This window comes from Zootoca vivipara, chromosome 1 (assembly GCF_963506605.1).
Source record: "Zootoca vivipara chromosome 1, rZooViv1.1, whole genome shotgun sequence".
Taxonomy (NCBI): Eukaryota; Metazoa; Chordata; class Lepidosauria; order Squamata; family Lacertidae; genus Zootoca; species Zootoca vivipara.
The window spans coordinates 49,382,460-49,624,660 of record NC_083276.1 but is presented as its reverse complement, the minus strand read 5'-3'; the positions used below and the strand labels follow the sequence as shown (position 1 = coordinate 49,624,660).

The 242,201-nt window shown below is 43.6% G+C and overlaps 5 protein-coding genes and 1 non-coding gene across 15 annotated transcripts; 2 read left to right on the top strand and 4 right to left on the bottom strand.

The window, feature by feature from the left end:
• Positions 1 to 209: 209 nt before the first annotated feature.
• Positions 210 to 28,360, bottom strand: ARHGAP1 (Rho GTPase activating protein 1). Of its 3 annotated transcripts, none has more exons than XM_035115193.2 (13): positions 28,197 to 28,360; positions 20,441 to 20,597; positions 19,629 to 19,721; positions 9,708 to 9,795; positions 9,254 to 9,385; positions 9,017 to 9,103; positions 7,684 to 7,782; positions 6,980 to 7,087; positions 6,665 to 6,741; positions 6,211 to 6,288; positions 5,523 to 5,651; positions 4,978 to 5,081; positions 210 to 4,128 (listed from the first exon to the last, which is right to left on the bottom strand). In XM_035115193.2, exons 2-13 carry the CDS (start codon positions 20,571 to 20,573, stop codon positions 3,949 to 3,951), a joined length of 1,308 nt encoding a protein of 435 aa, XP_034971084.1. In that variant the 5' UTR covers positions 20,574 to 20,597; positions 28,197 to 28,360; the 3' UTR covers positions 210 to 3,948. The 3 variants fall into 3 exon arrangements, with proteins under 3 accessions (XP_034971084.1, XP_034971092.1, XP_060130475.1); XM_035115201.2 differs by lacking the exon at positions 28,197 to 28,360 and adding an exon at positions 27,951 to 28,083; XM_060274492.1 differs by lacking the exon at positions 28,197 to 28,360 and adding an exon at positions 21,601 to 27,863.
• ZNF408 (zinc finger protein 408) lies at positions 28,354 to 42,871 on the top strand. Of its 3 annotated transcripts, XM_035115180.2 has the most exons (6): positions 28,354 to 28,516; positions 28,622 to 28,821; positions 31,822 to 31,883; positions 34,136 to 34,437; positions 35,069 to 35,155; positions 35,991 to 42,871. In XM_035115180.2, exons 1-6 carry the CDS (start codon positions 28,495 to 28,497, stop codon positions 37,685 to 37,687), a joined length of 2,370 nt encoding a protein of 789 aa, XP_034971071.1. In that variant the 5' UTR covers positions 28,354 to 28,494; the 3' UTR covers positions 37,688 to 42,871. The 3 variants fall into 3 exon arrangements, with proteins under 3 accessions (XP_034971071.1, XP_034971053.1, XP_034971062.1); XM_035115162.2 differs by having other exon boundaries at positions 28,354 to 28,821; XM_035115171.2 differs by lacking the exon at positions 35,069 to 35,155 and having other exon boundaries at positions 28,354 to 28,821.
• A 130-nt stretch (positions 42,872 to 43,001) lies between these two features.
• On the top strand, positions 43,002 to 62,486 carry F2 (coagulation factor II, thrombin). The gene is made up of 14 exons (XM_035115147.2): positions 43,002 to 43,160; positions 46,594 to 46,757; positions 48,433 to 48,457; positions 49,906 to 49,956; positions 51,451 to 51,556; positions 52,571 to 52,707; positions 53,647 to 53,952; positions 54,731 to 54,844; positions 56,709 to 56,835; positions 57,117 to 57,284; positions 58,343 to 58,516; positions 60,229 to 60,407; positions 61,487 to 61,557; positions 62,202 to 62,486. Exons 1-14 carry the CDS (start codon positions 43,082 to 43,084, stop codon positions 62,343 to 62,345), a joined length of 1,845 nt encoding a protein of 614 aa, XP_034971038.2. The 5' UTR covers positions 43,002 to 43,081; the 3' UTR covers positions 62,346 to 62,486.
• A 2,653-nt stretch (positions 62,487 to 65,139) lies between these two features.
• On the bottom strand, positions 65,140 to 126,932 carry CKAP5 (cytoskeleton associated protein 5). Of its 4 annotated transcripts, none has more exons than XM_060274418.1 (45): positions 126,860 to 126,932; positions 114,741 to 114,832; positions 113,737 to 113,930; positions 112,486 to 112,692; positions 108,845 to 109,016; positions 107,323 to 107,455; positions 106,803 to 106,906; positions 106,078 to 106,191; positions 105,603 to 105,707; positions 105,103 to 105,192; positions 104,853 to 105,017; positions 103,779 to 103,907; positions 102,772 to 102,951; positions 102,161 to 102,274; positions 100,844 to 100,954; positions 99,699 to 99,791; positions 99,258 to 99,443; positions 98,143 to 98,237; positions 96,507 to 96,564; positions 96,300 to 96,425; positions 95,973 to 96,112; positions 95,605 to 95,779; positions 94,619 to 94,732; positions 93,593 to 93,721; positions 92,543 to 92,737; positions 91,916 to 92,048; positions 84,396 to 84,484; positions 83,349 to 83,417; positions 82,874 to 82,999; positions 81,813 to 81,962; positions 81,221 to 81,424; positions 80,625 to 80,760; positions 79,109 to 79,302; positions 77,698 to 77,870; positions 75,961 to 76,134; positions 74,786 to 74,906; positions 73,612 to 73,791; positions 72,846 to 73,033; positions 72,073 to 72,148; positions 71,002 to 71,190; positions 70,775 to 70,912; positions 69,564 to 69,647; positions 68,227 to 68,383; positions 67,141 to 67,295; positions 65,140 to 65,843 (listed from the first exon to the last, which is right to left on the bottom strand). In XM_060274418.1, the coding sequence occupies exons 2-45, from the start codon at positions 114,795 to 114,797 to the stop codon at positions 65,595 to 65,597; spliced, it is 6,171 nt and encodes a 2,056-aa protein (XP_060130401.1). In that variant the 5' UTR covers positions 114,798 to 114,832; positions 126,860 to 126,932; the 3' UTR covers positions 65,140 to 65,594. The 4 variants fall into 4 exon arrangements, with proteins under 4 accessions (XP_060130401.1, XP_034970990.1, XP_060130408.1 ...); XM_035115099.2 differs by lacking the exon at positions 126,860 to 126,932 and adding an exon at positions 121,268 to 121,507 and having other exon boundaries at positions 114,741 to 114,828; XM_060274425.1 differs by lacking the exon at positions 126,860 to 126,932 and adding an exon at positions 121,268 to 121,507 and having other exon boundaries at positions 65,140 to 65,840; positions 114,741 to 114,828.
• LOC118075716 (small nucleolar RNA SNORD67) lies at positions 74,617 to 74,726 on the bottom strand. Its single transcript, XR_004691440.1, has one exon. It is a non-coding gene; the product is annotated as a small nucleolar RNA SNORD67 (small nucleolar RNA).
• An 8,959-nt stretch (positions 126,933 to 135,891) lies between the features above and the next one.
• LRP4 (LDL receptor related protein 4) lies at positions 135,892 to 237,738 on the bottom strand. 3 transcript variants are annotated; one of them, XM_035115085.2, is made up of 39 exons: positions 237,324 to 237,738; positions 188,411 to 188,569; positions 177,100 to 177,216; positions 176,466 to 176,579; positions 175,066 to 175,182; positions 170,101 to 170,229; positions 169,675 to 169,794; positions 169,154 to 169,279; positions 168,310 to 168,435; positions 167,662 to 167,796; positions 167,205 to 167,330; positions 165,812 to 166,042; positions 165,254 to 165,410; positions 164,407 to 164,624; positions 163,539 to 163,715; positions 162,698 to 162,823; positions 160,800 to 161,008; positions 160,159 to 160,240; positions 158,852 to 158,957; positions 157,346 to 157,547; positions 156,461 to 156,650; positions 155,780 to 155,911; positions 154,213 to 154,353; positions 153,353 to 153,439; positions 152,929 to 153,100; positions 152,646 to 152,808; positions 151,432 to 151,657; positions 150,216 to 150,519; positions 149,846 to 150,064; positions 149,132 to 149,266; positions 148,845 to 148,953; positions 148,482 to 148,626; positions 146,660 to 146,773; positions 145,884 to 146,007; positions 145,393 to 145,460; positions 144,501 to 144,585; positions 143,530 to 143,668; positions 142,695 to 142,761; positions 141,012 to 141,149 (listed from the first exon to the last, which is right to left on the bottom strand). In XM_035115085.2, exons 1-38 carry the CDS (start codon positions 237,406 to 237,408, stop codon positions 142,717 to 142,719), a joined length of 5,460 nt encoding a protein of 1,819 aa, XP_034970976.2. In that variant the 5' UTR covers positions 237,409 to 237,738; the 3' UTR covers positions 141,012 to 141,149; positions 142,695 to 142,716. The 3 variants fall into 3 exon arrangements, with proteins under 3 accessions (XP_034970960.2, XP_034970969.2, XP_034970976.2); XM_035115069.2 differs by lacking the exon at positions 142,695 to 142,761 and having other exon boundaries at positions 135,892 to 141,149; XM_035115078.2 differs by lacking the exon at positions 142,695 to 142,761 and having other exon boundaries at positions 135,892 to 141,149; positions 162,698 to 162,820.
• Between the last annotated feature and the right edge of the window lie 4,463 nt (positions 237,739 to 242,201).

The window sequence follows — 242,201 nt, the reverse complement described above, 5'->3', positions numbered from 1 at the left end:
TACAGCCTGAATAAAAGGTGGGGAAGTCCCATGATTGATTTACACCTACCAGACAATGCTACACTGGGCAAAGGATGAGCTCAAGGGTGAGCAAATAACGTTTTCCCTGAAGGGGATTAGATTTGCCTTTCACCACATACTGTATTGTATAGGCACCAGGTGGATGATACTAATCATTCTCTCTTGTTGACCGATTCCAGAACAACACATTGAAGAAAAACACCAAAACTGGTATTGGCTTTGGGTTTTTATTGAAGTACAAAAAGTGCAAACTGTGAAATACAAGATTGGTACCATTAGAAGGAAATAAACATGGGTGTGAAAATTAATGTCACAGTAAAAATAAAAATAAACCCAGCCCTGCTCCCAATAAACATCAATGAGAACAAAAATGCAAGATAACAGCAACAAAAAGCAAAGCTGTAAACTGCATACAGACCCCAGTGGAGAACACGCAACTAGGGGTCACTTGGCCATCAAAGACCTCTTCTGAGTCAGCAAAGAGACTTGCCATAAGGCAAAGGTGGAAAACCATTGGCCTTCCAGATGTTGCTGGATCACAATTCCCATCATCCCTGGAAACTGGCCAGGCTGGCTATGGCTAATGGGCACTGGAGTCCAACATCTGGAAGACCACAGGTTCCCCACTCCTACCATAAGGCATCCAATTAGCTTCAGCATAAGCAGCACCACCCATAAGCTGTTCTCAGTACAGATATATGACTGACTGCTAGAGGTGAGAGCACAGAGTGTATTCAGGGGGTACCAAGACACTGATGGGCTTTATTAGGCAAGCAAAGGATACAATAGAGATGGAGCGCTCCACCCACAGAAGCATTGTGGCCAATATCTAACATGGAAGCTACATGACAAGGGGGCAGCCAAGCAGGTGTAGCACTGGAAGTTTGCAGAAGGACAGAAAATGCAATATGCAGCCATGGCCATCTAACCAGCTCTTGGCCTCTATTACAAGAGGAGCATGGAATGACATAATTGGCCCCTTGAGATGCTGGTCTTCTAGTAATTCCAACCACTTGCTTGGATGCCTACCATCCTAATTCAGACAGCACACATGGCAGCAATCAACAAAAGGGAAGGGGAAGGAAGTTCAGAGTTAACTGGCCAAAGATGCAAACTTAATTCGTAGGGTGCAGTCAGGCCTAGCATGCAGCTCCACCAATCACCTACAATGGTAAGAGATTTGAAAATGGGGAAAAAATGGTGAGGGGCGAGGGCAATGAGGCAAAGCAGACATTGCTGCCATGTATGTACTCCAGGTGTCCTGGAAGCTCCCGCAAAGTAGGGAAAGCAACAGAGCTATTTTACACTGGCTTACTTGCAGGACTTTGGGAGTGCACTTTTAACTCTGTGCAGTAGCTAGTAATACAAAGATTTGCAATGTGTTTGGGGGGTGGGGGAAATCACACACGCACATAAGTTGGGAATCTGTGGACTTCATAAAAGTGTCACTGGGCAGCTATGACAGCACTTTCTTCCTCCGGCCTGATCTTGCTCCTAATCCTAAAAGAAGATGAGGAATTAATGTTACAGTGCAGTGGCTGAACCTGCAGCCTTGTGTCCTAAAGTGCCTGGGCCTTCCATTTCCGAGGCAATGATTTCCATGGAAACCAGCTGCTTCTCCTTCCAACCTGGGAACTTTGAACAGGAGCGAGCAAGTTAACCATGCTAAACTATTCTATACAAGAGACACTAGAAGGCAAGAGGATCTTGCTCCTCCCATAGCCGTTCACTTGTTAGTGTTCTTGGTGAAAGCCTCTCATGCCTCAGCTATACATAAAAATCAACGTTCCCAACTGCTGTGTTGTTCCAAAATTCTAACTAAGTTATCAGACTGAACACTTCCTATATGCTGACTGATACGATACCTTACACAGGATGATGAACTCTTACCAACACATTCATCAGCCCCTCATAATATAGTGTCAAGCACTTCGGTTCACCATTTCCAGCCATCTGTGACAGATGTGGAATCCAATTCACTCAATCTGCCTGGGCTACAGGCACTGATAATTCACATGCAGAGTTTAGTACTCACTGATCATTTGTCACTTTAAAACCATAGCACAGGCCTCCTTTTATTCAGTTTTAAATAGTAGCCTATTGTGCATTTACAAAACACACCTTGCCAGCTTCCCTCTAACTGTCTTGTGACAGGAAGCCACCAGATTCTGGGAAGGTGGAGAAAAGCACCTCCAACTTCTCTGTAATCCTGTGAACTCCAAGCTTGCTATTTTATAGGGCCAACTAATGGGTTGGGTGTGGACAAAATAGCCTTACGACAGTTGGCAGTAAGACATTGTGAAAATGCACTTTTACAATAGTATTAAAAAGCAAAAGCTTCTACAGGCCCAGCAGAAAACTGCTATTTTTGAGAGAACACATTTGGCTTAAAACTTATGTGCTTTGGCCAATAGCTGAGCCTAGTTTAGAGTTCAGAATAACTCAGCTTTCTGATCTGAAAGGGGGAACAACTCACATAGGCAAGAATCTATGGAATATCCATACTGCACGGCTGCATAACCTTTCTCAGGTCAGAGAAAAGAGCAGCAATGCTTCCTATCTCCATGTGCCTAGGAAACAAAGGGTCCATCAGAGCCATTCTGGCATTCTTAAAACAACTATATTTCAGCTCAACAAGGACACAAAGGCCTTCAATGAGAAAACTCACCTTCCCCTAATTTTGGCACAAGATTGCCCAGTAGATTGGGGCAAGGAGGTTTCTGCATAAGGTTCTTGAGTTTGGCCCCAGTGATCCGTCTTTTGCTTGAGTATGCTCTCATCACAATGGTAAGGCAGCAGCAACCAGAGGCACAGATGTCTGTGCTTCAGTTACAGGAATGGGCAGTGTTTTAATCTGGCCTTTGGCATTTTGGAGAGCTAATACCACCACAGCAGACACCCCCTGCAAGACTCCTACTGTCTGGCAGGGGGGAGAGCAAAACACACACAAAATCACTATCCCCGTCCCCGTCCCCCCAAAATGGAAAAGCTTAATGGCAAGGCCAGTTTCGCAGAGACACTCTTCAGAAGGGCATTACAAAAAGATAGAGTAGGCTCCACAATATCTGAGGGCACTAAACTTTAAATCATGGCAGGGAAATTGTAACAGCACCTACTGCAAGCGCTAAAGTTCCTTGAAATGTACAAATGAATAAATATCATTTGAAAAAAAGAAAGAAATGTACAAATAGCTCTCTATTCAGAAACATGGGCACTTCCAGGACAGAGCAATCTTCTTTTATACCCCATGTTTTCCATAGGGCTAAGGGTCAGCTTCTCCATCAAGGGTAGCAAGCTGGTTGTGCTCAGTAGTGGCCGCAGCCTTCCAAAATGGGAATGCTCAGAACTGACTTGGGTGCATGTGGAGAACCAATGTGAGCCAAAGAAGAGAAGTAGAAAGAGATTCCTCTCAGCCAAAGGGCCACTGCAGCAACACGTATTAGTCCAAATCACACAGGCACCAAGAGGTAGGGATTCTGCTGGGGTACAAGAAGAGCTACTTGATGGGAGCAATTTGGGAAAGGAAAGGAACTGAAGGAATTAAGAGGAATCTGGACACTCCACTTCTAGAGATGGGGAGGCCAGCTTCCCAGCTCACTTGAGCACCCCTTCTCTCTCTCTCTCTCTCTCTCTCTCTCTCTCTCTCTCTCTCCCTCTCCCTCTCCCTCTCCCTCTCTTTCACGCGCACGTGCACACACACACACTCAATACCATCTTCTCTTTCACTCCACTCATCACCTTAAGCTTTTCTAAGCTTGGCCACAGTTCCAAGATGAAGTAGAAAAGGAAGGAAGGAAGGAAGGAAGGAAGGAAGGAAGGAAGGAAGGAAGGAAGGAAGGAAGGAAGGAAGGAAGGAAGGAAGGAAGGAAGGAAGGAAGGAAGTGGTCACAGTGGACACATGGTGTGTCAGCACAAACAGGCTCTCAATCAAGCCTCCAGGCTCTGGAAAAGCTCCCTCTGGTTGTCCAGTAGGAATTTGCTGAACATATTGATAGGATTAATGGCTTTGAGGGTAATGGCTGCATCTTTGGCCCACAGCAGGTTTGGGCCAAAAACAACGGCCAGGTTAGTGTTGGTCATCTTGTTGATGTCGCTGTTAGCAGAGACCTACATAGGAGGGAGGAAGAAAATACTTCAATTTAGAGACAAATACATTTTGATTCTGTCTTCCCTAGTTCCTCACTATCTGCCTCTAGAGAACTCTAGGCTTATATCACAAAGGAACATCCCAAGGAAAGCATGCATGAAGAGATAACTTGCAGACAAGACACTAAAATGTGGCAGCAATAATTCTTGCTCCTTCACAGGCTGGAAATTTTAGCCTGAAACTCTTTTTCTTTTATTGCTTAATGGAAATAAAACCTACTTTTGCACCAACTACTTCTTTAATCATTTAGGCTTCAAGCTTTCAAAGAGAAGCATTAACAGATTACTTAAATGGCAAAACAGATGTTGTAAATCATAGCCTTTTGCGGGGCATAACAGCAACAACCCCACCCCATTGGCTGTCCCCAGCATCAAGTATCCAGATGTACTCTGCTTCTGAACACACAGGGGCCATTTAGTTACTATAGTTCGCAAATTCACAAGAGAGAAAAGCCTAATTGACCCTGAAAGCCATTTAAGCCCGTTCCTATCACCGTATAGTCATACCTCGGGTTACAGACGCTTCAGGTTGCGTCTTTTTGGGTTGCACACCACGCGAACCCGGAAGTACCCGAACGGGTTACTTCCAGGTTTCGGCACTCGCGCATGCGCAGAAGCACTAAATCGTGCTTTGCGCATGCACATAAGTGCCAAATTGTGGCCGCCGTGTGCGCAGACGTGGCGCTGTGGGTTGCGAACGTGCTTCCCACATGGATCACGTTCGCAACCCGAGTGTCCACTGTATCTTGTGGCAGCAAATTTCAGAAGTTGCATACATGCTGTGCAAAGAAATGCTTTGGGACAGCCCACCTGCACAAGGAAGGACATCAGTGAACACAGCACTTGGTAATTTTCTTCTGGGAGACTCTGGAGGGTTTTGCGAACAATATCCACACGCTTTTCTTCCTCTACACCTGGAAAGGAAAACAAGTGGGGCACTTATACCACCAAGCAAAGTCCTAGCTTGCATGTGAGGAGATGGATTGCAGAGAAAAAGCTCTCAAAAAGTTGTACCATGGATCCCAAATGTCTTGCAAGTCAAACGTTTTGGCTCCCGAATGCCGCAAACCTGGAAGTGAGTATTCCAGTTTGTGAACGTTCTTTGGAACCCGAATGTCCAGTGGGGCTTCTGGGGCTTCCAATTGGCTGCAGGAGCTTGGAAGTCAAACAGACTTTCGGAACAGATTCTGCTCAACTTCCAAGGTACGACTGTACTAGAATTAGGACTTCCACTATACTGCCGTGGGAAAGAGTAATGCAGCCAATCTACTGTGAGAGTACAGCACAACTCTGGGTAGAGCATATTTAGAGGAGCTTTCTGCTTTGGGATCAGGACACTCTTGGTAGCCACTCACTGTAGAAACTGACGACATCATTGTAGAGACCATAGGTGAGGAGAGGCTCCGGCAGCTCCCGTAAGAAGGTCTTGAGAATCACAGCTGGCAGGTGCACGTCCTCATATTGCACAAAGTCCACAGGGAACCCTGGTAAGAGAGTGGATAGGTTCAAAGTCACAACTACAACACCAGGGCTGAATCCCCTCCACCTGGCAGAATAAGGAATTTATCAAAAGACCAGGAACCGGAGGCAGAAGCATAGCAGGGGCAGGTAACACGCTGTCAGAAAAAAAAAGGATCAGTGGTACTCAATCCTCCTCCAAAGCAGCAATCATTAGGAGCATTGGAATAATTGCTCCAAAAATACCAGCAACAGGATTCCAGCAAATGTTAGGGAAATGGAGAGACACACACCCCAGAGGATGAAACAGAGGAAACACATTATACATAATTGCTGTGGAAGGTTAAGCACCTACTTTATCCAGGGGGTGGAGATTTAGACTGGAGTAGGTTTATGTCAAAAGGAATAAACTCCTTGGATTCCAGCCAAGTTTCAAACAGAGATCTATCCAGAAGATAAAGCACGTTGTAGAAGGGCACAAGTCCAAAGTGCTAAGGGCAGATTTGGGGCCTAGACAAAAAGAATGGTAGAAAGGGGCAGTGGAGTAGCTTAAGCAGACTTCTGGAACCTAATGCAGGCTCTTACCCATATTATATTTCTGCTGAACTTCTCTCACCGTGTGGGTGTTTGCTGATCGTCGGAAAATCCCCTCTGTGTTAAGAGCTGGGGACAAAGAGAAACAGAAGAGCCCAGTCTCAGAAAAAAACCTACCACACATAACAGCAAGTCTTTCCAATAGCACAGGACAAGGACATCCTGAAAGCCACATGCACAGGGACACTTGCATGGGAACAGCTATGCAGAAGGCACTTTGGGAATTAGGTTAGTAGAATCCCTCATCTCCCTAGTGTTCAATTTTGCTGTGTCTTTCTGAAGACCAGAATCAAATGCCAAGAAAAATAATAAGATGGACAGTGGAAAAAGAATGAGTCTGTGCTAAGGCATCTTAAAAAGGCTAAGCTGATGCAACAGAGGGGTGCTGTTGGGAGACAAAGGACAGTGGATGTAGCAACAAGAGGGTTCTTCCCAGCTCACTCACCATGCTGCTGCAGATAAGCAATGGTCTCCCTTACGACAAGTGGAATGGGATTCTGATCCAAGCTCTTCTCCCGTAAGCTGTTGAGAAAGGAGAAGCTTAGACTCTTTCTGTGACTTCCCCCAAAGAAACATCTTTGAATCAGACATAATATCCAGTGTATCACTGGCCCTGATCTGGAAAGCTCAAAGCTGGCAACAGTCAAGCTAACCACAGGTGCAGATTCAAGATGATTGGAAAGCATTTCCAGAACTACCCACAGATAGACTATAGGTACCACGGGTCCACCAACTAAAGAAAAAAGATGGAGATACTCACTGCTGGAGAGAAACTCCAAACTGTTGGTTTGGCAGAGGTGGGCGTGGTGGGGTTACTTTCTGAGGCACTTGGGAGGGCTTCTGCAGGGATCTCAGATATTCATCATACCTACAGTGGGAGACAGACACAAACATGTATGTATGGAATCATTCTAACCTACACTGAAAAGTGCTAAGCTGGTGTCCAGTGTCCCATTATCCTGTAAACACAAGCCCAGAGGCCCTGGCAGGTCACTACGCTAGTTACAAGCTACTTCTGCTACATCAGTAGCGAGGATCCTTTTTCAGCCCGAGGCCACATTCCCTTTGGGGAAACTTTCAGAGGGTCACATGACAAGAAAGAGCAAACCAGGCAGAGAGAGTCATCTCAGCAGCTCACAACATTATACTGTATATGCCGACAAGTCAGGCTCCCAGTGTCCCTTCGCCACCCCACTCCCTCTCTGCTCACCCTGTTCCCCTCCCTGTTACAGCCTCCTCCACAGAAACAAAATGTAAACTAGTAGGCAAAGTGTATGCTAACAACAACAACACATATAAAAACATAATGAAACATCAAACAATAACAATCTAATCCAATATAAAAAGTCACAATAACTTTAAAACAAATTGCTTATATCAAACAAAGCAACATTCAACAATCCATCAGAATCTAACAGTAAACAGTAAAATTAAACACCAGCAAATAATTAAACATGCTCTCACTTTAGCACCTGGCTTGGGATCCCCAGCTGCTCCAGTTTCACATGCTCCTCCAGGTCACTCAGGTAGTTTGCATAGAAAATCTTCCGTCCAAACTTAAAGCTGCAAGACAGGTGACAAACCAGTAAGAAAGAAATTAGGGTACAGAGTAGCAGCACTAGTACATCTATGGATGGCTTGTAGAGATGAGATGAAGAAGTAAAAATGGTACCAAGAACTGTAAGGCAATGCTTGTGTACCAGTTGCACCACTCTGCAGTTCTCCCTGCACATAGGCAGGGATTTGTCCATTACTGGACTACCCCAACAAGGCTTGACATTGTGCTAAAAGGTACTTCTCTGGTGCCTCAACCTGGGGATTTTGCTGACAATACAAGTTATGTCCTTTGTTATTTCCTCCTCATTCTCTGGCAGAGGCCAGGAAATATCTGAAGCAAGTCTGGGCTATTAGCCAACTAAGGGACAACACTGCAAGCAGGGGCCTGCATGTCAGGGCCTGCATGTCAGGGGCAGTCATTCAGCATAAGTCAAAGACAACACAAAACCAACCTAATTCTTCAGTTAGACAGAATAGAGGAAGCAACAAGCTATGACTTTTATTCTTATAATCAGTGAAGTACTAATCAGTGAAGTATGCCCCACGGAGGACCTTAAGGTCCACAAATAACAACATTCTGGAGATTCCGAGCCATAAGGTGGTTAGATTGGTCTCGACTAGGGCCAGGGCCTTTTCAGTACTAGCCCCGACTTGGTGGAATGCTCTTTCACAGGAGACCAGGGCCCTGCGGGGTTTCTTTTTTCTTTTCTTTTATGTCTTACTGTAATTTTATTGGTGTTAGCCGCCCTGAGCCCGGTTTTGACTGGGGAGGGCGGGGTATAAATAAAAATTTATTATCATTATTATTTGCAATGAACAAACCCTCTAGAAGCCCACATTATAGAAAGTATAGCTTATAGAAATTAGAGCCAATAGTGTGTAGTGACAAGCCACAGAGATGCAAAGTGGGGATCTGAACCTGCAACTGTGGGTCACTTTCTCTATCCAATCTATCTCATGGAGTTGTTATGAGGATAAAACTGTGGGTAACAATGCATGCTGCCCTCAAGCTTCATGGAGGAAGGACATGGATAAAAATGTAAAATTAAATGAAAGGTGCCATCAGATGCTGTCATCACATTAAGTGTTTACAAATAAATACACAAATTACCAGCAACCTACTTAACACAAAAGTCTCAGGATTCTGATGATAAAGCCCCACTTGGCTCCTGAGGAAGCCACTGCTCCTCACACCAAAGTGAGTTCCACCACAGAGCAAAGTACTTTTGCATTTTCCTACCTGATCAAGGGCTTGAAGAGAATCAGCAGTGTCTTGATGAACATCGTTGGGTGCACAATGTACAATGCTTTGATGTTCTTCTTGTATCTAATAATGAGAGAAAGATGAGAAGCCAAGCCAACCCTTTCACCCAAAAAAGTTCCCATGCTATGTTGCCCTTTGCACATCCTATGCTATATCTCTAGTTACCCACACAGCAATTTGACCCTTGCAAAATCCACAGCCACACACACTTACTTGCGGTCAAATTCCCGGTAGGCATCCCGCAGCCAGCTCAGGGATGGTTTGTTCTCACTGGTCAGGCCATGGTGCAGATAGACTAAGGTGTAATCACTCTCAACATACTGGTCCAATGTATACTTCAAATAGCTGAGGAGAGATGGACATACCTAAGCTCCAAAGTTGTTGTTTTTTTAGATATTTGCTTCTTTGCCTCCTGCAGTCACAGCATAAGGAAAGTAATATAGGTAATACAGAGGTAGTGAATATACAGCCAGAGGGTGGGGTCAGATTGATGAAGGGCACTCCTAACCAAGTGCTTAAGGAATTTTGACTTATATCTTAGTTGGGGGTTAATTGGTACTCAAATTCATGTAGTCAAAATCATTACCATCAGTATATTTGAATGCTCAGGGGAAAGTCTCAGGTCTAATCTTCACCAAAGCTGGTAGTTCTATCCAGCAGCACTCACCTCAGCAGTTTCACATGATCAAGCTGATAGCTGGGAGGCATCCGGCAGGCACTGAACAGAATTACTTTCCGCCCATACTTGTCGTCACCTGAGGACAAAAAAATGCCACACATCACAGCAGGTTGAAAGACAAAGCATGAAGACACCACAATAGGCAAATAATGGAGCACTGTTTGTGGAGTAATCAACTATTCCAAGGTCATACTAGTGGAAAGTTCAAAGGCTCTGCTTTGTCATAAAAGTTAACAATGCAACATGTTCACCAGCCTTCACCAGTATGGGGAGAAGGCTGCATTTTGAGAGGACCCAAGGGTGAGAAGTGGAACAGAGCAAGGCATGATGAAAAGGAATTATGAGGGGCACGTACTCTTGGATCATGAGCAGACAATTTGAAATGGTTCTCAAGCAGGAAACAGCCTAAAATACCCACAGAGGAGCAGAGTATCCACAGGGTTATTCTAGTAAGCATTGCTGAGGTTTGTGGTTCCAAGGTGAAGAGGGAGGGAAAGGCAACACTTCCCCCACAAACATTCAGAGAAAAGGTCACTGATCCTTTACAAAGTATTGGCCTTGCCCATCATTTCCCCCCCAGTGTATCCACAGTTCCATACCACCTGCTGTCCCAGGAAAGAACTAGAGGAAAGAACTAGAACACAAACAAAATCAAGAACTGCACAATGATGCAGTGGCCTGAAACACTATGGATCAGAAAGCAAATCAGCTGTGAGAAGAAGCCACCAGCAAATTGCAGAAGCACAAGATTTTGTGCTATCAGCCGGGAACAAATACTCTGTAAAATAATCTTTAACTTCTTCCCCAGTCCAAAATGAGGCAGATGACCTAGTAAGTCTGCTTCAGCAGTGTTACAAACTAGGCCTGGGGGTGGTATAGAGTTCTTGTCACATGAAAGACCAATAAATGCCTTACCATGGTTTTTTTCTGGTTATTTCATGACAGTGAAATTACCACTAATGTGAAATTTATGGCATCAGTAAAAGTCTTTGCAATAATCTATGGCTAAGAGCAGTAATAATGACTTATCAGTAGAACAGCACATAATAAACACAGGTCTTGCCTCTCTGTCTACTTACAATGAGCTGAGCTAAAAGCATTTGAGAAGTAAAACAAAATTGTAGAAGGAAGTGGGTCATATTAATGAATGATCTCTGGTTGATCATGGACTTCTCATTAGAAGTTACTTCATCAGCAGCTGGTTGCATTTGACAATGTTAGCTCTATTCTATGAACATTCATGCCACAATAAATTTTGGTCTGAATCACCCTCTCTCAGGATCATTCTCTTCACGCACACAAACCTGTACCCATGAGGAAGAAATTGTGTACCAATGACCATCTCCTACATGTGCAAAGGTACACATTTCTGCATATGAGGAGAGATTAGATTGTGCCACAAAGCTCTTTGGGGCTTTCACTATCATAACAGTGAAGATGGTAAAAATATAAACCTTCCATGCTGCAAAGTTAGCCACCATCATTTATTACCTTTACCTCACATTTATTATTACCCACTTTACACTTAATCCAGGCTCAGAAGGGAATAGAGTTTTGTTTTTTAAAAAACTAAAATAAAATATGGAAGATTGCCTCAGGATTCTGTGAGTTCTACATACTCAAAAGAACAAAAAGCATGAAGTTTGTTCAGTACACATACTGGATGGCAAATGAAACTCATTCATGGGTGATCAAGATTTATCTAATTTAGAAGGCAACCCTTTGGGTCTTCCCACTACCCGCAACTGTCACTTAGCAGCAACCATTCCATTAAGTTACAAATGAGGGAGATGGAAAGCAGGACCATTCCGTAAACTCTAAGGAACTACCGTAGCTCCTTTTGACTCTTCTTCTCCCTGGACCCTTGCTATCCCAGTTAGTCTTCATAATAGCTTTGTAACTTTACAAACTGGTGCCAGACTTTACATGTTTTCCTCTTCCTTCCATATCCCTTTCTTTCTCTCTCTTTCTCTGTGTTTCTAAGATAGTAAGCAGGGACAGACTTGTTTTTATTGATCTCTAGGGTAAGCTGCTCTAGAAGCTTTTTTTGACTAAAAAGCAAGGTAGAAAAGCTTTAAATATACCAACTACAACCCAGCATCCTAACAACTCAAATGCCTTCATGAGAGGGAAGTAACTAAAAGTCATGGATACATCTTTCAGTGTTTTGCTTCACAGAGCAGAGAAAGTAGGAGTGGCCGTCTCTAGTATGTTGTATATACACAAAAAGAATGACAACCTGCACATCACAGGAACAGAAAGAGTCAATTAAGCTATGTATCTAGTATGCTACTCTACCCACCTAAAACCCTGACCGTAATAAGAGATTTCCCTTCATCCTGCCTATTTTCCTCTTCTCATTTGACTTCCTTCTACACATAAACAGAGATTATGTAGCTATAAAACTTACTCCACACCCCCCCCAAAAAAATATGCAAACAGCTGCAGCACGGGAAGTCAAGGACATGCTTCAGGTAGAGGGGGAGCACCAGGTAAATGCCATGGGGATGCAAGGATGATATACCATCACATGAACACATGTGAAGCATGCGAAGGTAGAAGACATTGCAGGACAGCATGGCACCCACCAGAGACAGAAAAAAAGAAGAGCAATGCAGAGGTCATCTGGAACAACCATACAAAAATGTCCAACAGCTTATCCCACGGTTGCCCAAAAATAGAGTATGTACCTAACCAAGGGACTTCCAAACAGCTTCCCATATATTCAATGGCCACAAACTGTGTGTACGCACATCCAGTGTATGCACTGGAGTAGATTGCAGATGCTCCTAGCAGTACATTGAATGGTGTCACAATCTTGTGACCAAAATGGTGCTCCTGTGAGATATTTTGCAGCCTTGCACCCCTTTTTGAGGAGAACAAAAATAATTCCTGGTACGCATGATACAGTATCGTGAAAAGAAACCCTATGGGGTTGGAAGAGGAAATGCTCCTGCCCAAAGAAGTCTGAGTGGCAAGACCTGAATGGTAGTATCTATCGACTCTGCAAAGCACGGGTGTTCTATTAAGAAATGGAGAATCTTCCTTGGGCAAAGAAAATTTCTGTGATGGAAAACGGGAACAGAACCTGAATTAATAGATTAATAACTCAGGTGTGGAATTATAGTAGTCACTCTCACCAATGCAACATTTTATGATAATTAGTCCTGTGCAGATGTTTTTGAGAAACTGATTTTCAAAACTTAGCAGTGTATAAATAGAACACAATGCAGGATCAAACTATACTGACATCTACTGCTTTAGAGCAGCATTTTCCAACTGGTGGGTCAGAAAACAACATCAGGCAGCTGTGGTATTTAGGATGGGTCTTCAAATTGCCAGCTGTAAGTGTCAAGAGAAAAGAACACATAACTATGGTTCCACTTCAAGGTCTTAAGTTGGAAAAGACTACAACTTCAGGTCAAACCTAGCTCCCCACGACCTGGACAATTAAAAGCCAGATTATGGTTACACTTGCCCCACAATCTCAAATCAAGTGATGAAGCCTCTTAATAGTCACTGATTCTTTCTAGCTCATCTCCTGATTGTTCTATTTTTCCCCCATAGACTAAGCAAGACTTATTTCTTCTACTTCTAGACTAAGCTCTAGTCAAGGTAGCATAACATTCCATTAAATGCAAATATAAGCCCTAACACTATTCTTGTATGGCACAACTAGATAGAGTCCCATCAGTCCATGCAGGGAGCATTCAGCATGCACCCAACAGTAAGCAATTATTCAACTGCCTTTGTCACAAACGGGTTTGCTGTAATTATCATAAAAGCTCCTGCTTAAATCTGAAATAAAGCCACTGCTGGGGTTGAACCGTAAAAATATGTATGCATTAGAGATTCCACTGCACAGTTGTGGTGTGTGGCCCTGTTGTTACCAGGGACAGCTGCAAAGCTAACAATGACAACAACTTCTACAAGACTATCTTCAAATAAACTAAAACCCTTCCATGTTGTGCATTATCTAGAAAAATGTCCAGGCCATTTGAAATTTGAGCAACAAGTCCAAAGTGAAGTGTGATAAACCTCAGGCACACTATGAAACAATAACCCATGTGTCAAGTTTCTATGCAAATCAAATGAGAAAAGGTATTTTTTATGGTTCGATTAATGTCTCAGGTGTGGAATTACAGTACCCATCTGCACAAGGCAGCCCATTTAATTAGAAATGTTCTGCTATTGCAGTAAAAAGTGTAAAATACCCTAGGTTATAACAAGCACCATTTTATAATTCACACAGACACACACATACACACTGACATTCCCCCGATCTAGGAAAACATGTCCACGTCACATTGACGTGCAGCAGTCCTTTTATTCCTCTGAGAATACTCTGGTTAACAACCACACTTCCCATAGCAGGGATTCTTTCCATGTAGGGGGAAAAATACATCTAAATTAACCTAAGTGAGTAAGGAAACAACAGATTGTTTAAAAAGCCTCAGAGAAGTTCTGAGAATGCAGAATGTGGAGAACTGCAGGTTGCAAATAACACAGTGAGTTGTCACATCTCTTGATTAAACAGGAAGTCTACGGCTGCTCCTTTTCCTGCACTATCAAGTTGATGACACGGCCCTTAAAGTGATCGGAAAAATGGCCTGAGACAAACACGGGCAAAGAAATGAAAGCAATGGTGGTATAGTTAAGAGCCAGCACCTCCTTGTCTAGGGTATTTATATTTCTGAAGGTACAAAAGCATTATAAAAAGTACAAAAGCAGAAACAGTCTTGTCATCATAAACAAGGCTGAAATAATTGAGGGTTTGTGGCAGTTCAAGGTGCTTCCCCTACACCACTTATGTGATCAAAGTGACCTTCATGGAGCTTCTAGATATATGCAGAGATGCCTGAGGAAGCCAAAAGTCAATAGCTACATTTAGAAATGGAGAACCGGGGCATTTTTCAGCCACAACTCATTAGAACTCAGTTCTAGCACCTCTCAAGTGGGCACCATTGCCATTATAAGAGAATGAGGGAGGTGTTCATGATGAGTTCTGGCACCTCTTTTTCTAGAAAAATAGCACAGTGGAGAACTAACACTAGCCAGTGTTTCAAAGTAACCATCTACTTGCATCTAAATTGGTGGGGAAATGATTAGCATAGAATCAGAGACATGATCTGCAGATACAGCAGGCCAGTGACCACTTGCAAGAAGAGAAGATGAAGAATGGAAGACCTACTACGGAATAAACAGAATGGCAGGCAAATGTACTTACATAGGCTGTTCCACAAACAACGGGTTCAGCCTACTGCTGGGTCACAGGGGATAAAGAAGGCCAAGTTCTGCCAAAGATTTGTGTCTGAATGATGCCATAGTGGGAATAAAGCAACAACAGCTCCATCCTGCATAGCTTCCAAATAAGATAAATCACACATCACTGCCATGCAATATCCTGCAAACTCTTGGCCGCAGAAGAAATCACCCGCAAAAGATTTCCGATTAGGAAAGTTAGCAGTAATGACTGCCTGGGAGACATGTCCTGATGGATAGTACACCCATCACCATTCAAGAAAAAAAAGAAGGCAGGCTGAAGCATCAAATGAGAACTGCGGCACCCAAAGTGAAGACCGCAAGCTGAAGTCCACACAGAGCTCTGCCAGGGAATTTCCAAGCCACATATCCAGTTTGGAAAGCTACCAAGATGGCTATACCAGCAGCTTAGAGAAGCATGACTGCAATCTACTTGACATAATGCACATCAAGTGCAACTTTGAGATTCTGGGATACAACCCTCAGATTTGCAGAATTTGGGCTCCCCTGAGATAACCCAGCCACAGGCCACAGTCATGCTAAAGAATGCCACATTCTTTAAATGCCAATGACACCAGGTATTCCACCTACCTGGCTGGACCCCATGAAGTGCACCCTGCCCTGGAGGAACAGAAACAAAGTTACATTATACCATAATAACCGAAGTCCTTTAACCAGAATAATCTTAAGGACTGAACGGGACAGGGCTGGACAGAAAAGTTCCAACACACACACACAGAGAGAGTTGCATACACTCACAACTACAACGAGCTCAAAAACATGATTACCTAGCTGTTAACTAGATAAATCTAGACGTTGATTTTTTTTTTTCTCCTCCTTTTCTAGACTCTGCTACAATCTGGATGAAGTATTGCTTTTTTATATGTCAGGTTTCCCATACAAGGTATGCATGAAAAGGTAGCTTTTTCATACTACCAGACATTTAAACAACAGGATATTGCTAATACTGAAAAGTCAGTGAACCCATTTTCAGTTACAAAACTGAATGTTCCCATGTCCATTTCAAGGTCCTTAATATTGGTCCTGATATATAGAAAATAGAACGCTTTAGGATTTAAGAACTCAGATCCACAACCTGTTCCACTCCTCTTTCACACAAATTTTGAGACCCAAGAGTAGCCAGTCACAGGGTTAAGAAGTAACTTCAGTTCCTTACACTTCTGGGAGCAAGGACTGCTTCTTGCTTGGCAGAACTAAAAAAACAATAATTCAGGAAATCAAATCCCTTGTTACTTGGTAAATACCTCTGAAAAGGCAGCAAACAAAGGCAGAAGCAGGAAGTGAAGTTCCTGTAGATTACAGAAAAGAAAGCATGCTCCATTTGAGGCAAAAGGATGTACATCGCCAAAGGACAGCCCCAGGTCAGGTCCTAGAGCAACGATGCTGAACCTGGGTCCTTCAGATGTTGTTGGGACTACAACTCCAACCATCCCTGACCATTGGCCATGCTGGTCAGGACTGATGGGTGATGTAGACCAACAACATTTAGAGGGCCACAGGCTCCCTATCGCTGTCAACCTGGTCCCTACTGCCCACTAGTGGGTGTTTCAGGATTCTAGGTGGGCGGTAGGGGGTTCTACAGTACAAGCTGAATCCTCCTTCCAGAAAGCACTGGGGGGCGGTAAGGAAATTTTACCATCAAGAAAGATGCATTAGTGGGCGGTAGGTATAAAAAGGTTGATTACCCCTGACCTAGAGTGTCCCAAAGTCCCACTACAACACACAAACGCATGCAAAATGGCAGTATCCCAGTTTTAAAAATGCTGCTGCAAGAACACAGAAAGATGGGCTTAAGAGGTTTTTCCCAAATCAATCACTGGAGTACAGCATGATAATTTCTCATCAGCCACTGAAATAACTGAATTCAAAAGTATTAACAATCATTTCCAATAATTCAGCCAAAAGCAGAATCAAACAAAGAAAGGAAACCAAAAGATTTACTAATCAACGCTCCCCACCACAAGCTATTCCAGCAACTTTAGTATTTCTAGAATCTAGAGAACCCCAGAATTGTCAAGGCATATCAAGGGACCCAAGCCCACAGTAATAAAAGATAGGCGCCCCAAAGGTTAAATTCAAAATGCCTATGGCATGTAATCTGAATGATCATTTGGGATAAGCACATGGCATTTCCATTGTCTTTGAAACCAAAGTTACAACACTGCCTAGTATCAGAAATGACCACATTTCCCCAAAGCTCAGGTTGCTTCTCTGCCTCAGACAACCATCCCTAGTTCAACAAGGAAGTTGCATATCTACCTAGACTAGCCTAATATTTAGCTACAACTACAACCCCCATAATTTGTGACCACAGGCATTGTTGGCTGGGGTGGGAGTCCAACAACATCTGAAAAGTCATAGGTTAGAGCAGGCACCCCAAACTGCGGCCCTCCAGATGTTTTGGCCTACAACTCCCATGATCCCTAGCTAAGAGGACCAGTGGTCAGGGATGGTGGGAATTGTAGTCCAAAACATCTGGAGGGCCGAAGTCTTATGAAGTGTTCATAAACTGAAGTGAACTTTCCCATTGAAAGTAATGGAAAGTGGATTAATATGTTCCAGACAGTCCGCGGAGTACTTAAACTGAAGCGTTCATAAACTGAAGCGAACTTTCCCATTGAAAGTAATGGAAGTGGATTAATCCGTTCCAGACGGGTCCGCGGAGTACTCAACCTGAAGCGTACTTAACCCGAAGCATGGGTGTAATTGGTTCCAGAATTCTGTTCATAAACTGAAGCGAACTTTCCCATTGAAAGTAATGGAAAGTGAATGAATCTGTTCCAGGATGGGTCCGTGGCGTTCGTAAACCGAAAATTCGTAAACCGAGGTGTTCATAAACCGAGGTTCCACTGTATAGCCAAGAGATGTACTGTTGCAATACCTGGCATAATGGCAAAAGCTGGTGATAAATAAACTCCCAGCATTTATTCCTGCCTCCAGTTTCTGAACAGCACTGCCAGCAATCATTTACACAGCAAATTTCCCCTTTGCAGGAAACCAAGTTTGCTAAAATCAATAACTGAACTGCAGACAATGTAAGTGAAGCAGCCATATGGGACAACCCAGGAATGTCAGTGTAACATAAGATTTAACTCTTTCCTTGCAGCTGTGGCACAATTCCACACTCCAGGATGCTCCACAGGAGAAGTGGGGAACCTGTGGCATTCCAGGTGATACCGGACTACATTTCTCATATTCCATTACCATTGGCAATTCTGGTTGGGGCTGGAGTCCAGCAACATAGGGAAGTTCACAGGTTGCCCACTGATGCTCTGGACTCAAGTGTGAATTGGCAGTCACCTAAAGTGAACTAATTTGTTCAAAGAGTTGAGGGATTTGCCATGGCTCAGGAAAATTAGAGGCACACATGGAGAGTCTCTTCTAGCCTGCAAACAAGTTTTTCTTCGGGAGAATGAGTTTTCAGGTTTGCACATACTATTTTTGCCCCACCTTCTTCTCTCCAAAGAACTCAAGGTGAGGTACAGTACATGTTCATGGTCCTCCCTCCCTGCTATTTATTCTCATAACAACTCTATGTGGAAGGCCAGGCTGAGGGATAATGGGTTCTATCTGATTATGTCATACTGACAGTGGACACACTGCAATCAATGGAATTAAATTATTCTGAGTATGACTCAGTCGGATACAAGCCAATGAATGACCCACGGTCATCTAGTAGACTTCATGGCAGAGCATGGATTTGAACTCCTCTAAGTCCAGTATGCTATAGTCACTACTGGTATTTATCAGAATGTATTCTCAAAGCTTATGTGATACTTTTCATTAGCAAAAATATTGATGCAGTTCACAATACACAAAATCCATTAAAATCAAGTAAAACAAACAATTAAAATCAAGTAAAAACATTATTGCAATAACCACAGTAACTGGAACAACAGAAAGTGGTGACATTGTCAGGAAATGCCAGGGGAAAGAGACAGGTCTTCAACAGTTGGTGGAAGCATCCCACTTTTGGAACCCATCCACCCTGGAATGCATCCCATTGAGCAGATGCTACAATAGAAAAGGCCCTTCTCCAGACCCCAGCCAACCAAACCTCAGTAACTCGTGGTACTATCAGCCAATGAAACATCTGACTCAGGAGTTCAAAAAGTAGTTTGTAAGTTTGGGGTCAGATTGCTGCTTCAAGTGACTATCAAATAACTCTAATGGGCCCCTGGTTCTCAAAGTTCTCTTCCTCTGTACAATTGCTATTTTCAATATGCCGATGACCGCTATGTGAATCAAGCTATTTGGCTGGATCCAGACTACCCATGGGTAGAACGGCACCTACGGGTCAAAGAATCCTCCAGCACAGCATGGACAGTTGTGCTTTGACCTGCAAGGCAAACAGGCAAAAACAGCTTCCTCCCTGCTTCCTTCCTCCACTGCTGGGCCACTGCTGGTTTATTTTATTTATTTTATTTTATTTTATTTATTTTATTTATATACCGCCCGTCATCATAAGATCTCAGGGCAGTTCACAGAATAAAATGCAGGATAAAAACATGAACATAAACAAAACAAAACAGCAAAACAATAAAATAGACCCTATATCCCAAGTCATTAAGCCGTATCAAAATGCTTTCTGAAGTAGAAGACAAAGAAATGAAAAGAACCCATTACCTGCCACTTCCACAATCTGGTGTCTAGCGATGTCATAGTATGGGTCATCCCATCGTAAGTGAGTGACAGGGTCAGGGGAGCCCTTGAAGTCATCTACATTTTAAAATAAAGGGGATGGGGTGAGAGGAAAATGCAGAGAACATAAAAACCAGCACAGCTATACGAAGATATAAAAACACAAAGAAGGGGTCAGGTATATCATGGAACCAGAAGGAAAACTGATGCATAGCATTAGTTTTGTGCAATTGTTCATTTTATGATCAATACAAAACATTGCATACATTCAGAGCAATTGTGCTAGCTTATTTGCCTCAAATGTATAAACACACTATTAGTGGAAAGTAATCAATTATCTAAAATTCTCCACTACAGAATTCCACATCCATCCACTAGAATAAACTATTTACACTGCAGAGACAGATACTTCTCTAGCATATAAGGTCTGCAGCATTCCATGCTCTCACCAGCCCATTTAGATAAGATCTACATCACAGTTTAGATACAGAGGCTAACTAGTACTTCTGCAGCATCTTAAAGAGGAAAAAGAGTCAGACGCCGCTAAGAACATAACAGAAAAAGAACCTGCTGAATCCTGAATCTTGTTGTTTTTCCACTTATTTATTATGTTATTAATTATTTTGATATCATTTGGTTGCTGCCTATCCTGAAAGTCTGGATATAAATAAATCTAATAAATAAAAAGCTGTTAAAGGTATATTTTAAGATTAGTGCTGCAGGATATAGATTCCTTTAAGGAGAGGGTAGGGGTCCATTTCTTCACTCATCACTTCATTGCTAGTAAAAGTACTCACCTGTCTTAGGAAAAACAGGCACTTCATCTGGTGGCCAGTTCTTATCATCTAGAGAGGCCAATTTGAGCTGATTTAGGGATTCATTGGTATCTTCCAAACTCAGGTCTTCCTGTAGATCTGGGTATTGCTCCATGTTTTCCAAGCTTTAACTGCTCTCCTAAAAACCCCAGAAGGAAGAGCACAGAGATTCACAGATCAAGCAAGCAAATACATAGCAATCTTCAATATAATCTTCCAAAGCTGCTCCTTTATATATTGCCACAGATGTCTTGGCCAGAAGAACCTTTCCTCATATCAAAGGCGAGAGGGGGCTGACTGGGGGAACATCACTGGCTGTACTCCATCCATTCTCCCCTCCTGTGCAAATACGGCCTGGTTGCTTTCTGTTTGTAGCATGCAAACCAAAACGGCAGGCAAAGGCAACAGATTACACCAACCCCCTGCCTGACACATTGATTCTAAAGGCTCCCATTTCCTGTGCTCCATTGGAAGAGTTGGCAAATAGCCAAACAGCTTGCACAGCGAGATGTTACACTGGAAGGGTGCCCAAATACTCCTTCCCCCACCAGCCTATCAAACCAACAACAGAGACACATGAGGATTCTTCACAGTGCTACAAGCAGAACTGTGAGGGCGCAGATTCAACAATATACAGGTAGTCCTTGAGTGGTGCATGCTGAAACAGCCGCCAATGAGTTCTGGAGTTTGAGAAGAATTCAGTTCCTAGTACTTTTGGACCTTCTCCATGAAGGAATGTCATTATTAGCTTGAGAAAGACGACAGTTTGGGAATTCTGGATGTTCACTAAACATCAATGCACTCCTGATTAGAGTCACCACCAAAGGAGGCACACCACTGGTCAATAAATAACCACGTATATGAGATCACTAGAAAGGTTAATCATTGTTCTCAAGAGGTAGGACATGAACACAATTCTACCATGAAACAAGAAAAGACAGAAAGTGCCTCCGAAAACAACCAGTCTAAAACATCAGCCCTCAAACAGCAGTTAAGATACTGTGACCAAAGCTAATGCTACAGCTAATACGGTATCAGAGATCAATATTAGCATTTCAATCAATATATGGTCAGAGAAGGTGCAAATGAATGTCACTCATGCTTTGTTAAGGGTCTCTCTGGACATTTCCCAAAAAATTCACCAGTGTTTGTCCAAATTCTGAGTGTTGAAGGGAGCTCTGATTTCCACAAGACCTCTTCACTTCTCCATCAATGCTTACACAATTATTTCATTGTCCTTATTTTCCAGATGGCTGTAAGCTTATTGCGCAGCAAGTCAAATTGCATTCCTGTAACCAGCCAAAACACGACATATATGGGCAGATGATCTTCAAGGCAGATCAGGAAGTATTCAGGGCACAGCAGATCAGCAAAGTCAGCCTCAGCTATTATTTGCTCGTCTCTCGAGGCTGGAGGAGATGCCTGACCTCAGTGGGGGTAAAGAGCAAGACACTTTGCTCCTCTGAGCTATTAGCTAATGCTGTAACCATGCTTAAGTTGCAGTCAACCATCTGCCCTTAGCAATATACCCAGTTTCTATGGAAACGCTAACCAGCATTTGTCGTGACTCATTCGTTTTGAAGCAACTCTAGTTCCAGCAACTTACTCTCACAATTATCTAAAATTGTCCCCAAAAACCCACCCTGGCAGCAGGATGCAGACAGCCCCAAGCTTTCTTATACCAAGGGATTCTGAATATTCTCAACTCGTGGTGTGCAACTGGATTATTACAGTGTTGGGGGACTACAATTTTGCCAGATCTGCACTAGCAAAGCACTTAAGAAAAAGTTATGAGCTCTATGAGGCAGATATGCTACTGATATTCTTTTTAGCAGGATAATTTATTATTTTTACAGCCCATGTACAGAAAGAAGAATCTTGCTGAACATGGATCTAGGATCACCAATGTGGTTCCTGGGTGTGCACATACACCTACAGAAGCCTTCCCTGGAGCACCTTACCCTGCTAAAGTTAACCTTGAAAAAAAGGACTCTGATCGTAGTTAACAGAACATGTGATGTGTATTTGAATGAGGTGTGTGGCACTCTCAACACTTTATCCAATTTATGTGTACCCACAGGTCCAAAAAAAAAAAGGTTGGTATTACTCGACTGAGAAGCTTGCTGAAATGACCACCACATAACAAACACTATAGACAAATTCATACCACCTCAAAAACTTGAGTGTTAAGTGGAAACTGATCCCACTTCTAGCAGAGAGTTAACCATATCTTAATTCTTCCTATCATATTATGAAATAACTCCTCTTAACCTGGATCTTTCAGCTAAGTCTGTTCTCCATTTGGAGGCAAACACAGCAAAAATATTTTTTGAAATCTCATTTTCCCTAGTGTCAGGTAGTGTGGTAGCTAACACTGGTCTAAATCTAAACACTTTTATACAAAAGTCAGCAAAATAAAAGAGAGTTGTGCAAGACTCCACCAACTCACAATATTCAGCATTCAGACTCAACCATAATCTAAAGTCCTTCAACATTCCATGCTCTAGGAATGGTGAACCTGTGACCCTTTGGCTGTAGGATTACAGTTCCTATCATCCCTGATCATAGGCAATGCTAGCTGGATAAGATGAAGGTTAGACTCTGTTATGCACTGAGCTGAATCCTACCGGTAGAACAATAGGATCCAAAATGCAGCAGTCTGATTGGTTCGCAGGAGCCACCCAATCCAGCTCCAGTTAGAAGTGAATCAGCAACCTGATTGGCCTGCAGGAGCAGCCAATCAGGCTGCTGGCAGAAGTGAATCCACAACCTGATTCGCCTGCAGGAGCAGCCAATCAGGCTGCTGGCAGAAGTGAATCTGCAACCTGATTGGCCTACAGGTGCAGCCCTGAAGTAGCCAATCTCGCAAGGCCCATTGTGTAAATAATGTATATAAGCAGACGTTTTGGGAAAAGAGCCATTCTTCTCTTCTCCTCCTTTGCTACTACAAGCTGAATAAAGAGCATGAAATTCACTCTCGACTCAGAGTATATTTCAGAGTCCAACAACTTCTGAAAGGTCACAGGCTCACCATTCCTGAGGCATGAAATGTTAAAGGACTGTAGATTATGGTTGAATCTGACTGCTGAATATTGTGTTGAAAATTTCACAGCCTTGCCATATAGACTTTGTGTTTCTACTTCATTTTTGCCCCATGTGACAAACATCACTGAGATCTGAACAACTTTAATGGGTTATTCAACCATGGGTTTACATTCAGGAATGTAAGAATGCCTGAGGAGTCTTTGACTTGCACATTCTCCTCCCCTTGTACATTACTGATTCCTGAAAATCAGGACTGAAACTTAGCTGGCTTGCTATTTCATCCAAACTGGAAAACCATTATTTCCATTTGCCTGAAAATGATACCACGTTCTCATAACACCAAATTATGGTTGGTGGAGCGAGATAAGCACCGCAATCCCAGAGTCGTCCGCGACTGGACCTAATGGTCAGGGGTACCTTTACCTTTAAGTTTCATAAACCATGGCCATTCATTTGTTGTATTCTTTAGCAGTAGATCTAATCTATGCTTCGCTGAAATAGTAATCAAGAGTGGATACCAGGGGGTGGGGGGAGAGAATTTGGTATTTCTAATTAGCTGAAAGTCTTTTCTGGATTCTATCCAGCAGAGTCAATCCCTTAGTTGACACTTATTCAAGGTCTAAAACATCTTGACAAGCTGTACAGGAAAACTCTCAATAGGCATAGTAGTATTTTTAAATATATACTTTAACTATCCACTCTTGCCTTAATTGGTTCTTTATGAGGATGAGCTGCTGATATTCCTGTTGGTAGAGAGTATAGCTTTTGGGGGGGGGGAAGCATTCTGCACAATTTCCAAAACTTTAATGGAGTTTGAACCAGAGCCACATATTTCAATGCTACAAAGAGGATTTGAATAAGTGGTTTGTTACCAAATATTTTTATGGCAGGTTCAATCAGTTTCTCTCCCTTATTATAACAGGACTTCATCAATGCTGCTATGGTTTTTTGTGCTTTGGCTTTCACTGCCTCCATATGGCACTTCCAAAAGATGGTTTCACTAAAGAGTAGACCCAGGTATGGTATCTAAATGAGCAAGTTTGTTCTATAGCTTTCTGATCTAAGCACAATTTATACCTAGGACCAGGGCTTTTTTGTCAGTCAGACCTCACCAGAACTTAGTCCCACACCTCTCAGGTGGGCATCAATGTCATTATAAGAACAAGGGAGGTGTTCATAGTGAGTTCCTGCACCTCTTTCTCTAAATAGCACTGCCTAGGACTGTGTTTGCCAAAAAGCATAATCTTGGTCTTAAGAGTAATTTATGGGTAGGTTTCCCAATTTATTGTATGCTGAACTCAGGAGTTTTTTGAGACCCAATCGGGAATGAGAGAGGAGCACTAAATCATCTGCATACATCAAGATTGAGATTGTTCCTAATTACTGGAGAGGGGCGTTTGCATTGGCTCAATATAGCACCAAATCATTCATATAAACGCTAAAAGGAGTGGGAGCCATAATGCAACCTTGTTTCATTCCTCACAACATTTTAAAAACATTAGTCACAATACCATTTAAACCTACTCTGACCCTGATTAATGTGTTGCTGTACAGCAAATCTCCACAGGGAGACTATTCCATAGATGCAGTGTTACAACAACTTGTTCCACACTTCCATAAACCAAATTTCCTTAAATGATAACTGGAAAAGGAATCTCTCTGAAGACATTAACTGCAAAAGAGGTTTTCAACTAGTTATAGTTTTAACAGCTGGTGAGTTAAGATTCCTCCTTATAGCTCATAGGAACAGCACACCCTATTTCTTTCATATTGTCAACAACCCTGCTGACTCAATATAGAACTGTCTACTACAGCTGTTTGGGCCTCCAGTGTTGCATTGATTGTGAAATCTACTTAATTTTATCCATATTTCAGTACGGTAAAGAAAGGCAGCCATTATGTTTACCAGTCCTAGCCAACACTGTTGTCAACCTCAAGGGGAGGGAGCAGAAGAGTTAAGCCAAGGTAGTCCCTTCCTCTGATCCCCCCTTCCCTCAAGCTGCCAGCTTACCGGTAAATCAAACAGGATACACTTACTGAACAACGCAATCTGCTGAATGCCCAGAACCAAGTCAGGTGACAGAACTAAAAAGACACCACACCTTTCCTGCCAGATCATAAACCTGACTACTTAGACCCTGCCTCAGCCAACCTTTTCCAGTTGCTGAGCTCACACTGAGACTCTGGAAATGTTACACAAATTCAATCACAGGGTGGGGGGAAATTGTGCCACATTTTTAACGCACATGCCTACCCTACTTCCAGGGTAATTCTGTCTATTTGCATTAGGGTTTTTACTGCAAGCTCAAAGGACATGAAAACAGATCCATAGAATAATCTCAAACATTTCATTTAAACCAAAGAACTTTAAATTTGTCTGCTTTTGTTCAGCAGGAACAGCTGAACATCAAAGACTTCCAAGCAAGCTATATAATCCCTCTAATTTCTTTCACTCATTATCTCAAAGCAGAAATTGTCATGAAAGTGGGCATTCCTGTCATATTTCCTTCTCCAGATTGCTCTTCACAAGTCAGACATAATAATCCTATAAGAGTCTCCATCCTAGTTCAATGCTCTGTTTATGGACATGCATGAACCAAAACACAATAAGTAATGATTTCTCCTTAAACAAGTGCTATCACACCCCTCTGGTTTTACTGAGCCCCTACCACACCCCATACTTCCTACTCTTTCTCCTTTACAGAACTATATAACTCCCCCTTTTTTCCAGCTCAAATACGTAAACCACAAAGCCCTAGTGACAATCTTGTGATGGGCCACAAAGCCTTATGCAGTAGCCTCAAGTATTTGTGGGATTACATTTACCACAGAAGCATGGTGTAAGAATCCTGATAAAAGCAGGATAAAGCAGTTTCTGTGAGATGATTTATGCAAACTAGCAAAGCATACATTTAGAATTACCAGACTCAAACTCCCCAAGGGCTCCAGAAACTTTGAAAGTTTAAATTAAAATAGTTACGTACATACCACCTCTTTAAAATATCAAGATGGAGTGCAACAAAATAATTCAATGTAACAAAGCAATTCTATATACAGTACAATAGTCCGCTAAAAGCAGCATAACACAAACACAGGAACCAGGAACCATTCAAATCATGGTATCAGAGGCCAGGGAAGCCTCAAATAAGGTAGCTGTGTTTTTAACAGCAGATGAACGCTCACCACAGCAGGTGCATCTCACAGGCTGGAGGCCAAAAAGGAGAAGGCCCTCTTCCAGCTTAGCATGAGATAAGTCTCTGTGGGCCACAGCATAAGTGATAGGGCCTTCTCTGAAGATCTTAGTGAACAGACACATCTATATGGGAGAAGGCATTCTCTCAAATAACCTTTTCTTAAGTTTAGGAATATGTAGGTATAATGAAACCTTCAACTTTGCTCAGCAGCACAATTCCCTCAACACGGATGTTACCATACATGCTGCAGCTTCCAAACCAGCCTTAAGGCCCAGTCCCACATGGACCAAACTACCCTAATGCAGTCTTGAGCTTACCAATGCATGGATCACTGTAGCTTGGCTGCACTGGTCCAAGAATAGTCACAGCTAGTGCAAGAGTACAAGGTGGCAGAAGTAACCCTTAGCCACTGAGGTCACTTGTACCCCCAGAAACAAAGAATGATCAAGGAGCACCCCCATATGACATTCCAGTTCCAGCAAAGGGAGTAGAACCCTGGTCCAGAAAAAGCAAACTCCCAAAATCCACACACAGAGCTAGTTGCTTACAGGGCCTTGGTCTTAACAGGATTCACCCCCACTTCTTGTGCATACCAAATACTCACCCAGGGCTTGCACAGTCACACTTGATTCTGGTGTAACAGAGAAAAGGAGTACCATCAGCTTAACGCCATGGTACAAATGGGGTCCCTACTGGAACCCAACAGCTTCATACAGATGGCAGTGGAGACATCACAATTCACTAGAGCACCCTTCTGCATAACGGACAGGGGGCCAATGCGCAGTCACCCGACACTACTCTGTGACAAGCCCCATTCAATAGAAATGGGGAGTTCTGGCACCAATTTTTGCTGCGTGAAAGTCTTTATATGTTCGCTTTTAAGCAACCCACACACCTTGACCTTACTACCCCTGCTTAACTCAGTTGCAAGTATTTCCCAAACTGCAAATACTGTATTCCCCCCCCCAAAAAGTGTGCACAGGTGGCAAGGGTTTGGGTTCTAAAATCAGTTCATTTTATGTAACCGAACGTTTCTCATCTCGCCGCCGCCGCCGCCTTTAAGCACCTGCACGCACGCGCACACTCCAAAAAGCCTCCCCTGCGTAGGCGCCTCCACCTCCCCAGCACCAAAAAAGATCTCCAGGAAAGGACCAAGGGAAGGGGGGGGGTCCTTAACAACAAAGGCACGGGGGCCCCTTGGGGTTGCTGAGGGAGCGGGGGGGCGTCTTCCAAAATCTGACATAGATCTGAACCTGGCAACTCTGAGAACGACGACACCAACGGAGATGGTGGGAGGGTGGAGACAGAAGTCCAGCCCTGAGCCTGGCAGCGGCCCCTGCTTGACAAGAGACCTCCCTCCTTCCCTCCGAAAGTCACGCTGAGGCTGGAGTCGACGCATGCGCCCTCCCTCTACTTCGCCCCCAGCCCCCCGCTCCCCCCCCAATAAACAAGAGAATAAACCCAGAAGGAACCCCCGCCCCGCTTGGGCCTCCACTCACTATTTATCTCATGAAGGTGTGTGCGTTGGGGGGAAGGGAAGAGATGCAGCCCCGACGACGCGGACAACGCGCACCCAGCACGGAGTTCCTGCACTTAGCGCTCCTCCGCTCGCCAGCAGCCGCCACTCCCGCCTGTCAAACCCCCCTTTCACAAACATCCGCCTCCGAACCGGAAAAAGGACGAGTCTCCGTGGCAACACGCTCCCTCCTCCTCTGGGAAAGGCCGGCGAGAGAAAGGGAAAAGCCGTCCGGGCACAAACACAGCTCGTTGCGCGGAACGTTCCGCCCAGGAGCCGTTATGGAGCAGAGCCCCGGCCAGAGTGAGGGGGAGCAGGTGTCTTTCGTGGTCCGGGAGACGGGAGGGAGCGGAGTTCGTTTGCCGCCCCGCGTCCTTGACTGCTTTCCTGTTTCTGCTTCCCTTTCAGGTCGGCCCCCGGACGCGCGCGGCGGCGGCTGGTCCTGCTGCCCAGTGTGGAGCCTTCCGCGGGGCTTAGCCCTGGGCCCTTCCCTCTCCGCCGAGAGGGGCCTTGGGGTGTGGTGTGTGGGGAGCCCCTTGCAGCCGGGGGCGCTGCTGCTCCTGCTTGGGCCGGAGGAAGAGGAGCAGGAGGCGGGCGCCTTCCCGGCGGTGAGCGATGGGCAGGCGGCGGACAAGTTTGGGCCTCCAGTCAGAGCCCTCAGGCCAGTGGGGGGCGCCCTCTCGCGACCCCCTGCCCGGCCGACCAAATCTAGACGCCCGACCCTTCTCGGTTGCCGGGAGAAGGGACTCTGGCAGGTGCAGCTTGTTATATCCACCAGTTAAGAAAGCAGTTTGCTTGCCCAATTTCTCTCTTCAAAGTGCAGCTGTCCTGGTCACTTCTGGGTGGCCAAAAAATAGTTTTGATTGGTTTCTGGTATCATTTACACACCTGCACATGGGTGGGAGAAAGGGGATAGAAGGCATTTCCCCTCCTCTCATAATGGTTATTAGCCACAGTGTTTCGGCAGCTGAATGCCACTGAATGCCATGACAGAGTGGGCTATTGCCCCCATATCAGACTTGTTAGAATACTGAGTTAGATGGACCTTTTGTCCAAACTGGGACCCAGGTGGCGTTGTGGTTAAACCACTGAGCCTAGGGCTTGCTGATCAGAAGGTCGGCGGTTCGAATCCCTGTGATGGGGTGAGCTCCCGTTGCTTGGTCCCAGCTCCTGCCAACCTAGCAGTTCGAAAGCACGTCAAAATGCAAGTAGATAAATAGGAACCGCTACAGCGGGAAGGTAAACGGCGTTTCCATGTGCTGCTCTGGTTTGCCAGAAGCGGCTTTGTCATGCTGGCCACATGACCTGGAAGCTATACGCTGGCTCCCTCGGCCAATAATGCGAGATGAGCGCGCAACCCCAGAGTCGGTCACGACTGGACCTAATGGTCAGGGGTCCCTTTACCTTTTGTCCAAACTAGCAAGGTTTTTCATGTAAGAAGGTAATTGCACACACACCTAGCTCTGGTGCCGCACTTTCCTCTTTCTGTTTATAGAAGTCTGAACTGTAGTCACTTCATGTTACCTAGTTGTCCCATTGAGAATGTGCTTCAAAGGTGAAGTTTGTTTCTCATGAAGCAGTCATGTATCTGCTCGATCATGCACACAACTCAGCCCTCACTTGGCATACCCCTGCTCATTGCATGGGTTGAAACTGACTGAATGTGGCATGATGTCTGCTTAGTTTATATTCCACTTTACTAGTACTCAAGACAACTTACAGTCAGGCACATTTTTATCCACTCAACAATTCTGTGAAGGAGCACTGAAAGTTATTGTTGCTCAAGGCCACTTACTCCTCTATTATTATCTGAGCAGTTTTAACATTTGGTCTCCTACATAGTCTAGCCACTACTGTGCACTACTCCCAGCTGCTTTAAAAGGTCATTGCAAAGTGACCGCAACAGTGTAGGGAGAGTTGGTCATCTGTAGTATCAGGCCATCTAGTGAGGCAAGTATTTACTACAACTGAATGAAAGTGGGTGGATAGTTTGTAGCTGCTGAAGCTCTATAGGCAAACAGTTCACCACATGGCTGTATTTTCCCAAAGTGACTTTACAAGTAGTAGTAGTATTACAAATAATAATCTAAGCTCCTCCTATTTCTGACAACTCAGTTGAACATGTGTTGAATTACAGTAAGTACCAATAATTGTTACTGTGGATCTGAGGGCTGAACTATATGTGATATAGTAGCAATCACTGTATCTTGGGATTATTTTTTAATAGCTTAAAAACATACTGCAGAGGGAGGATAATGGGTTGGTGAAGCAGTGCTTAGGGAAGATGATTAACTATCCTTATTTCCATGATTGAAATCACACAGTACTTACTTCAGAGTAAGGAAGCGATCTTTACTCAGGCTAGCAGCAAGCACAGGTTCAGTCGTAAAGAGTTCAAGTTACAAGAGCAAGACAAGTGATTCAGAACTGAATAACTGAGTTGGTAGAGCATGAGACTCTTAATCTCAGGGTTGTGGGTTCAAGCCCCACACTGGGCAAAAGATTCCTGCATTGCAGAGAGGTGGACCAGATAGCCCTCAAGTTCCCTTCCAGCTCTACAATTCTTGATTCTATGAATGGAAGCTAGAAGATGTCCCAATGGTTGTCACACCCCTCCCACCAAGTTTTTAAAAGACTAAATGGAGTATGCTCACTCATGAGACTCTCTTGCCTCACTAGCCTGCTGTGCACACAAATGTATGCAAATGTATGCAAATGCAGCTACAAAAGTGGTGCCAGGTTTGTGGCCACAATACTGTCCTGCCCCTCTACCTCGAGCTCCTCTTGTTCAGCTCCTCCCACTGGCTAGTCAGAGTCCTCCCCCCTCCCCAATGATTCTCTGCTCTTCTTAAGAGGAGCAGTGACAAGAGCTAAGATGATGTAGCTTTGTTTCCCCTGTTCTGACATCTAATGTTGCATGGAGAAGAGAAGACCCACACCATTCACCATTACAGGTGCCCAATCCTGATAGGACCGAGGGGCCGATGACATTACCTAACTTCCTCCCCACCTCCTGTAGGGCAAACAACAGCTCATTCATTTATTTTTCTTTTGACAATTTATATATTGCTTAATTATGGCAGTCTCTTAAATGATGTACAATAGTGCAATGCAATGAAAATAAAAATAAGTTGAAACCATAAATCAGTCGATTTCATTAAAATGTCTGCCAGAATGAAAAGTCGTCAGTAGGCACCCAGTGTTCAACAGGAAGGGGGATTGTCTGATCTCAAATAGAAGGGAGTTCCATAAAATTGGGCCCACAGTACTGAATGCACAGCTGCTAGAGGATGTGAGCTGTGCATTTAAACTTAGGATGGTAATTTCAACAGAGGAAACAGTGTGAAGGCTGTGATCCAGGCAAGGGTGCATAGCTGCTCTCAAGTAAATAAAAAGACATTGGAAGACCTAACGGCATATTGCCTACATTATATGTATGTTGGCCCTGAGAGCATAGGCCACCACACTCATTCATAATATGCCAACTTGATTGTTGAATTGACCCTCAGGTGAAAAGGACAGCTAGCCCATTAGTTCTGGGCTTAAGATCTGCCCATGGGAATTAAAATACCTCTCTAACTGGGACTCCCCTTACTCTTGTGTTTCAGGAACTTCCACCAGCTTGCTGGAAAGAGGCTTCTGCTTGCAACAGGATAGCAAGCTGGAAAAGGTGAGAACAGCAAAACTATGTGGGTAACTTGCGTTCTGCTTTACAACTTTCTCAGCAAACTTCATACATCTAATGAAGTGGTTTGTTGGCTACGATCATTCAAACCATAATGAACAAGTTACAGGTAAGTAGCCGTGTTGGTCTGAGTCGAAGCAAAATAAAAAAATTCCTTCAGTAGCACCTTAAAGACCAACTAAGTTTTTATTTTGTTATGAGCTTTCGTGTGCATGCACACTTCTTCAGATATCTGAAGAAGTGTGCATGCACACGAAAGCTCATACCAAAATAAAAACTTAGTTGGTCTTTAAGGTGCTACTGAAGGAATTTTTTTATCATAATGAACAAGTTAGGGTCAATTCACGCAAACTGTTTTTTAACTTGTTTGTAAACCACATAGATGTTTTACCGTCAATCCTGAAAATTATGTAAGTTGTGAGAATCAGACTTTAGTATTTATCTCACCAACAGCACTTAACATTTTTCCGGCAACCAGTATGGGGCCATTTCTGTTGAAAAGCAGATATGGCTGCACCACAAACTCAGTGTTTGTTATCACAAATTGTAGTGCAGCAATCACTTGATGGTTTCTTCAAGCAGCCAGATGAACTTTCAGCATATGATGATGTGAAGGACTTTATTCTCACACATCTCAAAAATCAATCCAGATATATAACAAATATATAACAGAGCAATGAGATGATAAATTTTGCTGATAAATCATTTTGCTGATAAATTTTGCTGATAAATCAGATGTGATCCTGGAATTTATTTCTGATGACTCTGTTTGCCTCTGTAAATCCAAAAAGTAACTGTTAGAGGATATATAGGTTTTGGTATGTTAGCCACTGAAGAATGAGTGATACATGTGTGATCAATAAATGTTTTTGCTGCAGATTTTGAAACTGGCCTGTTTAATAGCAACTAGCTCTCTGCTCTTTTCCTTTGTCACCCCTAGGAGCTGAGTAGCTCCTCTGCTGTCTGTCTTCTCATCTTGCAACTTTTTCCTAATGCTGAAGGAAATCAGCTACAGGGTATGGCAGCACATAAATTTGTCTCCCAATGCATTCTGGAGCGAGCTAAAATGTCAGGCTTATTGGTTTCTTAGGTTATATTGTCAAAACAGCTCTGTGTTAATCCATCTAAGTTGCCTCTCATCAATAATTATAATACATGCCTTCCATGGTTTCCCCTGGAAAGAAAACTAAGTGGATTATAGCTTTTTAAAAAATTAACTCCATTTACATAGAAAAAAACCTAAAGTCATAAAAATCAAGAAGAAAAATTGGGACATATTCGACTAAGCAGGTGTTCTAATAAGAACCAGTGCACTGGAACTTCCTCCCTTCTCTTATGCCAAATTCTCTCTGAGGGGGTCAGGAGAATCCCCAGAAGAGTGTTCAGGGGAAGGAGAGGGGAGATGGTTCTGTCCAGCAAGCTGAAATGCCTGTGTTGATAGGATTGTAATATCACTATGATGAATTCCACCCTTAAAAACATAAATAAAATCAGTAAGTGATATTCGGTGCTAGTCTTATTTTGAGTAGACATGTTTACATTAATGGACTTGACTCACTTGGGCTCATTAATTTCATTGGCTCTATTCTGCCTGGATTTAATTGAATACAACTCAATATTTTACAGCTAGCAATAAATTTCTATTTAGTCTAACAAAGATCTCTTAAATAATTATTCATCTTCCTAAAAAATAGGATGGTAAATCTAAATATATTCATTTAGCCTTTGGAGAGGGCAATTTGACCAATCAGTCATGAGCCAGCAATTTTGTGCAGATTAAACGTCCTATATGTGACTTTAAATATAACAAACGAAGCAGCTGCAAGTCTTTTGCACCCTTAATCAGTACTCTTGTGTGGCCACTCTCAGAATCCATTTTATATGAACTAGGTGTTTTGTTACCTATATGGTTTTATAAACAGCTTTCCATCACTGTACCTCCAAGGAGGACCCCTGCCTAAAACTCTGGAGAACTACTACCAGTCAGTGTGAACAATGCTGAGTTAGATCGACTCATAAATCTGTCTCAACAAAAGTATTCTGAATTGACTTTTCCTAGGAGGCTACTCAAAAAAACCGTCAGGATCTATAGACATATTAGTTGATAGACCTGACTGAGGCCCCCTTCCGTCTCACATAACACCCACCTGCACTGCCTCTCTAGAGCCTTGTCATGCCCCTATACTTCAGACAAAGCCCATATTGGATACTGATGCTTGGCATAACGTGTCTTACAGCTTGGTGAAGCAAAGCCGGGATAAAGATGAGGCAAATGTGGCATTAGTATGGATCAATGGGGAGCTCCACATCCGAGTATGCTGTCCCGTTGCAGCTGGCACTGAACTGCTGTACTGGTTCACAGAGGCCAGTCCTGCTTGCCTGGAAAAGAATGCACCAGCAAATATATCAGATGGGGTATTTGTCGCACAGAGGAAAATGGTAGAGGAGCAGCTAGCTAAGACCACCACTGTGGAAGCAAAGACTTTGACACAGAAAGGAGATGCTTCCCTAGATGGCGATGCAATAGATTCTTTTGCAGGTACTGTACATGAATTCCTAGAGTCTTAGTTAGAAGGGGGTAGGGGGTATCACAGGTGATTTAAGCAGCATCAGAAACAGGAAGGGTTTTTATTCTTTAAAAAATTGACTTAACATACTTGGTAATAGAAACATGCATGTTCCTTAAGCAAAGAACTCCACTGCCAAACTCTGCACACCCAGGCAACTGTAGTTGAAGCACCTTGTGTTTTGTCCTTCCTTTCACAAAAAGAGTTTATGGTGCATGATTTGATTTTCACAGACCTAAATTGCCATCTGTTTGTGAAGAAACTCAGACTGATAGTAATATTTTAACTTGAAAGTTAGGGGCTCCTTTTTTTCCTTCAAATGATACTGTGGGAGGCAACTTGTTCAGAATGTATACACTCGCTTGCTGTGAATAAGGAATATTTCAGCAGTGCTTTCAAGGCACAATCCCCTGAGAGGCTGCCTTTCAACATCCCAAGTACAGAGATTGGGAATCAAGTGTGGAAGCATATTCTTGCCCAGGACAATTCAATCAGCCCACAGCCAGGCAGAAGTGTCCACTCCTCTAGCCAGTGACCTTTATTTTGCTCAACAGCACTGGCCAGTCCCATCCTTCCAAACAGTGCTTTGCTATCTTATTGCAGTGCTGGAAGAGGTGATTTCTTTGAGAAGTGCACATGGTGAATCAGAATGTTTATCATGCCAGAGTACATTTGATCAAATATCTGAAGGTATGTCTGCACTAGAAGCTTACATTATTTTTATACCATTTTAACAAATCATGGGCACCCACAAATAATGTGGGCAACTCCTGTCCATAATGCTGGAATCAGTCAGGCGCCTTACTCTCTTGGTTTTCTCACGCACACAACTTCATTTCCCTGTGACATTCTATCATAGCTGCCAAGTTATCCCTTTTTAAAGGGATTTTCCCTTATGCTGAATAGGCTTCCTCGCGAGAAAAGGGAAAACTTGGCAGCTATGCATTCTATATCCATGTCTGTTTCCTTAATTTTCTTAGGTGAATTTAACTGCTCAAGGTAACTCTGCTTGTTATGAATAAGGGAGAAACACAGGTCCCTGATATTGTGACTGTATGGATAAGCTGTTGTAGTTTGCAATTCTTGCTTTCTAAAGAAAACAGCAAAGATTACACATGATAAGAGTGTTGAAATTTGCTGTTTCTACACATTTCTGTAACCTCATTCTAAGTTATATGGTAAAGCACTTCAGAGAAATCCAAATTGCGTCAAAAAGATTAAGGAAGCTGTGCTTACAGAAGTTACTGAAATATTTCTCCCCAAATTCTAAACTTTTTGGATATTTAAATTCAAGCAGAGTTACCTAGCTAAAACCCAGCTATGTTTCAATTCTCAGAAGCACTGCTTTGATAACTAGTAGAACTTCTCGAGCCTCTGTGCTCAGCAAAATATCTCTGTTCAGCATGATTGAGGCAGTAGGTGGGGAGTAGAGCAGTGCATAGAAACACAAGTCTCACCTTGAAGTGTCAATAATTACTTTGTTTTCTTTGTTAAGGGAGCTAATGGTTACTGGTTCAAATTGCAGGTGCTCTTGATATCCCCAAGGTTGTGGAGCAGAAAGCCAGAGCCCATTGTCTTCCTTTGCTGGATAAGAAGCTGCCAGTCAAGCAGCCTCCTGGCCTGGAAAGTGATCACAAGAAAAGGACTGGAAATGGGTCCCTGCAACGTGAGGTCAGGGACTCCAAGGAGCAGCATGGAGAGAAGCAGCCCATTGTGAGCTGCTCTGTGGCTGAGGAGGGTGGAAGTAAAGAGGATGATGTGCTGCATCCTCAAACAGAGCAAGTGAATGAGACACTATCCAAGGTAAAACCAACTGACATTTGTTCACATCCACCCCCATCCAGTGCAATTCAACCCAGTGCTCACTTGGCTGAGAAGGTGGAGGTGTTGAGGGGCCAATCTTGTGCTGAAGGAGCCCCCAGTGGATGTGCCATGTCTACACCCAGGGACAGAGTGGAGGAGCAGAGTGAAAGTCCTAAGCAGGAGGAAGTGTCTCCAAGCAACATTGGTAGTGCTCCACAGATCAAGGAGGCAGACCACGAGCGACGATACCGGTGCAAAGAGTGTGGCAAAGCCTTCCTGCAGCTTTGCCACCTGAAGAAGCACCACTTTGTGCATACTGATCACAAACCGTTCCTGTGCACAGAGTGTGGCAAGAGCTATAGCTCAGAAGAAAGCTTTAAAGCGCACACACTGGGCCACCGAGGGGTGCGGCCATTCCCCTGCCCACAGTGCCACAAGAGTTATGGCACCAAACGGGACCTTCAAGAACACCAGGTGCTGCACACAGGCCAGCGCCCTTTTGTATGCCCTGACTGTGGGAAATCCTTTGCCCGTCGGCCCTCTCTCCGGATCCATCGCAAAACTCACCAGGCTAAGGAGCCAAGGCCATCTGCTGCCGCCGCCTGCCAGTGTGTGATATGCGAGCGGCAGCTGGCCAACCCTGGGTCATTGCGCAACCATATGCGGCTGCACACAGGGGAACGCCCATATACCTGTCCCTACTGCCCCAAGTCTTTCCGACAGCAGGGCAATCTCCGTGGGCACCTTCGCTTGCATACAGGGGAGCGCCCTTACTGCTGCCACTTCTGTGGAGATGCCTTCCCGCAGCGCCCTGAGCTGCGCCGTCACCTGATCTCCCACACAGGTGAGGCTCACCTGTGCACAGTGTGTGGGAAAGCACTGCGTGATCCCCACACGTTACGGGCTCACGAACGTTTGCATACAGGCGAGCGCCCTTTCCGCTGCCATCTGTGCCCCAAATCCTATCCTCTGGCCACAAAATTGCGACGCCACCAGAAAGCCCACCACGCTGACAAACCACACCAGTGCCAAATTTGTGGCATGGGCTACACCCTCCCCCAGAGCCTGCGACGTCACCAGCTTGAGCACAAAGGAAACCTAGACGGAGATCCATCCAAAAGGGGCACGAAAGCCCCCCAGGAGCTGCTAGCTTCAGAGCAGCCAGCTGTGCTGGTAGTGCGCTCTGTGGACACGGCAGTGCCTGGAAACCACACAGAGCTCCTTATCACCAATGATGGGCACTATGTTACTGCACAGCAGAGCTCTGCCGAGCACAAGAATGTCATTGAGATTGCTGTCTCGGACACGGAGAAAGAATGCATCATTGTGCAGGAGCAGGGCTCCGCCAGTGACATGTTCATTATTCAAGAGGGTGTCAGTTTTAGCACAGTGGCGGAGGTGGTGGAGGTGGGGACATGACCGTCAATCTTTTTGCAGATGTCATTAAAACATCTTTGGAAATCTAAATGTGCTTTTTCTATGTGCTTACAAGAAAACAGCATGTGGGTTATTATTATTTTTATTTTGCAGTATTCTATTTTTATGGGAATAACTTCTTGAGGCAAATCTGATACATCTATCCAAGTTTAGTGGCCAGTTCTTTAGCCTTGGTTTTTTCAAGCTTAGCAATGCAGGCCACTGACTTTGGCCCCAGAAGATTGCCACCCCAGTGACGACGAATCTCATCTTATCTCTCATTGTAGTTGGTCTTGACAGCTTCCACGAGTTTAGCTAGATGATTTCCACCATCATTTCCAAAGCCCATAAGCCTGGGCAAAAGGGTCTGCCTGGTAGATCAGGTTATGCCTGGAAGAAAGCCTTCACTAAGCATCTCTTATATACTATCAAAATTTGTTTCAAATTGATCCAGTGTCAGGAACTGCACCGGTTCTGCTTGTGTGTTACATATGTTTAGTGAACACTTGGCAAAACTGAGTGAGTGGTGAAGAATCTGCAGACTTCCACATGGTTATGCACATATGGTCCAAGAATTAATGCAATAGAAAGTATGGAAGTATATCTTTTTTTAAAGTAAAAGAGCAGTTTTCTGAGGTGTGCAAGGATTGTGTCAACACCAGTGAGGGTTCAAAGTTCTTTAGCTTCAAGGATATAAATAACAGGAAGCTACTGCTCCTGACTCATTTGCCCAAACTGTGCTTAGATGTGCTTTAACTTGATACTTGCTGCATCTGAGTAGGGGATGGAAGCCATCAGATGCCTGCTTTAATTACAGTTAATGACAGCATTGGCTAAGATCCAACTCCCACATTATCTTGGTGATGTAAGCAGCTCTCAAAAACATTGTGGTGGTAGCACATGCAGTCAATTGTGTGACTCAGACGGAACATATAGGTGCTTCTTTTGCCAGTTATACCTCTCCATGGGCTTGTGCTGGTGATGCTGTGATAGTCACCATGCAATCTAGCCAAATTGTGGTTGTTGGTTATGTATATTACCATGATGTGGAGTCCTGACTGCCCAGAGACATTTGTTTGATACCTACCAAGACAGTGTTTGGGTTTTGCCCAAGTCAACACATTGCAGTCTGAGTGAGAATTGTAGATCCCAGGGTGGATGCAACTATAGTCCAAAGGTTTGCTTTTAAAATCAAACCAATTCATTGGATCTGGTAAAATATCATCTCAGCAGTTGCATATGATACCTGTGTTGCTGGATTAGACCACTTCATACTGCAGGAGCAAGATTCAAATGGTAACAGTTTTCATTCACATGGAAGTAAATCAGTGAGGAAGAGCTTTGCTATGCTTGTAATGCATTTCATTATATAAAAACAATGACAAATGAAAATGGTGCTTAATTACATTGTCTTGTTTTAACATAGTACTTTGCCAAATTTTCTACTTTTCTTTTGTTTAGCTTTTCCCTGACAGTGAGTATCAGAGACTTCCCGTCAGGAGGTCATGTTGCACCATAGTGTTGCAATGTATAGTTAGTAGTTTTGGGCCAAGCTAATTTGAATTAATATTGGATGGGATTTTTTTTATTTTTCCATTTTTGTATCACTTTATTTAGTTGTATTCACTACTTGAGAGTAATTTTCTTCTTCCCAGCATCCTGCGGTGATAGGCCAGCCGGGTATTTTAACACATAAGAAACTGAGCCAAGAGAGTCTGAATTGCCCAAAGCCAAATCAAAACTTCACGGCTGGGTAGAAATTGGATTGCGAGTGTCTGTGGTCCAATATGAATTTTAAGAGAGTCCTTCCTTAGTGCTTTGCTATTTCCAGAAAATACATTGAGGTTTGCACTTGGGTTTATTCATTCGCTAGGTGGCTCCCATTGTCAACAACATAATTTATTATATACTGTAGTTACAGTCTCTGCAAAGTGGTGTTCATTTACCACATGCTTCCTTCTTGGATACTTAGGATGGGCCAGCTGTCATTTGGTGCTGGTAGCAATAGGTCACATAACTACACTTGTTGCTTTTCCTATGTGTCTGCTACCCCCACATGTTTTGATAAAGTAAGCAGATGCTTGAGATTACAGTACTGACTTCCTACTGTTGGGCTCACCCAGTGGTACATTTACAAGCAGTCACAAAGGGAGCAGCCTTTTGAGGCAGTAGGATTTTGAGCAGTGATCTAGAATGGCTGGCATGTATGTTTTTTGTCTTTTCCAAGAGAGTGGTGCAGCTTTTGCATGTATCAATATTGACACAGCTGCAAAGTGACTTGCTGATGCCAAAACCAAGGAAATCCGCGCATGAGTCAAAATATCAGTCTTCCGTCATTGCTGATGTGGTGTCAAGCACGTTTGTTGGTTGCACTGATCCCAACCAATCACGGATTAGAGGGAGGTGTCTTATGCCAGTCTTTTAAGCATATGCACTTGTTTGCATGGTGCACATGGTTTGATAACAAGGGGTTGGGAGTCCTGTGATAATGCCTCAGACAAAAAGACACTCTGAGCCACTCATGTAAGAGCATGAACGCACAAGATCGTTTACTATCTTTTGTGTCACATGTTTAGAAGGTGGCGAGAATTAAGCAGACTTGGGTACCAGTTTTTTAAGTTACGAAGTTATTGCAAAGACCAGCCTGAATGTAAACAAGTCAAGGAGAGGTAGAGCCAAACGGAGATAGCCTCTCAGCTGAGATATTTGAGTGGCACTGCTTCCCATCTTTCTCTCTGCTGCAACCTGATGGATTGGCAGTTATTAATATTTACTAGAACAGGGGTCCCCCAAACTAAGGCCCGGGGACCGGATGCGGCCCAATCACCTTCTCAATCCAGCCCGCGGACGGTCCGGGAATCAGCATGTTTTTCTACATGAGTAGAATGTGTGCTTTTATTTAAAATGCATCTCTGGGTTATTTGTGGGGCCTGCCTGGTGTTTTTACATGAGTAGAATGTGTTCTTTTATTTAAAATGCATCTCTGGGTTATTTGTGGGGCATAGGAATTCGTTCATATATTTTTTCAAAATATAGTCCGGCCCCCCACAAGGTCTGAGGGACAGTGGACCGGCCCCCCTGCTGAAAAAGTTTGCTGACCCCTGTACTAGAAAGAGATTGTAGCAGATGTTATAAGGTGGAAAGGGGACTTGTTCAGGAAGTTAGAAATGCTGAATTAAGGAGGGCTACCAGTCTGATCTCAGCCTTCACAAAGGTTCAGGTTTGAGAAGATATTACAGGAAGCAGTGCTGTAGTCTTGACAGCTTGTGAATGTTCTCCAAAAGTTTCCCTTCATACATGGGCCAGAACTCTTTGTCTGGATGTTCTCCTGAACTCAGGCTCTGCCTAAATATCCCAGTATGCTAGACCCAGAACTGGACATTTCTCAAATCTCTTTGCTTTATTGTGTGTTAGAAAGAGACTCTGTGTTCTTCAAACTCTGCAATCTGTTGGAGGCGGGGACTGTGCAATTGCTCTTTGTACAAGTGGCCAAAGAGTCACTTCCCAGCTACCCTAATGCTAATATTTACTTGCCTACGATGGAGATAACAAATACTGACTAGAAGACCATTACAGAAGAGAGACAGAGAAGAGCAAGAGAAAGGGGCCTGAGATTGATAGTTCTCTAAGCTCCTCCTACACTTACAGTTTGTCTCAGATGAGGATGGGGTAGGGACCTGTTTTACTAAACGGTGGACTAATTTGGAATCTCCAAAGACCTAAATTCCAAGTGATGAATTTGATGTTGCTGATTTCTTTTGATGAAGAGTATATGGCTCAGATTATGGCCTTAGGCTACTACTAAGAATTTCAAGATCTAACTGTACTGGCTCCTAATTTAATTATTTTATCAATGAGACTCATCTCAATAAATCTGAAGATAAGAATTGCTTTGCTGGATTTATCAAGTCCAGCATTCTGTTTCTAGTAGCCAGTCAGATGTCTCTAGAGCTCATAAGCAAGGTAATAGACACTCTGTGGTGTTTTGTTCATCTGATAGAGCTGTGCTGCCCCTTAAAATGGAGGTTCTATTTAGCCAGGGCTATTTTCAGGGGAAACTCACTCGAACTCAGTTCTGGCACCTGTCAGGCCTTTGCCATACTAAGAGAATGAGGGAGGCATTCATGGTGAGTTCCGGCATCTCTTTTTCAGAAGTGCCAAGCTGCTAGCTCCCCACACCTTATTGTCTTACATTATGTGTGAAGAAGTGCTTCCTTTTTAAGTCCTGGACCTAGTCCCAGTCAGCTGCACTGAGTGTACATAAGTGTTAATGAAAGCAGAATACATTTTGCTCTAGCTGCTCGCTCCAAGCTTTCATGAGTTTACAAACTTCTGTATTCCTTCTTAAAGTAAAACCCTATGTTCTCAAGCCTTTCTTCATTGAAGGGTGCTATGGGCCTTTGAGTTTAGCTGCTTTTCCATACTCATTTGAACCCAATGAAGTTTTTGTATTCAATTTTGTATATTGTATTCAATGAATATTGAATATCGTGTTCAGTGAATACAATAGTTATTCATCTGTATTCACCTTACAGGACTTGCACTACAAACTTGAAGAGTTTATGACATGCATCTGTTTGAAAATTACGTTTACTCATTAAAAGTGGCTGGTCAATATACCAAATATTTGTTTTAAGTTCATTTACCTGTATGTCCAAACCACAATTAAATGGGAAATTTTTTAAAAAAATACAAATGAACCGAAACAGGATGCAAATATTTAATGACTTGACTCCTTGGTGTCTTCCATCTGTTCTGACTTCTTGGACTCCTCTCCAGCACACACATAATCAAGCACCTCTCTTTGGGCATTCAGAAAGGAGTCATGGGGATCTCATTGGATATTTTGCTGAGAGACATCCAAGAATCAAAGAATTATAAATTGTGGAAGGGAGAAGAAACTCATTCAGTCACTCAATGTATTCTAGAACAGGATCACAGAAGTAAAGACAGGGAATAGACCTTTTGGCATCTGGATTAAATATCTAGAACAGGAGGATTTCCTAAACAAATGGCAGTTCCCTTATTTTAAGCCAGGATAGCCAAATGTCCTCTGCTTTATGAAATAATGACGTAATAATATGACATGCATATTGTTTCCTAATGTCAGTCCATGTTTATTTGGTGTTCTGAGACCACAAACAATCTAAACGTATGGATGGAATTGTTCTTGTTCCATTGGTTGCTTGTGCCACCAAGGCACCTGAAAGCAAAAATGCAAGGGAGGGAGAGAAAAACCAGGGTGGGTGAGATAGTGAGATCCTCAAACTTACTGTCCCTGACACACTGTGACCTGGTTCCTGTTTCTTCATCCTGGTTCAACATTAACCCAGGCTGGGCTGCAATCGTTCTTCATCCATTTCCTCTGCAATCTTCCTGCAGTCAGGCGCACACGCAATGGGACAGAGCAGAACCAGAATGCTGAGGACCCTTCTCCTTGCCTTTCTTCTGGACCTCTCACTGAGCTACAACCAAGGTAAGGCATTGGAAGGAAGGAAGGAAGGAAGGAAGGAAGGAAGGAAGGAAGGAAGGAAGGAAGGAAGGGGTGAGTTTGAAAAAATCCGCCTGCTCAGCAGTGAACAGGCAGCAATCCTAAGAACATGTGCTAAGGGGATGAATGTTGCAACTGGGGTTTCTGAGAAAACGTGTAGGCTTCTGCTGCAATTGACTAGTAGAGCAGATAGCAATACTCATTCTGTTGGCCTCCTACATTGGAAGTTCAGTGTGGCAGATCAAGCATCCAGGGAAAATAGGAAGCTTTTTTCTACTAAGACCGTTGTTCCATCTACAGTATCTCTTATTGTCTACATTCACTGGCAGTGGCTCTCCAGGGTCTCTCTCAGCCCTATCTGGAAATACCAGCAATTGAACCCAGGACCGCCTGCATGCTATGGGAGGCTCTACAACCGAGCTACAGCCCTGAATCCCAGCAGCAGCCCCATTGAAAGAGACTGTCATGGCATGGCTGAGATGGAGAGGATGTGGCAGCTATAGAGAGAGGCAGGCACGTCACTCCATGTTTCAGAGACTCCCAGATTTGGAGCAGGAAGGATCTTGGGTGATAACTGAGGAAAGATGATGGAGGCAGGGCAGCGCTGTGCCAGAACACTCTCTCTCCAGACCAGTTATCGTTTAGCTTTTGTATTTGAGTATGCACACCTGAATAACAGAACACACGGGAGTTACATCACATAATAGTGTTCTTTTTCCATGGTTCTTGCTGGAAGATTGATGGGACAGGGTGGGAGGAGAGGGGAGGTTCCCCAGTGGGCGCCTCTTTGTTGGAGTTCTTTATCTTAACAGGAAGGCTCTTCTTTACTCCTAATCGAGTTAGCAGAAACATGGCACTTACCAAAAGATTAAAATGTACTCCTCAAGTGCCTTTTTGAGGAGGGGCATGTGTATACGTTTTAACCACTTCAGAAGCAGGGTGTGCTCTCTGGGTAAGCATTACATTAAGTAATGCATTGAAAAGAATTGTCTTACATTGCTCACGTCCATCAGTTTCAGTGGTTTGCATTGAATACAGCCTTCTGCCTGCAATGGCAGCTTCCCGAGGAGCAGTTGTATTAGTCTATTGCAGCAGCCAAAGCAGCAGAGTCTTGTGGCATCTTAAATAATGACACAGTGGACTCTAGTCCATGAAAGCATCTGCTAAATTGTTGGCCTTCAAGCTGCCACAGGGCACCCTGTTGTTTCTCTCTTCAATAGAGGAGACAGAGATCCTGTCTCACCTTTTCCTAACCTGATACCCTTCGGATCTTGCTGGACTACAGTTCCCATCATCCCTGACCATTGGCTATACTTGCTGTTAGGCTGATGGGAGTAGGAGTCTGACAATATTGGAGGGCACCAGATTGGAGAAGCTAGGGTGGAGGGCACCCTAGCTTGACGCTCTCGGTTGTAGGGTAGCTCTTTGATTCCCCCCCCCCCTCATCTTGCAGAAATCATTGCTAGACCTTAAATCAGATGGAGGGGGGATTTATACCCCTACCTATCCCACAGACCAAATTTGATGGGTGGGTAGGGGACATACCTGTCAATCAGCTGAGGTTACAATTATGTCGGGTTACATGGTGCTTTGAACCACCTGTAATCAGCTTATTGTTGGGTGTTCAAAGCTTCACATAAGCCTCTGCAAGGAGCTGGCAAAGAGCCATCCACTGTGCTTTGAGGCCCCAGCAAACAGCTGTTTATTGGCGCTCCAGAAGACAAGTGTTCAGCTCTTCTGAAGCCCCACCAATCAGCTGGCTGGCAGGACTTCAGAAACATTGAACAATCATCTTAAGGAGCCCCTATTGTTCCAGCCTAGCTTCCCTTTTACCTGCTCAAACCTAGTATCACACATGGCATCAGATGACTGGCAGGTAGGCATGGCTTGAGCAACATAGCCTAATGATTAGGCTCATAGACCAGACATTTCCCACCCCTGACCGAGACTGAAAGTTCTAATGTGTGAATGTGAAAAAGGGAAATGAGGGGACTACAAAGGTTCAGATTCAGGGGTGGGCAAACAGAGACCGGCACACGTGCCAGCAAAGAGGCACACAGAACAAGGGCTGAGTAAATATGTTTTTCTGTGCAAACAGGAATAGGGTAAGTGTCCATAGAGCAGAAAGAGACCTGCCATTTGGAAGTGGTCAGTTCTGGGCACAACCCTGATACTAAACTGAACAAGAGTCTTGGTTCTACCACCATAAGGGCAGAATAGACTAGAAATATTATTTTCTGTTTGGTGCTTAGTGAATACTTTTTCTTCTTATTCCAGCAGTCTTTTTTATTGCATTCTGATTTTATAGTTTAAACGTATGTTTATTCTTATTGTATTGGGTCTCCTGCATGCTGCTTAGAAATGACTGCAGTCAAGAGGCATGCAAAGGGTTGAAAAAAATAAATGCCATATAGGTGAAGATTAGGTGAGGAATTCACACTGGGTTGAATCCAGCGCTGCACACATGGAGTTCCACTGACAGAGTAGTGTTGGATCAACCCATTGAGATCTAGAAGTGAAAACTGGGCATTTGACCCAATTTCCTGTTTTGTCTGTGGTAACACAAGACTGTCAATGGTTGGGCAATGCATTACATTGGGCAAACAGGCAGCTGGAGCCTACAAAGGGAAGAGCATTGTAGGAATGCAGAGCTAATATCCTGAAACATGCAACATTACGACAACCGCGGCTAGGACATTGTTAGCCCAAAAATGGAAACCTCAGGAATTACCAACAATCGAAGAGTGGCAGATGAAAATGATAGACTATGCAGACTTAGCTAGACTGACCTGCAAGATCCGAGACCAAGGAGAGACAAGGTTCCAAAAAGACTGGAGTAAATTTGTGGACTATATGGAGAAAAACTGTAGAAGTTTAAAAACACTCGCAGGATTGAAATAAATCCTACGAATTGACCGAAATAAAGATAATAAGGAACTGCAAAACAGGATTTAATAAGAAAACCGCATGAAGGGAGGGAGGAAAGTCTCAGCTCGGCAGAGCAAGGCGATGGGGGAATTTAAGAGGAATTGTATAAAAATTATTGGTTTGTTTTGTTAATTGGAAAAATGAATAAAAATTTTAAAAAAGAAGAAGAAAGAAACATGCAACATTATACTGAAAACATGGCAATGGCTTGCCCTTCTCCACCATGTATGGTGTAGCTCCATGGGCTGAATCATGTGGAAATTTTATTTGTAGCAGCTTTTTGCAGGTGCCCAGTTCTGCTTCTGGGCCACTGAGGTCCAGGCTGTGTTGTCTGATCTGTCTGTGTTTGTGTTGTGGTGGTTAGTCATGTCTTGGAGGAGAGGGCTGGCTGTAGGGTCCTTCCCGCTCAATGGTCCTTCAGAATGACAATTGCCCCAGTGAATGAGCCTCCACACTAAGGACTGACTGATGGGTGTTCTGCTCTTGATAGTCTTTCTTGATCAGAAGCAAGCACTCTCTTTGCTGACGCGCTCAAGGCGAGCCAACAAAGGATACCTAGAAGAGGTGCGCAAAGGCAATCTAGAACGGGAGTGCCTGGAGGAAATATGCAGCTATGAAGAAGCCCGTGAAGCCATTGAGTCTAATGCCCAAACAGTAGGTATCATTCTATTTTCCTTCCTGCATAACAAGGCCTGTTAGTCACATATGCAGGGGCCCAGCAACCAATGTGAGGTTTGTACCTGGTGTCCTAGGGGAACAGTGGGTTTCTTCTTTAATTCCCCAGTCTCCTTCCAGATGTTGTAATTTTATTTTATTTTATAGAAAATGTATTAATTTAATAACAACAAAAAGTGCAAGCGTAACGAAAAGAAAAGAAACAATAAGGGATTTAAACCACAATGCATCACAGCTTGGAAAGGACAAAGTACAAAGACTCAGTGCAGCTCTAATGGGATAATAAATGGTTCAAACAAAGATACTCTTTACAAATAATATTTATAAAAATAAATCTTGGAGGCTTAGTTTGGTCAGAATCGAGTGTACACTTCCAGAGTTAACACTAAATACGTTACTTCTGGTATATGAGCCACCATAGCTGCTAGAAGGCCGTGGAAAATTTGTGTCCTGGGTTTTTTAGACTCATCTACCCATGTACTAAGGGACACGGGTGGCGCTATGGTCTAAGGTTGGCTGTTCGAATCCCCGTGACTGGGTGAGCTCCCGTTGCTCTACCCCAGCTTCTGCCAACCAAGTAGTTTGAAAGCACACCGAAAAAAGTGCAAGTAGATAAATAGGTACCGCTCCGGCAGGAAGGTACACGGCCTTTCCATTGCTGCTCTGGTTTCAGTGTTCCATTGCGCCAGAAGCAGCTTAGTCATGCTGGCCACATGACCCAGAAAAACTGTCTGCACCGCAACCCCAGAGTCGTCTGCGACTGGACTTAACTGTCAGGGATCATTTACCTTTACCTTTTTACCCATGTGCTATCTGAAACTAAAGGGGTACAATGGTTGCCAGATGTGACATTTTTTTCCAGCTCTCCTACACCACCACATTTCTCATCATCTAACTGTATGTCCCAATTAAATTCCCATCATGATTTTTTACTTTGGGCCCCAAATGAGGCATTAATAAAGGAGTCTGGTATTATGTTGTCTGGTAGCATCTCTTCTCTTAGAGGAACAGATGAGAAATGACCTCCCTTGGCAGCCCAATAACCAGGGAAAGCGTTTATCCCCATGTTTTTATATATGCTATAAACAACAGGAACAGTTTTTTGTATAATAATCCATTAAGCAATATAGTTGACAGGCCTTCCAAGATGAATTATCATAAGACTTCCCCTTGTTCCTAAAGACTGTAGGATGATAAGTGGGGACAGGCCCGGTGCAGATGCCACCACCCTTGTTATATTAAAATATATTGGCTAGCCATGTCAAAGATCTAAATTTGTACTTCTAAAATGGGTGGATGTTGTTGGGACTACTACACCCATCACCCCTTGTCCACTGGCCACACTAGCTGAGGTTGATGGGAACTGGAGTCTAACAACATATGGAAGGCTGGTAGAGGGCTGGTTTAATTCATGCAGTAGTTTCCCTAGAGCTATATGCATCTCATAATTGCAATAGATTTAATTTGATGGCAGAAGCAAAATCAGATGTGTCCCCTCTCTTGTTGAGTCATGACAATCATATTTCACGCTGCCTCCAAAGAGTTCACAGTGGTGTCTCATCCTGACAGCTTTCTAGCATCAGCAGTAGAGCTGCATCAATTGACTTACTCGTTCATAGGTATTTCTTTCTAAGTGAGCACTTTTGTTTTGCAGGATATGTTCTGGACACAATACTCAGGTATGCATGTCTGAAGCTCCTGTCAAACACCCTTGCTATTTGTATATTATGGTATCTACCACTGAACCTTATTCCAAGATCTGGCTTTCACAGGCTCTGGAGAATTATGTCTCTACGTCAATGTCCAGTATTGCCTTGCGTATCCCAGAGCAGCGGTTTCTGCAAATACTTATTTGGAGTTAAATCTTTTGAAATCAACAGAACATCTCCAAGTAAACATGCATAGAATGATAAAGTTGCAAGCATAATACTAGCATATCTTAATTCTTCTGTTACCATATTTGATCTTGGAGCTCTTGCTATGGAAGTCCAATTGCACAAACTAATCCAGTCATACCATTTAAATTGACTCAACTATTAAGGGCTACTTTGCCCATAACACACACATACTTTTCCCACAGTTAAATTCTTTCAGTAGCACCTTAAAGACCAACTAAGTTTTTATTTTGGTATGAGCTTTCGTGTGCATGCACACTTCTTTAGTTGGTCTTTAAGGTGCTACTGAAAGAATTTTTTTATTTTGCTTCGATTCAGACCAACACGGTAACTACCTGTAACTTTTCCCACAGTTGTATCAACTAATTTCCTCCAGCCCTGTCCTCCAGTTTATCTCTCTTCCTGTCCCTATCACCATGACAAGCTTCAAAGTTTTTCATGTTGCTGCTCTTCATCCATTCATGTTTAGTTCTTGGTCAGCTGGACTTGGTCAACTTGCATCTCTTGCTGCTGCCAACGTCTTCCCACCCATTGGCTGATCCTTCTTTCTGTATAGGATCGATCCTTTCACTAGTGCTCTCTCCCTTGTTATTTGCCTATCCCTAAGCATCACATCATATTCATGAAGATGGCACTGACGGCAGCTGCCAAAGGTTTCTTACTGGCAAGGGTGGATCGTTCATCTGTTTTAAAAATGGAGAAACAGAAACTTCTCCCTAATTCATCCTTGCCCAAGGTTTGGGTGAAATCCAGTGTCATGTGACATCTGTGCAATGGGAATTTTTGCTTCTCTTTTTCCGAAGCCCCCATAAATCTGCTGTGGGTGGTCTCCTAATCCTCCACAGCAGATTTGTGGGACTGGGAGTGGAGAAGAGAGGAAGGAGATCTCCTGCTGCACAAACGGAAGTCAGTTACCCTGGCAGACAGGCAGAGTTGGATATCACCGCTTGGGGGCTTTTGAAGCCAGAAAATGAGAGTTGCTTTACTATCTCCCAATGGCTGTGTGCTGCTCTCAATATCAGAGAGGCAGCAGCATGCCTCTGAGTACCCGTTGCTGGAAATCACAAGTGCAGAGAGGGCTCTTGCATTCAGTCCCCCTTGCAAGCTTCCCATGGCCAATCCTCTTGAGGACCAAAAGCTGGACTAGGTGGGTCTTGGCGGGTCTGATGCAGCAGAGCTGTTCTTACGAGCTGAAGATCCCTTTAAGCTGAATTGTATTATTCTCTCCCCAGTATGTAAGTCTCAGACGCAGCCCAGAGCAGCTCTCGATGAGTGCCTGAAAGGTAAGCAGTTTAACAGTGAGTCTGTGGTGCCCTGGTGGTGGTGAGTACAAGGAATATGCTTTCTCTGAAGAGACTGGAGGCAAATTCTAAATAAGGCACAATCACTGAGAAGCATTACTTTCAGAAGAGTCGCTGTCTCTTTCCTAAACTCGCAGAGGGACACTGCTGCAAACAACATTTTAGCAGATGTGCGTGATTTATATACCATGTATTATATTCATTGCAGTTACTTGCACCCCCACCCCACCCCCCGCTTTCAGGATACAAATCCTTGCAAGGTGTCTTAAAGGAACATTGAACTGCACTCCTAATTTCACAATAAACAATATGACGATAGAACAAGTCGTCAGGAATCTTGCCCACAGGGCAGTTGGTGGCAGAGCGGGGCTGCCTAATGTAGACACTAACAATACTGTAACTTGTGAGAGAGACAGGATGGGTCTTGAAATTCACAAATGTAATATAAAAGATAGGGAGCCAGAGCCTGGTTCCTTGCTGCACATGTGTAATGCGTATCTCTAAAAACAAAAACATGTTTGTCTCCTGCAATGTGTGATGTGCCCAAATATCACTTTGGGTTATATGTTAAGAAAACCAATTAGCAAATATAATAAATGTGTAACATTATAATACTCTGTAACAAACCCATTGCAGGGATATCCAACTAATTCCACCAGTACAAGGATTCCTGTTTATTCAACGTATCTTCCCCTTCCTCTCCTCTGTCCACCCCACTCCTGAACCTGTTTTGGGGTTTCCCCCATCCTTCCAGAACAATTTGGGGAGGGAGGGGGATTTGAGGAGGGTGGGGAAAGGAGAAGAGGGGATGCTCCACTGTGCACATGGAAATCCTTGCACTGACCTAAGAAGTTACGGTAGTTGGGGTCCTTCTATGGGGCATTTTAGCTGTACCAGAGTATAGCATGGATCCAGCCCTCCTCCCCATATGAAATAGAGAAATGTAAACAAAATAAAAATTTCCCAGCACTTTCTTCATTTTATTTTCAGTACCAAGGGCAGCCTAGGAGCAAACATATATTGAACATAGTACAATGGTTTTCCATGTTGATATAATCTTCAGAAGGAGTTGCACCCTGAAAGGTGACCTAAAATATACAATCAGATATAAATACAATAATATAAAGGCCTGTGTTTGGCTTGGGTGCCAAATGTGTCTTGATCAATGAATGATTGCCTACGTGAATGGTCTATCCCAAACTCTCACCACTGATAGAACATGTATTTTCAAGCACAGTTTTTTCTCTCTGTGTTCTTTCTACTGACCCTTTAAACACGATGCTTTTCAATGGAGTCAATTCCCAGATTCAGCTGCCACTTCTGAAGTGTAGAGCAATGAAGGGGACATAGAAGCATCGCTGAACGAGCGCTTGTTATGTGTATCAGCCCACATCCAAGCCACTGAGATGTCTTGACTCTCTGAATATCCCGCTAGCTGTTCCATTTCACTGCATCCTGTATTTTTTATTCCAACAGGTGACTGTGTCAAAGATGTGGGGCAGAATTATAGGGGATCCATTTCGTTCACCAAGTCAGGAATTGAATGCCAGTACTGGTCGAGCAAATTTCCTCACAAGCCTGAGTAAGTTTGCTTGCTTGTTTGTTTGGGGAGGGGGGCATGTCTGTGCCACCCTTTGCTTGTAAGAACCTGGCAGGCAGGGCCACCGTCTGCACTGGAGGCAACTCAAGCCTGACTTCCACTTGCCTTCACACAACATTGGATGGAGAGACTGAGCAGAGAATAAGGATCCAGTGGATGCCCATTGCATCTTGTGCATCTTGGGTTTTAATTGGAAGCACAAAGTGCAAGGGAATATTGTACAGGGAAATATTGGTGTGCTCTAGAAAAAGGGGGATCTGCAGGCGTGAGTAGCATGACAATAAATATGAACCCTGAGACACCTGCCCCCCCCAAAAAAACCCCTCTTTGAAATATGTAAGATCTCTATGGCAGTTCCTGAGAAGAGAAATTGTTGAGGAAATGAGACGAAACCTTTGAGAATCACTGAGTTAACCACGTAAAGCAAACTTTCAAGGACTAGCATCCACGTCATCAAATGCATGGAATGTTAACCTCAGTTATCCTCAGCAGGGGGAATTGTCAGCAATGTGGTTTGAGGGAAATGAAAACAATACAGACGACAGGGACAATTGAGTTAGAGCTTGAATGTCTTCAGATAAGCACAGCGGCCAATAGCCGCGAGCTGCAAGATAGCTGATGGAGGACATGCCCAGTCAATCACATCAGGTGAGGGAGGGTGGAATCTGAAATCTGTGCACACGCATATGTGCGTTTTTGTGTACATGAACATGCGGTGTGCACATGCCGGGTGGGAAGCCATAGCCGGTCATAGCTGTTCTTGATGTACGTGCGCAGTGAAATACAGACACGTGATTGCTATACGTGACTATCTGTGTCTGGGCTTCACGTTTTTTTCTTCTTCCGAGGGATTGATTTTCTTGTAGAACAAGCCATAAAACTGCAGTGCAGTCCTTTTGGATGCAAGATCCAGAGTTCCCTTACTGCAAGCCCAACTATAAGAGGAGGGATTTTCTGTTTCCCTGTACCTATCTACTGTATTGTGCTTTCTTTTAGCTTCAACACGACAACCCATCCAGGTGCCAGCCTCACTGAAAACTACTGTAGGAATCCAAACAACGACACAAGGGGCCCCTGGTGCTACACCCGAAACCCAGTCGTGCGCGCAGAGGAATGTGCTGTACCTGTGTGTGGTGAGTCTCAGTGCTGATGCTTCAGGTATAATAATAATAATAATAATAATAATAATAATAATAATAATAATAATAAATTTATTATTTATACTCCGCCCATCTGGCTGGGTTTCCCCAGTGCCAGGCTTTAGGGACTCAACTTCCTTCCCCGCCCCCCTTGGCAGTAGATAAGCAGAACAAAGCAAAAGGAGTCTCTTACCAGTTATAATTTTTAATGATCACAGCGAGAGAACAAAGAATCCATTTCCAGGAATGAAGGTGCTCCCAACTGAGGGTTCCACCCACTTCCCACGTCACCCACGTCACTTCTGCATCTTGCAACCTGATCTCGCAACCACTGTGCTTTCTGAGCAGCCACCTTATCTGCTCTCCTTGACCTTGCGCTGAGCGGATGGGCGCTTTCCGGTGAAAGGGAGTCTGTTAAATCTCCCCCCCCCAGTGTTTCTTCTCCTAGCTGTTCTCCATCCAGTATTTCCCAGCTTCTGCCTTCTGAACTATGTCCCTCTGCAAACCACTGTTCCAAATCTATACTGCCCTCCTGCTCCTGGGATGATTCAGGATCCTGATCAGGAGCAGAGGGAAGGGGAGGCTCCCACCATTCCTCCTCAGTGCAGCCCTCCTCAGCACGGACCCGGACACCCAGCCACTCTGGGAGGCTCCCAACACAATAAAACATTATGTTTACATTAAAAACTTTGCTAAACAGGGCTGCCTAAAGATGTCTGAAGTAGAGTTTGATTATGTCCCTCCTTTCAATTCCAGGCATGTGTGCACAGCTTCCCTTCTAAAACCAATTTAGATATGGTGAAAGAGAACTTCCTGCTTGGCAGGGGGTTGGACTGGATGGCCCTTGTGGTCTCTTTCAACTCTATGATTCTACGATTCTATAACTTCTTAAACAAAATGATGGTCATGGTTCCCTTGCTCCTCCTTTTTCAGGTGAGAACCGGACCTCGGTTCCGATTTCCCCAAGGACCCCAGGGCAAGAGCAGAAGAAGCAAGGGCCTTGTGTGCCGAACAAGGGGCTGCAGTATACGGGGACCCTCTCCGTCACCATTTCCGGGGCCCAGTGCTTGCCATGGGCCTCAGAACAAGCGAGAGCAATGAGCCACGGGAAACCCTTCCAGGGCAATCCTAACCTGGTGCAGAATTATTGCCGCAACCCTGATGAGGACGATGAAGGCGTCTGGTGCTACATCAACCATCCTAACGTGACCTTTGACTATTGTGACTTGAACTACTGCGGTAAGGAGCCTGCAGTAGGCGAGCCTTTGCTTTTTGTGGCAAAGAGGAGTCTCTTAAGATGAGATGGTGGTTTATGTGGGAGAGCCAGATGCATGCTGGGAGTCGTGTATGCATGTTGGTGTTGCTGTGCACATGTTGAAAGCTTCACACGGATATGATGGGCTTCCACTAACTTAATTGCTTTCTCTGGTGGCCTGCAGCTAGGAAGTAGAAGAGCTGCAATGGGCAGATTGCAGGCTTGCAGGATCTACCAGTGCCATGTGTTTGATTGTTTGGACCCTGAGGTCCATGGTTGTTTGTTTGAACCCTGAGGTCTACCAGCCAGAGCCAACTGCAAAATAATGTCTCAGCCAGGCAGACATATGCTAAGAATGCATGCTGAGCCCAGGAAGTTGTGATCAGTAAACAGAATAAACCTGCTCTGGGTTTTCACCCAAGCACTCTTTTTCCTCCTTTTAGGACATGGCATGGGAAGCTTAAGTTATTGCTATTGTTAGACAACTGAGAGTGAGATTGTGAATCACCCCAAGATCCCAATCTTTCTTCTGCCTACCCCTGTTGCAGGAAATGAGATGGCCATACAGGCAACACCTGCTGAACACACCCCACCCCACCCCACCCCCGCCTACATCACTTTTAAAAGTGCAGGAATATCCTGAAGATTGCCACCACCACCCCCTGCTGGTATCTGGTCATTGTAGAAAGTAGATTTAGCAGGGATGAGGAGACTGACACTTCTGTGAATTAAGTTCTCCTCCACCCTGGTCTTCTCTTTCAGAAAGTTTTGTGGATGATTTCGAATATGAGGATGAAGAGCAAATTGCAGGCCGGACTACTCTCCAAGAACACAAAACCTTCTTTGATCCTAAGACGTTTGGTCAAGGCGAAGCAGGTGAGAGGGCCAAGATAAAGTCAAAAGAAAGAAAAAATAACAATTAATTAAGCCACAGCTTCTTCGTACAACACATTGCTGAATAATCAGACCTTTTTTTAATACAGTATTGGCACAGGGGCTGGAATGGTTTCTCTTCTTGCTGATTGTGGTTACTGGCTCCACCTTGTGGTCAAAGGCAGAAAAGCAAGCAGGCTCTTCTGGAATCCAGTTTGCTTTCCTGCCTTCATTGAAGCAGCCACTTAGACTGTTAGCTCTCCAAACTCTACTTAGGCTAATTTTTTTCCTAGCTGGTGTTAATGTTCTTGTTTATCTAATTTTTGGGAAATTGTGGCATCAGTTGGACCTGATGAAATCCCATTTCTCCTGTGGCCCTGATGTGCCTCAGTGAGGGAGATGCCATCTGATGAAAGAAACTGGTGTCAATTCAATGCCTGCTTCTTCTCAAGCACACACTGCCTGAGAATGGCTCAACCCAGTTTTGCTGAAGCAAGAAGCTTTTCAGATGGTGGCTGCTTACCACATTGTGTAGGAGGGGGCATTATTTTATTTATTTATTTATTTATTTATTTATTTATTTATTTATTTATTTCCACCCCGCCCATCTGGCTGGGTTTCCCCAGCCACTCTGGGCAGCTTCCAACAAAAGATTAAAAATACATTAAAACATCAGTCATTAAAAACTTCCCTAAACAGGGCTGCCTTCAGATGTCTTCTAAATGTCATATAGTTCTTTATTTCTTTGACATCTGATGGGAAGGCGCCACTACCGAGAAGGCCCTCTGCCTGGTTCCCTGTAGCTTGGCTTCTTGCAGTGAGGGAACCGCTAGAAGGCCCTCGGCACTGGACCTCAGCGTCCAAGCTGAAAGATGGGGGTGGAGACACTCCTTCAAGTATATCTCCCCCTCCCATAATCAGTGGCGCCTTTTTAGTTGATTAGAAACTTTCCAAGCACTCGCAGCCTTCCTTGTACACTTTTAGGCACCAGGCGAAAACATTCCTCTTCAACCAGGCCTATGGCTGATTAACATCTTCTATCCTTTTAAGTGTGTTTGTGGGAGTGGGCTTATTGGTTTGTGTTTGCTTTATTATGTATTTTGCGTTCTCATTTTGTATTTTTATGTTGTGAACCGCCCAATGATCTTCGGATGAAGAACGGTAAACAAAATTAATAAAAAAATTAATAATAGTAGCCAACATTCACTAGCTCAACAAACAAACAAACCCCTCTGCCAGACGGCTACCCAAGGACACAGTGGAATCACATGCTCTGACCTGTACTTGGTTGGCCTTGGTGAAAGACACCACTTGTACTGTTGCAGTCACATGACCTGTTTCTTTGTCCAAAGCTCACTGGAGAACCAAGTGTGTTTCAGGCTCCGCAGTGCCAGAGTGGGCACTTAGGAGTGATACTGTTGATGACCCTGTCCATTCCCCAGCGAGATCAGAGCTATAACAGAAAAATCTAACCAGAAGATCCCCCAGAACGTTCAGGAGGTGGGCTACAATGGGGTGCTCTCCCCATCCATTCAGACATGGTCCTATCCAGCCAGAGTTTCTCAGCATCCCTTAAGGGTGGAATAGCACCATAGCATAAGTCCGATAATCTAGCTGGCACTCATGTGCCATTACTTTTGAAACAAATAAAAACAGCATTTTATATAGACTGTCCAGGACCAAACCTATGCTCCAAATCAACTCCCATTATTCACCTTTCCAACAAAATGAGATAAAATTCCAGCTCCGGGTCAATGTCTTAGTCACCACCAATTATTCTTTTCTTGTAGCAGAAATGCTAGCTTATGAAAGATGTGTTCATATTTGAGAACTGGGTAGTTACAGAAGAATGGATCTGTATTTCCAGACTGTGGTTCCCGCCCTCTGTTTGAGAAGCAGCATGTATCTGATAAGACCGAGCAGGAGCTGCTGGACTCCTATCTGGCAGGCCGAATTGTGAAGGGATCCGATGCTGAAAAAGGCAGTTCCCCGTGGTAAGCATCATAACTGAGGCTTGCTTATGTTCCTTTCCCATGCCTGTTTTGCATGGACAGGTGACCTTTCGGGAACTCCGTAAATGGCACTAGCAACCCTAGGAAGAGACTTTTGCAATTTGTGTTTCTGCCTCGTTCTTCTTTTGAAGCACAAGAATGGCCTGTCAGTACAGTAGAAAGATGCTGGTCTGTTTTGTTCTCTGCAGCCTGTGCTCTGGTCATGTGCTATTTCGGCTAAGACACTGAGCCTTGCCTCTCTTCCCCTGCCTATTTTGTTCTAGGCAAGTGATGCTGTTCAGAAGGAGCCCCCAGGAGCTGCTATGTGGAGCCAGTCTCATCAGTGATCGCTGGATCCTAACTGCTGCCCATTGCATCTTCTACCCACCTTGGGATAAGAATTTCACTAAAGACGACATCATTGTACGGATTGGCAAGCACGACCGGAAGGTGTAAGAGATTGGAAAGGAAATTATGAATCTTTCGAATTTCATACTGACCATAGGCCATAAGAGCGCTATATAAATGCCTCTTGTCAATATGGGAAAAGGGAAACCATTTGGGGACACAGACAAAATCCTAGAATTGTAGTTGGAAGGGACCCTGAGGGTCATCTAGTTCAACCCCCTGCAATGCAGGAATCTCAGCATACGTGACAGATGGCCATCCAACCTCTGCTTAAGAACCTCCAGGGAAAGAGAGTCCACCACCTTTTGTGGGAGCCTGTTCCACTGTCAAACAGCTCTTGTCGTCAGTTCTTCCTGACGTTTAGTCAAAATTGATTCTGGGCATGCAGAACACTAACCATGCTTCTTGGTGCCAAGGATCAAAGGTGTCATGCAGCCACACTAAATTCGAAGTATGCACATTTTATATATCATTCTTAGGCTTGCCCCACTGTGCCAAATATTCAGAAGTCCCAGGGCTTAGCATTTACCCAGCTTTGGTTTCCTTTGTATGGAGGTCTCTGGAAGGTTATGTCGTTTTTAAAGTTTAGTGACAAATATACAGATTGAGCATAGATTTAGGGAAAACACACTAACAGAAAGCCAGTTTGATTGCCTGACCTCCAGAGAGAGGCAACTCTAATGAAGGGAATTTCTCTTAACTTGAATAGCCCATAAAGTCATCTCTTTTTGTCACACGAAAACTGCAGTCTCCTTCATTACCTTGCCCAGAAAAAAACACAGACCTAGATTACATCATTCTTACTTAGGGGAGGAGTTATGCTTATGACCCCACTTCTATGATCTTTCATTCCTATCCAGTACATCCCAGAGTGTTCCTGTAACAAAAAGTAATTCCCTAGCAATTAGTTCCCATGGAGACATATTACCTGAACATACAACTTGTATTTTTTTTCCTTGCCACAATTAAGGAGCCTCCAGAAGTCCTATTTCACCATCCACTTGGCTTGGGCTTATTGTAATCTGTAGTCAAGTTGAAGGCATCTTGATGACAGTATTTAAATATGTCAATTGCTTCTCTCTCTTTTTTGGAAATGTTGCAGCTATGAGAGGACTATGGAGAAAATTATGATGATAGAGAAAGTCATCATTCACCCCAAGTACAACTGGAAGGAGAATCTAGACCGGGACATTGCACTGTTACTACTGAAGAAGCCCGTTGAGTTCAGCAACTATATACATCCAGTCTGTTTACCCACTAAAGAGATTGTTCAAAGGTAAGGAGACAGAATGTTATGGTTGTAATGGGAGCAGCCCCATTCAAAATGATAGGGAACCTGTCAAGTTAAGTTACCGGTAGTGGTTTGTAAACCTTTGGTGAGGGGGACAGTTGGCCCATCCAGACATTGTCTCATCACCTAAGTAGGTTGTGAGTGTCCTCAAACATGCATCTTCCCAGTCTTACCACTGATAAAATCTGGAATGGGAGCGACATTGGGAAAAGGCAACCTTGGGATTGACTAATGAATCCCTTTCTGCCTTCCACTGAAGGTGGGTAGTTTTCACTAGCAGGATGCGAGTTGCCACCAGGCCTGGTTCTGCTATTAGGCAGATTGAGGCAGTGAGTGCTGGGTGGTAGGGAGCAGCAGCAAGATGTTTGTGTACCACGCAAGCTGCCCTGCATCTTCTGAGCTAGCCTCAAACATGGTAGAAGACCCTGTCCAGTTGCCATTGCTGAAGTAACATCCAAAGACTAGTCCAGTCGGGTCTTGTACTTGGGACACCATTTGGTTCTTTGCCTCAGGCAGCAAAATTTCTTGGACGGGCCCTGTTGCCATGAACTGAATAAGGTAGACAAATCAAGCTGGAGCTCTTATATATAGGACACAACTGTTCATATTTTCCCAGTAGTAGCAGTAGATTCAATAGGTTCTTTATTAGAAAACAGCATGCAATATAACAGAAAAGGTGCAGCTAACCTACATGATATTGAGAGCTTAAAAGTAACCTTAAACAAGTCCCACTCATCCCACTTTGGCTTACTTCCCATTTAAGTGTGCAGAAGGTGACAACTCAATCGCTTCATCTACTTTGGCCTCTGGTCCCACCAATCATTGGTATGTGGCCTCCAGAAGACGGTTTATGAGGGTATGTGGCCCTCAAGCTGAAAAGCTTTTTCCTCCCCTGCTTTAAGGGTTCTGTTTCCTGAAGTGAGTTGCCTGCAACAGAAGGTGGGTTGCCTAAAGAGAATGGGTGGAACACTTGATTTCCTAGTTGAAGGATTTTAGGAAGCTGGCTGGACACACACTTCCCAGCCATTTGTGCTGAATTAAAAAGTAGATGGGCAAAGAGTGGAAAATGAATAGGGAGCCTAAGTTTAGAGAGATCTTAACCATGAGTGCCTAGTCCAAAGTACTGATTGCAAAAGGAGCCCCGTATGCAGACCTGGGGTGGAAAATCTGAACCTTAAGACAAATGATGGATTTACTGGTAGGGATGGTGTTTGTTCTTCTTGCCTAATAGAATGCACATGTGGCAGCTGTGTGGAAAAGAGGCCAAGTGCAGAGTAAAGTACGCGTGGACTGTACACCCACAGCCATTGCACCTTGTAGGCCAGGGGTCATGCACACACACGAGAGACAGACTGTTTAAGGAGTGTTTCTATTCCCACGGTTGCAGAAAAACAATGAAAGCACAACCAGTCTGGAAAACTCGGGATTTTGCAAAGAGCAAAATGGAAACATGCTGTTTGATGTAACTTGCCATTGCATTGCTGGAGTCTAGCCTTCCTTCCTGTAGCTACCAGCACCCTGGTCTCTGCTGAAGAATTCAGCGCACACAGGAGACACCAGTTTTTTGTTTGGAGCAGTGTAATTAGGATCAAGACAAACCATTACATATGCATAACGAAAGGAAAGATGTTTTGCCTACAAATGTAGGCAAATGATTCCAAGCTACTGGGGTTTGTGTCGTTTTTTTTGTTCTGTAGCCTGATGCTAACAGGATACAAAGGGCGTGTGACTGGTTGGGGAAACCTACAAGAGACATGGACCACTGGCAGGGCACCTCTGCCTGGCATACTACAGCAGGTGAACCTCCCTATTGTGCCACGGGAAACTTGCAAGGCATCCACCAAGATTAGAGTCACAGACAACATGTTCTGTGCAGGTATGTTTTCCTTAGCATCTGGTACGTTCTTTCAACTGAGGGAGAAACTGGTGAGGTTATTTATCTGTGTGGTTGGGAATACTAAAGTAAAAGCTAACGATTTCAACTAGAAGTGAGCCCAAGCCAAAGTTTCAAGGGAATGAGAGTATGAGCCAATCTGAACTAGGATGAGAGACCACTGTAAGACAGCCGGAACTCTCCTTCGCCATATAAATACTCCTACCCCCAATCCCCTTGGCTGGTGACAATCTGGACTGGAGAATCTTGACAAGTGGCCTCCCATCACAAACTGGGTAATACCTCAGAAGCCTCCAGCTGTGTCTAAGGGAGGGATATTTCCCTTTGGTCTGGCTAGTACTGTTCCCCGAGTGAAGCTGCTGCACAACATAGGAAGACCCATAAGCCTACATGATGTCCTCTAATTTAATGCTAAGAAAGGCACCACCAGTCAGGTGAGAAACTTGGGCAAGCCAGCATCAGGCCCTGAGCAAAATTGCAACAGGCCAGGAACTCCCAGCCTGGAGTGGGGAGAGGAAATAATGTATTTGTGTGAGCAGTGTAATGAAAATCCAGGCTAGGCACCAGGCTGTGCCTTTGACAAAGCTCAGCTGAGAAGAAACACCAAGTAGGCTGAAACTCTAAAGGTGAGACAGGAGTGCTTCATACATTTAGCAGGTATTTGCTTGTATCCTGTACATGAGAGGCAGATACACACATGGTGAAGCAAATGCATGGAGTGATGAAAACAGGCCTCAGAGATCCATAATGGGGTCCCCCTAGCATTATCTGATCTACCTCACACTGCTGTACAGACGCACTCAGTCTGATCCCAATTCACACTGAAATGACAATAAATGGAAGACTAGTGAAAGCAACAGGGAAATTTATGGAGATAGGTCACAGTTTTAGTTAACTAAGAGCTGATCCCCACTTTCTGGAAAAATATTTCTGGTCGCTTGAGAAGGCAGTACACAGGCACTGATTTCTAAAAGATTAAGTATCAGATGGTGAAAAGCAGCAAAAGGAAAAGAGATTTTGAATTCACTATTGTCAACCTCAAATGCCTTTTTCTTGTTTAGGGTACAGTCCTGAAGATTCTCAAAGAGGAGACGCCTGTGAAGGCGACAGTGGAGGCCCTTTTGTCATGAAGGTATGTGTAATGCTCAAAGTGACGTAATACATCAATCTCAAGTGGCAACAAAAGGGTGACATATGTCATGACTTCTTAGGTAGGCCCCGAGCTTAAAATACTGGATCAATGAGAGAGGGACAGTGCTCATGTTTCAGCGAGGATGTATGTACACAGGGAGCCTAGTAAGCAAAGCGATCACTTCAGCCTCTGGCAAAAGAAACCTCTTTGTCATTTGGCAGTCTGCTGGTCAGGATGGAGACTGGTTGGCCCTACTCACTAGGGGCTTCTGTCCCTCCCACTGCTAGCAGGTCACTCATTACAGCCCTGAGTGAATGCTACCCTCCGTGGAGGGGCGGAAGCTTTCCACCTGGCATAGAAACAAGCTTGTGGAACCGATTTATATTGACAAGTCAATATTCACACACATTGTTGGGCAACAAGACCCCCATCCCACATCTTTGCTATTAAGGGTGAGATTTCCTTTTAGAAAAGATACTCATAAAGCTCCACTGTAATACCTGGATCTGGACCTTCTATGGGCTCTGAAAGTCTTGAAATACAGAGTCCTGCTGCTGCTGCTGCTTGCCCTCTTTATCTGACCTATATGCTCTTTCCCAGTATGCTGACTCTTCCTTGGTGCTCTTGCACTCTCCTCTCTCCAGAACCCAGCAGATAATCGGTGGTATCAGGCGGGTATCGTCTCATGGGGAGAAGGCTGTGACCGTGATGGCAAATATGGATTCTACACCCATGTGTTCCGCCTGAAGAAATGGTTGCAAAAGGTTACTGAGAAACACGGGCGTTAAAGAACTTAAGCTCAGCACCTGCACAATGATTTAGAGATGTATGTATACTGGTCAAACATGACAGGTAACTAGAAGCCTAAGGAAGGAAATATATCTTGGCACAAACCTCAATAAAGGTTCTGGACCAAGTACTCAATCTCCTTTGTTGTCAATTGCAAAAAAAAAAAATGGTGAACTTAGCAGTATAGGTACTACTTGACAAGTTAGCAAAGCAGAACTGTGACTAATGTGAATGTATCTGGTTGAATGAGCAAGTTAAATAGCTGTGCAGGATAAGCCAACGCAGGATCATTTAGAATCAAGCCTCACAATATACAATGGGAAATCCTCAAGTGTGGCTAGGGTTACAACCTTAGCATAAGAAGTTGCAAGTTATGTGGCCTTATTTATCTTAGAGCAACAAAGGTAGGATCACACTTAGCCCGCATTTTTGCCTTCAAAAAGGAGACAGTAAAAGAAGTTGCCTATAGTTCATCGGTTTCAGGGCTCTGGGGAGAAAGCAGATATATTTTGATTGAAGTATGTTTTCTTTCAGTAATTTCAATACAAAAAGTATAGTTCAAAGTTCAGAGTGAAACTACAAGCACCACTCAATGATATTCATGGGAGCAAACCAAAGGGCAGCTTGTGTGTTCTTTGGTGTGGTTGCTGTGGGATGTAGTTTTATTCAATCCCATTAAACAAAAAACAGTAGTATGTCCGCAAGCAAAGAAATGTACCCCACCATTGCCACAGCTGCTAAATTGAACCTTTTCTACAGCAGGAACCATTTCTAAGTGAGGCATCATAAAAAGATACAATGGAGAAAACCAGTCAAATTCCATGAATATTGACAAAGGTTGCATACATACCATATATTTAAAGCACAGTTCCCGCCTCAAAGAATTTTGGGCCCTATTTGTTATGAGTTGCTGAGAATTGTAAATCTGGAAGCGATAAACTACACTGCCCAGAATTATTTGAAGGAAAGAATGTGCTTTGGATGTGCTATAAGGGTATGGTGCATATGCCATTAAGGTAGTATATATTCATAAAAAACCCTGTTATTTATACTAATACTGATTAGATGTCCTTTAATACACAGGTAGGCAAAGGAGCTAGTTCTCTTTGAGTACTTATCATAGGTAGATCACCAAGACTGAGGAGTACAGAGAATTTTAGTAGTAAAATGTAACATTTATTCAAACATACTGTAGAAACATTTCCATTGGCTCTAGATTAAGCTAAACGTGGCTTAAATAGGGCATTTCTGAAACCAGCACTGAAAGGGGAGAATGTATCAAAACTAAAGCCACACCTAGTGGTGGGGAGAGCATCTTTTTAGAGAAAACAAAGTTTGCCAGAGACTTCATTGCATTTCCAAATCTCACTAATGACACACACACACACACACACCCCGCAAATTGTATTTCTAATGGCCATTACTTCACCGTTCCTTGCACTTACTATACCAGTGTGAGCTCCAACATAAGAGTAAGGAACAGGGCATAAGCTACAAGAGGAGGCTATCGCTAGATGTGCAGAAGCAGCAACTCAGAGCCCCACAAACTGTATGCATTTTGCACCACCGCAAGGCACACCAAAGTCCTATAGAATGATGTGGCTGACAGATGCTGATTCAATCTTTCATAGCCCTAGCTAAGGCAGCTGATTCAATATGAAGTGGCATCCACTGAAAAAACTGCAAGTTAAAAACAGGAAGTGTGCAGAGTCCTCCCAGAAGGCAGATAATGCACACACTGGGATGAGCCCTCTTACGGGCATCGCTTCCAAAGCAGCATACACATCATGTGTACACAATGACCAACGAAGTTTATAAAGAAAACCAATTTGATTTGATGCAACACTAAACTATGGTGTATAGTAAATGCTATTTAATCAACGTCTAACAAGCACGAAGAAATGCAAATGAAATTAAATCTCTGTCAGCCACAGGAAAGAGCTGGTATTTCTGGGAGCATGTTAAAGCAGGTGCAATGCCACTTTTGTCAAAATATCCAAGGCAGGGTCAGAGGAGGGAAGATTAACCTAGAAATTACTCCAACAACTGTGTGCTATAGCAGTTCTGAGTCTCAGATTTTAAGAGGCACACAAATGCATAACTCATACATAAAAGCAGCAAGTCCTCCAGAACAATTCCCCACAACCACATTGTGACCTTCAACTGCCACAGTATAATTTCACCTTCTGAGAAGACATGAATTTTGGAAACAGTGCCCCCAACACTATGTTCTCAACCATAGCAGCAATCACTGATCATACATTTACTACAAAACCTTCAGGCTAACAGCAGAGCTAAAAATATATCTACTGTAAGAGCAAATTAGCACATTGAAAAATATTCTGGGCTCCAGCATGTATAGCAACTGACATATGAGGAAAGGCCAACATGTATTCAGTGTAGAATATCGATCATCCACCATGTCAAAAAAATCAGTCCTCAAAAGGGATGAAACTAAATCCTTAAAAGGAACCTGAGCATTCTAGCACTTGTAGGCTGACTAGATTAAAATACAGAGAAGGGCTTGGAAAGTGGTTTTTTAGGGGGTGAAATGTTCTGCCTCTGCCCCACGCTATTCTGGAAGCCATGATAAGACTAACAGTGCTCTCAATAGAAATCCAAGATTTCTTCAACCTGAAGCATGCTTGCAATGTTAGCGTCTCAGCTTCTCCATGAATGTTAATCTGCTGTTAAGGTTTAGACAGCAGCTCACAGACAACTAGAAATGCCGAGTCACTTGTAACTAAGAACATGGATGGACATTTCTCACCAACAGCCACTGCTGCTCCCAGAAAGAGTTAATGCAAACTTTATTTACAAAAAGACACTTAGTTAATTCATGCCATGCGTCCGTACAGAAACTGTTCAAGGATTATATGGAGAAGAAGTTGTTAACAATAAAAGTAAAACCACTGAAGAGCTTCTAAGAGGTAAAAACTAAGAAAGAGAAGACAACTTTACAAATAAAATTATGAGAAACTGGATTGAAGAGAATGGTTGTTTACAGCTCTGTACACTAAAACTAATACAGACAGTCTCCTACGGTCAATAAATGCTCACAGAGAAGCAAAGTATGTACAAAGACTTGTGCCACAATGACTTGGATCTTCCTCCAAGATCTGCTGTATTATACACATAAACCAGTTTGTATACAGAAGGCCTACATGAGGCCACTTAACTATGAAGACTTCTAGTTTAGTAAACTAAAGATGGACAGCTCTTCAACAGCCACACTGTCTGATGCAATTTCACTTGCGGCTGCTTTTTATTCTCTCCAGTCTTTTTTTCAAATCATCAATATTGGATGCTGCAGAGGAGGAAGTGGTGGTTCCAATGCCAGAGGAGTAGGTCTGATTGGAGTCCAGATCAATGTGCTGGAATTGTTCCCGTGACTCACGGAGCTGTGAAAGCTTACTGTGGAGCATATCTGTGGAGGATGCAACTGTAGGGACTGATGGCTTGGACAGCTGGGAGGTCAGGGGTGCTCTGTCTTCCTGCTGTGGACAGAAACAATGCTCAAACACTTGTTCTAAAGCAAAAATTATCACTACCAGAACTTTTTCTGTTCTGCTTACTATTTGGAAACCCTTCAAAAAAAGGTGGTGTGCTGATCCTTTTACGAGTTTAGAATAATGAGTGGATTCATATTCCTGTGCTTATAGTGCAATCCTGATTATGGGATTGCTAAAGTGAACGATCCAGCATCTTGGCTTGCTCCTCCACCAATTGCGTTTTCACCACATACAGCACCTGTCAGCTGGAAAGGAATTTGCTCAAGCACGCTTGATGCATAATAAATTAACACATGACATTTGTTTGAGTCCACATCAGACACAAAGCTGAAACTTCGATGCTATTCCATTTTAGAGGGAGCCAGTCTTTGTAGAAACGATCATCTAACAATACCTTTGTGACTGAACCAAAAGCATCTTAACAATTCAAAGACAGTGTGAAAAATCAGGTCACAACTTGATAGCTTCCATTTTCCCCATACTCATTAGAAAGTGCTCAACTGGAGATGGTTCACACATCTAAGGAACCACTAAACACTGTTCCAAAGTTTATCTAGCTGTAGTCCTGGGTCAGTTTCTCCAGTGATTCATCAGGCATTAATGTTCTAGCATCTCTGCCCCTTATAAACAATATGTTTCTTTACAATTTTATTTGTTGTCACAGTTCAATATGCACTGATTAATTCTGTAACCTTTACACTTTTTTTTTGCAAATCAAATATTTTATTGCCACAAAACCATTCTTTTCAAGTGCAGTCTATACACAGGCTTGCCCATCTATGCTGATATGATAGTATGCCAAGCCTACACACACTCATAGAAAAATAAGCAGTAGTGCAAAAGCCTGACATTTAGAGCTTTGGAGGCAAAAATACATTAGGCCTTCCCCTATCAGACAGTTCATGCACTACATACAAAGAAAAACGTGTATCATTGGTTGAGAGATCAATGAATTTCAGAATCCATCACCCAAGAGGCTCAATGGTTTCATGACAGGCAAGATCAGCAAGCCCCTCCTATGTTACAGGGAAAACAGCAGCTCAAGTGATATCACTCGTGCTTTGTCTTTCCTCAGTTCTGTGCAGCTCCTGAAGTAGCTTTCCTGTCCCAACTGGCTGCCCCAAGGAGTCTAGCAAAAGCAAGTAGTCTGCAAGCAAAGACGTGTCAAGCCTTCTGCCCCAAGAGCAAACATGCCATGAGAGAAAAGGATTCACCAAGGACTAGAGAAAGAGAGAGGATGCTGAAACACAGACACTGCCGCATACGTAAATCGAGAGAATACCTTTGCATTGTCAAGACCACATCGTTGCCTGAGGATTTTTAGCCTTTCCAAGTAGACGGAAGGCCCCACCTCTTCCCCATTGGCATTTCCTATAGATGAAGGGACTGTATTGGTGGGAGTAGGGATACACGATACCTCCATCTGTGGAGAAACCCCTGGAATATGGGAAAAAACAAAAACAAAAAACAAACACAAACACAAAAAATGAGTCCAAGCAGACACCAACTGAGGATTGTGATGTTTCTCAGGGTCCATGTGGTGTAGGAGCTGCTGCACTTTATGCGCTCCTGGGATAACCTCAGAAGCCTTGGACCATGAGTCCACCGCATGGCTTCTCCTCCTGCCAGCACTGCCTTTCCCGAAACAGGAGCAACGCTGGCTATGGGAAAGAACCAAGATGTGGGTTCTTCCTATGTAGCAGTCTGAGGCTTCTGATGATTGTTAAGAGGTGAAGGAAAATGAGCCACGCTGCGGTGGCCCCAGTGCGGTTTGGATAATGCCAGGATGGGTCCTTATTGGTTCAGAGGTCTTTTACACATCTTTGCATTTAGTTAATATGCCTACTTCTGCAGTGGGAGTAACATTTATTGTTGATGATTCACAGCAGCTGTGACTTTGCAGACTACTTGCTTTTACTAATGTTTTCGTGGATAGGAAGGCTGAGAACAAGCCTTTACGTATGTTACAAACCAATTAGGAAAGGCAATGCGCAAGTGACCCATGACTCGTGCTGCTGCTTTCCCCTCTTGCATTGTAACATGGGATGGTGGGACTTGCTGATCTGAAGGAGATACAATTTTCTTTGCTTCTACGTAGCCCAGGAAACAGCTCTTAGGGGGGAAAGTCAAATGCAATTACCTCCTGAGGCCAACAGAAATATGGCTTGGTGAGAGACTATTGTGCAATTGCCCTATAATGTTTAAATTTCATGCCTATATTTCATACCACCAGTTACAAAAGAACAGGTGAATTACTTCTGAAGCCCCCTGGAGTCAATTACTAACTCGGAGAAAGCCTGACAGCTGCATTAGGATGGCAGCCATTGGCTCCCTCTAGTCCATGCTGTCACAGTGCTCTGGGAGTTACCTGTAGAAGGAATGCGCCCTTTGCCCTCCCTTTCCATTTCAATCAGTCGGAGACCTCGTTCCACATAGCTCTGGAAGAACTGTGAGGAGTTTTTTAGGAAGGGCTCAATGTCTGCATCAGAATACTTCTTTTTATATTCATAAAGCTCTGCCAGACCCTGCAGAAAGAAGAGCTTCAGTCATTCAAAAGTTACATGTTTACAAAATCATCACCAACTTTAGGGTTAAAGGTGAGTGTGCTGCAAAACTGGCAAACACAACTGAGTTTGAAGGTGTCCACTACAAAAGGCCCAGGGCCAAACTGCTTTGTAATTTGGCAGGATTTATTTGCTTTGGAGGGGCTTATATGCCAGCAAAATTTATCCATGTCTGTCAAACGGTGTGTGTGTGTGTTTTACTTCCCCAATAATTAACTGGGACGAGGAAATCTGAAATGGTTTTGGACTGACCCGGCACCTCAGACTGAGGCAGGCTGTTTTCCCAAGTGCCATATCAGGGTCTGAACCTAAACTTGTGGTTGGTATACACTCCTAACATCTACCACCATCCAGAGCACTGTCAACAATAATTAGAATTAGCCCACAGAATGACATTCACACAACGGATATTTGCTTTTCAACAACAGAGCATTTTGAATCCTTTAACCCATCCAGATGAGGAAACAATCATATCTATCTTTACCTTAGCCAGGTGAATCAGCCAGCATACATCAAACTGGCATGCAAGGCACAATGTAACCCTGGGGCACTATGCATCATAGCACTTTCCAACAAAGCAGCTGCCACCTTAGCATCCCTCTCATTAAGAAGTCCCAATCTCTGTGTACAGTAGCACTGGAGCGCTACAGAAAGTGCTCTGGCCATGAGAGAACAGTGATTTAGACCATCCAGGTGATACAAAGCACTTTTTAAAAAATATCCCAATCTGGAAAGACTCCCACTCTAACAGGCAAAGGAGGTCTGGTACTTACTGTGAAGATTACCTCCTGCTGGAGTGCAGAGTGCATCTAGGATCCACTCTTCTTTGCTAATCAACCAACAGCTGGTTTTCATTAAGACTCATGAATAAAATTCAAGCCGATTCACTATATTCTTTATTTCACGATGGACAACACTCCCAAATGAGCCCTTTGGGTCCCTCCTTCTCTAACTTCTAATCCATTTTGTTTAAGCCATCAGAGGTTTTTCTCCCTCCAGAAGGAACCACTTAACTTTTTCTTGCCTCTTGATCCAACAGAAGGAGTGAAGACCAATCTTGTTACAACACTCCACCAGGATTTCATGATAAGTACCAATGTTCCTAATTTCTCACCTCCCACCATGGTAATAAAGCCCTCACCTCTTTAGTGTTTTCTTTAGACCCAATTTTCTTAAATATCTCTGCTAAAATATCATTCACTTTGGCCTTTGGTGTCTTTTCATCCTATAAAAAGAAATTGAAACATATTACCAAAATAGAGGGGGTGACAGTTTTAGACAGTTGAAGCATTTCTATAAATATAATAAAGGGCAGATAAGTTGTCCTGATTGAACTAGAAGGTTGTTGGTTGCTATTGCTATTAGAGTAAGAGTGGTTTATTCACATACTGGAAGAGGTCAGCTGCATATTCCATAGATTTTGCACAATTAGGAATCTCCATCAACACCAACAAGTAGTAAGTCTATGCAATGACAGGGTGCTCAATAGTCAAGAACTGTACCAGGTCTTGCAGTACAAGTCAAGCCCTGGTCAACCATGAAGGGACTAGGTGACCTGGAGGCACAGGATTACTGGAATGGGAAGAACTTGCATCAACCACCATGCAATGATACATGTTTATGGTCAGTTGTAGGTTTGTGTGAGAATCCAACCCCAAGCAGGATTAAAGATGTACTGTGGCGAAGAAACAGATGTGTCCTCTTCCACCTCTTGGCTATCCTGCTCTGAAGCGCTACAATCTATGATACATACACACACACACACACACACCGGGTGGGGAGAATCACTTTTTCCACGTTCTGTTTCAGATGAACCTCTTGACAGAATATAGACATTTTTAACCTGGTGGTGGGGAGGGTCCTAGGAACCAGCTGAGATAATAGGAGGCCAATGGGCATTAGCATTAGCACACACCAGTAAGAATAAGACGTTAACCTTGTAATTAGAGGCACAAGAAGCAACAACGTTAAATTAAAAATGTACATTTTAACATTAGTACTTGCTAGCAGTTGTGCTGCACCAAGTTTGTATGGATTTGAATTTCAATGTTACTGTTCTAGAGGAGACAAAGTTTCTGCCAATAAGCAAGCCACTCCCTCTTCACACAGCTTTCTCTTCTGTTGGCTACACATGATCAAGGGGAAGAGGAAGGCAAGACAGGCAGATCATGCTGCATTCTCCTTCCTTTAAAAGTGAACACAGATACTTGAAGAGCTTAAACAGTCTTCTGAATGGTCCAAGGTAAAAGCACAACACCATTCAGAAAAGATTCCAGTTGTGTGCTCAGCAAACTGACCAGATTCACACCTGAGTGTCATGTTTAACAATTTTAAAAAATATGGAATACATACCGTGCGAGAAGCTCCTTTTTCTGTGCCTTTGTCAGACTTGCTTCCGGTTTGGTCCAATGAGTGTTTCATCATTTTGCACAGGTGGGCCTCTAACTCCGACTCATTCTTGTTATCTATCATTGTTAGATGATCCAAAAGCTAGGAAGAAGTGGGATACCTTTTAATTAAGAAACCTTTTGTTATTCCAGAGATCATAAGCACCTTGGGGTGAAGCAGTCTGCTCTCACCTTGGGTCCCTTCAGCTTGCACAACGTGTGAATCAAAGTCTTCAGCGTCCGTATTGGGAATTCACTCTTGCACTGCTTTAGTTTCTCTTTTGGAAAGACCTTCATAAAGATGTGGATGTCCAACATGATTCGGTCCAGATTGATAGTGTTGATAGTTTCAGGGAGAAGTCTTACCATTCTCCATAAACACTGTGGGGGAGGTGGGAAGGTAGATGGTTTCTTTGAGAAACATTAAGACAAAAGCAAATCCTCACAGTAATCTAAGAATGTCATCTCTGAACTTGGTTCTTTGACCTTAAAATGATTTTACATATGGATTATTCCTTCACAATGGGCTTGTTCAGGTGCCTGCCCAAACACAAGAATGCCAAGTCCTGCAATGTCTTTGTAAATGTTGCGACCTCCCACTCAGTTCCCAGCCTTCCCTGCATTGTGTGGGGAAGTTTGCAGGGGGCTTCTACTTGCATTTGCTTGAATAGGAGTAGACTCATTCATCCTGCAATTGTGAGCAGAGCCCCCCTGCAGACTTCCCACACAATGCAGGGAAGGTTGGGGAGTGGGGCACAATGGCTATGAAGATGTCCCCATTCATGCTTTTAAGCATTCACATGTCTAGGTAAATGCAGGAACCTAACATGTTGTGATGTCTGAGCCCGAGTTTGTTTTCTCCCAAACAAATCACAGGCATTAAGGAAAGAACAAACCTTGGTTAGTACTCATTTGGCTGGAGAGAGACAAGCCACAAGCCCAGGGGCCACAACAAGTCAGATTCTGGCTTGTTCCCCAGAAGCATGGCAAGAGCAGAAGCTGTGCAGAAAAGAAGCAAGAAGTTTTCAACAGCACAAACAAGCATGCTCTGCATTCACATCAAATTATAGTTTGTTTTAAACTGAGGTTTAATGTGATTTGCAAATCAGGCAATATTAAGTTGTACATTCATGCTAGAGTCATTTCCAGTACAGCCAATAACCACACTTTTTTGTAGATTAGGTGTAATGAGAGAGTCTGCTAATACACAATCAATATGCAATAGGAAACTGAAATAAAAAACAAAAGAAGAGCAATACACACCTTCATTACTAGTTCTGAGAATTTGGGAGAGCTTGCTGTTGTTAATAGACAGTCCTGGAGAAGAACAAGCAGGGCGCTAGGATGAAAAAATGCAGCAGCATTAACTATTCAAACTCCACAAGTATCTCCAGAAATACATGGGACAACACAAATTGATTGGCCAATTTAGCTCTTAACACAGTGCTACCGTATGCAATTTCTTGCACAATATCAACATTTTCATTATTATTATTTTATAATTTAATGTATTTTTTATTTTTATTTACATTTGCATGCTGTTCTAAAACATCAAGCTTTCTGGGTGGCTTACAATAAATAGGTAAAAAAATTATTGAAATACAAAGTACTGTAAAACATAAAACCAGGAAAGGGAGTGGGGAGAGAATCCAATATAAATACAACAAAACTTGCTGGAGCATCAAAATTAAAATAGACTTAAACAGAGGTCCAGGCTGCTCAAGTTATTCAAAATACTGATAAAGGGAATGAGATCATTCAGCATTTTTAGAGATAAGACTGGATCAGATCTCAGATTTGTACCCATAGAGCACAGAGATTTGAACAAACCTCAAGGTTAAATGACTCCTCGGGTTTAGTGTAACTTGATCAGCAACTGCAGAAAGATCTGACAATGCAGTAATAGACTATAACAAGGAAGACCAATAATATCTCATCAAGCAGGTGTTCAAATTGTAGCATATTAAGTCTTGTGGTAAAAGGCTGCAGTGATGAGGGATTTGTTAGATGTTTGCCCTTAGCAAAAATCTATTTACCTCAATATGTTTGTTTGATCAGATTTCTCCAGAACTTTTACCACCAAGAGGTTGACTGATTTGATAACCTGCTGGTCTTCCTCTAGATCGTCAACTCTCGAATCCAGCATTAAGGTAATGAGGCCATGCATCAAGTCCTTCAGCACTCCTGCAGAGGCCTCCCGGGCCAAACTTTCAATCTGGAACAACTGCCAATGGAATTCAAGTGTTAGATACCAGGATATATTCAGGATAAAACACTACAGTCTAGATTAGCACCCCAAAACTCCACTTCTTGCTGCTACCTAGAAATTACAAGAGAAAAACCTACATTTTTTACTGATTTGAGGGAAGCAAATAGCTATATTCATACATCTCACTGAAGCTTTTTATTGTCAAGAATGATAAAAAAATACTGATAAAAGTTAGGGATAAGCACCAGCATAGGATCTGCTTTTAATCTGTATCTATAAGAAACCATATATGCTTCAGAACTGCTCTTGTGTCTTTCCGGTTAAATCCAAAGAGGTCCCCAGCTCTATTGTTTATAATGGATTTTTTTTTAATGGCTGCAACTTTTTTTCTTTTTCACAAAGCAGGATGAAAAAGGCTGTAAACCACCTAGATACCAAGGCTGTAAACCACCTAGATACCAAAATAGTTTGTAGCACAGAAGTGTTACAGTACTTTAAGAGGCAATTGTATAGCGCAACAAAAACTAAAGACACTATTAACTGGTTCTACTGGCTGAAACTTTCTCCACGTTTTCCCGGATCAAAAGCCTTACCGAAATCATGTTTCCAATGATGCAACTGTACAACTTGACTATCTCATCCTTGTCTAGTTTCTCATCAGCCATGTGCGTATTGTAAATGAGTCGCAGTTGCATGAAGGTAGCTATTAGAAACTGGTCAATGTGGCCTGACATAGCTTCTGCTTTGTCCTCTTGTCGCAAAACCTCATCAATCTGCAGACAAACCCAACAGTTGGTTTTCCAAAAAAAACAACAGTACAGCAAGTTTTTAATAATGGTATCATTTCCATAAAGAGCATGAAAAATAAAGTGTCTTGTGGCCCCTTAAAGACTAACAATTTAGTATAGCAAATATATAAACTGCCATAAAACTCAGCTTTTGCTGCAATAAACTAACATGACCATCACTCTAGAAATTATTCCATAGTTTCCTGTTATCTACTGTACCAACAGACATACTGTTTACGTCCTAAGAAAACCCACTTTTACAACCCAAACAAAAAATTAAAAAAATCATTCCAGTAGCACCTTGGAGACCAACTAAGTTTGTCATAGGCATGAGCTTTTGTGTGGTTGCACACTTCTTCATGCACACGAAAGCTCATACCTATGACAAACTTAGTTGGACTCTAAGGTGCTACTGGAAGGAATTTATTTTTTTGTTTTGACTACGTCAGACCAACACGGCTACCTACCTGTAACTTTTACAACCCAAGTACGCCAGACCATAGTTTAATTACCCAAAGCTTAATTAAGAGCCTATCAATGATTCTATAATGTTTTCTGGTGTTCTGGTGTTTCATTTTCATGCATGAAATCTGCTCCATTACTGCAACACATAGCAAGGCAAGCAATGAGGCTGCCCAATCTTGCCTGTGTCTCATCAACAGGCAACAAGGCCCCATCAGCTTAAACCAGCCTATGTTATGGTAGTGAGATTTTTAGTATATGTGCTGCTGAAGCAAGCATCAGACATCCACCTGGGAGATGGAAAAGGACATTTTGCACTAACACCCTCTTTACTTTCTCATCGAGAACAGCGAGTCAGATGGCCCCTGTGCACTTGGTCTTGTCACCAGGGAGGTTCTGAGTGGCACTTGTGTCACCAACACTCAGCTCCACCAAATGTGCAACTCATCACTCTCGCATGTTACTTGCTGACCCCATCAGTGTTATGCAGCTGCCAACTAGAGGGACCTTCACTCACCTGTGCTAGAGCTTGGATACTAGTATTGATATCACCACTGGCTACCTGGGAGATGACAAAGTTGATGGTGGAAGCTGTGTTACTGTGCATATCATCAAAGTGTGGAGAGACGGCACGGATCCTGGGTGGAGAAAGAGTGTTATAGCTTAAAGGGCAGCAGATTCAGTAAGTCACTTAGGCCCCTGGGTTAAAAGATTAGAAGCAAATTGTCATCTCCAGGCAGTTCAGATTAAAAGCACCCCATTTTCTTTAAAGTGGATGGAGCAAGATGATTAATGTCTGAAGTATTACACAAAAGCCACTTTAATGGGGGCAAGCCTACCCAACTCAGTATGTTGTCCCCAAAGTTATGTTTGGATCTCTCTTATCTAGGGCTGTGTAGAGTGTGGGGTTAAGGAAAGGTGCCGGTACTCATATCTTGATAAAGACATGTGGGTGCCAGCAGAAAAATGATGCTGTAGGCAGCAAAAAGAGGGGTGATGGTACTCTGTACCAGAGAGTATTGTCACATAACAACAATGGCTGTGTATAACTGGAAAAGTAAAACACAAAACCTTTTATGCAGATAAAATGTTGATATATCTGACCCTTTCCATCATTATTCTGCTTCCAAGATCCAGGCTTTCAAAGAATTTGAACATTTTGGCAAAGGCTATGAACAGGAGATAGTACTGTCCACAATAAGCTTTAAGATTCCATACCCCAACCTCCAACCTTTGCCTTAGCCTGTAAGAAAAAATATGCCCTGTGACCTCAATGGGAACCATACCATTCTCAGGATGGTCAGTGTAGCAACATGCAAGTTCCATAGCTGCACAGATATACCATGTTTAATGCACACTATTCTGAACATACTTCTGATAAGAATTTAGTATGAAATGTGAATGAACATGTGGCTAATAAAAATATTTGGGGAAGGGAGATGCTATTTGAAAGAATAAGTAGCTATATAAAGTGCAGTTTGAAAGCCTTCCTGGTTTGACACACAGTTTCCACATTTTTAAGCTTCTCCCTGAAGCTTCCTTTATATAAGGGAACCTGGCTTCAATTAGGAGATCGATATACATAAACCACACACACACACACACACACACACACACACACACACAGAGAGAGAGAGAGAGAGAGAGAGAGTCCCAGAGTTGCCTCATTAGCAGCCCTTGATCTGCACTCACTTGGGTTCAGGGATCAAAACTGGTTCAAATATATCATCCAGTTTGTGCTGGACAAGTGCTGGCATTTCACATCGCACCGTGCCATTATCATTTTCTATCTCATCTAGATCCAGTTGAAACTCCCGTGGAACTGCATGTGTCGTCTCCGAGTGGCCACTCATGTTACGGGCTTGGCTACAGAAACCAAGAAAAGCATTTTTTATTATCAGCGTTCCACAAACCTACCCAACGTGTCACCCATGGTGACTGCCCCTCCATCCCACACCCCCAGAGCACACAAACATTTTCAAATTCTCCATGAGCAGTATCTAACTTGGAGAACGGTGCCTTTTCTCCCTTCCTGATAGGACTTTGCAAGAGGCACAGCCAAATCAATTACCCATCCTTTCTCCAAGTTTTTTTTTTTTTTTTTTTTGCAGTTCACAGAGAGAAATAGGTTTCTCTTTCTCTCTGGGCTTTTGCAGGATTCGGGGGAAAGTTCATAGTGATCACAAGTAATGGTTGGCTATTAAGTCAATCTAACATTTGTGGACCCAATTATTATGGCTGATGCAACAATCCATGCTAGCATCTATCACTAGTTCCTAAGCTATCATATCAACATAGATAAGGAAATCTATTCAGCCCCATCAGCAATTACTGTAGGTGCTGGGAACCCAGAACTTCTTGATAATGTGCTGCTGGCATCCCCTCGACACCTATAGGCCTTGCAGCAGGGGCAGCAGCAAAGACATGCACTACTGCACAATGCTAAACTGAATGTGACAGTAAAACAATCCTGGTAGATTAATTATTCAGCTCTCTTCCCATATAAGGGAAAGAAATTACAGTAAATGCAGCCCAGCAAGCACAAAATGCCCTAGAATGAGTTTTGCACTCTCCAAATTCAACTCCCCATTATGCCTATTTTGCTAGAGCGTGCCTACACAAAAGGGCATTTTTGGAAAGAAAAAAAGCACATGGCATTAGGAACAAGAAGTGTTACATTTCCAGAAGTGGTTTTAAGCTTTGATTTACTTCTTAATTTCCTTTTATGAGCTTCCCAAATAATAGTTGTTGCATTACATTTAATGCTGACCAGGCTCCAGGTATCTCAAATCTTCTACCAGTGACTCAAGACTGGAAGGGTTAAAGCAATCTGGTCTTACAATTTATCTAGCTGACACTAACACTAGTCAGATTCCTGAAAATTGCAAAGTTTAGCTCTTTTACAGCTGAGAGGTAAGCCACTATTATCAGTATTATTATAAAAACAAAAACATAGCCAAGAGACAGCAACCTGCCTAACACCACTCAATGATTTTCACAGCAAAGATGGAACTTGAAGCCAGGCTTCCCAAACAGCACACTTAATATGAATTGTTGCATTGAAATCAATAGGACTTATTCTCAAGTATATTTAGGATTAGGGCACAGGAAAGGTAAGACAAAGCTATAAGAGCCCTGCTACCAAGGATTTAGTGGTCAGTACTTACATCCTATAAGTGCGATACATAATTCTGTCCATGGAGAAGCAGTGAAAAAAGGCACAATACCATTTAGAAAGCATTCAAGACACGACAAAACAAATGAAGTAAGGTTCAAACATTTTGATTTGCAGCATTTTTTGAAGTTTGCGACACATGCAGACATTGATGATTAAAACAAAAGACAAAAACACAAGGCAACAGCAAGGTATGCTTTTTGCACAGACTGTGGAAATGTCAGGCAAACATTGCATTTCCCCACTTTACATACTTGAGTTTGGAAGACATGTCTTCAGCCGGTCCTTTCCTCAGCATGTTAGCATTGGCACTGGCACTCTGGGCCCTCTGTGGTTTCTCTTCCACCTGCTTTGCTGAAGTGGCATTTGGCCTCTTAGCAGACCGCTTTATTCGCTCCTCCAACATGCTCATGTCTTTCTCCGAAAGCTGTACAAGAGCAGCAACATTTCAGGGCCATGACAGGTATGCTTCTTAGTTCAGACTCCAATGCCATTAAGAGTGTTTCAAAACCTTTGCTATTCCTATGTACTACTAGACTTACAATACAGCTAACCCCACCCCTTAGCCTAGTTCCTGTACTCAGCAATTATGCCTACTGCTGTACTGCCTGTTTAGTTATAAAGTGTACCAAAATTCATTCTAGCATCAAGTAGGAACAGGCAAAACCTGGCATTTAATTAAATAAAATACCAACACAACACCACCCTCTACAACATTGTGAAGGATACATAGTCCAGTTTGGGAAACAGGCTAAAGGAATTTGGAGAAGCAGCAATTTTTGGGGGGGGGAATTGATTCCAATAATACTTGCTTAGTGAAGAATTATCTAGTTTGAACCACTGAAAAAGCAACATCTATTTATGAAGAATTTGATGGAATTGGAGAAATCAGGTATTCATGAAGGAAGGAAAAGCCAAAGCTTCATAGCCTCCCATATAATCCTGATTAGGAATCCGCCCCTCTGTCAAATGGCACCTCAGAGGACAACCATGTGAAGCTACTTTTCAATAAGATCTGAGACCAACTTTATCTTCTCCTATAAGCACAAGTATGTAAAAAAACGAAGGGGCTATTGCTCCCCCAAATTCCTTGTCAATTTTGGAAGCCATACCTATTCTCTTTTGCGTTGCAGTTACCTATGGTGCATTCCAGGTGCTCCTATTACTCCCAGTGCACCTCTCAATGCAGACAAGAATCATGGAATATATTATGTGCTTCTGCTTTGTGTCTCAAACTGTTTCACTATATAAGTATGCCACTGCCAGTTTGTGAGATGAGGATGAGTGGCTGGCATTTGCCTTCTCCTCTGACTGATGCAATTACCTTCAGCTCCTCCCTGCTCTAATAGTCCTAAAGTATTTTGAATTACAAGGCTCAAAGCAAACAGAGAAGCCAAACTGCTTTTGTATGTTGCTGTTTATAAATACACATTCCTTACAAGGAAGTCAGCACTTATTCTTGCTTCACAATTCATAACTGTTCTAGAGTGCAGAATTCATCATTTTTTAAAAAAGTATATTTGTTCTTGACACTCAAACAGAGCTTTGAACATTAATCGCAACTGACCTGAGGAACTTGACCTGAGGATTCATGACATTATCTGAGTGACACACTACTAAACATTCAATATTTTAAATATTGTCTGTCCATTTCTGTTTACTCACATTCCCAATCTGCTTGAACACTTGGTCTCCATGAACATTGTAAACTGTTACAATGGTGTTGAGTGCAGCATTTCTGACAGTGTTGTCCCTGTCACCAATATGAATGGCAATTTCCTTTAAGACTTTGCCTGCAGTTGGCTGGCACACATTCATGCCATATGATTCAACAAGACATCCCAGCTCTTCCAAGCATTCTACAGAGAAACCAAACAGAAATGGACATCTATGAAAACAAAAGGCTATACCCATTTGGTTTACAAAATACTTGTTGACGCTTCTGTATATTCTAAATCTGATTTATTATGAATAAAAATAGGATCTTTTATAGTAATTTTATGAACCCCATGTGTCTGCAAGGGAAAGGTAGAGTAGTATCCAACTAAGTTACAAAATCAATGAAATTAATAGACCTATGTTAGCTAGCAAATGTACATTACTTTCAATTGCTCTACTGTGTATATGACGAATAATGGATGCAATCATTTGTCTTCAAGAATGCTGAGTAACCCAGAATTAAGTATTTGCTAGTTCACATTTCTTCATTCATTTGCTTAGAAGTTTTCAAGAAAGCACTGCTTGAAAAATCTAAATCCAAAACTCCCAGCATAAAGCCTCTGAATCAAGAAATTCAGTTTCCTTTGGCTGAATAGAAATAATGATATTTTAAAAAAATTGTATAATGGGTGAAAATTAGCTTACGAATGCCAGCATATCCAGGCATCAGGATGCACCTTCCTGAAATCATGGAGAGCTGTTGCCAGTCAGTGTAGATCAGGGTAGCCAATGCGGTCCCTTTCAGATATTATTGGATTACAGTTCTCATCAGCTGCAGCCAGCATTGCCAATGGTCAGGTATGATGGGAGCTTTAGTACAGCAACATCTGGAGGGCAACGCATTAGCCATCCCTCAAAACAATAATGAGTTAGAACATATTTTTTTTAAAGATCCTTCCAGTAGCACCTTAGAGACCAACTAAGTTTGTCATTGGTATGAGCTTTCGTGTGCATGCTTTCGTGTGTATCTGAAGAAGTGTGCAGGCACACGAAAGCTCATACCAATGACAAACTTAGTTGGTCTCTAAGGTGCTACTGGAAGGATTTTGTTTTATTTTTTGTTTCGACTACATCAGCTACCTACCTGTAACTAATAATGAGTTAGGTGGGCCAATGGCATAAGGCAGCTTCCTATGTTGAAATGGATTCAAGTCCACAAAATCTTATGCTGTAATTATTGTAGTATAAGGAACCACAAGGCTTTGTTTCTGTAGTGCAGTGCAAAACAGCTTCTGCTAAAGCAGAGCTTTCCGAACTGTGTGTCACAACATGTTAAGTGCGTCGGCTGCAGTGTAGGTGTGTTGCATGAACGATCCTTGGACTCCTCCCAGGACTGGAAAGGGGTTAGTTTAGTCTCTGGTTTGATAGTAAAAGTGAATTACTGCATCGTTAAATGATGAATATCTAAAAAGTGTGTCACCAATATGAAAAGTTTGGAAACCTCTGTGCTAAAGCATCTCACCTGCCCGCTGTTTTGAGTTCTTTGACTTTGTTCCCTCCATGATAAAAGTGAACATCTTGCTGGCTGGGTAGACAAGGCACATCCTGTTTAGAATGGCACGCACATCTCTGCGGATAACATCTTTTGGTTCCCCAACCTGGAAGGCGAGGAGGAAATATTTGCAGATTTACAGAAGCTGGAAGAAGCCATTAGTATGCTTATTCTGGAGGGAGCCTGCTCCTAGTCCACCCCAGCCAAGTCTTTCTCTCAACCATTTTGCCTTCCAGTGACTGGAAAAAAAGAATACTGGGAAGTATGAGGATAAAGGATATATGATGGATATTCTATGATATATATACGAGCTGTAAAAATCCATAATAATAAAAAAATACCCTGGGTGTTTGGACCACTAGATACAGCAAGGAGAGAGAAAGGTTCATATTCCCCATTAGCGGGAAATGCCATGAAAGGCAGAACTGATGGAAACTGGAATACTCATTCCTATTGGCTAGAATGGTAACTATTTTCCAGTTCTGGTTCTGCAGGCTCCAGAGAAAGGTGGGCTTAGCGTATTTTGTGAGTGATGCGACTCAAAAACTTTTGCCAGATTTGAATACCTTCAAAACAAGGTAGGGGATGAAAGAGGTGGCCTCATTTTCAGTTAGATGGTACTCTTCTTGGTTCAGCATGGCAAAAAGCAGCTTGAGGTACTCCAGGACCTTCATCAGGACACTTGTGTTGGTGTCAAAGAATCGCAGTGTGAGCCACTTCAGGATTAGATCCAGACAGCTGATCACGCCATCCCTTTCACTATCCAAGTGCTAGAAGAGAAAGCAGACTGCAGTGTCAAGTTTGGACAAATAGGCAGCACTTAAAATAAAATTAAAGAGTCAACTGAAAAGCCAAACAATAACTAGGAAGCTTTCCTGGTATCAGACACTGAAAGATTGCTGGCCAGCACATGCATAATAGCTACTTGCATCAGCTCCTATAATTAGCTTCACTGCATACACCTGTTGCACAAGGCCTAGATGAGAAAACTGGGAGGCTGATACTAATTGCCCTATTCTTACGAGACTATAATGTAGGGCTCTGACTTGAACAGGGAGTTTCCAAAGCTTGCATGCTCTGGGAAACCTCCTTTATACTTTCACCACCAGTGTTGCTACTATAATTCTTCATCTACAACCACAAATACAGTCTTCTCACCTCAACCATAACAGCAATAGCTTTGTTGTGGTGCTGAAAATCTGCATGGAACATCTCATCTTGCAACCACCTGGCAACACAGCTGGACATCTGAGTCTTCAGTTGCTCAATATATTCATCACGAGGAGTAGTAAAGTTCCATTTCAAAACCTGCAAAGGGGGGGGGGACAATATCAGCACCCTGCTCAAGAGGTGTGAACAGCATTAACTTCAATCCCTGAGCCTAAAAAATTCACCTCAAGGTTAGGAAGGGGAGAGGGAGACTGCTTATTTTAAAGAAAATATACCTATAATGATTTATTTGGTTGGTAACACATCTGGTGTTAGATGGTTTAGGTTCAAAAAATATGTAAATAGTACCAGTCTTCTAATTACGGTATATAGATATAAAAAGAATTCATGTTTGTAAAGAGATGGAAAATATTTTCCTTCACAAATGTATCTGTTGACTTAAATATGGATACAATAAATTTTGTTTCAATTCCTAGTACAATATTATTTTAGCCTCACGATAACCTTTGAAGTGGATTAGACTGAACCTACGCCAATTGCATCGACCCGTTGCATACTTAATAAGCAGTGCTTTATTTGAAAAAAGGAGGTGCTGGTATGCACCCCCTCCCTTTTGCCTTTCTCCTCCTCCACCACTACTGCTTCCCACCACCAGAGGCATTTTGGCATGACCCACCAAAGTGGATCTGTCACAAAGTGGCGTGGCTAGAGTGGCCATTTACCTGACATGCAGACCACTCTTGTGGTACAGCTAGAGTGGCCCACGCAGCCAGAAAAGCGGAAAAAAGCAACATTGGCCACTCTAGCCGTAACACTTTGTGGTAGAGTAAAGCAGTCCTCTACCACAAAGTGCAGTGGAAAACACAGTTGTGTTTTTTTAATGAAAAAGCATTAAAATGTTACTCCTAAAATGAATAGCATTTAACTTACAGTAGTTTCTACATACAAATACTACTGTCTGCAAAAGCACTCTTATAACCCTTCCAGCATATGCTCGAATCAAAGTTCCAGCATAGCCCTAGAGATCAGAGGTTGTTAATTTCTCTCACCTTTAATCCTTTTTCATCTTTCATCCTTTGCTCTTTCCCATTTGGTACTAAGATAAAAACTGGACCAGATCTGTCATCATCTTCCTTCAAGTTGGATTTGCTTGGTACTTTCTTCCCCTGTATACCCTAAAAAAACCACATCACTGAGTACACTCTTTCAAAATCACAATCTCCTAGGTTGCAATTCTACACAATTACCTGGGAGTAAGCTACATTGAACTCAATAGCACTTACTTCTGAGCAGGTAGTGTAGCACTGCACTCCAAGTATGTTTTACTCGGAAGAAACACTATCCCGCTAGCATGCAGGAGAAAGAGATTGCCCACTCATAAGTTGTGTTAAAATGTGTGCTGAAGCCTTCAGGTGTATATTTTAGTACTATGAAGAAAAAGCCCACCACAGTGCGCAAGTTTTTAGTGTAGCAAGATTTCCTTCCTGGTCAGTGCACTAGTCACAGGTGATACCCACTTATTACCTGTTTGGTAGGCTTGTTCTTTGTCAGATTGCTATTGCCTTTGGTGAGGCTTGTATTAGCATCAGAATGCTGAAATAAGTCATAAAATGCTCAGTGGTTAATAGCAGGCTCCAAATCATACCATTATACCTATAGTGTATGCCACATCAGCAATATTTTTAATCTCTCTGAGTGCTGCATAAGGTAAATGTGGACCATTCTTCGTTATGTGCAAGCCTGCTGTACCTGCTTAAAAATTCTAAATAGGAACTACAATGCATCTAAAGGTAAGACTGGGGAACAGTCAGCCCACAGACTCCTCTCCTCAGCTCCACGTGGCAGTTAGGTTTAGAAAAAGGGACCCATTTGTGTAAATGGGATTTACAGGGAAGGGAGGATTAAACATTCCCTGTGCACCACATCCTTCTCCCCACTTCCAAATCACCCTCCCTGACATGGCAATTGTACTTGGAGATAAAATTCCCATTCTCTCACTCATTGTTTATTCTCATTACTACAGTGTGGGGTGAAGAGGGGAAGCACTAGGCTTAGGGGGGAAGGTTACTTGAGTGCTGCTGCAGGGTAGGAAGAGGAAGAGAGTGATGGTGGCAGCAGAGACAGAGCAAAAAAGTGCTCCACCATCAGCTCTGGCTCTGCCCATCAACTTGAGCTCCCATCACTCGCAATAAGCAGCTCCTAAAAGTAGCATGAACGTAAATGGACATACAAATATGACCTAACATGGAATCAGATGGGTCCTTTTCAGTCCAATAATATCTATTATTCCTAGTAGTGGCTCTTCAAAAACTCTGGCTATCCCAGCTACCCAGTCCTCCCCCCCCCTTTAAAACAAACCCCACCCTCAATATATTTTGAGATTTTGCTTCAGACAGACAGCACATTATACCACAAAACTGTTTACACTATTTTATAGAACAGGATTGCTAAACTTCTAAATTATCAAATCTCCATATCGTTTACACTAAATGTAAAATATACACAAACACAATGAAACTTCCTAGACTTCAAACTTGTAGACCACTTCCTTTGTGCTGAAGGAGAATTTACCTTGGATTTAGGGGCTGTTCCTCCTGCTTTGGCTTTTTTGGCATCAGCCTTGGACTCCATGGTGCTGGACGAATAATCTTCACCAGAACCTTCAGATCAACATAATTTTAACTACACAATAAGGCTGGAAACAGACCCAGCATGCAACAAGTCCCCCCCACATAAAGCAGATTTCAGCTTGCACCACATGTCATATTGCAAACTACTTTTAAAAGCAACTTTCACAAATGCTTTGCAATGTTCTGTTTATGTTAGAATTTTGACATCACCTTTCTTAGACATATGAAAAATATGTCTCCTGCTCAAAGAATTGTGGCATTCATAAAATTAATATGAACAATCATAACTGGACAGGACAGGTGCTGGTCAAACAACTGCATTCCTAGATCCGGAAAATGTGGTCTGGTTGAGTGAATGTGTTCCTAGCATACGGCAGTTTATTACTATGATTTTCATATATAATATTACAAGCTCTGCATCTAGCTGTTTTCATTTCTCCATATTTTAGAAGCGGAAAAGTCACGTCAGCATCTCAGGTCTGAGGTCTGTAAAGCCAGGGGCTGCCTGAGTTTCACAATTGGCTTTGATAATGGCTGTTAAGTACATTCCTTTGATATGGATGCTCTTTGAGGTCCTGGTTAACATCCTCTTGCCTACTACCTCTTTCATATGCATGACTTTGAAGATTAGGACCTGGGGAAGTTTGTTTATGTTTATTGCTTTCTTCAAAAGCTTCTTTGATACTTCACTCTGTCCACCTGGGAACTGTGTGGAACCTTCTGGGATGTGCTGGATGAATTTGAGGCAATTCTTTTGTGTAATAAAGGTAGCCTGGGGGAAGTGGGGGGGAAGCGCTCTTCTCTCCCTCTTCCACTTTTCCTCAGAGCTTCTGCTGGTCAAAGCTCGCCTGTCTCTTTCCCCTTTCCCCATTCTTCCCTGAACTGATGCACTCCTACAAAGAATCCACATTGTTAATCCACACTAGACATGCTCAAACCCTTGAGAAGTACCTTTGAATCCAGGCATTAATTTGGTTCTTTTTAGGAAGGAAACCATCACTAAGACACAATATAAACTTATTATATTTTTCTGGATCTTGCTAAAGCAGCAAATTGTACATCCAGAAGTATCTAAGATTGATTGAATGCTTAGAGCTGCTCTACCCTTAATGTTCCTTTTCCATAGCGGGGTGGGGGGGGGTGGGGCATTCCTTTAGTGTCGGTTTACTCAGCTAATATCCCAAGATAGGCAAAGAAATTGTTCTTGTCAGTTGACCCCAACAGACCTCCTGCAAAATACACATATTCTGATGGTAACATAGGATCAAGCCACTTGTAAGTCTCCCAAGTCTTTTGTTCGGATACTGTCACAGTGGCCGGAGCAGGCTACTTCAGAGTAACGACGCTACGCAGCTCTGCATTTTATTCTTTTATTGGTGCTGCGTATTTACAGTGCTGAAGTCATTGCTATTTACACGGAACGATGGGGTCATTGCGTTGCAGAACCTCCGAATGGCTTTTGGCGCGTCTTTCCCCAACACAAAAGCCTTGGCAGACCCATCCTCTTTCCCCTCCTCTTTCTCCGTAATTCCGGAGTTGGGGGGATGGGTCTCCCCCCCTTATTTGCCCCTTCCTGTCCCACCTGGGACCCTGGCTCCGCTACCTTGCCTGAGCCTCGGACACGACTTCCTGCTTCCTCACTGGAATCGGAGCTCCCTCTGCTTTCCCCTGTGCTCGGGGATGGGCTTGAACTCAGGAGGGGAGGGACTTCGCGATATCCCGTCCCTCACATCCACCCCCCTCCCAAGCTCTCCTTCTCCCCTCCCCAAGTCCCCCCCAGGTGTCGGGGACGACTCGAAGCCTAAGAACTCAGTACCTTCCGAGCCCGTTGGTGTGAACACCTCCCCCCAGTCCTGCGAGCCCCCCCCTTCCGCCTGGGAGGACTGGAATCCCAAAAAGTCCGTGGCGTCCGAGCTGGTGGGGGTAAAAATGTGCTGCCAATCTGCTTCTGCCTCTGACTGGGTGGATCTCGGTGACACCCATACCTCGTCTCCCGGTTCCTCAAACTCCGCTTCCCAGCGCCATGGTGAGCTGCTCTCCCGTGCCTCCTCCTCCTCCCCCTCCCTTTCCATGTGCCAGGGCTTGGGTCTGTGGGGATAGAGGGCGTGAAATTCTTCCACCAAGAATTCCTCCTGTATCTGAGTGGCCGGGACCCATTCATTCTGGGACTGCGGAGCATCCTCCCATGCCATGAGGTACTCCAGGCCCCCCACCCCTCTCCGTGAATCCAGGATGGCTGTGGCCTCATTGAGTTGCTCCCTGCCTTCCCTCTCCCCCCCTCCCTCGGGGGTTTGTTCGCTGTCTCGGAGCCTGCTGCTTTCCCTGTACGGCGACAGCAGTGATCTATGAAACACTGGGTGCACCCTCATGTCCTCTGGCAGTGCCAGTCTGAAGGCCACCGGGTTGACCTGTTGCGTGACCGTGAAGGGGCCCAACCTTCTGGGTGCCAGTTTCTTGCACCTCCCTCTGGTGGGAAGGCCCTCCGAGGACAGCCAAACCTTGTCCCCCACCCTGATGACCTCCCCCTGTCGCCTGTGGCGATCTGCCCCCTTCTTGTATGCTTCCTTGGCTCTCTCCAAGTGTTCTCTGAGCTGCTGGTGCACCGTCTCCAGTTCCTCTGCCCAATCCTCAGCTTGCGGGCCCTCCTCCTCCACCTCCTCCACCTCCCTCTCCGGGAAAGATCTGAGGTCGCGCCCGTAGTTGGCCTTAAAGGGCGACACCCCTGTGGAGACGTGCACTGCATTGTTGTAGGCAAATTCTGCCAGTGGCAGGCGATCCACCCAGTCCGTTTGCCTCTGGCTGACGTAGCATCTCAGGTACTGCTGCAGAATGGCGTTGACCCTCTCCGCCTGTCCATTGGTCTGCGGGTGTCTAGCCGTCGACAAGCTGACGTCCACCTGCAGGAGGTTCATGAGCCGCCGCCAGAACCTGGACACAAATTGGCGGCCTCTATCCGAAATAACTCTTAAAGGTAATCCATGCAGTCTGAATACGTGGTCAACAAACAGTTTGGCTGTCTCTTCTGCAGAGACCGCTCTGGCACACGGTATAAAGTGGCACATTTTGGACATGAGGTCCACCACCACCAACACTGCGGTCTTGCCCCTGGAAGAAGGCAGGTCTGTGATGAAGTCCATGGACACCACTTCCCATGGCCTGTGTGGTGTGGCTAAGGGCTCCAGCAATCCTGCTGGCGCTGCTCTGACCACCTTTGCCCGCTGGCAGGTGTCACAGCCCCTTACATAGTCTCTGACATCCTCCCGCACCCCTGGCCACCAGAAGTGTCTCATGACTAGGTGAGCGGTCTTGTCCCTTCCAAAATGCCCCGCAGTTGGGTTGTCGTGCATCTGCTTGAGGACCTTACGTCTAAGCTGAGTGGTGGGCAGGTACAGTGCACCCTTGTAGAAAAGCAGCCCCCTGCGTTCTGCAAAGTCTTTTGCCTGCTCCCTCCCCCCTCTCAGTTCTCTGAAGATGCGGTTGGCAAACTCATCCGCTGCCGTCAGTGCTGTGAGTTCTGCCTCGCTCACCACTGCTGCTCCGCAGGACCATGCTGACGGGGGAAAATGTGCCTGGGTGCTGGTGGCGCCTCCTCCTCCATGTACTCCGGTTTGCGGGAGAGGGCATCCGCCCTGACATTCTGCTCCCCCGGGATGTAGTGGATGGAGAAGTTGAAGTTCGAGAAGAACTCTGCCCACCGTATCTGCCGCTGGTTGAGCACCCTGGCATTTCTCCAGAACTCCAGGTTCTTGTGGTCTGTGCACACCTGGATGGGGTGCTTTGCACCCACCAGGAAGTGTCTCCAGTGCTGGAACGCAGCGTGGATCGCAAGAAGTTCCCTATCAAACACCGTGTAGTTTCGCTCTGGCTGGGTCAACTTCCTGGAGAAGAAGGCACAGGGTCTCCACTCTCTGTTGGCGTCCAGTTGCAACAAAATGGCGCCCACAGCTTTATCAGAAGCATCTCTCTCAACGCGTAGGGGCGCGTCCTGAACCACGTGGAACAGGTTCTGGTCCGAGGCGAACACCCTCTTGAGGCTTTCGAACGCTGCTTGCGCCTCTGGCGTCCACCTGAACTTCTGCTTGCCTCTCAGGCAGTCAGTGATGGGAGCCGTAACGCGAGAGAAGTTCTTGATGAACTTCCTGTAGAAGTTGGCGAAGCCTAGTAGGCGTTGGGCATCCTTGCGCGTCCTGGGGCTGTGCCAGTCCAGGATGGCCTGCACCTTGTCCTTGTCCATCGCTAACCCCTTGTCTGACAGCTTGTAGCCCAGGAAGTCCACCTCTTTGGTGTGAAACTTGCACTTCTCCAGCTTCACATACAGGTGGTTCTCCTTCAGGCGCTGCAGCACCTCCCTGACGTCTTTCACATGCTGCACTGGGTCAGCGGAATAGATAAGGATGTCATCTAGGAAGACCAAGCAGTTCTTGAAAAGGAGGGACCCCAGGACGTGGTGCATGAAGGCCTGGAAGCATGCTGATCCCCCTTGCAACCCGAAGGGCATCACCAGATATTCAAAAGAGCCCAGAGGCGTGAACATCGTGGTTTTCCATTCATCGCCTTCCCGGATCCTGATCAAGTTGTACGCCCCCCTCAGGTCTAGCTTGGTGAAAATCTTACCCCTGCGTGCCGCTGTCAGGAGATCATCCACTCTGGGCATGGGGAAAGCCACTGGCTCTGTCACTGAATTCAGCCGTCTAAAATCCACCACAAGACGGCGCTGTTGCGTGTCTTTCTTGTCCACCCAGAAGACCGGGCTGCCCCCTGCTGCCTTGCTTTCTCTGATGAACCCCCGCTTGAGGTTCTTGTCGATGAAAGCGCGCAGATCCTCCAGTTCCTGGTCTGACATGGCGTACAGCTTGGCTGGGGGTATAGTTGCCCCTGGCACCAGGTTGATCTGGCAGTCAAAAGGCCTGTGCGGGGGTAGGTGGTCGGACTCCGCTTCGCTGAAGACCTCCTGCAGGTCCCAGTACGGCTTGGGTATCGCCTCACCCCCTTTGACGTGCATGGTGGCCACCGTGGCTATCGGAGGGCCCTCCCCTGGTTGGTGCTGCATGCAATGTTCCAGGCAAAAGTCCGACCCAAAAGTGATGCATCTCTGGTGCCAACTGATGGAGGGGTCGTGGCGCGCCAGCCAGCTCATGCCCAAGACGATGGGGGGGTCTCAGATGGTGGTGACGTTGAATGCCAGTGTCTCTGAGTGCCTTCCCACCGTCATTCTCATGGGGGGGGGGTTTGATGAGTGATGGCCCCTCCCAGCAACTCTCTGCCGTCAATGGTTGCCACGTGCAGAGGAAAATCCAGCTGCAGAAGCTGGATCTGGTGCTGTTCTGCAAAGTTCCTCGAGAAGAAGTTCGCTGACGCCCCACTGTCAATTAGGGCGAGGACCGTCAGGGGATAGCCATTTGGGAGCGTTAGCGTCACTTCTAGAACCACTCCTGCTCTGGGAGGGGTGGGCTGGCTCTGCTCCTCTCTGTGCGGGTGGGCGGGCTGGGGCTGTTGTCTGCTGACTGCGCCTGGCTGCTGCCCCTTGTCTCCTGCAGCCAGGCTTTCCCGTTTCCCTGCTGTGGTGCTGCGTCAGTGGGGGAGGGCACAACCGTTCCCGCCTTTCCTTGCCACTCCCTGCGATGTGGGCAGTCTCTGACGAGATGCTGGGGGGAGTTGCAGAGAAAGCAATTCCCGCCCCTTCCCTCCTTGCGTCTTGGCGCCGCTGGGGTTTGAAAAGCCCGCGCGCGCGCGCGCTATCAATCTGCATGGGTTCCTGGTCCTGGCTGGCCCCAGGCGTGGCTTGAAAGGGTTGTTGGGGGAGTGGCTTCTCCTGCGACCGTGGGAACCAAGCCCGCTTTGCGCGCGTTGCTTGCTTGTCGCTCCATCGGGATTCCTGTCTCCCCCCCACCGCCAGAGCCGCTTTGCTCAGCTGATCCATACTACTGGGCTTTGGACCTCTCGAGAGCTCATCCTTCACCTCCTCATGCAAACCCAAGTAGAACGCCGCTTGCATTGGGGCTGACTCTAGTTCCCACCCCAGTCTGTGCACCAGCATGGTGAATTTCGCCCAATATGCGCGAACTGTCATATTTCCTTGGCGTAAATTATGAAGTTCCTCCTTAGTCTGGTCCATATGACTATCGGACGAATACATCGTTTTCAAACCTTCTAGAAATAGTTTGACATTCTTCATGCAAGGATTCTTTGTTGCTATTAACGGTCTTAGCCACTCCCTGGCTGCCCCGGTAAGGTGCTCCACAATAAACGCTACCCTGTGCTCATCATCAGGGAAGTCATCATGGTGCAGCTCAAGAGCATACACAATCTCAGTCTCAAAGCCATGATATTCCCTCTGGTCTCCATTGAACTTGCTTACTAGGGTCCCGGCTCTCCTTCCTGGCAGCACTTGGACTTGGGGTGCCCCTCCCGCCTTGTTTTTCTCTGCATCCAGCTTGTTTTGGAGGTCTACGGCCACCGCCCTTAATTGCTGCTCTCTTTCCTGGAGCGCTCTCACCTGTTCCGCAAGTTGTAGCCGGTCGTCCTGGACCTTCTTGGTTTCTTCTTTAGCTGCCTTTAATTCCCCCTGCGCCTGCTGCGCCAGCTGCTGCAGGTCTTGCTGGGCTTTCTCCGCGATCTGCCGCCATTTCTCCGCCTCTGACACACTCATCCCGGCAACTCCAAAGTAGCCCCAAAAAAAGATTCGGAGGTTGCTGTCACAGTGGCCGGAGCAGGCTACTTCAGAGTAACGACGCTACGCAGCTCTGCATTTTATTCTTTTATTGGTGCTGCGTATTTACAGTGCTGAAGTCATTGCTATTTACACGGAACGATGGGGTCATTGCGTTGCAGAACCTCCGAATGGCTTTTGGCGCGTCTTTCCCCAACACAAAAGCCTTGGCAGACCCATCCTCTTTCCCCTCCTCTTTCTCCGTAATTCCGGAGTTGGGGGGATGGGTCTCCCCCCCTTATTTGCCCCTTCCTGTCCCACCTGGGACCCTGGCTCCGCTACCTTGCCTGAGCCTCGGACACGACTTCCTGCTTCCTCACTGGAATCGGAGCTCCCTCTGCTTTCCCCTGTGCTCGGGGATGGGCTTGAACTCAGGAGGGGAGGGACTTCGCGATATCCCCTGTCCCTCACAGATACTATGGAAAGAAACATGCTAGGCGAAAAACTAAAGCCTTTTCCATTTTATTCAATGTGAAACCACTGTGGAAATAATTCAGATAGGTCTAAAATTACAAAAAATATGCTTAAAATGACTGCTCCTTGCCCAGAAAGCACATCATGACCCTAAGATTGTGATTACAGGCTTCTATTCCATAGACCCACGGAACTTCAGTAGGATCCTGTTTATAATCTCCTAAATTTTGTAGTGTCTAGCTATAACACACCTGGTTTATAGATATAATGGAACCTCTATTCCTCTTAAAATACAGGTTTGCTCAATGTGGGATGTCAATGGAATAAAGAAAGATTACCTGATGCAACTTGAGATTTGGCTGCAGCAGCTCCTACTGCTCTGGAAGATGCCTTGGAAAGTGGAGCAGGTTTGGCAGGCATATTAGCTTTGGCTTTTTCAAGCATGGCCAGTACTTGGTCTTTGGAAGTTGGCTAGAAAGCAAAAGAAAGAATTTAAAAGGCACCTAATGGCACATGCCTCCTATTTTGCAAGTCACTACAGTACATGGAAAATAGTTTTTTCTAAATAGTCATTTGGGGGTCAACATGGTTGAAAGAAGACAGCGATCACATTCCCAGTACCAACGATATTGTGAATATACTTCATCCAATGTACGTACAAAGTTGTTAATTTGCAGTTTTATAAGTTGCCTTATACAGAATCAGAAAATCTGTCCAGCTAGCTCAGTATTGGTTATATTGACCCCAGGTTTTCAGAGAGAATTCTTTCCCAGCTCTACCTGAAGAAACCAGGGATTGATCTCAAGACTCTGGCATGTAAAACAAATGCTCTACTACTGAACTACATTTTCACCATTGTTTAATTTCCCATAAAGCAAATCATGATGTTACACACAGAGAGACATGTGTGCATATGTACACACACACACCATTTGTACTCAGCTATTTTGTTTTGTTTGCTATACCTTCAGCTTGCCAGTGGCTTTGGCCATCTTCTCAAAGCCTAGATGCATCATAAAGGATGGCAGAGCATCTTGTGCCTTTTTACGGACATCTCCATTTCGATCTTCAAGGCAAGAGTATAGGTGAGGCACACATAAAACCAAGTCCGATGGAACAGAGCGGAGAGTGGGCAGCTTATCAGCCAGCCAACCTAAAAGCTGGGAGAAAAGAAAAACCCCTTAATTCTGCAGAAAGCAATACACCTTGGATATAAACAGGAATCCCTGTTTATAGACACAAGTACACTCATTTTCTGCAGATCCAATGTTTTCAGAAGGTTCCCAAAATCTTATTCCATGTCCTACAGAACATTTCTCAAACATAACAACCATATGATGACATGGTTTATTTAGTTGTGGTCATATGAATATCCTGCTCCCAGTTCAGAAGATATGAACATGCATGACTGAAACTGCAGTGAGGGGTAAAAATAACTGCTAAAGGGGAGAGGAAGGTGTTGCTGAGATATTCATCACTATTACTGTGTTGTGATCTTGCCTGGTGTAGTTGGCTTAGGGGATTAATCCACTCTTGCCTGGCTTACTCTTGCTCACTTGAGGGGAACAGACTTCCATTCCCACAGCAAACCCTCCACTTCTGCTCCCCCTCTTTCCAAATGAGCTGCAGAGAGTTTGAGTGTGCACAGGAAGTCCTGCTGTGCATTCAGGACTTCACTTGTGCAACATTTGGTACAAGTAACGCAATGTGGTTAAAATATACAAAAAATGAGAACAATAGTTATTGGTATAAGTTTACAGTTTGTTCAAGAACAAAATAATGAACCCTCAAACTGCTTCAGAAAATTCCTATTTGAAACTTTCCACTCTTGGGACATTAAAAGGAACTGGAGCATCCAAAACTACAATACAAAGAAAGGACTCATTTCACTACATTACATATATAAATAATTTACCTACCCAATTTGACATAATATAAAGTAGCTCTCCTCAGTTTCTCTTGACAAAGGATAAAAGGATAAATGCAAAGCTCATTTACATGGAACAATCTTTTACCTCTTGCCTTAGGAAAGGATTCTCCTTCTTGAGCTCTTCAGAAAGGTCCTCCCCTTCCAACCACTCTTTCATGCCTGTCTGCTCTACCCAGGCATTCACAGTTGTTAGAGAAGCTGCTCGGACATTACTCTGAAGCAAAAACAAGATTTACACATGCTTACCTTCAGCAGTGGTAAGAAAATCAACTGAACAAGGTTTGGGGGTCTTTTTGCAAAGATTCCTCCCCCCCCCCGGATGTTTCCCATTAAAGGTACTTTTATTACAGTATGCAGATCGCTTGAAAGACTGCAAGGGTCAGGGAACAATGGCTTATTATTATACAGGCCTAAGTGGAAAGCCATGAAAAGATTCCATGACTTTTATAAGGAGTTCCTACCTGTCTAACACATTTGTGTATGACACTTACAAAATAATTTTGGAGGGAGAAGAAAAGGAATTTAGTATTCCTTTTACTCTCCCCTCTTTCCTAACTGACCTCAGACCTTCTCACCCTGACTGAGCTTCCATGCACTAATCACTTGATGAACGAGGAACCATGGTGCATGTCAAACGAGGATTAGTGCTGATGTGACCTTTCTGTACTTAAAACTGCTTTCAATGGGGTGTGCACTCAGTGTTTTGTGGACAGACAGCACCTGAACTCAGCGAAATATTCAACTTATACCTCTTTCTTGATGTGGAAATTACAGCACATACAAAAAAGTGTACATTTCCTACAACAGAGATACAAAACTTTGAATCCTGAGTATACTAATGCTATCCAATATTAACAGCGCTGCATGCCAGTGGTGGGTGTGTCCACCCCGCACTCTTTATGCACAGCAGTGGCTAATAAGGCCACACTGCTTTCCCAGCTTCCCAACACCACACCACACTGGTGGTTACAGAAAGGAGGAGGAGGACAGTAACTTTAATAAGGGACAGTAGTATATGTCAGTGTTAAATGAGGTCATATTCAAACAAGGTGATTCTAGTCTCAAATAGCCTTCATTCCTACAGGCTGTGCTGAGAAATATGTGAGTCTACCTTACTGTCTCCAAGAATTGTGACGATGGGAATGCCCAGGTTTTTAACATGTTGCTTGATATTTGGGCCCATAGCAGTAGCAAGTTGTTGAAGGATGGTCAGGGTTTGCTGCACCTGGAAACAGAAGAAACACATGAACTTTTAACTCTGAAATTGTCTTAGTCTACCATTTTAATGATCCAGTGTGTCATATCTCTCTTTTTTAGAAGCTTGTGAAACAGTACTGTATGTTCTAGCTTGTAGGTAATAAAATATTCCAAGCAAGTACACAACCAAGCAGTCTAGGCAGTTTCTTGCATACGGAACTGGGTTGCAAACAGATGCCCCATTTAGACAGATTTATTATTGTTGTTTTTGATGGATAAGAAGCAGAAAAAGTAACAAAATAATTAAATTACTGTCCACACACTGGAAAACAGCTCTGTACACATGGAAAATGGCATGTGCAACTGTAGGGAAAACTACAAATGCACATATTTTATGGGCATTAATAATCAAAGTAGTGTTGTAATTTAAATTTGCATTCGTTTCAAATCACAGAACCATGATCATCTGAAGTGGACTTTCAGAACAAACAGAAGCACCATTAACAGGGAGTTATGAAATCTGCCCAGCTGTGCTTTGGAGCATGTGCAACAAAGGGATTAACAAAGCTCAATTGTACTAATGTTGTGCTTTCAGTAGTATAGTGCATTTCCTCTGCTTTGACAGGAACAGAACAAGTTCTCTGAGGTGCACAGAGTATATTTATAGCTGTACCATTTCCACTGTTTGTGCCAAAAGAACATCCACATCAATAGAAAAACTAGCAATTGTAGAACTCTAGATCTCCTTATTGTAGGAAAGGGATTAAATTGCATTAAAATGTCATCCTATTTAACGCTGTCATTTCAATCCTCCATGAAAGATTTAAATGAAACTGGTATTCATAACTGGAAGATGACAGACTACAACAAATTTATTTTCAATTCTATGACTTAACCTACCAGGATTTTATTGGAATCATTAAGACGACTCTTCAGTGCAGGTGCAAGTTCACCTATGTTTGGCTGTATGAATTTGGCTTCATTAATTATGCTTGTTACTTCATCCAGACCCTCCTTTCGGATTTTCCAGTTTTTATCACCAATCTTACACACTAATTCAGATGTGATCTTATCACTAAAAAGAAGAGAAAGAGTTAACACCTCAGATTATAGTTTCTGTTAAACAAGATGAAATACACTATAAGTATCTTAACAGTGCATACAGAGAATACAAATTTACAACATAGCTTACAGATGAGTAAGTATAAATTTGCATGTTGAAGTTGTAGCTATAAAAATTGCCCTCGGCATGCCGAAGCCATACAAACCTGATATCAGTTCTTGGCAAGAGATCCAAAACATCATTTCCTGCTTCCTCTTGTTCATCTCCTTCCTCCCCATCATCTCCACTGCCAACCACGTGTCTGGTATTGCCTCGAGTTGGAGCAGGTGGTGTTTGTCCTTGCACCTGAAATGTCAAATGAGCATGCATATTTGGGGGATGGGTGTCAGCAGTGGTTAGACAGTTACATCATCTTGGTTCACATGTTTGCACAACACTGTATCTTAACTGAAAGTCGCACAAACTAAGGCTCCTAAATTGGTGCAATAAGCTGCTGAATATGAACATTTGCAGCACTTTGGAAAAAGCTTACTTTTTCAAACTCAGCATCTATTTGGGAAAGAAGAGCAGGTTTCTCATCCTCGAAGAACATCCGCAAAGGGGGCCCCACGTACAGATTCATGACACCTAATAAGGTAATTGCAGATGTTCTCACCGCCTGTCAAACAGGAAAAAGAAAGGCTCAGTTTCAACCATTCAGACAGTATTTAGATCTTACTTTGAAGAGAAGTTTACTCACAGGATTTGTAGCAGCAAGAGCAGTCTTAACGTTGCTGATAAAAGCCTTTACATTCAATCTGGGGGAAAAGAAGCACAGATTAGCTGAAAGCAACACAACAATGCATATAAAGTAGCAAGATATGGGACAGCTACTTGTTTGCTTTGGAACAATTTGTAAGAAGCAACTGATATGGAGTTTAAATCTCTAGTTTTCTGTTCAGCTCTTATTTACACAATGTATTTTGTCTTGTTTTCACAATGAGATTGCAATTCAAATGGTACCTACAAGAAAATGCATTTGATAATCCTGAGAACTGAACTAGTTCCATTTTCCTGAGGCAGGTGGTTTGAAGCTTCCTTGCTGAGAATTTGCACATTTTATAGGAAACATGGGACAGGGGAAATAGTGGATAAACAGGTCCGATGTATTTAGTTTTTAGTGAAAGACTAGATGTCAGTCCAACTAAAGAATGGAAGGTAGGGCAAAATAAAATAACTCTTTCCTGTTCCAACTTTCTCTCACCTTCTGTCACTACTTGTCAAAAGCTAGATGTCAAAAGTCAGAAAGAGAAAGCTATCGGCCGTGTGTCTTTTCTGACCATCATTTGACTATTATTGCCCATCCTAAATCTCTCTAGATAAGCCTGTATTTAATTCTAGAGTAGTTTCCCTGACGCAGGTAAGTCTTTAACTGCAATACAGGAACCAACCAGAAATTATTTAGCTATAGACACTTAATAAGCCATGGGGTAATGATGGAGTCTTCACACATTAAAGGGAGTTTAAATCAGGGAAATCCCTCATGGTATGAATAGTTTCAAATAAAACCCTAAATGAATAAATTTCAGAATTCATTAGCAGTTAGAAGAACTAAAGGAATTTGACAGAATACTGATGAACAACTAAGACAATTTGTGGTTAAGGCTATGCAGTGGTGCCTCGCTTAACAAATGCCCTCCTTAACGAAATTTCCGCTTAACGAAAGGATTTTTCGAGCAGAGGTTACCTCGCTAGACGAATGCGTTTTACGAAAAATTCGTCTTGCGAATCACGGTTTCCCATAGGAATGCATTGAAATTCAATTAATGCGTTCCTATGGGCAAAAAAAAATTCAATGCATTCCTATGGGATTCGTTAGACGAATTTTTTGCTATAAGAAAAGGCCCGTGGAATGAATTAATTTCGTCTAGCGAGGCACCACTGTACATCCATGGTTGTATGGGAAAACCTGTTGGGGAGGGGAATCCCACAGGTTTTCCTTAAGCCTGAATTTAAGAAAATTGTTATAAAATAATATTATACCAGATTAATGGTGTATAACACCAACAAGAATAAATATCCTAGAGGCTGCTGGTAATGCCAGGAAAACAACAAAGAATTATCACATGGGGGATTGCAAAGACACATTTCAGCCAGACAAATATACTGAACACAAGTCTGGTGAAGGATGTGGTCTAGGGAGAGGGTGTGTGGCATGGGGAGAGTCCAGAGGGCCAGATGGAGAAACTGGGAGGGCCACATTCAGCTCCCAGGCCTGAAGTTCTCCACCATTTTAGGTGATGCCAAATGATACAATAACTGACAGTAGTGCTTGATCTACGAGTCAAATGGCTCCTCTATATTAAAGCTCTTTATTCTAGTATTTTGAAACTTACCCAGAAAACCCAAACTCTTTAATTGCATTTGAAAGCCAATTCAGGGTTTCCGATTGGTTCTTTGGATTCTTCTGAGAAAAGGCCATTGACATTACCTAGAATGAAAACATAACAACTTTACCATCTCCACAAATCAGGAACATGCAACCTTCTAAAATAGACATGATACCTATGGGTGCAGTGGCACTTACAGAGATTGCAAACAGCACCCAAGAGGCACTCCACCCCCTTCGACTGGATTTTTTAAAGCCTTAAAAAGAAAATTAGCCAAATGACAAGATCTCTACTTCCTGCACCTGCCATTGCTCAGCTGTGCAATGGGCTGGAAGAATCTGAAGCAGTGACCTCTTCTCAGAACTTTATCCTCTGGTGAAAACAACCCTGGCCCCCACCTCCGCACCACCCTGTCCCGCCAACCTGGTGATATGGCTTGTTGCTGCCCTCACCCATGGTTTGCAAAAAGGCAAAAAGGAAGCAGCATGGGGCAATTCCCTTGCTAACGAGATATCAGCTGCTGCACATGGCAAGCAGAAGCCTGTTATTTTGTGTACAGGGAGTGTGACGGTGGTGAATGAACAGAGCAGTCTAGGTCTACCCGTGAACCAGTCATTTTGAGGCTAGCCATACTCTTGCAGCAACCATTTTGTAATGATACCTTTGACCATTTCACCTAAGCTGCCCATGAGACAAAAAAGGTTGGAAGGCAGTTTATGGCACATGGCCACACAAACTTGTTGCAATTATCTTAAGAACATAGGAAGAGCCTGTTGGATCAGGCCAATGGCTCATCTAGGCCGGCATTCTTTTCCCACAGTGGCCGAACAGATGCCTGTGGGAAACCAGCAAGCAGGATTTTGAGCTCAAGAGCACTTTCCCCTCCTGTGGTATCAGCGACTTGCTCCCAATAATTCAGTCTCAAAAGGAGGAAAATGTAAAATTGAGGAGCAAAAAACTCCTATTAACATTGCATGAAGAAAGCTTTGATTAAATTACTGCTTTTGAAAATACAGCTAGAACTCATGCAGCCACAAGAATATGACAGTAAGACTAACTAAAATAAATGACCAATAAACATGTAAAAACTGGTTTCATATTATTGTTAGCCTTCCACATACCTGTTCAGCAGTCCAAGGCAGCTGACATGCTTCTGCTATTGCTGTTAGTGCTTCTTTTGCATTGTTCCCACATTTCACATCACCAATCTTATCCACAAGACCATCCAGCACAATTTGTGCAGACGTTTTGGAGAAGGTTCCCTTCTGAGCAATCAACGCGACTATGCGAAGTTTTATCTGCATCACCTGCATAGGAAAAGTAAAGTATGTGAATGTAGCCAACATTCCGCTTCAGCCCATGCCTTGTAGCTTTCTTTGGCTGTATGTTCCCAGGTCTGATTTGGTTCATTCAGCATACTATACTGAAGAGAATACTTCTCAATGTTTTCCTAAACACCAATGTAATTTTGCTGGACTTCAGTTGCTATAAAGATTACAGTAGTTAATGCTACAGCTTTTCCTAGCAGTTGCTCCATTAATAGCACAACAGTGTTGCTTTACCTGAAAGTTGGTCTCTTTCCATCCAGGTTTCTTGGCCAACATCCTTACCAGAGCCTGGCAAGGCATTTCAGTTCTATCCATCAGCTCAACAGCCTTAAAGAGTAAGAAAAGATGATAATTAATTCTAGAAAATGCAAAACATTATACAATCCAGCACTCATTTGGGAACTTTTTTTCCAAGTTATTGTCAGGCCTCCATTTAGCATCCACAGAATCTATTATCTTAACAAGAGATTTATCTATTATTCCCTTCATTTTAGGAAGAGGAGTTTTCAATTTTAAGTTTCACATGAAAATTATCAAAAGCTGCTTCTCTGTTTTGGAGGTTTTGAATTCTAAGCCAGGTTTTGGTAAATATTCTCCCCCATTCCCCTTATCTTAAGGAAAGGGAAAGTCAAAATAACTTTGAAACACACATAATGTATATGCTGACTGAGATGAAGACTGTATCAAATCTTCACCATAAAACCCCATCACTTTGGTTCCATCTTTGTAAAGCTAACAGTGTGGGCTGGTTTAAAGGTTTCATGAACAGGGTAGGTGTGTGTTCCACAGCTATCAAGGGGAGAACATAGGATACCAAGATATTACCAAGGGTGGGCAGGGGTGAGACGGAAGAAGATAATTATTGTTGGGACTCCCATCATCCTTAGCCAATGTGACCAATGGGCAGGGATGATGGGACCAACATCATATGGGGATTCAAAACTGGTTGCCCTAAACCCTTCATGAGCACTTGCTGGACTGCAGAAGCAAGGGATACACAAGCGGAAATAATACACCAAAACAGAACAATAATGTAACTGCTTTTGAAATAGCCTAAGTAAAGGTATGCGGGAAGAAGCAATTCACAGCACTCCATCAGTGAAGCTACAAGACTAGCTAATGAATTTGAAGAGGATGTTTGATAGAGGGGAAAATGCAATTTCCCAGAAATAGTGTTCTAGCTTCGAAAAAGATGTTTGCATGTCCCATAAGAACAAACTCTGCATTTAGTAAGAAAGGGATAGTCCAGAAGGTTATGAAGCATAGTATGATGCCCAAGGGTTTCTGTGGACTTCGAAAGCTATGAACAGGTGGTGTTTACAGCTCAAGAGGCCACTTTTCTGATTCAGGCTAACTTCCAAAAGACCACTCTTGATTACCTTTTGAAATTCTTCCATGCAAGCAAGCCTTTCTTTCCAGTTGCCACTGTCTAGCTGCTGTAGGCAAGCAGCTGGTAGGACAGCTGAAGCCTTCTCTTCACATGCCTCTATCTGCAAACAGAAAGAGAAAAGGAAAAAAATCTTATTTTGGTAGCTTATTCTTGTCCTGCAGCATATCTTACATAGCCAAGGGACCTAAATTAAAAAGAAAACCATACCCATGAGAGCATAATTAACACTACACTGAACTGTACTTGTGGTGCACTCCTTTAGTTAAGAAAAACTTTGTTTGTGCCTTGCTGGACTGCTATAAAACATCTGATGCTTTCCCTTTTATTTGGGCCAAGAATAGCCAAGCCATTTCACATCCATGGTAGGTAGATGCATAAACTACAAGACTGCTTTTAAAATGTCCTAAAACTGATGTCCACACAAATGGCTAGAACATTTCAACTGATCCTGAATACTTCTACTATGTAATTTAGCAAACAATTCCCATTCTGGCCTCTAATCCCTTTATGTTCTCTCCCCCTTTCTTCTTCAGCATGTTCATAAGCCCACTGATTTTTAGATGCTACACAAAAGTATTAAATCTGGCTTTAAAAAGAAAAAGAAGAAAGAGGGTGCCCTTGCTAATTTTGTGACTTACTCTAGGGAAATACCACTCTGTTTAGACCTAACAGTGACTCAAATAATGTGAACATTAAAAGGTAAAGGTAAAGGGACCCCTGACCATTAGGTCCAGTCGTGACCAACTCTGGGGTTGCGCGCTCATCTCGCATTATTGGCCGAGGGAGCCGGCGTATAGCTTCCAGGTCATGTGGCCAGCATGACAAAGCCGCTTCTGGCAAACCAGAGCAGCACATGGAAACGCCGTTTACCTTCCCGCTGTAGCGGTTCCTATTTATCTACTTGCATTTTGACGTGCTTTCGAACTGCTAGGTTGGCAGGAGCTGGGACCAAGCAACGGGAGCTCACCCTGTCACAGGGATTCGAACCGCCGACCTTCTGATCAGCAAGCCCTAGGCTCAGTGGTTTAACCACAGCGCCACCTGGGTCCCTAATATTATTTTGTACCAATTCAAACCTCTTTGTCTATCCAGCTCTGTGCTGTCTACACTGACTGACAACAGCTCTCCAGAGTTTGAGGCAGAAGCCTTTTCCCAGTCCTATCTGGGGAGATGCCATTAGGGACTGAACCTGGGACCCTCTGCATGCAAAGCAGATGCTCTATGACCCTTCACTGGGGGGGAAATGAACAGGTATTTTTTTAAAAAGGCATTTTACATTGAATTTTAACACAGATGAAGCACCCACCGAGAGTTCTGGCTCAAATATCTCCTTTACTTCAGATCCTTTCTTGCCTTTTGCTCCAGTACTTCCTGCCCCACCAGCTGCAGCTTGCTTGCCCTTCTTGGGTGGGCCACCAGACTACACAGGAAGAAAGCAGCAGGTTAAGTCAGTTAAAGTTCTGAATCAACTGGAAGCAAACCTTGAGTTGAAGCTTTAAAATTATGACCACACCAGCTATTGGGATGAGGGTAGGAAATTGAGTGAAATGTAAAAAAACAAAGGAATTCTCATTTTCAAGACTGCCTTTTGGTGCAAAATTCAATAGCACTGGTTTCCCTTTTTTGTATCAAAACAAATTCTATTTTGATGGCAATTCAAAGTGTCAGTTATTACCCTTAAATACCCTAAATAGTTTACAACAATATTTATTAAAGGGCAGTCAGTCTATGTCCATATATTCCAATATCTGTTGTAGCTCCCAAGATAGAGCACTCTCTTCTCCTGGGAAAAACATCTGGCTCCCTATTTGTTAATTTGCCAATGCAGCTTGTGTACTTTCTCATTGTGAACATGAAATTAGTTCTTTATATTAACATAGGTCTACTCAAAAATTAAACTGATTAAGTTTCCCTTACCTTAGCCGCAAGTGCCTTTTTCTGTGCACCAGATTTGGAATTATCTTTTGTATCTTTGTCCCCTGCAGCCCCTGAAAGAGCTGGAGCCTTCCCAGCAACAGGTTTGCTCTCTTTTCTATCGGCTCCTCCACTGGCTCTACTACCACCAGCCAGCTCCACTTTTTCAGCGGACTCTTTAATCTAGTGGACAGAATCAGAAGACCAAAGGAGTTACAATAAATCTTCAGTATGTAACCATTAAAAATGTAAAGTTACCCCTGACTGTTAGGTCCAGCCGCAGATGACTCTGGGGTTGTGGCGCTCATCTTGCTCTAAAGGCCAAAGGAGCCGATGTTTGTCTGCAGACAGCTTCCGGGTCATGTGGCCAGCATGAGCAGCGCGCCAGAGCAGCGCACAGAAACGCCGTTTACCTTCCCGCCGGAGCGGTCGTTCCCCCCCCCCAAATCACTTATAATGCTTCTTATGCTTGCTAACACATTTTGTTACTTTGAGGTGTTAGCTGCATAATTTTATAATTGAATAATAATAATAATAATAATAATAATAATTCTTATTTGAAACCCATCCATCTGACTGATTTGCCCCAGCCACTCTTAAAGCAAATAGAGGAATCAAGGAAGCTTAGTGAATAGTGGGAGTGTCAGAGGTAATGAACTTTTTTAAATGAAGGGCCACTTAGTAACAGGAAAATTCAACAGGATGGAATAGACTAGAATTACTTCGGCCCTCCAGATGTTTTGGACTACAATTCCCATCTTCCCCAACCACTGGTCGTTAGCTAGGGATCATGGGAGTTGTAGACCAAAACATCTGGAGGGTCACAGTTTGGGGATGCCTGCCCCACAGTCATGGGCCACATGAAAGTTGGTTACAAGCCGAAATGCAGCACACAGACTGTGGAGGTTCCCCACCAGTGGCCTAAAGCCCATGTACAGGCCTTCCCCAATGCTGTTGTCTTTAAAAACTGCAAAAGCCTGATGATTCAGGGTCAAAACAGTGAGACTTACCCGGTCAAGTTTTAGTTTGTCCACATCTGTTAGGAAAGGATTCACAGCTTTCTCACCTGCCACCTTCAGGGCAGTACCCAGGGCTTCAAATGCAGCATCTCTAACTTCTGGAGCCGAATCATTAATATGCTGTAGCAAAAACACAAGACCTGAAGAGTTTGCCAACTAGATTTCTCGTTCACATTATTTATTACATTTCATTTTTTTTATTTTGCCCAAGGTAACCCAAAACGACTTACAAACAAACAAAAAGAAAAGAAAAGAAAAACAAAACAATCCTACATCGATTAAAGCCAAGGGGGAAAAGATACATTAAAAAATCATACCCACTTCTAAAAGGTCACATGTAGTTAAAGGTCAAAAGTCTGGTTATAAAGAAAAGTTCTGCCTGGCACCAGTCAAACCTCCAGATCTCAAATTACAACTGCAGAGCTGGGTTGGTTCATATGGCAAGAGGTGGTCATTGGGGTCCTGAGCCACATACAGCTTTATAAGAGCAGCCCTTTGAATTAGGCCCCAAAACCAATTGATAATCAGTGCAGTCAGGCCAGGATTGGTGTTATATGCTCAAACTGTTTTGCTTTGGTGAGCACCCAGTTGCTAAATTCTACACCAGCTGAAGCTTCTGAACTATCTACATATAACATATTGCAGTAATCTAACAAACAAAAAAATGGATGATGCTGCACCACTGAGCATTGCAACAAAAGGACAGAAATTATTAACTTTCATTGTAAACCAAGCACAAAAAGGCAATTGTGTTAAGGGCTACAAAGCTTATTTGGCTTTCCTCCCTTTGGAGAGCTACTGCTCTCATACCGGTCTCATCTCTCCTCAGGGTCCCTTCCAATTCTACAACTCTATGATTCTATGATCTCCTTTCTTCTCCAGAGATCATGATTCTATGATCTCCTTTCTTCTCCAGAGTTAAGGCAAGCTGCCTGCTCTCCTACCTGGTTGAAATAAAATTCTTCTATGAAACAGTTTCACAAGAATCACTACAGAAACACTCCCCAGTTCCACATACTACTTTCAGCCGAACACAGACCTCTACAATGCTAAGAACTTTTTTACCTTGAGAAGAGCAGCACAGAAGGGTTTCAGCATGCTCTTAGAAAGGACAGTAGAATTGCAGTGACGAAAGCTTCTTGCAATGAAGAGGGATGTCTGTTGCTTGATGGTTGGGTTTTTGTTATCCATCACAGCCAATATATCCTCACTTAGATTTTGTAACGTGGTCTAGAATGGTTGGTTAAAGGATATTAGTTCTGGTGAAACCATGGTCTGCTAAACTTGTTTAAAATACTACTAGCCACACACTTACAGTCAGGAAGATTGCATCAATGGCTTCTTGCAATGCTTGTACGACCTGAGGCTTTTTCTCCTTGAACTTCTCTAAGATAGTTGGGACAACCTATAAAAATTGTTACCAAGGTATTAAGAAGTTGAAATTAATGTTTGATTTCCCACAGTGCTCTAGAAACGTGCACAATAAGGAAACTCCCCTGTTTGCCCCGTACACAGAAAAACAAACACACTGAACTTGTACTACTTCAAGGAACACTGTGTGAGTAGCCTATTTAAGATAGCCCTTTAAAATACGGTTCAATATTAAGAAGTGCTCTTTTCCTCCCTTTAAAATAGGAAGGGGAAAAAGCGAGGTGGGGAAGCCTTCCTGTAGATGCTCTTTTTCATCTCGCTTTGTTAGAAGTTTAACAGAAGTTGTTAGAAGTTTAACAGGAACCAGTAACAGCCCAGTGCTAACCTCAGATATTCTATTCTGCAGATAATAGTTGTATTCTGTGTAGTGACCTGCATACTTACATGACCTGCATACTGTCCAAATTTCTTCCTGAGACCAGTAGCCAGTCCAGCAAGGCATTTGGCAGCCAAAGCAACCAACATTACATTCGTATCCTTTCCAACAACCTGTGGGGGAAGAGGAACATTACAATCCAGGAGTCTAAGATATCAGATTATTTGGATGGGATGTCTAAACAAGCAGCAGCAGTGTACCTCTGCAAACTCAGGAGAACCATACTAGACATTGTGTTTCCCCATCCAACCCCTTCTTATTCGACCTATAGAAATTGCACTCCCATGTATCTGAATGTCAGCATTTCTATTCCCATTCCAGCAATTCAAACACTGTCACATGATCAACTCAATCCCATGAATGAACTTTATAATTACACTCTGTGTTAACCAATGAATTATCAAACCTCTTTTTAAATACAGTAATAGGGGTGCCACATATTTGGCTTGGAATGGACTATTTGGGTATTAGAGAAGTCCTTGCCTTTTTAAGAGCTTTCACCAAGTCTGCATAGTCTCCAGCTTCAAGTTTGGGATTTTTAACTAGCACTTCCACTGCTTCCAAAGCTTCTTTTCTCTCCTGCCATTTTTTGGCCTCCTGCAATGCAAAACATAAAAATTATATATACCTTGGTCTTCAGAAATTGTTGCAAATCCTGTAAGATTAGATCACTTGCAGACAGAGCCTTCTTCAGCCATTTGCTTATTACACTGACAGTATAGATTTTTCTATGTGTGTTGAGGGAAAACCTTTACCACCAGCAGACATAGAGGCAAATAGATGTGCACTGTTTATGGAAAAATATGTAGCCTTATATATACACAACATGATTTATGTCTATATATATGCATTATTGGACATGATGCGCTTTTGTGCTGTGGCAGCATCTGTGTGTACAGGAGAAGCACCTCCACACACTTGTAGAAACCCAAGATAAACTGCAGCACTTTTATTATTTTCATTCATACGTGCTTTCAATGACAGCTCAGGAGTTCCCATTAAATACTTTAATGTCCTTGGACATGAAGCCATTTTAATTAGACAGCTGAAAAATGAAACTGTTTTGTAGATACATAGAACGTGACAGTTAATTGTGCAAGAAAACGGGGAAGATAGTTTAGTGTCTATGGTTCAGAGAAAGATTATTCATTTGTGTATTTATTATTAAGGTTACAGAAGGAATAATGGTTAACTGAATCACCACTTACAATTTTGTCATAGAAATCTTTAGGAAGTTTGGAGAGAATTTCAACAGCTTCCAGAAGTTCATAGGCATCCACCTGTGGAACAGCCTCATCACCATCATCTCCTCCTATTGAAAGAATTGTTAGTATATATAGCCAGACATTGTTATTATATATATATTTTAACCTCCGCCCTCTTCTCTGACAAGATTCAATATAGCTTAAAGATGATTAAACATTAATAGAATTTTTAAAAATGTTTAAAACATACATTATAATATGTTTTAAATATGTTTAAAACATACAAATAATTTCAATAAAAACAGCATGGCACTAGTCCATGATGGGCTAATTATGTCACCATTTTTACTTTATTATATGTAAAATAATAAGCTGTGAAGCAGAGTATTAACTCTGCAATCAATGACATTTCCTAGAGATTGATGTGCAGCAACATTTTATGCCAGCTTATGTTTTTTGACCACCTTCATCTGACTCTTGGTCAGCAAAGTTATCTACTGTGAAGTCCCAAGTCAACAGTTACCTCCATCTGCATCTCCACCAGCTGCCTGTTGCTGCTCAAACTTTGCTTTCATTTCTTGCTGGGAGCGAAGGAACCTCGACTGCTTGGGAGCTGATAATGGTAGTTTGACCCATTCTTCTTCCAGTTCTTTTAACTGCAAGAATCAAAACACGAAATGATGTCCTACTGATATGGGCGCATTGCTATTCTCCCTTGTCACAAGTAAAACTATTCCTTAAGCTTGCCATAATCCTGAGCTACTGTAGGAGAGCTAGAGCAGAAGATCATTAACACTTCTTCATTACCTAGGTTCAATTTAACGGCTTTTTCACCAAATTAAATTCAGGGAAATTAATTAGTGTGCAGTGGACTCTAAAAACTCTGTCTTAAGGGGGGTGGGGGGATTCACAGCAGTATACTTTCACTTAAGACAAGAAAATGACATCCATTATTTGAGAGCTGACAAATTTTGGACCATGTCAAACACAATTCACAACTCGTTATTACTTGATAACTTGAACATATGAATTTCTATCACATCAGTTATGCAACATTTTATCAAGTCTGGCATAAGCTAAAAGTGATAAATCTATTATACAATGCTATGACTTCACTTGAATGTGTGAATTTATCTGCCAGTTTAAAAATAGATAAAATGTTGAGACAGATCTAAAAACACATGCAGCAAAATATTACATTTGACATTTCTCATGGAAAATATTAGTTCAAGCTAGGGTCTGGTGGGCATTTCTTAGTATATAATAAATTTGTAAGCCTGTTGTGCTGCAGTTTGTGTAGCTGCCTAAGGCCAATGTAATGACAGAGCAGAAAGCAGGCAGGTTTAAGCAAGAGCTGTTTAAAGAAGGGTAGGAGGAGTTTCAGAGAGTGGTTTGCCAAACCACTCTATGAGACACCTTCCACCCTCCTTTAAAAGGGAGTGAGAGTTGGGGAAAGCTGTGAGGTGAAGAGAGATTGGGTGTCCTGTGTGGGGCTTGGCAAAGAGATGGGCAAGATGTAAAGAGGAGAGGAGGTGGCCAAGTGTGGGGGTATGGGGTTGGCAGCCCCTAGTATGACAATATTTACAGTTTTAATTTCCCTAAAACCGAGACCCTACTTCCAAGTATCTCCTTTGCTTACTGGATAACAGTGCTCTTATTTATGAATTTCTCCTCTACTTAAAGGGGGGAAAGCCCAATGAAAACACAAATACACCACTGGGTTCAAATATGCCTGCTCTCCTGCTTTTACTTAGCCACTTTATACTTAGAACATGGTTTGGGAGATACTCCACCTTTTGAAGCTTAAAGCTAGAGAAAATGACATGTTACCTGGTTACATTAAACCTCTATGCGAAGTAGCATCTTGTTTGGGAAGACTCCGCATGAGTTCTGGGTAAACCCCAGCCCTCCCTCATGCTTAGGTTAAAGATTTATTCATTTTCTCCCTTTTGCTCGTCTAAAGATGTAACAAAAATATACCCGGCTCTACTGGTGGGCAGCTTCTTACACTAAGAATGATAGAACACAGTATTTGCCAAGCTTACCTGAACAGAGTTTATATTCTGTAATGGAGGCCTGAGAGCATCCCTTATCCATCGATAGATCTCAACAGCAAAAAGTTTGGCTTCATCTCGAACAGCCTTCTCTCGAGACTCAAAGAGTTTTGGCAACACTTTGATTATTGGCTTCAGTGAGATTATTTTTGAACCAAATTCACTGAAATGTAAGACAAATAAATAAATAAATAAATAAATAATGCACATTGACTCTGTTATTCTTAGGTCCTGCTTGCAAGTCATGGTAAGCCACAGTCTTGGTTTCCTGTGAATGAGCTGTGCACATGGCTGAATCTCTTCATTGAGCCAGGAGCAACAAACCACAACCACTGGCTTAATGTAATGTGTGAAACAGCACTCATTGTTCCTTCCAAACAAACTGTGTTTGGTAAGCCAAGAATAAGTACTGTATTGGTTTGTTTGGAGAAAACTAACAATGAGGGCTGGTTTTCATGTTACACTTAGTCCAAGGTTCATGGTTTGTTGTTCCCAAATTTGACAAAGGGAAGAGCAGAATAGGAGTGATTCAACACCATACACTAGAATGCCACTTTTTAATGTTTTATGACTTACTGTGACGTTAGAACATGGCTTATTTAAGTGATAATAATAGAACTATGTATACTAGCTCTTTCATCTGGCAGATCTGTACTGGCAACAATTTCAATCACTGTTAATCTGAGATTACTCATACTAAACTGCCAATATGTAAAACCTTCTCTTACCATTTAATTTGAAAAGTGTGTGAGTCTTTGAATATATGATTCACAACACTAGATGCACTTGCAAGAATTTCTCACACAAATTCAATCCTAACTGTATTTAGGATTGCAGCCTTAAATGCATAGTTGCTTAAACTGGTTTCCCTGCATTCCCCTCTTATAGAATTTCATGTTTGCCTACTTTTGAGTCATACAAACATGGGCAATGGGTTGAATCAATGTCATGTGAGTGAAGTTCTGCTCATGCAATGATTAATTTAGCAGCAGCTACAATACTACTGCTTATAACTATGAAGTATATATACAATAATTGAGATACCTGGATTATAATCAATGGCTTATTAACAATCTCAGTATCTGAACATATGAATGATGCAAGTCTGAACAGTACTGAAAATGGAAATTAGTTTTTTCCATGGATTCCTTTACAGTACTAAAAACACTTTGAAAATTGAGTATTTGTGATTAGACTTGCAATTATGTTAAATAATTAATAGACAAAACGTAACCAAAGAAGTCAGAGGAATTAGAATAGTTATTTAGATGTATCCACAACATGATCGAGTGGGAGCTACCCATTTTTAAAGTCACAAACTACTTTTGAAACCACCATTTAAAAAAAGTGACCTGGCATGCTATATGAGCTAGTATTAAAGTTCAAAGCCATTATGGGCACGTGGCACCCTCATGGCTTCTTTGATCCTAGACAAATATTTTTGCTTAGTCTTTAACAATTATTTTATTAATCTGAAAGCAGCAATTGTTGAACAACTATGCTACCAGCAGGAATGTTTTTAAGGAAACCATCTGTTAAATTGGATCAATTTCTCTCCTTGGCAGCGCAGTAAGCTACAAGAGAGTTCATCAAGAGTCATACAATTCAGTGTATTGCTCTGTTCTAGTAGACTGTTATAATTGCTTCAGTGCACTCTCAGATACCAATACCAAATTCTATTAATCACCACAAACTCTCCTCTCCTCACATGGCTGGAATGACAGCTTCTTCAGATAATAATAATAATAATAATAATAATAATAATAATAATAATAATAATAATAATAATTTATTTATTTATACGCCACCCATCTGGCTGGGTTTCCCCAGCCACTCTGGGCGGCATACAACAGAAAAATGAAATAAAACAATTAAACATTAAAAGCCTCCCTAAACAGGGCTGCCTTCAGGTGTCTTCTAAAAATCTGGTAGCTGTTTTTCTCTTTGACATCTGATGGGAAGGCGTTCCACAGGGCAGGCGCCACTACTGAGAAGGCCCTCTGCCTGGTTCCCTGCAACTTGGCTTCTCGCAACGAGGGAACCGTCAGAAGGCCCTCGGTACTGGACCTCAATGTCCGGACAGAACGATGGGGGTGGAGACGCTCCTTCAGGTATACTGGACCGAGGCCATTTAGGGCTTTAAAGGTCAGCACCAACACTTTGAACTGTGCTCGGAAACGTACGTACTGGGAGCCAATGTAGATCTTTCAAGACCGGTGTTATGTGGTCTCGGCAGCCGCTCCCAGTCACCAGTCTAGCTGCCGCATTCTGGATTAGTTGTAGTTTTCGGGTCACCTTCAAAGGTAGCCCCATGTAGAGCGCATTGCAGTAGTCCAAGCGGGAGATAACCAGAGCATGCACCACTCTGGCGAGACAGTCTGCAGGCAGGTAGGGTCTCAGCCTGCGTACCAGATGGAGCTGATAGACAGATGCCCTGGACACAGAATTGACCTGTGCCTCCATAGACAGCTGTGAGTCCAGAATGACTCCCAGGCTGCGCACCTGGTCCTTCAGGGGCACAGTTACCCCATTCAGGACAAGGGAGTCCTCCACACCTGCCTGCCTCCTGTCCCCCACAAACAGTACTTCTGTCTTGTCAGGATTCAACCTCAATCTGTTAGCCGCCATCCATCCTCCAACCGCCTCCAGGCACTCACACAGGACCTTCACTGCCATCAATGGTTCTGATTTGAAAGAGAGGTAGAGCTGGGTATCATCCGCATACTGATGAACACCCAGCCCAAACCCCCTGATGATCTCTCCCAGCGGCTGCATGTAGATGTTAAAGAGCATGGGGGAGAGGACAGAGCCCTGAAGCACCCCACAAGTGAGAGCCCAGGGGTCCGAACACTCATCCCCCCCCACCACTTTCTGAACACGGCCCAGGAGGAAGGAGCAGAACCACTGTATGACAGTGCCCCCAGCTCCCAACCCCTCCAGACGGTCCAGAAGGATGTTATGGTCGATGGTGTCAAAAGCCGCTGAGAGATCCAGCAGAACTAGGAAACAGCTCTCACCTTTGTCCCTAGCCCGCCGAAGATCATCAACCAGTGCGACCAAGGCAGTTTCAGTCCCATGATGAGACCTGAATCCCGACTGGAAGGGATCCAAATGGTCCGTTTCTTCCAGGCGTGTCTGGAGCTGTTCAGCAACCACTCGCTCAATGACCTTGCCCAAGATTTGAGACTGGGCGATAGTTGGCCATATTGGCGGCATCTAAAGATGGTTTTTTAAGAAGCAGTTTAATAACCGCTTCTTTCAGCCGGTCTGAGAAGGCTCCCTCACAGAGAGAAGCATTCACCAACCCGTGAAGCCCATCGCCCAGCCGTTCCCGGCTAGCTTTTATAAGCCAGGATGGGCATGGATCAAAGAGACAGGTGGTTGGTTTCACTCGTCCAAGCAGCCTGTCCACATCCTCGGAGGTAACAGATTGAAATTTATCCCACACAACTGGACTAGACAGGACTCTAGCACTCCCCCGGCCCGGCCCGGCTCCCACGGTGGAGTCTACCTCTTCCCAAATCTGAGCGACTTTATCTGCAAAAAACTTTGCAAAATCGTTGCAGGAGATCATGCGGCCCAAACTGGGCCCCGATGGAGCAGGTGGTTCCACTAAACTGCGATTAACTTACCTTAGTGCTTTCCTCAGTGTTTCTATACATGCAACTATGATCTTGGGATTCTTGTTGTCCAAGCCTTTCAGAATCTCTTCTTGTACTATCTCCCCTTTCTCGATTTCAATAAACGTAAGACATATGTCTGTGCCAAGCTCCTTGGCTCTAGCTTTAGGCTGATTAAACACTTTATTTACAACTCCAGACACCACTTCTCCTGTTGTTCTTTAAAAAAGAAAAAGAAGGCAACACTTTTAGGTCACATAAACATTAACCATTCTGTTCCCTAGGGCAGTGTTTTTCAACCTTTTTTGGGCAAAGGCACACTTGTTTCATGAAAAAAATCAGGAGGCACACCACCATTAGAAAATGTTTCAAAATTTAACTCTGTGCCTATATTGACTATATATAAAGTAATTCTCCCACGGCACACCAGGCAACATCTCGCGGCACACTAGTGTGCCGCGGAACAGTGGTTGAAAAACACTGCCCTAGGGGAATTAAGTTTCGTTTGTTGTATGTACAGGAATGCACTCTACTTCAAACAAATCACAGCACTAATCTCCATCCATGTTCTTCTGTCTAATAGTGGACTCTTACATATCTTGTTAAATGACCTAAGGCAGCCATTTAAATATGTATTCTGATCACAGTCAATTTTCATGCAAAGTGTATCTGAAGTGTCCTTTAATGACTCATTCCAACCCTAAGCAATAGGCGAAGAGATCACCCTCAAATATGATGTTCCCCTGTAATTCAAGAGTACAAGTCAAATGTTGGTTTACAGACATGTACTGTATATGCATCAATTTTTCTCTGCTTTGACCAGCAGTTCTAAGGCTACCTATAAACCACTTGATGTAAGGCAGCAGCAATGTGATGCTCGCTTAAAAACTGCAACTGGATTTTGTACCCCTTTTAATTCCAAATCTTTGTCTATGATTGAAACTTTTATTCTGCTTTTCAAAGTTTACCGAAAAGTAACACAATTGTTAAAGAATGTGTAAGATAGAAATCTGAACGCATGCATTTATTACAAAGGAATTAAATTTTGGGTCAATTATGAAAGAGCAACAAAACCTTACAATAGTGAGATTACAAAGAGAATAGATAAAAATGAGGTTTTCATAGGAGCACTTCTAGAGTCTCAAGAAAAGTCAGAGTCACTTAATTAATGCTTCCTCTGGTGAATTATTTGCAACAAGGCAAGAGCTGATAAGAGTTTCTTCCTAGAAAATATGGGGTGAAGGCAAACACCAAGTAACTTACTTTCCTGCTACATGGGCATTTTCAACATAGGCAAGGGCTGCTTCCAATCCTTTCAGTTGAGCAACTGCATTAGAGTCGGTCACAAATTTCTTTACAAGTCCAAGATACTTGGACCATTCAGGACTCTTCTCATCATCTATCTTCTGAAACAGCTTCAATGCTTCTTCATAGCCATTTAACCTAGCCTTCCACAACTAGGACGAGAATAGAAAGATATCAGGAAGATTTCTGCTTAACTTGAACAAGATGTTAACTCTCTAAAAGAATAGTTCCCCCCCTTTATTAGAACAATAACAGCAGCATGTGAGAACTAGCACCTAATTTTTTCCTACAGCTTCTCACATAATGGGCATATTTACTACCAGACATTTCCATTTTGCTCTGTCAAACATTTATCAGTGACCCCAAAAGACAAAAATCAAACAAAGTAGCTATTTTTCTATTGTCTCTATAATTGATTTTAGGGGTATTTGTAAAACTGGTCTTCCCTTATGACTGGAAGCAAAGTCACATGCTTTGCAAGTCAGTGAGCAAACTGGTCTCATTTGAGAAACCATGCAGAAGAACACCAAACATTTCAAATAATTACACAAAAAGACCAAACAATTTCAAATAATAATAGTAATAATAATAATAATTTATTATTTATACCCCGCCCATCTGGCTGGGTTTCCCCAGCCACTCTGGACGGCTTCCAACAAAAAAATAAAATAAAATCGATTAAACAGGGCAGGCGCCACTACCGAGAAGGCCCTCTGCCTGGTTCCCTGCAACTTGGCTTCTTGCAGGGAGGGAACCGGCAGAAGGCCCTCGGCACTGGACCTCAGTGTCCGGGCAGAACGATGGGGGTGGAGACGCTCCTTCAGGTATACTGGACCGAGGCCATTTACACAAAAAGAAAAATACAATTTTGAAGTTATCCATTAACAAGTTTGGCAGCTAACATATACACACATACTCAATCTTGTCTTAACCTGTGTTACAGTTTAGGACAATCTTCTTACCTTGTGTTCACATTTCTGATCAATGGGTAATTTCATCCATTCACTATCATCCCCCATGGTGCTTTAGTTTCTTGTAAATCAGTAATTCCTAGGTAGGAGGGGGGGGGGAAGTAAAATTAACAGTCACTGGTCATAGTTGCCTTTGCAAAGTACACACAAACCTCATTTTTACTGTCAATACACTATCAATGCCACCATAAAAGGACTATAGAAATTACAATGAAATGAGGAAAATATATCATTAAGTAATTTGCTGTTCCTCTTTGGCAGACACAAAAGCAACAGGAATCGTCCTTCAGAATTATATAGATGTAGCAATAATATTCGGTAGTAAGGAACATAGTTAATCGGACTCTCATTCAGTCCCCTAAAGTGCTTTTAATATACTGTATTCTGAAACACACCCAACTCTGTAAGATCATTCCAAGACATATGCATGTTTACATGGTATAGTAGTATTTTAACATAAATGCCTTTCTCAGAGCTGATACAGTCAACTTCATCAAGTCAATAATGTATTTCTAAATGCCAAATTCCACTAATGATGCACAACACAGAGCAAGTTATTATGCTACTAAATTAACTGCACTTTTAATCCCGACAACCAGCATTTTCCAGACTGCAGAAGCACCTCTACCTTCCTACAGCCTATTCTATTTCCTGTCTGCACCAGTAAAGTCTTGTTATTCACATGCTGATATGCAATCCCACAACCCTGTCACCTCACTCAACACAGCTGCACCAACATGCCCTCATTGCATATTAACCCTAGAGTCAAGCCTATTGCTGCACCATAAACAAATGGGCTACTATGAACTGTGGAAATTTATCACAACAGCTCTTGGCAAGGGACAGCAAGTCTGTGGTGCCCCAAAGAACAGATTTAAAAAGCTTTTTTATGCAAGACTGTGGAAGAGAAACAGAATTTTAAGCAACTTCAAGTGATCTTCAAGTGTATTTTTTCCCCTATTCCTGTGTATAGGAAAAAATACACAAGGAAATCCAAATTCAGCAACTACTTTGAAACCACACTGGAGCTGGAGGGGGTCCCAGGATGACTCCCAAAGACCGTTCAGCAGTGGAAAAACCTCTCATCTTCCTAAGAGAACATGCTTAACAAAAACACCATACACCTATTACCAGTTTAATCCAACTTCTGTGGCCAGGTTGAAAGAATAGGTTAATCTGATAAAATACAGTAAGCCAACTATTTACACAGAATTACTTCGCTGAAGCCACAGTAGGTTGAGACTGCCTTACCTAATACATTAATTATGGACAGGAAGCTGAGCACCACCCAATAATTTCAATACCGGTTCCAACACCTCCTACACATTCTGTATAACTTCTGAAATAATGTATAAAATATTAAATAACACAGAAAACATTTCAAGGTTCTCCAGAATAGTTACAAAGAGGTCATTTTTATTCTATTCTTCATGCAAAAGAAAGAGTTGGAATGTATTTGAAAGCTGTCTGGTCCAACTAGAATAAATAAGATTTTCTTATATTAACAATAAGGTATAGGCACACTGGTAAGATGACAAGTAAAGCCTAGAAGATTCAGGCATGCTGAAATCTACTCAAGGAGGCAAAAAGTTAACAGCATCACCAGCAAACTTGGGGAAACAGCATCTACTTTATTGATAGCATATACTGAATTAAAAGAAAATTGTCAACTTTGTATAATGTTACATCATCATCATCATTATTATTATTATAGAATAGCCTTTGAGTTACCTCAAATGGGAACAACTGTCCATTTCCAACTACGAGGCTGTAATAGGAATTTATACTCCCAAAAGAGGGGTCTCAGCCTCTGAAGGAGGACTGCACCCCATGCAGAAGCACTTTGGTTTTAGGCTCCTTTGGTCAGGAGGAATAACAACAAAGACCACACCAGGATTGGAAAAAGCAAAGTCTGATCTTTCATTTAAAAAAATGACAGCAGACTGCTGCAGCAGGGTCCCTCTCGCGTTACAAAGGCACGGAGAAATCCCTGACTCTTATACACTTTGTTTTACATGGAAGTCAATGGTACAGAAAAGGCGGGAAGGGAGGATTAACATAAGGAAATTAAGTTTTTTAATGGAACTTTGTTCTTTGATGTGTCCTTTTGGTGGAAGGAGTAACAAAAGGTGTTGAGCTTCCCATGTTTTAGATTATGATGATGATAATAATAATAATAATTTATTTATACCGCGCCCATCTGGCTGGGTTTCCCCAGCCACTCTGGGCGGCTTCCAACAGAAAATTTATTTGGTTAATGATCCTATGTCTCTTCCTCTGCAGGAAAGGACCTTTGAAGTTCCTGGCTTATCAATATGCAGCTAATGTATTATTAGTTTGCTTGGGAAGCTGGCTACTGGTGTTTGTGTGAAATTCAGTAGGGGTAGCTGTGTGCGTGCTTTGATAGTATGACAGTTTCAGGAGAAGGGAGAGAATAGCATTCACAGAAATCAAATAGAATTAAAAATTTTGAGTCAAGGACCCAAAACAGGATCCTGAAAGGTTGAAGCACTAACTGAAGGTGATACAGGCTCAATTGTTAATTTAAATGAATACATTTCAGGTATTAAGGAAAATGGGGAACACAATTTAAATGGACACATTCAACCTTCTTCCTTGCAGGCAAATATCTGAGGTCAATTTGGGAGAGTCAAAATGGTTTTCAGGACTTTTTCTGTACTGTTTTCAGTCATTGGTTTATATTTATATACATGTTTGCCTTGTACATTTATAAACATTTATTATATATCGAAGACCTTAAAATTCCTACAACAAGGCAAATTCCCCAAAGCACTTCAGGAGTGTGCATGCAGCAGTTTAAGAATCACGAGCATCCCGATTACTGGTTTTGCTACAAAAGTGTATTCCCACTGTCAGTTATTACAGAAGGGATTGCAAGATAGTCGTTGATATTCAGCACCTAATATATGCAACCTTCACAGATCACAGAATTATTTTATATTCCCTTATTGCATTTTTACTCCTTGTCCTTCTCTTGGTATAATTTTCTTATAAAACAAAATAAAAATTCAATACCGGGTAGTAGTATTTTATTGAAATAGTTAAAAACAATAACATTAATACCAGTAGACCATAAGCACTGAAACGATAAGAGGCTCTTCGTGTCAGCTGTTAAATGTTTAAGAATGCAGGTGCAATTCTCTTTCCAAACAGTCAAAAATAAAGGACAAGTTTCAGGGTCCTAATTTAATAGGTTATGTAGGACAATCCCTTACACTGGCAACTAAAACTATGGCAGAAAATGCTTACCAGGTCCCTAAAAATTGTATGAAGAACAAGTGCACTTATGAGATTTCAGCAGTGAACCAGGCACTGAAATGTCATACAAAACAGGATAACGACTGTCAACATGAACAATAATTTTAGAAGCATATAGCTTATTTGCCATAAACTAGTCATTAATACAAGTTTCAAAATGTGAGGTAGTTCCCTTACATGTCATGTAGAAAAGCTACTCGTCTCTTATACTTCTAGATTTAAATATAATACATAAGATTTTAAGTGAAGCACTGCAGTAGCTACAAAAAATATGACTTAAAACAAAAACAAAAACAATATTTTGTGGTCCTTTGCTATTTCAACAATACAAACAATGCTTTTAAAATTGTTGTCCCCCACTACCAAACTTGCGTATTTTCCTTGCCTGTTAGCCTTAGATGGAAGTAGTCAGCTCCCTTTATGAGAAGAAAGCTATGTTAGTGTTCAAGTGCTAAAAAACGATATGGTTGGTTAAACTGGGATGCCCTCTAGTGTTGTTCTGGTTTCCAATTCCTTGCTGGGGCACTTTGAACAGGTTTACCTGCTCTCACAACTACATACTGTACTGTTCTCTGGCTCCCTTTGGAAAGACTCAAAATAGGTTAGGATGGTCAAGACCACCCAGTGGAATTTGCTACCAAGGAGTGTGGTGGAGTCTCCTTCTTTGGAGGTCTTTAAGCAGAGGCTTGACAAGCATATGTCAAGAATGCTTTGATGGTGTTTCCTGCTTGGCAGGGGGTTGGACTGGATGGCCCTTGTGGTCTCTTCCAACTCTATGATTCTATGATTCTAAGACTATTTTCCTTTGCACTCCATGACCTAACTGCCTCTGGATGCTTCCCTGCACTTGCCATAGAAGCAGCTTATGTTGCAGCTGGGGTAGCGTCAAAACCATGCAGTCAGCTGTCCCACATCACTTCTGTCCTGGTAATGTTTATCTCAAGCTGGGAAGATCATGCTGCTGCATAAACAGACAGCATTTGCTCAACGGCTCCCAGACACAAGTAGGGGCAAATCACAGTCGTGCACCCACCCATCCAACGATCAACATAGCGTGAAGCAGGCATTTTATGAATCAGCTATTACTACAACACAATGAGCATACATGACATCTTAGAGAGCTTCATAAGCGCCCCCACCCCCGCTTAAAATAGACAATGGCTCTATTAAAATGTCATGCATTCAATCTTCAGTGGCTTGGAAGTAATGCCTTGTTAATAGTCATAGGCCCCTTGATTTTGAAGAAGAAAATTGAGGTGGGAGAGGGGAGCAAGTGAACCCACAGCACATGAACGGAGATATGAACAGAGCCAGTAAGGAAGACCGAAGAAAAGGAGGGAGAACCAAAGGTAGCTCAGGACAGATGTGTATAATTGCAGTACACACTGTGATCACTACTTTTGAACGGATACTTGGATCACTGCCACTGTTGTCATTACTCCGTAAGTTACTACGGTATTGTTTTGCTGCAACCAAGGAAAAGCTTTGCTCAAGATCTCACTTAGAAGCAAAACCTCAGATTAATTTTTAATAAAACTTTCCTTTCCAATTCTATTTGCAAAATTGGGATACAATACATCCCTGGAAGTATTTTTTATGAAGAGGAGCGCAAGAAAAGAACACTCCCACCACTTGCCAGAAGCAAGGCAAGTTGTTTACACAACAAGAGAGCAAACAGAGAATCCTTATGCTGAGACAGGTCCACTTGCCTCTATTCACTGCCACTCTGCTTACTGAGTTTTTCCACAACTTATTTTAAAACACATTTCCTTCCAAATAAGAGTTGTTCTACCTGACTGCATCTGCATTCAGGAGCTGTTACATGGAAATATTCTAGGTAGGCTCTATGAATAAGTCCTGGAAACAGGGTGGGGAGCCAGTGGTCCTTCAGATGGTGTTGAACAATGCCACCTAACATCCACAACCATTTACAATGCTAGTTGGGAGTCCCATTTGTAGGGCCACAGGTTCCCCAACCCTGTTCTAGTGAAACTAAAATAGGTTCTCCACAAGCACCTGTTATTTTCTAAAATCTAATTAATGGTGTATAGCCCTGCATCTTGCCCACACATTTACATGCATGTGTGAATCATAGCTGCCAAGTTATCCCTTTTTTTAAGGGATTTTCCCTTATGCTGAATAGGCTTCCTCGCGAGAAAAGGGAAAACTTGGCAGCTATGGTGTGAATGTCACTGACATGGAGGCAAGATAACACTTTCTTTTATTCATGAAATCCTTTTTTATTAAAAAAAATGCTCTGCAAAGCACCACAGATACGAAAAACTTAAAATAAGTGTGCCTAGGCTGTGGCCTTCCAGATGTTGGATTCTAGTTAACATGACCAGTCAGGGATGATTAAGATATTTATACCCTACTTTTTACCATGTATATCACAGCTATTTACAGGAAAGAACAAAACATACAATATACTCAATTTAACGCTTAAGTTACAACATTAGAATGTAGAAAACATTAGAACAAGTTCATAACACAAGGACTTCCTGAAAAACCTTTTAAACCAGGCATCTCAAACAGGGATTGTGCCTGCTTCATTTCTAGTGGGAGTTGTAGTCCAGCATCTGGAGAGTCAAAAATTAAGCATCCCTGGTTTAAATTTCAAAGAATGAAAATTTCCTATGAAGCATAAAAAGCAAGCACCCTGAAATAGGGCCAGAGTTGTTGTTGTTGTGAACATTAACAGAGTAGAACAGCATAACATAAAACCTCCGTTCAAATGCTCAAGCGCTCGATGTTGGGGATTCCTGACACAGGCCTTCTTCATTCAATACAATCTAGCTCACATGCCACCCCACCGTCTTCCAAGCACATACAGGGGAATCTCAAAAGATGATCCGAATCCCTTCCCTATCAAGGATCCCCTTTCTGTCCCAGATCACATTGCCGGTCTATACCTACAACGCACGTCCCCTTCCCCTGCGACAGGACTTGCCAAAGGCTCCCCAGATACCGTTTCCCGCTCTATGCCCAGCAGGGCCACATTTCCCCAGTTACTGCAGCTCGGAGCCATTCGACATCTACAACCCCCAGGCCAGCACAACAAATCGGCCGACGCCGCTCGCCAGCCAGACCGACCGACCGAGAGACGCTGCTCGGTACAACTTGGCCACCCAATGCAGCGGGGCAGCAGGCCGCTCCCCCGGCATTGTTTATGACAGTCTCCCGCCCAGCTGGCCTTCACCCTGGGGATTTAGGCCTCGCCACCAGTGCCGCCGCCCTACCTTGCAGCGGGCTCGGGATAACGTCGCCTTCCCCCAGGCCGGACTAGGCCGGACTCTCGCTTGCCCAGCAACCGCGGCCCGGCTTAGCAGCAGGAGCGGGCGGAGAGCTGCATCTCCGACCGGCAGAGGAGGCGCCTCCCCCAAGGGCGGGGCGCGTTGCAGCCGGCGACACCAACCTCCGCCTCCCTCCGCACCTGAACGAAGGGCCTTCCCCGGGCCATGTGACAAACAAAGGCAGGGATCCCCACCCTGGACAGACCACGCGCACACTCCGCCCCTTCGCTCTCCCCCACCCCCGACCAGAGAGAGAGAGAGAGAGAGCGCTTCTACTGAGGTTTCCGCGCCGCGGAGGGTCCCCACCCTAACCAGTTCGCAAGCCTTTTTTATTCCTTTTCTGTCGCAAACGGGTTCTCATGCAGAACAAGAGGCCTGGCCAGGAAGGCCATTCGTCCACTTATGTTCAGACTAGCTAGCCAGGCGGGTCGTGCTCCTGAAGAGGCTTCAGTGTATCTTGTCTTGCTGATCTCGCGGGGCGAGGAGCCCGACGGTATGTACAGGGTTGTGCTTATGTGCGGTCTCTGTACAAGGGGCCGTAAATTGAACCTGTTAAAAATAGTGGTCCGAAACAGAATCCGCAAGCATACGTTTTATTGCGAAAAGAACTACTCTGCCTCCAACTGCTGTCGAATAAACATTTTTTGTAACATTGCGCTGCTATGCCAAAATAAGTGGCCTTTGAAAAACGTCCGAGACCCATCTCCCGAAGAATAACCAACTGCAACGTCTTGCCTTAAAGAAGCTGTTGAAAGTGCAACAACTTTCCTCAAATTTACAATTCTGTTCAGGAGACACCTTTAACTGCTCAGAGTTCTGTAGCACTACTCAATGCTTTGTTAGAATCACGTTTTATATAAGCAGCAAAGCTTGGTTTTCCTGCCCTCTTAGAATCACCTAACCTCAGAGGAACACAATGAAAGGTGCACACAAACACACATCAGTATGCTGAAATGCTTTCCACCTACAATCGTAAAATGAAGCTCATAATCCTAATACCAGTCAAGGATAAATACTGCAATAACCACTTAATTTCCATGTGCCATTTCACAGCTTTAATAGACAATACTACAGAGATCAGCAACTAGGTCATTGTCAGAGAAATTAGGTAAGCTCTACCCTTTATGGCTGCAAATGTCTGCAATACCATACAGCAAGGGTTTGCAAACTTTTTCAGCAGGGGCCGGTCCACTGTCCCTCAGACCTTGTGGTATATTTGGGGGGGGAATAATGAACGAATTCCTATGCCCCACAAATAACCCAGAGATGCATTTTAAATAAAAGTACACATTCTACTCATGTAAAAACACCAGACAGACCCCACAAATAACCCAGAGATACATTTTAAATAAAAGGACACATTGTACTCATGTAAAAACATGCTGATTCCCAAACCATCCGTGGGCTGGATTTAGAAGGAGATTGGGCCTTAGTTTGCTACCCATGCCCTAAGCTAGCGAAAAGCACATCAAACAAAATTTTAAAAAAAGTCGAGAAAAAGAGGAACATGTTAATGTATCTAAACCTTAGCATATTTCCATGCTTCTGAAATGCATTCAAGTTCTGTAACCATAATTCCCCTTTTAATAAGAACTTAACCAGGTGGAAACAAAGTTAATAAACAAATCAACATCTACAAAGTTGAAGGAAACAACATTTATCACTGCAAAAACAATTAGTTTTCATTCATTCTGGAATTCTCTGTGTGTGACTGTCAAACCTGAGACCAGGGTTCAAATCCCCACTAAACCATGAAGCTCACTGGGAAACATTGGGCCTGTGTCATATACCTCACAGGGTTGTTGAGAAGATAAAAAGAGGGAGAATCATGCACACTGCCTTGAGTTCCTAAGTGAAAATGCTTGTAGTAAATAAATACATACATAAAGCTAGTAATAGTTTTTTTTGGGGGGGGAAGTGTCTATTAGTGGCTATTAAATCATTACACTATGAGCAAGAAATTTCACATACACCAACACAATATTCTTAAACAGAAATAATTCATTTGACATTTGTGCTTGGTACAATACAAAACAATAATGATTAAAATGATGAAGCCCAACCCTGCAAAACCATAAACATAAACCCTAACCCTAAACAGAATAGAGCATGACCTAATTACAGTCTGCAGAATAATATTCCAGTACATATTCACCACATTTTTGCTTCATCCAGAAAATTTTTTTTCCACTGTACAGTATTTGCAACCAAATTCAGATGAAACATTTTCAAACCGTAATTGGTACCCTACTTGTAAGCACTAGAAGTGTAACACAGTATCTGTATTCAAAGATTAAAAGCAAATGCCTCAGGTCCAGACCTACAAAGCTATTCAGGATTCTCAGTTCATTATCCTAAATGATGAATGAGGTACCCACCAATAGATTGCAGGAGACTTGAAGAAATGTTATTACTATATCGTAAAGAAGCTGCTGTTAGAAACAATGGAGTCTCTAAGTGTGCAGTAGCAATAGTGGGTAAAAATGTCAAAGTAAGACATTTTGAAGTTGTAACATGTTCTAGAGAGTGTTAAAAGAACAAGCATGTTCTGAAATAGAAGATCCATTATGTTCTATGGACTTTCCAAGTTCTGGAATAAAGTGCACTTAGCAACCATGATGAAAGCTACTTTCAGAACAGAGCAGGTGCCTAGGGAAAGGGTCAGCGCAGATATAACATTTTAATAGCTTATCCTCTTTATAAGTAGTTACCAATATTGCAGAGCCAAATTATCTCCGATATAAAAATGTCAGTATCAAATATGTAAGTGCACAGATGCCTAGGATTTATCCAATCCTCCTTGGGACATAGATGCTGGCATTTAAACACACCTCTCCTTCTACAAAAGGATTATTGCCTTCCCTGGTCAAGAGAGAAGTCAATTGAAGATCTACTGCATAAACAAGTACAGTGGTACCTCTACTTACGAATAACTCTACTTACAAATGTTTCTACTTACGAACGGAGCTCCGTCCGCCATCTTGGATGTGGTTTAGATAGGATTTTTTCTACCTTACAAATTTTTAGATAGGGTTGCTTCGACTTACGAATTTTTTCTCCCAATGCATTCCTATGGGATTCGACTTACGAATGTGCGTTCGGAACGCATTAAATTCGTAAGTAGAGGTACCACTTCCAGGTATCTTAAACTGAAGGAGCTCAAGCTCTTAATTATGAAACTTTTTTGGGGGGGGGAATCATGGTCAGCTTTCCAGAGGCATCAGGAAGGGGGGTATTGGACTACATGGATCTTTGGATATTATCCAGCAAGACTTTTTGAATGGGGTACCTCTTGGGTGTGTGATTACAGTGGTGCCTCGACTTATGAATTTAATCCGTTCCGAAGGCACCTTCGTAGGTCGAAAAATTCGTAAGTCGAAAAGCGCCATTGGAAACGTGATTTCCCATAGGAATGCATTGGAAACGGACAAATTCGTAAGTCGAAGCAACCCCATCAAAAAATTCATAAGTTGAAAAAACCCTATCTAAAACCGCCGGGGTTTCTGTTCAGATGTCGAGAAATTCATAAGCGTGCGGCCATTTGTCCCATTTGTAAGTTGAAAAATTAGGTTGTCGAGTCGTTCGTAAGTCGAGGTACCACTGTATATGTAAGTATTATTGCCCACAATAAGCATTAATGTGCATCCCACTTTGAAGAAGGCACTAACAATGGCCATTAAACCACTCATACCTATAGGTATATAAACATTCTAAGCATAGAAACCCTAGCAAATGGCTTAGATGTAAGGCCCACTGGAGGAAAAATCATTCACAGAATAGCTCCTAAGTGTCTCTACTACACTAGAACCAGCTCCAGGTTTGATAGGCCCATGCCAACTTGCTGTCTAGGGGACCCCTGTCCTCACCATAAGGCTCACTGTCTTCTTCACCCTCTTGCGTTGGACAGTAGGGAATGGAGGTTGTTCCTTGTTTGCCACTTCTATCACCAATAGTTCACCTGAACAAACTGACAGCAACAACATCCACTGACCGCCAAGAAAGGAAAGGCGGTTGGTACCGCAGGCTATCAATGCTGCTCATTAGTGCACCAGAGCAAGTGAACACCAATGGTTTCTGGGAACGGCAACTGCTGATGTGAGCTCCTCTGCCCAGTAGAAGCAGCAACTGACAGTCATCACTGGTTCACAGTGGTGACAGCTGCCCTAGCATTCATCACTGCTCCCTATGTCATGGGTGAGCAAAGAGCCATCCGAGGTTCTTCTACTTCTCTGGGAAGCCCCTACCCAGGGCTAGATTTTTCTGGCAACGGCCATGGCCTCAGGAGAGCCCACTACCAACCACAACCTATCTGTAGAAGTAGAAGTATCCATCACAGCAGCATGATTGGGTCCTCCTGAAGGTATTAAAAGTTCTACTCCTCTTCCCCTCTAGATTAGATTAGGTACATGTAATGTCGTGAACACCAATGCTTTTTATAGCCTCTCTTCATCCCTCAGAGAAGCAGATAGGAACTTCTAGTGTCTGTCAACTCACACATGCAGCAAGCAAGCAGCACCGTTGGAAAGGAAGAGGACAGACAAGCAGTTCCTGTTTCTAGTCAACAGTGTCACTCACCCTACTGGGCAAGTGAGCTAGCAGCAATGACAGCACAGAGTGGTATGGTGTCTACAGTTGCTCACTCAACTGCCTTCTCCCCTTCACTAGAAGAGCAGTAGCTCAGTGGTGGAGCATCTGCTTTGCCTGCAGTAGGGACACCTGCCTGAACCCCTATAAAGTTGCTCCCGGCCAGGGCAAACAAGATTGAGCTGATGAACCAGTGACCTGACTCAATACAAGAGCTTTTTCTATATTCCTAGTAGCGACTGGTACTTCCTGCTTGCTCAAGTGGGCAACTGGCAGTAAGCAAAATTCTACCCCCTGCCCCGTGCCTAACCTTTGACCAGGGATGGGAGGGGAGATGCAAGTGAGTGAGCTTGCCTAGTGAAGGGGGGGCATGGGGCTTCCACCGGACAGCAAGTTGCTGAGGGCCCCTCTAAACCTGCAGCCCTCAGCAGCGCATGCCCACACACAGATAGAGATGACTCGAGCGGGAAGCCCTATTCCGCTGCGCACCTCAGAAAGAGCGCAGAGAGCGGGGGCTTGTTCTACAGGCGACGCCGAGATCGGTGGAGGGCCTTCCGTAGCTACTGCCCGCTAATGCCGGCTTATTTATTATTATTATTATTACTTAATAAATGTGTATGCCGCCCTTCATCGGTAGATCTCGGCGAGGTTCACAACATAAAAAATACAAGATAAAAAAACACAAAATACGCAACGCAAACCAAGAACAAACGCAAACCAATAACCCTCCCTCCCCTCAAGAGCAGCGGGGTGGGGATGGAGCTGTGTTTTGGAGCCCATCCTGAGGACCAGCAACTAAAAGACCAGAATGGCAGTAAGGACGAGGCGGAGCCCGGCCGCCTCAGAGCAACTGCCTTTCTCTGCGCTCCGCGCCCCGGCCGTCCTCGCCCAAGCCCCGCTTTCCATGCCCCTGCTGAGGCCACCCTCTCATGCAGGCGGCGGATACTCACCTAGGCCGCGACCGGCCAAGAGGTAAGGCAAACCTCGGGCAGCTCCTCAACTGGGTTTGAAATCACCGACGCAGGCCACACCTCCCAATATCCTCGTTCTCCATTGGCCGCCACTATGCCCGCCCTTGCCCCCAATCTGACACTCCATTGGGCGGTTTGAATCCGGCCCTGCGCCTGTGTCCCTACAGAGGGGGCTGCTCTCAGCGGCAACTCGCCTTCGCGGGCGCTGCCCCTTCGGCCGTTTGTTTCCCGAGCGACGCCGGCTCGCCTTGGAGCAGGTGCCGCCGCTGCCAGGCGAGAGGGAGGTGTCCAGAGTTTCGCGGAAGTTCTCGTGCTCAACCGCTTTCTGCTTGAAGAGTCCAGAGACGAAGTGGCGGAGGAGGAAGCCAAAGCCAAGGCGCTCTTCCGCTCTGTTTAGTTTCTAAAATGGGAGCTGGAGAAAAGCTTCGCAGCTACCTTATAATGTCCTTTTCATCACTGCTAGGCTTTTCATAGCTGCGTGACAGGCAGATGTTCGGGTGGTGTGTTTTCTGGCATGGAGATGGTGCAACAGAGAAAGCCCCCTGTGTTTTTGCCTGTTGTGCATTTGCTAAAGGGCACAAGAGTTTTGGGAGGAAGCTGAGTGGTGCTTGGTTGTTGTTGTTTTAGTAATGAGGGCAAAGGCGTTCTTGATTATTACTTAAATAGTTAAAGCTTACTCTCACATTTCACAGATAAAAATAGGGGCACTTTGTGTGCCAAGCTCCAGATAGGAGAGGAGTCTGTCCGAGCAGAGGGAATAACTAAGTAGACAGTGGTAAAACAAGCATAATCCAGAAGCTAATTCACTGCAACAAACAACCACTTTAAGAGACTAACAGGTACTGTTGGAAGTTTGGACAGAAGAGGGTTAAAAGGAATTGGAGACTGCCTTAATCATAGCACAGTTGCTAGTACGGTTCTTTGTCAATGTGCATCTGCATATTTGGATGTAATCACAAACACTACAAAATGGTAAGGAGCCTCCAGTAAAATGAAAGGAATTAAACTTGGGTAAAGCACCAGACCTTCGGAAACTTCACCACTCCGAGAACTACTACCGTATTACTATTAAATCGCTTGGAAATGGAAGATGCCATTCCACAACTGGAGTGTCAAATTAATCCAGGTTAACACAGAAAGTCAAAGAGAGGTTTAATGCAGGATTCGGAAAATAATCACAACTTTTTACTACACCATGGAAACAAAATGGAAGTGTGTTAATACATAAGATCTGTCATGATTTGAAGACATTTTAAATCAGGGCTGAAAAGTATTTTGAAATTTTAAGCAGTAATGGAATTTATTTTTAGGGAACTCTCCCCACCGCCTGCGCTGAAAGCACAAAGCCATATTTATAATCTGCATTAATTATTGTGAAAACAAAATACAACTTGTTTATTGTATTTTCCCCAAAATTAATTTAAGTCATAAGATAATGTTTCCTCTTTTTCTGAACCATTTAGACACAGTACTGAGATAAGTTGCATGACAAGTGTGTGAGTCTAGTTTGCAGGCTTACTCAGAAGTAAATCCCACTGGGTTCAATGGAGTTTACTGCCAAGTCTGCATAGAACTGCTGCTTTGGGTGCCCCCCCCCCTTAATTTTTGTTCACAGCAAGTTGGAGGCATCACTTACTAATCTCTCATTACCGGTAGTTCAGTCGCATGTGGCTCTGTTCAGCTGTCTTTCCTTCTCTGTTCAGTCCCCCTTTCCTTATCCCTTTATAGAACTACTGCGTCATGCGTGCATGAACACTCACATTCAAAATGCAACGTGTTCAGAGCAAGAGATTAAATGGGAAAGTATGGGAGAGAAGTGAACCTGGTGGAATCTACACACATATAAAAATCGTTTTGGGAAAAAAAATTAATGCGTTTTTAAAAAATACATTGAATTTTCCATAAGGCTCACCACCGCCATCTAGTGTCACATTGTATACTGCACTTAAAACGTTTTATTTGCAGCTGCATAGCTGAGTCCTGGGGACAGGAGAGTTTACACCTCGCACTCCACTGCTGCCCAATTATGCGTAGGCAGAAAAGAAGGCAGAAGGTATTGTTGCATCAATGCATAAACATAATTTTCGAGGCAATCACTCCCATTGGCGTTGCTTCTCTTTTGTTTACATCCATTATTGTAAAAGTAAGACGTCATCTTTATTAAGAGATCTTTTGGAAAAAGATATATAAAGTAGATTCTGAGTATGTGCTTCAACAAGAACCTTCTAGTTCTGTAAAAGATAAATCAACCACATAATATTGTCGGACTCCCCACCCCCATTAGACCCAGCCAGCATGGCTAATGGTCAGGGATGTTGGGAGGTGTAATTCAACATCACCTGGATGGTCAAAGGTGAGCAATTTCTGCTCTAAAATATCGTGAAATACTCTTATTGCACCCGCTCAGTTCTCGTCACTTTTGTCCAGTCTTTCAAGAGCACTCCTTTCTGCCGCCTTCTGCCGTGCTAGCGACGTCTAGTGACGGCGCAAGATGACCAATGGAAGCTTCACAGGTGACATTTTCCTAGATTCGAGCAGCCAATCAAGAGGCGAGCGGAGAAGTCCATTTTCTGCGTCTTTTAAGTAGAGCAGCTGGATTGACGCCGCCTCTTACGTCTCCGTCACAACAATGACGAATAATAAGATCAGGGCGGACGGGTTTTTTCGTCCTGACTGTTGACGTTGTCAAAGGTTCATGCTTTTCTTAATCTGGCTTCACCTTCCCTTCCTCCTCAGGGGTGGATTCCAAGGACCTTTTTAAAAAAGCCTGCAACTGTAGGCAACCACGTTGTTTCATTGGGGGAGATCCAAAAATAACAAGAGTCATAATGTATTAGGGCCAATAAAAGAGTGCAGAGCAGTGAGCAAGCTTCCCAGTTGATGTAAACTTCATAAGACTTTTCATCTTATTGGACTTTAGGCAAATGAAGGAGCGAGGAGAGGACATGATGAAAAAGTCTGCCAACAAGTTAAAATAGCATTAAAATGTTACATAGACTAAAACTGCAATCCTAACTTGCTTAAACATAGTTGAAACAAAAAATAAAAATAAAAATTCCTTCCAGTAGCACCTTAGAGACCAACTAAGTTTGTCATAGGTATGATAGATATGAGCTTTCGTGTGCAAAGTTCATACTGGTCTCTAAGGTGCTACTGGAAGGAATTTTTATTTTTATTTTTTGTTTCGACTACGTCAGACCAACACGGCTACCTACTTGTAACTTGCTTAAACATAATAGCACTTGCTTCAGATAATATGTGCATGGGATTGGGCTCCAATTAGGCTAGTTTTGCTTTGTGCAAAAAGCTTTCAGGTTGAAGTAAAGGCTACCAGTGCAGAGAATAGTAAGCACTAGCAGTTTTTCGGTTTGTATTTTCACTCTCACTTGTCTTTGGTGCAACCTAGTCATTTTTGCACCAAATGCAGCCTAACCTAAGGCAGCAGTCATATACACATTTACTTACAAACTCTACGTGACTTGTTTCTGCCCTACTCATGCATGCATAGTGGTGTGTGTATATATCCAGTGTTATCCGTTTCTCTCCTCTCCCCCATTTCTTTTTGCAGATCATCCAGCCTGCTGAAGGGTCTTGAGGATCTCAAAAGCTTGCACACTTTTTTCCCTAATGAAGGTGTCGTTCTTTATTGTCTGATCAGTTTTGAAAAACTAGAAAGCTTGCTAATTCCCACCACTTCTAAACCTAAAGCTATCCTGAAGCCTCTGGAGTGGAGGCAACATGCCTCTTCCTCTCCTGTCTCCTGGTCTTTTTCAGGAGTGCCCAAGAAAAGAGGTGTCCTGTGTCCTTCTCCTCCCACCCACTTCTGTTGCTTCTTTATATAATAAAGTGATAAAACACTGAATTCCAGCGAGTGATTAATGATGGACACCAATCCCTGATATGAGAGAAAATAAAGGAGACATTGTGGGACAGAGATAAATAAAGGATGCCCTGTGTATCCCACTGCTGAGATGCAAGTTTTGTCTCCTTGAACATTATCCCATATAACTCAGTGGATGTCATTAAGCAGCAAGCCACCTCCTATCGGATGCACTCACTCTGTTTTTACACATTTATCATTGCCTCTTAACCTTAGGGGGAGGTCTTCACTAGGTTTTACTCAGCATAGAAATTAATCAACATGACTAAGTTAGGTCCATTAAGTAAAACTTAGCTGTTTTCTGAATCCCTAGGTAGTAATCAACTAATGGTTGCCCATCATCAGCCTAGGGCAGGCAATTAAGATTAGCAACACCAAAAACAGTTTCTAAAAAGGATATCCTCTATCCCACGAATGTTTACATTCAGACTTAATTGATAAAGTTCAGCAAAATGGGTAATACAAATACTTTTTATATGAATAGTTGGAATTTTTACCGGAATCAGCTATTGATTATGACATGACTGGTGGGTTCAGGCACCTTGCTGGTAAGATTCCAGGCTATTTATATTTAAGTTAACAATGAGTATGACTTCCAGAACAGAAAAGATTGCTTGGCATTTGGTAAGACAATAAACACACTTCTATGAGTCTTCAAGCATGCAATTTCTTTTGGACTACTGTACTTTGAAGGATTCTAGGCTGTACTGAGTCTCCCAATGATACAAGGGTATTATTATTACAGTATATCCCTTTGTGGATCCTGCTTTGCATTTTTTAATCCATATCAGACTGGTATATACCAAAGCTAATGAAGCAATTCAGAGTGTGATACATGATCTGTTCCCCATTGTAGTTTTCTTAATTGAATATGCCATTTGTGTATGTTGCGTAGATGTTACAATTGTGTCACATTAAGACTGCAGTCCAATGCAGTTATTCCATTGGAACACAATAGGTCTTCTAAATTCTTCTTCTTTGCCGATCACTCGCAGCCGAGTAAGATTGTCTTTCATAAACACAGTTTTAACAAGGAGTCCGTAAGTGACCGTGGAGGCCAATTCTGGATCCACACATCCTTCCACAGTGGGGAATGGTGTAATGTTGGGAAATGTTGATCACTTCTCCTACCTAGGTCCACAAGGGCCGACATTGATGGCGAAATCCAGCATCGCCTGAGCTCTGCTAGTGCGGCTTTCTCCTGATTGAAGTGCAGTGTTGGAGGACTGGGACATTCGTAGGGAAACCAAAATGCTTGTTTACAAAGCTATTATACTACCAACCTTACTATATGCTTGTGAAACATGGACCACTTATAAACTTCTAAATTAACACGTACCTCATCAGGCAATCTTTACTCCTACTTCTGGCCTTGTAATGAAATTGTATCAGGTAGTTATGGGTGTCTCACCTGTACTGAACATTTTTGAGTGCAAGGCAGGCCTGGTATGGATGTGAATTGTTGTGTTTCCAATTCTAGAAAATGCTTTACAGACTCAACACCATTTGACTAGATTAACTTTCAACTCCACCTTATGGTAAGGTGATATATGAAGATGAACCGTCTTCATGATTCCTTGGTACCAATATTCAAATCTGTTTACTCCGAGTAAAGTGGTTTGGCAATTGCCCTTACTGTCTTGATAGGTGGCAGGCACAGCCTTGTCAACTATGGCAGAATTTCTAGGGCTGGATGAATAGAGCTGCTTTTTCCAGCCAGAATGTGTATGATATAGCAAGATACAAGAACAATGAGCCTTTTTAGACAAACTGGAATGGACCATTGCCAGTCCCACAGCTGAATCCTGCTGTTTGGAAAGAAGCATTTTGCTGTTTTCTCATTTCACATTCACTGACCAGCGCTGTAAAAGGTCTACCATAAGTGAATCGCCAGTGTTCTTACATAGAATTATATGTTGATAGTTCCACTTTGTTTGGAATAGCACATTCCCACTGGTTAAGGGTGGAGCGATTTAATCAAGCTTCATATTTTGAAATTAATGTATTTCCTAAACAAACATGGATTCTACTGGTTTTTAGAACAACTGAAACATATTGGTTTGTAATTAAATAGAATGTTTATATGACCTAGCAGCATAATTCAGAATCTTTGCTCATATACAATGGTACCTCGAGTTACAAATGCTTCAGGTTACAAACTCCGCTAACCTGGAAGAGTTACCTCGAGTTGAGAACTTTGTCCCAGGATGAGAATGGAAATTGTGCTGGTGGCGCAACGGCAACAAAAGGCCCCATTAGCGAAAGCACATCTCTAGCTAAGAACAGTTTCAGGTTAAGAACGGACCTCTGGAACAAATTAAGTTTGTAACTAGAGGTACCACTGTAATCCATATTCATGGACATGGAAGTAACCAAAGTTATTTCAATATGTATGTATAAGAAATATTCTTATCCACTCTACTAGGGAATGGGACCAACCAAGCAAGTATGAGGATATTTGCATTCTTTTCCTTTCTTTGCTAGGAGAAAGGAAGTTATTTCTAGTATCTGTAACTCATTGGATAATGATATGCAGATCCCTAAGCAGCATGGGAGAAGTCCACTATTGTTTCTATTTTAATATAGAGTCTTGCAAAGGGTACAGAGCTGGTATTTCAAGATTTATATGCAGGCTAATAAGAGTAAACCAAATCTTTTTTTAGTGATTATAATGTTTTAAGATGGCTGTGTGTTATAGAGTAAATTAAGAATACTCAGGTATGAGATATCCATTTCTCTCATCTGATACTCAGTAAGTAAACTTATTAACTACAATAATGAAAAGTCCAATAAAGTCCAACAATACCAAGTGTTCTTTTTGCAGCTACACAAAAGCTTAAGTCTTGAGGTTCTTGTGTGTAGGTGGAAATGTTAATAAAATAATGTTAATAAAAATGTCTTCCGCATCTGACCATGCAAAATAGGACATTTTTATGAAGGATACTGTGAATTTTTACACTGCAACTTGCCTTTTGTGAATACTGATTATATACTTCTTATAGGGCCAATGAAGGGATCTGCTGCATATAAACAATATATATATTGTGCCAGTGTATGTGATGTGTCTGTTAAATCATTTTTGCTATTTATCCCAAGGGTCTTACATGATGCATCACCATATTTTATGCTGCTTGGGGCACATATTTTTGCTATTTTTGAAATATATATGCTGCCATTATCTATTATCCTTGCTTTGAGGAAATATATAGATCTAAGGATGAATGTAGGCTGAGATGTCAAGTGCTGGAAGTAAGATTTTTAGGCTGGCCTTCAGAAGATGAAACTGCTCCCATTTGAACACAAAGCCTCTTTGGGTGTCACTGCACAGAAGATACATGGCTGATTTAATGATATACTGTACTGAACTTTGGGGGTGTAGTGAGGCAGATAAATCTGTGTATTAGAATATTAAACTTTGGTTCATCGTGGAGCATTCTGGGATGAGTCCAAACTCCAGCATCCTAGGAATGTATCAGGCCCCTTTAAGATGGATGTCTCTATGACAGTTCAATTGCTCCCTAACTGTGAAGGTGGCGCTGTGGGTTAAACCACAGAGCCTAGGGCTTGCTGATCAGGTCAGTGGTTCGAATCCCCGTGATGGGGTGAGCTCCCTTTGCTCGGTCCCAGCTCCTGCCAACCTAGCAGTTTGAAAGCACATCAAAGCGCAAGTAGATAAATAGGTACCGCTACAGTGGGAAGGTAAATGGCATTTCCGTGTGCTGCTCTGGTTCGCCAGAAGCGGCTTTGTCATGCTGGCCACATGACCTGGAAGCTGTACGCCACCTCCCTCGGCCAATAACGCGAGATGAGCGCCACAACCCCAGAGTCGGTCACGACTGGACCTAATGGTCAGGGGTCCCTTCACCTTTAAAGGCAGGAACCAACTCTTATCTAACACCAGATCTGTTACATGGGAGGCGTATTTGGGGTCAGGAGTCTACCAGCCTAGGGTGAATAAAGACCCTGCTGGGGCAAAGGTTGTTTTTGGAATGCAAAAGGGAGTATCTGCATACCCCAAACCAGTGAATGATATAACCATCCACTGCCTTGTTCTTTTGACAATACATGATGAATGCTTATCACCTCATCATTGCTTGATCTGCATATGAAACCCTAATTGGATTGGCTCATTTGTTCAGATCCCTCGTGGGTTGTCTTATTTAGGTTAAGGTGGGGGATTTGAAATGTAGTTTTGCTGAATGTCTTTGTTCTGGAATGAAAAGTCAAGCCATGTGCCCGGAGGGTCCTTGCCTGAGGGGAAGGAGGTCCGAGATTCTGTTTGTTTTCAAGTATCTCTAAGTAAGCATATACGTATTAGTCAGCAATAATAAACGACGTTATTATTTTAAGCGCTTGTAACTTTTCTTAAGAACTGTGTAACCATTTTTAGTAGTTATTCTCTCTTTGACTAAATCCTGGAAAGACAACTTTGTCTTCTTGCTTCTTGTTCTCCAGCTGCAAAGCTAAAACCCAGTGTCTGCCTGCTCGACCCCACCAGTTGAGTTTCTGCCTGCGCCATAGTGGCCCAGGACTGTGCAGCCTAGGCTGGTGGCAGCTTTTCTACCTCGTTGCCCTGCTTCTCTCCATTCTACCTTGAATTAGGAGGACTGGGAAAGGGGGGGCAAGGAAGGGGGGCTTTCCTCACCCCCCCTTTCACCACAAGGGGTACATTATTTTACATCTACACTTGAGAAACTGGGTGCAAGGCAGGACAGAAAATCCATGCCAAAAACATCATTGCCAAGGTCAAAGCTGACCCACCAGCAGATGGGGAAAAGCCATCTGGATCTGTTATTTGGCAAAGGATGTCAAGTTATGGATGCAGCTGCAGGTGTCATCAAATCCACAAAATTAGTCTGGGGCAGTTAGGTACTCGATGTTTAAAGTTTGAAGCTGCAAGTATTAGTTTTGTCCATTAACAGAATGGACCTCAAAATGGTCAAATAATTGCTTCTGGACTAAAAATGGCTTCTCTACATCAATACCAGCTGTGAAGTGTGTAACTACCGTAGGAACAAACTTGGACAGGTTAATAGAAATTAATTGTCTAAGTAGCTACAAACTTTGGTTAGTAATTATTTTTAAATTAGACTAGTGTTTAGATTTATTAAGGAAGCTAATAAGGTAATTAGTCATTATTCTGTAAGTTCTCATTTTATTTGTAAGAATCATTTCATGTTTTGAATTATTGTAAATCTGCTCATCTAGAAATGTAGTAAAGCACTGTAAACTTTCAATTTGGTTTTTGACTCATGATTCTGGGATCAATCAGTATATTGAGAAATAGGGACACACACTGAACTAAAAGGGAAGCACAGAAATGTAAGGGACAAGAAGCAGTAGTGTGTACATTCTAAGCAATTCATTTGTAAACATTTAAATTGCCAGCATGAGAAATGCAAAAACCCTCTAAGCTTCATGGGGTCGTAATAGGCTCTATGAAATGCCAAGCTAATACCAGAGGGAAGCAAGCAGCAGCCCTACTAATTTGAGCTTCAGACATTTCTGGCGTTAGTCCTTGGCAGTGCCATAACCTGCCATATGTAATATTTGTAACAGTTAATTCCCATTCCCCTGCTTTCACTCAAATCCTAAACCAGTTGTTTCTTCAAAGGTGAGGTGTGATGGGATCTGCTTGCTCTGGTCCCAACTCAGTCGCACGAGATGAGCCTTCATGTGGTCTGTTTGGGTAGCATTCATGATTCACAACTCACAAGTCCAGCAGAGCGATTAAGAAAAGCTAAATTTATATTAAATTATCATCAAACCTAAAATACTGAACATAGTAGTTAAATAACGGGGGGGGGGGAATCCAATCTCTCCAGTGAGTAACATTTAAAACCATTACACAGAAAGGTAGGGAAATTGCTGCCAACAGCACAAGACAGACACAGGCAGGATGTTCTTTTTACATAGTTAATCAGTGCTCACGAGATTGTCCCCACTTCTGGCTTTCCACATTCTGCAAAGTCCAAGAGCAATGAGACTTTGCTTCATCAGCATTTGCGGTGAAGAGTCCCATATAACCAGCAGCATTGGCCAAAGGCTGCTTGCACATCTCATCACTGCTTACTTCACAAGTAGGAGTAAAGCTGTAGGTACCATTCTTCCAATCTTCTGCGCCCATTATGAGGGCTGCTAGGGGTCAGATAGGTCAAGGGAAGGGGTTTGAAAAAGGAGGTCATTGTGTAGTCTGTAGACTGGAATGTGCAATAAAAAAAAAGTTGCAGAAAGACAAGTGGAGACATTAGTGGCAGTGGCACACTCTCTGTTGATTTACTGAACTTGTAAGAGGACAAGTATTTTTTCAATTATTTCCCAGCCCCCGTTTTTAATATTGTTTCTTCTAATTGCAACTGCCTATATTCAACACTTCGCCCTGGCCTCGTGGCCTTCATCAGTGCCAGATGGCTGGCTTCATCTTTCCTATAAACTCTTTTTTCAAATGCACATGGCCTTAATTTTGTCCATTGTTTCAGCAGCAGGGCTACCCTATCCTCACAGATCTTGCCGAGACTTGTCTTCCTCATCTTCAGCCTGAGGAAGCTTCAGTGGAGCCAACCCAAATAAATATACTTAAATTAAAATCTAACATATTCCCCAGGAGGTAGGGGGAAAGCCTAGTAACAACATTGCTCCAAGCCCCAGTTCTAACCAACATTTCATAGGGATGCACAACAGCAAGGGATCCCAAAGTGATCTAGTCCAGCCTCCTACATTGCCTCTATAACCGAAAAGGCACCAAGATACAACTAGCACAATGTCTCTCCAGTGCTCTCTTTTTCAAAAGGGCTATGCTTGACTTTGCCCTTGTTCATATTACCATTTCATGGCCCATGAAATTGATATAATTGATGTAAATGAGAGATCTCCTCAAGCCAAAGTCCCTTGTCATGCTACTGCATTTTCAAGAGAACATCAGCGGGCTAGGCAGGGTGCGTAACTGTTTGCCTTCCTGCAAGTGCTCTCCACATTCTTTTACAGGGTTTTTTTTTGGTCTCCCCTCACCAGACTTCCCCAAAATAAAGTGAGCCTAGTGTGGATGACTCCTGTAGATGAGCGGTTTTAATAACATAAATACAGCTAATTGGTTTAATTTGGACTTTAAGCTGCCGTTTTTACATTTCCGATCCTCAAGTTCTATCTTTTCGGATGGGTCAGAATCAGATGCCAATGGAAAATAATGGCTGAAAGAAGAGAATGCAGAGAATATGGTAAAACACCACGGTGGGGGTGGAAGTCACTTAGGGACTTATGAATGCAGGCACAAGAGCTGGTGTGGTTCAATACATGGATCTCTTTGAAAGTATGAGAGACTTAGGGTGGAATCCAATGCTGCACAAATGGACTTTTGCTCGCACAACAGAACTTCACATTCTTCTCTCATCTCCCACAGTCCCCACATCCCCCCCCCAAACTCTGGAGCAGATTTTGAGTGGATGCAAGGGCGAAGAGAGGAAAGTGAAGTCTTATTGCACAGAGAAAAGACTTTTCTGCTGATACAGAGACAGCAATGAATGCAACTCTTAGTTCACAAGGACAGCTAGGAGAGCAAAGCACAATAAATGCTGTAAAGCAAGCATGCAAATAAATGGAAAGAGAGTAATTAATAGCAGGTAAAACAGGAAAACAGTTCTGAGGTTGGACAGTCAGAACAAGAGAGTCTTTGATGGAAGAATATAAACATGTCCTAGAAAGACTTGCTCACAAGTACTGAAACTTTTAAGCACAGGTTGATTTTGCTGTGTGATTCTGCAAAAGTAGAGCTTTATGCATGTTTTCTTGAAATACAAAACTCTGCTCCCAAAATAATTTTAATTTATACCTTCCTCAAGATGAGAAAGCAAGAGGTTTTCCCGGCTACAAGTTGGGAAAGGTTGGGGTTAATTGTCAGGAATGCCGATCTTGCACCAAGACTGGCTTGCACGGTTCCTGCTGCAACCCAAAATTCCACTGTTTTGTTTTTACAATACTGAGTGTGTGCAAACATGCCCAATATGTGTGGGCGAAGGCAACAGAGGATTGCCAGCAAATGTAAAGAAACATGATGGAAATAGCAGAGGTGAGCAGGGATGGAGATGGTAAAGGAAATAGGCAGAAGCATGACATGTCTGCTGTGGACCACCTAGAAGGAAAAGTTGTCTGTGACAAAGATGCACTACTTATAACTGCTTCACATACTACGCAGCAACCAACACAATTGCCACTGTACAAATGCATCACCCACCCTAGCTTTCTTGTGCATGGACTCCTTCGATGAATGTGATTAAAAATGCACAATTGTCATATTCATGTATCATGGTTTTAGGTGTGCAATAAAATATTTAACTCAATAGGACACATAAGGGGGAGGGTTGCCTTGTTGGCGGGAATATAGACCTATTATAGACAGAAAGCCGCAAGGGGGCAGGTTGCTAGAGTTGCATCACTGGTTTTTTAAATGCTTGCTCCCTTCCTCCCTGCTTGGACTAGACGAGAGGAAGCAATCAGATCACGTAACTGTTTAGCCACAGGGAACCTGTGCTGCTCGTCCGAGTGTCACACTCACACAAGCACAGTCTGTGCATCATGCGTGAATCACAAGAGAGGCACTTGCAGGAGCAAGATGAGAGGATAGTGGTGCATATTCCCAGAGAATAAATAATGTGGTTATCAGCTCTGAATAAAACTTCCCTGCAATGTAAGTACTATCTTGCCAAATCATGTCTGGAACTGGTGGAGGAAGTCTTTGGTTGCACAAACCACCACCTGCAAAACATTTTGAAAAGGCCGTTTTTTAGCCTTGGTTCTCCCTTCATAGCATGGAAATCTTAGCCTAGTTGCATTGAGGAGGAAAGGAACTTTATACAGTCAAACAGTTCTGGTGCCCTGCCTTACTCCCTTGCCTGCCTTTGCCTAGCCACACACGTTCATCATCTCTCAAATTGCACACACCCACTTTTTGACACCACACTACTCAACCCACACAGCAGATCCTAGAAGAAGGTGCGAGCAGACCCACCCTCCCAGAACTTCCAAAGAGAACGCTGGCAAGAAAAGGCTTAGAAAATGTCCCCTACTGGGTTTGTCCAGCAGCATGTTGCAGCTGGAACTTGCACCTGACTGACCAATTATATTCCATTTCCAAAACAGACAAACAAATAAAACATATTGCCCACTTGTGTTCCACAGGCTAACATTGTTTTCAGTAGCACACATTTCCACAGGATGGGCCTGTGACTTGACTAACTAAGGAAGGTTATGATAAAATACCATTGCACCCGGCGCTTTCCTCGGAAGTCAAAGCTAATGGGAAGTGCAATAAAAACAGCGAGTCGTCCCTCCAGGGAACAGATGTGTTAAGTTCAATCTGAAAAAACCAGAAGTGTGTTTTAGGAAGGGAGTGGGCATTCTGCCACACCGAACTGTGGCAGGAGCGACCTCTGTTGCCAGCAACAGGCTCAAATGCTTTACCCTCTGAACCCCTGACACCCTAGGTTGGATTTCACAGGTGTTTTCCCACAGCTTAAAAAAAAGATGGTCATGGTAATTTAGTGTCGTTTGCTCTCCCCACACAAGCATCTGCAAAAGTGACCCACTGTTACATCACCTTTCTCACTTCAGGCACTTCTACCTTTCAAACCCTTTCATTTAAGACAGAAAGAGCGCAGTGCAAAATCTAGTTAGTGCCAGCAGACTCTGAAGAAAGGTAGTAGTATCAGGAGCAGGGAACTTCAGAAACTCTCATCCCTCCCTGGTGGCGTGGAGTCCATGGCTAGCTGGCGCACTAGACCGAATGAAAGCTGCTGGGAAAGCTGCTGCTGAATTCAACACCACAGCTTCTAGCAAAAGGGGACATATAAATAAACATCAATGAACAGTGGAGCCAAGAGAGTCTCTAGGTTGTCTCCCACCTGCCACAAAGGCAGTTTAAGCTCAGGCTCCTCTCAGAAAGAAAGTCTCTGGGCTCTGTGTGACACAGAGGCAAGTCTCTTTTGAGTTCCTCCTGGAATTGCGGGCAAGATCCTATCTCATCAGTGCGACAGGTGACAGAGGAGGGACAAGCATCTCATTGTGTGCTTTAGACATCACTCTCTGTTGAGGGTTTGCGCTGGTGCTTCCAGCCTGTGTCTGGAAGGGAGCCGCGGCGCTCAGGGGTCGCTGCCGCGTTGATGCTGCTGCATTCCGACTGCTCCTCCTGCAGCAGCTGCTCAGTTTCGGTGTCATCCAGCGAGCCGGAGCTGGCTTGGATAGAGACCGTGTCAGTCTTCATGCAGACGTGGTCACGGAGGATACACCCCCGAGAGCTCCGTATCTGTTTCAAGTCGTCCCACTCCGATTCATCGCTGGACAAGAGGCATATCCCTTCCACAATCTTGATCTTTTCCTTGCTGTAACTGTGATCAGGGCCGGCCTGTGGACAGAGACAATCACATGAGATGTGCGAGTGGAAGAGGAAAAAGCAGGAGGCAGAACACTGAAGTGCAGAAAACCCGCAAGAGACTGGTTCCTGCTATGTGAATAAAGTCACATTGTACACCTGGGAGGGGCTAAAGAGATGACCACTGCGACTTTCTGCTTGTTAGACAGGGCTGTCCACCCACCAAGCCCACACAGCCATGAAGCAGGAAGCGCTTACAGAAAAAATGACTCCAGGTGCTCCACATAACCAGGTGTAACCACACACTATGGTAATATTGGGCGCAGCAGGGGAGGGAAGGTCACTAGCCAAACCGAACAGAGGCAAGAAAAAACAGTTTCTGACCCCCCAAATATGGTGCTAAAGTAGATCTCAAAAGCTAGCAAAACCCACCCACTGGAGACAAAAATGTTATTGACACCTATCTTCCTACCACACAGGCGTTTTCTTTCATTGTGGAGGTCCCTGACCTATCTTAAGAAAGGGAGCAAAAATCCCAGGGTCATGGGATGGAACACCAGAAAAGAGAGCTACCTTTCACAGGTTTGCCACTCAAATGTCTGCGTGCATGAAATACTATCTAGATGCATCACGCGCTGCAATTCCTAGCAGACCAGCTGTTGCTGGCAATTCCATTACAAACTGTGCATCCCATCAACTCATGAAAATAAAAGATGATACAGGTAGTGAATAAACTAGGAGGACAAGTAATATCTCCCAAATCATGAGTAGTGAAAAGGAGCACTGGCAAAACCAAGCATTAAACCAGGAGACTGTCTTAAGATTCAGCTCCAGAATGGCCACTGCAGGTTAGATTATGAGAACGCAGGCATTGACTGTTAGAAGGGCGTCTCCCACTACACCAGGGATGATAGGAGTCTGAGCCCAACAGCATCTGGTGGGGGTGCACTAGATGCTTCTTAAAGTCACCCTCCTGTATCCTGAGCTTTGTTCTAAGCACACAAAAGTACAGGAAATGTAGTGGAAACAGTTGAAAAATGTTGTCTGTATTTGAATGGGACACAGAAGCCAACGCTGGTTAATTCAACACAAAAATGTGTCTGATGGGTATAAACACTGAAGTTAAGAAGCGTTGCACATACCAGTCCAATCAGTAATTATGTTAAAATAGCAAAGATTCAGAGAACACTCTCATAAAAACAGCAAGGTGCACACAAATTCGACATGGAGGAGAGGAAAGAGGCAAGGAAAATTAGCAATAACTGTGCTTCACCAATTCCGGGGGGGGGGGGAACCTCTTTACTGATCATACCGTGCATGTGTATGATGGTGGGGTACAAAGATTTTGTAAAGTTCTAAGCAGTTTAAATTACTTAACCAAGGCAAAAACACTTTTCTTTCTCAGCACACAAACACACAAGTATTTCAGGGGTGCGTGTGCCACACATGCACACACACACAAAGAGAGGGAGAGAAAGCCAGCCAAGAAGCAAGTAATGTAAGACACAGCGTTAGGCCACTCATCAGCACTACAGGAATAAGGCAGGCAGAGGCTGCACAAATGCAGAGCTGTGATACCTGATATGAGGCTGTGGGCAGGTCAAAAGAGGAATGGTGAAAGGCTATCAGGGGGGTGAGAAAGATGCTGAGGAGGAAAGACAGAGAGACTAAGTGCTTTGAGACACCACAGCCCATCACGTGCCCTTCCAAATACAACAATTTCCCATTAGTCTGCTCTCCCTCCTACTGGTGATCCATGCAGTGCACAGGCGCATCTGTCTAGCTATTCATGACTACTGAAGTACAGGGACCCCACTAGGCACTGGGGTGGGAACTGGGAGTGTGTCATCTTACATCGGCCTGAACCGGAGAAGGGGAAGAGAAGAGGTGCAGCAGCATCACCCCGAGCTCTGCTGAGAAGCCTGACTCTTCCCTCCATCAACTGTCACCTGCCATCAGGCTGCAGCAGAGGATGGAAGAGAAGGGATGCAGGGCCACTCCAACAGCTGGGAGGACAGCAACTTCTGGCACCTCCTCTCCATTAACTTTTCCACTCCAAATGGCCATTCGCAGAAACTGTGACTAAGAATTTGACTCATTTCCTCCTCTCTCCCGACCCATTTTTCTTTTTTCTTTTTGGCTAAATAGAGGAATTAAAACTCTGAATAAGTGAACTCTTCATTTCCTTTGGGCAACAGGTGCCCCAAGACAAAAGCATCAAATAAATAGTATTGCTGGTTAACCTGTATGAGTCATGTCAGTGGCCTTCTAATAATGTGAGAGGTGAAGGACAGGGTTCTTTAGGGTAGCTAGGACTGATGAGAATAAGACAAATTAGTTAGGCTCATTGCAATTTGATGTTTAAAACCACAGTGCCTTGACACAGATGACTCGTTCTAAAGGAATCTCTTACCTCCTTATAGCATAGCTGGTTATACATGGCTGGCTTGGGAACTGTTTCAATCTTTACCTCTTGGGTAGATGTCCGATAAGAAGGGTTACTGTAGGTAAGGTTGCCCAGGCTAGGATCTGTGAACTTGGACTTCTTGTGCCTGCAGGAACACAACTGTCAACAAAGAGCCTCAACAGCTAAAGCCCTACTCTGCACTACTACTCTAACTGAAAAATAACTATGGTCTTGCATTTTTTTCCTTTCTCAAACCATAAGTAAGTATTTTATATCAGATTGCAAACATCTCAGATAGCAAATCATGACTGCACTCATGGGAGGCAGCAAAAATCTATTTACTTGTGGGAAAATCAGGGGCAATTCCACTGATAAGTACCATGTTTCTCCAAAAATAAGCCATACCCCAAAAATATGCCATACCCCGAAAATAAGCCATAGTGATAGGCAGTTTAACCTTGTTTTTTAAATAAAAAAAATAAGACATCCCCTGAAAATAAGCCACCGTGGTTGTTGTTTTTTTTGAGGAAAAATAAATATAAGTCGGTGTCTTATTTTTGGAGAAACACGGTAAGAGAGATCACATTCATGCAAAATGTTCTACGGGCAAAAATAAAATTGAGTATTTGTTGCAGTTAAAACTGCTCTTCACTGCTCCCTGAAACTAATGCTGTCATTTTTTTCAGAGGCAAATGAAAGAGGAGGGGGAGCTGCCCGCAACATTATGCAAGAACTGTAATTTAGGAGCATTAGCACCTCAGCCTCCCTTGTTTATGGTTACAACTTTGCTTTTTACTCCAGTTACGTCTCCAGGAATGCCACCACCACACCTGTTGCAGACCAACATGCCTATTTCCTTTGGCATTGGTTCCAATGAGGAGTTTTTAACTACAGCAAGGAAGGCCTGGGCTTTGTCAGAAGTAGTCCAACCAAAAGATGAATTCAGAAGCACAGAGGGACTAGGGCAAGGAAATTACCTGTATATAATCACAGCACCAATTAGCAGCAGAATGATCAATATACTGAGGAGGCCTCCAATTATGTAACTGACGTGCAGTCCTCCTGAAAGAGGGCAACAGGTTAGATCGAGGATGACATTCCATGCTCCTGTCTGTAAATATGTGTGCATGTTGACAGTGCTGATGGGGCCCTAGTTTTTATACAGAACTACAAGAAAGTCAGAAAAGGCAACAAAAATATTGTCAGCCTTTTAATTTTAACCATGACAATTCTTCCATTCCAAATGTGTTTTCCTTTGGCCCATCTCTTTAGCTCTTGATGCGCGTGTTTTGTCAGCCCAGAGAACAGAATGATTTTGTACTAGTGTAAATGTTGTATACACCTTTGGGTAGCAAAATAAGCAACCTAAAATTCATTTGAGTTGCTTATAATTCCGATCTGCTTCAGCTAAACCATCTACACTGATTCCCAATAACTCTATTTCTTCTTTAATTTTAATTTCATTATGCTTCCCTAAAAATTGTTCCAATACCTTTTATCAGGAAGTAACTAATGAGCATTTTTTTGGCAGGGCTGATAAGCAAAGAACAAATTATACCGTGCAGTATTTGGACTCGTAATAAAAGTGGTTAGATTTCCTCCCCCCCCTCCCCTGTACACCAACATCTCCTTACTAGAAGTCAAATTTTGCTGAGTCGTTCTATCATTTCAGAAGGCTACAGTGGGTGTGTAGCTGGGCAAACGCACGACTACTATGCTGTGAGCCAAAATAAACCTGTATGCATTTAACCCACATTGCGGGCTTGATAACGCTATTGTTGTTTATCGGTCTTGTGTCTGGGCCTCCAACATGGGACATAGAAAGATCTGGTGCAGCCCGGGGCAATGAGGGATAATGTAAAAACTCACCAGTGGTTGCCGGCACAGCTTCGCTTGCTCGGCTGCACAAGCCTTGGCCAACCTTTTTGTCAGAGCAGCTACACAGGGGGAAAAGAAAAGTAGTGAAAGGTCATAGAAATAAGAGTTGGAAGGGACCCCCAAGGGTCATCTAGTCCAAACCTCTGCAACATAACTTCTGGCCAAGTAGAATCAACCCAACTGAGGCAGCTGGATATGAGGTTTGACAACAGAACAGGTTGGGGAACTGTGGTCCAGATGCCCAATGTTTTTTTGAATCACATTTAATATATTTCTAGGCATTCAAGGGGGAAATAATACAGTAGCTGAACAGTACACCTGAATGGAACAGCTCTGCGCCCCACCCCCCAATATCACCATCCTATTAAGAGGTGCAAAAACTCCTGCATAGTTTCTTTCCTCCTTGCTGGGGCAGGAGAGTCTGTGAGGAACTTGGCACCACCTTTGTCACAATCATCTTTTAAAGCCACAAAGCCACTCACTTTGCTTCTGTTGTCTCCAAGGATGTATGGGGTTTGGCTGTCGAAGAGCCAGATCTACCAGCGGGAGTCTGACTCTTTTTGCTTGCACGAGTGGTCTCGGGAATCGAAGGCCCCATGCCAGGAACTATGCAGAACACAAAGAGAAAGGGAAACAGAAGTTGAGGAAGGGGAGATAATTAAGCCAAATGCAGCTTGCAGAAATGCAGAAACTGCAATCTGTTCCCCCAGACATAGCAGCAGGCAGTTAAGGTTTTTTGTGTGGTTTTAACAGTGATCTGCTCCTAAGAAAACAAAAACTTCAGTGTAGCTACAGGTGGTTAACTGGGCTGCTACAGCCTGTATGGGAGCAGCAGAAAATATCGGCATGCTCTTATTTTGCCAATCTGCAACCATCCCCGATGTTATATGCACATACATTTTTAAAGTTACTGCACACAAAACGCCACTGAAATACAATGAACTTCTTTGAACCGTATTCTTCAGAGACCCATCCAGAATGCTAAAATATGCATCTGGGACATCTGGAGAACGGAAGGGAATTTCAAAGAGAAGTTTTCAAATTCACAAGGAGCCCAATCCAGAGGAGACAGGATAATGATTTCTTGCACTGATCTGAATGCTTTGACAAGACGGCATTCTGCCGCATAGGCTGTTCTATTATCTGAAGGTGGCTTATTTAGGTTTCACAGGAAAAAACTCCACAGAAAAAGTCCTCATGAAGGAGGAGCAAAAACATCGTGATTCCTGTCTGAAGGTCTGCAGCTCAAGCAACTTACCAGTTGAGCAAGGCCGTCCATCGGGTTCATCTGGACAAGCACAAACAAAGTCAGAAGCTCTGGCAAAACAGAGGTGGGTGCAGCCTCCATTACTGACTCCACAAGCGTTGGTGCCTAAAAGATGCAAACATTGTATTTGACATTACCACCAGAAGAACATCGTGTTCTGTCCTCAACTGTGGAGGCTTCGCATTCTTATCAGCAAGACACAGTGGCTGATGGTCAAGAATAATGGTTCTTGACCACGCACAAGGTTATTTTATTTATTGAAAAGCCCTTCTAAACCACTTAATACTTAAAAACCTCTAAAAGATAAAAAAAAACATTAAGAAAAGAGAACAGGATCACAAAATTCCTGTTTGTTGGGTCACTGTTGGATTGTTTGTTGGTTTGGGTTGCAGCAACCCTGGCAAGTAATCACAGGACTATACAAATAGGGAGAATAAATGGGGCACAATGCAGGTATCCTCTTTGTCTTATCCTGATATCGCTCCTTAGTCAATACCTTCCCAATTCTTCTTTTATACTGCAAAATCCATTAAGCTTGTGCTTTCTCAAAGACAAGAAGGAATTCATCTGAAAGATGACTTGTAATATTTCTTAATAAATATAACCGAATTACTTGTCCTTACTGACAGGTGGAGTGTTAAAGAGGTAGAGGTGTGTGTGTGTGTGGTAGAGGTGTGTGTGTAGAGGAAGAGGTAGAGGTGTGTGCGTATGTGTGTCAGCTCCCTACGGGGGTCTCTTCTGCAGAAGCCAGGATGTTAGGTGTCAGGAGTAATGGAGACCGACCACCACCACATGGTTGTTTTCAGAGTCCAGCTGTTTTCCTTACAGGGTAAGGAAAGTTAATATCAGACCTTTACCGGTACTTATATGGGAACGAACAAAGGAATGTGTACGTATTACCACTGAGCAGGGGCTAACCAGCCCTACTGATCTCACTACCTGGACAGAAAAGCAGGCTGCTCCTTCTCAGCTGTGTCCTAGACTGCAGTCCATTTACTAGATCCCCTAGAAGCGAATGGGAGCCATTGAGAACTAACCTAACCAGTGCCTGGTGTGCTCTGGTCCATGGGGTCACAAAGAGTCAGACACGACTAAACGACTATAAACAACAACAAAAACCAGGAGTTTGGTTTCTTTTGTAGTGGACTTTTGGAACTGGCTTTTTAATATGTGGGTAATAGCAACGTTTTAAAGAATCTGATGCTTTGCCAGAGTGATTTCTAAGTTTCTGCCCCATTCCTATTCTAAATACCAATGGTCTTCATTCTACTAGATATCTTAAAAGAACCTTACAGGTGTTCAGAGACAAGGTGGATGGCCTCAGCCCACAAGCAGCAAAGGAGGCACAGATGCCTGAGGCTGGAGTACAATATCCGTCTAGCATGACTCAGGTTTTGCATACCAGTCTATGTTTTATTTAAACAGTATGGGAGAGGGGTAGCTAATATCCAAGACAAAAAAAACCCCTTTATTCCGGTTTTCAGTATGACAAATCTTCACCCAACCTCTAAGTTTAAAGGGAAATTGTGTAACTCCACAACAGCAGTCCTAAGTCCATGATGCTGTATTATCCATGTACCAGCCTTACCAGCAGTTGTTGTTATATTCTCACAACCACTTCCTCCCATGACACCCTAGAGTCATGAAGGCACATCTGAAGATGTGGTCAAGTGGGGGCGGGGGCGGGGAGACTGAACAAGTGATTCTCTGTGTTGCAATTTTTGCAGGAAACATTTAGAATATATTTTGGAAGATGCACCCTGTTTGACTCTCATTATATATAAAGTGAGGAAACCCAGATTGTTGCATATACCTGTCTGCCTTTGAGGAGAGACTACAATGATATCCATAAGTCCTTCAACATTGGCTAACACAGTCTCCTTATTCCGACCAGAATATTTGTCCACTCGCTGGATAGATTTAGTTTGCCAGTCCGTCCAATAGAGCCACCTGTCTTGCTGCTCAGAAACGAAGAGATAAAGGATTAGGAAGATACAACAACCATGTAGGAAGGTAACAGAAGTTGATTCAAGCAAAACCATTTCTCCAGTGTATGGCAGGAGGAGGAATGAGAACACCAACTTCTCCCAACACCCAGAAATTTTAAAAAATTCTATTTCTTTGGGAGCTCATCTATCTCGTGACATTGCAGAGTTTCCACCAAGGTCCTTTGTACCTGTGTCAAGGCAAAGGGATGCGACACTTGGCTGACCAGGACCTGACGCAGCTTCCCGTTGAGATCAGCACTCTCTATGCGGTCCAGATGAGCATCTACCCAATAAATCCTAGAAGAACAGAAAGTATGGGAAGTGAAACGAACCTCCACCATAACCTCCCACCCCCCAAAGAAAACGATTCCCCATCCTTCTTGCACTTCTTTACTGATGTGTCGCAGAAGCTCCAGGCTGCCTTAGAAGCAGATAAAGGACTTTTGCACATGGAAAGGGACTATGTTATACTGACCTCCTAGTATCATAATCCAAGGTCAACCCATTGGGCCAGCCCAAGTCAGTGTTGATCAATATCTTGCGCTCAGAACCATCCAAGTTTGCGCGCTCAATTTTAGCGACTTGTCCCCAGTCTGTCCAGAAGAGATATCTGAAAGAAACCAAACACAGGATGACACACACGCAAACACAAACAAACACACACACACAAACCACAGGCTGCTTCTGCGCCAGGTAGTTCTTTTTTGGAGATGAAGGGAGAAGCTGTTTCCTCTGAAACTTTTTGCCGCTATTATTTCCAATGTCTCTTCTTACTAGACTCCTCACTAGGGAGTAGATCTGCTGGTGGGGAGGGCTGGTGACTGCCTCTTGAAAAACATCTTCCTCCAGCTATCTGGCCAGCTGCAACCCTTCAACAAGACCAACAGATCATCTGGTTCTAAGAGTCAGATTGTAGTCCTAACTCTTCTTGGTCCAGCAACGCTCACCTTTAGGCATGAACAGAACCACAGGCAGGAGGGGCTTCAACAATCTAATCTGCAACCACCTGATGAAGTGCTACAGCTGAACAGCTGGCTGGATAGAGTGTTTGCTCATAAAGATTTGCTGGTAAAGGAGCCTACTTGGTCAACAGACCAGATGCTCCTGTAGGCCCAAGGAGGGCCTTAACTTTTGAAGCACTACTCTCGTCCCTCCATCCCATTCTGCCTCTAGTTGCCCCACAACTTACCCCTTCCTGGGAAAGACAGCAATTGCTCGGGGTTCATCCAGATTGTTACTGATTAGCACTTTCCTGCAGCTGCCATCCAGTCTTGCAACTTCAATAGTGTTGCGGCCCGTGTCAGTCCAGTAGAGGTTTCTAGCCACCCAGTCCACAGCTAGACCATCTGTAGTCTTCAGTCCTTGACCAATAACGGTTTCCATATTGCTGCCATTAAGGTCTGCTCTCCTGGAAAACAGTAGATACCAAAGAAAATAAGAATTTCTGCCTATTAAAACACCACATTGCAAGGCAGGTCCTGCATCACAAAGACCAGCTAGCGAAAGGTATCAAATAATTAATGAATTAATGCACCAAAAGGAAGCTAATGGGTTCCTACCTGATGACATCTAAGAAGACATCTGTGTAGTAAATCTTGCCATCTACACTGTCATAGTCCAGAGAGATAACATTGTTCAGCTCTGGGACAGGAACGTGAACGTCAGTGTGATCGCTCGTGTCCAGTGAGATGCGGCGGATAGAGCCTCGACTAGAGAAGAGCAGGTAGGTTTCAGGAGAAGGATCGCAGGTCCTCTCGTCACTCTTCAACTGGATACCAGTAGGGCACGCACAGGAGAAGCCTTCAGGATTTGGCAGGCAGAGATGGGAGCACCCACCATTCCTCACTCCACACTTGTTAGCACCTATGAGAAAACAAAGGAAGTCTCTCAGACTGGACTTTCCTGTGGTCCATATTAATTCAGTACTCTCTTACACAGTCCTTGTAAACAGGAGATTCTCAAGCAAAAGTAGGCACAAACATTTGTAGGCCTTGACCTAGGCTACTACTACCCACTGTACCTCAGGTATTTTTTTAAGGGTCGTAGAAAAAGTTAGAGGGACCACAGAAGGATGGAACTTCAGAAAGCAAAGCCTGCCATTGTCTCTGAAGAAAAAAACACCTCCTGACTGCACCCCCAAAATGATCAACAAGATAGGTGACAAGAGGGTCTCGATTTTGCATTATCCTTTGCCAGCACAATGGCACCAATAATGCTTTATGAAACTGTAGGGAAACCCTAGCAAGATGAACTCCTGGCAACTAAATAAACACACAGAGCAGGTACTTGAGAAGGTTGTAAGTGTAAGGATGACAGCTGGTTCAAATAAGATGGAAGGCTTCAAATTCAAAGTGCTTGAGTGGTTTGAATGTAGTTTGGTTAAAAAAAAAAGTTTGAGTAGCTAGGATTAAGCAAGGCTTCCCAACTCAGTGCTCTCCAGAGGCTGCTGGAACTAAACTCCCACCAGCTCCAGCCAGCAAGGTCAATGGTCAGGGTTGATGGGTATTATAGTCCAACAACAACTGACTGACACAGGCTGGCAAGGCTAGATTAGGGAATGGAGCAAGCTCTGCAGAAAAAGCACAAAGGCCAAGTAAGAATTCTGACGGACTTGAAGAAGAAATGCAAAGAATTAAAGCATTGCAGTGAACAATATCTGGGAGTGGCATGGGGGTGCAGAGAAGAAGTAAAGAACCCCCTGGTGCCAGCTTCTAAGAGGACTCTCCAAACAATGTTTGGCTTGATGGAAATCGGGGGGGGGGGGCGACGACTTACCCAGAGGGTGGTTCCTGTCAATAGCCTGGATGTCCATTAAGCCAGGCAGGTTTGCCCTGACTAAGATGACGTTAGCACCTGTGTTCTTGTCAGCCCTGTGGATGCTACGTGTTTGCCAATCTGTCCAGTAGATGTGGGAATCCAGCAGAGTGAGGCCGTAAGGGTGCTGTACTGGAGAAAGCAAGGTGCGGCGGTTTGCACCATTCAGGTCTGCAGCCTCAATGCGCTGAAGGACAGAGATGGAATGTTTATTCCCTTTTTGAAAGACAGAGAAAATCCCCCAGAAAGCTGAAAACAAAGGCCCCAGATAGCTATGATTCCAAGCTACCATATCAGAAAAATCTCACAAGCATACTTGGTTATCTCTTCACTGGGCAACTGTAGCTGCAGTTCATCAAGTGACAACATGTGAGCAATACCCATCAAAACACAGTGTTTGAGGTTAACACCAGGCAACATGGAAGCCTTGCCTTTGACACTTGAATCCTGATGGGGATTTCTGATATGGAAGTCACCAGAAGATGTTGCAATAACTGGCCTCATTTGCATGTTACAATAAAACACAGTTAAACTGCTCACAATGCTTCGCTCCTGCTCCCGGCTGCACCAGGAGAAGCAAGCAACAAGTCTTGGTGCATTGTGCTGTCTGAACCCAGACTCCGGGTCTCCAAGCAAACCACAAGTGGTAGCCAAGCTTTATTCTTCACTTTGGGGCAAACAAGCCATGATCCCAGGTTCAGATCGACACAGGCCAAGGGGTCATGGTTTGTTGCTCCTGGCACAGCACAGGTAGGAGGACCAAGGAAGGAAGGGAGCAGGGAATTTCTGAGCAGGATGCACTACAGCAGGCATCCCCAAACTTCGGCCCTCCAGATGTTTTGGACTACAATTCCCATCTTCCCCAACCACTGGTCCTGTTAGCTAGGGATCATCTGGAGGGCCGCAGTTTGGGGATCCTTCACTACAGCGAATGGCTTAGCAGCTCATTCATGCTCCACCACAGTTGAATGTCAGACATTAATTATGGTTTAATGTGTGTGCCATTGCTACTGTTGAGCGATGAACCTGCACTTATGAATTCCCTTAGCCCTCAAGGACTCTTTAATCCCTCTCTTCCTTCCCTCCTCCCTCTTAATCCCCACCCCTTCCTTCAGATATAAAGTTCTGAACTCCATCCCAAGAAAACACTCCGCACGCCTTGTAGCAGTTCCAACCTCAGTATGTGCATCAGCCCAGAGCAGTTGTGATCCAGCTCGATCCACAGCCAGTCCATTCGGCCATCCCAGGTTGTTGTTGATAAGCACCTTGCGCCTGGAGCCGTCCATGCCAGCTTGTTCCAGCTTGGCGTTCTCTCCCCAGTCTGTCCAATACATAAAACTGAAGGAAGAGGAAAAGCCAGTAAGCGACCAACTGAGAAGGCTGCATGGGAATAATTCCCATGTCTTCCCACCCTCTGCCTTTCCCTTGACACCAAGACGTACTACAGCCAGCACTCACCCCATCTCGTGATACAGGGCAATGGCTCTTGGGCTGTCCAGGTTTTCCCATACCAAAACTCTCCTCATTGACCCATCCAGGTTGCCCACTTCAATCCTTTTGGTCCCTGTGTCAGTCCAATACACTTTGCGACCGATAGCATCCACTGCTAGTCCATCTGTGGTTTGCAACCCTAGTAAAAAAAGTAGGAGCAATGTCATTGTTTCTTGCTACTTACTAACAATCACATTTAGGATCTTCCCTCCTTAAAAACGCCCGCAAGATTCGCCAGGCATTTCTTACCACAAATATTCCTACGGTAGGTACTCCATGAGTAAACTCCAGAGAACTGACTATGCTATTAAGACTCTGCTCACATCACCTGGCAAAATCCATCTCTGAAAGCAGCCTGGAGGAGTGGCTATTCCAGCAAAGCATCTATTACCTGTAGTAACGATATCTTCATACTGAGATCCATCTAAGGCAGCCCTGCTGATCTTCCTCAGTGTGCTGTCCGACCAATAGACCTTTCCTGAGGAAGAAATAGGAGAACATCAGCAACATCTACGCAGAAAATCCTAAAAATAGGCATTAAGGAAGTAGCATTAGCAGACAAGGGAAGTAATGGGGGAAGCCATTTTGGTGTGCTTTCGTTAAGCCCAGTTAAAAAACAACAGTGCTGCCTGTTATTGCAGCACAAGAGATTTACTGATGAAACGCACCACTCACAGGCATTATGAAATATATACAGTGGTACCTCCACTTACGAATAACTGTACTTACGAATTTTCTACTTACGAATGGAGCTCCGTCCACCATCTTGGATGCGGTTTAGATAGGATTTTTCTACTTACGAATTTTTAGATAGGGTTGCTTCTATTACGAATTTTTTCTTCCAATGCATTCCTATGGGATTCGACTTACAATTTTTTTCAGCTTACAAATGTGCGTTCGGAACGCATTAAATTCGTAAGTAGAGGTACCACAGTACTCTTAAAAAATAAACACATTGTGATATGCTCTTCAAAAGGGCAGAAGCTATAACTGTATTGGCATTACATGAAAAGTTAGTTATTAGTATGTTTATTTCCAAAAGCATAAGGGATTTGTTTTGGAATATTTCTACTTTTTTCCTCCTCCTCCTCTCTCTCTTTTTTTTTACTAAAGACCAATTCTCAGTCTACATCTTAACAATTTGTAGATCAGGGATGGAGAACCCAAGGCTTCCACATGTTGTTAGACTTTTGAGTCCAACCAGCCCCCACTGGATCAGTGCTTAAAATGCTTAAATGACACATTTCAGACCTTCTTGAGGATCCACTCCGATGGCAATAGCATTTTTCATGGTGACATTGACTGAGACAACTACGTCGGCAAAATACGGGATGTCAAGCGAAACCAGCCGAATATCCGACCTTCTAGCAAAGATCAGGAAGCTAGACATGCCTGCGGAGTTGAAGACAAGAATATATTCCACATTTAACACTGTTCTACTCAGCAGTCTCAGATATGCCATCTCTGAGCTAACCGAGAAGCAACAAGGATATTTTCAAATATTGTTTTTGAATCTTATTTGTTTTTGGTGCTTTAAAAAAAAATAAGTTTAGTAGTTTTATTGTATGCTTGTACATTGTCCCAAGACTCATGTGAAGGGCAATTCAAGAATTAGTAATTGCCATCACAATTGCCAAACATAAAAAAAACCCTCCAGGTAAACATTTCTGCTAAGGATGTCACTGGGTGATCTGTTACAGACCACATATATGGTATGACAAAGGGGATACGGAATGAAAGAGTAGAAGCAAGAGTTACAGCTCTAGGGCTCTGAAATGAAGGTTGTGCATCTTCCATGCTTCTTGTGGCACAAGCATAGAAATTGCTACTTTGAGCATGCATTACTTCTCATCCTCAGAAAATATAGGACTTCTGGTTTTCAGGGGACAGCATCTTATTTCCTTTTCTGGATCTCGAGCTATGTCTACCATTCCTTTGGTGTCTTTTGCCCTGCTGGCTATCTTAATAGCCAAATCTGCTTTGTTCCATTGCCTTCTGACGTTCTTTTCTTTACCATAAATCCTAAATGTTCAGGCAGAATTATGCTAATTATGCCATATATTAAATATGCACAATACAGATGAAACTTGGAAAATTAGAATATTGTCGAAAAGTGCATTTATTTCAGTAACACAACTTAAAAGGTGAAACCAATATATGAGATAGATGCATGACATGCAAAGCAAGATATGTCAAGCCTTTACTTGTTGTAATTGTAATTATTTGTCATTAGGCGGGTCAATTATAAATGGAATGTAATTTATGAAATGTAATAGCGATGTTTATTTTTGTATTATTGTAACTATTTGTTTTATTACTGTGAAATTTCCAAAAGAAAGCATTTGTAAAAATAAAAATAAAAAATAAGTTGCATTACTGAAATTATGACAAATAATTACAATTACAACAAATAAAGGCTTGACATATCTTGCTTTGCATGTCATGCATCTATCTCATATATTGGTTTCACCTTTTAAGTTGCATTACTGAAATAAATGCACTTTTCAACGATATTCTAATTTTCTGAGTTTTGCCTGTATATTCTGATCGCAGAATCTGGGTTTCCCAAGATTAATTTGATGGGTGTATTCATACCAAGAGCATTTTTATGTTTCCCAAGGCTATGTGGCCCCCTCCAGACGTTGTTGGACTCCAACTCCTGCCAGCCCCAGCCAGCACGGCTACTGGTCAGGGATGATGGGAGCTGGGGTGCAACAAGACTGGTTATCCCAGTTGTAGGGCTTTGTACTTAGAGGCCTATCAAGAGCAGGCTGTGGGGATTAGAGACCCAGATGCTGCAGAACGTGAGGAGACCTACCTGGTAAGCAAGTCTTGCCATCTGGCTGTAGGTTGATACCGGTGGGACAAGTACAGCTGTAACCTTTAGGGAGAGGAGCCAGGAGGCAAAGATGACTGCATCCACCATTATTAACTAAGCATGCTGTATGTACTGAAAAAAGGGAGAAGAAAACAATGCATCACGAAAAGGCCAGACAGAGAAGCCCAATGCACTCTGGGAAATGATATATGAGTTGGGAAAAAAATGTTTGAAGTAACTTTTGTGAAAAAATCCGAAGCTTTTTATATATATATATATATATAAAAGAATTTTAGACTGAATTTTAGACCCATCTGAATATAAATGTAAGCTGTAAAAAAATGTAAAAAGAAAGAAAGAAGCCCAATGCAGAATATGTCAGGAATAACAGCAACAGCATGCTTCAAAATTCTACAAGCATGCATGGGAACAGAAACAGCACAGAGGAGCGCTTTCCATGAAAATAAGTCACAAAGGATTCATTCGCATGTACTTTTTGAGTTAAACGTCTGTCAGGGTGCACAGTGCTTAGAATCACAGAATTGTAGAGTTGGAAGGGACCCTGAGGATCATCTATAGTCCAAACCCTTGCAATGCAGGAATAGGCAGCCATCCCATACAGGTTCTCTAGCTGTAGGGTCAGGCCAAGCAGCAAGGGATGGCGTATCCCCTCCCATGTACCTGAAGGCCTGTGGCGATGGAAGACGTGGATGTCCATGAGGTTTTCCAGGTTGTCCTGCAGAGTTTCACGATTCTGCCCTGTGCTTTTGTCAGCACTCTGGATGCTCTTTGCCTGCCAGTCAGTCCAGTAGAGCCGAGCTCCATAAAGAGTAAGCCCAAAGGGGTGAGGCAGGTTGCTTCCAATCAGCACCTGTCAGTCCCCGAAACAAAGACCCGCAAGAGGTTTTAGTAACAACACACAGCCGGCATGGCAGCAGGGACTAAAGGGGGCTGTTTTTCAGTCCAAAGAGCCACATATCCATCTGGGCAACATCCCAGGGGCCACATGCAATTGGTGGGTGCAAGCAGAGGCAAAATGTGGCTGTGCAACAAATTTTGCCTTTGTACAGCAGCTTGCATTTTACCCTCTCTATCCTCCATCCAGGCAAGCAAAAGGCATTATCAGAGTTGAAGGACACATTCCAGCACAGGGGGTGTAAAACAGGACCAGGGAGGGTTATGGCCTGGAAAGAGGTCTGAGGACCAGGCAGAGACCTGGAGGACATATTTGGCCCCTGGGCCCCAGGTTCACCACCCTGCAGGTAGGCTGCAGGTAGCCTCAACAATGGATCCACCCCTCTCCTTATACTTTTTGCAGTATGCATTCTTCACTCAGGTGTAGATTGATTTGCCTGTTCAGACAGACATTATTTTATTTTTGATTTTTTTTGGTCAGTAACAAGACGGTCCCTACCCTCAGGCTAATTATCTAAGCAGCCGAGACCTTTTGGAGACCAGAAGCGAGTTGCATTGGACCAAGTGGCAAACAGACTGCATTTTATCCCCAAGCAATTCCTATTTACAGCTCCTTTCCCAGAAGCCTTCGATTCACCTTGGCTTTCTTACCTTCCTGTTGCTGCCATCCAGGCCAGCGTACTCAATTGTCTTCATGCCGGCATCTGCCCAGTACAAACGATGAGATTCATAATCAATGGCTAGTCCATTGGGCCAGGTCAGGTTGGAAGAGATGATCACCAAGCGGTCAGAGGCATCCATGCCCGCACGCTCAATCTTCGGGTTAGCCCCCCAGTCAGTCCAGTACATGAATCTGCACGCACACACACAAACACACACAAACAAAAAACCTGCATGTGACTTCTGTTCCTTTAGTGGCAGAATTATTTCCCCCTGTCAATGAGCTCCATAAACATACTGGCAAGTGCTTTCAACTTTCATAGTGACTACTCTCCTAAACCAGAATCTGTACGCCCTACTCTAAGGCTCCATGCAAAGGAAGAGTTTTTTAAAAAAGGCTGCCAAGAGATCCCATTATCATGTGGGCCTCCTCTTTTCTGCAAAAATGAGCCAATAGAATTTCACGACTTTCATTCCTAATCTATGGAAGAAGAGGAAGCAGTTCCGAACTTCCATGTGCCATCAGACCATTCCATGAACTTCAGCAAAGTAAAACAACACAGTTTCTCTTCAGTCTGCTTTTGTAGGCAAACCTGCACTGCTTTCTCACTATGTCTCCTTCCAGGTAGTGACAGTAAGCGGTATGAAATGGCCATAACCAGAGACGGAGCATCAGGAATATAGGAAGCTGCCTTGTGCAGATTCAGGCCATTGGTCTACCTAGCCTCACTATTGTCTACACTGACCACAGTGGCTCTACAAGGTTTCAGGCAGGGGACTTTTCCAGCACAAACTGGAGATGCTGGGGATTGTACTCGGGACCTTTGGCATGCAAGGCAGATCTTCTGTCAATGAGCTACAGCCCTTCCCAAAAAGTGAAGGTCATAGAATTATAGAGTTTGGATCTAGTCTAACCCCTGCAATGCAGGAATATTTTGCCCAACATGGGACTCAACCCTACGACCCTGACATTAAGAATACTGTATCATGGTCTACTGACTGAGCTATCAACCTTAAAAAGCTAGGAACGGGTTCCTTTTTCTTTCTGTGGGACCTTGGTGAACTAAGATATGTCCCTATTTGCCATCAGAAAGAACATTTCAAACTCCAGGTCAGATAAGGGCAGACTAGTTAAAGACCAATGTGGTTTATTTGGCTTTTGCTCATTTCTTTTACATTCTTACTGAAATTACACCTTGTCCTACAGGCAACTCTGGCCAGGTATGCTTTGGCCCCTTCTGTTCTTCGCTTGCACATGAGGAGTCAAGGATGTTGGACACGGAGGAGGAGCCTTGCATTAGGGTGGCTGGACTAGGGCAGTCTGGTCGCTCCCAGTCCTGCTGTTTTAGCAAAGCCACCCACACCAGCATCCAGCCCCCCCTCCCAACCTTTCAGGAATTGCAACAGGGACCTCGCAGGGCAGCGGCATGAAAAATTTAAACATAATAGCACAAAGGAGACCCTGCTATGCAGACTCCTGCGAAAGCAGCTTCTCACCCTCCAACAGGGTCCACCACAATATCCCTGGGTCTGTCTAGATTCTCCCAGATCAGTACAGTCCGCATAGTTCCATCTGTGTTAGACACCTCTATCCGGTCCGTTCCTGCATAGATTAGAGGAAGAGGATGGAAAGACCATAAGCTCCAGAGTCATAGGGGAGACCACTAAAGAGAAATATCTATACAAAAGTATAGTCTCCACTTCACTCCCATCCCATCACCCAAACAGAAAATATCAGCAAAAGTTTGCTTTAGAATCCCACTCCACATCTGTACAAACTCTTAGTCAACTAGGCTGTATTTTGAAGCAAGCTTACTTTAGAAGCAACTTCCACTAAAATCAGAGAAACAGAGGACCAGATGCTATTGGCATAATTAAATGTAAATCATTTCCTGGACTGTACCACTTCAGGCTGCAGGTGAGGGGCTGCATGTTTTGAACACTACACCGTGAGGGGGGTGGGGAGACCTCTGTGCATAGAAAAATAGCATGTCAGGGACAAATGGAAGCTGGATCATCTCTGTACCCAAGCACAGTTTATTTTCCACATGCAGAGAAAATAAAGTATGCTTCCCCTATGGGGAAGCATCCAAACATGCAGTCCTCAAGCCACAGTCTGAAACGGCTTGAGGAAAAGCTTTAATTCTGTGGTTTAGACAAACAAATCCATATAGGAATCAGGTGCACGGCAAGATGTTTGAAATGTCATGCAAGGATATTTGTGCGGCCATTGAGAACATCCTGTGGAAGTTTCCTATTTCAGAACTTTACTTTCTCAGATTATTAAACAGGAGCTCGTACTCCCTGAATCTGTAGGAAAGCAACAAACCTGCATTTGGACACCATGGTTTAATTTTTAATGTGAAGAAAATGAGTCTCGCCTACCCCTGAGCTATCCCCCACCTCCCAACATAGTCACAAGGTGTTTGGCCCATTTTTGAGTAACCACAACTCGCTGTGCTGTTCAAACCTTACGAAACTGATGAACCTTGTTTCAAAACAGCCAACTTCAAACCACAGTTTATTAATCCAATTCATTTCAACAAACCATAGTTAAGATTGACCACAGTTTACAGTTCAGATGTGACACATTAAAGTAATAGAATTTGGGAGTGGAAGCTTTCATTATTATCCTCACAACCATGCTGGAGGAGGAGACAGGAGCGGGAAGTAATATGGCAACCAGTTTGTCTGTAGGGGAGGGTATATTGTTCATACTTCCAAATATGCATTATTTGGTATGGCCCAGTTAGGATTTTGGAGGCAATCCTCCAGAAACTAAGGTGGTTTTAGATAGTCAGTACCTGCATCTGTCCAGTACAACTTGTTGGTGACCCAGTCCACAGCCAGACCAGCAGGGCTTTCCAGGCTGCTATCTGCCACAACCTAGCAAGAAACAAAAGCAAGAAGGAATCTTAGGGGGAGAGAGGGGTACCCTTAACAGACTTGCTGCTGGATCCTGCTCAGCAGCAGAAAATTGTACTAGCCACATTCAACTACAAATGGATGTTCCTAGATAACGGAATATCAACATCAAAGAGATGGATGCAGAACAAATTAAGACGTAGCATGCCATCATCTGGCTGTTTTGATGATGAATTGTGGGCACACGCGAAAGACGATTAGAGAATTGATGTGCGCTAGCGGGACTTAAAATTTAATTTGCCGCAGCTGTTTGAGAAAGGTGCAGTCTAATTATCTCCTGACAGTCTAATAGATCATAGTCTAGCTATCTTCATTTCACTCATTTATTGGATGTCGCAGATGCCCTCATTTCAATGTTTGATTGCATTAGCCACCCACAGGCACTTGCAAGGTGGCATGCCGGTTTGCAGCCAAGCCAGCCATACAGAGAAGTCAATCAAACCGAAATATACATCTTCGAAAAGGCTTAAATTTCCAAAACAACGCTGCGCGGTGCCTCACCACCCTGGAAGCACATTACCTCCTGTCCCGTTCCATCCCATTTTGCCCGACTAATGGAATCAGTGCCGACGTCCGTCCAGTAGACATAATCATCCTTTGCATCCCAGTCCAGGGCCACTGCATTGCGCACATCGGCCAAGGGGATGACGGCATCAGACAGGTCTTCTGTGTCGAAGCTGATACGACGGATGTCCATCCTTCGGGCAAAAAGCAGGAACTTGTCAAGACCTGATCAAAGGTCGAAAGGTCTTCTTTTAATTTCTCTAAGTTTAACAACATGGTAACAGACAACAGAAAATTATCTCGTTACGTCTTAAGCTCTGCTGCATCCATGCCCCTTTTGCATGGACTTCTATGATACATGTATCCTATATAGTGGAGGACAGGCAGGGCATAGCTAGCCATTGGCAGAGGATTCTTGGGATGGGGACGGAGGAGGATGTGCTGCTGGGAAAGTATCTCCCCAAGGGCAGCAAGACAAAACTAAAGCGGGTTGAAGGTCCTTCTAAAAGGAGGAGGAGAAGCATCCTTTCACCAGTCTCCCATATAAATAAGAGATAGGTCCATCAAGCCTAGTATCCTGTATCTCACAGTGACCAAGTTGATGCTCCTGGAGAGCCCAGGAGCAGGGCATGAAAGCAAATTTGCCTTAGTAACTGGCATTCAGAGGTAAACTGCTTCTGAATCAGGAGGCTCCACGTTAAGCGTCATGGCTAGGAGTTGTTCATAAACATACACCCCATAAATTATTTCCTAATTAATTTATAAGATTTCCTATCTGTCCTTTGCCTTAAGGTCGCAGGACAGGCAACAACAGAATATACTGAGGTCCAGCGCCGAGGGCCTTCTGGCGGTTCCCTCACTACGAGAAGCCAAGTTACAGGGAACCAGGCAGAGGGCCTTCTAGGTAGTGGCACCCACCCTGTGGAATGCCCTCCCACTAGAGGTCAAAGAGAACAACAATTACCAGACCTTTAGAAGGCATCTCAAGGCAGCCCTGTTTAGGGAAGCTTTTAATGTTTGATGGATTTCTGTATTTTAATGTTTGATGGATTTCTGTATTTTAGAATTTCTGTTTTGTTGGAAGCCGCCCAGAGTGGCTGGGGGAACCCGGCCAGATGGGCGGGGTATAAATAATAAATTATTATTATTATCATATACAATTCTAAAACAGATTAAACTGTTACAAGTATAAAACAGGTGAATCCTTTCCACATGGAAACAGAATAGTATAAATTCAGTATAAAATTTGTCTGAACCCTGTTCAAGAAACAACTATGCAAGTGGCATGTGATGGTATATTTCGTAAGTGAATTGTGCATTGTGTCTTTTGTCTGTCTCGAATCATGAAGGATTCCATTAGGTGACCCTGAAATCTAGTATGACATAAGAGAGAAAGCATTCCCTCTATCCACATTCTCCACACCACTTTACAAACTCATGTCATGTTCTATCTCCATCTCTTTATTGTGATGTAACCCACTTTTCAATTTAACAAAAAAATAAATAAATCACAAACCTGTCTTTTATTGTTCTAAGCGAAAAACCATCAAACATATCCACCTTTTCCTATAGGGCTCAATTACACCAATTATTTTGCAACTTCTTTCCTGCATCTTTTCCCGCTCTATAGTATTTTTTATAGATTCAACCAGAATCCAACAAGTTTAAAAGGCGGCTCTGCCATTGATGTACATAAGCACTTTACATACTAGCCATTTTGTTTACATAATCACTTTACAATACTGGTATTTTACCTTCAATCCTTTCCCTGATCGTCCATAGTATAGAATATGCCTTTTTTCTGTTTCTTTTGCCTGCAACCCTCCTCCTCCTTTCTCTTTTTCTTTCTCTCACTTTCACATGCATGTGTGTGCGTGTGCACAAGGTGTAAAAGCTCTTCTTTATCACACTTACTCTGAGCACAGGTGTGGCTGCTGGTCTTCCGAAAGCCTGTGGGGCAAGCACAGGTGTACGACGTGTTGCTTGGTAGGCACAGGTGAGTGCAGCCCCCATTGTTGGCTCCGCAACGGTTTCTCCCTGCTCAAATAGCCAAAAACAACCACATATAAGGAAACTAGTAGAGAAAGCAAAGGCTTTAGTTGGTGTTTGGGAAAGATTCAGGGCTTCAAAAGGGCATGCTTTGCAAAAGCTGCTTTGAGTCTTCAAAGATCGCTCATGTGACCATGATCCCTGAAGTTGCTCTGCCCAAACATTCAGAATCAAGAGACACAATTTGGACCTTTAAAGCCTACCCTTTTTTCTAGGTGAAAATAAGCTGGAAAATAAAAAGGGAGGGTTTGAGAGGTCTGAAAGCACCCTACATTTATTTTGATAGGGCTTAATTTAATGAAAACTAACCCGCTCAGAATTCTAACAGGACACATACTCTACAAATGTTTCTTAACGACAGGGGCTAGCTATTTTTTTCAAGCTCCATGTTTTAACCACGTCAGTCACAGTGCAAATACAAAAAGACCATTCCGTCAACACAAGCATTTCAGCTTGCCAGATGGAACCATCTCGCCTTGTCTCCCCGCCCCCCCCCAACTCTGCTCTAGGAGTTCCCCTGATCCCCCCCCCCCCGCATGTCAAATGTGGAAGAAAGGAGGAGCAGCAAAGAAAAAAAAAGCCCTGTTACACTAGCAGAACACCTTGTGCTGGCATCTGCTAGCAAGACTGATTATCTGAATCTGGCCCAAGACAGTCTCCGGACATCAGGCGCTAGTCACCATAGCCCTTTTCCTTCTGAAGTTACCTGCTGGTTGGCGCTGAGGATGCAACGTGTGGATATCCATGGGGAAGTGGAGCTTGTTGCGGATGATCTCCTGGTTCTTGCCAGTAAACTTGTTGGCGCTGTTTATGCTCTTGGTATGCCAATCTGTCCAGTACAGGCTGTCTTCAAACACCGTGATGGCAAAGGGATGTGGAAGGCCTGCAGCAAGAGTGCAGTAAAGGCACATGGATTATCCTAGCCTCCAGAGAAAACAAAACCACTCTTTCCAATGAGTGCTTCTACCCCTAACTCAGAACTGTCTCCAATTAAAGCATGGCCAAGTCTAGTATATACTACCACGAGCTGAGAAGGCATAGATGAAGCCCACTCCAAGAAGAAACATGACGGCTGATTTAAGAAGATAAGGATAGCTTAGATGAGAGCTTTGAACAAACTGCATACAGTGTGTTCCTTTTCTATGTGACTCGAGAGTTTAAACTTCACTTTGTCTAGTGAAGGAGCTGGGCAGCGGCCTGTCTCATTGCGAACTCTGCCTCATACAATTAAATGTGCAAGACACAGGCACTGTCTGTAGCTTCTTAGCACTGTAAGTCCAGTGGCCAAGAGTCCCACTGTCATTATTTCATCAGAGCCACTTTTTGCCTGCTCGTTGTTGAACTCAATCCCAGAGCGCGTCACAAAAAGAAATCCTAGTAATAAACTCAACAATAAAAACCATTGGGAAAACTCATCAAAATCCGTAACAACAAATCAGAATCAGCAAGGGCATGCTATTTCGAAACAATTTATCCAAACACCAGACTGAAAAGACTTTAAAAGGCACCTAAAACCCATCAGGCTTGATGCCGCCAATCAAATTTGGTGAGGGGGGGGCATTCCATTATCTCACCTTGGCTAATAACAGCCTTTCTGTTCTGTCCATCCAAGTCAGCCCTCTCGATAACGTGATGCTTGGCATCCACCCAATACATTCGATGCCCTGCATAGTCAATAGTTAGCCCGTTTGGCCAGAAAAGATGAGTGTCAGCAATGATGCGTCGGTTGGAGCCATCCATGCTGGAGTATTCAATGCGAGGAGTATTTCCCCAGTCTGTCCAGTAGATGGTGCTATTAGAGAAGAGAAAAGTTGTAACAGCTGGAAATATGGGATCTTGGTGGGTTAGGTGAAAAGCAACCAGGCATATCTATGGCAAAATGATTGCTACAATAGATTATACATTCAGGTGTTCAGGAGCACTCATGAGGCTTAGGAGAATGGGAAGAGCTTTACTGCTAGTACAATAGTTCTCATGAGCAGAACTCTATTCAATAGATCAGGCATCCCCAGACTTCGGCCCTCCAGATGTTTTGGACTACAATTCCCATCTTCCCCGACCACTGGTCCTGTTAGCTAGGGATCATGGGAGTTGTAGGCCAAAACATCTGAAGGGCCGCAGTTTGGGGATGTCTGCAATAGATGCTCCTGCTGCTGGAGAAAGGGAGAGGGGAGATTATATATATATATATACACATTGCAAGATTCATCTTCCCCTGCAAGCACCCAAAAAGCACGCTGGAGGGTTGGGTGCAGGCATGCAAGGGAAATCAGCAAAAGAAGAAGAACTGCACACACCCCAGTTGGAACCTCCAGCTGGTTTTGTTGGCAGAAGGTCAGCTTTGCCAGTTTCAGCTCAGTACATTTGGACAAATAAATTAACATAGGAACCACCCCCCGAAACCAACCCCTCCTCACTCACCCCTCCATGGGGTGAAGGGCAATTGCGCGAGGTTTCTCCAGGTTCTCCCAGAGAAGCACCTTCCGGTGGGTGCCGTCCAAGTTTGCCACTTCAATGCGAGATGTTCCAGAGTCTGTCCAGTACAGCTTGTCGTGGATCCAGTCAATGGCCAATCCGCCTGGGACCCAAAGCAGAAGAGAAGTAAAGGTGATTAGTGTACTCTGTGCAACGAAGAGAATCCCATGAAGCAACTACCATAATTCCTCCCCCCCCCCGCTAAAGCAATGTTTCCCAACCTTTAGGCCTCCAGCTGTTTTTGGACTACAATTCCCATCATCCCTGACCACTAGTCTTGCTAGCTAGGGATGGGAGTTGTAGTCCAAAAACAGCTGGAGGCCAAAGGTTGGGGAACACTGTACTAAAGGAAAAGGGGAGCAGAGTCCTTCCTTCGCCACGCCTTGCCAAATCAAAGCCGTGCTACACTAGCAAAACCACTAGTTTATTGACCTAGAGATTCATCATTCCCCGCTTCAATATATTTCTATTCCCCGTGACTCCGAAATTCTCAAAGACGCTCACCTGGGCTCTCCAGCCCTGTGGACACCACTTCCTCCACGTTGCTGCCATTGAGATTAGCCCTCATAATGCGGTCCAGTGTGACGTCAGACCAGAAGACTAACTCCTTGCTATGGTGGAAATCAAGGGCAATAGCATTCTCCAGGTTGTTCAGCAGCAAGGTGTACTCTGACCGGTGGGGTAAGACCTGCCGGATATCAATCCGATTGGCAAAAAGCAACACAGGCTCCGGCCCTGAAAGACATAAACAGACAAAGGGAGGGGGGGCCTGGTAAGACTGGATGCTATCACTGTCATAAAGACAATGCATTGTCTTTAAAACACACAGAGAAATATTATGTTAACAAGAACATCTATACGAATATCAGGATGTTGCCTGACCACTGCAGTACACGTGTCAGTAACCTCAAGTCTGGACTACTGCAATGCAATCCACGTGGGGCTGCCCTTGCGTCTGGTTCAGAAGCTCCAGCCAAATTCAGTGGGCAGACTGGCGATGGGGATCCTTGCCAACGCCATTGCTAAAACATCTGTGCTGGTTGCCCATCAAGGTCCTTTTCAAAGCCCTGGAACAAGTTAGGTCCAGGGTACCTCAGGGATCTCTTGAACCCTTCTATCCCAGCTTGATCGCTGAGAATGTTTAGGAGAGTCAGTGGCTGCTCCCCATGTTGGCGAGGCTCACTGGACAATAACAAGAAACGGAGCCTTTAGTGTCATTGGCCCAGTCCTCTGGAATGCTCTGCAGATACAGAATCAGCAGGCGCCTTCCATTTCAACGCCTTCCTTATAAACTCAATCTGAAATGTGGGAAAGGGAATCCTTGAAAAAAAATTCCTATTGGGGTGGGGTTGCACATGGACCACAGCACCCATGTCAACCCCTCTCTGTTTTGCTCAAGTCAGAATCTGCAGCCCTTGCTGATGGGCCTGGCACAGCTGCCATGTGGTTTCTCAGGAATCAGATGAATCAGCATATCTAAATCCTAGCAAAAAAGCCTCACATGAGCACTGCAAAGCTCTTGGCTCAGCCACCTCAAAGCCTTTGACAAGCAAACATTCACTAAAAATCCAATCATGCTCTTCATTCCAGGCTTCCCGACACCCGCTCTGTTGCTTCTTACCCTGATGTGCAATTGCCTGCTAAAATGATCAAAGCAAAGCCACAGAGCTCCACCACTGCCACCAAACACACCCATTTTTCTATTTTCAACAGGAGCATGCGGGCAGGGGGGAGATAAAGAAAGAGCATGGGTCTTATTCTATGGTGCAACTCAGCAACTCAGGATTGAACTCCAAATAAAAGCTGAAGCTCCAAACTAAGCCGACAACATTGCATCAGGCACAGTTGTGTTTTTTAGGTAGTGACCGTCCAACCAGAGCGGAGAATCCCTTCTTACCCAGGGCTTTACAGCTGCGCTTGTCTGGGCGAAGTTCGTAGCCTTGCTCACACCAGCACTGGAAGCCACCCTCGTTGTTGGTGCATCCCTGGCTGCAATAGCCTTCCTCAGCACACTCATTCACGTCTGAAGCAGGGAAAAGGAAGAAAAGCATTCAGGTGTGCAAAAGGCATTGGAAAGCTCTTCCTTATGCTCTGGATTCCACACTCTTGTTAAGTTTCAGCTCACTACATGATAGAAGTCGCAAGAGCAGCTAAGAACCTAAGAGCTCAGCCCAGTATATCCAGTGGGCAAACAGCACATGAGTCCCAGAGGAAATACGCCCTACACTTGTTTAAGCCCCGATCCTGGCAGCGCTGGGGTAGAGGCCTGAGCAGGAATCTAAATTCCACATCCACTCATATTGTAGACATGCATGATTCTACCAACAGATGGCCCAAAGCATGAGGTTGCTGACCTTGGCATGACCTCCCATCCTCCAGGAGCCTGTAACCTGTGTGGCAGGTACACTGCACTGTCCCTCGAGTCATCTGGCACTTCTGGGCACAGCCCCCATTGTTGAGGTTGCAGTTTTCTTCTCCAGTTCGAAGACCTGCAGAATAAGCATGTTTAAGTTGAAAATTCACCAGGCAGCTGATATTTTGCAGAAGCCCTACAAGGGCCAGGTTAACACATTACATTAAACCATAGCTTTTAAAAACAATCTATGGCTTAATGTGAATCATCAGTATATTGGTGCATGCTGCTCGCATTTTACTTCTCCACTCCTGCTGGAAACAATCCACACTCTGGCGCATTGCCTGAATCCAGGGCTTATGGTTTGTTTCTCTCCAAAAAAACCCATGAGTGGAAGCCAAGGTTTGCTCTTGGCTTACTGCTGATGGTCTGTTTACAGGAAACAAACCATGGCCACAGGTTAGATGACACCAGAATGCAGTGCCCTGTCTCAGGGCACTGCAGCAGGAGCAAAGGAGGAACGAAGCACTCGTGTTTCCTGCAGTGCATGTTTCTTGTCCACACTAAACCACAGTTTATTTTAGCTATGGTCTAAGCCGGTGATGTGAAATGTCTGGGAAATTCCAGACGTACGGCAGCCCTGACTTACGGCAATTTTGGTCAGGGCTCTCATCGCTGCCATCTCCACAATCATTTACGCCATTGCACAGCTTTCTTTGACCAATGCAGCGTCCATTTCTGCACAGAAATTGATCTGGGGCACACTGGGGACTTCCTAAAGGGGCAGAAAGGAAAGTTAGAAGAAGTTAAGAGAAGGTAATCTAATTTCCGTGTACAGGAAGGATACTGGTTTAACTCCATTTGCAGTCACATTCTAGAGGATTCCACGGCCTCAGTAAAATACAGGAAGCTGCCTAATACCAAGTCAGAACACTGACCTACTGTATCTGGCTCAGTAGCCTCAACTTACACTGCAGCTTGAAGAGACAGTAGCACCAGGTAATACTATATACATTGGGTGGTATTCAATGCTAGTCCCACAAAGATTAAATCCATTGAAGTTAATGGACATGACTAACTTAGATCCATTATTTTCAACGGGATTTCATTGTTATCTATGAAAACCCTTTAATAAAAACAAGTATTAAAATGAAGGATCGGGACATACTGGTTTGCTTCATCCAGTAGTTGGAACCAAATTCTGGAACTCCTTTCCCAATGCTGTAAATTATAATATTTAAGAACTGATTCTAATACAGTGGTACCTTGGTTTAAGTACACAATTGGTTCCGGAAGTCTGTACTTAACCTGAAGCGCACTTAACCTGAAGCGAACTTTCCCATTGAAAGTAATGGAAAACGGCCCGCGGAGTACTTAAACTTAAAGTACTCAAACCGAAGCGTACTTAAACTGAGGTATGACTGTACAGGAAGGCTGATTGGCGGTGGGGGACAAAACCCTGCAACACAACAGTTTGCTTTCACAGTTTTCACCTGTATCCTCGCAGTTTTCTTCATCGCTGAAATCAGCGCAATCATCCTCCCCATCGCAGCGCCAAGACAGGCGGACGCAGCGGCCGGATTTACAGCGGAACTGGTCGGCTGTGCACATAGATGTAGCTGAGGAAATAAAAACAAGAGAACTCAGCGAATTCCACCTGTTCTTCTTCTTCATCATCATGTTTATTTGTATGTCACTTTACCCGAAAGTGCCTCACACTTTAAAAGTTTAGATAACTTTTAAACTTTTTACATTTAAATATAATTCACTAATTGCAAAACATCCCTAAAATTAAATAGCCATGCAAGCATTAATTGGCCAAACATATTAATGAATATATACTAAAATTAAACGAATGCCTAGCAACAGAAGTACAAAAATATAATCCAAACAATAAAGCCAGCATGTCTTATCCAAAACTGAAAGTTGCCCCCTGTCTGATACCACCAGGGCCGCCACCCCCCCCTTTGCTGCCCCTACACTAAACCTGCTCTGCAAGTCCCAAGGCACTCACTGCAATTCTTCTCATCCGACTGGTCGTCACAGTCAAAGTCACCGTCACATCTCCATCCAGCATTAATGCACAAACCATTGTTGCACATGAACTCGCCTGAGCGGCATGGCTGGTGAGAGGCTGCAAGAGAAGACAGTGCATTACAATCCATTCTTTATTGAGCCCAAATTAGAGTAAATCCCAGGTTCCTCTGCTGCATGTCCCTGTCTCACCTTTCCATCCCAGTATTAATTCTGGGGAAATCCCTTGTTGCAAACAGAATCGCTGGAAGCAAATGTATTCTTGGATTTGTACTATTTCTTCTGAGCGCAGAAGCTAAGGATTCTCAATGCAGCACAGTTTCGTCTTCTCAGAAATGAAATTGATTTTTTTAAAAAAATGCAATGCAGCAACCCACCCAGCATGCCATCGCCCCAGGTAACTTACAGCAGTCGGATTCATCAGACCAGTCGCCACAGTCATCGTCTCCATCACAGTGGTAGATGTCTAGGATACAGCGCCCATATGCACACTGGAACTCCTCCAGGCTACATGTTGCTGCTGGAATATCTGATGCTAAAAAAAGGAATGTAGAATACATCAGTAAGGCTAGCCACCCTGTGCTTTTGGCACTGTGAGCAACAAGGTACACAGGAATGCAGAAAATGGCCTTAAACCAAGTCACACCTTGGTCCATCTAGGCCAGAACTCCAGGATTTCACTTTTCCAGCACTACCTGAAGATGTCAGGAATTGAAACGGGAACGTTCTGTATGCAAAGCAGATGGTCTAGCACTAAACTGTGGCCCTTCTCCAATACAGGAAGACAAAAGAGGAAGGCATCACGCATATATAAGCCTGCCACTACACTGAAAAGTGTCAGAGTGTTACCTGCACTGCGGCAAAGGAGTCTTTATTTCTAGACGAAGTGTCCACCAAGAAGTGTCCACCAAGAATGAAACCTTTGCAGCATTTCCTTACTGCTATCCCAATACTACGTACCAGAAAAATGAAAATCAGGGCATATTTCTCATATTTGAAGTGGTTGTGCCCAGCAGCAGAGACGTTGTATCTTATCAGGTCTCACATAAGGGCATTGGCCTAATTTACCTAGGCCACCTTCCACATGGTAATTGCCACTAGCGGTCCCACACATTAAAGGCAGCATAGTGCATACAATGGAGCATGCTGAAAATTTGGGTGTTGTGGAGGAGGCAGTCCCCTCCTGACATTCAGGTGCAGCAGGAATATCATGTCCCTGAAAAGTAACCCTGTAGCGGCTGTTCAGTGGTGCCGCACCCTGATGAACGCTACCAAAAATAGAATTATTTGGGCAGGCAGACGCAGCAGTGTGTGTGTGTGTGTGTGTGTGTGACATCACACATATTAAGAACAGCAGATTTCAGCACATGGGCAAATCCATGGTTTATCATGCATTAACTGCACTCATCATGTGGGAACCATAATGTGAACTGACTTATAGAGATCTGGAAGCATGCCAAGTGTTCATCAAGTGCTCTGAGCCCACTGTTTTCTAAAGGCCCCAAAAGCAAGCTAACCTTTTGAGATAGCTCCAGGCCATCACAGAGCTATAATTTCCCCTGTCCCTGGAACCACACCCACATACACCTAAGAGCTAGCCGTGCCAAGGTCTGATGTTAGCCAAGTTGCTAAGGCACATTTGAGGGTTTAAATCTTGCTAACACTGCTAAGCAGAAGACATCCTGAGCGGTGCCAGGCTTTTGAAGAATTCGGCTTCTCTCAAAATGATGCCAGAACAAACATCTCTCTCTCTCTCTTTCCCTTTTTTTTATTGTAAGAATTCTTCCCAAGAACTCTGACCCTGTGCAGCACCCAGCATAATCTATGACAAAGGTTTTACAATGAAGCCCTTTCTCCACGGCAATTCTTTATGGCACAGAAAAGAGCCCTCCAAGGAGAATTAGGCAGGACAAGAACATTCTGTGTGTGTTGGGACAACGTGCCCAGGCACCACTGTCAGATTCAAAGAGGGAAGAAATCAGAACCACGGAACACAAAGAGAAAATGATACTCTGCGAGGAAGCCTGAGCAGAACTGCCACAGCAGGGGATGCACAAGTGTTCACACACACACACACACACACACCGAACAGCATTAGATTAGGTAAGGCAAATGAAGAGCCTAGCACACTGGAATCCAGACCAAGGGTAGGCAGTGGTACATTTCCTGGTGATCCGCAGACGATCAGTAAATCTGACTCCTGACCAATTTACCAATAGCAGCGTGAGTGGGTAGGAAACTCCCCCCCCTCTAAATCAGACTGCTGAAAGAATGAAAGCCTGGTGTGGATGAAAATCAAAGAGTAAATTGTTGTTGTTGTTGTTGTTGTTGTTGTTGTTGTTGTTGTTGTTGTTGTTGCATTTAAAAATTCAACTAGGTTCTGGTACTACAAACAAATTCTGGGGTTTGTAGGGGAAAAGGGTAGAGCCTAAAAGCTCAAAGCATGATCATCACTTCTGGTCCAGATGATGCTTGGGGTCAACTGTTCTGGCCATGTATCTTTTTCCATTGCAACTACTAACCAAGAGGGATGGGGAACTTGGGGGCAGAGAAGCACAAATGATGTAGCAAGGCTATGCCTTTCTAAAAGGAGGAAACACTACTCACCTTGGGTGCGTTTTTTTAAAAAAGCTATTAAGACAGATTTTTAAGAAGTACCCAGGCCTAAGAAGATACCTTTCCTAATCCCTCTTTTACACTGCTGCTAAACATGGCAACTTTTGAGTTTCGTTCCTCTCCCATCCCTGAGGCATGGATGTTTATTAATAACCAGCGAGGGAAGGCCCAACCAATGAACAGGAGAGAAAGAGAGGGGTTGGCTTTCTCTCTCCAAGCCCTTTTCCTGGCTCAGAAGTCTTTGCAGCTTTGGCTGCTGGCCAGCTCTCATTATCTGGGGAGATAAAAGACAGCCCCACACAACACCGTTCCCCACCCTTGCCCTTCAGGAGCTGGCAGCCCCGGTCGTCTTCCCCACCCCCAGACCTTTTGAAGTTTCCTCCTATCTAGAACAAATTCTGCAAAATGCCCTTGAGACAGAAGTGGAGGAGGAGGAGGAAGAGAGAGAGTTCTGCCATTGCTACTGCTCAGACATGGAGGTAAGGGGATGGAAACAGAAACCTGATAAAAAGCGCTAAATGACTTGCAGAAAACAGGCAACCCCACAATAGGCTACAGCCAGCTCCCCCAATACTCCCAGCTGCTAACTCCAAAAATCTTTTAACTCACTGGTGATAAATTTAAGGACCAAGCAAAGGGAGACTATGGGAGGGATGATCCCATAGGCTGGAGCAAAGGGTAAAGTCCTGGGAATGAATTCTTTGGCACAAATTAAAGCAGATCTTCTTTCGCCACCTGCCCACCCCAAAAAGTTGAGCCGCTTTCCCATGCTCACAAAAATCTTTGCTCAAGGTGTGGTTCAAAGTCCCAGTGCTCAGGAAACAGATAGAGGAAACAAACCTCAAGTTGCCAAGAGATACCAGAGATATACAAAATGAATAACATGGTGGCTTTTATGGGACCAAGAAAACAAATAGACTTAACTTTTTTTTAAAAAAGCAGCACTACTTCTTTCTTAAGTGGTAGCAAAAGGTTAGCCGAAATTTTCCTACCAACAGAGCAACAATAGCTCGTATCAAAAGATATAGGCTGCTCAGGGGATTGCAGTCATCATAAAGGTAAAGGGACCCCTGACCGTTAGGTCCAGTTGCGGACGACTCTAGGGTTGCGGCGCTCATCTCGCTTTACTGGCCAAGGGAGCCGGCGTACAGCTTCCGGGTCATGTGGCCAGCATAGGTAAGCCACTTAGTTATGGCAAACCAGAGCAGCACACGGAAATACTGTTTACCTTCCCGCCGGAGCGGTACCTAGTTATCTACTTGCACTTTGACGTGCTTTCAAACTGCTAGGTGGGCAGGAGCTGGGACCGAGCAACGGGAGCTCACCCCGTCGTGGGGATTCGAACCGCCGACCTTCTGATCGGCAAGCCCTGGGCTCTGTGGTTTAGACCACAGTACCACCTGTGTTCCTGCAGTCATCTTAGTCTCACAAAATTACAGGAGAAACTTGGAAAATTAGAATATCGGCGAAAAGTGCATTTTTTTCAGTAATGCAACTTTTTTAAAAAAAAATTTTAAAAATGCTTTCTTTTGGAAATTCCACAGTAATAAAACAAATAGTTACAATAATACTAAAATAAAATAAAATAAACATCACTATTACATTTCATTAATTACATTCCATTTATAATTGACAAATAATGACAAATAATTACAACAAATAAAGGCTTGACATATCTTGCTTTGCATGTCATGCATCTATCTCATATATTGGTTTCACCTTTTAAGTTGCATTACTGAAATAAATGCACTTTTCGACGATATTCTAATTTTGTTTCACCTGTAGAAACACAGAGAACTTTTACACACACCTAGCAGTAAGAGAATGTGGTTGGTAGCTTGGTTTGGCTGCAGATGTTGAAAACTTTGCAGAGTGGTTTATTCCCCCTCCCTGCTTCTACAGGAGCAGCAGGTCAGTGTTGGGAACTGGGAGCCCAGGTTTCAAATCCAGTGTCAGCCATGAAGTTCACTGGGTGACCCAGAGCCCGTCCCTGTCTCATAACCTAACCCTGTGGGGATAAAATGGGGAGGGGGAGAACCATGTATGTCAATTTGAGCTCCTTGGAAGAAAGGCACTAATGTTAATAATCATAACCAACCTGCATAAGGGGGGCGGGGTTTTCAACATTCCCTTCCTTTGAAGAAAAGGGCAAGTCCAGCAAAACTCTTCCCTTCACCTAAGTGTTTCTGGAGTAACACTCAAGGAAGAATATGAATGGAAATGATGACATTGCAACTAAAAATCTTATTGCTTTCTCTTTGGGCAGCATATCAGACCCTTTAAAGCTCGTCCTTGCTCACAGGTATTTCTTGAATAATGAATATGGGTTTTCAACTGCAATGTAACTTTTCCCCATTTGCGTTTATTACAAGTCACTCTAAAAAGCATCAGTGTGGGGGAACGCGTTGCTCTTTTAAGACAGAAAAGAAAAGAAAGGCGCTGCAGAAGGTTACAGCTGCTCTAGCTGCAGTCCATTATCATTTCAAAGCTTAAGACATGCATGCTGTTATCAAAGGGAGGAGGGGTGATGTAATTTTAAGCAGAGCTTTGGGCTCAGGAGTATGAATTTGGCAAAGTGCCTGCACAGATTTGCACTGCTAATCTATATGCTCTATTACACCACTGCAAGGCTTCAGAGTCACAATAGGTCCTTACTGTAAGAGAAAACTGAAGGATGCCTAACATTAATTGCAAAAGATACCGTGTGACATCGGAGTGGAAAGTACGACTCGCAGGAGAGAGAGAGAATACTTACGGCAGTTCTCTTCATCTGATCCATCCTTGCAGTCTGTATCCCCATCACAGAACCAGTGTTCGGCAATGCAGCTGCCATCGCTGCAGCGGAACTCCTTGTCTGAACACTTCCTCATATCTGCAAGGCAGGACAAGGAGCAGTTCAATGGAAAGGTCATTCCTCCATCCCATCCCACCCTCCTAGGAACCAGACTCTGATCAGGCGACCCACCTGTCAACATGAGAAGGTGCCTCAGCACCCACCTCATCATCTGCTAGCCCACAAATGTGCTCACTGCTTATGTGCTCTTTCCTTTTTAGTGCTAGGCAATGGGTTAATTTTTGAATGGATCTTCAGGAATTCTGAAGAAATACAAGAAGATTCACACAAGGCTGGTGATAACACGGCAATGGGGTTTTGTCCGGGAGAGGCACAACCTTCCAGGAGCTGCCTCTAGCAACAAAGGAATGCAGCATAGTTCCCGTTGCTCAGCCCAGAATAATCAAATGTGTAATCTTAATTTCCTCTGAGGTAGCCAGTGTGGTGTAATTATTGCAAGCGTTGGACTAGGGACTGGGAGACTAGGGTTCCATCCTGAAGCATGACGTTCACTGGCTGACCTTGGGCAGGTCACTGTCTCTCACCCAGACACTGTCTCTCACAAGGTTGTGAGAATAAAATGGGGGGCGGGGGTGGGTGGGTGGAGAACCACATATGCCACCTTGAGCTCCTTGGAGGAAAGGTGGGATTTGCAGGTTATATAAATATAACTTTAGCATTACATCATACCATCCTGTGGTAGGTGGTTTACATAAAGGAATTTGAAAAAGCGAGTTAAAAGGGATGAAAACTATAGAAAGTGAAATGCTAACAATCAGAAGTATTTTAAATTTTTATTTTTATTTCTTTACTTTTGCCTTGCTTTCTTTTTGAAATTTTGGGTTTTGATTTCATCTTGATTTAAACCTTTTGCATATCATTTGATGTGTATTGTGTTGAGTGTAAATTTGGATGAAATTTTATTTTGAGTATTTATCTTTATGATTTGCTTTTGTTATTCTTATATTTTTTTGCTTTCTTTATATTCTGTAATTTTTTTTGCTTTTGTTATATTTTGTTATTTTTTTTAAGAATTGAAGTAAAAACTTTTAAAGAAAATCACATCATATACAATAACGGTTAAGATTTGTGCATTTCAGAATCTTTGCAGGAAGACTGCTGGCAGTGTGGATTAAGTGTAGCAGATAGGGCTGGTTGGTCACTGCTTCCAAGTCAGTGGGTGAGATCAAAACAAAAAATACTCATAAAGTATTTGCACAGAGGGAGAAGGCTGGGAATTACTCTCTAACCAGACCCACTGCCTTCGACAAAAGTCCACGCAAGCCCTTCTCTAGCAATCTCTGTGGGATTTGGCTACTAACCGCATTGTTCATCGCTGTTGTCCCCGCAGTCATTGTCACCGTCACAGTGCCACAGGCTGCGTATGCAGTATCCGTTCTGGCATGAAAACTCATCCTCCTTGCACTCCCGTGGAGCTGTAAAGGATACAGGAAGCACAAAGAGCGAGCAAAGTCAGAAAAACACACAGGTTTGCTTAGCCGGGAAAGTGTTTGTGTGCCGCCCAGCATCACTGAGAACTGTGTCCTTTTCCAATTTATGGGGCACGTCCTTATTACGGGAGCCCAGCATCAAGGGAACAGCAGCATGAGGACACCATCCCCAAGGGCTTGAGGCAGCGCATCCCACCTACCAGAGGAGGCCACTCGATGCCCAGCCTGGCTGGGACTGCACACTACACCACAGTAACTACAACTGCTGCTAATAACAACGCTGGTTTTTAGTGACCTGTCTTACTCCTACAAAGAGCCAGGTTTGCTTGAGGTACGCCAGCTATGTTCTTTGTGCCCCCGAAAACAATTCTGAACAGGTGGGGATGGAGCCACGCCGCCAGCTTCCCAGGCAGGTGAGTCATGACTCTGGAGCCGCTATCCTAGCTTCCTACCAGGTAGGGTGGAACAGCAGTAGTTTCTGAGGACCGGTGATGAGTTAACTTACGGCAGTCTTGCTCATCAGAGTCATCCTCGCAGTCATTGTCTCCATCGCAGACCCATGAGCGACGGATGCACTTGCCGTTGTCGCAGTGAAAATCCAAGGGGGAGCAAGTGGGCAGCACTAGAATGGAAGGAGGAGAAGAGAGGGAACTGATTAAGAGCACCCAAAAGGTTTCACCAAGACATGGTTGTTGTTGCTTTGTTCTTTTAATCCTACAACACTTGTGCCAAGAGAACCAGAAACAATAAAAGAGAAACTAAACATGACCAACTTACTAAAACAAAGTTAGTAACAGTAATGAACCCAGGATACTTTTGTCTGGGCAGGGCTCTCTTTATCCAAGCTTTTTTTCCTGTTTCATTCACTATTTTTTATTTTATTTTTCAAAATAATAAAAATGGTTACAAGAAAAACTGGGTGTAAGTCTAGTTATGTAATACAATCTCCACCAAAAATAAAACATTACATTGACAATGTCATTTCAAGCATATTCTCAAGGCATTAATGGTTAATATCGCTCTCCACAGACAAATTTGAGTAGTTGGTGGGAGAGAATTGTTATGTTCATCCCTTGCATATGAAAAGAAGGAAGACCAGGATTCTTTTTGGGGGGGGGGTAAATATTTTTTTATTTCATTTTTATAATGTATATAAAACAGAGAGAACAGATATAAAAACTGGTAAAAATGAAAAGATGGAAAGCAAAACTATAAAACAGGCGTGTAGAACGAGTACAAGGTTTCAAAACAAGGCTATCTCTTTTTGTTACACACCTTCTGCTACCCTTCTTAGCCTGGTTAGTCGATCTGAGATGGCCACATCCCAAATGCTGCTGAACCATATCTCGAGGGGGTGGCTCAGCCTGAGATTTCCAAAAGCACACGATCACCAAAAGCGAAAGCTGCTTGACATAAAAGCAATGTAGAACAGGAATCACTATGCCAAGAGCTGTAGCTTATTTGGCAGAGCATCTGCTTTGCATGCAGAATGTCCCGTGATGGATCCCTGAGTAGGGCATCTCTGGGTGGGGCTGGGAAGAGGACCCAGCCTGAAATCCTGGAGAGCCACTGTCACTCAGTGTATAGACAGGCTAATGGTCTGGGCTCAGTATAAGGAAGCTTCCTACATTCCTGGCAAAAAGGGGAAACCTATTTCTCTCCCCTCCTCCTTTTAACTAAGCAAGAGAATGTGTGCGGATGCCAGACGACAAATGAGCCACAAGGGCACACTTGTTGCTCTATTAGTTGTTCATTTGGAGGGGCCCCAACTATATCCCAAGACGCGCGCAGTGAGAATGCGTCTACAATTCTCAGCGGTTATTCAGTACTGGCAGCCTCACATCCCCAAGCAAGCAAGAAGAATAATCCCTTAGAAAGGTGAAGCTGCCATCCGTAAAAGGCCGGAATTCAAAAGGACAGCATAAATCAATCACTGCCCTGCCTCCTCACACACACACACACACCCAGGGTTGAAAGAAACTCTCAGCCTTTGGGAGGGCTGCGCTTTCAAGGGCTGCCAACTATGACTGGAAGGGAGTAGCACCGGGACTTTGCTCCTGACAGGTGTGTTCTCCAAAGGAACAATGTTACTTCCAACTATTTTTTTTAAAAAAAGAAAGGAAGAATAGAACAGAGAAAAGAAAAGAGAAGATGGAGATTGTGAAGCCCTTTCATCCCTGCCTGGTCTGCTGATACTATCTCCCAGCTGTCATCACCTGGGCTTCTTCCCTTCCACCCAACACAAGAGAATGGCAGGGGAATTTAATGCTGCAGTAATACACACAAGGAGCAGGAGGAAAGAGAAGTCCCCTTGCAGTCTAGGAATGACACTCCGGATTGTCAGTGTTCCTTGTTTCAAGCTCTGCATCACCTGGAATTGCTTGCCACTGTCCAGTGCAAACAACAGTTAACCGCACAGTACAGACCACCCTTCTCCATTTCCCCGTTTACCTGAGGGAACAGCTGTAAGTTTAACATGGGAAAGCAAAACCAATGTTCCCAGGCTTACCAGCCTTGAAGACTCGTAGTTCAGATGGAAGGAAGGAAAAACTGTTCCTAGCCAAGGGAGAAAGGGATGCAAAAGTTACCACCACATCTAACCAGACTATTATTGGAAGATGAACTTCAAAATTAGTTGCATGCTCCTCCAATGGATGGCTTTACTCCTTACGATTAAAAGTCCTCTCTTCTCAAATGCTCCAGGTGAATAGGTGGAATGGGATTATGTTGGCTGGCCCCAAACTCACCTCTGAGCTCTGGAACAAAAGTTGAAAATAAGGTTTTTACAAGCCAGAGCTGCAAAGGAAGAAGCAGGAATACACTGGTACATTCCCAATAATTCCTTAAAAATTTGGCATCACGGCTTTGTCTGATGTCAAACAGCATCAGGTGACAGGCCTTGTTTCCTCCTAACCACTTCACAGGTCATATGGGGAGGTATGGTGGGTGTTATTAGTTTCTTTTTTAACATGATGGAACATTCAAACATGGGGCCTCCATTTGCATTCTGAATTGGTAGAATTCCAGAAGGCCCATGTCATGTGCTTTCTAAATCCACAGACCAGTCCTTCCTCGATAGGGTTGCCAGACTCAGTAGTGGACAGGACTTCTGTGCCTTTAATTGCCCTGCTCTCTTTTGAGTCTGGAAACCTTAAAGAGAAACCAGCAGACCCTTTGCTTGGAAATTAAACAAAGGGTCTGCTGGTTTCTCTTTAAGGTTTCCAGACTCAAAAGAGAACAGGGCAATTAAAGGCACAGAAGTCCTGTCCACTACTGAGTCTGGCAACCCTATTCCTTGACAGCAATTAGGTACCATTCAAATGACTGCTTTCATGGATTGGGCTAGCAAACTATGCTCATGATCAAACAATCAAATGTTTCACAGATCTAAACAGCAATGTTTCACATATCACACTACTCCTAGAACACAACTGCATGGGCACACTTGGATTAAACCATCAAGCTTTGTTTTTTTCCCCTTCAGATCTCTAAATGTGAGGTTGAGTCCCCCCTATTTTGTCTTGCATGAACAACAGAATAAATATTTGTTGTTTCATATATTTCAGGTTAAAACAAAATGTAAACCTGCCAGTTGACAATCTAAGATCATGCACATTTAATTCTTGGCTCAATTACAATATTCTTTAACTCCTTACTGGTTAAATGCAGTATGAAAAATAAAGTTTCGTGATTGGGGCGCTTTCAAAACAATGTATAAGCCATACAAATTCTGTTCTTTCTATATCTGATGTAACTTAAGCTACTTTTCTATCCTGGCCAATGAAGAGTAAGGCATAACTAGAAAGCCTGTTTATTCTGAACTATCTCTTCATTTCCTTAACTCCAGGAAATACTGTCTTCCTCTCCATAAAAAAAGGGGGGAGGTGTTTTAAGAAGAAGCAGAGCACATTGATGCGATGGGAAAGGAGATAGCACTTTCTCTGATCAGACCAAACTCTCTCAGGCCTCAGCTGTAGCACACAAACGCACAATCCCACCCCTCCCAACTTTTGCAGCCTTGAGCCCCAGCATGACTAATCACCAAAGGTCTGAGCAGTAGCCGCCTGGAAGGGAATTTGCATGCTGGCTCTCTGGGGGAGAATTCTTCTGGCTCCCACAGGGTTAGGCCATTAGCGCTGGTTCATAGCGGATACCATTATCCTATTGAACTGCTGCTACTCTCATGAGGCAACTGCTCAAAATGAAATTCCAAGCCTACAGGGAGTAGTTCCTCCCAATGTAATGCCCTCCTTAAATATGAAAAACGAGCTTCAGGTTAGGGGGATAGAGGGGGGCGGGAGGGAAAGTGACACAGGGAAACGGTAACACACAAAGAGGGGCCCTTGTTCCCTCTTCAGCATGTCTGCCAATCCAGCAAAGTCAGGCTGTGTGTTCACACTTGGCCATGGGTGGACCATCTTCAGACTTGCAAGATCTATTCTGGATCTTTACTAGAACTTCCAAGCTCCACCAACCAGAGCCAGGTGCAAAATAATAGCTCAGGGTGTATGGACACACAGTTATAATTAAGGAATGGGGTGCAGGTGCAAGCACATCCTCAGTCCAGGAGCTTGTTTCCAGTATCATAGAACACCAGATCCCAAGAAGAACGTAAGCTCCGAAGAAGAACATAAGCAAAGTGCTATGATATTAGACTGCTGGATAAATTGCAGTAGATCAGGAAGAGTTTGAGAACTAAATGCCTGACAATGGCAACAACAGAAGCCTTTTTCTTTCAAAGTAGGCTGTTAGAGGAGGGATAGCACCTCTGGGAGGGGACACGTCATGCTCCTTCTGGGGTATTATTCCAAATAGGGGTGTATGTGGTGTTAGAGGAGGGGCAGTCCCCCTCTGGTGGGTGACATGTCGTGCTCCTTCTGGGATAGTTTGTCCACCTTTGGTCCTCACCCTGCACTCAGCTCTCACCTGTAACTCCCAGAAGCTGTCAGCATGTGACAGCAGCAACACGCCAGGAAACAATTCTGACTGGCCAGCTTAACCAGGTGAGGGTAACTGATGGGTCTCAAACCCTTGGTGAGTTAAGGACTTCCCCTGTGTGTGAAGACAGGTTCTGGTGGACTGAGCAGCTGAGACGAATATAGGGTCCAATGGTCAAGGAAGGTGGTTTCTGTAGAGGGAAGGGAGGGACAGAAAGGGGCCCCATCTAGGGGAAGGAAAACTCAGATCCTAAACCTCTGCTGCCTTGTGTGGTATCTTCAGGAGAAGAAAAGGCTAAGTAAGGAGTAAATCCTACACAAATCTGGAGTGGAACCCATAAGGCAGTTGGGTGGTGCCTTGTACGCCTCCTTCTGGCAACTCCTGCAGCCAGGCTGGCGCCAAATGTATTCCTCTGATTTCCTTTAGACCACCTCAGTGAGGTCAAGAGGGGGGTCTCGTTGTTTGGGCAGCCCAGGACCTCCAGATACCCTGCCCAGGCTTGCGCCCTGGGGAAAATTTCTGGTTATCTGCACTAACTCAACTATTTATATTTTCCCATTTTCCCAGTTTATGACTATTGGAGTGAAATGTGCAATTAGCACTGTCCCTTGGGCCACCATTTTACACCTGATTCTGACCCTTGACTGCTACCGTTATGCTCATGTCGATGGAGCAAAGTATATCCTACAAGACTAAAGTCCACCCATGACTACATTACAGGAGTGTGACAGGCACTGACTGACTAATAACAATGACATCACTAATGTCTAGCAACACAACTTTCCTATGCCCACAGCTTTAGCATGCAGTGGTTCCTTTTGGGGGTGTGTGTGTTATAGGTTTGTTTTGTTCTTATTTCTATTGTGTATTTTGTGTTTTTATTTTGTATTTTTATGCTGTGAACCACCCTGAAATCTACGGATGAAGGGAAGTTAGTTAATTGCCTAGAAAAGCCAAGAGATAGCATGAGTACTTAAACCACAGGAAACCAGAATACCCCCTTTCTAGCCAGCTGATTAGCATAGCTGATGTTCCAGTGCTGCCAGTGGAACATTAATAAACAGATGCAGAAGCTATCCAACTAACTGAAAGGCACTTGGCTTGTTCTGAAACTAGAAAATGTTCCAACTCTATATACCTCAGCTCTTTACAGATCTCTAGCCTGACATTCAGTGATCCTTCCCTCAACTGCTATATGATTGTTTTGTTCTCAGGAGATATGATTAAGAACATATCATTCTTTGTTTCATCATTTGTCAATTTCGGCATTATATGGAGAAGAAACTAATAATCTAAAATTTGAAAAAATGAAATGCTTATGTTCAGAATTGTGTCTCACCATCTCAGTGCTTCCATTAAAGTCCGCCTACTCTTATTTTGTCAGCTTTCCTGGTTTTATCCTTTATTATAGATTCCTCCTTGAATTTGAATGGGATATTCTTTTGGTTTTGACTAGATCTGTTTGTATTAATCAGTCTCTGAACCTTTTATGTTGACCTAGTCTAAAATAGCTGACTACTACAAAGCTGTTGTTACATAGCACATGATCTGGCCCCAATAGTTGTCCAAATTGCCAGCCCAGAAAATTTTGAACATTGTTTTCTCCACAGGAAGAGATAAAAGAGTGGGCCACACACGTTTGCACTCCCTTCTCTTGCCATTCCCAGTCCTTAACATTGGGAGAAATGAATGTCTTAATTGGAAGGCCCCTGTTTTGGATGCAGGAGCTCACTGAAAACCTAGGAAATTAAAATTCTCATTCACCAGTTCAGGTAATCACTTCTCAACATGATGAGGATTGCATTGAATATTGAATATTAAAATAAAGTTACTTGCAGTGAAAAAAGTGCAATATAAAAGCACTGCACTCACAAATTCAATGTGACAATTTCAAGAACGACAACAACAGCTGCTCCTCTTGCTGTCTCCTGAAAAGCAGTGTTTCTGGGGCACTGACTTGGATCCTATGGAAGATCACCCCAGATGGCTCCCTCTCCCTGTGGCAGCCACCTGAAGGGCAAGTTAAAGGAACACAGAAGCCCAAGACTCATTTCCAATCTCCCGCTATGATGAAGGAATTTGAGCTGTCAGTCTGAGAGTCTTACGGCCACTGAGATTTTATTTGCACCCAGTCAACTTGAATTCTAGTAAAGCATGGTGGGTATGCTTACTTGAGTCAACCCTTTATCCTTTAGTGCCCAAAGACACTCCGCCCCCCAAAGGTGTGCAAGTTCAAGGTGCTTTTAAAAGCACTGAAACAGAACATATAAAAACTAGAAATCAATGCATAGTTTTCTTTATACACAAGGGCATAAAAAGCAAAGGCTGATAGATGGAAGCCATCTATCAAGTGGAAGAGGGAGGGAGACTTTTGGAGTGATTTGTTGTCCACCTTAGGGGACCCTGCAGAACCTATTAGGGGGTCGGGCAAAGAGGGCTGCAGAAAGTAGGGGAATCTCTGAAAATCATCTCCATCCCTGTTTCGCCAGTGGGTGCCTTCTGTCATGTAACACTCACCGGATTCTACCTGAAATAAGCTTGTCTTGCCATATTAAAGACAGGGTGAAACAAGTCGTCTTCTTAGCCATGCTACACGACGCCTGCAGTGATGGCATTATTGAGCTTAAACGAATTTTCTTTTTTTCTTTTTATACCTTGAAAATGCAAAAGCACTCCAACTCCTATATCAGGCTAGGTCTTCAGTGAAATAATTACTCCCAGTTTTGAAGTGGAAATCACATTCACCTTTCCTCATCCCTTTAGAAACCTCCCCAGCAAGTCTGGGAAAGTGATGCAATGGGTATGAAAGCAAAAGCCCTTCCTTCCTTCCTTCACTCCACCTATGTTAGGAGGTCCCGGAGTACACACAATTGGGGTGAAAAACCAAGGGAAGTGTCTGTCTAAATAGCAATTATAAAATGATTGCACCCTTGCCAATAAAAATAAAAATAAATCAAATGCTAGAGTTCCATGCGGGAAACTGCAATTAACAGTGGTCAAAGGGTATCAGCAAAAGTCTAAAAATAGTAGAATAGCTCTCTACTGTTTTGCATTAAGAGTCAGAAGCATGACAGAGGATGCGCCCAGTGGAAAGAATCTGGCTCTCCCAAAACATGTGCATACGGCCAGATTCAAGGTGGCCAACTTTGAGGAGCTGAAGGAGACAGAGAGAAAATTACCTCCACTGTCACGAGTTAGTCTGTTTCTGAAAACCAGTTGCTGGAAATCACAGGAGGGTAGAGCACAGTTGTACCCAGGTCCTGCTTATGGTCTTCCCATAGGGATATGGTTGGCCACTGTGAGAACAGGATGCTGGACTAGATGGGCAACTGGAACCATCCAGCTAGCCCTTCTTAAGTTCTATAACATAAGCGGACCAATTTTTTCAAAAGTCCATATATACCTTATATATTGCATACATATAGTACATGAAGTAGCGCTTTATGTAAAAGAAGACTTAAGTTATGAGGCTTTTCACCTAGTCAATCCAAGATTCAGGAGCCATTGGCTTCATTCCAACTACAAAACCTTGCTTTAGAAACTAATGGAAAAGCCAATATTGCTGCTTGGGATTATCAGCCAATAAGTAGATATCCTATATTCTTCATTATTTCCCATTTCATTCAACCATGCTGGAAATACATATCAATGACCATCAACCGGCAAAATCCAAATAAAAAAGACCTTTCTCTTTTCCTCCTATCCCTGAGACAGCATTCACAAGAGCCTCTATAAGGAACTCCTGTATTTCCAGGTGTTTGGTTTTCTAAAACCTTTCTAAAAACACATAATTATGCTTGATAACTTCTCAAGTGCCAAATTGTCCATTTTCACAATGGGGAAAACTGTACTTAACTAGCATTAGTTTCCAGCCTAAAAAGCAGGCGGTTTCAAAGGCAATCAGTAATCCCATTAGTGACTATAAGTTCCATGAAGGATTCCTACATGAGGATGGGTGAAAAAGCAGAAAAGCAGCAAAAGCCTCTCCTCTCAAAACACTTCATTATCAAGGCTGACCTTTAGGCTGGCACGACTAAACCCTTTTGAACATACTAAATTCAGCCTAAATCTTCTTCTCACTCAACCAAAAAATCTTTTAGAGCAGCTTCATTTGCATTATATTTGCATCAAAGGGTTAATCTTTGCAGAGAGGTAAAAACATGTATACTATCATATATAGTGGATGGCATTCAACTTTTTTCTCTCTGAGTAGACTCATTGAAACAAATGACCATGACTAACTTGGGTCCATGAATTCCAATAGGAATTCTATGTAAAACTTAGCTGAATATCATTGTGTGGCATGCTTTATTTTGGTTCATCAACATGCATCATGAACCGACGTACTAGACACACAGCATGTGACACGCTGGGCAGTTACCAAAGGCGAAAATTGAGTTGCACTACCAAATATACAGCAATAATTTAAGGTTTGCACTTGATGCAGAGCACCATGATGATCCCCTGCCGAAATGTGCACTTCCTCCACAGGCTTCATAACTATATCTGTTCAATCAACTCTTCACACATTCCCTTTGCACATGAGTGCATTCAGTTATTTCAGAAACAATATAATTTGCAGCACAGCTTAAGACCACACCATTGGAGTAAAGTTTGTTTAAAACCACAAGTTTGCATCGTGAACAGCTTTAAGCATATTTATAATATGTTGTTGTTGTTGTTGTTGTTGTTGTTGTTGTTGTTGTTGTTGTTGTTGTTGTTGTTGTAAAGTATGGAAAACACAATGAACCCTGTGCTCACTGCTTTTGTGTTCTATTGTGGAAGAAAGGAATGATATAAATCTAGTAACTAAACAAAAATAATGCATGTGGTATCTCTCACCCACATAATTGGCTTTTATTTGTGACCCAACAACTGTAAGGCAACAGTTGACTGTGACCTGAGAAAGGGATCAGCCAGGCTTCCAGAAGATGGCAAAAATCAGCTCTTTGTGCTTCTCTTCTACTTTGCTTCGGGTCAAGCATCCAAGCAACTGAGATGCCTGGCCTAAGCTGAATGCCCAGGTGCTCATGAAGGGAAGGCAGCTCTGCCCTTTTGCCTAGCTCCGTGGTTGTCATGGAACTCTCTGTGCTCTATGCCAGGTCCGAGGAGGAGGACCCTGTAGAGGGCGTCAGCGAGAGCTGGGTGGATTATGGGGCACCTGCCCCAAGTGATCAGAGAGAGACAGACCAAGGGGGCAAGTGGGACCAACAGAGCTGATCAGGATGGAGGTGAACCCCTAGCACCTCTTTCCCCGTTGCCTCTCTCAAGGAGGGAGGAGTAACACTGGTTGCTCTGGCGATGCAGTGGGCTGCCTGGCAGCACCTGAGCATCAGCACAATGGCATTGACAGTTGAGTGCAGGTGGGAAAGACTAACTCAGTCCTTTAGTGCCATGTACTCAGCAAGTGGGTGGGCAAGCTGCGGATGAGGGGTGTGCAACTCCCACACCTGTACTCCCTTAGGCGCAAGGCACACCTGATAGTGGGAGGGATACTTAAGGCATGAGGAGGCCAAGCACCCTTGTTGTTGTTGATACACCTTCCCTGGGTGGACATTTGGCAGAGGAATTGCGTGAGAACCAAGAGCGATGGAAGGCAGCAGGGACCTGTTGGAAGAAGGTGATGGAGCAATGCCTGGGGGAGAGGTGGAGCTGTGTTGAAGGGAAGAGCAGCAGACGTCAAGAGGACGGAAAGAGAAGGGCTACAAGCCGCCAGGTTGGGCCAGGGGCTCTTGAACTCTGGATGGTGTACTTCTATTTGAGGGACATTCTCTCTGAGCACACCCCAACCCCACAGACCATGGCACAACAGCGACAATGGCGACAAGCCAACTCCCCAAGATATGAGGTGCTCCTTGAAAGCCACATACCCAAGGACTGACTCTGAAGCAATGATATCAGATAACAAGGAGAACAATAATTCAGGGGATGAAGTATGTCAGGGAAAGACGCAAAATCAGAGCAGCCGTTGGCAAGAAAGACATGGGTGAGTGCACCCATAAGCTCATTCTGCAACTGACAAGGAACAAAAAGAAAAAAGAAAGAAAAGCAATGCTTTGATTGTCATATGCTGTTCATTGCTCACTTCAACATGATTCTGCACTTCACATATGCTGCTGCTAATTCCCACCCACCCCTTATTTTTAAATTTAAAAAGACACTATGAAGACACCAGAGCCTCTTGGGGAGGCCATTCCATAACAACATGCTCCTTCAATAACCTTATGCTCCTCCTTGTATCAGTCATGTCTTCTTCTGGGGAAGTTTGATGGCTCCTGTGGAATTCCTTGACAATAGAAGTTCAGCAAGAGCCACCCCTCCTCATTTCTAGAAGTCTTCTTAAAATTGTATTTTTCAGACAGGTGTTTTTTCAAAACAGAGCTTCTTTGCCAACCAGTTCTTACCGTGTGCTTGATGATGTTTTCATTGAAATGCGTACTACTGTTTTTGGTCTGTATAACCCCCTTGCAATATTTTATATCAAAGGACCGTTCTGAAGATTGGGGACACCCACACCCACACCGGCTGCAAACTCTGTTTCGTTTTCTTTTTGTTGACGGCATGGGTCACAAAAACTAATTAAGCAAGCAGCTAGCTCTCCTCACAGCCACAACCTTCCAAGAACGGCAACAAAGGAAATGTCTGGAAAAGGGACATGTTGCAACACGTCCCAAGTTAGCAACATGCCACTGACTCTGCTGGACTGGAAGAAACTCTTAGGGCAGATACTTGTCGCAGGCCTTAGCCACGGTGGTGGCAAAAAGCGACCTGTGACTTTTCACAGCATCCAGGCAGACAGCAATCTTCTTTCGCTTCAATCCCTCCCCCCTCTCTCCCTCTCTCCCTCCCTCCCTCTTAAGAATGGACTGTTCTCTTACTGCAGCCGTCTTCATCACTGTGGTCCCCGCAGTCATTGTCACCGTCGCACTGCCACTGAGCAGGGATGCAAGTGCATTCGCCAAAAGCACTAACAGCACAGGTGAAGTGGTTTCGTCCACAAGCGCACTCTGAGGCGCTGCTGCTGCTGCTGCATGCACCTGCAGGGAGAAAATAATTGACATGCTTTAGAGGTAAGAAAAATCAAGGGACACCTAACATCACGTTAATTCACATGAATGCAGTGCAAAATGACATTGGGAATATTCCTATGAGCCACACACACTCCCGGCATACCACTGTGTGTTAAGATTCCTGAGATGCAACTGACTGGAAGCAACGTCTGAAGAGCAATCATTCAGGGGGGAAATCTAAGGGGTGGTTCTATGGCCAAATATCTGGAGCAGCTTACAGCAATGTCCTATTTACAACACCTCCATCTCCCCATCACCATACATGCATGGATCCCATATTTGGGCAATTCCCAGAGTCCTTGGCCTAAATAATAAAAATGAGGGCCTAAATAAAGTAGGGAAGCCTGCAGGTTTTTATTGGCTTTCTAACTGTTTACTCTTATCCCTTGATAAGCTGAAGGATATTCCACAAAATATCCTTCAGGGGATAAGCTGAAGGATATTCCACAAAACCAGTGCACACATGCCATCATTTCTGCTTCATAAAAAAAGGCAGCCGCTCCTCAGCCAGCATTGTCATGTGTTAATTTCCATTTTTTCCTTCACAATCTCACAGCTGAAATGCTCACAGACTTATAGTGATATTATAATGATACTGTACCTGAAATAGGAGATATGTTCAAGGTACGTGGCCATATCAAGAATAGAAACAAGGAAGTAGCTACAAACAGACTGAGTGAAGTCAAACTCTTTGCAAGTAAGTTCTGCCTCTAAAAATAGGGCACGTGTGATAGCTCACTCATGTGTTTCAGAAACCCAGAACAGGATCCATGTCTCTGAATATGACCCTCTCAGCATCTCATGTTCCATCCCTGGTCAACTAAGGAGATTCGGAAATGAGCAGGAAGTCAGGACACCTGCCTATTAGGCAAGCAAAGCAGTGCTTAAGGGGATAAAATATATGCTTTCGTAATCTAGTCAAAATGTTTCTGGTGCTGTTTGGGCTGATGCAGACCTCAAATCCAGTAACAGCTATGGTATCTCTTCTAAGTACAAAGTATTTTTCTAGAATCTTTCATGTTGGCAGAGGGAAAAGCAATTTACCCAACGGTTGTCCAAAAATTGCATCACCTTCCCTGGAGGCAAGGAAGAAGATATTTCACCCCTTACTCCGAAGAAGGGGGTCTGCTTCCCACAACCTTTCATTAATTCTTTATTGATGCTATCAATCAGCCATCATTACAGCAAGATAATATTCCTGGCTCTTCGTTAGCATGCCATTGCTCTACATTTTTGGAGAACTGTTTCATTAGGAAGCTTAACAATTGAGGAAGACTGTACTTTCACACATAGGCTGGTTAGCAGGACAATCTTCTTTGATATGAAGGGATAGTCTTTCCATAAATGAACTTCAGAGGCAAATGGCTACTATTCCTTCGCTTGTCACTTGAAGCAGTGATTTTTATCCTCAAGTAGCAGTTTCCCACTGAAGAAAAGTACAGTTAATCCAGTCTTAATAGAGGGATTTGCTGACCCATTGTTTTAACAGAGAACTTTTCTGTCAGAAACTGGGAATGCCACACTGCACTCATATGTTCTGATGACAGAAGAAACATCACTCACTGATATAGTCCACAAAGATCTGTTAACGCAGCATAAAGAAGCAGAACTAATTTCAACCAGGGGCCCAACACCTGACCAGAATCCCACCTACAGTGGTACCTCTACTTACGAATTTAATGCGTTCCGAATGCACAATCGTAAGTCGAAAAAAAATTGTAAGTAGAATCCCATAGGAATGCATTGGGAGAAAAAATTCGTAAGTCGAAGCAACCCTATCTAAAAATTTGTAAGTAGAAAAAAATTCCATCTAAACCGCATCCAAGATGGCGGGTGGAGTTCCATTTGTAAGTAGAAACATTTGTAAGTAGAGTTATTTGTAAGTAGAGGTGCCACTACTTATAAGTATGGCTACGTAATGTGGCGTTGTAGGTCACCCATTTTACAGGTGTCAAGGTCCACTGGCTCAGTATCATGCTCCGTGGGCACCTTTCAAAGATGGCACAGTCCAAACAGTATTACAGTATCGCTATCATAAGATATTCGTTGGCTGGTTGGTTGCATTTCTATCCCACCTTTCCTCCAAGTTGCTCACGGTGGCATACATGGCTTTCTGTATTATTCACACAACAGCTCTGAGACAGGTCAGGCTGAGAGTTGATGACAGGCCCAAGTGAGCTTCATGGCTGAGTGCGGATTTAAACCCTGGTCTGCCATTCACAGGACACCCAAGGAGATGTTGAGTTTAAAGTTTATGTGTGTGTTGTGACACATAAATGTTTACTCCACCATTTCTGAAACATAAGGTAATAATGAAGATTTTAATGCTAGTTTAGCTCCCCAGTCTGGAGCTGGAAGCATTCAAACTTCCACCTCTCCTTGTACAATCAACACATTCATGCAATGCTATACGAATACATGAGGCGTAACACACTCGTGGAAATATTTTCCTGCTTGCACGAAGGACCAGCTATAGCTATTCCCTCACCTTCACTAAACCTCATGGAGACAATGATGCAGAAACTTTTGACATTCAGAACTTTCCCTTTTTATTCTTTAAAAGCTTACGGGAACATGTCGAGCAAATTCAGCAGGTCTGATTTATACAGACAAGGAAAAGAAATTCAACAAGTCTATACAGGTCAGATAAGGTTTATGGTTTGGGTAAGCATAAATGGCAGCAATCACACATACTATAAAGATTAACAGGAACCCGAGGAAAGTACTTTTCCATGATAAAGGAATGGAGCACGGAAAGCAATAAATCTCAAGTGTAGCAAAACTGAAGAGTGAGAAAAAGAGTGCTTGTAAACATTTGCCTTGAAAGCCAATGACTGGAGGTAACTTTTCCAGTACCCACTGAAAGCTGCTGCCAAGTCTAAGGAAGTCAGGGCTAGCCAATAAAAATGCAATTTATTCTAGTAAAGCAGCAGCAATGGTCTGAAAGGCATATGCAAGCACACTATCATGTAGAAGTGAAAGAATCAGCTACTCTGAAAGAATAATAACTGCCCCACCCTCACTTTAAAAAGACTTTAAGCGGCTGCACCTTCGATTAAAAAGCCAGACTGAGTTCCCATGTCTACCCTATGTTAATTAAGTGTGACAATAGGTTGAGCAGCTTCCCTTTAAATATCTCGTAAGTCACCACATCTTTAGAAATGAAAATGCTGCAATATCTCTAAGGGCTCAGAGCATATTGGGGAAAGCTTTGCAGGATGATAATTTAGATAATGGTCCACTATTCAGAAAAATAATTATAATTGGCTCGGATATGAACACAAAAGTAAAAAGCTGGCTGAAGAACCATAAACAAAGGGTAATGAGAAACGGCAACATACCAAGCTGCAGGAGGGATGGAGCTCTTAGAAACTACAGGGATCGCTGTTAGATCTATTGTTTTAAAACACCTTCATTAGTGACTTGGAAAAGGGGGACTTATCCACAGAGGTGCTTTCAGAAAACACCAAAGCAGGAAAAGCAGCAAATGCCCATGAGAGCGCAAAACAAAAACATCAGATAAGAGGCAGAAAATTCAGTGTCATATAATTCACATCCAGTAGGAAGCAATAAATATCTGAAGAGAGAAAAACTGAAATACTAATGCTACTATAGCAAGTTTGCTGATATGCCGGTAAATCATTGTTACAAGTAAAGATTTTAAAATATACGAATCCTGCAATCTTAGAGAGGTTGTTTTGGCCAGATCCTAACCTGCTTACTAAGTAAGTCACCATGAGTTCAATGGAACTGACTCCCACATAAATGTGCCTAGGAGTGCATCATCATTTGACATTAATTCCAATGTAATGTCAGCAAGCAAAGTTAAATTCAAGCCATATTTATTTTATTTTATTTTATTTTATTTTATTTTATTTAAGGCTACATAACAAGTAAATCTGGGGGCGGGGAGGCTACATATATAGGAAATCTGATATATTAAACAATATTTAACTAATAGATAGGCATTTACTCCAGAATATGCTGCTGACACCTGGAACTGACAGGGCCAGCAATGGAAATTCCAGTCATCTCATCTCATCCTTCTCATCTCATCCTGCTGTGATCTCATCTCATCCTGCTGTGATCTCCTCTGCCTTCCACAAATCTTAGGGTGCTGTCACTTCCTCCTCTCCAACACCCATCCAAGAATTACCTCTTTCTTTCTATATTTGCTTCTAAAACCCTAATTCATGTTCCAGTCACATCTTACGTAGACTACTGCAACCTCCCTCCTTACCAGCCTTTGCTCTCATCATCTCTGCACTTTTCAGGCAAATCAGAATGCTGCTTAGGCTAAAATATTGCCCATTGCTGCAATCCAAACTTTGTCTTTCAGCTTCTGCACTTTCTACCTGACATTTCCTGCATCAACTTTTGTTTGCATTGCTACTGGCATAAAATGTTTAATACCTCTTAATCTAATAAGCACGACATCAGGCATTATTGACCGATAATGCACTTACTAATACTGTACCATTCATTCAGAGTTTAATTTAGAATCTGTAGTACAATTGGCATTTTATGATAATAATAATAATAATAATAATAATAATAATAATAATAATAATAATAATAAAATAATAATAATTTATTATTTATACTCTGGGCGGCTTACAACAGAATATTAAAATAAGTTGTTTTTCTCTTTGACATCTGGTGGGAGGGCGTTCCACAGGGCGGGTGCCACTACCGAGAAGGCCCTCTGCCTGGTTCCCTGTAACTTGGCTTCTCGCAACGAGGGAACCGCCAGAAAGCCCTCACACTGGACCTCAGTGTCCGGGCAGAATGATGGGGGTGGAGACGCTCCTTCAGGTATACTGGACCGAGGCCGTTTAGGGCTTTAAAGGTCAGCACCAACAGTTTGAATTTGAATGCATTGGATGTGCATGGATTTGAAAGGAAAGTTTAAAAACATGGTTAATATACAATTCTTCTCTGTATCTCATGCCTGGAGAGAAACTTAGAAAGATGCACATCAAATAGCAAAAGCTCCTCCCCTAAATGTATATTATTACATGTCAAGGCTTTCTAATACACAGGTTATGCATAAATCTGGATTTTCAAGATATGGCGGTAACTACAGCATGGCTCTTAAAAGTCAACCCAACTTGCTGGGAGAGAGAAATTTTCTCCCATTCTGGCAGCCACCATTTTCAGGCAAATTTATGCAAATTATCTACAGCCATTAAGCTTCCAGTGCATTGCAAATTGCTGCTCAGTCTCTTCATTTTCTCAGTTCTTACATTTTGATGGTGCTTGATCTCTCTCTGTTCCCTGCTGTGATATTTTGGTACTGACTTCCAAAGGCACTGGCTACAGTCCAACCTCTTAAGACAGATCTCATCACTACATATCTGTCCTAACTCACAGAGGTCAGATTCTTCTGCTTAATTTGTTGTAGATAGGATACAGAACTCCAGGCGGTGAGGACACTGAACTTCCTGTTTGCCAAATGAATTTCCTACCATTAGACATGTTTTAAATATTCATGTCAAATGCTATCACATTGCAAACTATCCAATAACTAACTCTTCAAGGAGAATAAAACCGAAAAAACACACTTAATCTTTAGGTGGTATTTCATATTCAAATTGCAAACACTAGTCAGGAATGATTTTCTAACACCCACCCCTCTCAGTAATGTGTTAACTCCATGCATCTAAGGTTCAGAACCAACATAATCACCAATATGTTATATGGCTTTGACATCAGGATGTTATCAGGTAAAGGTAAAGGGTAAAGGGACCCCTGACCATTAGGTCCAGTCATAGACGACTCTGGGGTTGCGGCATTCATCTCGCTTTATTGGCCAAGGGAGCCAGCGTACAGCTTCCAAGTCATGTGGCCAGCATGACAAAGCCGCTTCTGGTGAACCAGAGCAGCGCACAGAAATGCCATTTACCTTCCCGTCGGAGCGGTACCTATTTATCTACTTGCACTTTGACGTGCTTTCGAACTGCTAGGTTGGCAGGAGCAGGGACCGAACAATGGGAACTCACACCGTCGTGGGGATTTGAACCGCCAACCTTCTGATCAGCAAGCCCTAAGGTCTGTGGTTTAACCCACAGCGCCACCCGTGTCCCTTATATATCAGGTATATCACATAAAGAACTTCCAGTCAAACTGGAAACCACTAATAAATTTTCTTCGGCATATTTTAGTCAAGTTGAGCTGTCTTACTCCACCACTGTGTCAGCTGCAAAATGTGACAGAATAAGGGGAACATAATCAGCAAACACTGCATATCATCTATCATATCATGTAAATTATATGAAAATTATATGAAAGGTGCACAGAAACAGAATTATAGAGTTGAATGGAACCACAAGGGTCATCTAGTCCAACCCACTGTAATGCTGGAAACATGAGGCTCGACTCCACAACCCTGAGGTCACGATAATCATGCTCTATTGTCTGAGCTATCCCAGGCCATGCAAGCTAAAAGGCAGAATGTACTTCTGGCTATTATGTCATGATATGTATTAAAACCTTCAGAGCCAAACAAATCTCTTTGATGTTGAATGCTTCAACAAATTTGCACACCTTCTATAAGAAAATAAATTTTTCTGTCCACACATCTAGGAAGCCATTTCCCTTATTCTTTTCCACCTGTTTAGGAGTAGAAAAGAAATTTTCTTTTGCTGAGGAACATTAATCATAATTTTTTTCCATAATACAAATGTTGTTTGAATTACCATTCCCATTACAATCATTAATAAAGCATTATCACCATTATGAAGGGGAATACATAATTCTCCAGCCTATTAATCTTGTTTCAAGAGAACAGGATCACAACAGCCTGACCTGAAGAGGCCTAGCAAGGTTGCCATACCAGGCACACTTGGCTGGGAGTAAGCCACACGGAACATGACAGGACTCCCAAACAAATCTGCCTGGGATTGTGCTGTGATACCCCATTCCCTAACACTAAATTGCATCTCACTCTAGACCAGGGGTAGGCAACCTAAGTCCCATGGGCCACAAGCGGCCCATGGCAGTCGTTTAACTGCCCCTGAACAGAGCCGCCTGCTCGGCGAGCCCCCGCCCACTGAGCTAAACCGGCGCGGAGCGGGAACTTCCAACCGCAGTGCCGGAAATCGCGTCTGCGCATGCTCAGACGCTGGAAATCGCACCTGTGCAGATGCAGATGCTGGGAATCATATCTGTGCAGACGCAGACGTCAGTAATTGCCGCCGCGCAAGCTCACACAAGCACATGATCCAGCCCATGGAGGGCTCTCTGTTGGAGTGAACCGGCCCAGGTGAGGTAAACCTTGCCGACCCCTGCTCTAGACCCTTCCAACACCCGGAGCCAAACTGAAGGATACAATGCATGAACAACACCAGCAGCAAAGCTGATGTGGGATCTTTTCAGATTCAGAGTCTGTAGTGTAAAGACTGGAATAAAATGATGCTACTGGCAAATTTAAAAGGGGGCAACATAATAATCTCAGTAAAATTCCAGCCATAAAGACAGATCTAAAAATTTGCATTAGAATCCAGGGCAAATAAAAACCACTGAAAAGACATCAGAGTTGGTGCCCAGCAAACCTCCCTAAGGAAAGTATTCCACAACCAGGGGGCAACAACAGAGAAGGCCGTTTCCTTGGCCACTCCCACCTTACTTCAAAAGTCAGGGGACTTGGAAGAATGGCCTCGGAAGGTGGTTTCACACGCTAGCAAGGTTATGCTTAAAATTCTACAAGGCAGGCTTAGGCAGTACGTGGACCGAGAACTCCCAGAAGTGCAAGCTGGATTTCGAAGGGGCAGAGGAACCAGAGACCAAATAGCAAACATGCGCTGGATTATGGAGAAAACTAGAGAGTTCCAGAAAAACGTCTACTTCTGCTTCATTGACTATGCAAAAGCCTTTGACTGTGTCGACCACAGCAAACTATGGCAAGTTCTTAAAGAAATGGGAGTGCCTGATCACCTCATCTGTCTCCTGAGAAATCTCTATGTGGGACAAGAAGCTACAGTTAGAACTGGATATGGAACAACTGATTGGTTCAAAATTGGGAAAGGAGTACGACAAGGTTGTATATTGTCTCCCTGCTTATTTAACTTATATGCAGAATTCATCATGCGAAAGGCTGGACTAGATGAATCCCAAGCCGGAATTAAGATTGCCGGAAGAAATATCAACAACCTCAGATATGCAGATGACACAACCTTGATGGCAGAAAGCGAGGAGGAATTAAAGAACCTTTTAATGAGGGTGAAAGAGGAGAGCGCAAAATATGGTCTGAAGCTCAACATCAAAAAAACCAAGATCATGGCCACTGGTCCCATCACCTCCTGGCAAATAGAAGGGGAAGAAATGGAGGCAGTGAGAGATTTTACTTTCTTGGGCTCCTTGATCACTGCAGATGGTGACAGCAGTCACGAAATTAAAAGACGCCTGCTTCTTGGGAGAAAAGCAATGACAAACCTAGACAGCATCTTAAAAAGCAGAGACATCACCTTGCCAACAAAGGTCCGTATAGTTAAAGCTATGGTTTTCCCAGTAGTGATGTATGGAAGTGAGAGCTGGACCATAAAGAAGGCTGATCGCCGAAGAATTGATGCCTTTGAATTATGGTGCTGGAGGAGACTCTTGAGAGTCCCATGGACTGCAAGAAGATCAAACCTATCCATTCTGAAGGAAATCAGCCCTGAGTGCTCCCTGGAAGGACAGATTGTGAAGCTGAGGCTCCAATACTTTGGCCACCTCATGAGAAGAGAAGACTCCCTGGAAAAGACCCTGATGTTGCGAAAGATGGAGGGCACAAGGAGAAGGGGACGACAGAGGATGAGATGGTTGGACAGTGTTCTCGAAGCTACGAACATGAGTTTGACCAAACTGCGGGAGGCAGTGCAAGACAGGAGTGCCTGGCGTGCTATGGTCCATGGGGTCACGAAGAGTCGGACGCGACTAAACGACTAAACAACAACAGGTGGTCTTAGAATGGAGGTCCATGCAGGAGAAAAGAGTCTTTCAGGTAACTGGGACACAAGCCATTTAAGGGAAGGAAGCAAAACGGTAGCCATGGAGATTATATGGGGGTGGAATGTAAAGACAAGGAAAAGAGCAGAGTCAGTACAGTACTCCATTTAATCATTTGGGTAAAAATAAAAGCTGTCTTTCGTTCCAATGCACTGGCCAATAGGTATACATGCACTGCGAAGACTGACAAGTACCTGGGCACATTAGACTACATACCAACTTACTGTACAATGCCTTGTAACACGTTCCCCAACTGCCTGTGTGCCTTTGGCAACACAGCGCAATATTTCTCGCTAGGGGCCTGGAGAAAACTCATTTTTCTGTGTTGCAGGAAAGTACCCATTTCACCAGCAGAGCTGCAATTGCCAGAGGATAAGAAAACAAGAGCTCAGGTTCAGTATAACATTTTTGAGGATTCTGCAAGAGAACCCTATTCATTACTGTGGCATGACACAAGCAAAACTTGAACCAGAACTTTTATACTAAAGGGTCAGCAAAGGGGTTATTTTGGAATAAGAATGTCAACACTTCAACGTTGTAGCATCTGTGCAAAGTGGCTACTGTGCTGCTACTCTCTATTCCACCAGAATCTGGGAAGGCAAGCCGCACTGACCTAGCCTTGCAGGAAGAGTTCTCCAGTGAAGGAGAGGGTAGCCATTTGTGGCAAGAATTGAGACAGAACCTTCTACTCTGCAATCCCACAGGCAGAGGAACTTCAAAAGCTGAACCACAAGATAAATGCAGCTATCTTGGGAAAAAGAATTACTCTATAAAAGTTTTTTTTAAAAAAAAACCATATACAAACATACACAGTATTATGTTTCCCTTAGAGAATGAGCAAAATAGGGAGAATTATTAACTGCCCAGACTGAGCTGACTATGGCAGAACTAGGCCAGGCTCATCAAATAAGGGCCACCACACGACCACAATGTCATCACAGATCCCCCACTGCTAACCAGAAAACTGGAAGAAATTAAGACTTGAAAGTAAAAGGAATCCTGGCCATTTTTTTTTTGTGGGGGAGCAGGGGTAAACCACAATGATAAATACTTTTTATGGGTTCATATGGGGCTAGATGTTTCCAGCAGTGCTGCCAGAAAGAAAAGCAAGATGCACCGTGGTGGAAGTTACTGCACAGCTGCCATCCAAGCAGCGAAGATCAGGCCTGTTCAGCCCACCCACATCTCACCTGCTTTTCTACAGAGCTTGTGAATAGTCATGCTTCAGTTCTCACTGCCTCCTGGCTCCAGCCTCCCTTACAGAAAGTCTTCCTCAGTACAGAGAACAAGCTTGCCCTGCCCCTCACCAAGATCCAGTCCTTGACTCTACGGATGAGGAGAGGGTTGGGGGACCCCTGGCCATTGGACCTAATTAGGCCCACCAGGCCTACCCGTTTGGCCTGCCAAGGCCATTTTAGCCAAGCCACATCCACTAATCCTAACATGGTACATGACATCATGTGGGGCAGGTAAACAAGTGGCTGGACCAAATAGGTTTGCATGCACCATCATTCAAAAGCTTTTCTCCCTCTCTCATAACACTTGAGGAAATCCCATGAAGCTGAGTGTTGGAAGATTCAGGACAGGCAAAAGGAAGTACTTCTTCACAAAGTGCATAGCTAGACTTTGAAATTTGCTCCCCTGAGAAGTAGTAATAGCCACCAACTTAGAAGAGCTTTAAAAGAGGATTAGACAAATATATAGAGGATAAAACTATAAATGGCTACCAGCCACAATTATAGTTTTCCACCTCCAATGTTGGAGGCAGCATGCCTCTGCCATTTGTTGAGAGTCACAAGTGGGGAGAGGACTATTGTTCTTCAGTTTTGTTTGCAGGCTTCCCACAAACATCTGGTTGGCCCCTGTGAGAACAGGATGCCTTTGGCCTGAATTAGCAGGGCTTTTCAGCCGATTGTCCGCTGGGAAGTTCTCTAATCCATTATGATCCTCACTTCAACATTAATTCAACTGCTGTATCATGGTTTCATCCCTGAGCTTGTGAGAGAATGGCTTCAGTTGTTATAGAAGACTCAGCATGAGAGAAAAGCTACAGAGCAAAGAGAAAAGAAACCACCTCAACATTTACAAACCTCAGTCAGATACTACCAGGGTTTTAGATCCTGCTTCAGAAGCACTGCAACACCGACTTTTGAGTGCTGCACATATAAGCCAAAGCCATTGTTATTCTTCACCTCTGAAGTTCAAACTCATCTGACATGCTTGTGGACCCACCTGGACTGTGGGACAGAGCAGGAAACTGAAATGAGGCATTTCCAAGCTTAATTCAGAAGATCATTTTTCTTCCTCTCCCCACCCTTCCCTATTTACTCTGCGACTAAACACATCATTAGGCAAACACTAATGGAAACCAATTCAGTGTCACACTTGTGTGCCAGGATTTCCACACTTAACTCAGGAAATTAAAATAAAACCTCCTGCTCCACTTCAGCAATCAAAGTATGGCCTGTCTTTCCTGTCTTGACCTCTGACCTGAATGAAGTGTGATTACATCCTGTGATACGGGAAAACAAAGGCCAGTTAGGCTCTAGAGATGTTGATGCAGGTCCCAATCTCTTGTAGTAGTGTTTAGATAACTGAAAGGCTTACATTAAAAAGGAAAGGCCAGCTCCAAAGCAATTGTTGACACTGGAATTAGATTGCTTCTCCATGAAGAGGCTGCCCGTCTGACTGGCACAGTTCCAAAACTTAAATGCTACTGTTACTTAGAGTCCTGAATTAGTTTTGGATTTGGGGAGTTTGTGTTGATCCAGAGCCAAAGGAAACATGAAAACTGGAGGAAAATTTGTTAAATGTTGACAGAGCCACAGGAGGGGAACTTCAGCAAAGCTACCAAGAAATACCGGGAGATAAAATTAAAAAAGACACACAAAACAAAACAATACAAAAGGGGAACTGAAGAAGAGGAAAGTTCCAGCCACATGATAGCATACCAGTTCCTCCTGCAGAACTTGGGACATAACCAGTTATTTTTATTCAGTACCCATTACTGCACTTCCAGGAAAACAGTAAAGCAAGTGTGCTTCTAACCTCTCTAGGCATATTTCACAGTTCAGAATCTAGCATACAAGCTACTATTCTGCTGAGGCAGCCACCACAGAATTTGCAACTCAGTGCAAAATTCACCCTTAAATAACAACAACAACCCACATTCACACACAAACAATGTTTGTGTAATTCCACTAAATAAGCACAATTCATACAGGACACAGAATTCAGCTCTCCCTGACACCAACTTTGGGTCACCTTGGTGCAAAATCTTTAAAATGGTTTAAGCTGCCACATTTCTGGTATCTATGATCCTTGCACACCTGCTCAACAGCAACTTCAGCAGGAAACAAATGACCCAAATGAAACATATGGTTTGACAGGAGGTCCTCTTATAGTGATTTTTCTGTATTTCAGTGCTTCACAGTTTTAGCCCTGATCTTATTGCAAGGTAATGTTGCAGTAGGCAAATTCGGAAACTAAGGCCAAAGTGGCAATCAGCTGGTGGGCAAAATGAGCAAACTATCTGGTGTTTTTGTGTGCGCGAGAGAGAGAGAGAGAGAGAGAGAGAGAGAGAGAGAGAGAGAGAATATGAACAGGAGTAGAAAGAGCACAGTGCAGCACACACATAGAGGAAAAAGCTGGGTAGCAAGAATGTCAACTTTCCTCTTTCAACAAATAGTCCCTAAGTGTAAGTGAATATTTCTGTCCTCGTCTATATCTGAATTGCATCTGAAATTGTTTATTATATACTGTACACAATAGTTTAAACTGTTTTTATATATGTATTTGTTGCATATGTTTTTGTTGTACTATGAAAGCACTTCAAGATGGTTCATAGATTGAGAGATTCATGACAGAACAACATCTGTCGGATTCTACTGAAGGTTTTTAGAAAAAATATATCTTATACAAACACAGCGGTGCTTTTGTTTGTGCATTTCAAGTTTCATGCAATACTTAATATTTATATACCGCTTTTCCTAAGAGCACAAAACTTGTCACTTCATTGTAATCCTTTCTGGAAGCCAGCAGAACCAATATTAGTATCGTCATAGTAAAGAGAAAGCTAGCAGACACTAAGAACTACCAGGTACTTCCAGCTCAAAATTCGTGTTATCAAATTTGCGTGATAGGTGAGCGGAGCTCTATAGCATCAAATGGCTTTAATAATTAGGAGGGGCTTTCAGTGGGCGATACCCTCCTGTTCCAAGTTTTACTCAAGGTGGAATAGCCATCGGTTTCAGATAGATGCTATTTATTTGGGCGGCCACCCAGTTGGGAGTAATTGGCAACACTGCTGTTTCTATCTGAGACAGGCAATATAACCCACCTCAGAAGCTCGCATCTGTCCCGACAGTTCCCCATCCTCCCCAAATGTGTACTGGACACTGAACAAACCCATTGAGAATGTTCCCAAAGGCCCACAAAGGACCTTTGTTCTCCTCCCAATTGTGTCCTGCTCTTTTCACCTCCCTACGGAAACATTTCCAAACCAGTGGGCACACACGTGTGTGTGTTGGGGGGTGTCCTTGCAGGGACTGAGGGAGTGTAGAATGACTGGATAACTTTCCTGAGAGTGTTTCTACAGTCCTATCTGTTAGCACACCCTCCCTGCCGCCCACATTCCTATTTGGAAAGCTGGACTATATGGAGTAGGGGAGAGGGAGAGAAAAGGGCAGGGGACCGCCTGCCCCTGCTTCTACTTTGCAGCACACTGCTCCCTTTCACGAGGCTCCAGTAGCTTGTGTGAAACGATCAGCTGCACTCCTCGGCAGTGCAAACTAACTAAAGAACAACACGTTAAACAAGTGACAGAAGGAGCAGAGGGCATGGATCAGGCAGTCTCCAGACACAGCGGCAGTTCACTAACAAGCTGCTCAGACAGAGCACCAAGACAAATAAGACAAACAGGAAAGACATGGACAAGCAAGCTCCCCATCTTTATTCTAGCTGTCGGTCATTTTTCTTATTCGAGTGAGAGTAGAACAATGAGGATTTGTCAAGCGTGACCATATACGTTCCCAAGGGTCTAAAAATGCCCAAAAGCAAAGGACACAAATGCTTTACTTGGGAAGTGAAATTTGACAATCCAGGCACTTCTCCAAAGTTGGCAACTAACTGTGCCAACCAGCCCTTCTGCCACCCCCTCCCCCTTTTAAATTTTCATTTGATAAAAGGAGGTTTGGTGCTATTCTATAGGGGAAGTCTAGACGTACAGCTATTCTCATCCAGTAGCCCAAATGCTTTACTTGGGAAGGGAAATTTGACAATCCAGGCACTTCTCCAAAGCTGGCAACTAACTGTGCCAACCAGCCCTTCTGCCCCCCCCCTTTAAATTTTCATTTGATAAAATGAGGTTTGCTGCCATTCTATAGGTTAAGTCTAGACATACAGCTATTCTCATCCAGTAGCCCATATACAACAAAAACCATCAGCTTTCCCTGCTGCCATCAAGGAAGCATTTGAGGTCCTAGCAGTGCTATTTTTCTAGAAAAAGAGGTGCCACAACTCACCATGAACACCTCCATCGTTCTCTTAGTAGAATGGTAATGACATCCACCTGAGAGGTGACAGAACTGACTTCTGGTGAGTTCTGGCTGAAAAAGAGTTCTGGGTCCTAGATATCTGTGCTGATTCCTAGTAACTTTTCCTTAGTTCCTCAGACCAAGTTTCATCAATGTTAGCAACCATTCCGCTCCTGGCCATTAAGATGCTTCTAGTCGCATTTGAAAGCAGTGTGTGATGGTAGATCATCTTCTCCAGTGGCTTGTCCCCCAGCACCCAATATTCAGGTGTATACTGCTTTTATACCATTCATCTACTTATCCTCCATGTTTTTACATGGATCTGCACAATGTGGGAGCATAGTGAAGAAAATAGGCTTAGCTACAGGAATATGTCCCAATTCTATAGAACAGTCACCAAGGGAAATGATTTGACAGAAATTGCTGGCCTGCAAGTCGTCTGGCAGAGACCACATTCCAGGGACTAGCTGTCTCAGTTTTTGTTTCTAGGTATTTGGCCACTGAGGTTTTATCCACAAATTATCCTAATAACGAATATATTTTTGCTCTTGAATAAAAGCTGTCAGCCTGTAAGGGGTTAAAACCTGGTTATCACGTACTAGTACCGTGTTTCTCATATTATAAGACATGTCTTATATTTATTTTTTCCTCAAAAAAAACCACTATGGCTTATTTTCAAGGGATGTCTTATTTTTTTCCTCCTCCTCCTGCCACGGCTGGCATTGCTGCTGCGCCTATCACTATGTCTTATTTTCGGGGTATGGCTTATATTCCTTGAATGCTTAAAATCCTGCTATGGCTTATTTTATGGGTATGTCTTAAAATATGAGAAACAGGGTAGCCTGACAACTCTTGTGTCTGCAGTGGTCTACAATGGTCTCAGATTTTTCATATAATCAGGTTCCATTGCTGTTAATCAGTGTACTACTATTTGAGTATATAAAAAAAAGCCAAACACAACATGAGCTAAATGGACAGAAATCTATTCAGCCCAACTCTATCTGGCCAGCCAAATCTCATGACCAGCTGGATTGCCCCTTCCCTTGCTTGCCCAGCAGGATGCCCAAAAATGGCGTGTGAACATTTCCCTCTGCTCTTGCTGCAGCATTAAAATGAACAATAGTCTCTGCCAGTGTCATTCATCTCCTCCCGTTGCCAGACTGTTTTGTTCTTTCTTGTCCCTTTTCACCTTACAGGGAGGGGCTTTTAGAAGCCCAAGAGACTGGCAACAATAGAAGAAGATGAAGATGAAGATGAAGAGGAGGAGGAGGAGGAGGAGGAGGAGGAGGAGGAGGAATCTTTCATATTTCCAGGGGGGTTGTTATTATTATTATTTATAAGAAGGGAGGTTAAGATTAAAAGACAAGAATGTTGTCATTCCCTTGCACAGCAGATAGAAGGCAGAACCACCACCCCCTCAAAGTTCTCAGGCCCCAGCTGACCCGTTCCATTCCAGAACTGGTTTCTCTGTTTGAAGGAGTGCAGAATTTGCTGGAGAGTGAGGGTCATAGGGGAACAAAACTCTTTTCTTCTTTAGGAAGCGGGGACTACATTATTGCTGAGAGGCAGCTTCCTGGTGGAAATCAACATGGATCCCAGCTCATACTCGGTGCTGTTTTGTGTGCAAGCATGTGGCCTTTCATCCTCTCCCTCTCATTCATTTCCGATCATTGAGAGGGAAGGAGGGCATAAGCACCAAGCCACCAGCAGTTCAACGGCGCCCCGGCCTGACCAAGTGGCTCAAATGAAAAGGCAGTTGCTACAACACAAAACTAAAACAGGGAAGAGAGAGAGAGAGAGAGAGAGAGAGAATCCAACAGGATCTGCAGAAGGAACACATTCAGTCGTGACCCTCTGCAGCCAGCCATTTGAGCAGGAGGAGCCTGTCCCAGTCATCAGTCATCAGCTGGTCCTCCAACTAAAAAGCGTGGCAATACAAAAAAAAGGAGAGGGTGAATGGGAAAGGAGGACTTGTGATTTCAGCTTTCAGGGGCCTACTTATATATTACAAACGAATTTGTATAGCCAGTCTGCCAGCCTCTCCCCAAGAACTCTCTGGTGCGAGGGGAGATCAAAAGCAGAAAAGTAATGAGAAAAGAGATGTTTTAACTGCTTCCTTGCCTATTATTTCTTCAGGGTGGCCCCTCTCATATGCTGTCAATAAAGAAATGCATAATCAAAAAAGAGGGCAAACCGGTGACACTGATTTGCATGTACTTTGAATATGGAAATTTATATGTATAGATGCATATTCAGAATTTAAATGGGGGAAGCACCTCCCACCCTAAGTGGGGAAGCCTGGGAGCAGGTGACCCAAGTGTTTGCTCAGTCTGCTGCCCAAGTGCTATCCAGGTGCCTGGAACTTCAAGGTCCCTGCTCGCCAGGGTGGATAAAAATCAATGATTTCTTTTATAAATTTTTTTTAAAAAAATTATTTAAATCAGATTTTTAAAATAAAATGCATTTGGGGAAAAAATCTTTGTAAATACCGTGTTTCTCATATTTTAAGGCATCCCCCAAAAATAAGCCATGACAGGATTTCAAACGGTTGGTGAAAAATAAGACATACCCCGAAAATAAGCACTATCGCAAAGCCCCGACCGAGCGAGAGGCGAAGCCGCGGGACCCAGCAGGAGCCTCGGTGTCCCCTGTGCGAAGCCCTGGGAGCCGGCAAGAGCCTCAGAGCGCACGCGCTAACCCCCGGGAGGCGCTGCAAAGCCCTGGGACCCGGCTGGAGCTTCAGCGCACGCGCGCTAACCCCCGGGACCCGGCTGGACGCATAGCTGAAGCCGCGGCAGCTTGCAGAAGCTGCGGCGAAGCCCTGGGACCCGGCTGGAGGTTCAGCGCGCGCGCGCTAACCCCCAGGACGCGGCTGGACGCATACCAGTAGCTGAAGCCGCGGCAGCTTGCAGGAGCCGCGGCGAAGCCCCGGGACCCGGCTGGAGCTTCAGCGCGCGCGCTAACCCCCGGGACCCGGCTGGACGCATAGCTGAAGCCGCGGCAAAGCCCTGGAACCCGGCTGGAGCTTCAGCGCGTGCGCGCTAACCCCTGGGACCCGGCTGCGAGCCTCAAAGGCACGCGCTAACCCCCGGGACCCGGCTGGACGCGTAGCTCAGGAGCCGCGGCGAAGCCCTGGGACCCGGCTGGAGCCTCAGCACACTGTGCTTGAAGCCCTCCGATTGCAACTGAAGCCGTGCGAAGCTCCGACCCAGCGGGACCCAGCAAGAGGTGCAGCTCTCCAAAGCCCAGTGGCAAGACACTACGGTACAGGTAGGGTACTTTTTTTTCTTGCCTTGCCCACTTTATGCATGTTTAATGCAAGCTTTAATTGCATGCAATTGCTTCCCCCCCCCCCGGGTGCTTTTGCATGGTGCAAAAGTACCGGTAACTGAATAAATGTAGATTGCTGTACCATACGTAATAAAAAATAAGACATCCCCTGAAAATAAGCCATGCTGTGTTTTTTTGAGGAAAAAATTAATAAGACGTGTCTTATAATATGAGAAACACGGTATAGTTTTCTATTTAAGTTACATTATAGTCCAAAGGCTATTCATCAGGAAATAAGGATTTGTTTTAAGTTTTTAATGTGTGCTAAAACTCGGTCTAAGTTTTTTTTTTAATCGTTTAACCACATCAGTTAACAAACATGGATAAATATGATACAATGTTATTGCTTTAGTTAAACAAATTGTTTAAATTGTTATTAAGGAAATGATTATTTTTCTCCTTCTAATAAAGTACAGCAGAAAAGTTGTCCAAATATAAACTGTTAACTTATTAAACCTCACAATACAGTAATTTCATAATTATCTGTCTGTGTATTTCTAACAGTATAGCCAAATCAGTAATTTTTTATATAACTGTAAAAACTACCGTACTCTGAAAATTTATTATTCCAAAAATGAAATCTTCCTCTAGTTGTAAAGATTATACCAGCAAGAATGAGTCTTTCTGTAAATTTTTTTATTTAAATCAAGTCTTACTGACTAGTGATTTAAATCAAGTCTTACTGACTAGTGATTTAAATCAAGTCCTACTGACTACTGATTTAAATTGTCATTTAAATTGTCATTTAAATCAATTTGATTTAAATCAAATACACCCTGCTGTTCGCCCGTCTTAGGGTTTTTTAAATGAAAAAATCTCTAAGCCAGGCACCCCTTCAGATAGAAGACACCTTCAAACAGAGGATGAACACTGTTCAAACCTGCTTTATCCACTCAGAAGTGACTTTTCAAATACAAGTAATAGGATCATGACATGTGTTTGCATGCAGTTAGTACTTGCAGAGTTTGTTTCACTGCAGATCGGGGACAATAGATGGACCCTGCCGCCATGAATCAGATGAACTCCAGCAACATGCCCACAGAACATCTTAAGATTAAAATACTCTTAAGAACATTTTAAGATTAAGATTAAAATATCTCTGGCATGTTTTGAGTGCATGCAGATTTTAAACTAGGTAGCAGATGTAATAAAAACTGGTCGGATGACAGCAAGAAAAAGGAGAGAATCAAAAAGAGAAAGTGGAAGGTACAAAATGTAATAGATCATTCTGAGGTTGAAGATGGGGTTTGGCAGTTCTATATATGCACCCAGATTTGTTGGACTGACATTTTCTCTCTCTACCCTCTCAGACTTCACCCTAAAACAGAATCCTTTCAACGCCTTAAAAAACACACCACATGCCTAGAAATCCTAAACTCACAAGCGCATAACGTTAACAACAAATGATGTTACATTTGCTTTCAATCTAACATTACAGATAGATTAGAGATAGAGAGATGATAAATAATTGTGTGTGCAGATTCTATTTTGCACAAAGGGAGTCCATGGAACATAGGAAATTCCAACTGCTCTGGAAGAGAAGTGTGTGGAGGGAGATCCTTTATTTGGCATTTGAAATTGAACAGCTGTCAACTTTTGGCAGGTTCGCGTGTGACTTTTTTAAAACATGTGAAATAAATATGGTAATTTATTTCATCCTCGGAGAGGCAAAGAACAATGAAAAAGCTGGATAAAAAAGGCAAGGCCCTACCTTGGCACCTGAATGCTGTAGACATGGAGAAGGTAGCAGCTGAACACAGGGAGAAGTGGCAAAGAATGTTAATACTTGACTTTCTGTTCACATCTGGCTTGTCCAAATTTTCCTTACCCTATACTCTGTCTATGATCAAGCCTGCCCCAGGCTCCCAGAATCAATTTCATCCCAGGGCCAAGGTGTGAACTGCACCTTCAGCTATATTTTTAAACTGCTGTCTACTCAGCTTGGCTAGTCTCTTCAGTTACATGCATGCTTTGACATCTGCCAGATGCACAAGCCTAGGGGGCGGGGAGGGCAGAAGGCTACACATGGGAAGGTGTGGTGACAAGGCCTCTGCATGCTAGCAGCTTTTTGGGCACCAGCCACTTAGGCACCTTTACTTTCAAATTGCATCATTAAAGAAAACACAAAAGTTGTAGTATCAGGTAACAGAAAGATCAGCTACAGGAAACTTTTAGTCCTGGTTTATGCATAAATAAACACAAAACCAGTGCTGACCCTAATGCATACAGACCATCCCATATTCTCAACCAACTGCTCTTGTACTACCAAGGGGGAATAAGTAGCAGAAAGACAAGCAAAAACCTGCTGGCATGTTGAAGAAGAGCACCAAATATTAAAGAGGTGTTTTGACAATTTTTGAGAAGTCATAACAGAATCGTTCAGGCAAACTTCCATTAAGAAGTAGCAAAGACTAGATGCCATAGTCAAGAACACCCTGCCCCTTGGTCCCAGTTTTTGGGAACCTCTGGAAAAGAGCAATATCTAATAGTGGGGAGCTGGGGCAAGGACATGCATTCAAGCCATGTCCCAACATCCTCATGTGCATCCGTCCCCATGTACCTTGGCCCAACTTTCCTATGCTGAGTGGCATAGTTCTGCAGGTGTGCTCAGTCGCGGATTAACCCTCCATGTGACCAGGGACCCTGCTCTAGAACTGCTCGGGAACTGAACAGGCAAGGCTGATTCCGCATGGGGATGTTGGGGCAGGTTCGCATGCACACACCTGTTCCCATTTTCCAACATAACATGTTCTGGCGAATTCCTGAGCACATCTAAGAAGACGAAGAACTTCTAAGCAGTTGTTAAGGCATGACTGAGAGCGTATGGTAGAATACATTTATGCAGTTGATGTTTAAAGCCTGGGGCCAGGTTAACAGCAGCCCTTTGAACTGAGCCCAGAAATAGCATGGTAATCACTGCAGGTCAGTTGAGGTGCAGCATTTTTGACCAGCTCTGGTTTCCAAACACTCTTCAAAGGTAGCACTATGTACACTGCAGCAATCCAAAAGGTTTCCATGGCATGCATCACAGTGGTAGGGTCCTCATCACAAAGAGGATGAACAACCATTTCTGGACAATCTGGGCCACTCACTCAGCTCTGAATGGCCTCCCCTAGGAGCTTCATTTAGATGTTGAATAGCATGGCAAACCAGGTGGAAGCCTCCCAAGACTGCTCACAATCCTCCAGGAGTACCCTCAGCCACATTCCCATCAGGTTGTGCAAGCCAGTATTTACTTAGGTTATGTTGATGTTCTTAGTGACATTTTATTGATATTTCACTCATTTTATTTTCACATGTTGTACATCGCCTTGAAATATTTCTTACAGAAGTGAGGATCATAAATATGTAGATAGATAAATGAATACAACAGTCAATGCCAAGAAATGCCGAAATGCCACTGATACAGACAGCTGGTTCAGGGTACTATGGGTCAATGGTGTCAAACGCTGCCAAGAGGTCCATAAGAGAATCACAGGGTCTACCCCCTGGTAAAGGTCACTTAAATGGGTCCAAAAAATCCATAAAGATAAGTCAGTCGGCCTTTTAAAAAATCGTTACTCAGGAAATTGTAGGTTATTAATTGTCCTGCTGCCATTCTGCAGCTACCAAATATTGCACCTCAGGTAAACCTGCTGGTAACTATATGAATTATTCCAAAAATTATGAACTGTACACTTATGATGTCCCAAGTGAAATCAATGTAATTGTGTAGAGGAAGCTCCTCGCACCTCACTATATTAAAAACCAGATGAAACAGTCTCTCCTTTTAAAAGCCTTGGGACATATTTTCCACCCAAATGCATACCTAGGAACCTGGCAGCCTGTTTACAAGTTCGCCTGCCATTTGGAAATTATTTATTTATTTGTAGTATTTATTTACTTTATTGGTCGCTTTCCATTCAGAAATTATCCAATTACTTACAGGGATAAAATTTCCAGTATGCAGTACATTAAAAAGAAAAAGCAAACCCAAATACAAAACACCAACATGGTTAAGCTATTTAAAACAAATCCCCCCCCATTCTTCAAACAGAGGCTTGCCCACCAGACAAATGACCCAGAAAATGGCATCAACTGCTGCAGAAAATTAACATTCAAATGCCTGGGAGAAGAGAAACCTCTTTGTGTGACACCAGAAAAATGGTTAGTGTTTGCCAGGTGAAACTCCCCGAATGTTCCTTAAGGTGGGGAACTACTCAAAAGGCCCGTTCTCTTGCCACCACCCTCCAGTCTTCTTCCGGAGGAGGTGCATAAAGAAGGACTTCCAGTTATGGCCTCAGAGTCCAGCCTGGTTCCTATGGAGAAAGGTGTTTTGTAAAGCTTTGTAGGTTTTAAAAAAACCACTTTAAATCTTCAGCTTGAAAAGCTGTCTGATGGAGAATTTGAAGGGTTGAATTCTTTGCTGTAAAATTCAGAACAAGTGAACACTACATAATGAGTCCTTTGGCAGTTTTGATGCTTAGGATCACATTGGTGGCATAGAGCTATATCCCTTTTATGAGCCACTTCAAATGAGAAGAGATAATTTGAAAAGCAGGCTCTTGTATATAATAGTGTGATTTTTCCAAAGGCACTGTTTTCCTTAATCCTGTGCCTGTCTGGTGTTTGTAAGCAAAGACTTCCGCAATACTAATTGATAAGAGTTTACCTGACCGACCTTGTTACACCACTCAATCCCAGAGGGAGATTAATTTAAGGAACCAGTGGAAAAGGAAACTGACAATACAGATGAGTGTGAACCTGGGAAAATTCATTTTATTAAATAAGAGAGAGAGGGAGGGAGGGAGGGAGGGAGAGAGAGAGAGAGAGAGAGCGCCACTAATCTGTGGACTTAGCATGAGGGCAACATTTGTTTATCTAACAAACAGACAAAGGAAAGATATGGTACATATCATTTTTTTAAGCCAAAAGGCAAACAAAGACTCTAATGTTTTGTTTTGTTTATCTGGGAAACCAAGGTTCTAAGTGCAGTGCTTTCATATTTGCTTGTGAGGTTTCAGTCAAGGTACTCTCACATTTAGCTTCACAGCTGTAAAAGGAAATGATAGCAGCAACTTCATTTTGTACTACAGTGGTACCTCGGGTTAAGAACTTAATTCGTTCTGGAGGTCTGTTCTTAACCTGAAGCACCACTTTAGCTAATGGGGCCTCCCGCTGCCACCGGGCCGCCGGAGGACGATTTCTGTTCTCATCCTGAAGCAAAGTTCTTAACCCGAGGAATCATTTCTGGGTTAGTGGAGTCTGTAACCTGAAGTGTCTGTTATCCGAAGCGTCTGTAACCCGAGGTACAACTGTACTTTGTTATATACATGTACCTCTCTCTGCACACACATCCTGTATGCAGGATTCCCTCAGATTTTGTCACAGTTTACTAACAGCTTCAGGATCTTTTCTGCTAGTCCAGTGATGGGCAACCTTTTGAGCTTGGTGTGTCAAAATGCGCCAAAAAACTGAGCATAACTCGGGTGGTATGTCACTTCGAGAGAAAAAAACCATAATTTCATGATATTTATAGTTTAAATAACAAAAAGGTATAATTGTAATATATAACTGTATTTAATAAACCAAAAACTAATTATTTAACCAAACCAAACCAAAAACTCCTTATTTATCACAAAGTGCCCAGAGTTGTTTAGCTTTTTGGGGGGGAGCTGCTAACCTTTGGAGGTTTTTTGGGGGGTGCAAAAGTTGCTTTCCTTTTTTGGGGGGGGTGCCCCAAAACTGCTGCGCTTTTTTGGGGGGGGGGAAGAGAACAGAAATAAATCGGAGACAAGCTGTAGCGGAGACAAGCTGTAGGAGGAGCGGGAGAACAAATGGGGGGGGGGAGAACAACAACATCGCGAATGGGCCGATGGGGCGCGTGCCAGCAGAGAGGGCTCTGCGTGTCACGTCCGACACGCGTCATAGGTTCGCCATCACTGCACTAGTCCTGCATGTGCCAGGTGCTTCACATCACTGTCTCAGTGCTTCATCTGCACTTTCCCACAATGGCAAACACACATTGTATTTTGGATTTTTCTGGATTATTTGTGAGGGATTGCTGGATGGATGATCCTACCTCACTAGATGGCATTTTTGTCCCTAGCAATTCTGCCCTACGCACACCAAGAAAAGAAAAATCTTCCTGAACCCCGTTACTCAGAGGGACAGGTAATCTAAAAGATATTAAATTATATACACAATTCATGAGACAGAATTTATTTTACAGCTCTGGGTTAAGATGTAAACCTGCATCGTTTATATATCTTTTTAAACGTTTTGCCAACTTTTTAAATGTTTTACCCATTCAAATGCATGTGACAATTTAGTAGTGACTGACTTAAGTTCCTGTGATGTCAAATAACTTTCTCAAGGTCAGAGCCTGTAATACCCACACCTAAGAGGTTATATATACCCACACCTCTATGTTATTTTAAATAACTTGTTTAGTGAGTGAGCTTGAGGTGAAGCATTGGGCAAGGCATTTCATAAATATGTGTGTTCAGATATAAGTGGGTAACTTAGACAATTAGCTTAAGACTGCAATCCAAACCCTACCCTCCCACCCCCATGCATCTGACTGGGGTCAGCATGGGTTGGAATGGACAGAGGTTTCTATATATACCTTTCTTTATTGGCTACAGTTACTTCAGGGACGTGGGTGGCACTGTGGTCCAAACCGCAGAGTCTCTGGGCCCCACACAACAGGGTGAGCTCCTCTAGCTCTGTCCCAGCACCTGCCAACTTAGCAGTTCGAAAGCACACCAGTTCAAGTAGATAAACAGGTACCACTGTGGCGGGAAGGTAAATGGTGTTTCCGTGCGCTCTGCCACTCACCACGGTTTAGCCAGCTCCCTCGGCCTGAAAGCGGAGATGAACGCTGGAACGCTGGACCTAACCGTCAGGGTCCTTTAACTTTTTTACCTGTGCCTTTAAAGTTACTTCAAGGCACCTGCATATCCATAGCTAGCGCAAACATAAGCCGCATTAGCTTATTGTAAATTTTCAAGTGCCACTTGGCTGTAACAGCTAATTTAAATGCACCCTTAGAACTCAAACACTGGAACTCATTTGAGCCAAAGCCCTGAATCAAGACATATCAACACCGACAGCCCTTATTCCTGGAATCTGTGGATTCGTATTAAAAAGAGGAGCTTCTCTACTTATGTGTCATGTTCATTTCCCTCACCCTGGGTGAACCAAATCTGCACAGGCATCTCGCAGGGCTTCCACCTGGTCAGCTTTGTATTTCAAGCACTAATAAAAAATAAAGCAAGTCTTGTTGAAATTAAGCCCTGCCAAAAACACAAATTAACTAACAAAGCAAGAGATAGCCCCCGCCCTCAATGCATTTATCCTTCTTTCTACACGCACAAGCACCTCCTCTTGTTACCACCACTTCCCCCCTCCTCCCTAAAAAGAGCCATTAGGAGAAAGCTGTGGAAATATTTGCCCCAAACTGGAGATTGTTGCAGAATCTCGCTGTATTGTGGATGGGAATACACACAGCAAACTTGCACTGTGAGGAGCCCTGCGGGAATCCAGCAGCTTCAGGGAGGCTTTGTGAGTCCAGCTCTGCATGCACTGGCCAGGCCATTGTGAAAAGGAAACAGAAAAACCATTACCAACCTAAACCCTCTCCCCCACCCCCATTTCCATTCTCCCTCTTTAGCAATTCTTTCCTCCCTCCCTTCTCTCTCTCTTCCTCCCCCCCCCCCCAAGACAAATTGAGATGGGAGGGGAGGGCTGCTTTTAAAGGGAGTGAAAAGGTTTCCTCTGTTAGATTTAAGGCAACAAGTCAGAGCTGCAAGGAGCCTTTATCCACCAGGGAAGCCTCCCACTGCTCCCAGGCTGGGCTGAGCTGGAATCCTGGGGTTCAGCTTTCTGAAGCCTGCCATTGATTTGTCACTGGTGATAAGTGAGGCCAGAACGGTTCCCACAATCCCCTGCAGAGGCGAAGATTCTCCCACAATGCCCAAGGGGAGAAACATTTTAAAGAGGGAGAGAGAGAGCAAAATAAAGGAATACAGAATTTAGAGGTCAAAAAATCTGGGATGTTTCTTTTCTCCGACAACAAAATAAGTGACTATTCTGCAGCTCAGCCAGGGAGGAGACAATGCTTCAAAAGGACAGCACGGCAGCTAATGTGAATTCCTCCATGTCCCTCTTGGTAAGAAAGCAAGACATTGGATTTCTTCAATATATTTGCGCCCAGTGGGCTTCTGTGTGCCAGCTCCATACAGCAATATTCCTGTAGCAATTTGCAACTGTTCCTATGCCAATCTCCGAGTCTTTTAAATCTTCCTTACTTACACATGGGCACTCTTCACCCCCCAAGGAGATGTTGTCAGAGGACAGTTCTATTTGGGAGGCCCCTTTCTCACAAATTAAACAAAAGGGAGTTTTAAAAATGAAAGTCTGGAAGATTAATTAGAAGAGCAACAGAGAGCACGTGCAGAGAAAAAGCTGCGCTACCCAAGGCAAGGAAAGCAGAACCATAATAAAATGCCTACAGGCAGATACTGATGCAAAAGCAGAAAAGGCATTTAAAAAAAAAGTATAAGTACTGTACACATAAAGGCTACAAGGCTACACTGAAAGAATACCACCCTAGAATTCTGAATTCATAAGCTTAGAATGACGGATTAATCATTCCATAGAGGACAGGATTGGGGGGAAACCTAAACACTCTTAATCAGCCAATTTCTCAATCCTACCCTTCATTTTTGGGAAGCTCAGAAGGTCCCAGGTTCAATTCCTGGTGTTTCCAGACAGTGCTTGGAAAAACTCCTGGTGGAAAACCTAGAAAGCCCACTGCCAGTCAAAGTAGACAAAACTGAGCTAGACAGACCAATGGTTCGGGTTCAGTGGAAGGGAGCTTCCTATGTTCTTCTGCTTTTCAAACCATATGACCGGCCCTAGAGGCAGAAATCCAAGATCAGGTGTTTTGCTATATTTCATCAGCAATGCTACCCACAGCCATGTGAAATCTGTTTCCCTCTGGTGCAGGCCTCCTTAGCTATAAGTACATTGAGTGAGGCACTTGCTCCATACTTGTGGTACACTGTGATTCATCTTTGAATTGATCATCTTGACTCATGTTAGGGATTTAAATTAATTATATTTCAGTCACTTTCTAATCCATGATTCTATTAAAACACACAGAAAACTTCTTCTTCTTCTTCTTCTTCTTCTTCTTCTTCTTCTTCTTCTTCTTCTTCTTCTTCTTTTACTGTACTTTCCAAAATAGTCATGAAAGTCTGCTGCAACAAAAACAACTTAAGGGCAAATCTCTTTGAAGATGAAGTTTCCATGGGCAAGAGCCCATTTTGATACTTGCCTGAAACTTTATCTTCCTCTGACATATACACGTAGACACATAGTACAGGCTAGGAGGAGGGATGTTATTACAAAGTGAGACCAGAAGGCATAGCAATGCAAGAGGTGTGTCATATCTGAGCACAGCACAAATGATTTAAAAGATCCCAAAAGAGTGGGTGTGGATCCATTTGCAACTGGTATTCTGTACAAATGTGAAGACTGATACACTTGTTAGGCAAAGCTGAGTCTGTCAGGATTTGTTTGGGGATATAATGACTTCATGGAAGAACTGTGAGACTGGAGTGTCGCAGAATCACAGAATTGTAGAGTTGGAAGGGACCCTGAGGGTCATCTAGTCCAACCCACTGCAATGCAGGAATCCTGCCCATAGTCATCCCTGTGTGGGCTCAAACCACCAGCCTTCTGGTTAACAGTCAGATGCAGTGACCCACTGCTATAAACTCAAGAGTTCATTGAGAGCCTGCAGTCCTGTGAGCATGGCTGCACAAGGAGCTACCTCTCAACTAGGTAAGTGGCTACTTACAAACCCCCATTCCATTTGTAGTATCTGCCTCCTTGTACAAGATTGAATCAAGCGATTTCCCTCCAATCATGCTTCAGATAAATTAGCTTTCATGGGACATATTTTCTGTGTGCACAAAATAATCCTGTGTCACACAGACTAATGTCTCAGCACATACATTTTATTTGAGAGATTAGTTACCCAACTCCAAATGGGCAACAGCAAATGTAGTCCAGCTATGACAGCCTTCTTCAACACTGTTGCCATCCAGATGTTTTGAACTACAAACCCCTTAATGGAAATTGTGGTTGAAATGATCTGACGGCACCAAGTTGCGAAAGGGTGTGCTAAGAATAGGCAAAAGTGACAAAATCGCCTACTGGGTCATCAGAATATCTACAGCATTCACAGCAAAGGGCAACACTCTAATAGGAAACAGAATTTTTAAAGTAGAGGTGGCAGAGCTTTCAAACAGAGTGGTTTGTGCCTTAAATTATACTGGACACTCATACAATGGGTGAAGCAAGTCACAGAGCACACTACAAAGCCATTCCTGAAGTACATTGTCGATTCTATAGGTTGGCTTGTAAAACAAACAGAACATTCCGTTCAGCAACAAAACGAACAAGCAAAAAACAGGAGGTAAAGAATGAAAAGCCAATGTCAGCCTCTCATCCTGTAGATGAGAAAAATGGAGAGGGCAGAAGAAACTTCTGAAGTCTGGTAATTGAAAGAAGATATTGGTAAACGAAGGAGGAAACCTATAGCCAACCACAATTCAATAGAGGGTGTATGTCAAAGGGATCTGGGCCTAAATAATATGCATACAACAGCAGATTAAATTATTTATTTGGGTGCCACTGCTGTTCTCATTCATTTGACTATTTTACTGTTTTAGTATCTGATGTGTAGGTTGTTTCAAAGGTCTGTTTATAGCTGAAGACATTGTGTGTGCATATATATGTCTATTACATACATATAAAATATATACCGTAATTCTAGTTGCTATTAACAAAACAGAAACCTGAAAATTGAATCTTACAAGTAAGGCTCTTTTGGGGGGTTGGGGAAGTAATGGTTTGGAGGGGCCTTTGCTAACCTGGTTCCCTCCAGATTTTTCGGACTGGGGCTGATGGGAGTCGTAATCCAAAATAACCGGAGGGCACCAGGTTGGCAAATGCTGTTGCATCCCACATTTTTGTGCATCCCAAAATTAGCGAAGAAATCAATGAGCCGTTTACAATTATTATATAGTCACAGTAGCAGGCCTATGTTGAAAAAGGCAAGTTGGCAGAACTGCATTTTGCCATTATAATGAAAAATAGGGGGAATAGGTTCTTCGACTTATAGTTAAAAACTGCTCAACTTGTTGCAAAGTATGTGCCTGAACCCAGTGACTGATATGAAACTTGACAGTGCAGGAAACGTAAGTTTTAAAGGATGGTCCATGCTGAATTTGGGCTAGAGGGGATAACACATGGCTTATTTTGAATAAGTTAAATATTTGAAAAGACATTCTGGCACAAAGCAATTCGAAAAGCAGAGCAGTGGGGGGAATTATAAAATGTCCAGGCAGAGATTCTACAGGTGCAGCTTCACTAGACACTTGCTACAGACACCAAAGACTTTCTGCCTGATGAAGCCATAAAACATTTTTGTGCTGTTTCCTCACCACAGCGGCATGTAGTGAATGTGCAGGCAGAAATTTCACAAGTTCCCCAAATACTTCCCCCCCCAAAAATGCTCTTTATTGATTTTGTTAAGTATTACAATTTTTCCATTCGTTATTCAAAATAAAATAAGATCCAAAAAGGAAAACACAATTCAACAAAAATGTTGCTGATACATTAAATCAGATAAATAACCTTCTGCTTTTTAGGTGTGACTTCCATCCACCTCACTACAGGTCCTTTCTTCTTCTTTTAACTGCGTCCTTTTTCACCTTGTAATTCACCAGTATTGTATGAGATACATTATTTGTCTGTTATATAATTTGTGAAAATTAATCAAAGCACATTAAGGATTTTACTTGGGAACAATGTTTTTCTAAATATACCGTACATATATTCCGGCGTATAAGACGACTGGGCGTATAAGACAACCCCCAACGTTTCCAGTTAAAATATAGAGTTTGGGATATACTCGACGTATAAGAAATACGACCCGGCGTATAAGACGACCCCCAACTTTTGAGAAGATTTTCCTGGGTTAAAAAGTAGTCTTATACGCAGGAATATACAGTAATCTATAACACTCCCACTCTTTTTAAAACTTTTGATTTGTTTGGTTCCCCAAATACTTGCTACAAATGCATTGGGTGAACTAATCAAGAGGACTGATGTGGTGCTGCAGTTTGCGTTGGATTAAGACCAGGGACACTGAGGTTCAAGTTTTCACTCAGCCATTCAGTCTGAGCAAACCTACTCGAGTGTTTAGACGTGACCCTGGTGACGAGCATGCTCTAAATACCTTACATGATCAAGAAGTTTAAAAGATCTCTCTCTCAGGCGAAAGAGGGGTTTAAAAGGCCTCTGTCTATTTTTCAGAAAGTTATAGAACACCTGGGGTTGTCTTTCTTCCATTAGTACCAATACCGGAAGACATTTTGCAAATATTCTAGTACAAAATACCATTTGTTGTTGTTTAGTCGTTTAGTCGTGTCCGACTCTTCGTGACCCCATGGACCATAGCACGCCAGGCACTCCTGTCTTGCACTGCCTCCCGCAGTTTGGTCAAACTCATGTTCGTAGCTTCGAGAACACTGTCCAACCATCTTGTCCTCTGTCGTCCCCTTCTATACCATATCCATGTTTTAAAAGACAGCATAGGAGGAGGAGAAGCAATCAAAATACTGGAAGGAGGGAAGCGGCACACAAACAGAACTACTGATGCTTAGTTTTGATGCCTTTTCTCTTTTGCATCCCCTCATCAATGCCAGGCAAGATAGCAAGATTGGGATTAGTTTATTCATACAAAAAACAGGAAAAGAGAGGAGATTGTCCAGAGGAAAATATATTTAACCCAATCAGGAAATTCCAAGAGGAAGGCATGGGAGAAGAGCGCAGGGCGTCCTCTGGTCTTTGCCATGAAAAAAATGTTGAGATTTTGCTGAGGAAGCAAAGCTTAGCTTGACAGCTCCCCTGCCGAGTTTTCTGTGTATCATGGTGGCCCAGGAGGCAGAAGCACTGATTTCTCACTTTTCTAGGTGTGCAGGATGGCACTATATGGGCTGCATTCAGGATTCCGTGTGTTTATGTGCAGGAAAGGCCTAATGGTGTTTTAGTCCTTTCCAATTCTACTGTATCTTGTCTTGATTGTTAGGTGGGTTTCAACCAAGTTTCTATTCTACAGCAGACACTTCGCTTCCTTTGCACTTTTCTACCAAAGACCTTAAAACCATGAGACTCAGTTCCCTTGTTTTTCCATTTATATCTTTGTTTTTGTTTTGCTTCTATGTTCACTTGGAGAGGTTCAATAAGGTGTGTATGTGCCTGCCAGGATTCAGCCCTACCCAATTTCAAACTTGAGGTCTTCTAAAGTGAAGAACAAGAGGAGCAGGAGCTTCCCCCCCCCCCAGCAGATCTCCATCCTGTCAATGATCGCAAGGAGCCATCAGATATGTACTGATCAGACCAGCTAACTCACTTCTTGGCTAGCTCCAAGACTTCCCTTCATCTCTTCCTGGCCACAGGAGAAGAGGAGACTGGCAGGAACTTCAGTGCTGCCCCTGAGGTGCCCAGGGAGCTGCATGTGAGCCTACTGGGATGGGGCAGAGGAACCACATTGAAAGACCTAAGTGGATCAGGATCTGACCAAGAGCCAGGAAGGGGTGCAGGCTGCTAAACTGAGGTGCTTCGTTGCTAAACGAAGCAACTCCGGTCTTCGTAACTTGGAGGAATGGGATTGTGCCTGCTTCCTAAATGTGGAGAATCACACGACAGATCTTGACGATATCTATAAAACGGTAACCACAAAACTTTAAAAGGGTCCGCCTCAAAATCTCTTATCAGCTGGCTCCATGAGAAGTCACAGTTCCTTTTGGAGTGTTTCCCTCCACACCGGAGACCTCCAGCACAGCCGGTATTGTTGGTTTTACGGAGTCTGTTCCCTGAGCAAATCACTGGGCGAGCACCCAATCAAAGCAGAGAAAGGGCACCAAGCACAAGAGCCCCAATAGCAGGACAAGGATAAGGGGGTGGGGAAAGTGTGCACAGCACCTTTTGTCTGCTAAGTAGCAAGTGCTTCTGAGTGCTCTTGTCCATTCAGGCAGGCAGCTCAAAGGGGTGTGGGAGTCAGCGAGTGCTCAATGAGGACCACTTCAAAATCTGAATAATCTCCCCAGTGACCCCCTCTAAACACTCCCCAGGAAGCCTAAACATTCAGTACTTGGCTTGGGATAAGCGGCCACATTCAGTGCGAGTTAGTCCTACTTGCCAAAGGCCATGTTTTCAACCGATTGGGGGGCTTGTTTACATGATCATTTATTGTGACTTAACAAACCCGACTGCTCTAACTCACTTTAATCTGTTTACACTATCAAATGGGTTTAAACCCAAGGCTGAACCAGAATGAAAATAAGGAAACTTGCTGAAGCTTCATCTCGAAAGAAGCACCTATGCAATATACTAGCATGGCGATTTCCACAGGTGAGCAGGCAGGTGTAGGTGGGGTTCGTGTTTCACAGCAAGCAAACACAGTAGCATAGCAATGATCCAAGATAGTGAGCAAGGAATGTAGCTAACACCCCACGCAATACCAAGCATGTGTAAACAAGAACTTCACGATAGCTTCTATGAATCAATCTTGGAAACAACTAAAAGCATCCCTAAATCATAAAAGTACGCCCTTGTGAATTCAGGTTCCAATACTGCATTTTGGCTGCCTGCAAATGCTTTGCAGTTCTAGCCAGAACATCAACCATTGAAGTTTGATTTGTGGTGTGAGGCCACCTATGGCACTTTCAAAAAGCGGGTTATTAACAATTAAAATGCCCTCTCAGCCCATTACAGAATTCTGAATAGGGCCTGCAAATACAAGAGAAATAGGATAGCTCAGTTGGTAGAGCATGAGACTCTTCACCTCAGGGCCATGGGTCTAAGCCTCATGTTGGGTAAAAGATTCCTGCATGGCAGGGGGGTGGACTGCATGACCTTCGTGGGACCTTCCACCTCTACAATTCCATGAGATACAGGGCACATTAGATAGCAATTAGTCATGTAGGGTTCTACATGACTCTGCATCTTATTTAAAGGGTTCTTTTAAATCTAAGAAGTCTCTGATGGATCGGGCCAATCACCTAGTCGAGCATCCTGTTTTCACAGTGAGCAACCATGGCCACCGTGGGAAGGGAATAGCTAGACAAGATTTGTAAAACCCAACAAGGGTAAAAAAGTCCTTGATCTCTGACCTCTTTGTGTCCACCACCCTGACTTCGACCCGGGTCGGGGATTAATAAAAATATGTATACCTTTAAACGTTTTCTAATGCACTTGTCTGCAAAAGTTTAACTTTCATTTTTCTCCTTGTGGTTAATACAGACGGAATAGTTGAGAGATGTCTACTATGTGCCAAAACAATGAAGACTGAAAGAGTGGTAGGCTTGTGTGGATGCAGCCTCAGACCTTGTGGGGAGCCAGAAAGTATTGGGGGGGGGAGAACCAATTCATATGCCCACAAATAACCCAGAGATACATTTTAAATAAAAGGACACATTCTACTCATGTAAAAACACGGACCGTCCGGGGCCTTAAGTTTGCCTACCCATGTGCTAAGCTTTCGCTGGATGCATGAGCTTTCTATGTGCTGGGAGGCTTTAATGAGGAACACGGTGCAAAATGAATGATTCCTCACATGCTTTGAAATGGTACAGGAGTGGGGAGCATTGCATCACGTGTGCATGTGCACATTGCAATGGGCTCAGAACTGTACTGAAGGGAACAAAATAGTTCCCTCTTTCTGCTCTTGGAGCCCTTATAACAAGGAATACATGAAAGCCAGTTGTATATGAACGTACAATATAATCAGACAAAGAGAAGTGTGTCTAATATGTTCTTTGTTCAAAGTTTGATTGTACTGTGTCGTTAGTTCGCCCAAGTGGCTTGTTTTTGTTTTGTTAAACTTTGTGTGGTTTGTTGACATGGCGTTTGCTAGCAATTAAGGGACAATTCAGTAATGGTAATACCTAATTATAAAATTAAATACCCCATGCTATGCAGTTAGCTTGTGATAGCTCATAATCCAAAGGGGGACCCCCATGGTAAAAACAAAACAACATTAAAACTAATAACCATGTCGTAAATTATATAAACTATTTTACTTGTTTTTAATTGTGTTATTAGATTGTTGTAACCCACTCTGAAACCTTATGGTGAGAAACATTATACATTAAAATAAAATTAGCCATACTCAAATCATACTGCTGACCAGTATAGCAACAATTTTTTTAAAAAAACTTAAACTATATATTCCTTGTTACAGTACCATACATTTAAAACTATAGCTAAATAGAATAAACATTTTACTTACAGTGTTAACCATTTTTGTACTTTAAAACTGTATTAGAATATTTATGATGAAATATGGTATTACTAGTATCTTGAAGTACGTTAAAATAACGGGTGCTAGAGCGCATGTCTCGGCAGCGGCAAGGCCGGATCGCAACCCCGGCGCTCGGCTATAAGAGAAGCCGAGGCCGCGGTGCCGCCTCCTTGGCCAGGCCTGGCCTACGGGGAGGAGGCTCGCCGGCCCCGGGATCCACCCACCGTCGCCTCCTTTCTGCCCCTTGGTTGCCTGCCACCACTGGGAGGAGAGTTGTCGGGGCTCAGGCAGCCAAAAGCGGAAAGGAGGCAGCAGTGGGTGGATCCTGGGGCCGGCGAGCCTACTCCCCATAGGGAGGGGGCCGCCGGGGAGGTCAGTGGCAAGGAGCGTGGCGTTGCCATAGCCTCCGCCGCGTGAGGAGCCGCAAGGGGCGGCCGGAGCTGCCGGGAGGTGGGAGTCCCGCCATTGTCCCGCCCAGAGGGGTCGTGAGGAGGAGGCGGAGTTGGACCAAGATGGCGGCATTGAGCTCCGGGGCCGCGGCGGCTGCGGGAGCCGGACTGGGCTCCTCAAAGGCGCCCTTCCTCCCGCTATTTACCTCCGACGGCCTCCACCCTCACTTCCCCGACGTGCCCTGCCTCTCTCAGCCGGCGCCGAGGCGCTACACCGGGGAGGAGAGGCTCCTTCCCTTCCCTGCCCTGGCTTGGCTGGAAGCGGCACCGGGGGGGAGCGTAGGGGGGAAAGGCAGCCTCCTCCTCGCGCTTTAGCGCAAGCGCAGTGAGGCGCTGTCCGGCCGGGAACGGCGGTTGGAGGAGGCGGGTGGGAGAGCGCACGCGTGTGTGCGTCCAGTCTCTGTGTCCAATCCCTGTGTCCGTGGGGCACATGCGCAGTAGCATGGACACAGGGACTGAACGCAGAGACACAGGGACTTTATTATATAGGATGTGCAGATTGTGTATTCCACTAGAAAACAAAACACAGAGAACTATGTAGTAAAAATAACCTAATTCTGGACCACTGGTGGAGCAGTTACTCTCATATATTTATCTTTTAAATCACCTTCCCTGTTCATAGTACTTTGCAGCCCTCTGTCCTGTGCTCCCTGATCTCTCAGCTTCTTGAAAATTAGTCACCAAAACCATTGGCTGGGTTGTTGATATTTTAGCACCCTAACACGGGATGGTTTGACCTGTGTGGATATGGCTTCTATTACATATTCTATTACAGTACTGTATGTGGTTTGCCATTTTTAATACTTGTCTCTTTCCGTGAGCCAGTTTGTTCTCAGCTTTGTGGCTGGGAAAGCGGCAAATACTAAACCAAATCAAAATTCTGAGTATGTTTCTATACTCTCTTCCCCCCCATTAAAACTCCGCCAGCATCTGTCCTCAATGCAAAGCATTTAAACCCTTTCCCTTCCACTTCCCCTCCGTTGATGCCTTGCACCCCTTCATCTAGCACTTCAATATGCAATCAGCAAAGTGCATCTCACACCTGCCACTCAGGCCTTACAGTTTCAGTCTTCCTCTTCAAGCTCTAGCGCTTCTGTGCCTGAAGACAGACTGGCTCCTGCCAACACCTCTGCTCCTTCTCCTCTTTGTTGATGAGACACCTCTATAATTGTCCCTCATTGCTAAGTTTGCATCTTCTTCCGCAACACCTTCTGTCTCTGAAACTTCCTTCCCTATTATTCCTCTCAAATAAACACTTTGCTCTGACACTAATCCTCTCTTAAAGGGTATGGCTGAACATATATGAAAACAGATGGAAGAGAATACATAAATGCTCCATGGCCAGAATGTCAACTTTGCATCTCCCAGGAGTTGCCAACCATTTCTGGCCCATGCAGACATCTGGATTTTCAAGTGAGTGCTTTGGGCTCCCCTCCCCACCTCTGGCCCTTCCTCTCTCTCCTCCCCTAGATCAGCTCTTCCCCACAAGACTGAAAGAGACAAAGTGTATATACACTTCAATTTTCTAAGGGATGTGGGTAAAAGTAAGATCCAGTCAAATTAACCTACCGGTAGTCTTGGAAAAACACTCTTCCAACTTCGTCCTTTAGCTCATTGTCAATTTAAAGGGAGAAAAAGGTATCTACCTTTGTCACCTCATGACCAAGGGGCAGTAAATGTGTGTGTGCTCAGAGGCTTTGCAGGTGGCAGGGGAAGATTTCAGAGGGACCCCAGCACTCGTGGGTGCCCCCTTGACAATGCCTGCTTTACCCTATGTCAAGATGAATTTTTTATCAACAACACTGCTTTTAACTAGTATATTCGACTCTCAGCTTACGTAGGGAGTACATACTGGGATAGTGTGAAAAGCCAAAATCGTGTACTGTACAATAAAGTAAAGAAACTGTCCCCGCACTTCTAAACTCTCTCCCAAGGCCACATGCACTCTCCAAAGGCTGCTGAACATGCTCCCTGAACATCCAAACGCTCTCCCAAGGTGAGTGCAATGGCAGGTGGGACTGCCAATGTCCCCCCCCCCCCAAAAAAGCCTGTCCCCTTTAATTTTTTTAGGTCAAGCATGTAAAGTTAAATTCATTCAAGTTAAATTGTGTATAAATTGCAAATTGACTGTATCTCATTTTGTGCATATGCCATATTAACCAAAATAAATATCTGCTGCACAATTTATCCAACCCAATGGGAACAAAGTTCCCATGACCTCAAGTGCACACCAAGCAGACCTCCTCAAACAACTCTTCCAAGGCCGATTTAACTTTGAAGAGTTGAACTAGGAAAGAGGCAAAGACTTAAAAGAAACTGAATCATTTGGCAGACCAATAGCAAGAGTAGGTTTCCTGCCAAAGGCATTGCCCTTTCAAGTGGAGTGGGGGAGAGCATAGGCATGAGAAGGAGAGTGGAAGATAGATGGGTCTTTCACTAATAAATGTTTCCTCTCTCTTTTTTTTCCTCTCCAGCATATCCCTTGAAGAGGGAAACAGTGAGTAGAGGAAGGTAGTTTTTTGGTCTTTCCAGGAAAAGCAACCAGGAATAAACTCCTGGAGATAAATTATATGGCACCTTTGTACAATTGCCTCTTTGTAAAGAGTGGGTTTTTTTTTCTTCTTCCTCCCAGCGCTTTTTGTGGCCAGCTTTGGTTCTGCTCTGTTCACACCACTCCCTCTGCACAGAGGTAAAGGGAGAGAGGATACAGGTCAATGCTCAGTGCAAGGCAGAGTCAGACCTCTATGAGCCTGACCCGCATTCCCTCTTCCCCCAATTTCTCTTCCAACCAAGAACTGTCCCCAAGTGTGAAAAGGTCCCATTAAAACATTTTCCAGAAGCCTTTACATGGAATACATTATTTTGATGGATGCTCGGAATGAAGAGAAGAATTTCTAAGCACCAGAAAATAATGGAGCTTGTTCTAATGGCTGTAAGAGATGCCCAGAGGCACCACGGAGGTTTGCTTCTCTGTAAATCAAAACCGCAGAAATCCAGAAAATGGAGTTAAACAATTGAACGCCAGGAAGCAGCGAAATTGGGCTCTATTTAACTGCTGCTCTTGGTTACAGCCAACTTCGGGCTATTTGGAAAAACAGCACACATGCCACATCACCAGCACAAATTTAACAGGGGAAAACAAAGAGACAACAGGGGTCATAAAGAGGAGTGGAAAGAAGGAAATCGGGAAAGCTAGGTCACCACCCTCTACCAGAGAGCTAGCCTGATTATGACTGAACACTAATGAGACAGGCAATATAAAAACAACAACAATGATGCAACTGGGACAGAAAAATCCGTAAACTGGGATGGGCTGCCAGCCAGTTACAAAAAAAAAATACTAACGTTCTTTGCCTTTCTTATTAACAAGGAATAAATTGGTGTGTTGGTGATTAGTAGATGTGTTTTGAAGACTACCTCTGTGCTGATCACTTTGGTTTGGTTTTTGTTAGCTATTCAATAAGCACTGAATTTCCCCAAAGTAAATCACAATAATGTATCATCCATCCAGCTTTCACAGGATCATTACCGTATTCTGATCAACAAACAGGGAGCACCTTGAGCACATTTAACCAATACTATTTCAACTATAAGTAGGCAATGCGGTCTATGACAGGCATCCCCAAACTTCAGATGTTTTGGACTACAATTCCCATCTTCCCCGACCACTGGTCCTGTTAGGTAGGGATCATGGGAGTTGTAGGCCAAAACATCTGGAGGGCCGCAGTTTGGGGATGCCTGGTCTATGATCTCGCAAGAGCATCCCTACCAGTCCCAGAGTCTGTGTGTCAAATGAGCCTGAGAAGCAAGGTCAACAGCTTAAAAGCTCTTGTCGTGGCAGGTAACCACGAGCGGACCCAGCAAGCTCTTGCTGTTGCTTCCAGGGCAAGGCCCGCTCAGCACCCCAGCTCTAGTACTGACAGGGATTTCTCTTCCCCCCCCCCCCACCAACTGCCTTCTAGAAAGCAGCCTAGCCTGGCTAGCCTCAGGGCGGTTCAAAGAATAACACGATTTTGGGTATACACAATTGCCGCAAATACGTGTTACCTTTGAAACCAATCCCTTGCATGACACGTGGGCCAACTGTATATGCAACGAGTCATCACTTGCACTGATACCAGCGATGCTTATGTGAGATTCAGGAGCTTCACGGAGACGACGATGACACAACGGATGTCAGAAATTGCTTCTGACTAGACTCTTTTGTCAGCAGATGTAACAAGGGAAGAAAAGCAAGTGATAAATCAATCTACAGTATTAGCCACGGATAATCTTATGTGAGGTAACAGTATGATGGAGTATTTTAAAACCTTTGTATGTTTTGTAAGGAAGGGACATGAAGTGGCAGTGCAAACACATATTCAAGCTGGGCATTTTAATCAATTGAATGAACCAATTTACGATCCAACCCTGGCTATAAATGAAAGCAGATTTCATACATGCAACTTTAAGCATTTTTAGAGACACCCATATGCTTTGGATATACATATATGAAATACAAAAATGTAGTTCAACACCTACTATAAAGTTTTTTTTATTGAAAGATTTTCATTTATAAGGGAATAATGCGAAAAAAGAAAAATATAAAGAAAAAGAAATGTGAAAAGAAATATCAATATATATAACAAAAAAATTACACTATCTTCTCTCTTTTAAAAAGCATGCATGTGCATCAGCCTTAATGCATATGGTAATATTTTAGAAAGTTGCTGAAGGATCTATGAAATTGAAAAGTTTTCCCCCTGGATCAGGCTGGTTTCAATAGGGAGGAGGAATGGTGGCTGAGGAGGCAGAAAAGTAAGGTGGAAAGGAGTTACACACCATTACCAACTGCATCGAGATAGGATCACATCAAATTATAGGGTAACACAGGCAGGTTGAAAGAGAATCTTCTTCCACAATGACTGGAGAGGATGTGGAGATATTTAAAGCAGTAAAACAGTAACTTATGAATGGGGACTGTGAGGAGGGAGGTCATTAAAGCAACTGATAATAGATGTGTGATTTTAGCCTAGAAAGAAATTGCATAATGGCAACCTTTCCACTAAAGAGCAACAGCCAACATTGTTCATTACAATTCTAAGGTCACGAATATTGATGCAACTTACTGTACTTGGCAATGGGGCAATGATAAAGATTACCACTGGAATAAATTTGTTCCCACACTGGCAAGTCATCCAAAGCACTTGCAAAAACACCAGGCAGCAGGCCCCACAAATAAGCCAAAGAGGCATTTTAAATAAAAAGACACATTCTACTCATGTAAAAACGGGCTGAATTGAGAAGGCGATTGAGCCACATCTGGCCCCCGGGCCTTAGGTTGCCTAGCCCTGCCATAGAACCATTTTTAAAGAGTTAAGTTGTTGGAGGATAGGAGCATGCACAAACACTTGATTTACAGCAACCTTAGGACCCCCATGTATGAAATAGATCATCTCACCACTCCAAAGGAAATGCTGGAGGAACAGCTACCAGTAAGTATGGTCTCATCCACATTCAAGCAAGCAAACCAAAACAAGACCAATAATTTCTGGGATTACAATCTAGCAATGGTAGTGGAAGGGAATACACTTTACTTTCCCTTTCTATATTAGCAAACTCTTTTCTTGTCGAGATGGAGAAGAGGGATTAAACTGATATCCCTAACACTCAGCACAGAGAACAAAATCCCATAGACAACCGACGCCTAACAAAACAGCCATGTTAGTGAACCAAAGATACTGCAAACTCAATGGTAAAAGCCGAACCGTTAGACACATTAACTTCATGGACAACAGCTGCAATTAGTGTTCTTTGTCATGATTTGTGTGAAATGCAGACAGCCACTAAATACAGTATGCCAATTAATGCAGTGTGAGCATGCTGAATGCCAAGAGAAGCCCAGCTCAAAGGCTCCTCCATCAGGTGAAGCCAGCAGCATACTTTTGAAAGGGCATGCACTTTCAAAAAGGAAAAGATTTATCATATTCCTGAAAAGATTTCCTTAAGTAATATTAAAGGAACAGCCACAGAGACAACAATAGAAAGGGGACTTAGCAAAGATCTGTTTCTCTAATCGGGACAGTGGAACCTCGGGTTGCGGACATAATCCATGATGGAAGCACGTCCGCAACCCGCAGCATTCATAACTTGCAGCACCACGTCTGTGCATGACGCGATTTGGTGCTTCTGCACATGCGTGAGCGGCGAAACCCGGAAGTAACCCTTTTCGGTACTTCTGGGTTCCCCGTGGTCCATAACCTGAAAACACGTAACCTGAAGCATTTGTAACCCGAGGTGCCACTGTATTTGGCAGGCACATTCATTAACAGGTTCATGGTTTCCTCTGTAAAATTAGGCTGTATCCAGGATATTATTTATCTGGAGAGATAAATAAACCAATTAATAATAATAATATTTTATTTATACCCCGCCCTCCCCAGCCAAGGTCAGGCTCAGAGCAGTAGTAGATAGTAGTAGCAAGGCAATCTGCATCTGTTCCAGCACTGGTTGTTGTTGTTGTTTTATATTCCGCCCATCTAGCTGGGTCTCCCCAACCACTCTGGGCAGCTTACAACATAATACAAGAGAATACAAGAGAAGTGGCAAAATGAGGGAGGGATTTCCTAACTGCAGCCACGTCCCCTTGTCACATACAAATCAATAGTGGTGAAATTATCTACACCAATTGTGTTTCACTCCTAAAAGAAACACCAATCTAGCATGAGGACATGTAGATGTGCATTCAGCTTTTCACAAACCAGAAAGATAAAAAATATTTAATACAGTATACTTTTTTTAACTGTTCAGAAACGTTTGGGCACAGGGTAAGGGAATGCATTACAGTGGAACCTCGGTTTTCGAGCGTCTTGGAAGCTGAACATTTCGGAACCCGAATGCCAAAAACCCAGAAGTGAATGCTTCAGTTTTTGAACACGCCTAGGCTTCCACTCTGCTTGTTTTTCCATTTTCTTAATGGAAATTGCCAACAGTCCTTTGCGCCTCAGTTGTCGAACATTTCAGAAGTCAAACGTTCTTCCGGAACGGATTACTGTACGTTCGACAAGAGAGGTTCCACTGTACTAAAAAATGGGCATGAAATACTCAACAGGCACAGTGGCAGTCTCAATAAAAGGTATGCACAGATACAGCAACGGTGCTGGCCATCCTTCTATGAACTGTTTTTATTTTCCCAGTCGTTGCGGGGGTGGGGGTGGGGAACCAGCTGGACTGACAGACAAAACATTGCAATGTAACCACTTCAATTATTTTTTTACAATTAAACAGTATGTAAATTTTATGAAATAAATAAATGAATGAAAACACAGTGGCAGTCAAAGAGTTAAATCTTCAAACTCATGACTTTTGCATGGCCATAAGAGCCAAGTTTTCCTGCTTGCATAAAAGGTTTGCACACCAAGAAGAAAGAATAAGAGCAAAAAACGCATGGAAACAAAAACATGAGATCTCAGGGATTGATTTTTACAAAGCTTCATATTGTATTTGTCTTAAAGCACTTGTTCCACTGTATAATCTGCATTATTGTCTGTTATTTTACATAGGATATTTGTGTGTGTGTGTGTGTGTGAGAGAGAGAGAGAGAGAGAGAGAGAGAGAGAGAGAGAGAGAGAGAGATGAGAGAGAGAGAGAGAAAGAGAGAGAGAGAGAGAGAGAGAGAGAGAGAGAAGAGAGAGAGAGAATGCTGTAAGAGCACCATAATTATAGTAGTATGTTTCAGTCCCACATCAATTAAGGGAACCTTTTTTTCATACTTCAATGCCCATAAAGAGAAAACCAGTAAGGGCACTCTATGTATTCTGTGGAAATAAGAAAAAAAGATAGAACACTACAAAAGCTTTAAATGAGTAAAAACAAAAATTCAGATAACCTGAAATGTTTTATATAAACACATAGAGACAATTAATCTTTCTGTATTTGTATTCCTTTCTCATGGTTGTCACCCCTCAAAAGGAATACTGTACAGTATAAGGAAAGCAAATTGTGAGAAACTCCTCAGATTTTATTTGATCTTCTACCAAGATTCAGCTGGTGGGGCTTTTCAGTAATCCAATCTCCCAAGCTTATTAGAAGGCTGTCTTGCCATTTTAATATATATTACACACATACGCAGTTTTTGTAAATGATGGCCTGTTTCTTCCATGTCCCCCCCCCCCAATCCTTTTTATTTGCTTCCTGGAATAGCATTTTTTCCAAACAAACAAACAAAACCTGCCAGTAAAGATATAATAATAATAATAATAATAATAATAATAATAATAATAATAATAAAATATCCCAGACAATCTGCATTCTAACATAAAGAGAAGTGTAACTATTTACATTTCTGCCTCATTTTCACAGAAACAAACATAACTGGGAAGATAGGTATTACTTTTATTGAGGAGTGTAACTTGTTTGAGACTGAAAATATTTGTAAATATCCATTATTACCCTGCAGCAAACTAGCAACACCCTTCATTTAAAAATGACGGGAATGTTACACCCACCATTTTTTTTCCACTCCACCTTTTGAGTCTACTACAGATCACAGAAATAATTTAATTTATCGGGATTAGGAAAACTGTCTTAAAAAAGGAGTTCACAACTGTGAACTCAAACTGACCTAATATTAGCCTTTCAGAGTCTATCAAGTGGTTTAAGATTAGAAAGCTTTGCCTCTGTATCTCTGTTATACAATACTCACAGAATTCTAGAATCCTAGAATCAGAAGGGACCCCTGGGGTCATCTGGTCCAACCCCCTGCATTGCAGGAATCAAAGCAAAGCATCCATGGCAGATGACCACTTGACTTCTGCTTAAAAACCTCCAAACTACATTCTTCAGTTCCCAGGCAGAGATAATTTTCTATTACTTAAGTCTGTACAAGGTAAGGTGTAAATTCTAAGGACAATTCAAAGTACTCATCTCCAGTCAGCCCAGGAGAAATTTGCTTGCCTATAATAGATTTCTAAAGTAGAATAAGCAGAAAAAAATTACGCAAGGAAAGAAAGTCAAATGGGAATCCAGAGGTTCAAAGAGCTAAGAGACCTTTCAGAGGAAAAAGCAGGAATGTAGGTGTTAACTAGGCTCTTTGTTCTACATACTTTCTTGCTTGAAGGGGTAAATCAAAAGGGACCAATCAACAGAACGATTCATTTAATTTGGTTTGCTGCATATATCATCATCATCATCATTTCAATTTATTGCCAACACTTTGCCAGCAGGTCCCAGGGTGGGTTACAGCAATTTAAAATTCTATATTAAAAGTTTTTTTTAAAAAAATGTATAGTCACAGGAATATAAATAAATCTCTCAGGTATCGAAGGCAAGGGTAATTCATACCAGTCAGGCATGTACACTGGTAAATTTATTATCTGGCATTCTGAACTTCAGGACCGACATAACAACTTTTATCTTATCAGCCTTCTTTTTGATAGCTGCCATAGTACTTGCTGAAGCAAAGAGCTACTGCCAAATTAACCTGTGGGTCACTTTCCTCTTCTATCATCTGCAATAGTCTCAGGAGAGCCCCCAAAGTTTGCAACCACTTTTTAGCACAGGTAGGCCAAAACTTCTCCTATGGGTCACTAGGCAAAGGGTATGTATTGGCTGCTGAAGGTCCCAGATAGGAGCTGCTTAAACAGATTTTAGGTAACAGGGCTTAGCCTTAGAGGAACATCTGCTGAAGACTTCAGAGAACCTTGCCAAAAGAGTCTCAGTCTCCGTATATGGCAATGTTATACCACTCACTAACACAGCAATACATAGCACTGTGTCCTCAATTTCCAGAAGGAATGCTCCTGTTCAGGGTTCTAGTCAACTAGTCAGGCCTTCCCCCATTCATACAGAGATCTTCTTTTTCCAACTAACACGCATCATTCTGTGGCTACTCAGCATGTTCAGCCATCATACGGCAGGTTTTTGTGTGGCTGGATAAGTAGATGCTGCCTTAGGTTTGGGGTTTTTTAAAATGATTTTTTGTACACCTGAAAACTTCAGTATTCCCTGTGGCACACCAATACTTTCCTCTTTGTTTCCAGCAGCCTTGTTTGGGTTGCAACCCTGTTAGCACTCACCACCCGAGTTAACTATTACAGGAAGTACATAATAATATATAATACAGACCAGAATATAGAGATTCAAACATTAGGAGCACTAGTTCCCAATATTCTTTCACACGGTGTGACCAAGAAACTGAAACCATGGTGAGAGTGCACAGATTGAAGCAGACAGAGTTCTCCATTGTTGAAATCACATGAGGGCAGGAAATATATTTAGCACCCTTTCCAGAAGGTGTCTGTTTCTGAATACACTTAACAGTCGTACCTTGGATCTTGAGCAGCTTATTTGCCAAATGTTTCAGCTCCTGAATGATCGAAAACCAGAAGTGAGTGTTCCAGTTTTTGAATGATTTTCAGAAGCCCAATGTCCGGCGCGGCTTCCAATTGGCTGCAGGAACCTCCTGCAGCCAATCGGAAGCCGTACGTTGGTTTTCGAATGGTTCCGGGAGTCAAACAGACTTCCGGAATGCATTCTGTTTGGCAACCAAGGTATGACTGTACTGTACTTTCTTCCACACAAATGAATGGCTGCCATGCATTCCTACAAGAAAAGGTAAAGGATGTACCTGGGCACAACAATGAACTGAAGTTAGGATGGGTCCTCCATGCCAGAACCTGGATGGACCTTTCACTGACCTTTCCACTCAGGAGTCCTTAAAACTCTCCTCCACAAACATCTCATCTATCATAATAATTGGGAGTTTGCTAGTACATTCATGATACTGAGCGACCGCATGTCACAGAGAAAAACTACAAGGACAGAAGATGAAACTTCAAGTTCAAACATCTCTCTTAAAAAATTGATTGGAGTGCCAACTTCCCTCTACTATTAACTACTAAATTAAGGTCAAGGGGAAGTCATTCAAAATTATTGACAAGATGCAGCAGTATGTGTGCTATATTCTGTTTGAATCATTGCTATATTTTAACTATGGGGCATGGTGTGGAAGCCATGAAGGCATGCAATATTAACAAACTTATTGATTATGAATAAACGGCACCACACAAAGACCAACCAACAGTTCTCGCACAGCCACAGTAGCCTCACTTCTGAAGAACCTAAATCTTCCCATAGATACTGGCATAGTGCAGCACAACAAGGTCACCATGTAAAAGCTGTGAATAGGAATATGGAGGGCAGACATCCTGTGTACACACACTCAGATGCCGTACAAATAAAGGTGCGGCCTGACAGCACGGTATAGTATCACAACATTAAACAGGAAAGAGTTTCTTATCTGAAATTATTTGCTTGTGCCCTTCGTTCTATTAACCTTTTAAGCATATGAAGTTGTCTTCACAATCACACTGGAGCTACTGTTCACAAAAACAAAGAGGCACCAGCTCTTACAAGTATCCTAAATTTAAGCATAAATTATTTTTCCCCAATTAATTTTTTTTGTCTAGCATACTTCAGCGCTGCAAGGAAGTATTAACAAATGGAGATAAAACTAAAATCAGCGAGTAGAAAAACTGAAGTAGAATGCATATATGTGGAAGAAAATGTGGTGAACTGTTTATTCAGGCATAAACGCTTTTCCCCAGAGGGACACTCAGGAGAATAATGCTGGAATGAAGCCCCAGTTATGGATGTTGCTATTCCTGAGTCAACCTGGCATAAAAGTGCCTTCTGCAGACATCAACACACTGCCACTTAACAAGCAAGCATGACAAATGACCTACACTTTACAGCAAACCATCCCCCCCCCAACAGTCATTAACTGCCAGGACACATTAAATAGAAGCACCTGGGTAAGAGCCAAAATAAAATCCCTCCCAGTCCTCTATCTAGGCTGTGGTCTAGCCTTTAAATTGTTCCTCTACGCTCTCACAGAACTTGCCAGAGAAATTTAAACTCCTCCGGTTAGCAATAAAAATAAATTAAGGTTCCGCCGGTTCTATCTGGCATTTTCAAACTATCGCTCCTGCCACTGCAAGGGTGTGTGTGTGTGTGAGAGCGCAAGCAGCATTCTGATCAGAAAGGAACTGTTTAAGCTAAACACAACCTCATTGTGCCCCAAGGCCAATGCTTGTGAGAATGATGGGAGCCAATACTTCTAAGGCAGAGACTTCCTGCAACTCCCAATCAGCATCTGGAGAGACAGGTGGATGAAATTACACAGGCAGCAGCCAAAAGAAGAGGAAGATGCATTTATGCTTCCGACTTCCTGCTACAGAAAATGTCAACTTGTCCACAAACATCTGGGAAACTTCGCTCTCCCCCCCCAACAACAACTTCAACTTATTAATAAACAGCAGAGCATATCTCCTCACACACTCCAAGAACACTATTACTCTGCCACTGTTTATTGAGCACCAATAATGTGCTCAGCACACATCTGTGAACCACTAACCACAACACATTTTCTACATCAGTTTCAAATACAGCACTGCAAAACACTTAAGACGCACAGTCTTCCTTCTAAACAACAGGCAGGGAGAAAGCTGCTGTTTTCTTCTTCACATGCTTTCCTGCTCCCAACATAGTTATATTATTACTACTATAAAAGCACTCCCAAGACCACAAAAAATCTGAGAAGGGGAAAGAAAGTAAACGGAGCCCAAGATTTCACCCTAGCAGATCTGTACCTTTAAGAGGCTAGTCTGGTAGGAAGAGCAGCTGCATTCCTGCTGAGGAAGGGCTGCTGTCCCAACACGCAAGAGAAGGCTAGAAATAACCTGCACACATACAACCTTCCAGCGCTGAATTTAACAATGCCACAGTCTCTCACTCACCCGCAGCAGGGAAAGACAGAAAGAGGGGGGAGAGAGAGAGAGAGAAGGGGGGAGGTGAACAGAAAGGGATAAATTTAGTAGATCAAACTTCAGAGGGGAGGAGGTGGGCGTATGTGCATCAAAAGCGGCGGCTGCCCTTTGGAGGAGTGGGGGGGGGAGCAAGCAAGCATGTGTACATGAAGGAAGTGGAGATCCCTTTGCTGTGGCTTTGCAGGGATCCGGTTGGGTTGCAAGAAGAAAGCTTTGAAGGGTTGGGATAGGAAAGCCGATCAGCGGCCCGAACAGATGCATGCTCTACACATGCGAAGGCTGAGGAGCAAGAGAATCGCCGGAGAACGAGGCGTGCGTGTGACGGATGGGACAAAGACAATGCCAAGTAGGGAAGAAGAAAGCAGGTAGTTAGCACGGCGGGATGCCCCGCGCGCCGGCGCCAGAAACACTCGAGCACCTCTTGCAAATGAGCAAAGCTGCCGCCGCCGCCGCCGCTGCTCCACCCAGCTGCTCCTGCGCGTGGAGGGAGCGGGCTTAATTCGAGCCAGAGTTCAGCCAGGCTTTGCCCCAGAGCACCTCCCCGCCACCAGCAGCTCGGGCAGTGTGTGTGCCGGATTTGGCCGGGGTGTGTGTGTGTCCAAATCATTACGCGAAGTTGTTGTAGCATGTGCAGAGTGCTCTTTCTGCCCTCGCCCAGTGAACACAGGCAACTCTCTCCGACACACAAACTCTCCGAAACTTGGATGCCATCACTTCTAGTTTTAGAAACAAAGGGGTGGGGGAAGGGAGGAGGAGAGAGAAGACTGCGAGGAGGTTTCTCTGGTCCACAGCCACGAGGGAAAGGACCGCGGGGAGCAAAGGAAAGGGGGGGTCCCTGCAACGCTACCCTAAGCGCGCTAGGTGCTATTTAAAAGTCCTGCTTTGTTCAGCGGGATTTGTTCCCAGGTACGTGCCCAGAGAGGGCTGCAGGTCTAGGAAAAGGGGAGTACCTCTGTATAGGCTCAAGGCAAGAACACAGGCGCACCCGCAATGAGGGCCAGAAAAAAAGCCACTGGCCGAGTCCGGGGATTCCCGGCGAGAGCTCAGTCGGGGCTCGGTCCGAAACGTGAAGCGAGACGAGCGCGCACGGAGCAACTTCGACCGCGGGCGCCGCACGGCAGAAAAGCAAACTGCGCGAAGAGAAAGGAGCCTTTCCCCGACGCAAGTGCCCTGCGCTGCGGCCGCGTCTCGTTCACGGCGGCTGAGAACAGCGCGGGAAACCGGGGGGGGGGTCCCTTCGTAAGCGCTTACCTCGCACGTAGAAAAGGGCTCCCAGCAGCAGCAGCAACAGCGGCTGAGGAGGAGGAGGCGGGCGGACGCCCCCGTGCCGCCTCATGGTAGCGACCCCTGCTGCAGCTCCCGCAGCCCCTGCACGACGCTGTCTCTCCCCTACTTGGCGAGCGGCGAGCAGAAAGTTGAGTTCTCCCGAGTCGTTTGGCTGCACGGCGGCGGCGTCCGCGGCTCTCCGTCCCTCCCTCTCCCTCTTTCTCTCTCTCCGCGGTGCCGGCCGGGCGACCTTCCCTCCTCCTCAGAGCGGCCGCCACCACCACCAGGCGCCAGGACTGGCCGGGGTGGCTCGCGGTGCGTCTGGCTCTGGTTGGAGCGGCGGCGGCTGCTGCTTCTCTCAACCCCGCGCCGACGTCTCTCTCCACCCCGCAGGAGCGCGACGGCGAGATTGGGGCTCCCTCCGGCTGCCTGCTCCGCCTGCCCGCCCCCGGCCCTGCCCTCGGAGGAGGAGTCCCGACGGGGCAACCTCCGCCTTCGCTTCTCGCCGACAGGAGCGGCGGCGGCTACACGGCCGGGCACATTTCCCCAAGTTGCCGAGAGGGAGAAGACGAAGGCAATCTGAAGTCGCCTTCCCGCCTCAGCAAGAGCTCACAGAAGAGCAGACGAAGCTGCCGTGTAATGACTCAGGTAGTCTAACTCAGGACTCCATACTACACTAAGAATCTTCAACCTTTTCCTACACGGCGGGACCCACTTTTCTCCCAAACGTGTTTGGTCTTTTTGGAGAGGGAGCTGGGATCCTCTGCATGCAAAGGAGGTGCTCCACCACCGGGTTAGAGCCCTTCAAATTATGATTTATTTGTTGCATTTATATCCCAACTTTTCCCTCCAAAGAGCTCAAAGTTCCCAAGTACGTGCCCAGAGAGGGCTGCAAGTCTGTACATGGTTCTTTGCCGCCGCCTCCTCAGTTCATCCTCACAATAACTCTGTGAGGTAGGTTAACCTACCACCCAGTGGGCTTCATGGGTGAGTGGATATTTGAACCCTGGTATCCCAGATCTTAGTCCAGCACTCTAACCACAACACTACATCGGGTCTCAAATCACCACCAGCACCAGGCCATCCCACACCGCAGCCCTTACAGACTCAGAACATTTTGAACACAAGTGGAAGTTTTCTCCCACAGTGTGCTGAGGTTGGTGGCAAGCCGCTGCCTCGCTCACACCATATAGGACAACCCCCTGCCTTTACTGATCAGCTGGTGCAAACGTACACATCATCCCTGTTCTCAGCTCAGATACGGCAACTCCACTTGACTGTGTCCAGATGCATAACATTATCTATCACTCATTTCAATTTTCAGGTATTGAAGATGCACACATACTCTTCCTGGTTGCTTTTGGTACTTCATCAAAATGGGAAAGTGGTATGCACTTTTAAAGCTAGTTCAATAAGACTTTAAATGATATACAGACAGTAGTGAGTTGTATGCAATGATGGCTTTGGCAGACCTACGGTACATTTTTGGAGCCCTGAAGCTTGAATTGTTATGGGGGCCCCTTCGCAACCAGCAATGAAGTAACACCTGTTATCTTCTGGGGTTGTTCCATGACAGATCACCACACCTCTACACCTCTACAACATCTGCACTACCAACTCTCAAACTTTGGGATTGTTGAAATATAAACAACAAACTAATCAATTTGAGTTGTGCGACTCAGATTGGGTCTACTAGTCTAGATCCATTTTTTAAAAGCAGCCTGGGTTAAAGTTGCTTCTGGGGCCCCTCTGGGATTAGCGGCCCTGGAGCTTAAACTTCATTAGTTTCATAGTAGATCTGCCCCTGAAGGCCGGGTACCTGACTTTCACCAATATCTCTCTCACTCAATACTTGAGATGGGGGAGGGGGCTGCAGAATAGTATAGGATATAACACAAAGGGCTGCAGTGGATAAAAGGATCGGCAAAATATCTATGATGAAATCCCTCCCCATTAATGCAAAGCCACCATTGCACAGAAATAACTTTTTAAGTGAACAATAAAAAGCTACAATAACAACTAATAGAGACTAATAACCCCCTTCCAAAAAATGTACAGTATTGTTAAATTGACAACACTATCTCCCCATTCCATCCCTTTGCTGTGTGCAAGGATCTGTGTTTCCTCAAAATATTGTAAATTTTGTGACATTTTAGTTGGTCCTAATAAAAGTATTGCTTGACTGGGGTTTTTGGTCTTTCCTTCGATGTTATGGAACAACATGGCTGCTTTTGTTTTTTAAAATATTGTGCAAAGTACCATGAGGATAGGGAAGAAAGTAGGAGAAATACTGTAGTCCAGATAAAAAAAAAAGAGGAATGTTCACAAGCTTTTGACTTTCCTAGTAACTCTTCCAGACCACTAATCTATGGGAAGGAAACTTCTTAGCAAACCACTGGGCATTTCATGCCTCTCTTTAATGCTAGGTCAGTTATCCTAAAAATAATTATAGCAAGGCCAGCCCTACCCTTAGGCAGAAACAGATGGATGCCTTAGGCAGCAGATGCCGGTAAATAGTGAGGGGTTGGTTGGAGAGAATAGTTCTGTGTGCCATGCAGCCTTACCTCTTGCATCTTCCAGTTGCTTTAAATTCAGAGATTTAAAGTTTTATCAAGTGTGAGGTTCTGGTCTTAGCAAAAATCTGAAACTAAAATCTTACTTACTGAACCCACAACAGCTATTCTATATAGAAATCAAGAATTTGAGTACATCTGGCACCTCTGATGAAGTGAAACCACCAGAGATAACTTTGGAATGAAGGCAATTCTGCAATTGTAAATGTTGCCAGGCAGCTGAGGTAGGCAACTGGAACGCTGATCTGTGATTGTCAAATGAATTTTGGATCTTAGGTCTTTGGCAGCCACTGGTTTCATACATTTTAATAGCAAGTTTGCCTATTTCATAACTATTACTTGAGGCATCCAAGAAAAAAGTTACTGAACACCCCTATTAATGCGGAATTTGTTGAAATATTTGTAGTACTTACAAAGTTATTGTAAGTTTTGTTTATGAGAATGTACCCACTTGCAGGATATTGCTTCATAAACTATACAAATTATTATAAAAATGTAACAGCTTTATTTCTCCATACAATCTGAATGAGGCGAAGCTGTGCAGATGCTGGAATAGTGCCTGTATGCAGTATTGGACTAGATGAGGAAGTATACATTGAGCTTGAAATCAGGCAAGACAGCAGCATTGTGAGTGAATGATTCCTGTGTTTGATGATTTGTTAGTTGTCTTCGCTGTATGCTGTACACACCCTGTGAGGAGCCAGGTCTGGGATGCTCCTGGATCCAGCTTTGTCACTCAGTGGCCAATAATAGCTTTTGCTAGTATGGCAGCTGTGACCATTCCTAAACCAGGATAACTTTAGGTATTGGTAACTTCATGCCTGGATTACTGCAATGCACTCAATGTGGAGCTTCCATTGTGACTGGATTTAGTGCAGAATAAAGGTAAAGGTAAAGGGACCCCTGACCATTAGGTCCAGTCGTGACCGACTCTGGGGTTGCGCGCTCATCTCGCATTATTGGCCGAGGGAGCCGGCGTATAGCTTCCAGGTCATGTGGCCAGCATGACAAAGCCGCTTCTGGCAAACCAGAGCAGCACATGGAAACGCCGTTTACCTTCCCGCTGTAGCGGTTCCTATTTATCTACTTGCACTTTGACGTGCTTTCGAACTGCTAGGTTGGCAGGAGCTGGGACCAAGCAACGGGAGCTCACCCCGTCACAGGGATTCGAACCGCCGACCTTCTGATCAGCAAGCCCTAGGCTCAGTGGTTTAACCACAGCGCCACCTGGGTCCCCCATTGTCCCCCATTGTGACTGGATTTAGTGCAGAATACTTCTGCACAATTGCTGAAAGGAGCAAGATTCTATCAGCATGCTGCATCTCTGCTCAAAGATCAGAGTGGTTGCCAGTTTGTTAACAGGCCAAGTTGTATATTATTGAATACTATTAGGACTTTACAACTTTGGCCTTATTTACTTGCAGGATCGCACTGCTCCATCCATGTCTACTTTATTGCTTTGATTTGTGTACTTTTACAAGTGCCCTATAATGTTCTTTCTACATTGGTGAGGAGTCAATCTTTATTGTAGCAAGCACATATTATTTGAAACTCCCTACCTACTATTTAAAGTGCTTAGCAGACTATTGGGGAAAAAACTACTTCCAGACAGCAGGCTTAATCAGAGTCTCACAGACTGGAATTGCAATAGACAACTCTGAACCCTATTAAAAACCAGTTTGCCGCAACCAAAAGAGGTGAAGTTGCCATAATCCACAAGGAGTCTGTCTCTCACACACAAAGTTGCTTGATCACATTGGAAACAACAAATAATCTTGTGCCACCTTAAAAGAGTGACAGATTTATTGTGACCTAAGCTTTTGTGGAGAAAAGCTCGCTCCATCAGTGTTATCTTCAGTTGGCAGATTTACTTAGTTGCAGGAGAGGGGGAGATAGTTGGTAAACAGTGGGTTCAAAAGGGCAGGAAATCTATGCAGCGATCTGTGTGTGAAATTTCTACACAAATGCATACAAGATAAGGACAGAGTGGCTTATTCACAACACCAGCTTCTATGCTAATGCTATCTCTCTAGTGATGCCATGAGGTGTAACACCTATTGTGGGAAAAGAAGACTGTGTACACATTACTTTTACTCCAGCTCCAGTGCGCTGACACTTCTGGTGTTTGAAGCTGAGTACTGTACACATATTAGCCAGAATCCATATGTACCCGGTAGTTTATTGAAAAATACTCATTACATGTGTTGCTCCTCAGACCAGCTTCCATCTGATTTGAAAATGTAAGCCCCAGTTAGGCTGAGGTGTGTGCAGTTCAGGCCCCCATTATGCA

Excerpts from the sequence above, each read along its gene's own strand:
- ARHGAP1 (XM_035115193.2), bottom strand. The coding sequence starts at position 20,573 with ATGGAGCAATACCCAGATCTACAGGAAGACCTGAGTTTGGAAGATACC. Across the intron at positions 9,796-19,628 it reads CCAGATTGTGGAAGTGGCAG|GTGACGACAAGTATGGGCGG; the intron begins GTAATGGGTTCT and ends TTTTGTCCTCAG. Across the intron at positions 4,129-4,977 it reads TGATGTCCTTCCTTGTGCAG|GTCTCTGCTAACAGCGACAT; the intron begins GTGGGCTGTCCC and ends CCTCCTATGTAG.
- CKAP5 (XM_060274418.1), bottom strand. The coding sequence starts at position 114,797 with ATGGGGGATGATAGTGAATGGATGAAATTACCCATTGATCAGAAATGT. Across the intron at positions 105,193-105,602 it reads TTGGACAGTATGCAGGTCAT|GTTGTCCCAACTATCTTAGA; the intron begins GTAAGTATGCAG and ends CAATTTTTATAG. Across the intron at positions 70,913-71,001 it reads GCAAGCTGAAGGGACCCAAG|CTTTTGGATCATCTAACAAT; the intron begins GTGAGAGCAGAC and ends ACTTCTTCCTAG.
- LRP4 (XM_035115069.2), bottom strand. The coding sequence starts at position 237,408 with ATGAGGCGGCACGGGGGCGTCCGCCCGCCTCCTCCTCCTCAGCCGCTG. Across the intron at positions 167,331-167,661 it reads GGATGGGAGGTCATGCCAAG|ACGTGAATGAGTGTGCTGAG; the intron begins GTCAGCAACCTC and ends TCCCTGCTTCAG. Across the intron at positions 145,461-145,883 it reads TTGGAGACAACAGAAGCAAA|CTGCTCTGACAAAAAGGTTG; the intron begins GTGAGTGGCTTT and ends CCCCCTGTGTAG.
- ZNF408 (XM_035115162.2), top strand. The coding sequence starts at position 28,495 with ATGGAGCAGAGCCCCGGCCAGAGTGAGGGGGAGCAGGTGTCTTTCGTG. Across the intron at positions 28,822-31,821 it reads AGGCGGGCGCCTTCCCGGCG|GAACTTCCACCAGCTTGCTG; the intron begins GTGAGCGATGGG and ends CTTGTGTTTCAG. Across the intron at positions 31,884-34,135 it reads AGGATAGCAAGCTGGAAAAG|CTTGGTGAAGCAAAGCCGGG; the intron begins GTGAGAACAGCA and ends CGTGTCTTACAG.
- F2 (XM_035115147.2), top strand. The coding sequence starts at position 43,082 with ATGGGACAGAGCAGAACCAGAATGCTGAGGACCCTTCTCCTTGCCTTT. Across the intron at positions 48,458-49,905 it reads GTTCTGGACACAATACTCAG|TATGTAAGTCTCAGACGCAG; the intron begins GTATGCATGTCT and ends TTCTCTCCCCAG. Across the intron at positions 53,953-54,730 it reads TTGTGACTTGAACTACTGCG|AAAGTTTTGTGGATGATTTC; the intron begins GTAAGGAGCCTG and ends CTTCTCTTTCAG.